This window comes from Rattus rattus, chromosome 6, assembly GCF_011064425.1.
Source record: "Rattus rattus isolate New Zealand chromosome 6, Rrattus_CSIRO_v1, whole genome shotgun sequence".
NCBI lineage: Eukaryota > Metazoa > Chordata > Mammalia > Rodentia > Muridae > Rattus > Rattus rattus.
Window position 1 is genome coordinate 129,639,314 of NC_046159.1, and position 288,358 is coordinate 129,927,671.

Below are 288,358 nucleotides of genomic sequence, written 5' to 3' on the forward strand. Positions count from 1 at the left end.
GATCTGGGCCTGGGGGCTAGGTAGCTGAGCTTGTCAGCCTGCTAGCTACCTCTCCTGCACCCTAGTCAAGAGGGCCAGCTCTCCCGTGCTGTCCATGAGAGAGGAAGGGCCAGCTCCTAGCTCTCCAGTTTGCTGCATTTGGTGAAGGGCAAAGTAACCATAAGTTTTAGAATAAGAACTACAATATTTTATATTGAACACATGGGCTTTGAATCAATAAATAATAGCCAGTGGCTCCCAGGCTTGGCTACATGGCGAAATCACTTGATTTAGGATATAGATGGATAGGCAGGCAGATGATAGATGGGGTAAGGGGGTGTTATAGAGGGAGAGATCTTTCCTCCCTCTATAGAGATTGAGATGTAATTGTCTTTTAGATAAACTAAATCATTAGTTAGTTAGTTGCTTAATGAGTTAGCAAGTTGCTTAGTTAGTAGTTATTTTGAGATAACGTCTCACCGTGTAGTACAAGCTAACCTCAGACTCCTAGTCTTCCTGTCTCAGGCTCCTGAGTGCCAGGATTACAGATATGAGCCACCATGCACAGTCACGTTGCAGAACTTCAAATGTAAACAAGTTTGTGAGATACTAGATTAGTTTCAGGTCACCAAAGTGTTACTTCCTAGAATTCTATCTCAAAGATTTTACTGTCAAGTCCATGCTTGGGGAATTATATGTGGTATAAAGCTCTAGATAACAATTATTCCAGTTAACATATGCTGAAATTTACAGGAATAAGGGTTTTCAAATCCTTCTCCATGAGTTACCTGAGATCATTGTTAGAATTTAGGAGCCTTCTCTAGAAGTTTCCAATAAACAAAGGCCCTACAAAATGTAAGTATTTTACAAGTGTTTAACTGATTTGTTGTGACAGAAGTATTTGCAAAGAATATCAGATTGTGTGGAACAAGACAAAAGAAAGGAAGGAGCAGTTACAAGGGGAGACTAGGGTTATTGGGAGGTCTGTGAGAGGAATGGTGAGAAAGACATCTATTGAAACACTCATTGTACAAAAATGCCCTCATGACATCTAATATGCTCACTTTAAAAGTAGTTTTAAAAATAGTATCAAACCATATAAATATTGAGACTGGAGCATGAAAATCTGGTGTGAAACACTGTGAAGAATTAATGCAGATGTTACCAAAAACGAAGGCAAGGGAATTCACTTGATAATCTGCCTTCAAAGAGTGTTGCTAAATGTAAAGCTTCCTTCATTAATTGATGACAGACTTTCGAATCAAACCTTTATTAACCACCAGACTCCAGAACGCTGCAGCAGATATGTTAGCGAGCACAAGGTAGGTAATAAAGAGTCCTTGGCATAAATGATTGGAGTGCATATATAAATTTCTTTGTTGAAATTTTCAAAGTATGGGAGCAAAGTCTGGCTCGACATCTCTTTATTCTTATTTTTTAATCTTGAAAGTTTTCATTTAGTATAGCTTGGGTAAGCATTCTGAGAACTCCAGTAAGTATCTGGGAGAAACGGTAAAAGCTGCAGAAGCATGATGTTAAGGAGTGGGGCAGACATTTCTGGAGGTCTCTAGGAGTTGGAGGACATTTGTAGGAAAAACTGGCCTTGGCAATAAAAAATGTCCATCAGTCTGTGGGGATGAGGCAAGAGGGAGAAGGGTGACTGGGGCGGGGGGCGGGGTGAGCAAGAAGAGACAAGCAGAAATCAGTGTTGCAAGGCCTAAAGCAACTAAGGGGACTGATAAAGGCTTGGAATGTCTTGATTAGATTGTTGGTTTTGATGTAAGCTTCGGAAAACTTTAACATTGGGATGGAAGCCAATCAAAATACTATCTAATTAACTCCATTCTTGAACAACTCCAAGACATTGCCTCTGTCTTCTATTACCACATACCCTGCGCCCCTTCCCACCACAGCTCATCATACTATGAGTCAAAATACATAATCTTGGATGAAAGGAAGTTCTTAAAGTCTAGGTAAAGAACAGCCAAGAGGGAAAGAAAATGAAAAATGGAGGGGAAATTGACAGAAGAGGACAGCGGCATAAACACAGTTATAATTTCTTATAATGAGCCATTACAGAACTCATTACAAGGACCAGAGAATGTTTAGTTTTGTTTTGAGATGAGATCACATGTTCCCAGGCTAGCCTTAAACTCTCTATAGCTGCACAAGGAGACTATAAGTGTTAAAGAGAAACTTACTCTGCACTGGGACAATAGGAAAGGCGCACTGATGGTCAGACCTCACCCATGGGAGGCTCCAATTTGTGAAAATATAAATTCATTTGAAAGAAGAGAACTGAATTTGCCTCTTGAAGACAACTTATGAGGGAAGTGTTTCCCTTGGGTCAGTACCCAGAGGTTAAGTGCTATCTGAAGTTGGCAAGAGAAGTTAGCAGTGTTGCCCATGTAGTACAAATTTTGTAGAATGAAGAGTGAAAGATTCAATGGATTGTGGAGTTTTGGACCATAGTCCCAAAGAGCTGATGAGGCCAGTAAATGTGTATCAGGGTCTGAGTCCCTATAAGGAGGCCATGAGATGCCACTGAATGAAGTTCTATCTAAATGTAGAGATTTGAGCATGCTAGAGACGCTATATGATCATGAACTATGCCGAAGAAAGCTGTGCACTCGAGTGGTACCTGATCAAGAGAGAGGCTATGTGTGCTACAGGCTGCAGAACTGCCTATACCCTTTTTAGGCCAGACGATTCCATCCTGAGCCCCAAAGGCCATATATTTGGTTTTCGCCCTACGGTGTTTTGTCTTACTTTTATCTGGTCATTATTTGCTATGGCCTCATTCTTCTCTTTTGGAATGATTATGTGTATTCTGTAACATCATATATTGGAAGTATGTAATTAGTCACTGATTTTATAGGTAATCACAGTTAAGAAATTACCTATAATCTCAGTTAAGACTTGTTCTTCAGGTTTTTAAATAGTGTTGCAATTGTTAAGCACTATGGAATTTTGGACGTTAGACTCAACAGATCTTGAATTCTGAGTTAGCCATGACCCTATGGGGTTAGGCTTTGAAAATGTATGGCTTAAAAGTAATGTGTTTCAGTATTATCCTGACAAGGGTAACATTGTAATAGTTCTGAATACAATGTGACCAGCTGCTTCAAGCTCCTGTCTCCATTGTATCCTTGCCATATGGTTTATATCCTTAAACCATGAAACAAAATAAATGCCTCCTTGCTTGCATTGCTGTGTTAGATATTGTGTTGCAGCAGTGAAACAAGTAACTGATACAACAACCAACTAAACATATGAAGTAAACTACCAGAAAGGAATTCAAAATAATTTGGACGTTTCCATCCTTGCCAAGATAACAAAGAAGCTTGGGAAGGGAAAGATTGCTCAGTCCTACATAAGTCTGAGAGAAGATAAGCTTATTGAGTGAACACTAAAACAACACACAGTGATGTCTTAAACTCTGGCAATATGTTTTTAAACTCTAGTTTTATATGAAAAATATGTACATAGCAATGATTAGTGAAAAAAGAGGCATGAAACGGAAACAGAGCGAGGAGAGGTGTAAGGGAGAGTTTTGCAGGGGAAGGCAAATGGGGTGATGTATTGTAATCTCAAAACAATAAAAGAACAAAAATAAAATAATATGGAAGGAAAGGGGTCAATTTATGGGTCTTCCTTTTGTGTTCCATTCTGGAAATTTTCAGCCCACCAAAGAGTGGCTGATGAGATTCCTGCGATCGCTTATAGCTTTTCCACCCAAATCTCCCAGACCTTCAGAAGACTGCAGCCAAGGAACAAGGCCACTTGAAACTGAGAGGAAAGCAGGAAGAACTTGAGCCAATGTAAAGGTGTCTCCAACAGGGAGTGTCCAAGGTTCCCACAAAGCAGCTCGCATTCGTCCTGCAGCAGCAGGGAAGGAGGACATCATGGATTTTTAACACTGGACTCTCAGCACTAGACCAACTGCAGTGCTATTCCAGTCCCTAGAGCTACTGAACAGCACACAGTTAAGACTATTGGAGTTCATATTTCCCAATCAAATGTGAGCATTTCACATTTGTTTTCTGGTGTCAGATTTTAAAATGTTCTTTCTACCAATTATAAAATATTTTTGTCCTGTAACTAAAAAAAAAAAAAAAAAAAGTCAAGGATTTCAGGAGTATATATGAAAATGGAATATCCTTCCCTTCCAAATGTTGCCAAAAAGTCTCAATTGACATTTTAATGGATATGATTATAAGATTTTAGTGTTAACTGTGAAATAACTATATAAGCAGAATCATATTTCCAATAGTGTTGTACAAGTGGTGATGTCACTTTTTAAAAAGGAAAATGTCTTAATCTCATTAATAGTTGTAATATCTCAACATGCAAGTATACCATAATTCAGTAATTTAGTTACCTCCTGTTAGATGGACTTTCAGCCTTTGGTTGCTTATCCTGACATATTCATACTACATATTTATGTGTTATTTCCTCAGGAAAAATAGTCTAAGTGGATGTGTCAGTCAACAGATGTTCACAATGAATATTTTTTATAATAATGCCTGATTGCTTTCTATAAAAATATGTAAAATCTTTGCTTCAGCCCTCAGTTTATGAAAATATGAATTGCCAGTTTCCGATACTTTTATCAACCTCATGCATCACAATTTTCATGTCTGAGCTGGGCAGCAGTGGCACACACCTTTAGCCCCAGCACTTGGGAGACGGAGACAGGCAGCTCTCTGAGTTCAAGGTCACCTTGGTCTACAAAGTGAGTTCCATGACAGTCAGGGATACACAGAGAAATCCTGTCTCAAAACAAAACAAAACAACAAAACAAAACAAAAATAGCAACAGCAACAATAACAACAAGAAAAAAAACCCAAATTTTCATGTCTGTCTACTTCACAGGTTTTGATATCAAAATAATTTTCCAGAGCCCGATAGTGCTGCTAAGGTTCAAATGTAGAATGTGTTGGAACACTTAACCCTTCAGCTGGTGGCATTGTGTGTGGAGCTCATGAGGTCTTCAGAGCCTAGCTGGTAAAGGTGGACTGTTGTGGGGCAAGCCTTGGGGTTGACCGTCCAGCATTGGCTCTGGGCTCTCTCTTTGCATCCAGCATCAGGGAATAAGTAGCCTCATCTACTGTCAACACAGCCCAGTCTGCACTGCCATGGCTCCTCCCTCATTCCCTGAACCAAAATGAAGCTTTGTTGACTTAAGTTGCTTCTTAAGGGTATTTGGCCACAGAGATGGTAACAGTATCACAGGAGTGATGCACACAGTACAGACTTTTGAAAATATGATCAGAACTCATTTGTGGAGATAGAAATGGAATAAGAGGATCCAGATTTTTTTTTTCAAATCTGGTTTGAAATAATTAAAATAGACTCCATGTGACTCAAAACACTGGCCATTGGGTAAAGAGGAACAGAGGTCCTTAGGAGATGAATGAGGCGAGGATTAGGTGACAGCCTTAGATTACGTCACTACATGGAGAAAGTTTCCAGGGCATGATGGGAGAAGGGCCCAGCAATCTTCCTGAGTGGAGTGTAGATCCGGTGTGAGATTTCCAAAAGGCGAGGGACCAGTGAAGGGAGAGTAGCGCACTGAGAGAGCTGAAGAGTCCGCAGAGCTCCCTTCTGAGCCAGTTAATGAACAGCTCATTCATATGAAGAATCACTACTACGAAGTCTGAGCTGCATTTGTATATAAAAAGTAGAATGGCTTAAACTATATCAAACGTGTGTGTTAGTGTTCTGCTGCTGGGACAGAAAAAAAAAAGATAAAATATGTCTAAGGATGAAAAATCTCTTTTGCTTCATGGTTTCAGTCTATGATCAAGGCACTGTTACTTTGGATTCTATGGAGAAGCAGAGTATATAAGACAAAGTACGTGGTGGAGCAAATTTGCTCACCTTATGGGGACTGAGAAGCAAAGACAGAAGCAGTCAGTATTCCTCTCTTCCTCTCAAGATCACCCCCTCTCTGATCCAACTTCCTTCTACTAGGCCCTACCTTCAAGTGGTTGCGTCATTTCCTGACACGTGGCCTTGGAGAAACCTGTAAGAGCTCAACTATAGCTAGTGCACTTCCACAAAGGAGTGCAGCAAGAGGTGCAGAGGTCCATGACAGAACCAGATTCCTTCTCACCCAGGGAATTGTTCTCACTTGCAAGGGCAAAGTTCCATTCAGCAAGGATGGGAAAATGATTAAAGAGATAGTTACATGCAATGGCATGACCCAGAAGATAGAGAGATACAGCTCGCTAGCGGTCTCCTCCCCCACCCACTCCCGGCCCCCCCCCTCCCTCCCCCCTCCCTCCCCCCTCCCATTTTCTCCCTCCTCGTGCTCTCTCTCTCTCTCCCTCCCTCCCTTCTCTCTCTCTCTCTCTCTCTCTCTCTCTCTCTCTCTCTCTCTCTCTCTCTCTGTGTTTCTAATCATATTCTACAAACTAGATGAGGTCACATGGTGGTCACACCATGTTCTGAGAGAATCTAAAAATGACAGTTCTTAACTGGGAACTAACGTGCTCAGCTTAAACATATAGTAGTGTGGATAAAGGAGAGGATAAATAATGGTGACTTTATTAAAGTCCCTCCCAAAGCAATCTTGTAACTTAGATAAAAGTAGATGGGAGAAAGCATATTAGATTAATAGGAAATAGGGACCACAGGCCCAGAGCCGCTTCAAGTCCCTGATTAAATAAAGTATTCAATCCATACTTTAGATGTGTTACATATATAATCTGTGTCGGAGGTCTGAGTGGCTCTTGTCAACTCATCTTGCATAAATGGAAAAAAAGATCCCAAAGACCTAGAGAGTTCCATCCTAATTTTTCAGTTCAGTGCTGTTTTTGTTTGTTTTGTTTTGTTTTACTAGAAAGTGTGATCCTTTGGGAGGTTATTAGCTCTCTGTCTACCAAGCCAAGCTACTACTGTGAACTCTGGCCTCGATCTGACCAGCTTGGTAGAGCTCCTAGTGAGAAGCAGAGCGATACCCTGTAGGGCACGGCCGTCAAAAGTCTCCACGTACAGGGAAGAGGTCCTATTTCGATGGCACCTCTAGCATTTTCCTTGCAGAAGTTCTAAGGAACGGGAACTAGGGTGGAAAGTCAGAAAGCCACATAATTGTGCAGAAATCTAAGTGGATACAGTAATGAAAACGATTACCTTTCTCTCCATGTAAATAAACCTCTTCTTTTCACTATAGTCTTCATCTCGAAATGAAAGGGCGTTAATTTTAATTAACGAAAGTTAGTGCTCATTAAACATGTGTTCTATTTTCATAGGCACATGCAAATTTGCTTAAAGATCTCTGCAGCTCTGCGAGGACATAACAAAAGCATTGTTCTGCTACATGCACAACTCAAATTACCACAGAAATTGAACTAAAATTGGCTAAGATGCTTAATTCATATGCTCAAATGTATACAGTTCCTTTAAAAGTATAGTAGAGTTGGGGAGGAGGCCAAATGATTTTTCTAATAAAGTTTAGCCCTTATTTAAATTTGTAATACCAGTAAGAATCAGAAAAAGAAAGGTTTTAATGATATTTTTAATTTTCATTTTCCAAGCTTCCTTCTTATAGTTTGCTTAATTTTAATCCACCAAGTGATTTTAGTTATTAGCAATTTGGGCCTTGGACATATGGAACTACATGTATGTTGATATTTATGAGATGAGTCAGTAAAAAGTCCAGCTATGTTGAAGTTGAGACATGAGTGTGAGAAAGAGACTTGTGGGGGAGGTGGCGGAGATGCGGGGGAGGTAGTAAGGATGTGGGGGAAATGAAAAGGTGAGGGTGCAGTAATCAGAAGGTAGCATATGCATTGGAAGTTGACAAAAGCAATTGACTAAAACAAGAGATCATGATGCTTTCCTCCTGAAAAATTGATTTTCTGTGTAAACTAGGTGGGGGGGCGCGAGGAGCTGAGGGGGGGTACGTGTACGTGTGTGCCTCTAGAGGACAGAGATCAAATTCAGGTGTCATTGATCCAGTCATGTCCACCTTATTTCTTGAGATAGGACATCTCACTGCTCTGGAACTTGCTAATTAGGCTAGGTCCAAGAGTTCTGGGAATCCACCTGTCTCCACTCTCCCACCATTGGAGTTACAAACACTCACCTCCACACCCTTCTCACTTGGGCACTGGGGATGAGATTTGGCTCCTTATGAGTGAGTAATCATGTTACCAACTGAACTATGTCTTCAGTCAATGTACAACTATTTTTTATAAGCAAACCACTCCCTAAAAATGTCTCATCTGTTAGTGTTCTCTTTAAGAATTAAAGTAGAAATCTGGGGACTTGGTGCTGTAATTCTTTGTTTTCCTTTATGAGGATCAGGATGGGAAAGTGGCTACTTGTTTTTATCTCCATTCAGAAAAGAATCACGTGCCACTTAGGCCAGCACCATAAATGTGTACGTACATATTTGAAAGTATTTGTCTTAGCTACTGTTCTATTGCTAAGAAGACATACCACTCTTTTTTTAAATGTTTATTTATTTACTTTCCAGTCATTGCTTCCTCTCAGTTCCTCCTCCCACAATTCCTCATCCCATTCCTCCTCCCTCTGGCCTCCAAGAGTGTGCTCCACTCCCCCCCCCACCAAGGTCTCCCCCTTCCCTAGAGCCTCAGGTCTCTATAGAGGATTAAGCACATCTTCTCCCACTGAGGACAGACCAGGCAGTCCTCTGTTACATATGTGCCAAGGCCTCAGACAAGCCAGTGTACGCTCCTGGTTGGTGGGTCATTCTCTGGAAGCTCCCTGGGGTCGGAGTTAGTTGAGACCGCTGGTCTTCCTACGGGGTTGCTCTCCCTTTAGCCCCATCAATCATTCCCCTAATTCAACCATAGGGATCCCTGACTTCAGTCCACTGGTTGGGTGTAAGTATCTGCTTCTATCTCAGTCAGCTGCTGGTAAGGGCTCTCAGAGGAGAGCCATGCCAGGCTCCCGTCTGTAAACACGTCATAGCTCAATAGTGTCAGGTCTTAGTGTACCTCCATGAGATGGATCCCAAGTTGGTCTGGTCATTGAACTCCCTTTCCTTCAGCCTCTTCTCCATTTTAGTTCCTGCAGTTCTTTTAGTCAGGAAGAATTCTGGGTTAAGAATTTTGACTGTGGGCTAGTAATCCTGTCCTGACCCTCGAGGCCCTTTCTACTGGAGATGGACTCCAAAAGTTCCTTCTCCCCACTCTTAGGCATTTGGGCTATGGTCACTTCCAATGAGTCCTGAGAATGTCTTACCTCCTGGGTCTCTGCTACTTTCTAGAGAGTCTCCCCCACCTCCCATTCCCAGAAGCTGCATATTTCTATTGATTCTCTTGGCCCTCTGGGTTTCTCTCTCTCCCTCCCATATCCGATCCTGTTCCCCTTTTCCCTTCCTCCTTCCCTCTCCGACCCAGGTTCTTCCCTCCCTCTGCCTCCCATGATTATTTTCTTCCCCCTTCTAAGTGGGATTGAAGCCTCCTCACTTGAACATGTCTGCTCATTATGCTTCTTACAGTCTGTAGGTTTTATCCTAAGTATTCCTGACTTTTGGGCTAATAGCCACTCATCAGTGAGTACCTACCATGCATGTCCCTTTTGATCTGGTTACTTCATTCAGGATACTTTCTAGTTCATTCATATGCCTGCAAAAATCATGATGTCCTCCTTCTTAATAGCTGAATAGTATTCCATGGTGTAAATGAACTACATTTTCTGTATCTGTTCTTGCATTGAGTGACATCTGGGTTGTTTCCAGCTTCTGGATATTGCAAATAAGGCTGTTCTGAACAAGGTGAAGTACATGTCCTTATGATATGCTGGGGTGTCTTTTGGGTATATGCCCAAGAATATAGCTGGGTCTTCAAGTAGAACCATTTCCAAATTTTCTGAGGAATCTCCAAATTGATTTTCAGAGTGATTGTACCAGTTTACAATCCCACCAACAGTGGAGGAGTGTTCCTCTTTCTCTGAATCCTGGCCAGCATTTGCTGTCACTTGAGTTTTTGCTATTAGTTACTCTGGTGTGAGGTGGAATCTCAAGGTCATTCTGATTACATTTTCCTGATGACTAAGGATTTTGAACATTTAAGTACTTCTCAGCCATTTCAGATTCTTCTTTTGGGAATTCTGTTTAGCTCTGTACCCCATTGTTTAACTGGGTTATTTGTGTGTTTGGAGGTTAACTTCTTGAATTCCTTATATATTTTGGATATTAGCCCTCTATCGGATGTAGGGTTACTGATGATTTTTCCCCCAATCTATTGGATGTCGAACTGCTCTAGTGACAGTGTCTTTTGCCATACAGAATCATTTCAGTTCCATGAGGTCTCATTTATCAATTGTTGATTTTAGAAGCTGAGCCATTGGTATTCTGTTCAGGAAATTTCACCCTGGGCCAATGAGTTTGAGGCTCTTTCCCACTTTCTCTTTTATTAGATTCAGTGTATCTGGTTTTATGTTTAGGTCCTTGATCCATTTGGACTTGAGCATTGTGCAAGGTGATAAATATGGATCTGTTTTCATTTTCCTACATACAGAACACCAGTTAGGCCAGCATCATTTATTAAAGATGCTTTCTTTCTTCCACTGTATGTTTTTGGTTTTGTCAAAGATCAAGTGTCCATAGGTATATGAGTTTACTTCTGGGTGTTTGATTCTATTCCATTGATCAACTGGTCTGTATCTGTACCAATATCAGGCAGTTTCTATCACTGTTGCTCTGAAGTATAGCTTGAGGTCAGGGACAGCAATTCCCCCAGAAGTTCTTTTATTGTTGAGAATTGTTTTGGCTAACCCAGGTTTTTGTTTTTCCATATAAAGTTGAGAATTATTTTTTCCATGTGTGCAAAGAATTGTGTTAGAATTTTCATGGGGATTGCATTGAATCTATAACTTTTGGTAAGATGGCCATTTTCACTGTTTATCCTACCAATCCATGATCATGGGAGATCTTTCCATCTTCTGACGTCTTCTTTGATTTCTCTTTTCAGACATTTGAAGTTCTTGTCACACAGCTCTTTCACTTGCTTTGTAAGAGTTACAGCAAGATATTTTATACTATTTGTGGCTATTGTGAAGTGCTTTGTTTCCATAATTTCTTTCTCAGCCTGTTTATCATTTATATAAAAGAAGGCTACTAATCTTTTTTTTAGCCACTTTGCTAAAGTTGTTTATCAGCTGGAAGAATTCTCTCTTAGATATTTTGGGTTACTCATGTATACTATCATATCATCTGCAAATAGTGATACTTTGACTTCTTCCTTTCCAATTTGTATCTCCTTGATCTCCTTTTGTTATCTAATTGCTCTGGTTAGAAATCCAAGTACTGGGGTTGGGGATTTAGCTCAGTGGTAGAGCACTTGCCTAGCAAGCGCAAGGCCCTGGGTTCGGTCCCCAGCTCCGAAAAAAAAAAAAAAAAAAAAAAAAAAAAAAAAAAAGAAATCCAAGTACTATATTGAATAGATAGGGAGAGAGTGGGATTACTTCTAGTTTCTCTCCATTTATTTTAAAGTTGGCTGTTAGTTTTCTATATATTACTTTTATTATGTTTAGGTATGTGCCATGAATTCCTGATGTCTTCAGGGCTTCTGACATGAAGGGGTGTTGTATTTTGTCAAGGGCTTTTTCAGCATCTAATGAGAGATCATGCGGTTTTTATATAGAGGTGTTTTAATATAGTTTGTTTATATAGTGTACCATTTTGATGAATTTCATATATTGAACCATTCCTGCATATCTGGGTTGAAGCCTAGCTGATTTTGGTCAAAGATGATTTTGATGTGTTCTTAGATTTGGTTTGCAAGAATTTTATTGAGAAGATATTTCTAAGTGAGATTGGTCTGAAATTCTCTCTCTTTATTGGGTTTTTGTGTGGTTTAGATGTCAGAGTAACTGTGGCTTCATAGAATGAATTAGGTACTGTTCCTCCTGTTTCTATTTTCTGAAATAGTTGTGGAGTGTTGGTATTAGCTCTTCTCTGAAGGTCTGGTAGAATCCTGCACTAAAACCATCTGGCCCTGGGCTTTTTTGGGGGGTTGGGAGACTTGTAATGACTGCTTCTAGTTCCTTAGGGGTTATGGGACTCTTTATATAGTTTACCTGATCTTAACTTTGGTATCTCGTGTCTGTCTAGAAAATCATTTCATCTAGATTTTCTAGTTTTGTTGAGTAGTAGGTTCTGATAATTATTTTTAATTTCCTCAGCTTCTGTTGTTACATCTCTCTTTTCATTTCTAATTTTGTTAATTTGGATACTGTCTCTGGGCCCTTTAGTTAGTTTGGCTAAGGGTTATTTATCTTGTTGTTTTTCTCAAAGACCCAGCTCTTGGTTTTGTTGTTTCTTTGTATAGTTCTCCTTGCTTCTAACTGGTTACTTCAGCCCTGAGTTTGACTCTTTCCTGCCTTTTACTCCTCTTAGTTTGCTTATTTCTGTTCTAGAGCTTTCAGGTGTGCTGTTAAGTTGCTTGTATGGGATCACTCCAATTTCTTTATGAAGGCACTTAGTACTATGAATTTTCCTCTTAACACTGCTTTCATTGTGTACCATAAGTTTGGGTATGATGTCTCTTCATTTTCATTGAATTCTATAAAGTATTTGATTTCTTTTTTGACAAAGTAATTGAGCAGAGAGCCATTCAGTTTCCATGAGTATGTGGGCTTTCTGTTGTTTTTGTTGTTATTGAAGTCTAACCTTACTCCACAGTGATCTGATAGAATGCATGGGATTATTCCAATCTTCTTGTGTCTGTTGAGGCTTGTTTTACATCTGAGTATATAGTCAATTTTGAAGAAAGTTCCGTGAGGTGCTTGTTTGGGGGTGAAATGTTCCATAGATAACTGGTAAAAACCATTTGGTTCATAACTTCTGTCAGTTTCACTGTGTCTCTGTTTAGTTTGTTTTGATGACCTGTCCATTGGGTATTGAAGAATAAGGTGTTGAAGTCTCCTGCTATTTTTGTGAGAAGTCCAAAGTGTGTTTTGAGCTTTAGTAAACTTTCTTTAATGAATGTGGGTGCCCTTGTATTTGGGGCATAGATGTTCAAGATTGAAAGTTCATCTTGGTAGATTTTTCCTATGATGAATATGAAGTGTTCTTCCCCATCTTGTTTGGTAACTTTTGGTTGAAAGTCTATTTTATTAGATATTAGAATGGCAACTCAAGCTTGTTTCTTGGGACCATTTTCTTGGACAAAATTTTTCCAGCCTTTTACTCTTTGTCACTGAGGTGTGTTTCTTGTGTGCAGCAAAATGCTGGATCCTGTTTATGTATCCAGTCTGTTAGCCTGTGTCTTTTTGTTGGGGTATTAAATCCATTGATGTTGAGAGATATTAAAGACAGATGATTGTTAATTCCTGTTATTTTTGTTGCTGGAGGTGGTATTATAATTGAATGATTCTCTTCTTTTGGGTTTGTTGTGGACTTCTTAGTTTCTTGTGTTTTCTTGGGTGTAGTAACCCACCTTGTAATGAAGTTTTCCCCCTACTATCTTCTGTAAGTCTAGATTAGTAGAAAGATGTTGTTTAAATTTGGCTTTGTCGTGGAATATCTTGTTTTCTCCATCTATGATGATTGATGTTTTGCTGGGTATAGTATCCTGGGATGGCATTTGTGTTCTCTTAGGTTCTGGATGACATCTGTCCAGGATCTTCTAGCTTTTAGAGTCTCTGTTGAGAAGTCTGGTGTAATTCTGTTAGGTCTGCTTTTATATGTTACTTGGCCTTTTCCCTTACAGCTTTAAATATTCGTTTTGTGCTTCAGTTGAAGATGTTTTCTGGTCCTTTAGCTGGGATTCTTCACCCTCTTCTATTCCTATTATTCTTGGTTTGATCTTTTTGTTGTGTCCTGAATTTCCTGGATATTTTGGGTTACAAGCTTTTTACACTTTGTATGTTCTTTGACTGATGTGTCAATATTTTCTATATCTTCTATGCTTGAGATTCTCTCTTCTATTTCTTATATTCTGTTGGCGATATTTGCATCGGTAGCTCCTGGTATCTTTCCTAAATTGTCCAACTCCTTTACTTGCTTGACTGTTGATTTCTCCTGAATTTTTTAAAGGGATTTATTTGTTTCTTCTTTAATGACTTCTGCCCGTTCTCCTGTATTTCTTTAAGGGAGTTCTTTTTATCCTCTTTAAGGCCTCTACATCTTCATGAGATGGGATTTTAGGTCACTGTCTTGCTTTTCATGCCTGTTAGGGTATCCAGGGCTTGGTGTGGTAAGAGAACTGTATTTTGGTGGTGCCAAATTGCATTAGGTTCTGTCTCTTATGATCTTGTGTTTGCTTCTGGCCATCTGGTTTTCTATGGTGTTTATTGGCCTGGGTGTCTCTGATTGGAGCCAGCCTCCTTGGAGACAGGTAGATCTCTGTGACCTGAGTTAAAACTGGTATCCTTGGAGGCAAGCAGTGTTGTCTCTGGTTAGAGCAGGCCTCCTGTGCCCCTGGTTATTCTGGACCTCCTGTTCCCCTGGTTACTGAGAACCTCCTGGGAGAATTGTATGCTGCAGTGCTTAGGGGAAAGGTAGGGGTGGGGGTGGGAGGAAGCAGTATCAGGCCACTGGCCTGGCCAGGGTGGGGAAGTAGGATAGAAGGAAGGTGGAGAAGGGGTGGGGTGGGAAGTAGGTCCTGTGTCTGCTGAGCTGTATGGGTGTCCCAGCTGGCGTAATTACTTGGGCAAAATTCTCACCTGTGTCCTTGGTCACTGAGAATCTCCTGGGAAGCATGCAAGCTGCAGAGTTTAGGCAGGTATCAGCCAGGTTGCTGATCTGGCTCAGGTAGGGAAGCGGTCCAGAAGCCCAATGCGACTCTTATAAAAGGATTTGGAGCCTGCTTACAGTTTCACATGTAAAGCCCAAACTCCACCCCTAATGACGCCAGCCCAAACTTACTCCAAAAGGCCCTATTTCCTAATCCTCTCTAAATAGTTCATCAGCTGGAGACTAAGCATGCAAACATATAAGCCTATGGGTGTAGACAGAATCTTTTGGGCCCTGTGTGGAAGTATCACCTGTCAATAAGAAGCCTATAGCCAATGAGCTGAGGCAGAATTAGAAGGTGGGACATCCTGAAGAGGGAGATTCTGGGAAATAGTCATGCAAGGGGATTTGCCCCAAACTCTGAGAAGATCGTCAGATGAAACCGAGGAGAGGTAGCCACCTGGATGGACTTAGAATAAAATAAACAGGATGACTGAGTTAGGAGCTAGTTATAAGTCAAAGTTTTTGGCCAAGGAATTTCTTCATACATAATTTCAGAAACTTGAGCACAGGTGGAAAAGGTTGTGTACACATATCGGGGACATTCTGTGTCAAACATCACAGGACAGTTTGTTGACTCTTTCAACAGACAGGGTGATAAAGAGTGAGATGGTGTGGTTGTTCTTAGCCTAGAACTATTGCTGGGAAAGATATTTGATATGCGGGTGTTTAAGTATGACTGTCTGTCACTCTCTCTCTCTCTCTCTTTCTCTCTCTCTCTCTCTCTCGCTGTGTGTGTGTGAATAAAACTACAAACACCATCTTTTTACTTTTTATACTTTACTGAGATATAATTCAGAGATGTCAATTTTAATATAGTCACAAACTTACAAATATATGAAATAATGGTCACTTGTCAATGTTAGAAAACTGTTACCAATAAAAATTGATAAAAAAAAAATAAAAAAGAAGATCCCATAGACTTTGGCTCTTGCGCTCTATTCACCCTAAATGAAAACTTTTGTCTCTATAAACTTTAAAACGGATGGAATGGTATCATCTGTGACCTATTATGACTGATTCTGTTCACTTTGAATGCTCTCGAATTCTTCTTAGTTGTAGTGTGTGCCAATGCTTTTGTACTTGCAGCCAAATTTTTATTGTGTGTAAATCGTACACTCTGCTTATTCTTCTGTTTGCTGACAAGACAGTTGAATTGTTTTGATCTATTATTTTGAAGTTACAGGCACATGTGTCAGCTTCCACACAGACATATGCTTTCATATGTCCGGGGACAGATCCAGAAATGGAACTGCTGGGTCACATGGCGGATCTACATTTAATGGTTTGAGAATTGTCAGACTATTTTGTCAAAGGGCTGCAGCATTCTCCTTCCCAATGGCAGGGGTGGGGGTGGGGTTCTGACTTCACATCGCTGGAAGGATTTACCTTTGCATGGTATCATCTTGCAAAGGATGACAGACTAGAGGAGGATACAGGAAGTTGGTGCAGAGGATTAGGGCCACTGCTGTCATGGATCTGACCCTGCTACTGTAGGACTTTGGAGCTGTTTGCAGGGAAGTGTGAAAGGGTTTGGAGCTGAAGTGAAGAACACTTCAAAACTAAACTGTTGTGGTAATTAGTCTTCATTGGCAATTTAACCGCCAGATTATAGTGTAAGTGGTCTCTATTTCTGTTCCCACTAGAGTCCCGTTCCATTTTGAAAGCTGACAATATGATAAGCCAACTCATATTGCTACTCCCATGCCCCGTCGTATAATAAGGAAAATAACTAATACAGGAAATCAGTGCAGAGGATCAGGGCCATTTCTGTCACGGATCTCACCAGCTGGTTTGCAGACAAAAGTGAGAGAGTTCGGAGTTCAAATTTCAGATCCCATCATCCAGTAACCATCCTCTTCTGGTCCCGATTTTCCCTGGCACCTTGAACATGCCCTGCAAGATGGAACAATGGAACACTGGGAAACCAACGGACGTGTTGTAAAAAGAGAGGGCTTTTCACTTTTTAAATTTTATTTTCTATTGTATGGATGTTTAGCTTGCTTGTATGTCTGTGCGCTCTAGCACCCGTGGATGTCAGGAGAGAGTGATGGATCCCCTAGAACTGGAGCTGTGGGTACTTATAGGCCGCCATGTGGGTGCTGGGAACTGAAACCAGGTCCCCGGGAAGAGCAGCCTGTGATTTTAACCCCTGAGCCATCTTTCCAGTTTGGAAGGATTTTTAAGTGGAAAGGTAAAAGTACACACTGGGATGATGTAGAATGAGCAGGAAGTGTTCCATTCCTCAAATACTATCCTAAGTACTAGACCAAGACTGAAGATGAAGAAAAGTCACTTAAAGCTAAGCATGGTAGGATATCCTATCATCCAACCCCTCAGTATCCATCCAAGGCAGGGGGATCTCTGGTTCCAGTCTAGCTTGGGCTACATAGCAAGAACACACCTCAAAAAAAGGAACTAAGTAAATTGACAAGTCATTTAAGGTGTGATCTGAAAGTCTCTGGGAGTTAGGGGCGTTCTGGTCACACTGGCCAGACACTGCTCTCACCCTGTAGGCTCTTCGCTGGCACGTAGTATCTTTAAGGGATAAACTTCAGCCTCTGTGACAGGCTCTGACTCCTGGGCAAGGTGTCTGCCTTAGCCCATAAAAGGTTATATAAATCCACTTTGTTCTTTCCAGTGCTTAGGTCCCAGTAAACTGTGCTTCTAGGGAACCCTTTCAACACACCAGACAACCTACTGGCTTTCTTGTGACAAACGTATTTGCCTCAAAACCAATCTTTGATAAGTGAATGGAACTCTTATAGTTTCGTGTAATTAATAAATTGCTCCTGGTATGAAGACTGGAGTGAAGGGAAATTGGATGCCTCAGAGTATCTTTGATGTTAGAACATAGCATTTTTGTTCTGTTAAAAAAAAAAAAAACTATGATTGGACATTTTTATTTACTTTCCTAGGGATCAAACCCAGGCCTTTGTGCATGCTGAGTGATCCCTAATCATCTTTTAAACCCCACTCTCTGCTGAGGTTAAGCGAGATCTCTTGGTTCAGACAACCGACCCTAGGTTCAACCCTGGTTCTTCACCAATGCTATCGGATCCATCAGTCTTCTGTAGGGAACTATGAACAGTATCTTCACCCTTAAAACAGGGATAATTTTAACCACCATATTGGGCCACGGAAAGATTCAGTATGAAGGATACAGTATTGGTTTGGCACCCAGGAAACAACCCTTTAGGTTAGCTGTGGATTTCTAGGTGGTTTGCATCATTGCTTATTAATTTTTCTTTCCACCTTCTAAGCTGTCCCTAGCAGCGATCATTCAACGAACTTCTCTATTGATACCAAAGAAGAGATGTGCCTGGTGTTTCTATTAGTATAGACAGCATTAGGAAACATTATTTGATACTCCTTTCCTGTGATATGTAAGGTACTCCAGAAACTGGGGTTTGGTTTTTGTGACAAAGAATTAGAAGGGAAGAAACGCTGTTTCTAAAATACGTATAAGACACAGATATGTCATATGGATATGAAAAACAGGTGTGTTAATACATACCCAGCTGTTTTCTTAACACAGCCTTTAGCCTTTAGGCCCAAATTTGGATTCCAGACGCAAACCTCTGACTGCTTTGGCACTGACCTCAAGAACTCTCCTGTCCATTCAAGCCACCAAACTCTATAAAGTAGCACGCACCCTTAACACAACCCGAGGAAGGAACTCTGGGGTGTTCTCTGCGTCAGCCACCTGTAGTCGGGTCATTGTGACGCGAATGCTATGGACACGTGGAACACCTGCCAGAGAGCAGGGGCGGGGTCATCTCTGGCAGCAGGTCCAAAAGCCGGATACCCTAGAGATGGGGGTCACGGGAAGACCCCAGGGAGTAGAGAGAGGGACACTCACGCCTCTCATCCCTGATCAGCCCCAAACAAGGTGAGACCACCGCCCTCTCCCACTGGGATCCCTGGGTCCTGCAGAGAGCGGTCGCTTGTCGCTGTCCCCGCGGGGAGGGAGGCGACGGGCTCTGGCGGAGGGGAGGGCGCCTGCTCGGGCCGCGGCGCTGCGCTGCGCTGCGGCGCGCACAGGCTCCGGGCTGCCATTCCGGCTGGCGGCGGCCGCTGCAGGAAGGACCGCTTCCTGCGCTCCCCGCCCCTTCCCTCGCCAGTGCTGACGCTGACGTCGGCGCAGGGAGCTGGAGGGACGCTCGGATCTCCGCTGAGAGGCTCCCGGGGGCCGGGGCTCCGAGGTACCTGCCCTCTGGGGCCCGGGCGGGGGCGAGCCGGGCGGGCTGCATGGTGCCGCGGGAGACGCCCGGCTGCCGGGGCGGTCGGGGGCGCCAAGCCAAGGCCGCCTCTACTGCCCTTTGCGGGCTGCAGGTTCCAGGCGGGTCACCTCATCTACAACCCCCCCCACTCCCATCCGGGTGCGGGAGGAGCATCATCCCCTTCCACCCGCAGATCCTCCCTGGGGCCTGGATGTATAGCGGATGCGCGCGTCCTAGGAGCGTGCGTCAGCCCCCAGGGAACGGGAGGGAAACGGGAGAGCACCTGCGCCCACACCCAAACCGCTTCCCAACTGGCGTCCGGCCTCCTTTTGAGCGGGTGCTGGCCTACCCTATGCCCCCTCCCAGGTCCCCTGTGGATAGTGATTTGCGTCTATAGATGACTTGTTGACAAGTTCACCTGCAGCGGTTTCTGACGTTTACTTTTGCTGTTCTTCCTATGCTGGTCTTTGGCAGGGACGGCTAAGAGCCGTTGGGTACCTTTTTTTGTAATGACTGGTGCCAGGAGGCCTGTGGTTGGCCCCTGCGGGCTAGGAAGAGTCACTGAGCACGCCGCGTTCTTGCAATCCCTGGCACGCGGGGTTTCTTCGGGTGCTGTGCTGCTGACTCCGCCTTTCCTGCCCCAGGGTTGATGCAGCTCCTGTTTCCTCTGAAAGTAATATCCTGTTGTGCCAGTCTTTCTCCCAAGCGGCTCCCTTTAACCTTCACACTACCTTTTGACTTGTAGAGTCCGAAAACCGCTCAACTTCTCTTTGGGGCCTTTAACGCCCCATAATGTTGGCAAATAACAGTGGTCTCTTGGGGCCGGGAGGGGGGCATTAAGGTTTAGAAAGGAGACTATATTCTCCATTTTTAGATAGCATTGAAAATAGCACAAGGAAGGGTTTATCCATCAACCTGAATGACCGCTAACTAAACATTCCATAGACTTGGAGAAGACATTACCAGCTGATTTGAAAGTGGTTGTGAATGGAGGAAGACACGTGGGGTATTTACTGACCATTTTGGTCCTTTAAGCGATAACTTACCGCATGTGTGCGTATTTATTTCGGCAGTCTCTTTAATGGGCTCCCATGATCCTCTGGTTTAAATCTGTCATCCCAACTGCTCTGAAGTTAGGGAATAAAGTAGGACATGATTATGAAATTCATGCTCCAAAATGTTTCGTTCAACACACACTCTTACGAGTCTGTGCATGATGTGTGAACACCCTTGCATGCCCCACATGTGAAGGACAGAGAATAACTTTATGGCTTTGGTTGTCTCATTACATCTTTGCGTAGGTTCTTGGGATTCAATTCAGGTTGCCAGACCGTACCGTAAATGCCTTTGCCCGCCCAACCGGATTGTTTTTGCCCACTCCGAATTGTTTTTTTGTTTTTTGTTTTCATTTTTTCCCCCTCTTTAGGTCTCAGCTTTTATTTTTAAGACATGGTTGTAGAGAATACTATAGGGTCAAAGTAAGTTTATGATCTTTAGTCTCTCAAACACATGTTTGGGGTTAGCCCAGTTCGTGCGTTTAGATCGCAGGAGATGTTATTTTATAATATCATTTCTCATTACTTAGGAACATGGTTCGATGTTATTAAAAATGAATCTTAAGAAGAAAAATGAATCACAGCAGTTAAACTATGGAGTTCTGCTACTTGTAAGAAGTGGAGAAGCCTGAGATTACATCACTGACCCTTGATCCTCCACTGAGAGCTAAAACACCAGCTGGTAATTGCCTATGATTTTATAGACTTCCCTCCATCCGCTGGATCCAAGTGTCCGTCTGACTGCTCTGGTAGCGGAGCATCTTTATTTCTGCATCTAAACTTATAAAAAGCACATCGAATCTTGTTCCCCAGGAGAAAATCTTCAATGTAACCATTTTCAACGTATCCGATGATACAAGCGCATTGTAATCTCCAGGTAGAAGCAGCTTTATCAGTGGAGAGGGTGTGTGCCCCCTGTGGCAAGATCTAGCAGAGTAAACTTGTGTTGAGCATGAACCCTGTGTTACAGAAGCCCACAGGAGAGGGTGGGGAAAGCTGATAGGTCATACCAATCAGGAAACACGTCCCCATTGTACTGGGTCATCCTGGCCTCTGGAAGCCACAGGTAGCAACAATAGGACTGGCCAGTACTCACTGATGTCTCACCGTTATCAGGTACAGAGATGTGTGCTCAAAGGAAGAGATTACAGTTTATTAGCCTTATTAGCCTGTGTGCCCACCCAGAATCTGCCTCATGCAACCTCACACCCTACAGTCCACAGAGGTGAAAGCTTTTCTTGCTAACTTTTCTTGGTTCTCGGTCCATTGTGTTTCATTCTACAACCACATCTAGTACCAAGGAAGAAGAGCACAGAGAACTCATGGGCTTTGAATCTTGGTTCCCGCAGGTTTGGAGCCTGTGAAGAAATCCCTTCCAAAGACTCCCATGCTGAAGGCTTGGGAACCAATGTAATCTTCAAAGATGGGGTTTAGGGAACGGATCGGATCATGAGAGCTCTAACCTAGTCCGTGGACTAGCTCATTAATGGACTCATAATCTGAAGGCAGTAGTGGAAGGATCTGATTGGAAGAAGTGATCCAATGGGGGCATACCTTTCAAAACTGCACATGTATGGGGTCTTGCCTCTTTTCTGGTCTCTCACTCTGCTTCCCAGATACCATGAGGTGAAAAGTCCTGCTCTGCCGTGCCCTTCATCCTCTAAGTTGACTTTCCTTCTTTAATGAGATATTTGTATTAATCCTTTGAAAAATTCATACAATGTATTCTGATCATACTTCCTATCTAACTCCTATCTCAACTCCTCCCACAACCTTGCATGTTGCATGCTCTGATTTTCTTTTTTAATTATGATGGGGGTGTGTGTGTGTGTGTGTGTGTGTGTGTGTGTGTGTGTGTGTGTGTGTAACTACTGAATCCATTTAGTGTTGCTTGTATGTATGTATTTAGGAATGACCATATGATATTGGATAATCAACCAGTCAACCGGGGTACTGAAGAAAACTAAAACCCCTCCTCTCTGAAGTCCTTAGCTGCCTGTAACTTTTCGTCTAGGGGCAGAGTCTGGTGCTATGTCCCCTATCCACACTGGCTTGTCAACTGATGTTGTCATTGTTTGGGTCTTGTTTAGGCTTCCACCATATTGTTGAGATTTCATGGATGTGGCTTTTCTGTAATAAATCATAAAAGACATAATCTTGCAGGAGACATCCTGGTCTTCTGGCTTGTAAAATCTTTCCACCCCACCCCCAATGGTGTTTCCTGAATCTTAGGTGTAAGGGCGTTGTGTTACAGATTTGTCATTTGGGGCTGAACACCCCACAGCAAGTTGTTCTTGGCGTTTTGATCAGTTGTGCGTTTCCGTAATGGTCTCCATCTGCTGCAAAAAAGAAGCTTCCTTGATTAGGTCTGAGAGCTGCATGTGTCTGTGGGACTAAGGATAAGTATTTAGCATGCAGTTAGGACTTATACTAGCTCAGAAAAGTGTCAGTCATGGGCTCTTCCCTAGGTTCTGAGACCACAAAGTGGGAGAGAATCTTTTCCAGCTATTCATTTAATAGAGGATTAATATCCAGAACATATAAAGAATTCAAAATAGAGTCAAAGAAGAAACCCATACATAATATAATAATATAGAGTTCTCAAAAGAACTTTAAAAAAGCCTAAGAAAGGTCTCAAAAGAATGTACATTTTAGGGTTCACATATGTTAAAACTACTTTGATATTCCATCTTACCTTCATTAGAATGGCTAAGATCAAGAAAACCACTGACAGTAAATGCCGACTAGGATGTGGGGAAAGGAAGACCCTTATTCACTGTTGGATGTAAACTGGCGCAGGTACTCAGAAAACCAGTGTGAAGAATCTCAGAAGTCTATAAATAGATGTACTGTATGGCCCAGATTTACTCTCCTTGGCACATGCCTAGAGCCCTGAGCATCCTAATGCATAGACAAGTGCTCAGATAGGCCATGACTGCTCTATTCACAGTAACTAGAAAATGGGAACAACCTACATTTCCTTCAACTAATGAATAGATCATGAAAACATGATCCATATACACAGTTGGATCTTATTGAGCTGAATAGGAAAATGAAGTCGTGATGGTTTTATGGAAGCGGATGACATTAGAAAATCGTACACTGAATGAGGTAACTCGGACCAGAAAGCGAAATGCTGCCTGTTCTCACGTGTGGCTCCTGGCTCTGAATCCTTACTTGTGAGTTTATAACTTGGTGTAGCCACGGAAACTGGGAAAGGGGGATAAGCTATGAGCTGGGAAGATTAAATATGCTCGCCAGTCTAAACTCAGAATCAATTTCAGTTCTATGCTGGGTCACGGCAAAAGCATTGGAGGAATCGGTAAGAGAATATCAAGTAAGAACCTTGATATATTGAAAGGTGTTAGGAATGAGAGCCTCACGGGCATTGATTTTAGAATGTAATTAGCCAAAATACATGAAATTAAAAACAGAGCGATTGGAATTTAAAAAAAAAAAACCCAACAACTAAATGCAGTAGAGTGCTGTGGAGTGAAAAAAGAAAGTATGTGCATTTCTTGATAGACCACTGACCCTACAAATAATACTAATTTTTATGACAGTGTTGATTGAAGAGCAGAAAGGTCCTGGAGTTCTGGGTGGTGGGACTGTTGAGAGAAGCAATCCAGGAGCATACCTGATAAACATTCAGTCACTGCGCTCTCTCTCTCTCTCTCTCTCTCTCTCTCTCTCTCTCTCTCTCTCTCTCTGTCTGTCTGTCTCTGTCTCTGTCTCTGTCTCTGTCTCATTGTTGCTCCCTTCCACTTCTCTGTTCCAAGAAGAGGGCCTGCTTAATGGTGCTTGAAAGTAATAGCGTTTTGGACTCTATCTGGGTGACACACTTAGCCAGAGAGCAATCTGCCATTCCTGAGAAGCAGTGCCCCTTTTCCCTATGGTAGAAGTCCTAATAGTGAGTGAGTCCATCATCATTTGAAAGTATCGTCTGTATAGTGGCACTGTAGTGGCCACAGACCAACAGCACCTGAGCCAGTGGTTATTTCAGACTACATTTTAGCCTCACGAGCCAACCTCATTTCAACCTACACTAATGTGGAATAGTTAAAAACAGGAAGTCAGAAGTCCAAACCTGACTTGAGCTTACCAGTTCCTGACCAAGAGGGACATTGTTTTCTAAGTATTTTTTAAAATTTGTCTTCTTTGCATGCAAAATGGGAATGGAATGGCCTCTCCTTGATCATGTCCTACACATGAAAGCATTGCATTAGATGCCCCTCATATGTAAAGTGTGCAGTTAGTGACCGCCTACAACCATAACCTTTTGTCCAGCACTGGCTGGCACTCTGCTTGGTGATAGAGAAACAAAGATGAAGTTGAGGGTTTCAGCTTCACGAGGGACCACCAGGAGATACAATTGGAACAGCTCATGCAGAAGAATAAGTATAGTGGAATTCCTACCATGAGTCAGCTAAATGGGAGTTCAAGGATGGGGAGATCCCCAAAGAAATGGAGTGGAAGGCATATTGTTGGGTTGATGGAAATTCCTTGAGAAGGTGGCATTTGAGGTTCTTGGACTGTATGTTGTAAGTTAGTCAACTGACCGGAAAGTAGGACTTTCCAGGTGACAGAGTATTTTCTGGGAGGCTCTCCCTGTCTTAAATGGCCAGGAGGAGCAGGTCTTTGTGGCATGCAGCACAAGTTGGGGAGGAGTCTTGTGTTTTTGCCAAAGGTTCAGAGTCTCACTCGTGTCAGGAGACAGTGAGGACTGCACTTTGAGTTGGAGAGCAAGCAGCAGATCAAACAAATGTGCGTCTTACAGAAACCGTGCACAAAATAGAGTGAGAGAATGGAGCGGACAGACACAGGAATAGTGCCACCTCAGAAGTTCTAGACTGAGGCCTGTCTGTGTAGACAGAAAGAGGAAAGATGTGCTGGAGGAGAAATAATGGAGAGAGCATGGAGTCTAAAATGAGAGAAATGGCAGCTTCTCAAGTTAGGCCCCCTGGTGGAGGTAGTACTGGCAGCCAGCATGGAGACTGGGTGGGAATGGAAGGAAGGAAGGAAGGAAGGAAGGAAGGAAGGAAGGAAGGAAGGAAGGAAGGAAGGAAGGAAGGAAGGAAGAAGGAAGGCAGGCAGGCAGGCAGGCAGGCAGGCAGGCAGGCTGGCTGGTTTTAGATTTGCTGAATTTGAACAGCTTAGAGGACTTTTGTATGACGTCTCAGAGAGGAAGGATGTATCTCGGTAGTCAGGAGCTCACTTTAAGGGGGAAGAGGGCGGTAGAGGTGGAGAGGATGTTGTGGACCTCATATGCTGGCGAGGTGCTCAAATTTGGAAGTCATTGGCATATAGTTGGTGATTAAAGTGGAAAGATGGGAAATCACTTCAATAGAGCAAGTAAAGTGTGTCATAAGACAGCTAAGGCGGGGCTTTGCGTATACAAAGTGGTATTTGAGGTGTGGGCACGGAGGAAGTGAGCTGTTAGGAAAGTTTAGCAAGGGGAGTGTTTTCTTAATCCTTCAGTGATTGTCCAAGAAAGAGATAGAAGGTGGTACCTTGCAGTAGGAGGGAATTGAATGTGAACAGAGAGCTGAGAGCAAAGGATGTGAACTAATTTGAAATAGAAAGAATGATAGGGGCTGGAGAGATGGCTCAGTGGTTAATAGCACTGACTGGTCTTCCAGAGGTCCTGAGTTCAAATCCCAGCAACCACATGGTGGCTCACAACCATCTGTAATGAGATCTGATGTCCTCTTCTGGTGTGTTCGAAGACAGCTACAGTGTGCTTATATATAATAAGTAAATAATTTTTTTAAAAAAGAAAAATAGGTGGTCAAAGGTCAGAGAGAGCTGGGGCTCCCTGTGGCTCTTAGTGAGAAGATAGAGAACCACAGTGGCCATATGGTGCTGCATGGTTCTAGAGAAGTGAGCGGTACGCACAGAGAGCATGCGCTGGAACAGAAGGTGTCCAGTGCAAGTCCTGGGCCATAGTTCCCTGTGTATAGGAGCAGAGACTATCCTTTATGTCCCTAGGGAGCTTTATCCCACTTGCTGCTCCCTGAGGCCAGGAGTCTTAGCCATTGCTCTCGGCCTCGCCCTGAGCGGCCTCACAGTGAAACACGTGTTGGTGCCAGACTGACCCTCCCTCCTGTTTCCTGCTTCTCTCCTCTGTCCTGCTGACCTGAAGGCTTCATGTAACTTCCTTGTTATTGTAACTGGGCCAGCCCTACCAAGTGTACACACAGTGACCTGTCCTTCCAGATTCCCATCCAAGCAACCAGCCTGCCTGCCGTATGAGCTTTGGGCTTCCGTATTACTTAATCTTGTGAGTGTATTCTCTGAGAAAGTAGAAAGAAACCGAGATAGGTGTCATGCATTGGTTCTCAACTGACATTAACTAGAGGGCCCAGTTAATAGGGACGCCCCAAAAATACTGTTTTCTCTTCCTTTGTTGCTGACTCCGAAGATTTCCATTCCTTGCTCATAAGCTGCCCTAACCTCAAACAAGATTTAGTTGCCATAATTTAACCAAGGAAAGTCCTGGAATATGGGCTGTTTCCAGAGAAAGGATCTGTGGTGGCTTGTTTACTGGGCCTCTGCACAGCATTGACATTTTATAAACCTCACCCTAGTGTGTTTACTTCAGCCGTCTATGTGTAATGAAGGAGGCTTACTCTGTGCCTTGGGAAATTTCCTTCAGCCATGAGCCTCAGTTCCCTTACCCATGAAAACAGGATGCTAGACTAAATGATCCGTACATCCTCTGTAGTCCTCAGCTACAAGAGCCTACGGTCAAGAGATACATCTTAACCTCTTTAGGAGACTTTAAATAATAAACTAAATTAGAACAAAAATCTATCATTTATGTCACCATCCTTTGATTGCGGCTGGTGTTAAGCCAATGTTTAGTTCTAGATCACTGTGGTCCCTACAGCCGTGAGTCTTGTTCTTTCCACGTTGTTAACTACTCTGTTTTCCTCATGGAATGTATCTATGCATTTCATCTCTATATATGTATCTATTCTATATGTGTATTTGTAAATATATAAAGAGAGAGATAGGCAGGTTATAGAAAGGGGTGCTTATTATACTTTTAAAAACACAGATTGAGCCTTACAAGATTCTCATATGCTGGGCAGGCCCTTCACCACGACACTACAGCTCCCAACCCACTTTGCAGGTTTTAATTTGGAGAGAGTCTCAAGCTATAGCACAGACAGATCTTGGACTACCTCGGCCTCCCAAATATTTTTTCACTTTTGATGATCTTTTAGTGCCCTATCTGCTCTAGAACTCATACAAATCTTACATAAATCAGAAAAATAGACTGAAAAAATTAGGAAATTGGGGTGGATGATAATTTTGTAGGTTAATGCCTTTAAGATTAGCATCTATAAGTATATGTTTTTTAATGATATCTGTGACCAACTAAAATCTCCAATTCTAGGAAGGAAATAGATTAAAGGTGTCATGTATTTAGTATGGAATATTGGTGGCTTAAGCTCTTTGCTGATTTGCCAAATGCCTTACATCAAGGTTATCCAGTAAAAATACTGTGGTAGGCATACAGGTAGGATTTGAAGCAGTCTAGTTGTTGTAAAGTGTTCTTAACTTAAAACACTAAAAGAAGCAGATGAAATTAACTTTTATATTACTCAGTACGTAAAAGTATTTCAGTATGAAGTATAAAAATATATCTCGTACATAGAATACAATTAAATATAAATTATCCATATATTTAAATATGTATGGTATCTTCCATTTAATATTTGTTTTATCTATTATATAAAGGCAAAGCCAATATAAAATACAGTTTTATAAAGTTTAAACACATATAGATATATAAGTGAACTACAAATGATTTGTATAAACATAAAATAGAGATTTATTAATGAGACATTTTGCTGTGTTTGGCTCTTTTTGTTTTGTTGTATTTTCTTTTTTTCTCTTTTGGTTTTTTTTTTTTTTGTCTTTTTTTCCATCTTTTTAAATTGGGTATTTCTTATTTACATTTCAATTGTTATTCCCTTTCTCGGTTTCCGGGCCAACATCCCCCTAACCCCTCCCCCTCCCCTTCTATATGGGTGTTTCCCTCCCCATCCTCCCCTCATTGCCACCCTCCCCCCAACAATCCTGTTCACTGGGGATTCAGTCTTGGCAGGACCAAGGGCTTCCCCTTCCACTGGTGCTCTTACTAGGCTATTCATTGCTACCTATGAGGTTGGAGCCCAGGGTCAGTCCATGTATAGTCTTTGGGTAGTGGCTTAGTCCCTGGAAGCTCTGGTTGGTTGGCATTGTTGTTCATATGGGGTCTCGAGCCCCTTCATGCTCTTCCAGTCCTTTCTCTGATTCCTTTGACAGGGGTCCCATTCTCAGTTCAGTGGTTTGCTGCTGGCATTCGCCTGTGTATTTGCTGTATTCTGGCTGTGTCTCTCAGGAGAGATCTACATCCGATTCCTGTCAGCCTGCATTGCGTTGCTTCATCCATCTTGTCTAATTGTGTGGCTGTATATGTATGGGCCACATGTGGGGCAGGCTCTGAATGGGTGTTCCTTCTGCCTCTGTTCTAAACGTTGCCTCCCTATTCCCTCCCAAGGGCATTCTTGTTCCCCTTTTAAAGAAGGAATGAAGCATCTGCATTTTGGTCATCCTTCTTGAGTTTCATGTATTCTGTGCACCTAGAGTAATTTGAGCATTTGGGCTAATAGCCACTTATCAATGAGTGCATACCATGTGTGTTTTTCTGTGATTGAGTTACCTCACTCTGGATGATATTTTCCAGTTCCATCCATTTGCCTATGAATTTCATAAAGTCACTGATTTTGATAGCTGAGTAATATTCCATTGTGTAGATGTACCACATTTTCTGTATCCATTCCTCTGTTGAAGGGCATCTGGGTTTTTTCCAGCTTCTGGATATTATAAATAAGGCTGCTATGAACATAGTGGAGCAAGTGTCTTTGTTATATGTTGGGGCATCTTTTGGGTATATGCCCAAGAGAGGTATAGCTGGGTCCTCAGGTAGTGCAATGTCCAATTTTCTGAGGAACCTCCAGACTGATTTCCAGAGTGGTTGTACCAGTCTGCAATCCCACCTTGTTGTATTTTCTTAAGTCTTTGAAACAACCTGTGAGTTTCACACAGACAGCACGTCTGAATTCTAACTACCTGTATTTCCAGTGTTTAGCTGCCAGTGGCTGCTGTATTGGACAACCTTATATGATAAATTATTTTTTCATTGAAATATTAGACTTGGTTTCCGTGTTTTAAAGTAACGTGAAAGATCCTTCAAGTTTTATATTTGAGTCTCAATTGAAATGCAACTTAAGAGTAACATCTGGCTTGGTCATTTAGTGATGCCTGATGCTGACGGTTGAAAGGTGCGTTTCCGTAGGGAAGTTTATTCGGACATGTGCGTATCTTGCCAGAGTGTCCTTCATTTGTCACCTTGACATTTCACCTTCTCAGGTTAATGTTTTGGACAACACACCACCACAAGTACAGATTAAAATCTGTATGCCACGCTTGAACTAGCATTGGAAAGTCATATAAACTGATAAAGTCAAAGGCAGATACAGTTTATACAGCAAGTCCTCCCAGCTTCAGCAATTACCTTTTTCATCAGCAAAGGCCAACTCTTGGCTCTTTTCCTGTTTCTAGTGTCACAATTGACGGATACACCATCTTCTGTGGTTCACACTTACAGATTTCCTTCATGGTTATTGTCTGCAAATGTCAGCCCCCTGGTACGGCTGCTATGTTTTCAGTAATGGAGACTTTACCTATGGTCGTCCACTGAAAGCAGGGCTGAGGCAGGAGAAGAAGGGTGAACAGGTTGTTTTGGCGCCAATTGCTTCACCTCGAAACAAAAGATGTGCTGTTTCTTATCTCTAGACTTCAGGCGTGCTGGTGTCAGCTCGCCTGGTCATTTTTACCAGTGTGGGTGAAGCCACGTAGGTGACGATTCGGAGAGGCACATGTTTCTGGTGTCATCATTGATGTACCAGCTTTTACTGATATTCAGGAGCACTTTGGGAAGCATTAAAATATATTTATTTGGGGAGGTTGTTTTTAGTGTTGGTGGAATCATTCATGTTAATTAGACCCTGTATACTAATGCTTGAGTAAATTTATTATGTGAATAAAATGATTATTTTTAAGTATACTTAGACCCTCATTAACATGAAATACAACTCTAGCAATGACTTGCATCTCTAAAGGTTAATAGAAACTCAGCCATCTCCTAGCTCCTTTGAATAAGGTCAGAAGTCTGTTTTCCTCATGGAAGATTTTCTGACTCACAAAATTAAGGCATGATCCTGCCTCACTCACATTTACTTGTGAATTTATGAAATGTCAAAACAACATTTCAGGGGATATAAACCCAGAAATAGAAGCTACTGAAATGTTCAAGTAGTTGTAACCTTACGGAAATCTGAAGGATAGCCCTGTGCTTTCGGAGAGAGAAAAACACCCACTAAATCCAGTCAAAACGATCTTCGTTTGTTTAGCTTGTGCAAAGATGGAAGGTTAAGTCAGTTTCCCATCCATCCTCCACAGCATGCTCCCCTTCCCAACATGTGAAGACACCATCTGATGAGCCAAGATATTAAAAACAGAAATTATTAATTGTGTTTGAAGAAATTGTTCCAGTTTTTCACTGTTCTCAGTTAAACTAGTTTAATATTTATACTTAAAACACACTTTTGGTTACAAGAAATTTAAAAACTCACTATTGACACCCAGGAGAATGACAGATAAACGTCTAGGATAAAGGAATTGAAAACATTCTCTACCAAATGTATTTCAGACTCAGTTCAGTTTTACTCTGAGGTCTAGACCACCTGATGCTTTTCTAATACTTACAAGCCCAGGGAGCAGCGTTGCTGGTTAATTTTCTCTGGCTCTTGTGTCCCCACTTCAAGAAAAAAAGGACTTCATTCCTAAGGTCTGTATTATGACTAACATTCATTCTGAAGTTACACACTAGAGAAGTAGACTCTGAATTAAGTAGACTTAATTCAGATCATTGAAAGCAACTAGTGGTTCTCAGTAACTGAAGAAAAGTTAGGTACAGTTGAGTTTCATAAAGTGATGGCTGAACATGTAGGTTTGGGCTTATGAAAGAAATGAATTTTAAAAACTGTACAGCTGCTTATGGTTGGTTACACACACCACTATATAATTCTATTGAAGAGAATTTTATTTATTTCTTTCCCTTCATACACATGCATACCCTTTGCCAGACCATAACCACGAATTCTCCATGTCTTGGCTCAGAAGCTATGTAGCTCTGTTCCTTCTCTTTAATGTCGCTTTAGCACTGGACACTTGCTCTTGTCTTGCCAGGCATTTTCTGTGGCAGGCCACACTGACTGTCCTCTGACTACAGGCTTCCCTTGCAGCTATATGCACGTGGGATATATACTGATGTGCCATTTTTACAGAGCTCTCATTGTAAATAATGGTCCTATATTTCATCAGATGCAGGAAATCATTGCTGTGAGGCTTTCTGTTTATTTTTCTTGAAGAAAGAAAAGTGGTTGGCAAATACTTGGAAGGACAGTGATGAGCATAGCACACATTCAGTTTCAGGATTGTTGAGATGTGAACAGATTTGTGTCACAGATTTGATGCTATGTGGTCTAGAGGTGCTGGTGTTAGAGAGGAGAGGTCTTACGAAGGGGATACTTCTAGCATGCTACCTTGTTCCTACATGGTGTGTAGGTATGGGAAGAAAGGCAGTGCACTTCCCAAAGAGACCTAAATGGTGATGTGCATGATAGAACTGAAGAGCTCTAAGATAGCAACATTTTTATCTAGAATGGGTACATTTTGAATAAATTAGAAAATTAAAATTTTGAATCTGCAATTCAAGGCATGGTACCATAAGCTTGGTACATAGCCAAGGGATCTGTCTCTGTATCCATCGCCTTCATCTAACAGAAAAACTTCCCATTGACTGCAAGTGGACAGTCTACTGCTGAAACTGGAAGGTGAATTATAAGCATGAAGGCTTCTGCGGGAAACATGACACATCTAGAAAATAACCCTCATGAGGAAGCTACTTGCCTTCGAATATCATTGTGGTTTGACAACACCAGTGTGCAGAATAGGGATCAGTCTGCCTTTTTCCTTGAGTGTGGGTTCAAGAACTATAGATTATTCATATTTTTGTAATTTATATATAATCAGAGGGGCCACCAGCTAACATCACTGCCATGGAGACTCATAGGAAAATGTCATAGGCCAGAACAAATGTTCATCACAGCTGAGGGCAGCCTGCTTAGAGTGAAGATATACTTTTTCATATCATTTCATATCATGTTGTCAAGAGGGATCCAGTATCGTGGTCCAGGGCAGCAAGACTAGACCGACTCCTTCAGTGTGTAGCATTCTGTGAACTTCAGACTATTGTAGGGAGAAAACCAAGACTTTTGTTTATGCCTATCCCAGAAAGTGGTTTAAAAGACGGGGGAGGGGGTAGTTAATGTCTTTTATTCATTCATATTCGAGGAATCAAATTGAGAGCTCTCTTCAGAAAGCATATATAAAGAAGGGAAATGGGCATAATTGCACAGAACCCTAATACAATATATAAAGTGTTCCTCTTCCCTGGTCCCAGGGCTTTCCCACAGTGCATGGTGTTCTCTCAGCCTTATGAGGTAGCTAGAAGAAACTAGACTTCTAATGCCTAATCTCAGGCAGTGAAGCAAACATATTGCAACCCCATAAAGGTGCAGCTCAGAAAATCCAAGGGGGTTACGTTGATTGTCTTAGAATCATCCACGTAGCAGGTGCTGACCTCTGAGCAGAAGGGCATTCCTCACTTTTGCCTCTGTCTTAGAGCAAGAACTCACTGCCCACGAAATCATTACCCACTTTCTAGGATTGCTTTACTGACGTTAAAAACGTATATGTCATTATTAACTCTTAGAGCCCAATGTCTTTAAATAAGATCTATCTTCTTCCTCCTCCTCTTCCTCCTCATCGTCCTCGGTGAACTGCTTTGCCTTCCTTGAGAAAAAAAAAAAAAACAAAACACAGATATCCTCTTGGGCAAGGTGTGTGGACTGAGATACTGGTGCCTTGTCTTCATGACACTTAAAGTCTGTGATCAACTCCATACTATTGACAACTTTGTTCTCTTTTGTGATGAATATGTTTCCAAGAGAATTCACAGATGCACAGCTTTTTGGTCCTCTCATATGAGTCTGTTCAAATTCATATATCTTCTAGTTCTCTGAAGTATGTTTTTATACCCATCTTAACTAATTGTATACTCTCTGATACTGTAATCCCTAACCCCAAGAGGCTGTTGAGTATTTAATGTGGCCAGCCTCAATTGAAATTTAATGTGTGGGTAAAATATGCAGCATATCTTGGACTTAGTGCAAAAATATGAATGTGAAATATATCCTGGGAATTTTTATATTGATTACCTTTTCGAATAGTATTTTTAGAGATGATAGGTTAAATATATAATTTAATTTTCACTCTAACCTGTTTTCTTACTATGGCTATCAGATCATTTTAAGCTACCTTGTATGTAATAGTGATTTTGCTTTAAATTGGGCAGAGCAAATTTAGATGGCAAATCATTTCAGGTCAGAGGTAATGCCTCTTTCATAGTAATGTTTGCTTAACTAAAATATTGAGCAGAAATGAAAAAGTGAAACTTCATGATGATTTGGTCTATTATTATTATCGGTGTGGGTGTATGAGAAGGGGAGAGGCATGGGTGTAGAGGTCAGTTGGCAACTTTGTAAAGTTGATTCTTCGTGTCAGTTCTGGGGATCAACCTTGGGTTGTTAGGCAGGCAAGGCAAGCATTTCTTCCTCCTGAGACACATCATCAGCCCCACAATGATTTTTAACTAGTGTCAATGGCACGGTCAGTTTAGAAAATGATATGGCAAGATGGGATAGGTTAGGTCTCGAAATCCTCAGATATGTATGAGTTGTCTGTGGTCTGTGGTGCTGAACATGTGTAGAAAGGGATGCAGACTCTGACTGTAGCTGCTTCAGCACGAGATACTTAGAAATACCCGCATGGTTTACCTATTTGGTTATCCATGATTATGTTGCTCCAGGCTGTGTTGGCTCAGGAAAGACCCATTTCCTGAATGGTGTTCCTTGCCTTTAGTCATGTTTCATAGACTTTAGTATGTTTAGAATTCACTTTAATATGTAAGCTTTGTTGTACATACGTCCTTCTCAGAAATTCTAGTTCAGCGGGGGAGGAGTCTTAGTGTCTAGAGCTCACCCCAGGACAGCTCCATGCAGTGGCTTCCCAACAACACTGGGGAACACTGCTCTAGGATGTGCAATGCGGAAACGTCCAGAGTCTGTATAGGAGAGGCAGTTTGCTTAGTGATACTTGTCATTGCATAAAGAACTAAAGGGGATAGATAGTTTACTGATCGAAATTAATCAAAAATGTTATAGCAAAGCAATCAACAGAAGCAGAGTCAAAGACCTTCTATGGAATGGGGGGAGGGGACATTTACAAACCTTGTAGCTGTAATGTTCAAAGAACTCGATAACAGAAACGTCTTTTTTTAAAATGGAGAAAGGTTTGAACAGAACTTTCTGTGACAAAAATAAATGAGTTGTCAGTAAGACTAGAGAGATGCTCATCAACATTGATAATCAGGGGAATGAAAGCTAAAACCATAGGAGCTGTCAGCTAATAGTGTGCTTAATAGTGTGGCCCCTGGAGAAAAATGGCGCAGAAGGGCAAGGCCACAGCCTTGGGAGAGAGCTTGGGGCCAGATGTGCTGCTGTAGTAGTTTTCAGTGCAGACACTGGATCTGTAGAAACTCCTGTAGATGATTCAAAAGAAAAGAAAAGAAAAGAGAAAGGAAAAGAAAAACTACCGTACGAGTTAGCTATCCCACTTCTGATTATCAACCATACTAATACAATAGAAGAGTCTTTAGGAGTATATGATAGATGTGTTTATTGCTTCATTATTCACAGTAGCTAAGTGTGGGAGTAACCTGTCAGCAGTGCATGAGTGAATGCAATGGACTACTACTCAGTTTGGAAGGGGAGGGAAGACTGGACTCTATCATGCTACAGGGCATTGTGCAACATGAAAGAAGCCAATCACAGAACACAGATACTGCATGTTTACACTTGTGACGAGGTATTTAAAAAGTTATCAAATTCACAATCAGAAAGTTGGATGGCAATGGCCAGGGCCACACAGGGCCTGCCGATGAGTTACCTGTTCACTGGGGATGAGGTTTCAGTCATGCAAGATAAAAAACATTCTGGAGATCGTTGCATAGCAGTGTCCTGCAGTATACTGTCCTGTACATGTCAAAAAATGAAAAAGAGGTATCTTAGCCCACAAAGATGTGAGTTTGATCCCGGGACCCACATAAAAAGTCAGGGATGGTGACACATGTTTGTAATCCTAGCTCTGGGGAGAGACTAGGGGTTCTCTTGTGATCCCCAGGTCTCAGTGAGAAATCCTGTCTCCTAAAACAAGGTGGTCAGCTCATGATACATGATGTTCACACATACATGCATACACATCAGTGCACACACACCTGCAAATACGCATCCCAAAAATGAGATAAAAATGCTTTACTCTAATAACACACACAAAAAAGTACTAATTCCCTTAACAGTTCATGGTAAAGTAAATGCAGTGAAAGAGTATAATAATTTCATTTTTTGAGCATTTTATGGTAATTTTGTTGGGAGTATTAATGAATGTACCCTTGTGTGTGTGTGTGTGTGTGTGTGTGTGTGTGTGTGTGTGTGTGTGTGTGTGTGTGTGTGTGTGTGTGTGTGTGTGTAGTGAGGTGAGAGAACTTGAAAGTGTAGCCATTGTGTGAATATACAGAAGGACCACAAAGTACACTGAGGCAACTTGTCTCAATACCTGGATGCCCTCCATGAGGAAGAGAAACAAAGCAAGGTATCAATGGGTTACTGTCATTTCAGATACTAGGAAGAGTCCATTCTTCCTTCTTTTTCCAATACCTGATGCTAAGAATTTAAATACTCAATGTCATTGTCTCAGGACATTTGTAAAGGAAAAAAAATAACTCAAAATAAACAAAAACCCTCCTATGAGCCTAATTAGAGTGATCGGTTGATCTGAAGGGCATCCAGAAGTGTTAGCACACATGGGAAATGCATACTTGGCAGCCAGAGGTCTTATGTTGGGCCAGAGGCCCTTTCTTTCTCAGGAACTCCCAGGGAAGTTGAACCACTGTTGGGCAGCTGGTGAGCTTTGCCTCTGGGACTAGACTTCTTCCATGAAGTGAGGCAAAGACGTAGGCGACTCCCATATTCAAAAGAAATGAAAGGACATTGCTAGCCTGATGTATATACCACACACAACCTCCACCTCTATCCCATTGGGTCTTTGGGGAGGTAACTTTTCATTTTTTGACCGTTTTTGTTTTTGCAACACTAATTTACCTTTTAAAGATCTCGAGTATGAAATGATTCCTGTGTAATGAAGAGGCATAAGATGATAACACCCACCGTGTGCCTTAAGCAACAGGGATGTTCCATGTACAACGGAAAACACTCTGCATCCCTCTCAAACCATATCCTGCACCCTCCCTACAAAACAGCATATGCACTCCATTAGAATGTATAATTTTTATGTTTCGTGTATCAGTTAAAATAAATTTAACTTAACATTAAAGAGAAGAGGGCAATAAGACTGGACCGCTAAGAAAGTTCAGCAGGTGATGGTTCTTGCTACCCACCTAACAACCTGAGTTAGATCTGCAGAACCCAGATGGTACAAGTAGAAAATTTATCCTCAATGTCCTCTGTTTTTAATATGTGAATACCAGGGCATGCATACAGACACACACACAGACACACAGACACACACACGTGTGTGTGTGTGCATGTGTGTATACATATATATGTGTATACATATATGTATATTATATGTAATATATATGTCTTTGTCTTTTTAAGAATTGTGATTTTAATATTTAACACGCACTGTTGGTTCAAGTCCATATTCTGAATTCTGGCCTCATGACAGCTAGACTCATTTATTTGCTGGTATTTGTTTCTTTTCAAACAACTGTATTTTTTATAAAAAAAAAAAAAAAAAAAAAAAAAAGAAAGATGAGTACTAAAAACTTTAAAACATACCTCCAAAAAAATCATACAATATTGGCATATATCAATGGTATATGGTATTATTTTATTATTTTAAGCTTTGTATAGAGGACAACACAACTGATACAGTCCTATGAAACCTGTTTTTAAACCCACCATCCTGCATTTTCACTTCCTAAGTTTCATTTTGGGATATTCGCTCTAGTGTTGCTCAGCTGGACCATTTTTTGACACCAGTATTTGACCGTATTGCAGAATAGTATTTGCTGCCTATCATGCAGCTAGGTCTGGGATACACCGAAAATATTGTCTCGAATTAATGGACAGTTGTAATGTAGTTTAACTATTCAATGTGTTTCTTTTTATTTCAGGTTTAATAGAACATATCCTATCATGCTTTTTCTCTGCCCCTTCTCAAATCATCAGCAGTAGAAAAGAGAAGAAAACATGTCAGGACACAAATGGTAAGGAATTTGTTGCCCTTTTTCACATTGAACGATGCTAAAGGCAAACGGCATGGTTTGTGCTCAATAAATGAGAGTGAAATGGAACAATCATGCAACGTTAGCAGTAAATAACCAGCTAGCTATTTTCCAGTTATAAGAATATTATAAATATTCATGTCATTTGTATTTGCTAAGAAACTCCCTTGGGTGTAAACCTTCTTTTAGGAATCTAGGGATAATGTTTTTACTACCACTTTATGTAACCTAATAGCTTGATACATTCTTGCTACTATCTTGTTTCTTTTCCACTGTTGGAGATTATTATGAAGGGTGCTTAAAGAATGGTTATACAATCATGCACTATTCAGTTTCATTAAATTGTAGACATTACTGCATCAGTTGTGAGCATTGAGAAGTCAGTCACCTTTGGACATGGTATTCATGTTAGCAGTGTTCATGTATGTGCCTGTAACACATCGAAGAAGCATGCAGGCCTCTTAGAAGTCCTTTAATTGGTGTGTCTTAGCATGGTAAACCTGTGACCAAACAACTGGAAAGCTGTCAAGTTTCACCCTCTTTAATTTGTGTCATGAAAAAAAATAGTTTAATTTTCATATGCTAAAACAGCTATATAAAAATATATATTTTTTAATTCTTCCCTTCTTACCAAGAAAAAATATCAGGGTCAAAGTCCTCTATCCTATTACACTTTAAACTTCAAAAGAATTTTTTATGTCTTATAACTATAGTAAGTTTTTAAGACATAATTGATAAATGGCTGTAGTGTTTTATATCCTTGAGCATTCTCATTGGCCATTCATCCAGCAGTCGCCAGACAGTTTTATTACAGTCTGCCGCATAATGTCCATGCACTGGTTTCTGTCTCATCACCCTCACAGTGACTGCCATGCCCCGGGATGCTCAGTAGTTAGCCATTTGGAGCCTGGAATGTTCCAAGATGGAGGTGAGCCCTTTCAGTACTCAGCTTTGTGCCTTGCTGAAGATTGTAAGACCTCATTTTTCATCCCGGGTGACCGAGCAAGATTTTGAAACCTGAGGTTCCCATTTGTTAGATGATGGTATTTACTAGATTTCTACAGCACCCTCATCTTTTCTACTCCAGATGGAACTTTTTTTCTGTTGATATATAATCGTTGACCAAAAACCAAAACAAAACAAAGAAAAAGATTTAATAAAGTCCATCCAAAATCTCATTTTTTAGAATCTCATTTCCCTTAAAATTGTCCCCTATTTGAGCTAGAACCTTCCAGTCTTTTAATTGTGTACATTATGTAGAAATGTCACCCTTTTCATACATGGTATAAATGTTTCGTCTTATTTTCTCTAATAAGAAACCAAAATAAATCTCTTCCCTAATGAAGAAAGATAAGAAGTAAACCTTAGCACGCTCGTATAATCCTACCTCTCTTACCAAAGATAAGTTTCATTAAGGACATCATCAGACATGTTTTTCTGATGTTTTAAGACCAAACACATGACTTGACATTGAAAGTAAACATAATGAACTCACAAATAATGAGTATAAATCAAGTTTGAGGTATGAGCATTTTGCTACAGTATTTTAAAGCAGCTCCTCTTTGGAACATCAGCTCGGCACGTCTAATGTGGTGATGGGCTGGAGTGGGAGGAGGAAGGATTTTCAGGGGCCTTGTGTGGGCCTTTGTAGGTGGAACTGAACCGGAAAGGATGAGGACAGCAAGAAGGGGGGATACAGCAGCAACAGCAAACCTTCTTAGTATCTAGGGCACTCCGATCTCTTCAGTGGAATCCAATGTCATCCTCGATTATGTTTCTAATTCTTCGCATATTTTTATTTGCTTTTCATTGCAGTCTTCCTAAGGGACGACTTCCTATCTGTATTTTCAACATTTATGCCAAAGAATTTAGTTTTTTGACACCCAGAGATCTGTTGACAGATTGTGAAATCTAATTTTTTGACTATCGTTCTAAGAATGATTAGTAGTAAATCTATACTTTTAAAGAAAGTTTGAAGTGCACGGTCGGTATTGTTTAACTACAGGTCCAGGGGTAGCAGATCTCCATAACTTACTCATTCATCACTGAAGCCTTCTGACTTGATTAGCCATTCTCCACGTTTCCCTTCCCCCGACCCAGCCACCATTCTTCTCCCTGACTGGGAGCCTGACAGTTTCAGATGCCTCTGCAGCAGATTTTAGACATGCTATTTTTCAGTCCCTTATCTGCTCGTCTGCTGTCACCCCACTGCGGCATAATGGAGGTGTGGAGAGATGTGCTGCTGTCTGTCCTTATCTCTGACTCGCTGGGCTGCCTAAGCTAGTTAACTGGCTTCCTCGGCGTCACTTTTTCCACCCCCAGAAGGACGATGTCCAAACTAAGACACATTCTTGTTGGTGTTCAGTGTCTTGATTTTTCTTACACATTCTTTTTTAAATTTATTTTTATAGAATAATTTTTTAATTGCAGAATTATTTTTCTCCAATAATTTATTTTTTATTCATTTACATCTGGATCACAGCCCCCTCCCTCCTCTCCTTGCAGTTCCACTCTTATAAATCCCTCCCCCTGTTGCCCCTTCCCTTTCTCCCTAGAGAAGGAAAAACCCCTTCTTGGGAACTTTTGGACTTCTAGTACCAGGCACATTCTCTCCCACTGAGGCCCAAGCAGGCAATCTAGGTAGGAGGAAGGGGATCAGAAACCAAGACAGCCCCCGCTCCATTTGTTAGAGGTTCCACATGAAGACCAAGCTGAACATTTGCTACAAATGTGTAGGGGCCTAGGTCCAGCCCCTGCATACTCCCTAGCTGGTGGCCCAGTCTCGGTGAACCCCCCATGGGCTCAGGTCAGTTGACTCTCTAGCTCTTCTTGTGGTGTCCTTGATCCCTCTGGCTTGCTCAGTTCTCTCCCCCACTCTTCCATAGATACCCAAGCTAAGCCTGATGTTTGACTGTGGGTCTCTGAATCTACCTCCATATGCTGATGAATGAAGCCTCTCAGGAGACAGCTATGCTAGGCTCCTGTCTACAAGCTTAGCAGAGTATCATTAATAGTGTGTGGGGTTGGCTCTCTCACGTGGGATGGAACTCAAGTTGGGACAGTCACTGGTTGGCTGTTCCCTCAGCTTCTACTCCAAATTTAACATTCAATAAAATTCTTTAAAAGATTCAGAATTCTCTCACTCTAACTTTTAAAATTGTGAAGTTAGAATTCATTGACTTTTCAAGGCATAATAACCCCCTAAGAGAGCATCTGTATGTTTATCAATAATGTAAATTTACATTAGAACATTGTATCTAGCTAAAATACTTTGTAGTGTAATATCTCAATCCCTGAAAGTCCTTTGAAAGCTATGAATAAGATTCTCTCTATGGTTCTTGGCAGTTATTCCTGGGAGTTGCAGGATCGGTTTGCTCAAGATAAGTCAGTTGTCAATAAGATGCAACAGAAGTATTGGGAAACGAAGCAGGCCTTTATCAAAGCCACAGGGAAGAAGGAAGATGAACATGTCGTTGCTTCTGATGCAGACCTGGATGCCAAGCTAGAGGTAAGTTCTTCAGAGCTCTTAGGCCCAGCAAAGCCACCTTGCAAGAGGCAAGACCTTCATAAGGAACACCTCGGGTCAGGCCAGTTCAATACTAGCCTATTTTTTAATCTACAAATTCTCCACAGCATGCTTCTCTTAATGCGTTTGTGTTTTCAAGCATTAAATTGGAATGCATGCAGTACGGTAAATTCAAGTGTTTGTTGAAATACTAAGCACAATCTACTCATTACATCTCAGAAACCACGGTTGAACACTAAAGCCAGGCAAATTTTGTTAACAACAAACAAAATGACCTGTAAACTAGACTCTATAAATACTGGTACTAAGCCATGGAAAATTCTAGAATGAATTAACTAAGCAGATATTTAGTTAACCTATATAGCAAATGTATTGATATCAGGTTAATTACTGGATTAGTATAATGAATAGAAGGCCTGCTACATTGTTGACTTGCTGAACACTTTTGCTTTTAGTTTTGATTACATGTTGAAAGCAAACATCAGTTCTGGGAGAGACGGAGTACTGAGAAGAATAGTGTATTCCATAGATAACGGTTTATAGGATCTCTAAGTTTACTAGGATAGTCTAAGGCTATAGGATAGTCTATAGGATCTCTAAGTTTACTAGGATAGTCTAAGGCTATAGGATAGTCTATAGGCTCCCTAAGTTTACTAGGAGAGTCTAAGGCTATAGGATAGTCTATAGGATCCCTAAGTTTACTAGGATAGTCTAAGGCTATAGGATAGTCTATAGGATCTCTACGTTTACTAGGCAGCTAAAGTTAATGAGCTGAACATTAATGAGGCTGCAGTTAAAAGCTCAAGATTTCCAAGCCTTTTCAAGAATCTTGAAACGTTAGCAAAGGGCAAAGAGCACAGACAGGGTAGCTGTCAGTTATACAGGATGTGGAAAAGGGATGGCTCGTTCTATGAATCTGCGGGCAGAGGCAGATCCAGGCAGAACTTTCTAAGGTTTAGATTGGTATGAGAGATGGGCTGGCCTTGAGACCATAGATGTCCTGCCCCTGCACAGTGGGATCTGAGCTACTGTTGCCTCTGTTTCAAGAATTCTTTCTTGTTCCAGCTACTGTGGTGGTTAAATTAGATATGATTCAAGTGATGGATAGTATTGCTTGAGTGCTTGTCAAGTCTTGGCAGCCTACTTCTGAAAGCTCCTGACATACACGGCCTTGACTTCCCTTCCCTTCCCTTCCCTTCCCTTCCCTTCCCTTCCCTTCCCTTTTATGGTCTTTTCTCATAATGCCTGGACACTTTGTCCTATATCCTTCCTTGACTGACTTGATCTCATAGTTCTCGAAGCCTAAAAGTGAAGTTCCTGGTTGTCTGCTCACAGACCAGCTGCTCACGGACACGTGGCTTGGCTTCCTTTTGTTTAGAGTACTCATTCCTGCAGGAGAAATCCCTCTGGTGGGTAAAACACTGAGGCAGGCTAAGTCTTCTGATGAGCAGTCAGTCCATGGAAAAAAACCTCAGGTGTGAGTTTGTTTGCCTGCCTCCTCACCACGAAGAGGTCAAATTCCATGTTAGCTCTTAATCACCACCGTGTCCCCAGCCTGTCCCAGGCACAGTTTCAAGCTAAATGACTATGTAAATAGTCACTATATATTAGTACAAACAGCCTCAGCTCTCAGCTTTCACCTCTACCACTGGAGATTGTGAGCTAGAACCAATGGGATGCTGCTTCAGAAGAGGTTCGCCATGGACCAGGGTAGAAAGAGAAAACGTCTTTTCTGAAATTTGTATTGTAAATACAGTTTAAGCCATTCTAAGCTGAATCTGCTTTTTATATCTCAGAACTGGTTTTTTTTAACAATCTAATAAATATAAACATTTATCCAAAAAGTAATTTAAGCTTGGCATAGTGGTAGTCTTGTAATCCTAGGAGGTTGAAGCAGGAGGATTGCCTGTTTGGACTTCACAGCAAGAACCTGTCTCAAAGATATAGTAATTATATTTAATCTATTTCACTACTATCTTAAACATATTTATGTGGAGGTCTTTGCAGCAGCGTTTTTATTGACGTAAGTATGCTTTCGTCTTGGTACCCGCTGTCATAGACTATGCATCTGTTGTATCTGGATTTAGTGTTTTGTCCATGCAAGGGATTTCTGTTGCAAAAATGTTAATATAGGCACAGATGTTCACAGAGAGAATGGGTCTACCAGTAGAACATTAGAATTATATGCAAACTATTACGGAGTGTTTTTACACTGTATGACCTGCAGAAGGCTAATTTACTCTGTTGACCCAGAAAGGAAGTCCCCTTACCAGGCTTTATTAATGCTTGGATTAGGGGCTGGGGAACGGTTTGGTGCACAAGTACATAGACTTGAGTTTGGATCTCTAGCACCAGCACTCGTACTCATGTAAATCAAGACATGGCAATGAAAGAGAGAGAGAGAGAGAGAGAGAGAGAGAGAGAGAGAGAGAGAGAGAGAGACAGACCGAGAGACAGAGAGACAGAGACAGAGACTATGAATGTGTGTATGTGCACGTGCATGTACAATAGTTAAATCCCGGGGGCTTTCTGGCCAGCTAGTCAGTGAGGAGAGACATTGTCTCATATAAGGGTGTAAGCCATTGTGATGGTTCAGTGAGTAGAAGCGCTTATTGTTCAAGCCTCACAAATGAAGTGTGATCCCCAGGGAGAAGTGTGATGCACAAGGGGAGAACTGACTTCCACCTGCACAGTATGGTATAAGACACACACACACACACACACACACACACACACACACACACACACACACACGAGTATATTGACAAATTAAGTAAAATTTAAAAGTAGGGTAGCTTACCACAAAGATACACAACATTGACCTCTAACCTCCCTATAAACATATGCAAGTACAAAATACACATAGTTACTCTACTGCAAGACATTGAGAAATTAATATATAAATGTTATGTTCAAGTTTAGTCTTTTAATAGCTGTCATGGCACCATGGGCTGTTTTGAAGATGGTAGTGTTTGCTTTAAGTGTGGTTCACAAGTGAATACAAGTGCCCAAACTCAGGATGAAACATTTCAAAGCTGTGCACTTTATCACACCTAACCAACAGCTTGAGTTTTAAGAGGTCAGCAGTAACAATGGAATGCAACATCACTGCTGTGTTCGAGTTAGAATTAGAACATCTCTGTTCTTACCCAGATGGTGTGTGGCCCAGAACCCTGCTATCCGATGTTGGCAAAGTGACAAACTCTAGTGTTTTCTGATTTTTTACAGTTTTTGTAATGGAAAAGGACTTTTTCCCCCTAAACAGGTTGAGCATGTAATTTAATAATTACATAAGTTTGTTTCTTCATTAATTTTGTCATATGTATTATGAAAAGTTCATCTGTTTCTGCTCAAATATTAAAGCACTTTATGAAACCAAGGCATATTTTTATGTTAGCATGGGCAGTAAACTATAGGAAGAGGAGAAGCCTTGGCTTGCCTCATTGAGCAGCTCCACAGAGGCAAGATGTCTGTCATCTTGTGTAATTGATACCTGCCTTGGTCTCTGAGTTCATGGACAGAGGTTTGAGAAAGTATCAAGTCTATCAAATTAGTCGGCTTTCTGTTACTGCAGCAGCTACTGTAGAATTACCAGAGAAACCGGTTTATTTTTGGTTCAGGGTCACTCAGCCCAAATGCTTTCAGTGGTATGATGAGGTAGCTTATTGTGACAGAAGTGTCTGGCAGAATAAAATAGCCTAGAAACAGAGGGAAGGCTGGGTTCCAAATACCTTTTCAAGGTCATGTTCTCTGTGAGCTCACTTCCTTCTACCAGACTCTGACCCTTAAAGGTCCTGCCACTTCCTACAGGCAGACAACCAGCCTTTACCATGGGACTTTGGGGAGACATTTCCTCACGAAACCAAAGCATCTCTTCTATTTTTCAAGAATAATCCATTTCTGAGGGAAAGAACAGGCTTACACTATCAGTCAGGCTTTCCTAAAGGAACAGAGCTGACAAAATGAGTGTATATTTAAAAAGGGGGGGATTTATTAGAGTGGTTTGCAGTTATTTATCTAGCTGTGGTCTGATTAGTTCAACAATGGCTGTCTCTCAAAGGAAAGATCAACAGTCCAGTAGTTGTTTAGCCCATGGAGCTGGCTGTCTCAGTCTACATTAGAATCATGAAGAAATAGGTTCGACACCAGCAAAACAGTGTAGATGACGTTGCTTGTGAACGTGAGGGCAAACAGGAAGAAGTAAAAACTTTTCTTCTTCCATGTCCTTTTATGCCACCAGAAAGTATGTCCCAGGTTTAGGGTGCACAACTCAGATGAGTTAGTCAAGACTATTCCTCACAGGTGTGCCCAGCAGCATGGAGTTTAGTTCATCCCAGATGCAGTCCAGTTGAAAACCAAGATTAACCATCACAACTACCATAAGCTCAAGTTTAGTTAGATTCTTTCCAATACAGTTCTCCTGCCTTCTCCCTGGTATCTTCATCATGGCCATAGTCTAGCATGAGGTTGTCTCACTGTGTACTTTATGATATTGTTGGGAAATAGGTGGTGATGTTTGTTCTTAGCCTGATACCATTTTAACAGATGTCTTCTAAATAGACATTTGGCTAGTTGATTTTTGTTTGCTTACATATTTGATAAAAGACATTGGGTTCATAAAGTAAGATAATGACATCATTTAAATACAACACTTAGCCTTCAGGGCCGCCATTTTTTTTTTTTTAAACAGAAGACAGTAAGTGTTAAAGATAACAAATTAGGTTAGAATGAATATTGGATCTCTGGTGTACCAAGCCCTCTAGTTGGGCCCCTCCCTGAAGTTTTGTTTTTCATCTGTTACTTCTAGAGTCTGAGGGAAATAACTACTCTGTAGAACTCAGCATAGGTCATAGAGATGATCAGCTTCAGTGAATACAGATGGAAGGGCATTGACCACTCGCTGTATATTTTACTCAGTGTGATACCATATACACTGAGACATGCCTGTTTTTTAGCAGGAAAATGGAGTATTGTGCCTTTTTTCTTACTCGAACTTTTATACTCACTAGTATATCTTTGTCGCACTGTTGTCTCTCACAGCATTGTATTGTGTTTCCTTGCAGCTGTTTCATTCAATTCAGAGAACCTGTTTGGACTTGTCTAAAGCAATTGTGCTCTATCAAAAGAGAATATGTTGTAAGTATGGTTTAAGTATGCTACTGAGCTGTAGCGTATCATTTAATAAGTTCAGGAACTACACAGGGGGTGTGCCTTTGTTATTTCAGTTGGGAAGAAGGTCTCTACTGGGTTTACCATTGATTAACTTCGGCTCTTTTCAAAGCAAGTATCAGACTAGGAGGATTTTTTTCTTTTTTTTTACTGAATCATCCATGAATGCAAACATGCTTTTCATTTGCCCAATTATAAACATTCTTTGAACTTTATATTTTGGGATTTTTGATTAGGGTTTATTTTTACTTGATTCCCTTGGTTATTTTATGCCCACTTTTTTGTTGTTGTTGTTTGTTTGTTTGTTTTATGACAAGTAGGGATGGAAAGTACAATTAGCTAATTCACTGAATATATTTTGTCACCAGAACCTCCTCATGAGCATTTCTTATGTTATCTTTATTCGGGGTTAAAATTCTGTCCCAACCATGGGGCCGGAGGGATGACTCAGCAGTAAAGAGCATGTGTTGTTCTTCCAGAGGCTCTGACCTGAGTTTAGCTTTCAGCACTCACATTGGGCAGCCCACAGACACTTGTAACTCAGCAGATACAGTGCTCTTTCTGGGCACTTTGATCTGTGGGAACCGTGCAGTGGTCTTCTGATTATAGCTGCAGGGGCTGGCTGTTGGTTTGTGGATAGGCCATGCCATCACAGTTGGGAAGGTGAGGAAGAGTTCTCTGCTGCTTAGACTGATCAAGACCCCTACTTTGATGGAGGACTAAAGTAGAATTGTCAATGTGTGGGTGTTGCTATGAGACTGCTATAAAAAGAAATGTAGTAAATTTCTATGGGTTAATTTTAAAGGTAATATTCTAAATGAAAGAAAACAGGTAAGACTGTATATAACATTCTGTCTTTCATGCAGAAAAAAGGGATTAAAAAAATATAAATATGGAAAAAGAAGGACACTCAGAAATATACAAATAGTATATACATTGTGCACAAGGAAGTCAAGAAAGATCAAGCACAAACGAAAAAAATTAAATGCCAGTTGAACAGTGGTGGCGAGGTCATGAGAAAGAGAGAGGAGAAGAAGAGGGGGTGCTGGAGGTAGGGTTGTAGCTTTACCTCAAAAGGTGCATAGTAAATCTGACTTAAAAACGTGATGTATTTTCCACACTCACAAAACACCTAAACCAGGACACAGGCGTGGGGTGGATGGAGTGGGTGGAGTCACTGATGAGCTGAATTGCATTGCAAATAACATCATGGAACTGGTCAGATGAGAGAGAAGGAAACTAACTCAGTAATGCAGAGGACAATGTTTTTAAGACTAAATACAAAAAACACGTGCACACACACACACACACACACACACACACACACAGAGAGAGAGAGAGAGAGAGAGAGAGAGAGAGAGAGAGAGAGAGAGAGAGAGAGAGAGAACTGGAGCAGATAATAAGTTTATTGATCCTAAGTACATGGGTGAACATTCTCAAGCTACCAAACAACTAAATGTGGTGTAGTTGAGAGTGTGCTTTAAAAGCGACTGCAGATCAGGGAAGAAGGCGCAAACACAGGGGTTGTATTGAAACATGGTCAAAAAAATAACCCATGATGAACAGTGCCTTGGGGACCTGTGAGAGGCTCCAGGAAAAAAGGCAGAGGGCCTTTTACCTCAGGTGCGTTTTGTTCCTTGGATTGTGCTTGGATATGGTTTTGTATCCCCTGTGACAAATATTTACATTCAATTTATAAGGCATCTTTATTCTTGTTGGATAACACAACTATAGAACCCAGTCCTGTCAGTGTACTGTAGGGCATGGCCCTCTGCCTTGCTTTTAGGCTTTCCCAGATATAATCTATAGCATGTGCCAGATAATTGTTTCAGTTGGTCTGTCCTGAGAAAGTTCTGAGGAAGGGGTGTTCTGTTAACATTTACTGTGTGCTGCTGGCTGGAGTTTATTTACACGTGTTTTCTGATCGTGTTTTTCTGATTATGTTTTTCTGATCTTAACCTTCTTTGCATCACCGCTTTCTTTGTTACATTCATGTACAAGTGAAACTTGAAGCAAGATTGTCTACAGCATTGGACTATAGTCCACCCCAGGTCCTCAGATCCCAGGTCTGGTAGACATGATCTGCACAGGTTGCCCGAAAGTCGGCAGGGTCTGATGAAGTCATTGCTGTTAAGCTGTGCAGATAAACACACACAGAAAGGAACTCAAATGAGCATGTGTGCCCTGGTTGGAGCATTGCAGCTTTCCTGTCTTGAAATATCTGGAAGCATCAAGAGCCCATAGCACAGATGGTTCCTACTGCTGCGTTCTTGTTTTCTAAATACCCCTTTCCATACCTTTGCGGAAGTGACTGATTTCAGGCCCAGTACGGGGAAACCAAAGATGAACCTGGAATGCCTTGCAGGGCCACAACCTAAGGAGGTCCTTGAGAAAGGATGGGGACTTAAAAGACACAGAAGCAAGCCAGGACGATATGTTCAACAAAGTAATGATAGTAATAAATGATAAGAAAAATAACTTCTGATTGTGTCCATGTGGAGATAGATGCACAGGTAGACGGATGGATGAGTAACTGCCGTGGTGTAGGCTGAAAGATAAAATAAATCCTTTCCTTCCTGGTTTGGTTTGTGTGGCTGTGATAAATAGTATGACCAAAAGCAATTTGGAGAAGAAAGGTTTGTTTTGTCTTAAAACCAACAGTCAGTCATGAAGTCAGTCAGGACATGGACCTGGAGACAGGAGCTGAAGCAGAGACCATGGGGAGATGCTGGTTACTGCATTGTTCTTTTCTCCTGCCTCTGTTCCACCAGCTTTCTTGTAAAACCCAGTACCACCTGCCCAAGGGTGGAACCACTTCCATATTAATGTGGGCATTAATCATTAATCATAGAAATGCTCCCCAGGCTAATTTGATGGAGGTAACTTGACAACTGAGATTCCCGCTTATAACTCCAGGCTATAGTGTGTGTGTGTGTGTGTGTGTGTGTGTGTGTGTGTGTGTGTGTGTGTGTGTGTGTGTGTGGTGGGGGGAGTCTATCTGGTAGGCCCACGACAAGAAATTACACCATGCAACAGGTCTGGTATAAGGGGGGTTTATTTGGGGGAAGTGGGAGGCAGTGCGAGGAGCTAGAGAAGGGGTAGAGGCAGACATGTTGACAGGCAGGCAGATTGGAGCAGAACCATGAGGGCAGAGATCAGGATCGGGCACAGAGGACAGAAACAGGGAGAGGGAGAGAGAAGCTGGCAGAGGACACATGGGAACAGAGAGAGCTGGCGTGGGTGGCAGTCCTTTTAAATGCTGCCTACCTGGTGGTGGGAGGTGATGACCTAAGCCACTGCTAGGACCCTTGGAGGAGCCTAGTGGAATCCCCTATAAGCTAACAGCTATTCTTAGAAAGCATCAAAGTCTTAAAATGCCAGAGCCTAAGGAACTGTCAGAGCTTGCAGAAAAGGAAAGAGGGTATCTCGTTGCTATGTGTGGTCCAGGGCTAAATTCTGGAACGGAAAAACAAAACAGCAGCTACAACAACAACAAAAGCAAAAACAATAATGGAAAATCTGGTAAAAATTCAAGTAAGGACTGTGCTTTAGTTGATAGGATTGTATCTGTGTCAATTTTCTAGTTTTGAACCTTGAGCCATCGTAATATTTAAAAAAAAAGAGAGAAGAAACCAGGGAAGGGTATATCACAGTTCTGAATACTGTACATGACCCTTAAGTCTACCGTAATTTTAAGAGATTAATGAATTGTAGATTGGATCATACTGCCACTCGCTTTGGAACACTACATACACATTTATCACAGTTTGTGCACTAGGAACAGTCTTAGCCCCAAGTGTATCCCTTGGGCCCATTCCCTTTGCCTCCCGGGCTGTAGGAGGTCTTTTGCACTCTGTTTCTACTGCTTGGAATGTCTGTGCCCTACGAATCCTAAGAACGACTCCCTCTGCCACTCAGAACTCAGCCTTCCCTGATCCCACTCTAGAGCAGTCTGTCTTGCTCAATCTCTCTGGCATTTCTCCTATTGTGTCTCATGCTTGTGACTATGTATGCTTTGTTTTCTACCACCTGCCACTTGAATGTGAACTCTGGAGGGGTGGGGACAAGCTATGTCTTCTTCATTATTACTAGATTAGCTGTAAATCTGGGCAGAGTTGGTTAAGACTGTTGAGGAAATTGGTTTCCTGGCTCTTCAGTTGATTTTTAATCTTTAAAGGACACATCCGAAAATATAATCAGCAAGCAAATAAATGTGAGTGGGCTTTTATGTGAAATCTTAAGACCTAGTTAATTGGACCTTTTGAGTAAGTGGAGGCTTTGAATGATAACTGATATACGTGTTGCATGAGAATGACCATCGTCAGCCTTGACTCTGATGGAGCCCAAGGTCTCTGCAAAGCACTGCCAATTAATCAGAGGCAGCGCAGAAAACCGGGCCTGTTTCTCACCAAGTTTAATCCTCTGGTGTGTGAAATGACCAGAAAACATCCCAGAATGCTTCAATCTATTTATTAAGGAAAGACACATGTCAACAAGTGTACATTCAGCTATTCTGGATTGGTTTCTTTTGGCCTAAAGTTAAATGTGTTTGTTTGTATGTGACTGGAATCTTTAAGGGTTTTTTTTAAATTTGTTTTTTTGTTGTCTTTTTTTAAGTGACAGTAGCCAGCTGCTTTTAGAAGCAAAAAGTGAGAAATTGCTCTCCATAGAAAGCAAAAGGTTCTTGGTAGAATCTAATATTAGCCAATGAAGAGAAATGCATATGGCATTGAAAAGGAAATCATATACACATTTTAAGCTACATAAAAAAAAACTATGGCATGGGTACAAAACAAGCATTTAAAATGAAATACAGTGACAAAAAGGCAAAAATTATAGCTAGCGCGTTCTCACGTTCAGTCAGTGCCACAAATATACAGCTCTCTGCTAGTTTGGACAGAAAGAAAAGACTAAAGAAGGCAGAGTCTCACAGCACAGACGACACAGGCCCATGCTCGCACACTCACAGCCACCTCACCATGCCAAGTACTAATGCATGAGCCCGAAGGGTGCCGCTCTCCAGAAAAGAGTGGGACTGACCACGCCTCAGCCAAAGGAAGCCTTTAACTGGGCTTGGATCTGTGATGGTTCTGTGAATTTTATTTATTTGTTTATTTTTGTTGGTTTGTTGTTGTTGGTGGTGGTGGTTTGTTTAGTTTTGGTTTTGGCTTTTTGTGAGACCAGATCTCTCCTCTGTATCCTTGACTGACCTGTCTCTCAGGCCCCCAGACTCTATCTCCTGAGCTCTGGGCTTGTAAGTGTGCCTCACCACAGCAGGCTTTGGGAACTTGGATCTTGAGAGGGAAGCATGAAGAGAGCCATTATTTATCTCATTTTTAAGAGAAATAGGTTCCAAAAACCCCTCCTCCTGCCACAGGACTGTAGTCACATGTAGGCAAACAGTAGTGAGTTCTTTGGACTTGTGGTTCCCATCTAACCTTGTGTAGTTGTTAGGGAGATGAATACTAATAATGGGGTACAATGTGAAAAGTGGGGAGACTGATGGGTTGGTGAAATAGCTCAGTCCTCAGATCACGGTGGAAAACAGTTTCGAGTACACTGCATATACACTGTGCGAAGAACTGACTGCAGGAGACAAGGGTTGTGATCAGGGACTACGTCACTTCCCCCAAGTAAACCCCCTTATACCAGATCTGTTGCATGGTGTGAAGTAGAGAAGAATTCTAGTGACGTTTCAGATGTGTTTATAGCGACAGATGACAGATGTGTGCACGTCTGTGTTGTTGGCATGCAGGAGGTAGAGGCTGAAGGATGTGGAAGGATTGGGAAGTTGAGGCCATCTTGAGCTGCATAGCAACATTCTGTTTCAAAAATACCATGGTTAGGACTAAAAAGATGGCTCAGTGGATAAAAACAATTGCTTTGCAAGCAAAGCATAAAACATAAATTAACAAGAGGTCTTCACTTTCGATCCCAGGACTCAGAAAGCTGGGTATGGCCCGGCCCATGTGTACTTGTTACCTTAGAGCTGGGGTGGAGTGCAACGCTAGTTGCATTGGGACGATTTCTGGTGCTTGCTAACCTCTGGCTAACTCCATATTTAGTAAGAGACTTGTCTCAAGGGAATAAGGCACAAAGTCATAAAGCCGGACACCCAACATCCTCCTCTGGCCTCAGCGCAAGCACTAGGGGGCATATGCCATACACGTTACCAGTGACGTAGCTCAATGGTAGAGTGCTCATATTGCAAACACACAGTCCTGTGTTTGTGGCTCTGGGGAAGGTGGATCTTTGGGTCCTTTTTGGTAGTTTCATGAATGCTTGAATCAGTTTCTAGAACAGAGCGAGTGTTGCTATTATAAAAAATGGTGCTGGTCATTTTTGTGACTGCTTTCTTACCTCCTGGGAATATACTTAGTACTCCTAATGGTACAAATGCAGTATCAGAAGAATCATACAGACATATATATATATATATATATATATATATATATATATATATATATATATATTTGTACCAAATCAGTCTGAAGGTGGCGTGTGCCAAATCACTGTCGTACTAAATTGCCCCATCTGTCCTTGGCTCTAAAAGTAAAATCAAGTTTAAGTATAACCCATCCAGATTTGGTTCCAGTTCTGTACTTTTAAAATTTACCAAATGGTCTACCTGAGGGCCTAACACACTTTGTGTCCCCACTTCCAACTCCAACTTGCTTCCCAGGGGTTGAGGGGTTTGAGCTGATTTACCAAGGACAGAATGTAACTCAGGCAGCAGAGATCAAAAGTCAGCAGGTTAGAGTAATAGGAGGCAGCCAGCACCGCTTTCTAGGCAGCCACAAAAGGTCCCCACCGTCTGCCTTGAAAAACCCAACTCCTTCATTTCAGCTGGAAGCAGCACATTGTGGGCTTGCTTTTCGGTACAGAGGTCATTCTCTGGTTCTGATTACAGGGCACCAAACTCACTGACAGATGTATTCAAGTGAATTTGATCTCTCCTATTGTAAATGGAAGACCAGCATGGACATTAAATCGCTGGGTGGGGGAGGCGGAGGGACTTACCTTGCCGCCTGCCACTTGGATTTAATTTCCTCTCACCTTTGCCCCAGAAGAGAGAGAGGGGGCCTTGTGAGTTGTCTCCCTCACTTTCTTTGTCATAAAAATGCGCGCCCTGCTCACCGCCTCTTTCCCTGTTTTTCTTTTGTCAGTCTTGTCTCAAGAGGAAAATGAACTGGGAAAATTTCTCCGATCCCAAGGCATCCAGGACAAAACCCGAGCAGGAAAAATGATGCAAGCCACAGGGAAGGCCCTCTGCTTTTCCTCCCAGCAAAGGTGTGTATGGCCTTCTCGGAGGCTCTGTTTTGGGGGAACCCACAGAGAATCTGGGACCCACTTCTTCCGATGGGGGAATTACACAGTCTAGAACACACGTTGGCCTAATCCTGAGGAGCTATTCTGTACTTCGCTGGTTTCCACTTCCCTCTGATCCAGAGAGCATGTAGGATTTGTTTCCTTCCCTGGTATTTAATTTTGTTTGTCCTCTGCTCTGTGGGAGGCAGCATGTGTGCCAATCATTGTGAGTGATTACATTTGACCTTCAAGTTGTTCATAACAATCAGTCTGATCCCCTCTCAGCATTTGATTAAAGCAAGAGTCTAATGAGACCAACTTGAAAGGTTCCCTCTCCACTCTCTGAGGGCTGATGCCGGCAAAGAGGTAGAACTCTGGACGCCTAGGACTACATACTCCTCAGGCCGATGGCCAGCAGCGTCACCTGGGAACCTGTTAGGAGCAGAATCTGGGCCTCGCCCCCACACCTATGAACTCTAACTCGACATTTCAAACAGGTCTACAATTGGTTCTGATGTACATGAAAGTTGGACAGTCTCCAGTACGGAGGAAATTGTGACAGAGCTGTTGCATTTCAAAACACAACCTCAACTAATGTTTCTGGCCTTTTTTTTTTTTTTTTTTTTTTTAACAGTCCTGAGAATTTGTGTCACACAACTGCTTTTCTGTGCCAGAGAGAAAAGACTTAGCCTCTCCTTCCCTACTAACTGACAAGGCCAAGAAAATGTCTCCGTTAATATCACGCAGAATTATACCTAAAGAAAGTTTTGCTGGTAGTTTCCAAGGTTATGTAGGCTTCAGAAATTCACTTACTCGACTTGTCCCACCTGGCGTCCCTATTTACCCTAAATTACTGTTTTCCCTCCTTGTGATCCAAGAGCAGGCCATTGATTGGCAACTCACACGAGTGTTACTATGGAAACCCAGGAAAGGTGGCACAAAAAAACGGGGTTGGAGGGGCGGGGAACTGCAATATCTACAGGCCTTTCAGTGACCCCATTCTTGCACATTCTGGTTCTTGCTCATGGTATCTGGACCCTGACTTGTACGCAGTGGCAGCAGTCAAAATTGAATATTGCCATTCCCCACTGTTCTCTGCCACAGTTTAATTTTTTTTAAAGTATTTTCTTATAATCTTGAATTGTACCTTTAATGCTTAAAACAAAGAAACCGAAAGGAGAAAGATGCTAAAACAGATGCGGTATAACCCCTTGATAGATAATTCTTTTGTGTACACAGCCTCTCCCAATATTACAAGGATAATTGGTTCCTGGGAAATCAGAGAATAAGTGCAATTATGTTAAGATTGTATCACTGATTTCAGTGAGAAAAAGTTTAAGTGTGCCTATACACTAAAACTAATAACCTATTTATGAAAAACTGTTGAATCCCAGATCACATTGAGGGTTACTATTATCAATCACACTTATTATTCTAATGACTATCCATTTACAGTCTGGATGATTATGTATCAAAATGATCCCGCAAAGTATCCATATATCACCTTAAGTTAATGTTATCTTAATGCCCCCCTCAATCTCTTTCTCTCTCTCTCTCTCTCTCTCTCTCCCCCCCCCACTCACTCGCACACCCACACCAGTAAAATCAGTCAACAAAACAACGCAAATACGGGAAGGTATCTACTGTAGACTAGCAGACAGCAGTCTCCACTAATTTAATGAGGTGTGACCAGCTACTTGGGAAGGTGGCCTCTTCTGCAGTGGCTTTGCTTTCACAGCTGCTCTCCAGCCACCTGAAGTCACACCTAGTTCTCCTAAACCTGAAGGAGGCAGGAGAATTCCATGAAATCACTCTGAATGTGAATTCTTAGTTGAGTGAACATGATTTAGAGGATTCCAGAATGTTCTTTTTTAAAATTTATTTTGACCGTATGTGTGTCTGTCTGTATGCCTATGTATGTATGTGTACATACTGGTGACTACAGAGGCCAAGGGAGGGTTCGGGACAGACAGGCCTGGAGTTACAGGCAGTTGTGAGCCACTGACATAGGGCCTAAGAACTGAACTTGGTCTTCTGTGAGCTGTATTTGCTTTTAACTGTTAAACCAACTTTCTAGCCCTACTGAATATGTTTTTAGCATAAACAGCACCATAGCAGATAGTTTCTGTATGTTATTGTGTATGCTAATAACTTAGCAAATTGATATTTTATTAAATAATATTAATCTTTTAAATTTTCAATGTGTAAATATTTGGAAAAAAAAGAAAAAAAGAAAAAAAGCAACCCCACAGGATTCTATTACCTGGGCGTGCTCTAATATACTTAGCCCGAGTCCTGCGTTTTGTTTTATCACTTTAAGAATTTTGTGTGTGTGTGTGTGTGTGTGTGTGTTATGTGGGGGGACCCACAGAGGTCAGAAGCCGACATCCAGTATCCCATGACCTGGAGTTACAGGAACCATTCTGGGTGCTAAGAACAGAGTTCAGGTCTTCTGCAAGCATAGTACTCACTTTTAACCACTTTAATCCAGGTCCTCTATTATATAACTTCCCCTACTAAGGATAAATATCTTGGTGTAGCCCTTTAGTTATTTTATTAACTATTCCCACTGGGTAGATTTTCATAAAGGAAAGGTGAGTCAGGCCTGCATAGGAGGATAATATTTCCAGTGAGTAAGAATATCTTTCTTTGGTCTGGACCCCTTTTGTATACTGCAGTGAAAGTGGATTTCCACCATTCTGATTTATATGGGTCAGCTTATGGGGCGGTGACAGAGATGAGAGTACATGTGGTTTTGTATATGCCCCTTTTAAATTTTCTAGCATGTTATTATAACTTCAAGCTCTCTGTATAGTGTCCTGCATTCCAGGGGCTCGAGAGTAATTTCTTCACAATATTCATCGTCAGTAAATGTTGGAAAATAGACAAAATCTAAAGGGAGAGAAAAGGAGTCAGAAAGTGAGAAGCCTCCTCTGGGAGCCATCTGAGGGCTGTTTATCTTCAAATAGACATCCCCCAGGCTATAAAGCTTCGCACTGGAGACTGCCTCTGCGTCTGCTACACGTTATGTTGGATGTAAAGCACGTAGTAAATTTAAACCACCAGTATAAAGCACAAACTTATTTCCCGCCACAGTGGCATGACACCTTGAGAAGACGTCTGACATCTAGGTAGGCAGGCTGCTATCGTAGATGTGTCCTCATTTAAAACAACCCATTACAGGCGACAGGAAACCTGGGGAAAACAGGAAAAGAGAGTTTCGTTAAGGTATGTTGCAGCATTTATAATTTCAGAGTACTGCAGGCATACAAGGGACGGTAAGCACAAATAGAGTCACCAGAAGCTCACCAGTACCGTGGTTCCCTTTGGCTGAGTCACTTGGAGTGCAAACGGGATTTTAAATGTTCGTCTCATGTTTAACGTTTTCACCCATGTTCTGAAACTTCATAGAGAATATGTTTTATGTGACTGGCATGAGGGCTTAGTGGCTAAGAGTGTGTATTGTTTCCGCTGAGGCCCCAAGTTTGATTCTTACCACCAGGTGGCTCACAACCACCTACAAGTCCAGCTTCAAGGAGTCTGACATCTTTAGCCTCCAAGAACACCTACCTACACACACACACACACACACACACACACACACACACACACACACACACACACACACACACACACACACACACACACACACACACACACACACACACACACACACACACACACACACACACACACACACACACACACACACACACACACACACACACACACACACACACACACACACACACACACATGCACACATGCACGCGTGCACGCACACACAGATAACTCAAAAACAAGTGTTTGAAAACCAGAAGAATGTGTTTTTAAAGTGTGAGTCACCTGACATTGCTTCAGTGGTTTCAAATATGGAGGAGGCAGTATTTTGTAACCAAAATAAATATCTTACCTAAAGTTAATGTATACTTTCCTTTTTATATAAATAAGTGACAGTTTGTTATGGCCGGTGGTTACTGTTATAATAATTTTACACTTGTACAGTATACATTTATTTCCAGTGTGATGCTCTTTGTTTACTACAATGCTTGAGAAGGAACCCAGGCTCCTCCTCCTCTTCCATCCCCCTCCTCCTCCTCCCCTTCCCCCTTCACCCCCTCCCTCTTTTATGTCAGGATCTCAGGTAGCCTAGGTCTTCGAAGGATAATCCTGAACTTCTGACCCCACTGTCCTCTGCCAGGATTGAGCTGTGCACCACCACCTGGTTTCTTATATTTATGATGATTGAATCATATAGTTATCAGATCGTACTGACACACCATGGAACCTCAGGATCTGTGCCTTTCTTCTTTCCCAAATCATTTAAGCTCTACCAGTCCATGCCTCAGCCTTGTTTCTATTAGAACAAATTGCAGGTTTTGATTGAGGAGTAAGCAAAATGGCCTGGTCAAGGATACTCGAGTCATCCCTATCCCATCCCGCCCTCCACACAGGGCCCAAAATTCAGCCATAGAAGAGACAGGGAGTCACCAGGAATGGCAACAGGAAGGACAGTACCTTGACTGTCCTTCACTGACATAGGCTTGACTTCAATTTCAAGTACACAGTGCCTAGGCCTGAGGCCACCCAGCAACACAAATGGAGAGCTTCCCGATGGTCCAGTTCACTAAACACTAAAAGATCAGAATTCAGGCAATCTCCGGATGAGTCCCACATTCACACACATTTTGATGAGTATCTGCCTCCTGACAAGACGTCTGTGTTCTGTACAGTGGTCTAAGTTCATCATGGGTTGAATGTCAGGATTTGGACCTGCTCCTTTCCTTTGTTTTATGATTATAGCTGTGCCCTCTTCTACAGGTTGGCCTTGAGAAACCCTTTGTGTCGATTTCACCAAGAAGTAGAGACTTTTAGACATCGGGCCATCTCCGATACCTGGCTGACAGTGAACCGCATGGAACAGTGCCGGACAGAATATAGAGGGGCGTTATTGTGGATGAAGGACGTGTCTCAGGAACTGGATCCAGACCTCTACAAGCAAATGGAGAAGTTCAGGAAGGTAGGAAGTTTTCTGAGGGTTGTCAAAAGGGCCACCTGCTAGAAGGCAGCCAAGTGTGATTTGAATCCCTCTGGTAAAGAAGACATAACTCAAAAGCACCAAGGATACAATTAATCATTGCTGACATTTTTTAATGTGACAGAATACCAATTAATGTGATATATAATTCTCTAAGGATAAGAGAGGAGACAGCTGGAAATTGCTGGGATTTCGTAGCTGGTTTTAATTGAAGTCAGATTTTCCTATAAAGTGCACGTTTTATAAGGTTGTCACTTGTAAATGCCTCTTCATGCGTAACTAAAACTCCAGGGTAGATTACACGAATCTAGAAAGCGAGACTAGACTGCTTAACAGGCCTTTGTAATCGATAATTCATGTAGAAACCAGTAAAATAATAACAATTCTTTTACAAAATAGTTGGAGGCACTGGAATATAGTTGTGCGGTTAGCTAGAATGGTATTGACTGTACCTGCTATTGACCTCTTCAGAAATTTCTCCACGGAACATAAGAGCCAAAGAAATGAATATTTTGTTTAATTTTCCTGAGGAATAATCTTAAGTTCCTTTAAATTAAAAAAAAAAATCACATTGTACTAATGTAACCATTTGGAGCCCTTTGTCCACAGGAATACATCCTACCACTGGGTGGCAGCCGTACACTGAGCATCTAGTGAACATGTGGCCAGATTTTGTAGCGGTTGTGTACAATCTTGGTAGTTCTTTGTTTGGGCAACTGGGTGTGTTTTAGGGCATGAAAGGAAAAAAGAAAAAAAGGCCAAATGTTAGGTCTGACATAATATTGTGTCAAGTCCCTTAGTCATTTCAACTGATCCATTCATAATTAGAAATGTTGTTTAAAAGGCTTAGATTCCTTTTTATGGACATCACTTTGGAACTATGAACCTGGAACCCTGGCTGGTATGTAGGAGGTTGAGAGAGACTCGAGGGACAGAAAGAGCTTCTTCTCTTGTTCAAGACAGTGGTCGCCGCTTCTTGACCTAGCTATCTCGAAGCTAAGTTTTCTCTTGGTTTGTACCTCAGACTCCCTTCCTGTAAAGGGAGCCAGCATCATTTTCTCTCCAGTTTTTTGCATGCCAGCCTTCTCTGTAACGCAGGCTGCCTTGCCCAGGCAGAGGTGGAATTGTGATGTAATGGAACCCATTCATCCTTTGAAGGAGAGGGGGAAAAATCAGCCGTCGTGGTAGTAAACAAATCAAATGTTTATGGTTCGCTAACTAGATGCTGGTGAGCCCAGGCTGTTCTGCAAGTTTTCTGACTTTGTCATTAGGCCAGTCATTTATTTTGTCATTAGTATTTTATTTGGGGATTGAGGATAATGGGGGTGGAATTGGGATTAGAAAAAAAGGAAAGAATGGGAGAGAAATGTGTCTCCAGGGCACAGTGCCGGCGACGTTTTATTTAGTGCAGGCTTAATCTTTGACATAATCAACGCACAGTTTTTGCTTTTGTAGACGAGAATAGAGACCCACGGTAGGTAGCTAACCTGAGGTGAAACAGGAAATGGAGGCCAGAATCCTTGGTAACAGATACAGTTTCCCCACCAAGACAAAAGGAAGTCAAACAATATACCTAGAGGTGGCCAAGGCCACAGTAACTCCTTACACGGAAGCTCTTTGTCCAGTGAAGAGTTTGGGGGTGCCTCCAGTGCGGCAGATAGTACAAGCAAACAGTGTTACCCCTGAAGGCTGAAGAATTCCGTGGGGGTTGTGTTTATTTGGTTTTGTTTGGTGGGAGGTGGTTGCTAGCTGTGTAAGACTGAAACAAAAACCAAGTTCTTCGTCATTTGGTTTGAACGTTGAAACATTTCCCATCGTTTAATGTCATCAATCTCTTGATCCTGGAAAATATGGGTGGTTTGGGTTTTTTTTTTTTTTTTTCTATCCTTTAGTGAGCAGTAGTAGCTGAAGCTGTGCCTGCCTCCCTAATCCTGTGTGTGCTGGATTCAATTTAATAGCTGGATGTGGTAGACTTGGACTTGGGGAAAGAATGTTTTTGAGAGAAGACTGTCTTCAAGAGTGTATTTGATTACTCTTGACTCAAGGAAGACAGGGTCTACATTGGTTCTCTCCAGAGCCTGGCCCCAGAGCCACTCCAGTGCCCAGCCCAGAGTTAGTATTTAATATGGCAAGTGGCAAGATTCCAAGCAGAGTCCAAGGACTCAGGGGCACCACTTCTCAGATCACTCAGCATCCCCACTGTATGGAAGTGACCTCCTGGTGCCTTGGAAATTGGCATATATGATTGCTCAGGTGAAAAACAGGACCGATGTGGAGTTTGCTGCTGTCTTTTGGGGATGCTGGTAAGGGTCAGTTTTCTGTTCTGCTACAGTGTATTTGCAGATTAACTCTTTAGAGTCCTGTCCAGGTGAGATTCCACCTTAAATGGAGTCTCTGTTTATTTCTCAAGAATAGAGTGCTAACTAAGTCATTTGGCACAGTGACCCAGAGTGCTCAAGGTGTGTCTTTAAGGTACAGTCGCCTCAGCTCTGTCTCCTCCTCCACATTTGAGCTGACAAAGCCTGGACTTTGAGTTTTGTTGACTTCACATATCCTGGAAGAGACAAGGCTCTACTTTTTATGTCATGGTTACAGCCCCCTATTTGGAATTTTCAAAATGTGTTCATTCATTCATTTGTACATTCAACAAATGATATTGAAGCCCAGTTACATACCAGTAAGCACAGTGGGGTATAGATTAGCACCAAGTCCCCTCTTGTGGGATCATTTGTGCATAAGACAGGCAAACACGATACAGTGCGTTGAATGGTTTTCTGAGATGAAATGTACTACAAATAAAAAATCTAGACGGGGGATTCCAGGTGAAGCAGCACCCCTCCCCCTAGCAAAAAGAAAGAATGAATAATAGTATGGTGGTTCATGTTTGTCAATTTGACATCTAGAATCACCTGGGAACTCCTCTCTGAGCCATGCCTGAGAAGATAATGTTATCTTAATTACATTCATTGATGTGGGAGGACCCATCCTGTTTGTAGGCTGTACCATTTCATGGCTTGAATTCTGGAGTGAATGAAAAAGAGGGAGAGTTGAGAGAGCATACACTCCGTGTTCTCTTCTGACTATGAGGGTACTATGATCAGCTACTTCAAGTTCCTGCCGCCTTGACTGGCTGCTGTGATGGGGTAAGATGTGAAGAGTAAGCGCAAATGAACCCTTCCCCCATTCAGTTGCTTTTGTCAACAGTAAAGAAACCAAAACAAAAAGGAAGGACCTGGACGGAGGCGTGGGAGACTGCAGTGTTTAGCTGAGGAATCAATGTGGACAAAGGCCCAAGATGGAAGCAACATAACATCTAGAAGCAGCAGCCAAGTGATAGAAGTGAGACAGAGAGGCCTAAGCAACAGGGCCTGAGAGAAGCAGGACTAGGGATGTAGACACACACACACACACACACACACGTGTGCACATGCGTGCACGCGTGCACACACACACACACACACACACACACACTCCTTAAGGAGGGAATGGAAAAGTTGGAAAAGAGGATGGGTGTTATAAAATTTCTGTTCCCAACAACTCAGTTAGATTTCAGGGAGTAGAAGAGTAGAAACCAAATGGAACCCGGCATTCCCGGGTCCTGGCGGGATGAAGACCAGAGAGAAACACACTGTTCTGACCTCTGGCAGACCCAGGAGAGTGTCACTTTGATTACAAAGCTCTTTCTTATTTTTAGAAATAAACAGAATAAACATAAATGAACGTCCAATTGGAAGGGAATTTTCACCTCCAAACGAGATTATTTCTTTCCTAGCATTTCCCAAATGTCATGAAACTTCATACAGCACAGTCACGGCGAGGAAGACGGAGCTGGTGAATGAAAGTTTAAAATTAAACAGAACAAATGATCTGGCACTCTCTGAAGCCTGGGGCTGAGGATGGCTCCGCACGTCAACATCAGGAGTTGTTTCTAAGTGTCCCTCTAGGGGACTAAAGACACAGAGAAGAAAGCTTTATCCTAGCCTTCTGGAAGAATCCTGCTAGTCATCTGCTCCTTGTCAAAGGACTCAGAGGAAAGAGATACCTGGAGAGTGGAGGCCACATGGAGCTGCTTCTCCAGGCTACCATGGGTGGATTTGCATAGATGGGGCTGCTTGTCCCCGTGCAGTGGGAGGTTCTTCCTGACATCATGGTTCACCCTAGTACCACTAGGTATTTTATGAGTGAAGCTAGTGTGTGATATATGTGCCCTTTGAAGGAGAGTAAAAGGGTATGATTTAAAAATAGGAGTCAGCTTCTCGTAGCAGATTACATCAGCTGAAGCTGTGAGCCCAGCCGAGCCTCTGAAGCCTGTGCCCTTGAGAGCCTCTGTGGTCAATTAAGTGTCTTGTTTTTCTTCAAAGTCAGAAATGGCATGGAAGGTAATTATTCTAAATGGAATAAAAGCTATGCTAGGTGTAAGAAAATAGTTCTGAAGCCTCTAAAGAGATAGTATGGAAATGTATACGTGGGCATTTGTAGGACTCAGCCTTTATAGAAAGGGTACAGGAACCACTGTCTTAACCTGAGCCATTTACTAAATAGTTTAATGAAATCCTGTAGCATTAGCCTAGTGTTTCATTACAGTAATTCAAAAGGATGTCTACAAAGCATCCTAGGAACTGGGAGTGATATATGGTGGGATTCTTAGGCCTCTCTGTCTCCGTTAGAAGTAACATTAGGTTGCAGAGCCCTGTTAATCTACTGGTCATGTCATCAAAGGATACGTTGCAGTAAGGCTTATTAACAAGAACTGGCAGATTACTAGATAGGACCTTACTTAGAACCATCAGTCAGTAGTGACCCTGTGTCCCAGTGGTGAAGGTTTGAGTCCAAGAGTTTGGTCTTCCACTGATAAACAGCAGTATCGATAATAGATGTTTCTCTTTTTCCTCCGGTGAACAAAGACTTGGGTTAATTAATTTGACAGTTTTATTAATTACTACTGAAATCATTGGTTCTTGTCAGAGGTCAGGCTCTTTTAGCAATTGAGGGCGGGTCCCCGGGGAGTTGAGTCTTACCGGATTGTTCCACTTCCGCTTCTCCGTGCCCTGTGGTAGAGGCCTTCAGTCAATGCCTTGCATCGCTGGATGAAGCCAGTTTGTGCTTCAATTCAAAACCCAAATAAGTCTGAGATCCACCAGCAACCAGGGCTGAGGTACTAGGTAATCTTTTGTTTGGTCTGTACAGTGGACCGACTAAGTATCTAAAGAGGAGGGAAGGCTGACTCCATTGTCTCTTCTGCCTCTCTGCTCACTCTAGAATTCTGCATATGGGTTGAGCCCTTTTATGAAGTGAGGTGAAAATTCCTTTTATAAAGTTAATACTCTTTTAAAATGTATCTGCTTCATAGTTTTTGGTGTTCATTGGTTGGTTTTGGTATGTGCCTGCGTTTGTTTTGCTTTAGATATTTAACTAGGGGCACTTGTTATTTGTGGTCCCCGAAGCACAGTGAATCTCGCTGCCAAAATGCCACAGGAAAAGCCCAAATTTTCACATGGCACAACTTGGAAGGGAACTAATAATTATGGGCTGGCTTTCAACTCTGACTCTCATCGGGTGAGGCCTTCGGGCCTTTGTGTCTCTTTATTGATTTTTCTCCCTCTGAACTTAGTAAATACCAAACCTCTGCTTGAGGGCTACACTAAGACCATTTAGGCTAACACCCTCAGAAGAGATAATGCTGGCAGAGCTGGTGGCTGCTGCTCCTGACTGAAAACAGGAAGGAGGATGGAGCCTGCGTCCTGGGTAAAGCTCGACTCTGTTCCCAGCACTGCCCGCACCATCTGGGGACACTTAGGCCTGAGTCTGATTTTGCATCTACTAAATGCAATCAGGCGTCCTCTCTCTGGGACATTATTCTTCTCTAGCTCATTAAGCTCTAAAATCTGTAAGCTCGCCCGTGAAGACAGACAGCCACTGGGATGGGCGAGCACTTACTTCTAAAGTGTATCTGCCTTCCACCTCAAGGACATTCTCATCTTGCTAAGTCCACTTACCTCCTTGGATGGCTGGAAAGAAATCGGTCGGTTTCGTTCATAGTTCTTGGTCAGAGGAGTCTTTGATGTTTGCAGGCTGATAATACCCATTGCATACAGATATTATTGCTTTATTATTGTTGTTGAGGTTGAATTCACCGGGGATAGGAGGGTTTTGATATATACCTTTCTCCATGTATTCCTTACTGCCTATAGACCTCGGCAGAGTGGAGTGACCACAACGGAGGCTGAAGGCCTGCAAAGCCAGTAACACTCACTCTCAGATACTTTACCACTTGCCGGCAGGTGCTTATAGCCGTGCATACCTCGATTAAGAACTTGATGATTAATTTTTACTTGTGGTAAGAACTCATGTATTTTACCTACTAAACCAGGTCCCTTTGAACGTAATTCCTTTGGCCTGATACCTAGGGATTGCTGGCTCATATGGCAGTGCTTTTCTCAGGGAGGGCCTCCTGTGCTGTTGATGGTTAAGAAGTTTCACATTAGGGAGCTGGCTTGCTTTCTGTCTCTGTTGTGCAACATTCAAATGTCCTTAAGACAATAGTTCATGCAAAGGCAGAGGTGTAACTGGTTTTACGTGTGATGTTTTAGAACAATGCAGCCTTTACTCCTTCTAACTCCACAGATGGCCGTTCTGGGTCAGGATGAACCATTAGAACAAGAGACTAGACTGAACCAGAGAGATGCTGCTAAGTGTGTATAACTCTCTCAGTTCAGACTCTATTCCACACCTTTTCTTTCCATTTTTCTGAATAGGATTTTAACTATCATATATTCATTGTGTATGGTACTGAATTTTATAAGGACACTTTAATACATAATGTGCTTTCAGCATATCCTCCCCAAACCCCTCCTCTTTCTTCCCCCTCTCCCTCCCATCCGTCCCCTTGTAACCCTGCACAATTTCACCTTTGTGTCACGTCATACACATTCACGATTGTATGTAGCTGCAGAAAATGTAGGATCTTAAAATGAGAGAAAACTCAGTGCATGCCTCTCTGATGCTGTCTGGTTCTTTTTTTTTTTTTATACTCTGCATATAACCAAAATGATGATTCAGGTCCATTTCTGTGTCTGGGGCCTTAAGGACATTAAAGCATGCAGAGAAAGCTGAGACTGTATGGGAAATAAAAACAGTTCCTATTTGTTCCTCGCCCAAGAGCAAAGGGAAAGAACAGGCAAAGCTATGTAATTAAAGTTTTAATTTTGCATTCCCATGCTTTCTAGCTGCTTACCTCAATGAGAACAGTGCTTAGAAACTGTACCTCAGTTGCTGACAGTACCAAGAAGCTTTTCTCCACAGACAGATGCAGTGATCCCATATTTGTCTATGGAAGTGGAGATGCAATTCCAAGCCCCACTCTTGCATTTCTCCTACTCTTCATGGAATTGCCTGCCTTATATCTGGACTTGATGGAAGGGACCGATGGATAGTGCCCCGGAAGGCCCTCTACAACCAGGAAGAAATCAGAATGAGTGTCTTGTTGGGCAGCACTGCCCAGAGATGTGGATGTGTGGGAATGTAAACTGGGAAGTATGGTCATGCACATGACTTAGTTCTTTGGCTGAAACATGCCAAAGCCCCTGTTATCATTAGATACACAATAGAGTTAATACCATGCACTTGGTAGCATTATTATTATTTAGTAAACACACAGTGGATCTTTGTGTCTGGCACTATTCCAAGCTATTTGCTTGTATAAACTTACTTAATCCTGTTAGTCCACAAACCAAGAGAATATTGTTATTATCAATTTTGCAAATGAGGAGACAGGAACACACAGGAAGGAACCTACTTAAGGCTACCCAGCTTGCCTCAGAACCCAGGCGCACTGGCTGCACCCTGTGCGGCTTGCACCGTGTCCCTCTCGTGGTGCCTCAGATTTCCATGGGTGAGCCCTTCACTTTGGATGTAGCCCACATGTCACCCCATTTTAGAGACATGAAAATGCCCAGCCTTGTGGGGTTAAGAATCTGACTATGGTCCCAAACAGTGTTCAGTCTCTTCATTTACAGAACACAATAACAAATAGAAATCCAGGGGTTCTGTGGCTCCTTAACCACAAACCAGAAGGCCCATTCTCTCAGCATAAAATGCTGGGCAAGGTAGAGAGCTCACTAGCCACGCTGAGCCACACTTTGCAGACTGTGGCTTCCCACGCAGGAGGACAGACTCCAGAGCATGGTTTACGGGAGGCACTTAGCACACTGCAGTGCAAGTGCTCAGTGCACATGGACTTTTGTGACAGTCACTGAGCCTCCAAGAGAAAAATTTGACATCCAGCGTGACACATGCTAAATAAGGTCCTATGTAGGGGCTTGGCTGGAGGGGCCACAGCCTTGGGTTGTCCCCTCAGAGTGAGCTGACGGGAGACTGCTTGTTACAGACTGTCAGGTAAGTTGTCAGATAAGAGTTTCTAGGGATGACATCACCCCTGTGCCGCCTTCTGTGACCCAGCTTCTTCCAACACAAGGTACAAGTGATTTTCAAAGCCTACGCCAAAGTTTTCTTCCTGCCCATCCCCTCACTGCCAGGAGATACTCACGTGCTTTGTCCATTTCTTGCAAAACTTGTCTTTTGTTTGTACGTGTGAACAACAACCCACCTTTCTTTTCTCAGGACCATTTTTTTCCTCATTGCCATAATCTACTTTCAAGAGTAGAGTCTTTGAAAAAAAATGGCAGTTGGATATAATTCTGACTTTATAAATGGATGGCCCGAGAAATTAAAAGAGTCATGTCTGGGCCTTTGTTCCCTTGATATACCTTCACAGCTTTTATATTATTTCTGCTTTTAGTTAGATTTCTTGGCAAGAAGGATTTAAATTTCAGCAAACAAATGTTCATGGTGTGTTTACGTCTTTAAAAGTTTGGGGATATTTTTGTACAAATTGAGTAAACATATTTACACACATCCCCAAAATAACAAGGAAGTTTAAGTACATTCCTGTCACATCCTGTTCTGTTTCCCAAGCTGGAGATTCATTTTTTAGCGCCTGGCAGCAATGAGTCACTTGCCACATGCAGGGGGTCTCCAGTTTCTAATTATTCTGTAGCTAAAGTATTTGTTGAATTGGTTCCTTCCTTGCACCCTTAGTGCAGTTTCTTGAGTAGAGGCTTCCTCAATATGGACCTCTGTAACAGACTACTATCTTCCACAGTAACAACAGCCCCATTCTGGCTGAGTTCCTGGGTAAAAACTTCCTATGCCTCCCTCTCAGCCACCTTGCAAGTCCAGACTACAGTATGCACTAACTTACTGCCATTTTTTATCGTTCCTCTGGAGCAATACTCCAACCCCTGCCTGTTCATTTCACATGATAGATATGCATGGACTATAAAATAAAGCTTTGCTAGAAGTTATGCTCCTTTCCATATCCTTGAATACCCTGCCTGATACCAGAGATCCCCCCTCATTCTTCTGTCATCCCTATATAACTCTAAGACACCATTAAAGCCACAACACCCTAAGGAGCCCTTGCTGACTTTGCTGTGTTCCTGTTGTGCTCGGCATGCACAGCCTGTCAAAGGAGTGAGTTTAAGTTTCCTTGAAAGCAGAAGCAAGAGAGTGTACATCTTGGAACCCCAGTTGTATAATAAACAAATACAGTGTGTGTGTAATAAGTATCTGCTTTAGGGAGGGAAGTTTATTCCCACTACTGAGTGAAAACAAAACTCTTAATACACAACCCAGGAGTGAGTCATGGATTGCAACAACCTGGAAAGAATCTACACGTAGCAACTCACAAAAATTCTGTTAATCTAAATTCTATAAGAACATTTGGTATGGGTTGAACAACTAGTATTTCATAAAACTGAAAGAGCTGATGTATTAGCTTAAAGTAGATTATTTTTCAGGCCAACTTCACAGTGGAGAAGCATCGGATCTATGCATAGGACATTTGTCTAATTGTTTGAGGGGAAAGTTTGCCTACCTCTCAAGTTTCTGAGAGGACTCTGAACAAAAGTGAATTATTTCAGCTTGTGCTGCCCTGTGAAGAGTTTTCATTTTGCCAAGCTGTCTGGCTTTTCTTCCTAAGACCACTGGGAATGAGGTAGCCTCTGAGGCAAGCCCAGGTTCTAGAGTTTCATAGATGAGAGTATACAAACCTCCAGACTGGACCCAGTTAGAACCGCCAGATTCTAGGTTTAAAAAAAAAAAAAAAAGGCTGTCATTTATGAAGCTCCGTTTTGAGAAGAGCATCTGTCAGTCCTTCAGCAGCTAGAAGGCTTTGGAGGAATTCACTCTGTCTGTGTTTCCATCCCATTGTGCTTTTGGCCTCAGCATCAGGGGTGTCTGGAGCTCATGATAACTACCCTTACCCACAGCCCCCAACCACAGGCTGTTCCATTGGCCTGTGCCTCTCTTGGAAGCTCCTGAAGGAAGTGTCATCTTAGATTATAGATCACTGGAAAGTCACTGTGTTCCAGTAATATGATTTTCTCGTTACTGTCTTTAGCCTGCCTAGTTTCTCTCCAAGCCTGTCATAGCTATACATCCCACCACATCACCCTCCTCTTGGTTACCAGCTCGGATGACAGCTAACGCTTTTATTTTCCATGATGAATTAGTTGCAAGTTTTACCCTCGTCTAGAATTCAGTATAAATGAAGGCAATTGCCCCCTGATATGTTAATCTAGCATTTTTTTTTATTTTTTAAAACTTATGTTTTAGGGATCTATCACATACTATTTACTTTTATTTTTTAATGATGATTTATTTTGATCCTTGAAATAGAATGTGGGTTTTATTTAATCTCAAACAGGAACAGTAAATCCACTGTGCCCTCAGTCCCAACGGCTTTACAGAACTGTAAGTTGCTTCTATTCAAGTCAGAAAGGATTTTCTCTGAACCCATTCTTTTTCAGAGAACTTCCAGTGATAGTAGAAGTAACAGTGTAATATATGCACATTGTCACTCGGCGTCCAACTACTGAGAGTCACTGTTCCAGAAAGATTACAGCAAAATTGCTGTTTCAAAAAAAGAAAAGAAAAGAAAAAAACCCCACTATTTTCTCTGTTAGTTTGTCATAGAGGACCGATAAACAGTTGTAAATGGTACTTTATAGAATGATTGAATTATTATCTGTTAATTCTTTGAAAAGCTTCCCCAGTGAGATTTATATAAGAGGCACCAGCCCTGGTATGGAATTATGAAGGTTCTGCAGTTCTCTCTGACAGTAACATTCGGAATCCTTGTGTGTCTGATGTCCTAGGTCTGTCCATACACTCTCATTTAATCTGTCAGAAAAGCGACTGACTAGAAAACATATTTCTCATTCTGGAGCTTTGGATTTCTTTAAAAACATTCTGGATGACTGCTTGGTTCTTAGGGAATTAATATAATCTCTGTCTAACAGGGAAATGAGAGGCTTGGGGCCCAAACTACTGATTTGTATCCTGATCAGTGCCTTTGAGCATGAATTTTTTTAGAAGTTCCAGGTATAATAAAATTATCGCAGCTGTCAAATTCTGCCTCACCTTCAACCTGATCATTAAACAATGAGTAGAAGTCACTAATAAGAACCTCCAAATCTAAATGGCCAAATGCCTTGTGGTATTAAATGGTCCTAAAAGAAGCAGGCCCTCTGAGCCCTTCATCATAACTTTGAACGGAAATTTCCATGTTCATTAATTGAGCTATGTTGTTCCCATCCTGTGAAATATGACTTTAGGAATTGGTAACACTTCACAGTTGATTGGCTCTGTCTATTCAACCACCGTTCTGTCTCTCCATCCATCTTTTCAAATTCTCACCCCAGCTGTGATTGTGAGACAACCATTGTCATTTAGACACTGGCTCCTGACTGGTGTCTGCTGACATTGAAATAAGGGATATTTCTCAAGACAGATGAATTACATAAAGAGATTTAAGGATAAGGGTTTCTTATGCTTTGGTCTTTTTTTTTTATTGAAAATAAAATATTCTTAAAACAGTATATTCTGACCATTGACTCCCCATCCTCACCTTCTCCCAAATTCTCTTCTCCCAACTCTCCACTCACCCAAATCCACATACACCCTTTTTCTCTCTCACTAGGGTAAAAACAGACATCTAAATAATAACAATTAGATAAATGAGAAACAAACCAGAATAGGACCAAACAAACAAACAAAAGAACAGAACCAAAGAAAAAGCCCAAGAAACACTTACATGGTGGAGAGACCACATTCCCACACAAATAAATCCCATTAAAAAAATGTAAAGCCAGAAACCATAATAGATCCACAAAAGACTTATGAGGGTGTTCGGGAAAGTTCTGACAAAGCACTGTGAAACAAAGAACCTCTAAAAATGCCTTCAAGTTTGTTTTGTGTTGGCCATGCTGGGCATGGGGCCTAGCTTGAAGAGTGGTTTAGTTATGCAGGTCGACTTCCTTGGAGAAAACCAATTATTCATTTGTGAGAAGCTATCAAGTGGAGATAGCCCTGAGTTTGGGATGTGGGCCCATGCCCCCTTTGCTTCTCGGTGCTGGGACTCCATGGGGCCAGACCTGTGAAGGCCATGTGACTGCTGCCATAGTCTCTGTGAGTCCATATGTGCATCCGTCCTGCTGTGTCCTTGTTGCCTTGGTGTCTGTCCTTAAAACTCTGGCTCTTAAAATCTTTCTGCCTCCTTTTCTGAAAGGTTCACTGAGCCTCGAGGGGAGGGAATTGATGAAGACGTTCCATTGAGTACTGAGTATTCCAAGGTCTGTGACTCTCTGCACACTGTCCAGTTGTAGGTCTCTGTATTAGTTCCCATCTCCTGAAGGAAGAAGCAGTGGTGGCCGAGTAGGACACTGGTTTATGGAGATGGCAGAATATCATTAAGAGTCATTGTATTGCTGTGTTCCTTTAGCAGAACAGTAGTAGTTTGTTTTGGTTTGCCCCTTGGTCCCTGGCTTATTTGGTCTCAAGTTCTTGGCCATCTAAGGAGTATTAGAGATGGCTCCATCTCATACAGTAGGCCTTAAATCCAACCAGATACTGCTTGGTTGCTCCCACAAGCTCTGTGGAAGTATTGCGCCAGCACATCTGGTATACAGGTCACCATTGTAGATCAGAGAGTGCAAAGCTGGGTTGGTGTTTGGCTTTTTCCTCTGATAAAATGCAGAACACCTTCAGTCCCGTGGACACTATTCAGTAGGAATGAAGATCCCACGTCGGCACCAGCTCGACTTTTCTGTGTTCATTGAGTTGTGTAGGTATTGGCTTCCGCAGGGGAGGTTTAGCCTCAGTTCGTGGAGAGCAACCAATAGTCCTGACAAGAATTTGGGTTATTTGGGGGTTCCCATGAGGCTCTTTAGCCAACAACTTGATTAGAAGTAACCCATTCCCAGAACGGGAGGCTTCATGTGGATGGATCACCCGAGGAAAAGGGAAGAGAAGAGATAGTTATGATGGATGGGGGGGGAGAACTAGAATGGAAGGATCAAAGGAGGAGGGGGGAAGAAAGGGTCAAAGAAGGCAGATGGGGAAGAATAGCTAAAAGGAAGGGCCATGTTGAGGGATCATATGATCATATGGATCATACCTGGGCAGTAGAAGCTTCTACCAAAAGCAGGAGCTTCCCAAAATATAAGCATATGTGAAGGTGAACCAAATGGAATTACTAAATAATGGAGGAGACCCAACTGGACATCTATAGTCACCCAACACTTTGTTCGATTTAATAAACTTTGTCGTAGGCTCTAAGGCTAGAACCCTGTCATACTTAAAAACTAGAGTAGTTTATGAGTATTTATTTATTTTTTGAGAAGATCCAGGAAAAAAAAACTTGGTTTTTACAAGCAGGAAGAAACCTAGGTGATAGGCCAATAGACCGAGTGTGAGATAATGAAGACAGTTCTCAAACAGGGACACAAAGAGAAGCTAGTAGAGAAAAATATAATTTACTCAGATATTTAAATAGGGGGTATTTTTGTTCGAAATCTTGTCCCATTTAATTTTCCCCAATTAAAATGCAAGAGGGACAGATACAGGAATAGCTCCTAGGCCAGATGCTTGCAGGGCTGGAATCAGGTTAGAGATGATGTGAGAGGAGCAGATATAAAAACAGGGCTAAGCTGAGGGTTCACAATATGCCTTCTAACTTTTGTGCCATGTGTTAGCCATTAAAGCAATTTATATGAAAAATAATGAGAATTAATGAGATTAGGGTAAAGAACAGATAAGATTTAGTAAAAGAAAAAAATAACAGAATCTGTCTTTAGTGGCATAAAATTGGGAATTGTGTATTTTGTTTTGTCATTAATAACAATAAGGGAAGGGAGAAGTTGGGCTGTGGGGGCAGACAGAGAACTTGAGTCGCATGGTGATGTCATGTGGACAGCTGGATGAAGGAGGTGGGGGATGAGGTCATTTTTGAAAGCCATCAGCAGGGAGAGCCATGTGAGGAGGTTAAGTCACTTGGGAATGAAAGGATCAAAAAAAAAAAAAAAAAAAAAAAAAGCAGCCAGTGCCCACAGGGAACTCTGTGAAACTGGCAAAGATGGTGAGAACCCATCTTCTGAAAGCTTTCTCTGTTCTCGGAGGACCTCGATCATCAGACCGAAACAGGGGAAAGGTGAGAAAGTAAAGAGAGGATGTTCCCCATATCGCCCAGTTTTATCCTAGAATAAACATGCTCTGTGTTTCGTACCAGTGCAAACACAGAGGCAGCCTTACCCGAGAGAGAACTGGTGTCAGCTGTGCAACTTCAGCGCCTCCATCTTCCCAGCAGCTTAGGAATAGGAAAGTCTTTCTTACAGGATGCCTGTCTGTCTGTCTGTCTGTCTCTCTCTCTCTCTCTCTCTATCTCTCCTCCTCCGTGTATGTGTGTGTGTGTGTGTGTGTGTGTGTGTTCACATGTTTGGGTGCACATACCTGTGCATACATATGGAGGAAGGCTCATAGTTAATGTTGATCATCTTTCGCCATTGCTCTCCACCTTACCTATTGAAGCAGAGTCTTTCTCTGGGTGTCAAGCTCATCCGTTTGACAAGTCTGGCCGACCAGCTTGCTCTGGGCAGTCCATTTCCGCCCCCTCCCTCAACTCCTGGGCCTGGGATTAGCAGTGGGCCGCCATGACCACCCAGCTTCTATGTGGGTTCTGGGTATCTGAACTCCAGTCTCTGAGCTTGCAGGGTCTTCCTGCTGGACCATCTCCCCAGCCTCCACTCTCTCTTCTTTTTCATTTGGAGTCTTCCATATCTTATATTCTAAACCCAGAGTATTTCTACACTTGTGAATCCTAATTTCGTCACTCACACTTTTTTCAAACTGTCGACTGCCATGAATCCAGCCACCTGTATTTGACTTCATGGTGTTCCTGAATTCCTACATTAAAAAAAAAAACAAACTAAGTTTCTCATCAATTTCTCTTCATGCTCAAGTTTAAAAGAAGCTGAGACATGTGATATCTATGGGTTCTAAACCAGGCATCTTTCTGCATGCATGTCTTAGGCATGACTCCATCTGACGATGCATACATATCAGTATAAGGTCCAAGAGAAGGTGTAAGGACATGCCTCCCATCACCAGGGCTTCCTAAGACTGCTGAGAAAACACAGGTTTTACTGGGATTTGATCCTGGCCACTGCAAGTCATTTCAGAGGAAGATGCTGGGAACATCTCTAACTTTAAAGATTTCCATATCTTCTTCGTCCATGCTGCTCATGGCTGCATCCTGAGTCTCCTCCCTAAATCCTGCCAGCCAATGGTTGGTACATTGAAGCTATGTCAGCTGATGCTTTTATTGGTGCCTATTATCCAGGCCTCCGTCTGCTTTTAATTCTCTGTAGAAAGAACTTTCTTTGGTCTTTTTCTTCTTTCCTTTTTAAAAACAAATCTTCTCTTCAAAAATTAAAGGAATAGCTAACAGTTGTGACGTGAAGCCAGACAGTGAGTAGGCATCCTGGGCTAGACTCCTCCTTCTTTGTCCTTGGTGTATTATTAGCTTCTAGGTTCCACATCTTGGATTGTTTAAGGACTTCTCCCTTGTGTCTCCCTCTTTGCCCCTGTTGTTTAATTTCAGCTAGTAAATCATTTAAGTAAAGCAGGCATGAAGAAATGCGTGTGAGGCAAGCGTTTTAAAAATAAAGTGAAGATTTGATACACCTTTTTACATCCTTCAATCTAGAAAATAAAGATAGCACGGTACGATGGTGTTAAATGTAGATTGTTCATTTTTTTAATCTAAGGATGAATTCTTTCTGTAGCACAAAAGCACAGCAGATATTTAAGCTCCACAATGAATAATATGATAGGTTTATGTAAGATAATTAACATATTTGAGTTTTTTCCCAGCCTGGGGTTTTTCTTTAGCATTCTGTCTTTATAGATAGATGTAACAGCCATTTAAATATGTACATAGTACAGAGTATTTCTAGTTAAATATTTGTAAAATGCTCTCAAGCTTAGCATGCTGTTTCATATTCATTACCTCATCAAGGCTGCATAGAATTTTAGTGAGGATGTGGTGTGTCTATGTCATAGGCACTTAAGAGCACTAGGACCATAGGAGTCTGACTTGTGCAGAGCCATAGGGCCGCACTAGACTTCCACCAGCTAATGAGCTCCAAAGCCAATAATCCTTCTACCCTTTCTCCCTCAAGTTTTTCATGCTCCATATAATGTGTCTCTGTGTATAGTAGAAGTTCACTGTGAAAGACAATGTCCCTGAGGTAGAGGGCACCCTTCTTTGTATTAGAGGAGTAGCCATGCCTTCCCATATGTTGTGTTCTCTGGCCTCTGTATCACCCCAATAGCTGGTTTTACTATCACCCTTAAGGAATCTTTGGGCATTTGTCCCATAAAGGCCTTTATTAGTCTCGATATCTTCTGAACATCCACACTTGTCTCTATTGAGCATTTAGCAGCTCTCTTCTGCCTTGTCTTACAACTGCCTTTTTGAAGTCCAACTTCTTTTAGAGCATGGATTCCTTGGAGTCATTCCTTCAAGAGTAGGCTTTAAGATTGATACCAAAATCTGGAAGAAAGTCAGAGCCTTATAGATAGAAAAGCAGATATCACCAGGGCATGATGCTTAGCCCTTAGATCCTGTGCACACTGGTGATGACAGACCCAAGGCCAAACTTCTTCTAAAAGGTCTTTACTATTTAGAGTCACAGGAGCCCCACAGCAGACTTTCACGCAAAGATCAGCTGCCTGTGGTCACCTCACTATTCAACTGATGCTTAGTTACAGTTCCTCTGGCCCGCTGAGTTTAACTGTCCCCTGACAAACAGGCTGGATATAGAGAATCCTGGGCCTCACCTTAGGACTCTGACTCAAAAGGCTTAGGCAGGAACCCAAGGATTCCCTTGTTGGCTTCATCCATTACACTTTAAAATCCATTTCTCAGGAAAACATGGTGAAACAGCTAATGGCTGATCCAACAAAAAAAGGTAGTAGTCCACTTAAAAGACCCAAAGTATCTGCCTTACAATTTATTTTATTTTATTTTTTTAGTAAATATGACTTACATGCAAAAAAATGTCAACTAAATGACTTGACTTCCTAAAAATAGAAGTCTATCACCATGTTCTGTTTAATATTCACCACTGAATTAGCTCCAGAACCTGGAAAGTTACATACCATACACACTCAAATATTACATGTTAATAGTATTAGCCATGTTAAATGAATCTTTCTTCTTTGAACTATTTTCCCCCAATCTAGTGTTCAGGACATTGGCTCAGAAAACTACAAGGCCTAGAACAAAGCTGTGAATCAGTTAATATCTAGAATCATCAATGGTGGACAATCCTAGGAATTAATTCAGGGACAAGCTGGACATTTCCCAGTATCAATGTGGTGTGGAAATGTCCTCGTGTGCATGTTAGAAGTGCCTACTGGGTCATAGTATGCACTTCTTATCAGCTTCCTTCTACATTAATGAGGTGTGTTGGCCGAAGTTGGCTAGTCCTCAGAGGACTAGATCAGCAGACTTCACCACCAAGTCTGAAGATATTTCTGTTGTCTGCTGCAAGCCAGCATGATTCATAAGGAATATCATCCTAGCTTTGAGGCGACGTCTGTACCAATTTGAGGAGCAAGATGTTTACTTATCTGAGAACGAATACGAGATGGTCTAAAATAGAAATCCTCATTTATTCCTGGCGTGGCATTTGCATGCCTGTGACTGCAAGAGAACCTATGAAATCAGAAATGAAGAACGTTGGAAATTGGGAATATAGTTCTTTGACTTGTTTTTTCCTTTGTTCAAACATTCTTAAGACAAAGGAAACTTTGTTGTTGAATATAACAGTAAGAATGCTAGCAAAATTAGCGTACATAATTAATGCTTTATTTCATGCCAACTACAGTTCTAAGCATTTTATATGAACAGTTCACTAACGTTTACCAAGTTGTGTGTGTGTGTGTGTGTGTGTGTGTGTGTGTGTGTGTGTGTGTGTTTTACAGTGGTGACAACTATCAATTCTTCACAAAGGCGTTTCCCAGGCTTAGGCAAATTAACCTTCTCAATGTGACACTGTTTGGATGTGGGTGGGCCAGGTGGGAATGGCTCTAACTTTACAAAGAGCACATGGTCACACACATTGGATTTTCTAGAACAAAAGCGGTTTGTCTATAAGCATGATGGGTCTTTCTAGACCTGTTGATTCACTCAAGTTAAGTAGCCTCTCGTTTCAGTAAAAATGTCGAATCTACTCAACATTTGCCTTTGTGTCAGGAACACTGGTTTCAGTGGTATCTTTGGGGTTGTTCTTTCAGAAATCTAGCATGCTGTCCTACTAGAAGGGTAGCACCATCAACATGTCTTAGAAGTTTGAGAGGAATATGGTGTCCTTGTGGCCACTCTGCCCTCCAGACCCCTTGCTTATTTCACTCAGGCATGGCTAGTCTGCACTTGGATGGTGTTTCCTGAAGCCCATGGGCTAAGGTAGTGTTAGTCTCTTTCTTCAACAACTGCTGTGTCTACCTCAGCTGCTTTCTTTGATAAATCTCTGTAGCAACAACATGTAGGAAACATGGGTTTCCGTTTGGCCACCGGTGACTCCCTGGCTAGTACCCTTAGCTTCCTCTGTGTTCTCCATAGGACATCTGAGATCCTTTGGATTTATTTATCTCAATCCTCTCAAAATTCAAGGAGCTAATGGGAAGCTGGCCTTTATTTTTCCTCACCCACTGAATGTTTTGACTTCAAATGCAGTTGATCCTCTTGGACCAAAAACAGACCCATGTGGTAAAGCCTCATGAATTCCCAAGCAGGCGGTGGGTAGACCCGACCATTTTGGGGCTTTTAGTTTTCACTCAGAGCTTTTCTTACTTGGCACAAAGTTGGGCATTGTGCTTCCTTGCCCAATTCCCTGATGTCCCTAGGCCTAGGCAGAAGTGAATAGACTTTTCCATTTCCTTTATATTATTAACCCATCACCACCACCATTAGAACACAGCTGTTTCCCAAGCTAGCCTTGAACTTACACAATGGTCGCCTTGAACTTGTAACTCTCCTGTATGTACTTCCTGACTATCTGGGGCTCTAGGCCTAGACCATCAGTCCTGGCTTATTTATTTTTGAGTAATTGCTCTATACCAAGGATATCTTGAGCACAAGGCATGTGAATGGTCAATACAAACATTGTCATTATTAACACTTTTGACTGCTTACTATGGCCAGACTCTGAGTGAAGGAAATTTTACATGCTTTATTATTATTATTATTTTTGCCTTGTCTTTCTGGTGATCCTGTAAACTAAATAGTATTCAAACCCCTCTTTTACTCATTTGGATCAAGACACAAATTAACAGTATATCTGCCTGTTTTTATGTGCCTCCTTTTAAAACATGTCAAGAAGGAAAGTGATAGAGTTCTTCATCTTTTCATCTGAATAGCAGAGGGCAGATTGTGAAGACTCGTCAAGGAGGGAGGCCAGGGGAAATTGAGTGACTGGAAAGGAAGACTGGTAAAGCTGAAGCAATCATCTCTTACTGTACACTATTGCCAGGAAACTGAACACTCAAGAATGAGCCACATTACCACATAGGCGGCCATCTTTTTACCTTTGCCCTTGGCATTCAGTCTCTTGGAATGTAGGCTTTCCCTGGGAAGATACTCCAGACAGACGTGAGTCATCCAGACACATACACACCTACTTCCAGCTCAGCGAGGTGCACCCAGAGTCCCCAGCTAGAGAAGAAAAAAATAGTCTTCAGCATCTCACCGGTCAGCTGAGGTGGCTGAATTTCCTTTCTCCCTCTTCTCTTTCTCAAGCTGACTGGCCAACAATTCCTCCAAAGCTTCTTGATCAATTGTCCAGTCCTCTGACCTTCATCCTCATGGTCTACAAACCACTTAAGGAACTCTCAAAGCACACTTTTGGTGCTGACCCCTGGACTTCCCCCTTTTCAGAGAATTCTCACTAACAGGGGTTTGGGGACTTCTGGGACTCCTCAAGGATCTCCTCTTCACCTGCATACATAATAACTCCATTGTAGCCTCCAGTAGGAAAAACCTTAGACAGTTTGTTGTTGTTGTTGTTGTCGTTTGTAATTTAAGTGGCATCTAGTGAGTTGTCCTCTCCTACTTGACTTTCTTTCATGGTACATTGACTCCCTCACTGGGGATTCAACGAAAGGCCCATAGCAGGCATTTTTTTTTCTCTTCTTGGTCCATTCACCTTTTCATACCCATTCCCCATTCTCTCCTTTCTCTTACTCTTCCCTACAACCTTCCAGCCTTAATCCCTTCTCCTTTCTCTCACATATTAACCCTCACTTTAATATAATTTTGCTGTATCATGTCTCCTCTGGAGGATAAGTTTGCAAGTCCTCCTCATAAAGTCACCACTCTGTGGCCTTGACACCTTTCCCATCAGCTGCTGCCCACACTCTCCCAGCTACAGTGGAACTGCTCCGTTCTGTAATCAGATAGTTGCAGCACTGCTTAACCATAGCAATCTTGAAGAAATTAACCATCAATGTGGAAAGAGCCTGGGGCAGCCAGAAGAATCCTGTCATTCTCTTGCATCTATAGTCTTTAAAGTAAGTTGAGATAGAAGTTTGTTTGGAAGTTTTATTTACAGACACTGATGCCTGATCCTGTGTCGTGTGTTTCCTCTGGATGCTTTTCTGCTAAAAGGTCTCAAAGGCCATTAATTAAGCCAAAGGTATCTACCTAATCTGGAACATACTTCAGTAATGTAATGTGAGTGTTTGGTCCAAGGCCAGGGTCTAGTACATTCTGTGAGGAATTTGAACTAAATGGATTATGCTTTATGACTTCACTGTGTCGATTTTTTTTTTCCATTCTCTATTTCAGTCAGAAACCTGGTCCTTTTTCATTTCTTCTGTCAAGTATGTTTACCTGGCTTATTTGTACAGTAGTTGAGAAAGCCTGGTCATTTAGAGAATGCTCATCTTTAAAAGCATGTTCCCCATTATCAGTATCTACTGAGCCAGGTCAACGAGGCCTGCTCTGTTCTTCTGCACATCTTTCACTATTCCTACTCAAGGTGGAATTTTTCCGTGAAGTGGTGGTGAGAATTGACTTCCCCTTAGTCTCCTAGATGAAATTCCCAGAGGGTTAGACTGACCTTTTGCTTAGCAGTGACTGGAGACGTTATTGCAGTAGTGAAGGGACTGCTGATCTAAGAAAGGAACAGGATTTTATAAGGAGATATCTTAAGACTTGTCATAGTATGAAGGGAATATGTCTTTTCCTTATCTATGGCAGTCTTTGTGACTTTGATCATTTCGATTTGATTCTGGAGCAAAAAGTTATATATTCTGCAGAGAATGTCCACTTCAAGAATAAATTGACTGTGTCATCAGCAACTCAAGGCTTTTATTCCTTGATCTTTTTCTGGTTGCTTGCATGGATCATCTTTTGGATAAACCTCTTGTGATGGATGTGTGAGATAAAGTTATTGGACGGAATACAAGACAGTGCCCTCTTTGGTTATCTGGTTTAGTTTGAGAAAGACGAGAGAGAGAGAGAGAGAGAGAGAGAGAGAGAAGAGAGAGAGTATTCTTAGAGAAGAAAACTTGGGAAACTTTGAACCGTTGTTATAAACTATTAAAATTACAATTCTCAAGCGAGATAAATGAAAGGTCCCTAGTTATTCTTCTGTTCTTTAGAGTGTAATCCTGAGTGCCATGAAAAATGTGGTAGACAGAAAGCAGAGACCCTCAGAGGTTAGCTTAGCTTCTGCAAGTTCACACTAGGGAGCTTGGGAGTCACTGGTAAAGCCCCAGATGCAATGGCTGACTCCAGATCTCATGCCCCTTTCAACTTGTGAATGACTCAAAGGTGATCGTGCCATCGCTCATACCAGACAGGCTGGGAAATAGAAGAGAAAAGGCTTAAATAGTAAGGCTCTTTATTTTTAGGGAAGATAACAGGAAAAGCAAGTGTGTTCACTAGCTTAAGCAGGAAACCTGGCTGTACTGCCAAGCTTGGAGGAAGGGTGTGTGTGTGTGTGTGTGTGTGTGAGAGAGAGAGAGAGAGAGACAGAGAGAGAGAGAGAGACAGAGACAGAGAGAGAGAGAGAGAGAGAGAGAGAGAGAGAGAGACAGAGAGACAGAGAGAGAGACAGAGACACAGAGACAGAGACAGAGAGACAGACAGAGACAGACAGAGAGACAGAGACAGAGAGAGACAGAGACAGTGGGAGGGAGTGAGAGAACATGTATATATGTTCATACAGACACACATATTTGTGTGCTCAGAACCAATAGCTTAGCTGCATCTCCCTGCCTGTCTGCCAAGGTCTCCACAGCTGGGTTCTGGAAAGCTGAGAGACATTAGCAAGGAGAGATTAAGAAAGACAGACCCCAGTAATTACTATAAAGACGGGATCATGTGTGTACTCTGAGGAGCCCAGATACCCGGGGCACCTATTATACATTGTGTGAAGCAGGAAGTAGATTACCTAATCTCAGTGTGTGGGGTCCTCAGTAGGCTGGGAACATGATCACACAGTCATTCAGAATGAGGGAGCTCGGCTTGATACTTTTTGCGTGTACTGTTTTTAGCTAAAAGTCAACCATTCCTCCATATCTGTACTCTGACCAGGAAAAAGCCTTGCCATTGCCACAAGCCTGGGCCACTGGTGTCACTGACGCGGCCATGCTCATGTCAACAATACACACTCCCTTGGGATTTCACTTTCCAAGCCTGGCTATAGGATTGACCCTCAGCCGGGAGCTAGGACCCTCACACCACTGTACTTCCAAGGACCTCTTTAGTGCAGCGGCTCTGCTCCCAGGTTTATACTGTGTTCCACAGCATTTCATCTGACTCTTAGATCTCCATTCTTCAGAAGATCCTTGTGTTTTCTCTGTGCTCAACCGTCAATGCTTTGGAAGGAACTTTGTGTAACTCATTCTCCAAATGTGCCAAATACCTCTGGTTGGGCACATATGAAATTAGGCAAGAGATGGGTTACTAACGTTGAGGAGCACCCCACTTAATACACTTAGCTATTACCATGGCCAAATCATAGATTAATGCAAAGTGAAGCATTCCTTTAACCTCCCCACCCCAGATATCTCACATCTCATCCCATGGCACTGTTCTTATCTCATTCTTAGCAGGCTTCTTTACCAATGATTTTGGGTCCCTTGTAATAATGTCTGGGAGAGAACATTGCTTCAGCTCACTGGCGCTATTAGAACTTATTTACTCAGTGTTTTGAGACCGTGCTGTATCCTCAGCTTTGAGACACCAAGCTGAACAAAATAGATATGCTCTCTGCTCCATGGACCTATAGGGTTATAGACACATGATAAAAAAATTCACAAGAGAATGTGTAGAGGTAACTTGTGTCACCATGGTATACTATGAGTGTTTGTGATAGGGCGTTCTATAAGGCCCTCTATAAAGCCTTCAAGCAGGCTTCTGTTGGGAGGTGTCACTATTGTTAAATATGAGGGACTTGCCCATAGCCAGTAATTGCAGTGTGAGTGCGGGTGTTATGTGGACATAGGGTAGCTCTGTATTCTCATTTAAACTACACTCTAAGAAGCACCATGGTTCCTTGCTTTCTCATTCTTCCTTCATCTCAGAAACCGCTAGATTTGCAGATTTTGACCTTCTGAAGATTTTCTAGATCAGTGTTTTTTTTTTTTTTTTCCTTCTGTAAGTGCCCTTGCAGGCCTGATGACTTGCCTGGACCACAGGTCTCTACCTTGATTTCCTACTCTAAGTTGGCCTTCTTCATAGCCCGGCGTGATCAAAATGAAACCCAAGTCCAACCACAGCATCTCTACAAAGTGCCTGCGGAAGCCGCAAGCTCAAGCTCAGGCCGCTGTGGTTTTGGCCTTGTCCACATCTCAAAGGCCCTCACTCACACGCTTCCAGCCTCACGGTCTATTTTGCAGAAATACTGAGCTGCTCTACCCAGTGAGTCTCAGACAGGGCACGTGTCATCAGTCAGTAGCCTGTGTGTCTTAGGGGACACTCCTTTATCAAGGACCCATTTGAGGCGTCTGTGTCGTTAACCTTTTGATGTGCAGTTTATGTGTCCATTACTACCCTTGTTGCATGTCCTGTATATCTTTTGAAAATATGGGTTAGTAGACTCCAAAAAGACTCATGGCCATGTAAAATTTTTGAGGCAGAAACGTTGGTAAATCAAGTCAGAATTAGCAACTTTATTAATGTAAACAGTAAGGAAAAATTCTAGAAAGTGGGGCACTTTGTCAAGCTGGATTTAAACTGATGTAGAGCGTTGTTTAAAGGGACCCCTCCCTGAGTTGAACAGAAACTCTAGGTAGTTTATTGTCTAACATGAAAACTGCCAAGTCAGGGCAGAAACTGTTGTTCTCTTTAAGGGCTTTTCTATAAAATGTTCAATAACGTGTAGTGAGTTAACAGAAGCCTTTTCACAAGAGCAAGGCCAAGTGATGTTCTTATATGATGAAGAAATCACATTGGCCTCTATTCGAGAGATTAAACTTGAGACAGAATCCTCAGTATCTATTCTGCTAAAACAAACAAACAAACAACAAACTAGAGAGGTAGCACATTGCTAAGAGTCAACTTCTTGTTTCTAATCAGGCAAGGGAGCAGGCTTACTCAAGAAGTTTATCCCTCCCGCCCCCCCCCAGTACCTAGTAGGGAGCATGGTTTCATATTTCCATTCAACTACTAATATTGTCTATCATTTCACACAATAGAAAGTAATAAGGTATTTCAGTAGACTATAAAAAAGAATTTTTCCCAAAGCCTGATAAAATAATACACAAGCTTAGAGCATTTGTTCAGTCTTCCAAGTGGACACAGTTTTCTGGCTTTTCACTAGATGCCAGTCAGCTGACTAGAGCCCTGAGAGTGGACTTCAGTCACATCTTTCTGTGGCTCTCCTTTCATCTGCTCATAGGAGTATCCAGCGTCACCTGGCTATGTGACCAGTGTGTGAACTCTTCTAGGAAGATGAGGGGGAAAGCCTATTTACCTCTGATAGGGCACCAAGGATCACCAAAGTATGATTCCACTGAAGTCCATCTTGGTGACCTAATGAATTGATTGTGCTTCCTTGAGCATGAGTGCGATTGCTAACAGAAGCAAGGGTGACCCCAAAGCAGTCTGTCATGTCACTGTAGTCATACTCAAGAGTGGGTGATGACCTCAAGGAAGCAACAGAATGAATGTTCTTTCTAGTTAGCCCTCATATCTCCCAGGTTCACTGGCAGTTGAAGAAGGGTAGGAGGGGGATAGCCAGAACCCAAGGCAAGAATTTTATGATTCTCCTGTCTTCACTTACTAGGAAGTGTCAATAGCTCCATTATCATAGACACCCCCAACCCCCTGCTATCACTATATTGTTTTATTGATTAGTGACCATGCCTGCTCTCCAACATGGCATCATGTTGTGCCCAGGAGAAAAAAAAATACCATACAGCAGTTATCAAATATAAAGTTGTACTATCATTTCAGATGACTTAAAATTATGAGGCAGAATTTTAAAATCTAGAAATAAAAAATATATATATTATTTACTTCTCCAGATCTGTAACAAAATACCTAAGATAATCAACTTTAAAAGAAGAAGGGTTTGAGTTGGGGCTATAGCTCAATGATAGAGTTCTTGTCTAGCATGTTCAATCTCCAGAACCATCTTTTAAGAAGGAAAGGAAAGAAGAAAAGGAGGAAAAGTAGGTTTAGCTCATAGTTCTGAAGGGTTTTTTCTTTGGCTGCTCAGTTGTGTTGCTGTGCCCTACAGTGAGGCTGCACATCATGGAGGGAGATGATGATGTAAGCAAACTGCAAGGGAGGGAGGGAGGACAGGGGAGGGAAAGAGAAGAAGGAAGAAAGGGGGACGAAGAGGGGGAAAGGCAGAGGAGGGGAAGGGAGGGGGAGAGAAGGGGAGGAGAGGAGAATGTGATTGTGTCACTCTGTCTGCTTTTGTGATAAGGAACCTGGTCCCACAGTAACAGTCATTATGCACAGGGCTAAGTCCATATTACACAGGAAAACTCTCAAAGGTTCTGTTTCTTGATACCTTTACATCTGTGATTGTTTCCAATACATGATGAGCTTTGGTAAATACATTTGAACTATAACACTCACAGCTCTGTGCTGCCCAGAAAATCAGCCTTGCAGCTTGAGGGAAATGAAGGATCCTGGGGATCCTCCTCGATAGACCTTCGTCTAGTCTTTCTCTTATTAATGCCACTGTCCCTCCAATTCCAAGGTACCATTAACACTTAAAACTTGACAAGTCTAGATTAGCCAGATGGTTTCTGGTTTCACACACACACACACACACACACACACACACACACACACATACACACACACACACACACACACACCTCCCATGGCCAGATTATTGCTTGGCTTTTGGGGCATACATTATGTGTTTCCTTTTGCTCTTGTTTTGCATGTATTTAATTTTTGTGAGTTTCCATAATAAGTAGAGCTAAATGGCTTCAAGCTTTCCCCTTTAATAGGAAAACACCATTGCTTTACACTTCTATTTTTATTTTGTCTTAGCAAGTAGTATCTTTCGTGTTATCTTTTATGAATTTGAAATATGTCCTTTTCTTTATCATATGTTTTTTCAAACTCTCTGTAGATTTATATCCTTTTAGTTACTTCTTATATGTAAATAGATCTTGTACATATTAAATTAAGGAGAATTTTTTTTCAAGCAGTTTTAAGTTCATAGAAAAACCGAGGCGTAGGTAAGAGAGTTAATTCCCCTCTGCACATCCTCCCTAAGGCGTTCCTGTCACTTGGGCACACGTAGTCTTCTCCCATGAGCATCCCTGACCAAGGCAGTGTGTGTTTCAGTTTCTGAGTTATTCAATGGCTCATTTCATCAAGCTAAGTCTCCAGTTTATAATAGGGTACAGTATTATTTGTGTTTGACATTCTCTAGGGTTTGACTAATGTATGGTGATATAAATAAGTCATTATGGTAGAATCCAGCAGTTTCACTTTCCTAAAACTCCTCTGTCCTCTGAGGCCACACCCACCGCTGAGGAGCTGTTGGCCGCTGGTAACTGTTGGGGGAGGAACAGTCAGTTTTCCTCAGGGCTATGGCTCCTGGCTTACTCCTGGATGCAGTAAATGGCCCCACACCTATGCATACGGGTAGCCTGAATTAGACTCAGTGAGAGAGAGGGCATACTGTTGAGTGAGGAAGAGAGAGGAGTCTAGGGGGTATAAAGGCAGGAGTAGGTAGATATGATCAAACTGTGTAGTGTGCGTGTATGAAATTCTCAAAGACTAATAATTGTTTTAAAATTATTTTATTCTCTTTTCTCTTTTTACTTTCTGGCCATGAGCAGTTTCCCTATACAGCACACCTCTGGCATTATATGCTGTCTCCTTATAGACCCCAAACCGTCAGACCAACTGATCTGGATTAAAACCTCTGAAACCATGAGACAAAATAAAGCTTTTCTTTTTATAAGCTGATTATCTCAGGTTTTTTGTATGGTATAGAAGCTGACACAGCACTGAGTAATAGTCCATTGCCTTCAATGTGCCTCACCACAGCTCTTTATGACTGAAGAAAATCTTGGTAGCTTGCATGGTTTGGCAGTTACAAGAAAACCGCTATAAAACATTGATTGCAGATTTATGTTTTCAATTATCTGGGTAAATATCAAATAACAGTTGCTAGATTATATGGTAAGGACTTAATTCTTATTATTTTGCACATTTGGGTATGTTGTCTGCATGTGTCTGTGCACCACGTCATGCTCTGTTCTCAGAGGCCAAATGATGATGTCAGATCTCCCAGGATTTGGAGTTACCGAGGGTTGTGTGCTGTCACATGGGTGCTGGAGATAGAACCTGGGTCCCTGGCTTTACACAGAGCTCTAAGGCACACCACCATCGCTCCAGGCCCTAGAACTTCAGTGCTATGAGAAACCATGACGCTGTCTTCCAGAGTGGTCATACTGTTTTGTTTTCTTACCAGTGGCAAGCATTCTTGTGCATCCTCTCCGACATTTGATGTTAATTGGTGTTTAAAATTTCCAGTCAGTGTGTGGTGCTCCTTGTTTTGTTGTACATCTCCCGCGATGTCTGACACTGGCCTCTTTTTGTACACTTGCTCACCATGGTTATAGGTAATCTTTTGGTGAAGGATCTGAGTTCTCCTACTTTTCAAATAAAATTGTGTCTTTTTAAGATTACTGAATAATGGTCCTTCATAAAATCGCTCTTTCGAGAACATTTTTCTCCCAGACTATGTCCAGTATTGAGAAATCAGCACAGAATATGACCAAATCCCACAATTAAGGGTGTCCATGCGTCTTAAACATTTGCTGCTCCAAATGAATTAATCTACAAACCAATGGTGATTGTTCAACATTCCGTTTTATGAAACTCCATGATATTAAATCTTTCTGTTGCTCCTATTCATGAATCATTTGTGAATAATACTGCCTGAGGATTTTTTTTTGTGCAAAGAATTTCAGAAAAATTCTCAATTTATAAAGATATTTTCTCTAAGAAAATAACTTGTTGAATAAGCAGCAATTTTTTAAAGCTGCTGATGGCTCAGGGAAGTCTTAAATCAGACTCTAAAATTAAGCCAGTTATGGGGAAGATTTGAAGGAGATAGTCTCTTTCCACAGATAATTTTATTTCATGGGTAAAAATGAACTTTGCAGAAAAGAGTGAAAGCTGATTTAGAGCTAGTTTTATAAGCCATCTTTACTGAACTGATGTTGAGTGCTTTTGATCTTGAGAGATGAGCTAAACAAAGTCAAAATACCTTAAAGCTGTTATAAATCTGTAAAGTATTTTAAAATCAGCTATAAATCTTAATCATAATCCCCACCCCTGAGATACATATTTGGGGAACCAAGATGTAAGGTAGGCATTTAAGTGTGTACATTTGTGAGTGTGTATGTGACTATGTGTGTAAATCTGTATGTCAGTATGTCAGTGTGTATGTCAGTATGTATGTATGTATGTCAGTATGTATGTACAGGATTCCAGAGCAAGACAAGGCCTAGAAAAATACTGCTTTGTGTATGAAATCACCAATAAGAGTCCCTTCAAGGCTAGCTCTGGATCGCTTTGCTATGCTCCCATTCATCTCTAAGTTATCAAACCTGATAACATTTTAAGAAGCAAACATGTTAAGAAAATATATAAATGTAACTGTGTAAACAGGGCTGAAACATGGAGAAAGAATATCATGGTTACGGTGGAGGCTGTTGAGCTAACTTGTCTGTAGCTATGGACAGGCAAACACAGATACCTCCTTAATAGACCCCTTGGCTCCTTCACGAATGCTTTGTAAAAATACACCTCCCAAATGAACTTATCTTTCCTTCTCTCCACGTTGGGTTACTCTCTCTTCTTTTTCTGTTTAAATATACAGGTAATCAAGTAATATATAATTTAACAATTGAAGAAATAAGCATTTTTTGGTGTAATCTACTGATGGATTTTATAAAAGTATGGTCTTGCTGGTTTCTAAGATATCTCCTTGAGGCAATGGCTTGCAATGGATGCATTGACTCCTTAAACCAGTGTCATGCCTACTCCCTCGGCCCCTTTAACTCTAGTTAATAACTGTTTGCTACAGAAGGACAGGTCAGTGATCCTGTTCTATACCTTTTTGAATGTACTTTTAAAGAAGGGAGGAATAAAAGGAAGAGATAAGTATACATACCAGCCATTAGTCATGCACATAGATTCTACATATATGTGTATATCCATCTAGATATATGCATATATGTAAATAGACATAGATGTACATGTATAATGCACATATATCATGTGTGAGTATGTGGTTATGTGGTTGATTTGTATGTGTGAGCATCTTCCCAGATGTTCTCTGAGATGGCCATGAAATACTTTGACTCTGATAATAACTAGCATACCTACACCCGAGGGCTTTGGCTCTACATACTAAATCCTCCACTAAAAGAATGAGGGATCTTGGCAAAATGGCTATGTTCAAGGTTGGCACAGGGCAGGGCTGGAACACTTTGTTATATGGGAACCTCAGGAAATATTTAAGGAATAACAGGGTGGCACAGAGCCAGTCTGAAGGACATTGCTAGCCAATTATAGGATAATTTAAGAACTAATTATAATGCGAAATAATGATTGTAAGTGTAAAACCATGAGCAACCACACACTGCTCTGATACAGAGAAGACAAAAATGCGTCTGTAGAAAATGCTAAAAGGAATGCTGGAGTTAGGGACATTGGTTCCATGTTCTACTGATGTGAAGAAATCCTTTCCACAGCAACTCCTATAAAAGAAGCCATTGTTTAAAATTTCAGAGACTTAGTCCACTATCATCATGGTGGGGAGCATGGCAGCACACAGGCAGACATGGTGCTGGAGAAGGAGCTGAGAGGTCTGCATTCAGACCCACAGGCAGCAGGAAGAGAGAGAGCCACTGGGCCTGTCTTGAGCTTGTGAAACCTTAAAGCCCACCGCCAATGACATACTTGCTCCAACACGGGCAACCTCCTAGTCCTTTCAAATAGTACCACTCCCTGGGTGACCAGGCATTCAAGTCTATGAGCCTACAGGGGACATTGTTGGTCAAAGCACCATGGGGGGGGGAGGCAGGAGTCACAAACTATTATAAGGGTAATTGATTTAGACAAAAATCATAAATAAATGTTTAATAAATTGTAGCTGTACATTGGATTGAAGTATATGATTGTGTGCCCCGTATATAAAGTGCCTGCCAACCTGAGTTTGATTTCTGGGACCCCCACAGTGGATGAAGAGAATCAATTTCTGCTGGATATACTCTAATCTCCATGTGTGACAGATCAAACACATGCATGTATGACAAACACACACACACACACACACACACACACACACACACACACACATTCTACATGGAGTGGGGGGAAAGGAAGGGTATAAGAAGGAAGGAGAATGTCTGTGCAAAGACAGAACCAGGAGATGATTTAGATTACAGTCTGAAAAATGGTAATGGTGTGTGAGCTCAGATTTTTCTTTTGCTATGAAAGATGTTATCAAGCCAGTTTTTAAGTCACAATAAAATGTACAGATTAGGTAAATTCTCATTGTTAATTTACTGATTTAATATATGTGCAGTTTAATCATTACTTGTATAAAGGGATTTCTTAGTTTTAGGAAATACACAATGAAATATTTAGAAATAAAGGAACCTAGGAATTTGAATTTCTGAAATACTTTTAGGGAATGTAGGAAATAATGGATCCCATGGTGTGCCCATGTCATGCTTTGCTTATCTACTCCCCACCCCCATCATCCTTCCTTGTCTTCCTCCTCTCCCAAATAGTCCTTACTCTGCTTTCATGCTATCTTGGTGACTTTTCTATTGCTGTGATGAGTCGTCATGACCAAGGCGACTTGTAAAAGAGAACATTTAATTTGGGGACTCATGGTGCTGGAGAACTCGAGTCCATGACCACCATGGCAGTTGCATTGCAGCAAGCAGGCAGGCAGGCATGGTACTGGAGCAGTAGATGAGTACATGAGACAACAACCGCAAAACAGAGAAACAGGGGATAGGAGAGAGTAAGGGAGGGGAGCAGAGGATAGGAGAGAAGGGAAAGGGAGGAGAGGGAAGTGGAGGGGAGGGGAGGGAAGGGGAAAAGGGACAGAGAAGAGAGGAGAGGAGACAGGAGGGGAGGGGACCATCTGGGAACAGCATGAACTTTTGAATCCTTAAACCCCACCTCCGGTGACACACCTCATCAAGTAAGGCCACACCTCCTAATCCTACCCAAACAGTTCCACCCACGGGTAAACAAGCATTTAAACATATCCCATGGGGACCATTCTCAATCACATCATGACACATGCCTTATAGCTATTATTAGTCTAGATTCCACATTTGGGAGGAAACATCCAGTATGTCTTCCTTTTCCTCCATAATTCATTCACCCACTGTTGATTGACTGATTTGAGAGGGGTTGGTAGTTAATCATTAATTCTTTTTTTTTTTTTCTTTTTTTCGGAGCTGGGGATAGAACCCAGGGCCTTGTGCTTGCTAGGCAAGCGCTCTACCACTGAGCTAAATCCCCGACCCCTTAATCATTAATTCTTTATAGATTCTAAATATCAAACCCCTACAGATGTATGGTGAGCAGGTCCCCATCCTGCAGGCTGTCTCTTCACTCGACCATCGTAATTCTTGCTTTTTGTTCTCTGAATTATTAGCGTCGTCTAGGAAGTCTTTGCTTTTCCTATATCTTGAAATATGTTCCATTTTCTTGTCCAGCAGTTTCGAAGTCTCAGGTTTTCCCGTAGGTCTTTGGTTTTTGTATTTATTACTGTATAGAGTTAGAGACAGGGGCCTAGTTTTATTCTTTTGTATAGGGATATCCACATTTCCCCAGTGCTGTTTGTTGTTCAGGGCCTGTGTTGCAATTCGGGTGACTGTAGCCAGGTGATTTTATTTCTGTTGTACTCATTGGCTGTTCTTGTTTGAAACCTCACTGTCTTGAGTCTATTTCTCTAGGCATTTTTGAAACACCACCACCAAAACGGCCCATTAATCTCTACTCACAGTGCTCAAAAGCTTGCCTAACCTGCATCTCCAAAACTTTCCACATTCTGAACCGGTTCCAAAGGTCACAGTAACAGTACCAGTCTTGGTATGCTCTGCATTCCTTCCTTTCTGCTTCACTATGGCAACCATAATTGATGGAAGCAAACTGAAGAGAGTTTTACTTTGGTTCATAGGTCATAGGGTAGGGTATACTCCATCATGGCAGAGAATGCAAAGCTGCTAGGGGTTTCTCAGTCTGAGTGGCCCGACCTCAGGTGCTGCTTCTCAGGCTTGTCTGATAAAGAAGCAGAGAACTTAGCCTGGAGCCGGAAGTGGTCACCACCTTCTAGTCTTGCCTCAGCATCTCTTATCTCTTAACCAGGACACAGTGTGACAGGTTCTACAACTGTCCAGATAGCTGGGGGCCAAGTGTTCAAATACATGAGCCTACGAGAGGAATTTAGTTCAAACTATAAAAGTTTATGTGCCTGGTTTTGAGGCAGTATCCTGCTAATTTTGTTACTGTGGCTGTGTGGAATAATTTGAAAGGAGGTATTACAATAACTCTGGCATGTTGCCGTAAAAATAAAAAAAGGGTGGAATGGCTCCCATCCCTTGCTAATTCTGGCTCCAGCAGGCCATTGAAGCTAGTGCTAATTTATCTCAGCAGCTCCACACTGCCCCCATGTACTTTCTGATCGAGGCAGCAATCTCTCTAACCATCTAGTTCCCAAGGCTTGTCACTGGCTCGCCAGTTTCATACAGAGACCACCTATCTTATGGCCCCTTTAAGGTGGACTCCGCTCACATCTCTAGCATCCACCCCCTGGTCCCACGGTGGCTACCCTCTCATAACTCTCTGCCACTGCTCTGTTTGCATTCCCAACATCCTCCCCCTAATAGTTATGGTGTAAACTCCCGACAACCCGTTAAAATCAAGACTCAACAAACTGTAACCCAACAATCAGATTTATATGTTAAATTCTCAATCCACAATACATCCACACAATAAACTCACAACTAATTGATAAGGATATAAGCTGCCCACCTAGATAAGTTAAATTTGCCTACAGAAATCCATCCCAACTACCTTAGCAATCCAAGACCACCCAAATCTGAGTCATCCTTCTCCGTCTCCATCTTGATTCCTCTCCTTCTCCTCTCCCACCTTACAAAAGCCTCGTCCCCGCCTCATTTTTTTTACTGTCCAATCATGGCCTTGACCTAACTTGTGCCAGCCCTCACCTGCATATAGACATCAACCTAAAACTCTGGCATTGTTTCCTACTGGTGGATTTATTTTTTGTAGGGTATTGTGTCCTAATATGAATGTCAGGATTTTTTTTCAATTTGCTTTAAAAAAAGAACTATCTATTTTATGTATGTAAGAACACTGTAGCTCTCTTCAAACATACTAGAATAGGGTATCAGATCTTATTATAGATGGTTGTAAGCCACCATGTGGTTGCTGGTAATTGAACTCAGAACCTCTGGAAGAGCAGTCAGAGCTCTTACCCACTGAGCCATCTCCAGCCCCTGCTTTTTTTTGTTTATTTGTTTGTTTTTTAATAATTGACTTTTCATGCCTATAAAGAATGTCGTTGCACTTTTGGTAGGGATTACATTAAATCTGTAGATCCCTTTTAGTAATGTAGCTAACTTTACATAATTAGTTGTAGCATAAATATGAAAGTCGTTTGATCTTCTACTGTCGTCTTCAATTGCTCTTTGACAGCTTCAAACTATTTTGTTTTGATTTACTCCTAGATGTTTTATTTAACTTTATTTTTTAAGCCATTATGAAAAAGATCGTTTTCACCCCCTCTCTTTTTCATCGTGTTGATTACTGTTATGTAGAAAAACTACCGATGTTTTTAATGGTAATTTGGTATCCTGTTAAAAGAATTTTCTGACTGAGTCTTTTAGGGTTATTTAAATATAAAGTCATATCATCTACAGGGAAAATGTGACTTCCTGTTTGTATATCTTGTGTATTTATCTTTCCTTATTTTGCTAAATTCTGAAGAACTACACTGAATAAAAATGTTTCCACTTATCTTATCCCCGGCTTCAGAAGAAATTATTTGAGTTTTTGCAACTTTTAAATTATTCAGAATTCCCACTCTTCTCACTCTGTGTTTAGATAAGGAAATGACCAATGTACTGAATGTACCCATTTTAAAAGCAGGGAGGAAGGTATCCAGGGACACAAAGAATTCTTCCATCCCCTCTGGAAGTCTGAAATCATGTTTGATGACCTCATGGGGTGAATTTTAAAATATTCCTTTTAATATTTGAGTTCAGGAAATAAGCATTCGACACACAAAAGAATAAAAGCAATTGATATTAAAGTTGTTAGAAGATAGTGCATTAATACAGAATCCGGCAGTATTATAAAATACAACACTGTATTCACACTGTAAGCATTGTGATATAGTTTTACTGGTGTGTTGACATAGCTCTTTGCAAGTTTGGTGAGTCTTGGCGCACATCTTTCAGACCCAGTGCTAAGAGTGGATGGTGTCAGTCGTATTATACACCCATGTAATGATCTCGCAGGGTAAGTTAGGGTGGAGGGCAGATGGCAGCTATAATCCTGAATGCACACTGGAGTCACACAATGGTTCCTCACATCTGCGGGCTGTTCTGTGACTATGGAGTAAACAACGCTGACGGCCATTTCGTCATCGGCATACTGGAGTCATGTCCCTGAGGATTCCCAGAGCAGTAAAAATTTAGAAGCTAAATGTTTAACTTTCCAGAATGTTTAACTTTCCTGCACTAGACAAAGCAAGACTCGCAGAAGCAAACTTCCTTGTTCACTAAACAGTCAGCCCAGAAATTGAGAGATCACACATGCAACTGTGAACTTTGCACCGTTGGACGTATAAACTTCGAGAGCCAAAAATAGGCTCTTCTCCTGATCCAAGAGCCTCCATTTCTAACGACAAACGTATGGTGGTTAAAGCCATTTGAATGTTAGGGTTCATGCCTTCTTTGTCCCTTTGCCTGTGGCTGAGCTGGTTTAAGTCTGTTTGAACCAGGGAGAAGAAACACATTGCCTGCCTCTTTAGGGTTTTCAGAGACATCCAAAGAAAGGTACTAAATAACCAGTCCTGTTAGGTTTCAGAATCCTCCAGGGGGCACCAGAACATTCCAGTGTAGTTGACCATATTTCATTAAATCCAGAAAGGCTAACTGTGTTGCCTTATTGTAATCGGTTCCCTATGGTAACTTCTTCAGTTCTGTTGACATTTCTTCTCCTGTGTTCACTTTAAACAGCATTTTTGAGTCTATGGAATATTTCTGCCTCTCTGAAGAGGAGGAGGAGGAAGAAGGAAAAGTTCATCCCTTGCATGAGCCCTAAGAAACTGGAGCCATTTCTCCTCTGGGCAGATGCAAAGGCTCTCAGCCCACTCTGAGGGAAGGATTTTCCAAATGTTCCTAATCTTGCTGGGGAGAAAAAGTTGAGGAAACTGAGAATTCCATTCCCATCCTCAGCCTAATACTGAGCATAAGCTACCCTGTTATTATCATTATTAATAATAAACACGGTAAAGTCAGACAGGCATTCACAGGAGAGGTTTTTTTTTTTTTTTTTTTATGAATTTTGTGCAAAAAGTAAAGGGTTGCCTGGCTACTGCATAATATTACTCCGTTCTGGTCCAGGAGTACAGAATTCCAGCAGGCCTCCCGAGCCTGGCCCTCCAATTAGTGGCTACTTCATTACGAATAAAGAACCCTCATTACTGTGGGCCTTCAAGTGAAATAGGATCCCGTACCTCTTGAAATCCGGCTTTCTAAGTACAGACAGTTCCCAACTTACAAACAATCCACTTAAGAACCACCAAGGCATTCAGAGGCTGCTGGAGCCTCCTGCAGCTGCTGCCCCGGGCCCCCTGCCCAGCCCCCCTACCCGGCCCCGCCTGCTCTCCTGGTCTGCTCCAGGCAGATCCGCCCACCCCCCTGCAGAGCCAGCTGCCCACCTGCCCTTCGGACTGAATCTCTAGCAGGGGGATTCAGGGAGGCCTCCGAGCTACCGCTGGTTTTATAGTTGAGCTCAGCTTTGGGGTAAATAAGCTTTTGTGGCCTGGCCTGGGAAACGAACCATCATAAAAAGAGAGAGAGAGAGGAGGAGGAGGAGGAAAAATTGCATCCATGGGAAAATGTATTTTGCATTCCCAACAACCAGCTGACAGATGACTGTGAGAAGGACTTGTCTGTCTTCTGGCTTCTCACAGCGGGAGAAGGAGAAGGGCCCTACTGTCCCGGGTTCTGGGTCCAGCTCTAGCACTACACTCGCTGTTGGGCCTCAACAAACCCTTTAGTCCCTGTGGATCGATCTCCCATCATGTGTTAAATAGGGTTGGTGTGAATAAGTCACAAGCCTCTGTCTGGTATAATGACTTCAGTTGATCAGGCTGTGCTCCCATCTCTTTCTTCCTTTCATTCCTTCCTTCGTCCACCCATTCAGAGACATTTTGCTCAAAGCCCTTCCATTGTGCGGGGTTCCGGGCAGAGTGTGGAGGATACAGTCGAACACGGCTGATGGCAGCCCTCAATGGGTTCAGTGTTCAGTGGGAGAGACACACGTCTACGCCAACGCTTAAGAACCAAGTGCTGTGACTGAAAGGAGCACCAGCTACTGTGGCCCATTCACTCTGGTTTTTATCTTAATCATCTGCCCCCAGAGTTATGAACACGGATTCACTGAGAAGCCCGGCTTCTGCATCTGTCCTAATGGCTGCTTTCCTTAGGCCTCCGACCTTCCTCCCTGTATCACTGGAAAAGCACATACAGGAGAACTTCCCACCAAATTACTAGTACTCCGTCTTCTTCCATGCCCTGGGAAAGCATAGCACACCATGCATCTTCCTCTCCCAAGGCCCTTTCTCTGCCTAAGGAACTCTGGATTGTCTTTGGATTGACAGAAACTCTGGTGTTCGTTGTTCTTAAAAAAAAAATACTGAGCTGGGTGTGGTGTTTTATATCTGTAATCCCAACACTTTAGCAGTCATGCAAGAGGGTTAGAGTGAGGTAGAAACTAGCTTGGGGCTACAATTTCAGTCCAGCCAGAGTGAGACCCTGTCTCAGACAATGACAACAAATTTCTGTGTCCCCAAATGTTTCTAGATACATACACATATCCTGTTGCCCATATGAATCTCTCTCTATTCTATTCCTACACCTACCCCTCACTTGCCACTAAAATTAGTACACCTATGGGGAATTGTCACAGGTCTGTGTGTCATTTGGAAGTGACATAGCACAGTGGAGCAGCTCTGAGCTCTGCCTTGATGCCAAACATTCGACATTATGTCATTATGAAAGTTCCTGAGCAAGGAAGTGGCCACAGGGGAGGGGTTTGGAGGACGGTTGCTTTGGTAGCCCCAGGTATGGTGCTTTAAGACTGCAGAAGAGCGATGGTGTGTAGGAGACACGTTGCTGGCAGAGATAATAAAATGTAGAGCTCAATGACATGTGTCATTGTAACAGAATGGTCTAGCTTACGTGCCCATCAGTACAAGCAGTTTGATGCTTAGAACTGGAAATAATACCTCAGTGAGTTGGGGAACGAGTAGGTAGGTAGGTGGATGGATGGATGGATGGATAAAGGGATGGGTGGGTAGAGAGACGGGGGATGGATAGATATAGTCAGACAGTTTGCTTTAATGTTCTATTTCAGTCTGTTCTGTGCTTTAATTAAATGTATGGTGTGTGTGGGTTTGTGTGCAAGAGTGCAGGCTCCTCAGAGGCCAGAAGAGGATGTTGGAGCCCCTGGTGCCAGAGTTACTGGTAACTGAGCCACCTGGTATTGGTGCTTGGCGAACTCAGATCCTCTCTGAGAGGAAGACGTGCACTTAGCTGCTGACCCATCTCTCCAGCCCGTCTGCTCAAGTCTTCAATTCTCTTAAGAAACTAAAACGGAATTTTTAAAATATCCCTTTTCTTGCTCTTCTTTTTGTATCTTAAAAAAAAAATCCAAAATCATGTTAAAAGTAAGCAGGCTTCTTTTCATCTCCCGTCTATGTGCCTGAACTCCTAGGCACACAAGGTTTCAATCAACAATAGGTCATTAGATATTATTCCAAGTGTAAATTATTCTTGCAGCACTAAATGTATTCTAGGGGGATTATTTATAAGTGGCCTTGGAAGTGAGAAAGCTGTCTTGTGACTTTAAACTGTAATCTATTTCCCTGAGGAGTGTGGGTAAAGCAAGCCCGGTTTCCACCACCTGTTTCTGTTGTAGTTCTTGACAAAATGACTAGTCGCGTGAATTCAGCTGTTATTTTGAAATCGATAGTAGAGCCCTTTCTCTGTTGAGGACACTGTCTTATTGATATAGGGTTCAGCTGGAGCAGACGGCCGTATGTTTGCCTTCTCCCGAGTCTTCCTGGAGCCTGAAAATATATACATCTGTAACCTAAAGCCCAAGATTGCTCTACAGAAATAGGATGGGGCATGCATTTCTCTAGGAACCTAAACATTCAAAGTGCACCTGAGCGCCTTCCAATTTGGGTCCCACTTATACCAACAGAATGTATGGCGATTCTGACCTTGGTTGTAGAGGTTAAAAGCCTATGGGTTTCTGAATGCAGGGAATGCTAGAAAATTAACTAGCTCTTCTTATTTTACTAGTAAGAAGAATATCTTAATAAATACTCGTGAAAAGTTTGTTAGTGATACTATAGCCAATAGTGACAAACAGGTTTGTACGTCTCACGGTTATTACCATCTGAGGATGGTTTCTCAGTGCATCTTTGTGCTGTTTGCTCTCACGTAGCTAATGTTCTCATCAGTGTGACATTTCCACGGGAGCAAGGACCCATGCCTTATGCATAGCTTTTAGATGTTTTTGACCTTCGTAACTACCTGTACTGGTAGGCGTGGCTGCCTTTTAAGGTGGTAAGTACAAGTGCTTGAGATTAAACCCACATAACAGCACCAAATAAGCCTTTGTAAGGAAGCTTCTCAAATAGCTTTATCTCTTGTCTCCTGTCGATAGTGAAGATTCAGAAAAGTTAATTCAACAAAGGCTGTGAAGCTAGGGAACCTCATCTGGGCATAGAACCCAGCCCTTTTAGCCCTCAAGTTGCCCTTTCTAGCCCAGCACATTGCCACAGGGGTTAATACCTCTTCGTTGGATATTTAAATTATATCAATGTAATTCCACAGAAGCCTTCTCCTCTGCAGAGCAGATTACTTGTTACAGTTTCAAGGCAGTAGTGACAGAGTGTAGCATAAAAGATTCCTCTGGAACGGTGCAAATGTTCTACATGTTTCTGAGTGATAGGTGTGTGTGTGTGTGTGTGTGTGTGTGTGTGTGTGTGTGTGTGTGTGTGTGTGCATGCACACCGCGTGGACATTTAAAAGTTCATAGAACTATAAACATCATAGTTTGTTAGTTTTACCTCAGTAAGATCAGTTTAAAACTAACTGAAGGTTTGAGAGAAACAGTGGAACAAATTGAGTTTTAAGAGCAGGATTATTTAGAAGCTCTCAGAAAAAGACCCTGTGTCTGGTGGTGTCTTTGGTGTTTCCTTAAGCACCATTTTTATTTCTCTGCCATTTTGTGTGTATAACGTTTAGACCTAAATATTAGAAGACCTTGTCTCTGTACAGTGTAGAAAAGACACCTCAGCTTTCCAAGGAATCTGCATAGCATTGGGAAGCTAGTTTGTGGAGGCAAAATAACACACTCAGCAGCAGACGTTCACTAGGGAGACATCTAAGACTTCTTGGTCGGAAGATTGTGATCAAAAAATACAACGAAGAACCTTCTTTTTTATATAATTTTTAAAGAATTATTTATTTATCTTATGCATATGAGTGCACTGTAGCTGTCCTTAGACACACCAGAAGAGGGCGTCAGATCTCATTACAGATGGTTGTGAGCCACCATGTGGTTGCTGGGAATTGAACTCAGGACCTCTGGAAGAGCAGTCAGTGCTCTTAACCACTGAGCCACCTCTCCAGCTGCCAACTGGAGAACTTTCTAATACTTCATTGTTTTCAGTTCCATCCCCGCCACATTCTCTCCAATAGTTGTACAACATTTCTAACTTTCAGTGGCATTAAAATGAGCGAGGCAAGATCTTGAACACATCAGTGATTTTTGATATTTCGTAAATCACCCAGTGTTGATAACATCGTTATTATTGTTATTCTTGATAATATTGTTATTGTTGCTTACACAAGGGGTGAACAGAATAAATCTTTGGATAGTTGTCAATTTTCTTATGCTACGGTTCATTGAACTCTAACCCAAACTCTAACCCACGTCTAACGTTATGTCTAGAATCTGAAGTCTTTTGATTGTCTCTTAGCCCTATCCCTGCATTATTAGGATAGACTAAACTTGATTATGGCACAGAAAGATACCCAAAATAGTCTAAGGACAGTGTCTAGGTCAGAAGAGCGTCTTTCCATCAAAAAGTCAATGCACCCAAGCAAGCAGCCGCTTTGTAGTCCTGGACACTCACCTTCTGTTTTTGGCTGGATGCCACACCCATTTTTCAGGTGAGGGGAACACAACTCTTACAGACCACACCTAGACATGATGATAGACTTACCACCTCTCTCCATTCTGTTGGAGAAACTTTAGGGGCTACACTAATTTTTGAGAGAGTCTAAGAAGATACAGAAGAAAGATAGGGTTCCAGAGAACAGTTAACTACCTCAGCCGCAGAAGAACTTTCTTATCCTAGAGAGAGGCCAGTGATGTCGGACCTGTGCTGTCAGAGGAGTGATTGATGATCAAGACATTATGGATTGAGTGTGTACAAATGATGTAACCCAACTGTTCCATGGCTGCTGACCTACAACAAACTAGACCGTAACAATTTCCAGCAGGATGGAGGAGCCCTCTCCCCAATTCCTAAGAGGAGACATTGTATAGCAAATAAAGTCCCCCAGGAGGAAGCATGCTCTGCAGAGCAGCACACCATCATACATTGGATGACTTGTCTGTGAGAAGTGGCAGTTACGAACAGTAAGTGGCCGTCAACGAGCATAGTACATCATGGTGTAAAGCACAGACACGTTTAGTGCAGCCAAGGAGTAGGAGCAAATTATTTAACGTTTCACAGGACACAGGTTTGAATAAATGATAGAACTAGAAGAAAAGGAAATAATGACATAATTTTAAAAAGGGGCCTGGGACATGGCTCAGCAGTGTTTTCCATGTATGCCTTGGAGGTGTGAGTTCCATTCCTGGAACCCACGAAAAGGAGGAAGAGGAGACTCAACTCTACAGCCCTGTCCTCTGATGTCTACCTGTGCATGGGACATGCATACATACCCCAGTGACTCACACTCATTTTAAAAACATGTTAAAAATTGCAGCAGAATGATCAGATAAAAGGAAGTATTGGCCTCTGCCATCTTCTGATTGGTATTCTTCTCGGATTAGAGAGAAATTGGTAACGCTGGCACTCCGCCTTCAGTCGTGTGGCCCGAGGTCAAACTTTCACCAGTGATTTGAAAGAGGAAGTGGATCCTGTCAGTTAAGTTTTCTGATGACAGAATTGGTTTCTTAAGTTAAAAACCAAAAACAAGGCGGGGGGTGGGGGAGGAATCACCAGCCCAGTAAACATTAAGGGCATTAGGATGTGAGGGCTAGCCTCATCACTCAGAAGTGGAGCTGCACACTCTGAGATATGGGGCTGGGATAATTCAGCGGCCTATGGTTCAGCTCCTTGGACCTCTGGCTCTGATCCTGTATCTGAGGATGTAATTGCACCATGGGTGACAGTTGGGGTTTCGAACAAGAAGGCAGATTCATAAACTTTGAAGGCATTAGAATGTTGACATAGTCAGTTGACAAAATGACAAGGAAAGCCATCCCCAAAGCCCCACTGTCATTTGAGATCTGACATTTGGTATAATTAAGAGGTTTCAGTGAGGTAGTGAAACCAATTTGGATTTTCCATCCCGACCCCACCTCTGTTAGTTGAGTACCCTTGGGCACATGGCTAATCCATTTAGAGTCCAGTTTCCTTCTTCCAGACTGAAATAGTAGCAAAGCCATGTTACAGGGGTGTTCTGCAATTCTGCTGGGAGCCTGTATATGTGGATCAGTAATGGTGAAGACTGGCAGCGTCAGAGAAAACCAGGCATGCAGGACTCTGCAGTGGCAAAGCTCGGGTAGAGAGGAGACCCAGTCACTGGTTCCAGGGGCATCCCTTTTGTTCATCGGTGTTTTGAATGCCTGCCAACTGCAAGGCATATCACCTTCCCTTTATAAAATGAGAGGGTATAGCCTCCACCCCCTTGAAGCTTATAATGCAGACATAATCTGGATACATACAGGAGGGATGTTCATGGTGGTTCTGTGTGTCCGTAGACAAGGAAAGGCTCTTGTTGGTTTCACTGAGGAGCACTTCAGGGAGAGGTTCTCAAGGAAGCAAAGCCACATGGACAGGAAGTGGGAGGGCATCCCAGGAAGAGGAAATAAAAGAAAACAGGCAGATCTAGTCCCTACCATGGCTGGCAAGTAGTAACCTAGCACACAGAGCCCACAACATGGCACTGAGGTGAAATGGAAAAGAGACCATGATGTCTCTCGCAGCCTGGGTCCAGCATTGAGTTTGTGTTTACAGGTGCCAGGACAGATTCTGATGGGGTTAGTCCTCTGTCTGCTGCAACTAGGCTTTATTTTAGGCAAATCATTTTCTGCCTTTTATTCTCTTTTCTACTGTCAGGAAAGTACAGTATGAAATGGTTGTAAAGATGGAATCCATTTGACCTTTGGTTTGTAATCAAAACACGCCAGAACCCTGTACTTTAGAAAACAGAGTCGAAACCCCATAGGAAGAACAACAATATCAACCAACCAGACCACCCAGAGCTCCCAGGGACTAAATTACCAACCAAAGAATACACATGAGTGGCCCATGGCTCCAGCCGCATATGTAGCAGAGGATGGCCTTGTTGGGCACCAATGGAAAGAGAAGCCCTTGGTTCTATGAAGGCTCTGTACCCCAGTGTAGAGGAATGCCAGGGTATTGAGGTGGGAGTTGGTGGGTGGAAGGGGGAGCATCCTCATAGAAGCAGGGGGAGAGATGGGAGAAGGGGGAACCAGGAAAGAGGATAACACTTGAAATGTAAATACATAAAATATCCAATTTAAAAAATGAAAAAAAGCAGAGTAGAGAAGAAATCGGGTGGGTTTTTGTTTGTTTGTTTTCATTTGTGGGGTTTTTTTTCTTTTTTTTCCATGTATATTAGAAAATGTTCCTGAGTGTAAGTCACATAACATATGTTACAGCTATGTGGGTGAGCTCAATCTGCCCAGGTGGACACAAAGCATTTGTGTACTGGGAATATTGTTCATGTGTGTGGAGATTTTGGCTAGAGGGCTCTACTTAATTGTCCTATAAATTTGACCCTGACCTTGTCGTGGCACATTCATTATTGCTGAGTTGTTAAAGGTCGTGCAAGGCTAGGCAGAAATCAGTAACAGTCGAATCCTCCTCGTGTCTGAAGTATCGATAACCGTCACAGCTGCAGCATGGAAACATGGGCAGGTTCTCGTGGCGTCTCTTCACTTCTTTATTGCCTTCTCCTCGCTCTCTCTCTCTCTCTCACTCTCTCTCTCTCTCTCTCTCTCTCTCTCTCTCTCAGATCTAACTGTTTACCTCTGCCTCATTTAATCAAAAACAGCTTGGCCACCACACTCTGTCCAGTTTCTCACGATAAAACAGCCTACGCCTCCATGCCTGCTCCCCATTGACTTTTCAACGTCTGATGTTTAACTAAGATCTTGACATAACAGGCCCAGGCATCAAGATTTATCTCCATGCAGTGTCCAGACTTAGTCTCTAATACCAGATTACCCACCCCCAAGCTTCCCCCTCCCTGTATCCATCAAACATATATCTCTCAATGTTCTTGTTCGAAAACCTCTAATTTTTTTTATCTATTTATCAGAGTGGGGTGTGCATGCCTGTAGAGGTTAGGGCACAAATAACTTGCAGGAGTTTGTACTCTCCTTCCACTGTGCAGGTTTGGGGATTGAGTTTAGGTCATTAGGCTTATGAGAAGCCCCATTACCCATGGAGCCAATATTGCCAGCCTCTAAAACGTCTTATGCTTCAAAATACTTCCCTGGAATCTTGCTAGAGAAATGTGAGGACCTGGGTTCAAATCCCTATAACCTGTGTAAAACCAGACATAGTAACACATGTCTGTATCCCAGTGGGGCCTGTAGGAAGACTTGAGTTGGAGACAGGACTGTCCCCAGCTGCTGGCAGAGCAACTCATCTGGAGTGTACAATGGTAAGACCTTATCTCAAATGGAGGCAGGAACAACACCCACCATTATCCTCTTTCTTTCACACATACTCTGTGGACAGGTGAGCCTCCTGTGAGCGAGCGAGCGTGCACACACACACACACACACACACACACACACACACACACACACACACACACACACATTCTCTGTAAATACATATTACAACCATCCATATCTATCATTTTTATAATAAACCTTTTAAACCGCATCCACTGATTTGGAAGAAGATGTTTTCTGTTTATAGACAAACCTACACATTAATACGGGACATAGAGAGATTGGGGATGCAGATCCACAGAACTACGGGGGATGACCGTTCCTAAACAGACCAAGCATACTCCACCCTTCAGCCTTCACAGGGATTCTCTCTGCTTAGAACGTTCTCCATGCTTGAGAGCCATGTGGTTCATTCTCATTTCTTCTTGATTTCTTCTCCAGCACTATCTTTCTAGGTGTCCTTTCTACAGTCGTGTCCTAAAATAGAAACTAAAACCCACCATGCCCCAAAACTTTGCCTTCACCTCTCTCTTATACAGCCTTTGCTTTACCACTCTGGTCATGTTACCCCCATTCACACAGTAGAGTGTACTCAACATTGCAGACAGTTGGATTCATCCCTTACACATCCAGACGCCAGGAGCTCGTAAGTGTTCAGTAACACTTCTTGGGGAGAAGAGAAGAAAGAAGGGAAATAAATAAATGTGAAGTTAGGAAAGCTAATGATTAATCTAGGCTGAAGTTCAAAAGCACTGAAATAACAAGGCCGTTATGAATGTGAAGTGGAACCTTGGGAAGTCAGTCCCACTGCTAGAAATCAGTCACCTCAGTGCATTTCATCTTCCTGCCGTGTGTGAGCATTTGGATGACTCCAGAATGCCTAGTTTTCCCTCATATCTCAGCACATCTCTGAGTAGACAGTTTGACAGCAAAGGCTGAACCAACAGTTCTTTTTCTTGTTTCTCTTCTTTTTATCGAGAGTAGTGAATCAGTTTAGGTATTTTCTACAGATTACCAGTGAAACTGTCTGGCTTCACATTGGTTCATAAATCTCATTATGATCTCATAGACAAGTATATAGGTGTCTTCCATCCTTACCTGCACTAGCTGCACCAATGCTTGCTTGGATTAGCTCCTCTTTGGCTCCTGGGAACCTCTCCAGCTGACTCCTGATCTTTCTGATTCTGGTCGTGGCCATCCCTGTTTTCTAGTACAGCGTATTTTTTGATCACCTTATGCTCCTCCTGTCACGGCTGTGGAATCAGTAACTGGGGCAAGGAGCCTTGCTTACTCGTGCAGAGAGGAGTATAACAGTTCATGGCTTCCGTGTTAGCCGTTCTTCTTAGACCTGCGGTGCGCAGAGCCAGAAAATACATGTCAGATGATTTCACTTTCACACGAAAGCCAAGAAACCAGAAAGAACTACTAGGCCCCTGTTTTACTTTTATGGCCGTTGAGGGAAAAAAAAAAGTGTTTAAATTGCGTAGAGAAGAAAGGGCCCTATAGAAACACGGAAGCTCAGTGTGGGAGGGAGCACATGTGCACAAGCTGTAGTCGAACATTTAGTCACCAGATGTGTGTGAGCTGTGCCTGCAAGGACTGAAACACTGCCAGCGAGCCTTGAGAGCTCAGGGATGCCAGAAATAGCATAACAAGCAAATACTGTCCTATTTTTACAACCTCAAGTTTGATACAGTAAGTCATCCTGTGATGTTTAACCAAGCCTAGAACTGATGACTGCATAGTGTAGGGACAGTATTGCAGCAACCGTGTGTGACTTAGGAAGTCAGGCTCTGCATCAAGCTAACTGGTTCTTCTCACTGTGTTTCGTATGGCCCCTAGGCCCCTCTTGTCCATAAAATGGGATAAAATGAAGAAGAGTGTGCTGGAAACTGCATCTTTCCTTGCTTAATGTTAACTTTGGAGAACATTATACACAAGTACTGCTGGCTTTGGCCCCCATCCTGCCCTCTTCTCCTACTTCTCCCAATGTATCCGGCTCCCAAATTCATGGCCACTTTTTCTTTAAGTGCCATTGCACACATATGCATACGACTGTATGTGTGTATATATTATGTGCACGTCTTTTCTGCATACTGTATTGTTAGAATTCATGGGTGAATTTTCTCCCGTCATGTCTTGGGGAGGAGACTGGACCTTGTAAAGATGTAGGTTTAACTCTGTGCTATCCATAAGAACCACTTTAAACCATGCATGGCAGACAAGTAGTCCATCACTGAGCCTTGCATCTACCTCCCAAATAAATTCCTAAAAATCGAAGTCACTAAGAACGTTATCTAAAACTACAACAGAGCTGAGCTGTAAATCAGTTGCATTAAACTGTATTGTCTCTCAAATGAGTAGAAATAGAGCAATAGCCACCCAAACAGCCCATTGCTCCAAAGAACACATCACAGGGGAAACCAGAATGCATTGAGTTAAAAGAAGGGAAATCAGTGTCTCAAGCCGAGTGGGATACAGGTAAAGTAATGTTTGAGGGAAGCTTGTACCGTTAAGGATTCACTTAAGAAAATGTGGATGATCGTGACCTGTAACCTAAACTTCCTTCTCAAAAATTAAATAAAATAAATATAAATAAAAAAATCATCTAGCGGAAGGAAAGAAATGATAAAAAGCATAGACAGATGAAATTATAAACCAAAAACAATATAGAAAACCAAAAGCTAGCCTTGGGGAGTGGGGTGCGTCAGTCAAATGGAGTAGAGACCCCAGACATGAGCCTGCATGTGTGTAACCTACTGATTTTGATGTCGATTCCAGGTACAGTGGATGATTGGACCTCTTTTCCAAAACAAAAGATGCTGTAGCAGTTATTATGTCCACGTACAAAACAGACCTGCACACTGGTCTCATACCATGTATAACAGATGAACTTGAAATGGCTGTGATTATAATATTATTTATAAAAAAAACATTGAATTTCCAGAAGACAAAGAATAGTAAAAATTTCTTTTGCCTTGTGCTGGGAAAGGAATTGTTAAGGCACAAAGAACACAAACTACCAAAGAAAACTTAGTAAATTGGACTTTATCAAAAGTGAAACCTTCTCTTTTCAAAAGGCACTGTTAAGAAAATGGAAGGCAATTTCAGACTTGAAAATATGTCCAAAGTTGTATCTGATAATGATTCGTATTCAGAACATACGAGGAACTCTTATTACTTACTAATCAGACAACGAGCCTGATTTTTCAAACTGGGCAAAAGCTCTGAGTAGACTTATTACTAAAATTATAGAAGACAAGTAAAAATGAAAAGTTCAGCATCATTAGTCATCAGAGAAACGCAAATTAAAGTCACAGTAACGGTGACTACCTCCTCATTACAAAAGAGTTCAGAGATTGTGATAATCAAAAATAGAATCGTATCTTTATCATGAAGCTTGTTGGAGCCTCTCATAAGAATTTCCAGAAAGCAACTATGATCAACCTAGGTTAGTGCCGGCTGGGTCCAGGGGACAGAGAGCCATCTTCAATTCATTAAGGCAAAGGAGGGAGCTGATCAGAAAACTCTTCCTTATTTTCTCCCTAATTCCCCTATCTTCTTTTGGTCTCTAAAAAATTGTGTATGTGTGTGTGTGTGTGTGTGTGTGTGTGTGTATACACGCGCACGTGTGTACAGCATTAAGTGTTTTATTATGTGTAGCATATATGAGTGTGCGGGTGTGGGTGTCATGTCGATGCAGGTAGAAGCCAAAGAAGTCAGGAGTCTCTTCCTCTATTTTGCAAACCTTGTTACCTGGAGACTAAGCATCTGCCATTGCACTTGAAGCTTTGGCCCTGCCATGCACACTAATACTGGGTTACAAGCACATACAGCCATGGTTGGGGTATTGGGGACTGAAACTCAAGTCTTCATGATTGCAAAGCAAGCATTCTCACCTACTCAGCCATCTCCTCGCTGCTTCCCTTTTCTTTTCTGTTTTTCTCTGCAGACCAATTCTCTACACATAACTCAAATGTCAGGACTCCCTGACTTTGGAACTCTTGCCATTCAAAGACTCATTGAGACTAATTTTCTGTTTTTCTAAGCTCAAACATCCTCAGGGATCTGGTTCCTCCAGCTGCAATCATCATGGTATCTTATGATGGATTTAACTGGGTTGTGACGGTCAATGTTAACCATCAGCTGGAGAGAGTATAGAAACACTAGAGATTTGAGCCAGTGGGCGTGCCTGAGAGGGCTTGTCTTAGTGATGCTAATTGACATGGGAAGGCAGTCTTTAGTTGTGGGTTGAACCCTTCCTTCAGCCTGGGAGCCTCCATTTTATAAACTGAAGAAAGCAAGCTGCGCGACAGCATTCATTCCTCTCGTTTCCTGATGAGGGATGCGCTGTTCCTGGCTGCATCGAGCACCTGTTGCCACGACCTCTCTGCCGTAGACTGAATCTTGAACCAGAAGTTAAATAAACTGTTTTTCCCCTTTAATGGCTTTTGTTTCAGTATTTTATAACAGCAACAGGAAAGATAAACTAAGACAGAAATTGCAACTGAGAATGGGGCCTTGCTATGTTTAACCTGACCACATGGTTCTTTCTTAGACCCGGAAGTGTTTTATGGCTAGAATAGAAAAGAGTTTGCAACGTATGTAAACAGAGCTCCATAGGCCATTCTGGTGGGAGTTTAAAAGACAAGGATGTGACAGAACCACAGACCTTAGAGGGGAGGGGAATGGGGACTCTATCAGGAATCGGGATGGGGACCCTTTGTATGGCGTTTTGGGCAGGAATTTTGCATTCATTCTGCCTGTGTTGAGAATCTGAGTGAAACTGAATTGAAGACAATGGATTAATTTGTTTGGCAGATGTGTGGTCAGACTTAAAGTTTCTCAGGAAGAAGAGTGGGTGCTGGCTTCAAGGCAGCTGTAACTGCTGGAGAGATCAGCACTACCAAAGAGAAACCTGGCCTTCTGTACTGGACGGTGGGAAAGACTTTTGAGGACAAGTTACCCCCCCCCTGGCCAAAGGACCGAACCTGCAAAGGTGTTAATTTGTATGAGAAGAAAAAGACTGGACTGAGAATGGAGTAGTAGTGGGGAGGGGTCTTATCTCTGGTAAAGCCTAGGAGAGTGTACCTCATAGACATACATGCTGATAATAGCTGGGATAGGGGGTGCATCCCAAGTTGACTGCAGAACTTAGAACCATTATTTATAAGGCACTGACTTTAAAGGCATAAAAGATGGAAGACTGCAGGCATCGTGTAGATCCACTAAGGCCAGGCAATGTTTGGCAGGGTCCAAGTCCCTGCAAGGATGCCCTGGGAGGCCATTGTGTGAAGATGTGAAAGAGTAGCGGAAGTTGCAATGCAGACTCTAGGATATCCCAGATGCTTGCCCATAGGGTGTCTACAGAAGGTAGCTGTAGACCCAGAGTGGAACGGGAGGCTGCAGTTTCTTCACACATACGCCCTCTGCTCAAGTCCTCTTGTCTCCTGAATGTCTCTGGGGTCAGCACATTGTTTCCTGTATCCAGCATCAATACACTTGTCTAAAACCACCGTCGCCGTTCCTTTGATTTTCAGTCTATCCTTATCCACCTCCATCTCTCTCCTCCCGCCTGTCTGCACACTGCAGCAAATGATCTTTCCAAACTCAAAGTAAGGGTCCTGGCTCCCTCTTGCTTGAACGCCCCCAAGGTTTTTCTACTGTGCCTAGGTCAAAACTAAAGTAAAAGTCTGTCCTCCAGGATAGGATCTGACCTTCTCCTTCATCTCACAGCACCTTTCCACAGGTCCTCAGCAGCCCAGCTATGCAGCTCACTATGGATTGGAGGAACTTCCCTATTGCTTCTTTTTCAGTGCCTTTCATACTCTCCTTGGGCAGCTCTAGTACTTTTCATAGCCCTGCTCAGTCCCTTTAGTGTAGCTTGATCACCCTTGCCTTCCTCCAAGTCAAATGCTTAGATAAGTCATTGCTGTAGGACGGTTTGTTCTTTCTTCTGAACCCCTCCCCTAATCTGTCGTTAGACATTCGCTAATAAAAAAAAAAATCCCCACTCAACTTCTCTTTGTGCCTACCACTACCAACAGCTGATATAAATAACTATCTGCCTAAAGGATGTGTGTGTGTGTGTGTGTGTGTGTGTGTGTGTGTGTTACCTCCTGAAAAAAAAAATCTAAAACTCAGAGTAGAATTTTTTGTTGTTGTTCTTAAAGGAAATAAAACACTTAGAAAACAACAAAAGTACTCTCCAATTACTTGGTTGTGGAGTAATATGAAGACCTTCCCTCACTGGGTAGCAAGGCCAGAGTGAGCTAAGGATGAATCCCTTTGCCTTTGCCCTGGGTAGTTCAAGTTGGGGGCTAAGAGGTAGAATTTCACAGTGCAGGGAGTGAGCACAGAGCCATGCCTTGTAGTTTTGGCAGGGGAGAGGTGGCTGCTTTCTCGGGTAAATTGAATTTCTGTGGCCTTTGAGGAAGACAGGATCCAGACTAAAGAGGGTCTAATATGCACGGCCACTTCCTAAAGTTTGGGAAAGAAGAAGAGAAAGGTAGAGCAATGGAAGCAAAATGAAGAAATAAACAAAGGGCGCATTTATTTGGGTAAAATAGTTTTAAAGAGCCTTGAAAACCGCAGGGGCTCCTCAAGATGTTTATGTAATTGAATCTAATTTATATGGGATGGAGAGGAATAATAATCAAAACATTTTCACTCAAGTGCATCTGGAAGCATGTGAAATTGCCCTTGCAACGGTGGTCTGTCCTCTGCTGTGTCCCTTCCAGTTTTGTCCTGGGCTGGGCTAAAAGTGCATTTTGGAGAGCAAGACACGGGACACAAACTATTAAACAAACTTTTCTGGACTCCAAATGCCCAACAGTGTAACCTCCTCCATGTTTGGCATAGAAAGGGCACAGCATCTGGGAGCTCGGCGGCACATTAAGTGTTTTAATAATCGCCGTCATCGACACACAAGCCTATGGCCTCGCAGAACTCACTGGGTCACCATCGACATCTTCTCCGTTTCTAAAATTATCCTTCAGAATCTTAACAAAACCATCTAAGGAGTGTCTCAAACTGTATGCCTTCCTAAGGTTTGTGTTACGAGGGAAGGACACAAGCTCTCACTTCCTAGAGAAGCTATCAGTCAGTGAGCTTGTAAGGCAAAAACCAAAATTTGTACTCAAGGGGAAAAAAATCTGATTTGCATCTTGTTAGGAAAAAAAAAAATCTAGAATTTCCATATAAGTGAGGCAGTCTTTTACATACCTTTTACATACATAGATTTGCGATTGCATTGGCCCTTCCCAGAAGCCCTCATTGCCCGTTTCCTGTTTACCTCAATAATCTGTGGTTATAATCAAGCCATGAAATAAAACCATCATAGCCTTCAAAGGCTTCCGACAATGAGCATCTTTTTAGTGCTCACCAGTCTGTTGTTGACAGGGTGTTTCTGGTGTGGCAGCTCCGTACACAGTGGTTGGCAGCCAGCTACAGGGCAGGGCAGGTTCTGCTAACAATGGCTGAGCTCTCCTCCTCAAGTCTCCCCTGCCACGTGGCTCACACCCCTCTGGCCAATCTGAGTGTGTTCTCATCACAAAGGAGGCAGGGGGGAGGTGGAAACAGGCTGGCATTCCCTTTTGAAAAAAGGTTTCCAGTCTTTTTACATCTGTTAGCTTCTCATTGGCCGACACCAAGTCACAGGGTCAAGCCTGATTCCAGAGATAGGGGAGACTACTAAGTCACAGGGCAAAGTATAAGAGGATGTAGGAAGGACAATCCTTGGGACTACACCACCCAGTGGTAATAATGCCATCACTTTATAGTGACCCCCTACCCCAGTGGCATCCCTTGTCTGTGCTCTCTCAGTACTCTTACTATCCTCTTGTTGCACTGCAATTGCCAATTTCTCTCAGCACCTTAGAAGCTTAGCATGCTCAGAACAGCGTGCACTCTTTCATAAACGTTTAGTGACTACATGTTAGTATGTTATTGGTAATTTGCAGGTAATGTGTGTCATACAGAACATAGGACCGGACTCATGGTACTCTATAAACTTGTATTGAATGAGTGAATGCACAAAAGCTCATACCCCAGACATGTTCCTTCCCCTTTCAAAGGGAGTGGCTGAGGACAGTTAATTTTCAGGCCCCAGTTGCAAAGACCCTTCTAGGTGAGTATGCTCACCCTTAGTGATCTACAACAGAAATCTCAGCTGCTAAAATTCTGTCCATCTGGGTTTCCTCCTCTTTGCCCGCCCACAGCAGCCAGGCTCTCTTTTCCATCTCCTTTCTCTTCTCCGAGGATGGCAGAACATTATTGATATTTCACTCACTTTAAACTTCTTATCAGAGCTCCCAGGAGGTGGCATTTTTAGTCTTCATTCTGCACTAATGAATAATCAGTCTCCAGGGTGTTTGTGCTCACAATGTGGTCAGGCTGAGAGGAGCTAATAGCTACTGTCCACTGGTCTCAGCCCCGTAGATAGGGAATTGAGAAGAATCCTTAGAAAATTTTGTGTGTGCTATACATGCTACTGTTGCTGTAAAAAACAAAAAAGGGCATGCACTTGTCACAACCTGTTTGAGCTCACACCACTCATGCCCTCCCTCCCTGGCTCCCTCTGACCTGGTCAGTCCTCCTCAATTACGTCGCCCATGAAAGAACACACCACACAATATCCTCTGATCCAATTGATAAGGTATAATTTGCCCATCTAGATAACACAAAATCCTTAAAAAGTCATAATAACCTGTAACTATGTACAGAGAAGAATCTTAACATCGGCCGCCATGTTCTCTCAGCTCCTTCCTCCTCGCTCCCCTTCTCTCTGCCTCTCCCTCCCTTACTAAAACCTCTGTTCCCGCCTCCCTCCCTCCTCGTCCAATGACAGGCCTCGTTTTATCTAGTCTGCTTTCACCTGCATAATGACATCAACCTGCACACTACTCATACATCCTCTGTTCTCATAGGTATTAATTCTATCGATGTGGTAAATGTTTAGCCTTATCATTTTCCACTCATCTACAATCCCATAGTGAAGCTTGTATTTCTATGTAGAATCCAATTTTGAGCTTCTTGATTTTCCAGGCAGTAGCGGAAGGTGCTTCAAGGATCACAGTAGCATGGTGATTTAAGTCAGAGAACCAGCCCTACCCTGAGTCAGCCCGTGCCCTGGTGAAGGCTTCAGTCATCACCAACCAAGAAAAGTCATTACAAGAGCTAAAGTAGCTTATTACTATGCAGTAATTAAATTAAATCAATTATATTTATACTCATTTCTCTTATTGTATAATTCCATATGGATTTGTAAGCTGTGAGTGCTATTAATAATAAATTAACTGTATTTATATCAAATAATGTATTTACCTTGGTGAGAAAAGAAATCACTATCTTTTTTTTTAAAAGTAGACCTTTTGGATACCTATGGCACAACCCATATGTGAAGGTTAGAAAGACAAGTTATGGGAGTCGGTTCTCTTCTTCCACTGTGTGGGGTCCAGGAATCGAACTCATATTATCAGGCTTGGTAGCATCTGTCCTTACCCACTGAGACATCTGACCAGCCCCCCAAATCACTACTTAGAAAGCTATTTTAAAGGCTTTAATTATGGACATTCTAAAATGGCATGGGAAGCACTGTATCCACAAGCATGTATTTAGTACACGCCTGCCTTGTACCAGGCTGCCAGGTGATACAGTGGTGGACAAAGGAGACGTGATCCACGCTGCCTGGTATGTCATGATGAAAAGGCACCTCATAGCTCAGCTTCACTTGTAGGACTCATCTGCTTCGTTTCTGTAACTCAGGAGGTTTTTAAAGTAATATTTGAAATTATCAAGTAGAACACATTGTATATAGATTTTCATACATCAAATAAAAAAGTCTCAATGAAATGTTATTCTTTTTTTTTTTTTAATCATCTGGCTTTCCCCATCTAAAATATAATACAGTGGTACCTTGGATTAGAAGAAGGGGAAATTTTGACTTCACTTTTTAAAAACGTGTGTGTGTGTGTGTGTATGTGTGTGTGTGTGCATATGTATGTATGTGTGTACGTATGTATGTATGTGTGTATGTATGTGTGTATATATTTAGGCAGTATCTCATGTAACTGAGGCTGGCCTCAATATCATTATATAAAGGTGAAACTTCTTATCCTTTTGCCTTCATCTCCAGACTGCTGGAATTACAGGAGTGTGCTGCTTATGGAGTGCAAGCTTATGGAGTGCTGGGAATAGAATGCCAGGCCTCCCAAAGGCTACTCAAGCACTTTGCTGTCTCAGCTATAACCCTAGCCCTCTAAATTTGAAAACTCTGCTCTCTTGCAACATAAGCTATAGAGTTAACATGTGCAGAACTTTCCTGGCCATCACTCCTTCCCTGAATTACAGTGTGGTTCACGGGTGGATGGAGTTTCACTGGTATTCATCACTCAGTCATAAAAATTTGAAAATTTATCAGTAGGAATGTTTTTTAGGCCGTGGAAAAATTCTTTGATATAAAGCCTCAATTGGCTCCTGAAACCGTAGAATTATGTTAGTAGAAAAAAAAAAGTGAAACCTCAAGAAAATATAGAAACCAGTAAATAGGATTGTGTCAATGATAGTTTCTCCATTTTAGCAAAGGTTACGCACGATGTTAATGTTAGGAAAAGTCAAGTGAGGACTGTGTGGGAACTCTGTCCCAGAGACTAGAAAACTCTCGAACAAAGCATCTTCTTCAGGATGTGTATGTCTTCAACCTTCACCATGACCAGCTTGTAATTGCCCTGAGGAGACAGAGTTATTAATCTCATTCTGCAAAACATATAATTTATATAGCAATTCTATTAGAAAAGTATAATCATCATGGTTCTTGTCTAGGTCTGTTGGAAGGAAAGAATGGATGTCAGATCTGCTCATTCATCTGGAACACTTAATGATGCTTTCTTATGTAAGACAGAGCAACCCTTCACTAGTCTTTCCTCACCTGCAAATTTTAACGTCATGGAGGTTCCAGTGTGTCAGAGATTCGCCTTCACTTTTGTAGGTACAGACACAAGTCCGCCTCGCGAAGAAAAACTTTGACAAATTGAAGATGGATGTGTGTCAAAAGGTGGATCTTCTTGGAGCAAGCAGATGTAACCTCTTATCTCACATGCTAGCAACATATCAGGTAACAAAGTGATGTTTGTCTCCATGAACAAAGACTTCTTGCCAGAGGCTTAGACAATGGGAAAGTTTGTGTTTGGATGGAAAGTATGACCTGGGCCTCCTGGATTCTGAATGCATCCTCGGTTCTGCCTTTCGGGCCCTATAGTTTAAATAGCAGTACAGTCACAACTATGTGCTCTATACTGGGTGGAGTTTTCTCTTTTCCTGCGTGCATTTTGTGGCTCCTTTCTGCCCTGAATGCTATTCTCCATCTATGTCTTTGCAGATCCTGGTCTAGACCCTGTTAGCACGATACCCTACATGTCTCAGGATGTGACGCTTATCCAGGACACTTGGTTTTTATCTCTCTTAATATTGACATCCTTCAGGGTAGTCCTGTGTCTATCCTCAGTGCTGTTGACACCAACTGGGTGTGAAATACCAGATGCTAGTTGTTGGGAATGGGCAGATTACTATAGCCCAGCTCCTTGTACTCAAAGAATTCAAAAGTTTAGGAAGAAAACTAGAGGCAGTAAATTTTTACTATATTTCCCAAACCTCTAGAAAAGGCATCCTATACAGAAAAATACTTTTAAGAGTGCCGGTGAGGGGACCATGGTGGTACAGGCCTTTAATCCTAGTCCTCAGGAATCAGATGGAGGTGGATCTCTGTTGAGTTCAAGACTAGTCTGGTCTACAAAACAAGTTCCAGGAAATCCATGAGACTCTGAGTCACCACCACTACCCTCCTCAAAAAATTATTGCCAGTGAAATTTTGGAGAAGTCAAATCACTGTAAAATGAGATGAATGAATAACCTTGGGTTTTGTAGAATGGACTGAATGGGGCAAAGATGGCGGTGAGGGGAGGGTCCCAAGTGGTAGGTGTAACCTTAGCATTGGGAGTTTAGTTGGATAACATGACAAGGTCTAATGAATCATGGGAAGAAATGGAGGTCCAGAGATAGAACAAGACAGAGTTGAGATGACCTGGAAAGCTGTAGATCACTTCTCTGGGGACCCAGTTCAGATGGGGTCATTCAGGACATTACCGACTTTTTCATCTTTCTTTACAGACCACTCTGCTCCACTTTTGGGAGAAAACTTCTCACACCATGGCAGCCATCCATGAGAGCTTCAAAGGCTATCAACCATACGAATTCACAACGTTAAAGGTATGAAAGCCAGAGTCTCACTAGGAAATCTTGTGAAAAGATTTGTTTGTATTATAAACCAAACCCATGGCACTATCACTACTCCCAGACCCCTGTCAGAGAGAACTGTCTATGATATATATATACCATGATATATATATCATGGTAATCCATGTTTATCTGACATCGTTGAAGACAAGATCGATCGCTCAAGAACAAATAACTAATTACTTTTTGTTTAGTTTCGTTTTTCCATTACCTGGGATGGAATTCAGGGCTTTAGATATGCTAGGCAGTCCACCACTGAGTTACATCCCTACTTTTAATTCTTAATTCTGAATATGCAGATCTGAGATTTGTTTCTTTTCTTTCCTATTTCTGAAAGAAAAAGTACACTTTATTCTGAAGGTACCTCCGATGTAAGACTGGAATTTTTCGTAGGCCTATCGTAACAATTTCTAATTGAAAGAGCTACATTAAACTCAAGGATTCTTGACTCAAAGGAGGTTTGTGTGCAGTATCTGATTCTTAGTATTGAAGCTGATTTGGAACTTGCCTGCCCTGATGGCCACTAGAGATAAATGCACATCAAGATAAGAAAGTGATTGTCATCCCAGAAGGACTTTAAGAATGACAGGAGAGAACAGTGGGTCCCTTGTTGTTGGGGAGTTGTCTTTGAAAGAAAACTATCAGGCAAGAACTAGGAAAAGTAAACCTTGAAATTGCTCACTTCTAATTTTTAAGTCCACATTGCCAGTGAAACATCAAAACAGTACCCGCTACCTGCTGTAAAATGCATGTCTGATTTTAAATGTTTATGAGTCACCGACAGATCTACAAAAATATTGAGATAGAAACCTTCAAAGATGTTGCCTGAGTAAAGGTCCAAGGGGGACCCAGGAGTGTCCACTTGCCCTGAGCTTTGCCCATGCTGCCTTCAGGAAGGAGGCCTAGCCCCGTGCTTGGTCCTCACAGTCGCTACCCTGCTCAGTTGGTGTTCACTGACATACTGCACGGTGAACGCACCCAGACTGTGCGCTGTTTTGCTTCGTCAACTCTACAGACTTACTAGGAGAGGCTTTTCAGTTCTTACTGTGTCTGTCATCCAAATGTCTGCACAGTTAGCAAGCAGCCCTCGTCACAGAGGCCGTGTTACTGTGGGAAGCAGCTGCATTTCTTCTCTGTGATTTGCTGATGTTTTCTGCATCTTAGGAAGTCTCCCTCTCAACCAAGGAAGATCAGTTAACCTTACAGCTCAGGCTACCCACCCTTCTTAGCCTGGCCTGAGCAGGTCAACCTTCCCTTCCATGGGGCTGTTCTGTTCTTTCATTTCATTAAGGGTTGAACCTAGGACCTTGTGCATGCTAGAAAAATACTTTACTGCTAACCAGAGGTTACTGGTCTTATGAAACATAAATTGGGGAGTCAAATGAAATGTCCTCTTCCTCAAATATAATTTAAGAAGACTCAACGTTTGAGTTTACTACATATCAATGACGTTAAAGGGCTACAGGCATGGAAGAACATGAGTGTATCCCTGGCCTCCTGGGCTGAGGAAACTATGACTCCGAGAGGCATGCCATGCTCTTCACCCTACAGGAGAGGTTGTGCTGCTTATGTTAGAGGACTACTAAGCAAGAATTTAGTGAAAGTTTAACAATTGTGATTGGGGACATAATTACATATATTTTACACGGACAGCTCACTATCACCTTTTATATCCCTTCACCCTCTGTTAAGTTATAGCTTAAATAATAATGCATAGCTTATTTGTAATATAATCTTGTAGGATAGATACATCTGTTAAAGTATGATGGTGTTACAGTCAAATTAAGCGCCCACAAACCCATCAAATAGGCTGTTTTTTTTTTTTTATTAGCCTCCCGAATGATTCTCATCTCGGTTTCCAGGGATGGCATATTAGAAATTCAAGCTGATAGGTAATTATGTGGACTCCCATTGGACATAATAGAATCCTGTTATACACAGGTCATTATGTTTTTATAGATAGATGCACTTGTGTATCAAATTGTATGCCACAAAACATGAAGATGAGACCCATTAGCTCCCGATGTGCCCTGTTTAAGTATGATGATGCTGTCTGAGTATCTCGAACTCTTGTACTAAAGCACAAGGCCTGTAGTTAAACAAATTTTTATTTCATCCAACAAATTTTCAAACCTGTAATTTTGGAACGGCATTCTCTATTGATAATGGCTATTTTGAAATTTAAGTAAGTGTTTTCACGATTAATTTGTCCTCCAGGTTTACGTAAGCAAATGGCCCCTTAACATGCCTTTTGGGATTCTGACTGGAAAGAAAACATTGTCTTAGGAGAGGATTGCCGAGCTCTGCTAATGAAAAGCGAGCCATTTGCTCTCTTTGCTTCAGGGTGTGTTCTGAGTGCATTGGTAATTGTGCCGTTGCAGCTGTATTTCCTGACTATTAGTTTTATGCTTGATGAAGGATGATAATTAATGTGTTAAGCGCTCGGCGTGTCCCGTTTGATAGGAAGATTCTCTTACAGCAGAAGTATGAGGCTGCACCTCATGCCCCCGGAACTTCCAATGAAGCTTTACCTAAGAAATACAAAACAGTTCTTTTGTTAAGTAAGTTCATTACAAGAATGAATCTCTCTCTCATATATCTTTCAAAATATTCCAGTGATGGTTTTAGCTATTTAATGGGAATGCTTCCTGGGACAGCGGACATGCTTTTGTCCAGACCTGATGGGATTGTGTGGATTCTTCCTTGGCAAGAAGGATGTAGCATCGATTTGGTAGGATACATTTTAGCATTCAACGTGATGGGAATATTTAGCTTTGAAATGTAATCTTACAAAAATGTTTAAAGGACTATTTTAAGGCCTCCAACTTAAAACAGAAGCATCCCAAGTGGTCGCCAGCAAAGAGGCGAGTTTTCCCCCAGTTCTGTTTTCAAACACGAGCCCTTATTGATTCATTGCATGTTTTGTATGAATTGCCCATCATCGGTGTATTAATTGTATAGTTATTCCAAACCTGGGAATGTCTTTCACATGGCAGGAATTATCACGTTCTGGGGACAGGTGGAGAATGTTACTTGCGGGATCTGGAAAGCATTGTCCCTTTTCGGGGGGTGGGGAGCAATTTGGGCTCAGAGCTTAAAGCGTTTTAAAGAAACGCAATGAAATTCCGTCTTTTTAGGAGAGAAGTGCCTGTCTTAAGTTGCCAGCCCTTAGATGTGGTTGTTTGCTTCATCCTTCCAGGATATCACTTATACATCCCCCCCATGGATCCAGGGCAGGCAACAGCCACAGAGGAGTCAAGTGGCTTTTCCCTGGATCATCTACAGTTCCATTTGCATCAATTGCCCTCTGTCTTTATCCAGAGTTCTGGCAGTGGGTGGAGCTGGGCATTTTTATAGGGATATTAGGGTAAGGACTGGGCCCTTTACAACTGAGGGTGGAGCCTGGGCCCTTTATAACACGGACACATACTTCTGAAGACTGGTCGAAGGCCAGCCTGTCCCCCTCCCCGTCACTGCAGTACATCACTGTCAAAATGGCTGTTCATTTTCTTTGAGACAGGATCTTAAAACCGTGCTGACTTTAGACTCATAGTCCACCTCCATCGGCCTCCCAAGTGCTGAGTTATAGGTGTGTATGAACATGCCACACTTGTTTTTGAACTTTTCTCTGAGCCGTTGTTTCCCTAGACTGTCCGAGTGGACCTGAAATTCTTTCTCCTCACACTTGCACACTCCCAAGTGCTGCTGGGATGTGATTTTCTTTTGGAAGCCATCGAAGTGCTTGGGTTTAACAGAGGTAGATGGTCAGTTGCGAGCAGAGGACAGCCCGGTGACACCCCTCATTTCAGTGGTTTTGGAAGGAGCAGCAGATTTTTCCACTTTGCCCTTCACCTTCTCGGATGGTATGATAGAGTAGGGAACAGAAAAGCACAGGCAGCCAGACCAGCCATGCCGATGCCCAGCCGTGCCGACGGTGGCAGTGAGGACAGCGAAGATAAGGTGGTAGTGGAGGAATTGATGGTACCAGTGATGGTGCTGGTCCAAGTGAGGTGGAAGAAAAGGCTGTGAATGTGAAGACCGTGTTGGTGTTGCTGTGGGTGTTGTTGACTAAAAGGGTAGGGGAGGAATTGCTGCTGCTGCTGCTGCTGCTGCTGCTGCTGCTGCTGCTGCTGCTGCTGCTGGTTGGTGTGGGTGTTAGTGATTAAAATGGTAGCGGGGTTGCTGGTGTTGACACTGATAGGAAAGATGACGGGGCAGGAAGTCCTGGTGATGACGGTGCTGGTGGGGAGGGTCCAGTGGTTGTGAGGGAGGTGGGAGTAGCAGTCACAGCTGAGGCGTCCAACAACACTAGTGGCCATAGTGGAGGTGTACTTAAGAAGTCAGCCACGGACAGGGCATCGGAAGAGCAGTGCCAGGTCCAGCAGCCTGGTGTCCGTTATTTTCTTACCATTTTCATCCCAGACAGTTGGGTTTTACCATCAGTCTCCCAGGCAAGGGTGAGACTTAGCAAAGAATCTTAGTAGGTCTCAACCTGGGGCTCACAGAGCCCATTCCCTCCCTGGTTTCCACTGGACATCTGGTAGTTCCATTTCCAAACCTGTCCTTCAACCTCACAGGCCTTGGTCCACTCTCAAGTAATTCCCACCAGGGACAGAAAAGCCAGAAAGGCGTGAGGGTGTGCCATCTCCTTAGCCAGGCTGGCTCTAAGCCATACAAGTTGGCTTTGCAACTCACTCTTGACCCATGCCAAGATTTACCTCTAAGGAACCTGGACTTAAAAACTCAACTCCAAGCATGTTCAAAAATAACCACGGGAACAGCCACGGGAACTCTCTGGGGTGTGGGTCCCAGCACTGATGCATGGAACATCCTTCTGCAGACCAAAATACTCTTAGCTTTCAAGAGACCAAAACATCCTTTTCTGAATCTTGTTTTTCTCAAATTCATATGCCTAGCAGCCTCCTTCCACCCACCTTCCCATTTCTCAGTTAATCATTTGAGCATTTACCGACAGTCCACATGGCTCTGTAGTTACTCGCTTTGAAAATAATGCCATAATAGTTTTTATGAAAATTGGGTAAATATCTCTGCAATGCTATTTTAGTTAACAGTCCCAACAAGGCAATTACTCGTGGCGAGCATCCAGGATATCCTTTTAGACTTTCAAGTTTTGCTCTCTGGGTACTTAGCAAAGCTTTTTTCTCTGTTTTTTTTTTTCCTCCTTCTTCTTCTTCCTTTTTTTTTTTTTTTTAATTTATTTTCCTTTTTCTTTCTCCCCTCTCCCCAAACTTTTCCAGGCCAGATCATTGGACAGAACAGATTTGTAGTATATCTCAGTCACTGGGGAGGAGGGAATGGATGAGCTGACCAGGACCACCACTGAAATCTGAGCTGGACGAGTCAGAGATTTGTCTGCCGTTGCTGTCTCTGCCTTATGGTGATTGGCATTATTTCTCCCTGGCAGCTGGTCACTCAAGCTCTCCTCACAACAGCCTGGGTCCTCTCCTGCCGCCCCCCTTCCTTCTTCCCTACCTTCTCCTTGCCGGACAGAGAAAAAAATACCCCCACTGTATAGTTTTCTGTGCCAGACACTTGCTATGAAATAATGTCTAGGAAAGTTTTCCTATATGTGTGAGTCTTAAATGTACCAAGGGCAGGATTACAATCAATGACAGTCAGGTTCAGCGTTAACATATAGAAAATGTCTGTATTTTATTCAACCCTCGAATTATCTTCGGAACACTTGAGTATGTTCAATCTTATTCCCCCGTTTCAAATGAAACCCGAGCCCAGAGACAGCTAGTAATTTGCCCAAGGCTCTGCATGTGCATTAGATCTGGGAACAGAAAAGTTCAGGCTTTTTACCACCCTGCTATGAATTGCTTCCCACAGGCACTTCTGGCTGTGATGCAGGGGGGCAGGAGAGAGCAGAAATGGCACCTTTGAAAAGAACAGCCTTAGCTTCCAATTAAGAATAATACTTTGAAGTTCTCTCTTGTAGGTGAAAACAGTAATTTGTGTGACAGCCCCTCCAATATCTTGGAACATGGGGCTCCTCTAAGAGAGTGGAATGGAGTTCCCTTCATGTCCTCAACACTTCTCATTAGAGGGGAAGTTGAGTAAATGTCCTTGACTTGGTTGTTCAAGGCATTTTCTTAAATTGTGCAATTTTAAAGACAGATGCATATATATATATATATACATATATATATATATATATATATATATATATATATATATATATACCTTCTATTTGTCTGTGGCTGAGTGGCCTGAAGCAAGTTACTTCGCCTCTCCCACCCTCTACTTCCGTATCAGGAAACAAGCAATGTTTCCGAGGCTACTTGAAGCCTAAGAGTATAAACTTGGGAGTGTAGAACACAGGATAGAAGGCATCAGCCCCGCTTTAGACCAGCGGTTCACAGCCTTCCTAATACTAAGACCCTTCCGTACAGTTTCTCATTTTGTGGTAACCCCCAACCATGAAATTATTTTCAGTGCTACTTCATAACTTATGAATGAATTAATTAATTCATGAATTTATGCAATTCAGAAATATTATGAATTGTAAATATCTGCATTTTCCGAAGGTCTTTGGTGACCCCCGTTGAAAGGGTCCATTGACCCCAGAGGGGTCTCGACCCACAGGTTAAGAAACACTACTCTAGGCCCTTCAGAGTCCTGACAAGAACGTGGTCTGTAGTGTTTGGTACTATAGATCCTCACAGTTTAGCCTTATACAGCACCCTACATGTGCATACCTGGCATTATCTCCGTGTTCTGGTGGGTAAACTGAGGCCTGAGAATGACGAGAACCGTGTTCATGTCAAAGCCCTGCTTGATATAACTCCAAGAACACCCCTCCCCCCTTCCCAGCACGCTGTGAGGCCTTCCCATGAGCAAGTCCCTGTGCTAAGGCGTAAGATTATCTGTCTTATGAAGGCGATTCCCTCTAGTTTTACTTTGGTCTGTTGTTCCGCACTTCAGTTCAAAATCATCTCTAGTACCAGATTAATATGGTGTCATTTGTACATGGTGGGGGATGTGTGCGGTGGGGAAGAGGAGGACATATGTTCCAAATGTCCATGAATTGCATGGCTGGTACGCATCATGTCCTCGGCTTTTTACCTCTCATGTGGTACTAATTATATAAACACAAACACACACACACACCCAGCTGAACGCTGCATCTTTTGGCCATGCAAAAACTATTTTAAGTGCTTTTGTTTCCTTTTCCTGACAACTATTTGGCACCTTCCTCTGTGTACAGTGTAATTAATGGAAAGTAGCAAAGAAATCGAAGTGTCTAATTAAGGACCACAGGAAAAGTTACCCAGTTGTGTAAGGTGGGCCTCAGTCTGGGTTCTTAGGACTGGCTGCTGGCCCTTTGTCTGAGGAATTTGTTTTGTTGAGTAGTTTTGCTTTCTTTCAGATGAATGTTGCTGCTGCTTTTATTTTCCTCATACAGGAAGTAGTAATTCCCTTTATTATATTAAGCTGTTTCCCTTTTAAGACGGTTTTTTTGCAAGCCCGGTCTGCACATTTCCTTTGTCACGCTGATCTTCTATATTGTGCGTGTGCTTCCTGAAGCCATTTGTGCTTTGATGGAAACTATTAGCCTGTTGCTGCAGCCTGACCGCGGACAGGTTACTTAGTCTGCAGATGCCCTTTCATCCACAAAGACGCTTTCAGTCGGGGGAGTGATGCTGTGCACTCTGACAGGCAGTGATGTCCACGGGCAGTTTGAGGGAAGGCCTGGGTGGGATGAGATTTAGAAGCACATGCTTTGGACGTTTCTTTTCTGGACATGGATGTGGCTTCCATAGGCCAGCAGTTGAAAATGGTTCTGTCTGATGGCTGTCTCTTCACATGCTGCCCCTGGACCTTTCTTGTTCATTTTACCAGAACATGGATTCGTGTCACTCAGAAAATGCTGTCACTTCTGCAGGGACTATTAGGGTCAAGTCACTTGACCCTAATACCTGTGTTGTGGGACTTCAAAATAATCTGAAAAATTCATTTCCAATATCCCTAACCCTTAGCAACCCCACGCATGTACCCCCTCCCCACTGACCTTGGTTGAGGCAAGAAATTGTTCTCCATCCCACAGAATGGTATGCTTTGGGCCATCGCACAGTGATCTAAATTTTAGGTGGGATTGGGACATGAACTTTCAAACTTTCCTCTAGAGCCTCTCTTCAGTGGCGCCATCGTTCCTCAGAAGCAAGCTTCATGTGTGGTTCTGCTTTTGTCAAGCCTTTTCGATTTTGCTTTGTGTGATCTACAAGTCTTAATGTTAGACAAGCCCACTGTCAGTGTTCAAAAATCAGTTGTTCTGGCGAGTGTATAACTCTGGGGACATATTATAAATCTTTGACTTCCGACTTTAGAATGTTTGAATTCTGTGGCGTGTGGACTGTATTTCAGGTAAAGCTGATATGTGTGGGAATACATTGTTTCCCTTCATTCAAAATTCTCAAAGTGAGTAAATAAGCTGGTGTGTTTACATTAATTTTCCTTATGGTGTTATATGCCTTTTCATAGTTTCCCCCCAAGACTTTCCTTAGCTACATCGACGCAATTGTTAATGCTGAACATTGCATTAATTTTTCAACCAACAAATACGAATTTTTGGCACTCACCAAGCTTCAGAGGCCAAATTATCATAGGAACAATAGTAATGTAGGAGGAGAAGAGCATTGTCACCGGAATTATTAATAGTAAATTAAAGTCGCAATTGGAACTGCAGCCATTCTGTTGGGAAAGCACAATAGTGTCTTAAGTGTGACTGTGGTGACAGGGAGCCAACAATTGAGTCCCTGCTAATGGCCCAACAGGGGAAAGGCTTGAAAAGAGGCAATGAGTGGTTTACATTACAAAGGGATTGTCTGAGAGCTGCTCCAGCGTGGTCAGGAGGGGAGGTTGGCTGGAGACAGGAGGGATGATAGCCATGGAACTGTCAAGGCATCTTGGGGGTTTAGACAGGGGCTGTGGCAGCTAGACGCAGCCCACTGAAGCAGACATGTCCATGGCCTGCCCAATGTTGATTGACAAAAAAGGAAACACAATGAGAAGATAATTGAGCGAACCAGGAGGCCTGGACAAGTGTCACGGGATCTAAAAGTGAGTCCTGGGAGCATTGGCTGAAAATACTCCAGCCTTCACTCTGATCCGAACTGAACCATTCTGTGGAGAATACAGCTGCTGAGAGACAGAGAGAGAGAGAGAGAGATGCCGTGATTGGCAAATGTATTGAAAAGAGAATGTCCTTGACATCTGATGAACTCCCACTTAGAGTGACACAACTCTAACGCATACACACACACCCACATGTGACACACACACACTCGCACACTACTTTTCCTGGACTTTTTTTTTTTTTTTTCGTTTTGTATAGACAACAAAACTGTCTAGAACACAATCTGGATCCGCTGTCTCATTTGCTCTAACCCTGTCCATTGTGGCATTTCCCCTTCACAGTCCAGGCTGCAGCACACAATGATCCTGTGCTGTGTGTAGTTGTCATGCGTAGAGAAACAGCACAAAGGAGGCCAAATGGCCAATGCCGACAACGAATGCTCTCCCTGGGAGACACTGCTGACCACATTATGGGGGTCTCCTAAGACTTCCATTCTTACCAGTTACAGCACAGCCCCAGTGACCTCTTTGCACAGGTTGACCTAGTCTTACCTTTGGGCCTTTGTATTCAAGCTTCTCGTCGAGCTGTATGTGGATGGTTCCTTCTCGTCATTTACTCTCAGTTGAAATGTCATCTCCACGAGAGGCCATCCCATTCACTGAAGCAATGATCTGATCCTTTTGTCTCCCTGTTTAAATGATCTGCCCGGGCATCTCACTTGCTGATAATTTTTCTTTTAACTGACATCAGAATATCCCAAACAACATCTTACACATGGTAGATTCTCCAGAAATATTTGTTGAATGAAGGCACCAGTTTCACGTTCAGAGACAGGGAGTCATTAAAAATCACGGCAATACTGCATAGACAGGCTTTATGTGGTGAAGAGATACAGACTCAGTGAAGAGACATAGACTCAGGCACTCGCTGGCAAGCTTCAGAGGCTGAGTTTGATCTCTGGAACCCATGCGGTGAAAGAAGAGGACCCTTCCTGCAACTTGTCCTCTGCTCTACACACATGTGCCCTGGCAACCCCCACATACAAAATAAATACATGTTTAACACAGAGTTAAAAGCCATGACCCTGCATTAGAACACTGGTGAGTTGCAGGCACATTCATATATTTTAACTTTAGTACGAAATGTTTGCAATGCGTAAAATACTCTATAGTTTCAACTAATTTTTTTTATACAGGAATTGTGTTGGTACAAAGTATCTATAAAATGCCGATCAGACTGTGAACACGGATCGGCGTCAGAAGGACGTTCTTAAATCTGGAGTGCCCGGTGAAGTTGTGTGGAAAGTAGCAGTAATTGATGTGGGCTTTGAAAGGACTCAGGATTTCTGAGGGCGAGCAACTTGGAAGAACAAAGATAGGACAGGAACAATAAGCACACAGGAGACCCCGAGGAGGCGGTTACAGCTGAATAGAAAACTCCAGCTTTGCAGATAGTGGGAAGCAGCAGAGAGACCGGAGGACCATGGCATTCGGGATGACGCAAAAATCAAACAGAGAGGGTTTTAGATTGGGAGTGGCAAGAAATAAGGAACGATTATAAAGTCTTGAGAACAAGGGCGGTGTGATGACATTGGTATTTTCGGAAAATTACTCAGTACGGGGATCCAAACGAGGCTGGCGGTTGGGGGGTGTAACACCAGTATCCATCTGGTGCTGGTTGCAGACTCCAAAGTCGGCCTCAGCTCTGCTTTGCCTGGACACAGCCTTAGAGCATCTTCACCCAGGCCTCCAGTCAGCCATCACTAATCAATCCGCATTGGCCCTGAAGCCTGCCTGCCTCCCTCTGTGTGACACTGTGGAGAAAGAAACACAAGAGCCAAGGATAGAAAGGCAGGGAGGCCCAGAGGATGAGAACCTGGACTCTGGTAGTTCTGAGAAGGCTAAATATCTCGAGATATTCTTTTTGTGCTCGTAGGTTTGTATTTTAATGGGGCCCGAAATAGAAATCTTTTTTGTATAAGTCATTACTCATTGTTAAGGAAACATTTGCTCTCTCTTTCTAGGTCTCTGCTACTGGTGTGCAGTTTGTAAGGAGGTGCTTCTTTATAACAACAACAAAAATAACTTTCCTTAAATATTTAATAAACCTTTAAAACAGTAACTCTAGCAAATGATGTGCCAAAAAAACACTCTTGCCTGTTTTTAATCTACACAGACTTAGAGACACCTGCTCTGTCCTTCTGTAGGAGTTAAACTGTCAGAATATGTGAAGATGCTAATCTGTATACATACATGCATATATATAAATACATACATACATGCATATATATGTGTGTGTGTTGTTGTTGTTCGCTGTTTTTAAAGATGGTTTTTAAATTAAAAAATAGCAAACAAAATTAAAAATAAAATGTAGTTGTCTCAACTTCTGTGGACACTTGTAATGTCAGGGCGTGAGGCTCAGGACGAACAGCGTATGTACCTTAGCTGAATGCTGAAGTTGGAAAGCGAAGTTAGCCATAACCAAAAGGCCTTTTCTGCATAGCTTATCACAAAGGGAGGACCTTGAATCCAGTGGCAAATCAGCCTTCCCTTGTGGGCTGTAATCCTTGGATCTGCCTGAGAACACTGCTGCTTTACCACAGAAACCTTTCCCTGTGTACTGACCGGGACAGCCTCCTCAGAGCTCCGGCTCTGAGGGTGGTTGTAGGCACTGGCCGCAGGCATATATTTTTACTGATGATTTCTCTTTAACGGTCTCTTCTTTTTCTTTCTTTTTTCCTACCTGTGGCCTATGATCAAGAGCTTACAAGACCCTATGAAAAAGCTAGTCGAGAAAGAAAAGAAGAAGAGCTCCCGGAGGGAAAACCGGGAGGCTGCGGCACAGGAGCCGAAGCAGTAAGTCCCCAGGCTCCTTCCTCTTGATATGCACTTCCTTCCAACAGGTGAGGGCAGCACAGTCCTCATGCCAAGCCCAGGTGAGGCCATTGACTGGAGGGGGTCGCCCATGTCCTCACTAAAACGCAGGCACCCCCATGCTGGGGGCTCCATGTCCTCTCTGGTTTCTGGTTATAACCTCCGTTTGTTGTTATCAACACTCACAAGATATCCTAGACAGGGAAATCCCCCGCCTTTTCTCTTTCAGAAGTCTATGGCTTATGAAACTGCTTAACCTTGCATGTAGTCTAAAAGTGTGTGTGTGTGGTGGTGGTGGGGTGACTCTCTTCCTTCATGGTTCTGCCTTTATTCTCTCTCTTCTCTGAAGCAAAACAAAAACAAACAAAAAAATAATAATAATTAGCCTAGAGTGAAGAAAGCGGCTCGCCTGCCTCTGTGTTTCTCTTATTTGGAAACACCAAGGTGAATTTGCAGCATAGATGGCACCTGATCCCTAATGTGACACAGGAAGGCGCTTTGGATGTGTGACAACGTCTGTGGAGATGAACAGCGGTCACTCCGAACTGCCTGACCCGGGAAGCATCGTTCCCCCATTCTATTCCTCCTCTGCATACCTCCAAAACTTGGACAGCTTTATGCTTAGACAGGCTGACATTTTTATTGTAGTTGTAAGATCGTTTCGGATGTGTTGGATATGTGTTTAGTCCCAGAGAAATATTTTGCTCCTGGCATTAGCCTCCTTTTAGTGTTAAAGAGAGCCCTGGAAATTTGCTCTGGTGCAGAACACAGACAAGTCTTCACTGTAGAACAGACGGTAGGATGTTCTGGATCCACACAGTCACCGCCTGGTAAGGGGCACTGCCTGCTCTCTGCTAGCACAATGGAGGGGCTCTCTGTGGTACCCCTTCTCACACTGACTATCTGAGCATTCATCTACCCGTGTCCACATTGTGTGGAGGCCAGAATGGGGCTCAGAAAGGACAAGGTACTATAGTGAACCCCACTAGAAGTCATGCCCAGAGTAAATCCCCAAAGAATCTTACCATATAAGCTAATGCAGTCCATGCGGTCTAAATAAAGCATTAGCCTTCACTCAGAAGGGATCTACATAGTTTCTTGATGTGTTGACTTTCACCGATTCCAGATTTCTCAAGTGTCTTGGTGCTTCTTTGAAAGTTCAAAACGTATGCCAGTCACTATTTTAAATGACAGTGAAAAGTGACGTTTTAGAAGGGAGTCTGTTGAGAAGTAGCAGATAAAAATGAGTCACAGCACTAGAAAGAACCAAGTGAGTGTCAGGGTGGGGAAGGTCTGCCTGCGAAGTCACAGGAAGAGGTGTTCTGATGAACCTCTGGGTTTGGGAGTGACACTGCCTTCTGCCTTCTGTGTAGTTCAGTGTCCCTTTTCTTAACCCCAGGAATCAGGATTAACCATTCTCTTCCCTTTCTATGGTTTTCCCAGTGGTGACTATGTGAGTGTTCGGCAGTTATCTCTAACATCAAGATGACTACAGAGTGTGTGCTTTATGGTAAAGCCATACTCATGTGTGAAGATGATATAGAATGTTACAGAGCACAAGCAATGTTATTTCTTCCTCAGGAAATAATATGGCATACAAACGAGCCCCCCTCTCTCCATCTCCCTTGCTGGATCCCTTGCTCTATTTCCAACCATCCTCCCTCCCACCCCATCCCAGTGTCTGTCTGTCTGTCTCTCTCTCTCTTTCTATGTGTGTGTGTGTGTGTGTGTGTGAGAGAGAGAGAGAGAGAGAGAGAGAGAGAGAGAGAGAGACAGACAGACAGACAGACGATGTAAGCAAAGCAATAGATTTTGCACTGAAGAAATAGTTATCCCATAAACATAAATTTGCAGAATGGCATAAAATCAACTTTCCTTGTATTTTAAGGTTAATTTCATTGGAGGAAGAGAACCAGCACAAGGAATCCTCTACTTGCCAGAGTAAGTTTCCATTTCCATTTCAATGGCTTCACCCAAAGGACAGCACCCAACTTGTTTGCTCATTTTCACACGTTCCCTTCTGGCTGTCTTTCCGTCTTGAGAAAAGATTGTATTCATTGGCTTCCTGTAGTCCCAGATATTGAGGATGTCAACCCCTGAGCAGTACATCATATATTTCAAGATGGCCAGAAAATGCCATAGTGAGTGACTTCAGCCCCCTCACAGGAAGTGGAACCCGGCAGCAGATAGCTGTTTCTTTCCAGGAGATAACACTTCAGAACTAGCTGGAGTAGTCTTGGTTCAGTCTTGACATCACACCGGGTGTGGTCATTGCTGATTTCCTGGTGGGTGTTCCTCATTTTCAGAGAGCTCAGATTTTGCCCTACCAGGTGAATCCTCAGGCCACTGAGGTAAACTGAACCCTACCTTAGGAGGAGGCTGCACATGGAAGGTGCCACTCTGTGCCCCTTTGCCATTCTGTTGACTCCTTACCATAAAGGTACAGAGAATGGGAAATTATGGAGAAACCAGTACCAGTGATCAGGGAAGGATATGACCCCTTCACTAGCTGTTAAAATCCTCATAGTTGGGGAGGTGGCTTACATTAAATGGGTAGCTACAGATATTATGTAGATGACAAAAGCCACCCAGCCTCTATCAGAAAGGCCCTTGCAGGGACATTCTTCCATCTTCCCTGCCTTGAGCTAGGCTACGGGATGCCGTCTCAGGAAAGGAGAGGGAAGAAGCGTGTCCTGGACCTCTTCTTCTGCTCTGTTCTTCACATTTTCTTCTTTCACATTTCTTCTTCATTCTTCATATCCAGCTTTCCCTTCCTCTTTCTATAACCATTGGCCATGCCTACGGTCCCCATCTTTCCTCCTTCCTCATTTATTTTCAATCTGCCTTTCAGCAGAAAATAGAAAATAGCAAACAAAGAACAGGGACGTGAGGTTCATGCCTCCTTGTATACAGTTTGTGTACTATGTGAGTATACAGAAGAAAGCGCAAATTTTATTTTCTCATCTGGTTTCATTGGATGTGATATTTGCATAATATTTTGAGATTGTGAATCTATTATCATGAAGTGGCATCTGTCTTTTATTCTGAGACCTGTAGAGGAACAAACTAAGTTTGAGGCTGGTTTATCATGTGTGCATGCATGCATACATGCCTATGCCTGTTTTTTATTGTGAGCCACAGCTCAGTCACAGCACCAGTGAGTTCAAGGCACAGAGGTTTCCCATGTTCCTTTGTCCCCACACATGCAACTTTTCACTGTCTATATCTTACACCAGAATGGAATATACATATATGTACATATAAATTAAATATAATTTGTACATATATGTGTGAAATATATATCTGATCTATTATATATATATACATATGTATATATATATGATCTATGAGCCTTAATAGACGTATCCTTATTACTCAAAGTTCACAGTTTGTATAATGTTCACTTCTAGTGTTCTGTATTTGATGGGTATTATAAATATGAAATGTATTTCCCATTGAAGCATCATATCAAATATTATTGCTGTTTCCAAGTCTTCTGTCCACCCTCGATTCATCTCCTTACCCACCCAGCATCCCCTTAGTGTCCTCTGGCCTTTTCTCTGTCTCGGCAGCTTTTCTCCAAATTTGGAAATATTAAAATCTTAAACAAATTGATTCTTCATTGAGTAGTCTTTCTTTTTATCTTAACCAGGCCCATAAGGTTAAAATGTATCAGTGATACCAAGTAGCAGTCAGTCATTTAAGTCATTCATTTTTCCATGAATGGGAAAGAGAGCCCTATATTAGAATTGTATGGGTTATCCACCGAGCATAACAGGGATTCATGGCCACATTTAAATTCATGGAGAGCCAGCAGCTGAAGTAGAAGGTAAACTGAGGACCACTGCTTTGCCTGAGTGAGTTTAGATTGTTTATTCTTTCTGACAGTGTACATTTACCTCACAGAAAGCACATAAACATGCACCATTGTGAGCTGGCCATAACCACTTGCATGTGTTCTATTATAGCGGAGGAGGGAAAAAGCGTTCCGTCTTCTCTAGACAAAAGTTCTGCAGATGATGCCTGCTCAGGTAGGCTAAGGACAGACTTCCCAGTTTAATAATTTACTCCAGCACCAAATGTAATGGAATTAACTCATAATTTATTTTCTTTCTCTTCTCTTAAGGACCCATAGATGAACTATTAGACGTGAAACCTGAGGAAGGTAAGATTTACATGTTCTTTGGAGTTTATAATTTGATTAAATTTTTAACTTCTCTCTTTTTTCCATGCAAAGAAATTCCAATACTTATCTTTTTTAATAGCTTTGCAGTCATAAACAAAAAAAATTGAGATGACAGCCATTGTAAATGACCTTACCTGTGACTGACTAAGCAATTATTTAGTATGCATGTTACTATATAGTGTCTTTAAGGCTGACAGTTATGACAAAAGTCTTATGTTGTAACAGAAAAACTAACCTTTCAAATGAGAAACCTGTGGATTTTGAATACTGAGCCTCCCATCAATGGCCTGAAGCCATTGGATTCATATACAAACCCTGTAAGGTTCAGTTGTTGTTGTGTGTAAACTGGAACCAAACACAACAGCCTTGCCAGGTAGCTGTCAGGAATGAAACTCATTCAGGAATATCCTGAGAGGGGTGTTTTGTAGTTTATGATGCAAGGATACTCTAGGAATGATAGTGAGTTGAGAAAGGAAGATTTGGAGTGTTCACGAGATCTTATGTTGTGCTGTATTTTCCTTGATCCACCCGACTAGACCTCTTAAGCTGATAGCTAAATAGCCCCCTAAAAGAGAATTCAGGACCCTGCATTTGGATGAGACATCTGATACTAAGTAATCTAAAGAAACTGGATAGTTTCAGCATAACCCTAGTTTCTGCTTTTTAATCCAAAGGTTTCCTTTGAATGATTTACCAAGAGTTCAAAATGCTCCTAAGATTCTGAGCCATACAAAAGAGTATCCCTTGACCTGGAGACTGGCATTCTGCCCTGTTCGTACAGGTTTCTTACAGCCTCTAAAAACTGACTCAAGCCACCCTGTGGACCTCTGTTAACTAGGGTCAACTCAGTCTGAGCTCCACCTGGTAGACTGTTGTAGTGATAGATGCTTGAGAGAAACAGTTTAAGGAAAGGTCTATCTTGGCTCATGTTTGCAATCCAATGTCTCCTGGCTTCGCTGCTTTTTAACTTGGTGGCAAGGCAGACTCTCATGGAGGAAGGGCATGGTGGGAGAAAGCTCTTTATCTCATAAAGGCCAGAAAGCCAATTAACAGAAAACAGCTAGCACCAAGGTACTCCTTCAAAGACATGTTCCCAGCCAGATACTTCCTCTAGCTCAGTGATCTACAGTTCCACTGCATCCCAATTGTCCACTCAAATTCTGAGTCCACCAGTGGCTCAGCTATTGATTTGGGCAAAGCCCTCATGGTCTAGTTTTCTCTGAAACACAGATACTCCCAGAGGTATGCTTAATCATTTCCTAAGTGACTCTCAATCCAGTCAAGTTAAAAAATTCAGATAAACCATCAAAGTGTTGACTGACTTCACAGAGGATTAGAAAAGAAGTCTCTCAGTGATAGAAAGTCACCACGACTTTGCCATGAACTTCCCAGAGCTGGCGATTATAGACCCAGAGGCAGAAGTCTGCTCGCCTTATTAATGTCTTACAGAAGGCATCATGCTATGTACTAGTTTATGAAAATGACATGTGATTAGTGAAACAGAAACCATACCAAGTACTGAGATGAATGAGTCAACAGTTAATGCACGGCCATGCATGGCCCCCATTTTTGTAAGGACCTTTCACCTCTGCTTTAAAAATAAAACATTTTAATGGAATAAAAATATCCTTTAAAAATTATTTTTGGAGCACTGAAATACTTTATTCTTACCAAAATGTTATGAGAACAGTATACCATGCCCTAAGTATCGACTACCCAGTTTCAGGCAGCCTTACCATCTAGTAAATGGATTAATAACCACACCCATGTGATTTTAATGGATTGATATTTCCTAAACCAGGCATATTCTTTGTTTATAACTGTACTTAATCTTATTGCTTTAGAAGACTTGATTTCTGAATAGGTAGTATTTTTACATTAGCACATAAGATAACAAAATATTATATTTTAAAAACTCACCCCTGTTTCTTCTATACTTTAACCCACACCCCATTTTGAGAACAAAGTATCCACACACCCCCACAGGAGTCCATATGCTTGTTTCCTTCTCCCTTTATAAGGGGGTAAACATAAATTGGCATTATACAAAGATTTTTTTTTTTAAGTTTTTGATAGAATACTACAACCTTAGCCTAAAGCCCGCATTTCTTTACAGAATTAAAATCAGAAATGCTACTGCATGCGGTCACCTGCCTGCATTGCTAAGCTTTCTTGTATGCCAGGGTCCATTGGAAGAAGATTGGCATCTTTTTTTTTTTTTTTTTTTGGAGCTGGGGACCGAACCCAGGGCCTTGCGCTTCCTAGGCAAGCGCTCTACCACTGAGCTAAATCCCCAACCCCGAAGATTGGCATCTTATTGAAAGCAGCTCTCATGCCCCATTGCTTTTTACTTCTAAAGAGGGAGCTGGGATGTGCTCGTCCCTAATATATACATACACACACACACACACACACACACACACACACACACACACACACACACACACACACACACACATATATATATATATATATATATATGTGCTGGTTCTCAGGCAGAAAAATGGAGTCACAGATCATCCTGACCAAGTGCACCCTCACACACACACCCCTGTTCCTTCATCACTATGTCCCATCACTATTGTCCCACAGAGCCCTGTGGTGACCCTGTATGATGCTCTCTGCTGTCTGTGTGTTCATCCCGGGAGGTGGTGTCAGCCCTAAAACCACAGCCACACGTATAAAGCCACTCTCAGCATGCGGAGACCCTGTGACCGAAGAAGGAATTGCCCGCGGATCTCGTCACCACGAAGTGCATTGCCCTTGCAAAACTGCCTCGTGGCCTAAATTCTGAATTAAAATGCTGGTTTTAATATCCAAACATTAGGAAGAAGAAATAAAAAGCACTTAATCCAAGAATGGCTGATTTAATAGGACCTAGGAGTAGTTAACTATAGCTCGCTTTCTTCCACTAAGTGATAAAGTGAAGGAAAACCAATATTTGGCCACACCGTATAAAAATATTTTGATAACAAATTAGTGACATTCAGAGGTTCTTGAAAGTGGCTCTGAAGTTACCGTATGACCACACATGACATGTGGCCTTCAACCACCAATTATAGCATATATAAATCTTTGTGCTGCTCAAGCTAGACACCCCCCAAACCCCCGCCAAAATAGTATACTACAGAAAAATGTAGTATAAAGCAAGTGAAATTTTGATAAGTTCAATTTACCTGCTTCTTATCAACAAGTCTTTATGAAAACCACAAGGTCTAGGCCAATTAAAAAACAAAGCAAAACTATTATCCATATTTCACAAACATGTTAGTCCTCTTTCTCTGGTACTGTGCACCTTTCTGTGTTCTGGGCAGTTAAAATGATGCCAGTTCATCCAGCAGCCAGCAGGGCTCTAGCGGAGAACCTTTAGCCCAAAGCAATCATGTGCTATCATACGGCGCCTAGTTTCTCCTGAGTCACTGAACTGTCCCCTGCAGTCACCCTTAGAGTCAAACAAGAGATCTGTTTGCTGTGCCTCAGGACACCCAGTGACCAAGTATTAAATTCTTCATCTGCTCATGTAAACTCCTCCTTCAGTACACTAGGGTATGCTGGTGACCTGGATCACCTTACGAAGTAATGATACACTTTTTCTTTGCACATGTTAGACAAGAGCTCTACCACTGAGCAGCCCCGCCCCTCCCCAGCCCAACAATAATACAGGTTTACAATAAAATACTGAAAGCGGAAGTATGTCAGCAAACACTTGTCATCCCAGCACTTGGGAGGTAGAGAGTTGAAGTTCAGGTGTTCAAAGCCAGCATAACTAGTTTGAGCCAGCTCAGGCCACAGGAAACTCTGCTTAAAGAAACCAAATAAATAATAAATGCCCTGAATCCTGTGGTAGAGGGCTCGCTATGGGATTATTCCTATAGATTCTTCAAAAATTGTTTCTAGCCCCACATTTTTATCAAGAGAGGTTAGAATGGGGTTTTAGCAATCAGGTATTTTTATGTATGCCCACTTGGGTCTAGCATTCTTGAATTGTTGTTTTGTTTTTTCCCAGGGAGCACATACAGATCCTTACACCACCCCATGCCTACCCTGGCCCCTGACAATTGGGGCTTTTATTTATTTATTTATTATTTTTAAACCCGAAGGGAGTTTTTTCAAAGCAATGAACACTTTGTTAGCAGACCTGACAAATGTTTTTCTGCTTAGAAGTTTTTGTCGGGTGGTTTCCGACTGTCATCTCCCGCTGTCTTTGGGGTGTTAAGAGGGTAGTGCTGGTGTTTGGGGTTTCATCCGCACTGCAGGCCTGCGGCCTTTGAGATTAGTCATTCTGTGGGGTGTGGGGAACGGGGAGAAACCCAGAGATGTGAGCCTTCCTGTTTCACACAGATGAAGGTAAATCAGGTGACATTTATCTGCTTGTTGTGCTGTGTTCTCATTTTCTGTCTATGTAGTTATTTTCATCCCCTGTGCTCCTAATTTATGCTGAAGTCATGAAACGCGATATGATTTCCAAAGTACTATCTGAATGGTTTCCCATCAGTTTTCCACGCTCTGCCTGAACTCGAGTTCCCTCTACATTTGAGCATTTACAAGCTAGAACTCACCCCTTCAGGACCAGTTCTTCTAGGGACTGTTTTCCCAGGACCCAGGCTTCTTATTTCTGAGTGTTGAGTAAGGCAGGCACATGGAGTGCTTTTTGCCATCTTGGACATTCTGCCTGTCTCTGCATGGTACTTAGAGGAACCCTCTGGCCTTAGAAACCTCACCCCTTCACGAAAGCTTCTTCTAGGAGTTCGTGTGTAAGGGCTCAGTGCTATCTGTAACTAAGAAATCTAACCTTGGACAGGTTATCTAACCTGCGTCTATATTTCCTCATCTGTAAAAGAAGTTCAAGGAAATAGTTTGTAAGATCTTCTTCATTTAAAACAGTGTGTGTGTGTGTGTGTGTGTGTGTGTGTGTGTGTGTGTGTGTGTGTGTGTGTGTGTTTTCTTCACTGGAGACAACAGCACGTTCCCAGGCGGGAAAGCAGCACCTAACATGGCACCTTAGCTAAACTATGTGCTTCCCAGGAGGCAGTGCTGCTAGGCGGCCTCATCCACCTCAGCTCTGGCAGACCATGTGGAGATCCTGTACGCCTGACACTGGGAAAGCCACTACTCTACACTTTACCACGTAGCTGTCAGGAGGAGCATTTGTAAAGTTCTGAACAAGGGATGATCTCACAGTTGGCCTTGTCGAAGGTGCAGGGTAGATCACCTCCTGCAGCTTCAGGTACCTCACCCGTGTGCACACCACAAAGGATAAGATAAGAATTTGTGGTCAAGCGTTGGAGAACTTGGATCGAAGGCAGGCATTTTGGAGACTCTAAGCCAAAGAAAGTTGTGGCCCCCAACTCAGGAGCTGCCTTGATTTGTCTGCGTGGGTGCAGGCTCTGATAGGGGTTCTCCCGAGGGCACTCTCCCATCTCTGTGTTTCCTTTGTCCCACTGGAGTGGCTCTGTTTTCAAAGCTGATGACAAGAGCTCACCCTCCAGAGCCCACTAACAAGCGCTACTTCGCAAGTCACAACTTGTCTGGTTACGGACATGAACCTGTCCATTTCGGCTTGTAATTAAGTTTCTCTTACAAGTTATGCATAGTAATTTCAGGCATCTTAATTATTGGTGTAATAATTGGGAGGTTTCCGTGTTTTATGGTTCAAGTCAGTACCAGTTTCCTTGCTCCTGCTTTAACCATTAAAAAGCCAGGGTGTGATGACTTGTTTTTAACTTGCAACTTTTTAATAATATATTTTTAAATGAATGAATAAATAAGCAGAATGCTAAATAATAGACCACACTCAATGGCCGGACTTCAGTAGAAGCAAAGTCTGAGTGTATCACTCACTCCAGAGAGTGCTTTCTCACTCTTGTGACTAAAGTGCTTGCCTTGGTTAGGGTCTGGTGTTAGAATTCTTTAATCATAAGGATGGAGCCCATTTGAAACACTTTAGGTTGAAAATTTTGCTTAAAATACACCCGTCCATGTAAGTGAGGACACAGCAGTACACTGGCTAAGCAAGACTCCCTCGGGGGCTGTCTAGGAGTGCTGTCTAAATTCCGTTTCCGGCTACTTCGGTTGTTTTCCTTTCTGTATTGACTTTATTTTCACTAACAGCCTCAGGTTTATATCTTTGGATCTGAAACTCCCAAAGAAAGGACGGGTCTTTTTCTATCCAGTTTTCATATAGCAAATACAGGAAAGTCTTCAGCATGTGTCCTCCCTGAGTCAGTTACTAGAGAGAGAGAGAGAGAGAGAGAGAGAGAGAGAGAGAGAGAGAGAGAGAGAGAGATATATATATATATATATATATATATATATATATATATATATATATATCTGCTCAACCACATGCAGAGCAAAGGGTGATAAGGTCTCCTCCAGGCACGTCACCAGGATCACAGAGAGAAAGTGCTTCTTTCAGGAAATCGGATCCTGCAACATGAAGCCTAGACACTAAACAAGGAAGAGAAGTTTTATCGTCTGCTTATGTGTAGAGGACTCGGGATCGGAGATCCATTGTTCTGCTGTTCATGGTGATCTTTGCTGGACAGCTATCCCAGTCACCACCGTGACCCCTCCCCAAGCCTGGCTTTTACAGGCATTACTAAAAGATGAGCTTTAAGGTCCGACTGAACAGGTGTCGCTTAAGTGGGTTTGCCCTAGTAATCATACATTTTTTTCTCCAGGCCAGAAAGAAATCAGGAGAAAGGGTTTGGGGACACCAGTGTCACCAGAAAATAGGAAGTATAGAGATTTGAAAAGTAACTACAGCTTAAGAAGGTGTTTCTGGGAGAGATGGAAAGAGGGGGGATTCATATGTTAATTCATGTGTTGAGGGATAGATACATTGAAGGTACTATCCTTTCACTCCTTCCTGTATGGAGGCAGGCAGGCAGGCAGGCAGGCAGGCAGGCAGGCAAGCAGCCTGTACCACACCATCTGCCTGCCTCACCTACCCGCCCAGTCTGGGGGCCCCTGTAGCCAGCGGGGAAGCCCTATTCACAGAACCAAGTTGCGGCCTTTTTCACCTCGCACACCTACAGGCTATGTCTGGCTGAAAATGCCGTTGATAACGTAAACAATAAAAGTGCTTAAATTAGACAGTTGCCTGATTAAAGTGATGTTTTGCTACTATTTTAAAACATCTAGTGATAGGAGCTACTAGAGTTTCCCCTCCCTGATTTATAGCCAGTTTGCTGAGTTAAAAAAAAAAAAAAAAAAAAACCAAATCAAACAAAACAAAACGCCCTTAATCTCTAGATTTTTATGTAACATGTAGGTGAAAATAGACTTGGCAAAAGAACACAGAGAAGCTTTACTTAAGCAGTGATAACCTTAACTACGACTTACCAGATACATGAATATATTTGAGGAACTCCTAATAAATCTTGTTTATCATGGCCTTCAGAATTTCGGTGTTGCTCAGAAAAACATAGAAACCATAATGGTTTCCGTGCCTCGTGGCTTACAGTAAGGCTTGCAGTTTGCACGTGGCAATTAAATTCCACAAACAAAGCAACATGTGATACTTCCCCCAGCCCTTCATTCTTAAAACAGGCAGGAAACGTCAATGAAAGAGCCTTGCACAGGATTTATGAGGGCCACGTCCCTGGTCTCCTTATAAATAGTATTCAGTGTCTGGTCACTGTTGATATATGAGAATGGTTCTCTCCTTAAAGTCAGCTGCCCACATGACTTTGATGCAGTATTCCTAGCATCCTGACATTCCGAGCTGGCCATCCCTCCTACTACTAATGTTTGAGGCCCATGAAGTGAACCCTCCTCATCGGACCAGCTCCTTCCCTGCCACTCTCTGGCTGCTCCTCATAGGCAAGCCAGATCCAGCTCTCCCTTGCTTCCTGCAGCTGCTACTGCAAACATCCCTCTTGGGCGCTGATGCACCTCCTGACACGCTCCCCTGGGCCAGGGCGTGGTTAGCTTTCTCCCCAGCTTGGGTGGCAAGGCAGGCTGCCACATGGTGTGCTTGCTGCTCCAGCCCGGGCAGTGTGGATTGAGGGCTTGTGTGGGAAGATTCGGGAAGGCTTACAAACAAGAAACTAAGATCTCCGACAGCTTCCAATCCTGGCTTTGTTTGAGACCTGGGAATGTTTTTGTCAGACCTGCTTTTATGTTAAGGAAAAACCCAAACCCTAGACTTTTCTGTGGAAAATATTTCAGTGCAATTTTAGCAATGCTCAGAAGCTGTATTTGCTTTGGAAGAAAGGGGACAAGGGAACATAGAATTTAGAATGTATTTCTGAAATCTGTTAATAAAGGGTGTCACAGGGCAAACTCTTCTGGTTACCGTTTCTGAAATCTAGCCGTCATTCAGATTGTCCCAGTCCTGCTCCTATGACAGCTCTTCCTGAGGCTCAAGCTCTGGGAAGTCATAAGCTCTGTGCTGTGTTCCCTCCCCCAGCTTGCCTGGGTCCCATGGCAGGGACCCCAGAACCTGAAAGCGGGGACAAGGACGACCTCCTGCTGTTGAACGAGATCTTCAGCACTTCCAGCCTGGATGAAGGGGAGTTCAGCAGGGAGTGGGCTGCGGTGTTCGGAGATGACCGGCTGAAGGAACCAGCTCCCATGGGGGCCCAGGGAGAGCCAGACCCCAAGCCCCAGATAGGCTCTGCATTCCTCCCTTCACAGCTTTTAGACCAAAACATGAAAGATCTCCAGGCCTCTCTCCAAGGTAGGTGCCACAGGGACTAGAAACACTTTGATGGTTTTGCTTATTCGTTCATCCCCACCCCTTTAATAAGAAGTATTTTTGTCTGTGTATGCATTCTCTATTTTTACTTTATAACCAGTATCTTTTAATTTTATTATTAGTGTTATTTATTATTATCATTACTACTACTACTACTACCACTCCTACCACTCCTACCACTACCACCACTGCTGCTGCTACTACTACTACTACTACTACTACTACTACTACTACTACTACTATATCATCCAGGTGCTTTTTAGCCAAAATCTCCAAATCACACCCCAGCTTTAAGACAGTGTTAGACTCAAGATCAATTCTCTCTAATAATTTTCTCCCTCTCTCAGTACTTTCTTAGGCGAGTGAGGGGAGGTTCTGGATCACACTCCCTCGATTTGATTTAAGTTAGTTTTGTGACATGCACGAGAGGATCATGCCCTAACAGTTAAAACCCGGTGGCCTGGCCACCCCTGACTAGCCAGTACATATCCATGAGATATACTGGCTGCAGGCCTGCATACAAGCCCTCGCTGTAGGCACTAAGTGGCATTTCGTCGGACCCTTTAACTTTGTCCCCTGCATATATTGTACTCACTCTTGCTCCAGCCACACCTTGACCCGTCCCTACCTCATGTATGCCTCAATTCAGCAGTTCCTATTCTGACTACAGCATGCAAAGGAAGTCCCCATCTCAGTCTCACAACAAACAGTTCTTGACCAAAGTATTCTTCACTCAGAAGGGTTCAGTGTGCTCCAGGTCTCAGCATCAGGCCACATGCTGGTTGAGCATTGCTTGTGTGCCCCGATCCATTACCCCTCCCCCAACTCGCCCCCCCACCCCCGCTCCCTGCCCAGTGATTCAGAGTGCAAAAGCAAGCTCCAATGGTGAAGCCTGGAGTTTCTAAACTGGAGAAGGAAATCATTTTCTTCTATTGTGAATATTTCTTTTTTCTTTCGTCTCACACTGCATATAAACCAAGATAGGCATGACAACTATTAAGACAGGTCCAAACTCTTTTGGTTTTTCTAAGAACTTTAAGCTATCTCCTTAATAAACACCATGTTTACCTGGCACTTAAAGTGCAGAGCAACTGGCAGAGGGGGGAATGATTAAGTAATTATGAGCTATTACAGCCTTAGCTCTTTGGAAATGAGATCATTCATACGGGACCTGGAAGGCAAAATGAACCCCCCCCCCCTTTTACTTAGTGAATTACCTTTCCCTTTTACTTTCTTTGTAAATCCTGTTTTGCACCCGTCTCACATGTTAGCCGTCACGGGATTGGAGGTTAGAGGGATAGAGAGAATTCTAGAAGTCTGCTTCTGTTCACTGTTCTACCTCGGGCTTCACCTTCTCCTTCACTGGGTAAAGCCCAGTGAGCAAGCCTGCCAGCTCTCTTCATGTTTACCCCAACCTTCTTGGAGGAGAGGGCCTAACAGGTGTGGGCGCCTCCAGAGGCCAGATCTTCAACCCACCTCTGTGAGGTTCTGTCATCCCTCCTTGAATGATCCTTACTAGCCCTGCCCCCAGCCCTACTGCGCATGCCCTACTGCGCATGCCCTACTGCTACGGGGAGCTATCGAGGCTGACAGTTCCTGCCAGAGTGAGAAAGCAGGGTTCCATAGCCTCTTCCTGGACAGATAATGTGTGAAGAGCCCTCTGGTCAGAGAGAACCCAAGAGCTATAACAAGGCGGTGACTGTGGGCTTTGTATGATCGGCCTGAGATCGGCACCAAACCACGTGTGGGACAGCGGAGGGAGGTGTTCTGACAGTAAGAAATTCGAGGTGTGACCTGGAACGGGAAAGAGCTTGCATGAAGCGAGGCTGTGCTTTCCTCAGGCAAACAATGTCATTTGATAACGCCACGCCAATGCTTTCACAAGGCTAATATACTCCCTCATTGGCAAGCATCTTCTGCCCCCCCCCCCCTGTGACAAGCACTGGAAATGTGTCTGTGAACACAGCCAGCAAAAGCTCTCTGCCTTCCTGGAACTTGTTTCCTAATGGGGAGGAAATGGGGAACAATAAACATGAGAAATAGTACACAGTTAGTAATGAGAAAATAAACAACGGTCGGCTGGCTAGGGAGTGGTCTGTGCTGGGCAGTGTGGACAGAGCTAGGGAAGCCAATATTGTGGGATGGCAGGGTTACTAATCAAGGTGAGAGACAAGCAGGCCTTGCTGAGGATGAGAATTAGCCAGTGGACAGAGGAGACAGCCTGTATTGACCCTATAAGGTAAGAACATACACAGTGTGAACGACGTCTGCAGGAAGAGCACTTCTCAGAGCTGTCTCAGCAAGAGTGAGCAGAATGAAGAAGTGGAGAGATGCTCCAAGGCCACAAAGCCAGACCGTGTTATAGGCTGGGTCACCTACGCCAAAAGAAGCAGGCTACGTGGGGCGCTGTATACACAGGGCAAACCTCCAGTCTCCTTCCAGCAGCCATGTTGAGCTACCAAACAGCCTGATCTGCTTTGCTATTTAACACCGTTTTTGGTTGTTAGTGTCCTCTCTTTTGGGTTTCCAGTAGGACTAATGCTAAAGTTACCTGGTGATTATGGAGTTTCCTTTGCATGTAAACGGCTACCAACAGAATGCCTGGAGTGTTTGAAATAGCAAGGGAAAAAAAATGTCTACGTGGTTGCAACATAGTCGTCCCGCTCATCGTCCACCACAGCTCCAGAATCTTGGTGGGAGCAGCTTTCATGCAGTTCAGTGCTTCCCTGATTCACGATGGATAACAGGAGGGGCTGTTGGTAATGGTTGAGCACTTTGTAGGCTTCTGTCAGGATTCCTTTCATCCCCCAAATAAGAAGGCATGAATGTCAGCCTAAGATTTTTTTTTTGCCACTGCATTCATGGGTGAATAGAAAATCCATCTAATATGCATGAGTAGCTGTATGTAGATAAGAGTTTAATAATGACTGTTAAACCTTGGCCACATTGTATTAAAATGGATTCCTCTGGTTAACCAGATCCTGTCAAAACCTAAATTCAGCAATGACTGAAATAATTAAGAAACTAAACACAGGAAGGTGAGGCTTGTTGGCATATTGGTTCAGTGGCTCTGTGTAGGAAGGAGCTGAGCCCATTTCTTTTGTAGTTGCCCTCTTCTTCCTCACCCTGTGGTGGTGGTGAATCTCTCTGCAGCTCTCTGGGGTATTACTTTATATTTAGTAAGTGAGGTATTGGTCTAGGCTTATTATCCCAGCAGAATCTTATCTGTGGGTTGGTTCCCATCTCCGAGAGGCTAAGGCGTAAAATCTAGTAATTCTGTGAATCTGCCAGCCACAGACTGTACGATTTCATCAGCCAGTGCTCAAGGCGGCACATGCTGGGTGCCAAGGACTGTGGTCTCTCTTCCTGTGTCACCTCAATCCATTTAATCTGCTGCTTCCCAGGCACACACTGTTATCATCTACACTTTAGTGACGAGGAAACCAAAGAAGCAAGCAGTTTGTTGGCTTAAGGTCACACTCTTGGTAGAGGCAGCTTTGAACCTGGACAGCGTGACTAAGGAGCCGATGCCTGCCACCAGGACGTCCGTGACCCTTCAGCACAATGTCTGACGGCCAAAGTAGCATCCCACAGGCCCTTGGGGCATCTGCTGCTTGGGGAGCAGGGCTTATAGTGATCAGCCTGGCTGTGGTTTCCTAGTGTCACACAGGAATGGGGACATCCGTGCAGACAACTGGATGAATGGCGGTACAGAGAGACAGGGTCCTTGTCTAACAAAATTGAGTGATCATAAGGAGTAGAATGTTTGAAATTGGGTCTTTATAGGTAATGTTTGAACAAGAAAACACCATTCATTATTTGGCTACCTCCCTCCCCTCCCCTTCCCTACCTCCCTCCTCTCCCTCCCTCCCCTTCCTCTCTCCCTCCCTCTCTTCCTTCCTAGTAAAAGCTGTAGGAGTTCACAACAAGAATTACAGGTCTGATCAAGTCATTTTAAAACTCAGAAGAATTAATGGGGTTTCTCAGAGTTTGAGAACTCCTAGCTCGGTTTCTGTTGCTAGGATAAAGGCCATAATGAAAAGCAACTTGTGGACGGAAGGGTTTATTTCACTTCACACGTCCACCTCACAGTCCATTATTGAGGAAAGTCAGGCATGAATTCAAGCAGGAACCTGGAGGCAGAGCCATGAAGGAATGCTGTAAGTAGGCTCGCTTTCTACGGCTCAACTTGCTTTCTTCGAAAGCCAGGACCATCTGCCCTGGAGTGGCCCACCCACCGTGGGCTGGTCCCTCCCACATCAATCATTAACCAAGAAAATTTCCCCAAAGGCATCCACACAAGTCACTCTTACAGAGGCAATTCCTCACCTATAAGGGCCCTCTTCCTAGATGACTCTAGTCTATTGACTAGTGTGTTAAGTTGACAAAAACTAACGGGCATATGTGGCTAGCACTTCCTGTACCCGGGAATGAGGAGAAAATTAAGCCTTTCTGGAGCTTCTAAATTTGAGTAGGACGAGCCAGCCAGAGAGCACAGGGCAATAAGACACTAAAGAAGGCTTGAAGCCTCATAGTATGTGTCCTTCCCAACTTTCAAATCCTTTCATTTAAATACAAGAAAGGTTACCAGCTGCTCAAAATAAGTACTCCAGGAGATCGCTCAGCTCAAGATCCTGCAAACAAAAGCTGGAACTCTTGTTACAGATTCACAGAATCACAGACACTTGTGTTCCTGCAGGGCGTTCTTCATTTTGCCCAGATCTCAGATGCTCTAGTCATCTGGGTGCGTTTTGGGCTTGGGTTATCTCAACTAAACCTCAGGCTGACCTCATCTCTTTCCACTCCTGGGTTAGCGTGGTGCCAGGTAGCTGCCATTTCCAGTGCTCGATGGCAAAGTGTCAAGGGAAAGAGAGCCGTGTGTATTTATGGCATGCGCACAGAGGGAACACTTTGCTTGTGCTGTTAGCTCCCTGGAGGCAGCAGGGCCCTGCTGAGCAACATTTGCAAGAGCTGCAGGATTCAAATGCCTCTGGTACACAGAAGGATCCTTCACAACCTACCCTCTCTGTAGATGAGGAAATCCAGGAACCTCAAAAGGTCATGTGCCTTGCCAAGTTCTCACACTTTCCACCACTGCAGCGCGGGCTAAATTCTCAGCTTGGTTTACAAGGTCCTTTAGTACCTAGCCTTAGTTTCATGGCTGCCCGCAACTCCCACACCTTTACTTTGCATGACTCAGTGACGTAACTGTGCCAACGAGCCGGTATCCTTTTCTTTAGATGGCGGTGTTGAAATATGAACCAAGCTCTCCTGGAACTCAGTAGGTAGCCACGGCTAGCCTCAAGCTTTCAGTCATCCTCCTGCCTCAGCTGCTCAAGTGCTGGGGACACACACCACGACCTGGTGAATCATAGTCTCTATCCATGCATTGGACTCTGGCCACACTAAGCTTTAGTGCACCCAGATCTTTCCACCAATAAGGCCCTGGCACCTTCTACATGGAGCATGCTGTCCACACCTACACATGCGTAGCGCCATACTTGGCTGACTTCTCCTAAGTCTCAGTCTTGATGTCAGTTCATCCACACCCCAGCAATCTGCATTAGCTGTTTCTGCTCCACACGCACATTACACCCTGTACTTAAATCACCCTCTTACCTCACCTTATGGGAAAACTGATTTCATCTCTCTCTCTCTCTCCCTTGGGTTGTCATAGAAACAGGATCCACAATTGTGTTGCTCGCCATATATTCAGACCATAGCTCAATGCCTAGAATTCAGTGGGTGTTTAAAATGTACTTGTTTGAAGTATGGATGGGTGGAACGGGGGGGGGGATGGCTGGATGACTGGATGGTAGGCGAGTGTGAGAGCAGCTGACGAATGACGCGACACCAGGTTAAAGGGTGACAAGCCTGTGATGTGAACCCTTCAGACGACACTTCAGGGTTTACTCCTGAGGTGTGCTGAGGGATACAGAAAACCTGAGAACTTTACTGAGAGCCTGCTCTCTAGCTTCCCTATCACTCGGTTCTACGCACAAGGTCCCAGTTCACTTGTACTGAAACCCAGTGAAACAGGAATCGTACTCATACCTTGCAGATGTACAATGAACCTGGAGGGTCATGGCCACCATTGTTGTGGTGTTCCTCCTTTGTTTTTCATAGCCAGCCCCTGCCCCCAGACCCCTAGGCTGAGATAGCAACCCTGCCTGGGCCCTTTGCTTTAAGTGGTGAGACACAATCACAGCAAAGCCTTCTCTGGCCCATGTGCCTTGGCTCTGCTTGCTCCTCTTGCTGGGCAGTATTAGTTCTGGCTCATTGGTATTTCCCCATGTGTACACAAAGGGAGCAGGGCCGCTCTAGCAAACTTTTATGTGTGTTTTCTGCAAATGGGTAGCACATTGACATGTCAGAGGCGCCCAGAGCTGGCAGTTTGTTCTTGAGCTTGGAGTGCCCTCCTACCTCCACCCTTCACTACCCCTCTCTTGAAAGAATTTCTCTTGACGTTAGGGAGACGTCTTTCTAGCCACACCTATGTGTTAAAAAATGCTGCTGCCAACTACCACTGGCTAGGCAACAGTTGATGGCAATTACTGGAATATTAGCAACACCAAGTCCTTTCTCAACAGCAGTTTCTCCTGACAGAAGGCAAGACATTCGAAATCTGGTTGTCATTCCACCCATAATTATCCTCATAGCACCCTTCCCCTAAATAATTTCCAGAGAGATATGAAGGAGGCTGGGATTGCCACTGACCTCAGGGATTTGTTCAATAGCTGGTATCTATCACATCAATGCCATTTGATCCCCCTTGTGCCCACGTTCAAGCCGGTAGAAGGATGGTAAGACGTGAATGAGACTATGCTGGCTGTTAATTGTGCATAGCATGGGGGGGAGGAGTCAGGATGTCCCTCTGTCTGTAAGATTGCTGAGGATTTCTATCCTACCCCACCATCTAAGCTTCTGAAGAAGAGATGGTGTCAAGTTCTTCCTCCCTCATGTATGTCCTCTGCAGTGGGAAAGCTTCCCTCTGTGGATTCCCAGTGTTCTTGTGGAGCTTCTGACTGGAGCTAAGCTATAGCAAATAGTCCCTAGTTACAGAAGCATTCACCTGGATGTCAGCCGTAGACTAGGGGTTCTGAGCATTTGCCTAGTATGCACAGTACCCCAAGTGTGATTCCCAGCACCCCCCAAAAGAAAATACCTTTTTTTCTTTATGAAGAAATCTTGCACCATCATCCCTTGACTTGATCTGCTTGAAAAATACAATTCTTGGTGCTGAAGAGATGGGTTCACCCTTAAGTGTGGCATTGCTCTGGCCGACGGCCCAAGCTTGGTTCCTAGCTCAAAACCACCTGTGACTCCGGTTCCAAGGGAGACCTGATGCCTCTGACCTCTGTCGCATCTACACATATCCTGCACACAGGGCCTGCACATATCCACGTCCTTCACATGTCCATACACATAATTAAAACAGATCTCCAGGTAATGAGAAAATGGAGTTTTGACTTCTGGCACTTTTGAAATGGGACTTGGTGTACAGATTCGTGGCATGCTCCAGGAAAGGGGGTGAAGCTCCACTTTAGGGTGCTTCCTGATGGCCTTGAGGAACACATACCACTCTGTACTCAGAAAAACACAGTGAGCCGGATGCATGTTCTAATATAGTGTTCTTGAGAGCCCTGCTTGGACATGCCTATCCCACAGGGTCCTACTATCTATAGCAGCACCAACTTCTGGACTCACTCCTCACACAGATCCCCTCCACCCCACCCCACCCCGAATTGATTCAGGCTCTCTCTGGAAGTAGCATCTCTATGAACTCAGTCAGAGAGCAGTGAGACCCAAGAGCCTAAAACTGCACAATTTCTCATGGCTGCCTAGGAGGATGACATCCTGAAGGAGGCCTGGAAAGTGTCCCTTTCCTCACTCCAGCCCCATCAGCCTAACAAACATGTTGACCCAGCCAACCAGCAAGCCATCCAAGACACCATTCCCTAAACTAACGCTGGTCTCAAGGATTCCATTTCAGTCAGTCAGGATCTCTAACCGGCTTAGAGCTGACACGCTCTGGGAGACAGGCTGCAGGGTTGGAGGGAAGGAGACACAGTGCTGGTGGGCAGGTATGGGACAAGGAAGGACTCCTTTCAGCTTTTCCTGTAACTGACACCATTGGGCACACATTTACATCCCAGCCTTCGCTTTCTACATTTACCGCTTTTATGTGATTTGGGTCTAAAAGGAAAATGTTTCAGAGCCAATTTTCTAGGAACTCGGGAGTTTCTGTTATTCCTGGATCACACCAAATACTGGTCATCTAAAATTGTTTTATTGAAGTATAATTTACATGCCATAAAATTCACTCACTGTGAGCGAACAGGTCAAGGATTTCTCATAAATACATACGGTGAGGTTTGAATTCCAGAGTCTCAGAAGGCTTCCTTGACATCTGGAGCTTCCGGTGGCTTATGAATTACCCTGTATATGTTTAAGAAACATTTCAGCGAAGAGCAATGCCATTTAAAATCCCTTTCTGTTTTCCATTGTTTTATACTAAGGAAATAGGTCGCAGGCCATCTGTTTCATTACTTATTAGTCTTCATTATTGAGTCTGTGTACTGCCCATCTAAAATGAAGTCATCGGGCCAGTGAGTATTAGAAACCATATGGGCTGCCAAGTACAACGTGGCCATGTAAGATGGCGCACCAACAGTATGCTTCTTGCACCTTACAGGGGGATTTTTTTTTTTTTTTTTTAATTGAGTATTTTTATATACATTTCGAGTGTTATTCCCTTTCCGGTTTCCGGGCAAACATCCCCTAATCCCTCCCCTCCCCTTCTTTATGGCTGTTTCCCACCCCCTCCCCCCCCTCCCCCATTGCCGCCCTCCCCCGACAGTCTAGTTCACTGGGGGTTCAGTCTTAGCAGGACCAGGGCTTCCCTTCCACTGGTGCTCTTACTAGGATATTCATTGCTACCTATGAGGTCAGAGTCCAGGGTCAGTCCATGTATAGTCTTTAGGTAGTGGCTTAGTCCCTGGAAGCTCTGGTTGCTTGGCATTGTTGTACATATGGGGTCTCAAGCCCCTTCAAGCTCTTCCAGTTCTTTCTCTGATTCCTTCAACAGGGTCCTATTCTCAGTTCAGTGGTTTGCTGCTGGCATTCGCCTCTGTATTTGCTGTATTCTGGCTGTGTCTCTCAGGAGAGATCTACATCCGGCTCCTGTCGGCCTGCACTTCTTGCTTCATCCATCTTGTCTAATTGGATGGCTGTATATGTATGGGCCACATGTGGGGCAGGCTCTGAATGGGTGTTCCTTCTGTGTCTGTTTTAATCTTTTGCCTCTCTATTCCCTGCCAAGGGTATTCTTGTTCCCCTTTTAAAGAAGGAGTGAAGCATTCACATTTTGATCATCTGTCTTGAGTTTCATTTGTTCTAGGCATCTAGGGTAATTCAAGCATTTGGGCTAATAGCCACTTATCAATGAGTGCATACCATGTGTGTTTTTCTGTGATTGGGTTACCTCACTCAGGATGATAATTTCCAGTTCCGACCATTTGCCTACGAATTTCATAAAGTCATTGTTTTTGATAGCTGAGTAGTATTCCATTGTGTAGATGTACCACATTTTCTGTATCCATTCCTCTGTTGAAGGGCATCTGGGTTCTTTCCAGCTTCTGGCTATTATAAATAAGGCTGCTATGAACATAGTGGAGCACGTGTCTTTTTTATATGTTGGGGCATCTTTTGGGTATATGCCCAAGAGAGGTATAGCTGGATCCTCAGGCAGTTTAATGTCCAATTTTCTGAGGAACCTCCAGACTGATTTCCAGAATGGTTGTACCAGTCTGCAGTCTACAGGGGGATTTTTAATAGTTTGTCTTAATTCAAGAATCATAGGTCTGAACCTTTCTGTGTGCCAGTCAGTGTCCTAAATGATACAAGAACGAAATGATACATAACCCACGGCTTCAAGGGTTCATGACACCAAATGTAACAAAAAGTCAAACTATTAAAAATGGTGGACATTAGAATAGCAGGCTAAACAAAAGGTGTTCTATTGTTTAATTTTCATGGTATATACAGTGTGACATTTTCTTCCAGAAACTATTCACAGACCCATCTGAACTCGGCAATTCAAACATGGTCTCTCTTTAGGGCTTTACTGGAGACTAAATTATTCTCTACAGAGACATACAACACACTCTAAGCAAGAATGTCACAGTAAAAGGACAGTCTCAGGCACAATGACCCCCATAGCGATGCCATCTGATGGTCAACATTTTAACACGACGGTCAGCAACGGGCTTAGTGAGCAAACGGTTAGCTGCTCAGCACTCTGAGGAAACACTTGCACACCTGTGTTCAGACACAGGACTTCCTACAGAAAGAACTAAAGCAGAGGTTTAAAGATGTGTGTGGGAGATTAAGGACCAGCCATGCCAAACTAGCCAGGACAAACAGTAAATGTGGGGACTGGAGGGGCTTGCTTCCCTAAGACAAGAGAGCTAAAGGCCTCTAACCATGCTCATCAGGGAGGGCACAGGGGTATGACAGGAGGCTGGCTTACCCAAGTGACATTGTAAGGTCAGGCATAAAGTTAACATTAACACTGGCTCTTCACGCTCCTCTTTTGGGATGGACTGCTATTAATTTCAACTTTCCAATGTACAAAAAGATGCATAGAACCCTCTAGGTAGAGATGCATGGTTTCTAGTTCTATCGCTCTGTTATTGGCATTCAGTTTTAAGGCTTTCCCCCTTGTGACAGGAAACCATAGATCTTGATTTCCTGACAGTTTTGGGTGTAGTCATGAAGTCACCATGTTCCACCAGAAAATAGGTATGAAACATAAAAGGAGAAAAGTAATGCTTTGATACAGCACTGTTGGTTGCTTTTCAAAATCCATTGTCTTCGTTAGTTGGCCATGTATTTCCATTAGATATGATCTGATGCTTCTGTTCTGTCAGTTTCTTCCCCAGCCCGGGGAAGTTAGAAAGGTCTTGTCACACCATCCTCTGCTGGAGGCCACCACAGGCAGAAACCATGTATGTGACCAGCAGCTGGTGAGGTGGGGTGACAGTTCTTGTTAGATCTAATATCCTTTGGTCTTGACTACTAAGCTGGGCTCCTTAGTTGTCTAAAGAGTTCCTTTTAAGCTCGTGAGATCGGTTGTTTTGGAACAGGCCCCTGAAGTGCGCATCTGCTGGGCAGAAGATCTCGTGTGTATTCTCAGCTTTATCTCTGTTGCTTTGGTCATCACCCCCTCTCCTTTTGACCACAGGACATGAGAGGAAACGTCTGTCCCATTATCGTCAGAAAGTGTTCCTATGATGTTCTTTTAAGTGCTGTGCAAATAATTCGCACCTGGTTTTACTCCCAGTGGAGACCTGGAGGATCTGAGGGTCGGTCCCCTTAAAGTGCAGTCAGCTGGCTTAGCTCTTAACTACAAGTCTGTGATTACTCCCTGAAGACCCTCTCAAACCTCTGTAAGAGGTTAGAGGGAAGGGGAAGTAAGTGTGTAGCATATTTTCACTGGGGATATCTTTAAGATGCCGTTACCTTCTCTATCAAGAACTGAGATAAACTAATCTATTTATATCAGTCTTTTCTCATCCAGTATCCTCATATGACCTCCAACATGATGACTTGAGTTTCTCTCTGGTCTCAGTATGTCAAATCAAAATAAGCCAGGGGTTTCGAGAACTGTGCACGTGAAGGTTACCTGTAGTAATAACCTCTTTGGATTACTCTTCAGAGAACCGTTCGGAATACTTAGTCTTGGCATCACTAGCTGTTTCTATGTGCTATGTGTACTAGTTGTATCTCGTATTTTATGACATAATACATACATTGCCTCTGTCATTACAAAGTAATGCGCCCATTGGGTATTACGATGAGAATTACGGAGATGAACCGAAAGCATGGCGTGCTTCCTTCACTACCTTAACAGTTCAGTGTCCTTTAGAGAAAGGACCAAAGGATTTATGTAACTCCAACCCATTCTATCCCTTCAATCTAGCCAGTTTTGAGACTCTTTTCAGCCAGATGGCGAGCACATTCCTAGCTGCTCCTTGCAAGAAGGGGTACCCTAATACAGAGACATTTATTCATGCTTCTGACGTCTCCACCTGTTGGAAAGGGGCAAAGGCACGGCTTATCAAGCCAGTGAAGTAGATCCTCACGTGGAATGATTTATAGGAAAGAGTCCCAGCTTGTTTATAAATCACCGGCATGAGGCACTCCTTTGAAAATTCTCTCCTCATCTGGAAGACACTTTAGCTGTCTAATCATGGTTTCTGGGGAGTCAGAGAAGGATAAGTAGAAGGAAGAGCTCCAGGGAGGCCAAGCAGAGCCATCTCAAGCCCATGAAGGCAAGGCAAGGGTGGAGAGACTGGGCCCGGGTCTGACCTCCCGTGGGCCTGTGCCTTTGAAGGATGAAAAAAGAAACACTAGATTGCTCCTGACCCAGGGGACTCAAAGGGATCGCTCCAGCAGACACTGGAAGGCACCGTGCTTCCTCAGCCCTTCAGTCTGATTTGTGAAATAGCCATTCTGGTTCCTAGTTGAGGGAGACAGTATGTGGGGTTTTGAGTACCTCTGTGAGCTGTAGCCATTGCTGGAGTTGCACTGCAGATAGAAGTTAGTTAACTAAGCCTCAGGCCACAGTTTGTGTTAACCAGCCCTTCAAGGGATATGAAGTTCCCTAATGGTTAGAGACCAAGGGTCATGGGATTTGTCCCTTCTGAGGTGCCGCTGGACCTGCTGAGCACAGCATGGCAGAGGTGGTCTCTGAGAAGGTGGGTTTGTTCACGTTTCTTCTTCTTTCCCCAGAGCCTGCCAAGGCTGCCTCGGACCTGACTGCCTGGTTCAGCCTCTTTGCTGACCTCGACCCCTTATCAAATCCTGATGCTATTGGGAAAACCGATAAAGAACACGAATTGCTCAATGCATGAGTCTGCAACCTTCAACAGGGGAGCCCTCCGGCCACTCCGCAACACCTCATCCAGGGCTTGCAGAAGTCTAACGTGCTCAGTACGCTGTTTTAATATTTACATGCCATTTTAATAAAACGAGAGGGTCACGGCCCTGTTTCTATCGCTATAGTTATTTACTCCTGTTTGGTTTGTGTGTTGTCCATGTGCCTTGAGCAGTAGAGGGCAAGTACAAAGGAGCAGGAAGTCACGGCTCGCCCTTGCTGACATCCTTCAGGACCACCACTGCTGTGTCCCTAAACCATGGTAAAAATCCAGGGCTAAATTACACACCTGAATGCGGGCTTACGTCACACGTCCTCAGGGACACCAGGAGGCTAAAAGTTCTGTAAGCACTTTGTAAGACCTTGTGTCCCCATCCCCCTCAGAAGAGCCTTCAGGAAGAGCCCTTCTCCTGCCGCGACACCTCCCACCCAGCTCTGGGTAACGATTCAGACAACCAAAGGGGCGGTCTCCTGCCACACGTGACTGCGGCCGCTCGCCACACTGGCAGATGAGCTGGGCTGCTTTCTGCTGCGTGGACCTTTCCGTTGGAGGCAGCCATCCCTGCGCATCCTGGTGCCTCCTTTTATCTCCTCCATAGCTGAATTCAAAAGCGAAAACTCCGGGAGCCTCAGGGAGCGTTTTTCTTTTTAAACAGAAAATTTTAAACATCAATAAGACAACAACATTTGATATCCAAATCCAAGTCGTGGATTCTGTGTGGAGACCCAGCTGGGCTAAGAAAAGCATCGTGGAAGGTGCAGTAGAGGAGGCCAGAGACCCAGGGGCAGTTCTGCAGGTATTGGCTAGACCTGTACATCCCCAAATAAGGCAGCCAGCTACAAGGGTAATAACAGATTCACATGGGAGCACATCAACAGCTCAGAGACCCCGTCAGTATCGCAGACCCCACAGTTGGCGTCTCCTCTCCTACGTCACAGGTAACCCACTAAGTGCTACTAAGCACATGCCCTGACGTTCATGTAGATCGTGGCAATGCACGACCATAAGGGCCTTGTAGAAGGGAGGAACCAGTAGTGGTCCAGAGAAAAAGTTCTCTGTGCGTAAGCCAGGCAAGTAGTCTCTGCCGGGCCCCTGTTGCCTATCTCAGAGAAGGCCTCCTGGGCTAGCTTCAGACACACAGGAGTACCTCAGGAAGGACCTGACTGCAGTTCTAAAGCCACTCTGAGGGGTGGAGACCCAGGCTGTTACAGATGTCTTCTTGATATAGGCCACGTCTGGGAGCCAGCTGGGGGCTTAGCTTGGGTATTTTCCCCGGCTTTGCTGTCTTGGGCTGTCAGCGGTATCATTACTAGAATCGTCTCTAGCAGATTTCTCAGCTCCACCTTAATACACTCTGAGGTTGTCATGATACAGAGTCAGAGCCCAACCTTACACTCCTCTAAACACAGGCATGCCTGCCATCCCCTTAACCTTAATGTACCATCCCAGGGCCCGTTTGCTATATGAGACACCACGAGAACACTCTTCAGTCCTCAAGCGCTTCCTCACAGCCTTCGTCCACCAATGCAATATGGTGCCTCTAAAAGCACCTTCAGTTGTCTCCCTGAGAGTGTGGCTCCTGCCCTACCTCTCTTCTCTGGCCATGCCAGGATGATGCCTTCCTAGCCTGCCTGGTCAGGTATGTGCTTTAGACACACGCCTCTACCATGAGACATTGCCACGTGAGAGTCACCTTGGGAGCAATGGATTAATGATGCCAGATCAAGTTGCCCATCAAGGAATGAGGACTAAGTAAGGATCCTAGTTCCATCCTGGGTCATATGTGTTTGTAGCCATGAGAACCCCGGAAGTCAGTCACAGTGAGGAGCTGAATCTGGAAGGCCTGTCTGGCTCCATCTAGGCATTGAGGAGGAGGTGGAGGTTGAGGGAGGTGGAGTCCTTCTGTTTTGAATAGGGTAAGCAGTGGGGGTGGGGGGGCTGCATTTTTAAAACTGATCAGCGAGTCGGGGAAAGAGGATCACAGTGGTTGAATAAGCTTTGCAACAGGAAAAGGAGAGGGTTGCTCACGGAGGCATTTTCTCCCCGAACTTTCTTTATATCTCTCGTGAAAAGGAAAGAAAAGAAAGAGACTCCGTCTCCGTTCCCGTCCGCAATCCACTCGGGCAGCCCCTTGATCCCTTTTGAGAGGCATGTTTTGATCCTGCTCGCACAAAGCCCCTTGACCACCTCTCCTGAGTAAGCAGCAGCTGCTGCCTGGTGCCCTTGTGAGTACCCTGTTCCCCGGCCTGGCCCAGGCTTCCTCTGGGACCCACCTTGGGGCCTCCCCAACTGCCCATCAGGGTTATCTCCCACACGAAGGAGACAATGTTTCTTTACCCTCTTTGCCAACAGGCTTGCTTCATCTCCACCCCCCCTCGGGCGGCCCGCCTGAGCCACAGTTACAGCGGACCTTCAGACACAGACAGACCCAGGCTCTCCTTGGGTTTCCTGCTGTTTCTGATGGCTTCAGCATGACCCCCGAGGTCCCCTCCCTTTTCCTCAGCTAACAGATAAAGGACGCACACACTGTAAGGAGGGGCCAGGCATGATTCTGTGTGTGCCCGCCTTCTTTCCCCAACTGGCACGGGCTCTCGGTTCCCTTCACAGATTCATTCCCCTCGAAATGTAATTTTAGAAATGTCAAGTTGATTTTGAGTTCTGGGTGAGTGAAAAGGAAAAAAAAAAAACGAAAAACAAAAAACAATCCGTCATTCTCAGAATTAGAAAGTACCGATTTAGAAAGAGCGAGCACGTCTCTGGTTTTTGTTTTGTTTTGTTTTTGTTTTTGTTTTTTGTTGTTGTTGTTGTTGTTGTTGTTGTTGGAAGTTTTTGCCCAAGAAAATGTGTTCTCCTTGAAGCCAGCACCCCTGGGTATTAAATCCATTGTGCTTTAGCCAATTCTTATAACTGGTGTGGGGCTAGGGCTGAGGGCGCTGAAAACACTTTGTGAGGCTGCCCACCTACCAGATGACACCCACCAGGTCCCTCTTGCCTGTTGTTCCATCCTGCAACTTCTGGAGTCAGCACTGAGCTCCCCTTTTAGGAGGTGCTACACGAAGACCCCACCCCAGAGCCGGTCTCTGGCAAGGGCTCATGGGTAACATTAATTGATTTTTTCCAATACATCAGTGCCGCACCTGGCTTTGTGATCAACTAGTGTCCTCCACAAAAGCCAGGTAATCCTCTGCTTCCTGCTTTGATCAGAGGCAGCTTCCAAGCCCTCGGACTGGCATTCTCAGTCCAGTGATGTTAGTAGTAATGTCAGTTGTGTTGGAACACTGATACCAACTTGGAGGCTAATCCATACGACTGACCATGGCTGCCAAGAAACCTGCACTGGGAAAAGGCTTCTAATAAATGATCAATGTTTCTGGTAGACGTGGGACAAGCAACACCGCCTCAGACCTTGCCTTTCATGAAGCTATCAAAGCTAACTTTCTTATCAAAGGAAACTAGTATTCTAGAACCTTCAGGGAGGGGCATGTGTGATAAGAACAACAAAGTTTGGAGACTTGTCGTGACCAAAATCTATCCAAACTTAGACTGACCTAAACCTCAAACTTGTAAAACTATCATTTAGGAGTAGGAAGAGATAGGAGGACGATGAATTCAAGGTCACCTTTGGCTATGTGGTCAGTTTGAGACCAGCCTAGACTAAATGAGGTCCTGTTTAATTAGTTAATCGATTAATTAATATTTTAAATATATGACAATAGGCTTGCTTCTCAAGTGACTGTCAGGTCTACAAACTTCAGGCACAGTTGAGTCTAAAGGTTCGTATTTGCCACCTCCCCTGCCCCCAGTTCTGCTCCCCTCCATTTCTTCAATCCATCAGGCATTTCTTAACAGGAGACAAGATGACCACAGGAATCTGTAGTTAAAGTTTTGGAATGTATCCTGCATTGATTGGTCCTATGACCAGTCTTCTTTCACTAGGATCAATGGATGAAAAACAGGCTATTCGATGAGCTTCCTCCAGGTAAATTTGAGTGCTGTTACTAGAAGACAGAATGGAGGTTTAGTGGAAGAATGCACTACAGATCTGCCCTGGCCTCTGCACTGCAATGGCTTTAAGGAGACATTCACCTTCCCAGAGGACAGTGAATGGCAGCAGGGCAGTAAGAGAAGCGGGAAGCCCTTGGTGATTTGTTGAGGCTCCTTACCTTTCAATACTTGTAAGGCATCATGGGAGGATCATAGAGCCCTCTGCATCTGACATACTTCTATCCAGATAAGGAAACTAGGGACTAAGGAGCCATCGACAAAATCCCAGGTCTTGAAGCCATGAGGTCTGATTCCAAGCCAGGGCTTCTTCTACATCCAACTTTGCTATAGATAGCAAGAAAGAATGCAATGAAAGGCAAAGTTCCCATAAGAACTAATATTTCCTCATTCACTCACATTTCTTATTTTTCTCTTCAGACGCCCACTATTAAATATACCCTTCAAAGAGAGATTTATGAAACTAGTTTAGGACAGTAAACAAGAACTTACTCTAAAGCCAGACATCTTGAGTCAAGTCAAGCCTCTGTCAGCTATAGGTCTTAGCCCTCTCTGGCTTCAGGGGGTTTTTTTGTTTTTGTTTTTTGTTGTGTTTTTTTTTTTCACTCATAAATAGGAAAATAACATACCCTGTCCAGTGGAGTTACTACAGAGTAAGGATTTCAGCTCCAGGACTTAGTTACCAGCATTAAAAGTATGTAAAGAGACATCCCCTGAGGCCCCCTCACTTTGTGAAATGGCATTTATTAAAGTAGGGGAAAGATTCTCAGGGACCTTCTGGTAGGCTCACCAAGCTCCATTTTCCATCCTCCCTGTTTATCAACTCATTCCCAAATATCAAAGGGGTGGGAAGGGGATGAGCCTGGAAGGTCTAATGAAAAGCTAAAGCACTTCTTATGCAGCCTGCACAAAGCCTTGAGTTTGATCTCTAGAACCTCATAAAGTGGAATGGTGTACCTGATGGTAATCCCAAACCAGGAGGCAGAGACAGAGGGTCATAAGTTCAAACTGATCTCCAGCTACATAGCAAGTTCAAGGCCAACTGGCTACATGAGACTGTCTTCCCACACACACACACACACACACACACACACACACACACACACACACACACACACACACACACACACCACACACCACACACACACACACCCCACACACACACACCACAAACATACACCCCACATACCCCCACACAACACACACACACATACCACACACACCAAACGCACCACACACAACCACTCCCAACACACACACACGCACACACATACACACACACACACGCACACACACACACACACACACACACACACGCACGCACGCACACATATGCATACATAAAGTCTTAAAGTCTAGTTAGTGTCTACTGACTTTTGTCGTAACTGAACAAGATTCTCTGAGGAGGCTAAGCGGCATGAAGGACGCTCTTTGTTAGACCTAAGGGGTATGTATACTTGCCAATTTAATTTTGTTTTTTGTTTTTGTATTTTTGCTTTTTTTTTTTTACAATGAATCATTCACTAACCAGAACCCCCAATTAAAATAATGAAGATGCAGAGCAGTTGGACTCCTCTAACATGGTCGATGGGGAGGCAAAATGGAACAGCTATTTGGGAAACAGTTTGGCAGTTTCATGGAAAGTTAAGCATATGCATGCCATGCAACCTGCCAATCCCACAACTAGGAATTTACCCTGGAGAAAGAGAGAGGAAAAACACACACACACACACACACACACACACACACACACACACACACAGAAGCCTCTATGTAAATGTATAGCAGCTTTATTCATAATCTCCCAGAACTGGAAACAGGCCAGATGTCTTTTAGCTGCTGAAAGAGTAAAACAAAAACTCTTCGACATAAGCACAGTATTATTTATCAATCAACACGAACAAGCTACTGATATATAGAGCATGAGGCCAACTCACACCAAAAGCATGGACCCCTACTCCGATGCTATGGGAAGAGCGCCTTATATCAGTATATGCCTCCCCCCAAAGCTCACAACACAGTTTAGAAATTAGAACAGTACCACAAACAAAGCCAGACCAAGAGGCAGCGTATAAAATTCCAGACCCGTACCTTTCAATAGCATCCAAGTCTTGAAGAAGGCCACTCTGGAAAGAGGAAAACTGTAAGAGCCAAAGCCATCAAGCCCCCCAAAGGAACTTGGAGCAGAGAAATGGCATTATTAGGAAATCCAGTGACTCCCAACGTTGACAGTCTATCTGTGTCAGTGTAGGTTATTAAAATATTAACAATCATCAAAGAGTTATGTGGGATGTTAGTAAGAGGGAAGCTAGCCAGGGAGATACAGAAACTTTATGTTATGTTGCAACTTTCCTATTAATTTAAAATTATTCCCCAGTAAAAGTTGTGTTTATTTGTTTTTTTTAATCACAAAGTTTTGATGCTATATGATTTCCATTTGCATAAAAGTCAGACTAGTCAGACCTGTAAGAACAGACATTCAGTCTATGTTTACCAAAAGCTGAGGTAGATGAGGGTGGGTGGGCTCCAAAAGGCAGAGAATTTAAGGAGATGGAACTCTGTTGGGATAGTGTTGATGGTTACGTGATTGCCTGAATTTGTCAAAATCCATAAAAAAGGTAAAAAATGGGTGAACTGAGCTTAGTTAGTTCGTAACTGTGATTAGAGGGAAGAGACTAGATTCTGAACTCTCGATAAACCAGCCCTCATGAAGCAGGAGAGCCCGTGAGAATCTGGACCAGAAGACCCAGCCTATGATGCAGGTGAGGACATCAGATGTGCCTCCTGATGCAAGGAAGTAGAGATACTCACAGCCGAGTGTCTCACAGGTTAGCATTCATCTGTGTGTGTTTCAGTGAGGACAGGGCTAGCTGAACTTCAGAAAGCATGAGCACATAAAATTTGAGCCTTTCAGTCCGCAGCAAGGGAGGGTGGTCTGGTAGTCAAACATTGAATGCTTCATCCAAGGAGTAACCAACCCCCAACCACCCCCTTACCTAGAAATGGCCACATGGCCCAGACCAACTGCAATAGTTCCTAGCAGATGGACTATCCCATGAATGCTACACTAATCTTGTGATCTTCAAGGCTTTGGAAACACTGTAACAGTGAAGTGCATCAAATCTATGGCAAGAAGGAAATATACATGCATTAATAAGAATAAGCATGGATGAGATTTTTGTGCTGTTTTAGAATACAAAAAAGTATTGAAGGATGGAGCTCTTATGGTAGATTGGGAAAAAAATTGAAATGTACCATTATAGACAAATATTCAAGATATCATCCATTGTCACATCCCCCCTTTTAGACACAAATCTTCAGATATTGAGTCATGCTCTGAGCCACAGGGCCACCTGGTCTCATTGGATGAGCTAAAGTAGCCTGGCAGAACAGCTATTCACAGGAGGAAGAGTCAGACCTTTTCATTCTGGGCTGGTTATATCCTAAATCTGCCCACTATTAAATCAATAGAAACAATGTATAGTTACTATAAAGCTACAGAAGTTTCATGCAAGCACAGAGCATGAGCTTACAGAGCAGAGGTATAGAAAGGTCAGGCACCAGAATGAGCTGATAATGAGATATTCCTGAAGACACCACACGCCTGGATCACAAGATATAAACCAAGTAGCATAAAAGTGAGCTTCAAAACCCCTCCCTGTTGGCTCGCTTTCTTAGTGCTAGAAGGTGCTATCCAAACTATTAGGAGTGAAAAGACTTCACTGGCCTTGGCCGCCTGCTAGGCCAGATGTACCTACCCATGCTATGATGGCACTACTGTTATGGGGGTAACCAGCCACTCTACAGTTAGATTCACGGCATCTTCCCAGGGGGAAATTCATGACTGGTATGTAAACCCAGTCAAAAAGGAAGCATCATAGAAAAGATGTCAGAAACAATGTAACAACTGAAAGATGGAGAAAAGGCTACAAAGTGTCTCTTCTGGGCACCATACAGCTTTCACCAGGAGCAGCTGCCCTTATCTGAACTTGTATATGTTAACATTCAGTCATGGGTATAAAATGTATGGGGACCTACCCTTCCCTGCTTAACTATTGACTACTAACAGATTCTGGGAGTCATTGTCATTAGCAGTGTTCCTACTGTTGAGTCCACCAGGCCTCAATGGATAGCTTCAAACTAAGGGTCACACAGATGGTCTGAGTTAAGTGGGTCACAGCACAAACAAAGAGACATGAATATGAATATGACATGAGACAAGGGATTTGCAAGGGGTCATGCAGGTGTGGGAGGACAGGGGGAAGAGTAACCAGATGCAACAATTTCAAAGACCAAATTTTAAAAATAAAAATAAAAATAATTTTCAAAAAATAGGACGCTGAGTCACCTTGAGGACTGAGTGTCGTTGAACTCCGGATGCTCATCCAAGCCTCTCTGATCTTTGCACTCAACTTTGAAAATAGGGTCTCTGCTCTTAATTAAAAATAAACGCCTATATTTTGTCTTCTAACCACTCAATGCCAGGAAACTACTGACCCAAGGCCCTGCTATGTTCAACATACCCAAAGGCTAGCTCTGGAGTTCTTAAACACTTGACCATAGTCACGGAACCCTTTGTTCAGTCTTCTGGAGAGAACAGTCAAATCAGTCCAATTTTGGAGTTCCCCATGCTCTGAATTAAACTTTCTTCATGCTTTACAGAGGATTTCAAGAGAGCATCCAAGCCCATCAGAATGCCCTTTTCTCTACAGCAATAGGATGAGCATCTTCCTCATGACCGACTCTTGTAGTTTGAAAGTGAATCATCCCTCACGGGCTCATATGTTTGAATACTATGTCCTCAGGTGGTGGCACTATTTGGGAAGGTTGTGGAACATTGAGTCCCACGAGGGAGGACAAGTCACTAGGAGAAGGGATTGAGGTTTTTGTAGCATAGCTCCATTTCCTGTTCACTCTGTGTTTTCTGACTGTGGATGCGATGTGACCAACAGGGTCTCTTGCCTGCTCTTGCCACAGTGCCTTCCCCACCATGCTGGACTGTATTCCCCCAGAACCATAAGCCAAATAAACCTTCCCTTTATTGAATGGCTTTGGTGAGGTAAAGTGTTGCAACCATTAGGACAGTAAAGTAATATACTCACCACAGTGGAAAGCTGACAGCTGATCAGAAATGCTCAGGTGTACAAAAGGCACAAAGTCCTGTGCTCAGATAAGCGCTAGGGCAACCGGAAATGTTAAACACACAGGGTTGTCTCCTCAACAGAGGAGATAGAAACCTGTTTTCTTCCCATAAAGCTGGGCGAGGATGTTGTAAATAACCTGGTGATCTGTGCCATCTGTAGGGCCAAGCAATGCCTGAATCACCCAGACTCTTCCTCCCTAGGTCTTTATCTTGAGCACTGTTTCTCAGTCAATAGAACCCATCCTTAAGGGAGATGTCACGTGTACTTGGTAGCTCGGTGACCTCGACGATGACGGAGACCACACCAGACCCTCCCCAAGACCCTTAAGCAATAAAACTCATTCTTATAGAAGAGGTCACATGTACTTTACAAGAGTTTCAACGTCAAGAGTTTCAACGTCGTATGCCTTAAGCTTTATTGTGATGGTTACCAAGGAAACATTTTTCTAAAGTGATACTGGACTTAAATATGCCTCAAATAAACTTCCTGGTGTCAGACTCTGGAAGTTTGAACCAACGCCTACCAACTGAGTCATGTTCAACGAGATTTCCTTCTTACCCCACATATGGCTGTGACCTTCACAGGGATTCTCACAAAGAAGCCCTCTGAAGCAAGGAGTCTTCACGTGTTCACCCTCTACCAAACGGTGAAGATGACAATCATTTTAGTAACACCTCCTCTGACGACGCTGGATTGTGTATCAACACTCTTGAGCTCCCTTCTCCAGCCACTATAAAGGGATTCCTTTACTGATTTTGATCTAACTGTCTCCTTAGTGATTTATCTGCCCCTGACCTGTGATGCTCAAAAGATCAGTTTTATATTCCCAGCACCCTTGCCAGTCTCCCATCCCTAGTACAAACAGGAGTTCTCCAGGTTATCGGCACTTGAGCAGTCAACACTCTTGGTTCCGTTGTCCTCTGCAATTTGTCTCGGCCTCCACCGGCTGAGTTATAAAGCCTATTCTGGTTCGGAGATTTATGGACCTCTTAGTTTCACCAGTTGGTGAGTCCTGAGATCATGTGTAAGGATTTGTAAAAATGCACTTTTGTATATTTTTGCCACAGGAAACAGTCAAGCATTTCTACAAATTCTCAAAGCAGTTGATGGACAACAAAAGTCAGCAACAGACCAGTACAGAAGGCACAGGGAACCTGGAACCCCCTGGAGCTGATGATAACTGACAACTGTTATCATCTGTGTGCAAATTGGATGGAGACTTCCCAGTAGCCTCTTTACCAGCGGGGAAGCCCCAGCCTTCTGTAATCTTTCCCCTTTCCCTGCCCTTAAAGGGAGATAGCCAAATTGTGCCTCTATAGTCAAACCGGGGTGTATTTTTATCCTGCCAGTAGGATCTGCTATCCTGTGTGAGCTGTGACTTTGGCTCTTGTTGGAAAGGAGAGAGCAAATCCTCACCGCACACTAGCCTAAGCTCTGGCTACCTGCAGTTTCCCACCCATCTGTTACCTGCCCTCACAAGCCCTAGTGGAGCCCTGGCTTCTCCAATTGTAAACCTGTGATGAGACGCCCAGAGCTTAAACAGCCTTGTTTTTCTGATCTAAGAAACTAGCTCTGTGACTAAAGAAAAAGCATCCCGAAAAGACGAAGGGTGAACTTGGGTTGAAACCTCAGTCATCCTACGGTTCTGGCATTGTTTCCTAGATCTAGGCAGGACTGGGGAGAACCAGACACTCAGGATCAGAGGTAAGATGGGAGGGAGGTGTCTCCTGAGCAATCATGGGCAGCTGGGCAGTGGGACGTTTCACTGCTCCACCCTCTGAAACCAAGGAAAGGTTCAAAGGACATATTGTAGACAACCTAGGAGGAAGTTCACTGCACATCTGTTGAGTAAATGCCTATTAACTCTCAACAGTTGTGTGTGTGTGTGTGTGTGTGTGTGTGTGTGTGTGTGTGTGTGTGTGTGTTTTACTCCATTAACTCCTTCTGACTTTACTGGTGGGAAAAAAAGCATCTATTGTTCACAAAAGGGTTACTCAAGACCAGACACCAAGTCCATTTCATATTAACTGAGCTTCGGCACAGGATTTTTATATGTATATTGTGGTCATTTGAATAGGAGTAGCCACACAGGCTCATAGATGTGAAGGCTTGGTCACCAGTGAGTGACAAGTGGCACTATTTGAAAGGATTAGGACAGTGGTTCTCAACCTCCCTTATGCTGTTCCTCATGTGGTGATGACCTCCAACCATAAAATTATCTTCATTGCTACTTCAGGACTGTAATGTTACTGTTATGAGTCATAATGTAAATACCTGATATGTAGGATATATGATGTACAACCCCTGCGGGTATTTCAACCTCCAAATGGATTATGACCCTTGATGGTTGAGAACGGCTGGATTAGGAGGTATGGCCTTATTGGGGTCAGTATGGTCTTCTTTGGGGAATGTATGCCACTACAGGTGGGCTGGCTGTGAGGTTTCACGAGCTCAAACCAATCCTAGCGCCTCTCTCTCTTCCTGCTGCCTGTGAATCTGGGTGTAGAACTCTTAGTTATTTCTCCAGCACCATGGCTTCCTATACGCCTCCATGCTCCTTGCCATGCTGAGAATGGACTTTAAACCTCTGAAACTGTAAGCCAGGCCCCAATTAAATGCTTCCCTTTATAAGAGTTGCCGTGGTCATGGTGTCTCTTTACCGCAACATTAGATTAACATTAACATTAGATTAACATTAGATTGCATTAACACTAAGACATATTTTCTTGAAGTGTGTCACGTGTGAAGTGTATGAATCAATGGCTTTTTCACATATTTATAGTCATGCAACTAAGGTCATTCTCTAATCCCAGAACATTTTTATTACTTCTAGAAGAAACTGTGCGACCATACTCTCCCTTCATCAGACCCTAGCAACCATCAGTCTTACCTCTGCCCAAGGATTGCTCTGTAAGAACATTTCATATCAATGGGATTATCTTGTACCTAGCTTGTTCCATCTAGCATGCTTTTAAGGCTCGTCCGTATTATCTCATCAGTTTTATCAGCATCTCATCCTTTCATCTGACTGAGTAACACTCAGCTGTCTGCACATTACATGTGTGATTTATGTGGTCATTGGACTGTTTTGACTTAGGAGCTGCTGTGGGTAATGCATTTGTGCAAACGTGACTTAGTTTCCTTCAGTGTGTAAGCAAGGGATGGAATTCCTGGGTCAATTGTTAATTCTAACCTTTTTGGGAGCTTCCAAACTGATTTTCTAAATGGATGCCCGGAACAATAATTGTAGGCTCTAATTTGTCTGTGTCCTCACCTGTACTCGGAAGTGTCAGACATTTTTTATTCTTTTATGACCCTCCTGTTAGTTGGAAGGTAGATCTAATTTGCATTTCCCTAACTTTTGTTTTGTATTTTGGGCTTTGATTGTTGTTGTTTTGATACAGACACAGAGAACACAGGCTGGTATTCAACTGTTACGTCGTCCAGTCTGGTCTTCAACTCCCGATCCTTCTGCTCTGCTGAGATTAGAATTGTGCCCACACCATGCCCAATTTGTATTTCTGTGATAGAAGTAGGTATTTGTTATGGACTGATCCGTGTGCCGCTCAACAATTTACATTGAAGCTCTAATCCCTAATGACACAGATTTTGGACATTTGACCATTAGAACATAGTTAGGGGAGAATGGCATGGAAGACAGTTGGTCCAAATAAGATGAAACATTAGAGAGCTAGCTCAGTGTCTCCTAGGAAAGGCCAGGTGAGGACAACTCTGCCTCTGCAAACCAAAAAGAGCCCTCACTGTACCTTGATGTCGAATGCCGAGCTTATAGAACTGTCAATACAGTGTCTAAAGTATTTTGTGATGGCGCCCAAGCAGAATAAAGTGGACCTTTAAAATCTCCATCTCATAATACAAACTCCCAGCCTAGCAAGGTCGTCCCTCACCCATATCTGACACCAATATCTACCCCATTTCCCTTCTGCTTCACAGCTACTGGGTTCCGGAATGGGGAAGGACATGGTTCTACAGGGCGTGACCTATCAGCTGACAAAAATCACAAGCAACACAGTGGAAAGGTCTCCTTTGGTGAATAAGGGGGAGAAACTCACCAAGAGGAATACGAAAGCACTGAGCATAAGCTGTTCCTCGGGCATATCTCAATCATAGACTTGAGAGTAGCACATGGCCCGACGCTCACCCCCTGCACCTCCTGCACCGACTGTATGCACCGCAGCCAATGCTCTTCAAAGTGAATCAAGTGTCCCTGGCCAGTCCACAGGTGCCCACCGGGCAGCTGCTAGAAAGTTTACTATAAACACAGCCGTAGTCAAATATGATCACTTCATTGTTTTCTAGATTGGGGTACAGTTTCTAGATGAGGCAGTCAAAGAAGCAAGCATAAAGGAGAGGGGCAGATTTCTGGAGTTCCTGATTACCCCATTTAATAAACCCATCTCACCAGAGGAAAAGGCGTGTTAGCACAGGCCACACACCAGGAGACTCCTAGCATTAATATCAGAACACATCTCAAGCTGGCCTCAAACTCACGAAGATCCTATTACCTTTGTCTCATAAGGGCTGGACTGAAAGGCATGTGTCCACTCTCAAGGCACTTTGATTTGGAGATTTTTATTTAATAAAAAATAATCCATTGCTGCTACTGTCTTTTTCTTCCTCTTCCTACATTTCTCTCTCCTTTTGTATTTAGAAATCATCATGCTTTGTTTTCTAAATGACAAGGCTAACAGGTAACAACAGTTCCACAACAGAAAAGCAGATGGTAAGGAATTATCCACTCCCTCGTAGCCACCACTGATTTTTTTTTTTTTTTGCAACGTTCATACCTTTTTTTCTCACATGCATATCTTTACAAGAAAAAGTGGCCATGTGGGTTTGTGCCCTTAGTGACTACTGTCATGAACTGCTGCACATATACTGTTGTTCAAAACAAGTCTGTTCTTCTCCCAGAAGATAAGGGCATCTCTGTGAGTCTGCTGACATGGTGACAAAAGGCCTGAGATAAACACCTTGTAAGGAAAGGAAGAGAGACTGACTTTGGATGAAACAGAGTTTCTTGACCTGTCACTCTGGGCTGGTGGCAGTGCAGTACATCTTGGTGGCTGGACATAAAAGAGCTATTCATCTTATGGCAGCCTGGAAGCCAAAGCAGAAACAGAGAGGGACAGGGAACTAGACCTCCCCATCAAGAACAGGGTTCAAATGGCCACCACCCTCCTATAAGAACCCAGATCCTAAAGTTTCTGCTACTTCCCACGGGACAGAGAATGAACCTTCAACACACGCTTAAGATACAAACCACACAAGGCAAACCACCTCCCTTGGCACTGAACTTTTATCCTTTTATTCTTCGCCCACCGAAGGCAGCAGACTGTTTTAACGTACACCATGCTGATTACTAGTGTGGTTAACATTTATTTTCACATTAGTCATTTGCTCAATTTCTCCTTGCCCTTGTGATGGAACTATGTAAATCTAAGTCATATCTACCCTCTGTCAAAAACTAGACAGATGGATGGGAAGGAGCCGGGCAGGCAGAAGTAGGAGGGCTGTCAGTTATCCTACAAAAGGTCACATTGCTTCTTTGTCTTTTCACTAATCATCGAGAAAGGAATACATGCTTGTGGTAAGAAAAACAAATCCAATAATACTTCCAAAGAGCAGATGAGCACACGGCGCGCATCTAACATTCTACCACCTGCCAGTGTGAATCGGCAGCAGTAACCATTTATAAAGGCTCTCTGCTCACCTCCTTTTTACGTTCCTGTGGGACCAGCTACTCTAGCCTTGGCTTCCAGGGAGCAATTAGGAGACAAGGTCAGGGATAGGAATAGGAACAGCTTCTTCCTACAAAGCTTCCCAGTCTCCCTCGAGGGCGGTGGCCTGGGAAGGAAGCAGGAGAGACCACACCAGTTGTTTGTAATCAGAGGAGCAGGTAAAGGGACGTCAGCTAAGATTACCCGTCTCCCTTGACTCCAGACCATATGAAAAATGACAGGCTGTTCCTCACAGCATATGAGTGGTGTCCTTTGTTAACTTCCGTCCCTTGAGTGCAGTTCTTTTCCTTCACAGAGTGGAATAGAAACCCTAAGAAGAGGGTTGGCTTTCCAGAATGAACCCTTCTCCCCTTTTGGCAGGTCCGTGTGGAGCCCTGCACCCACCTTTTATCCATCTTGCTTCCAGACAGTGGTTTGAAATAACATCCATTGCCGGCAGGGCTATAACCAATCCTGACTAAGGGATTGCCATCAAAGTTATGCTTCAATCAGATGTCAAGGCTTCAGTAGAGCTTATAGTGTGAAAGGGAACCTACTCGGGCTATCATAGAATCTTTTGGAGAAAAATGATCTAATTGTTTAAATTCTTGGTGCTCAGAAACTGTCTACTCTACAGCAGAGAAATCCTCACCAAACCAATCTGGAACCTACAGGCGGGGGAATACATATATTTCTCTTTTTGAGAGATCCAAATGCCTACAGAATGGGATAGCCCACTTCAGAGGCAGTGGGTTACCAGCCTCTTGGTAAGCAAGGAAAAAACAAAACAAAACACCATGGGATGTTCAAGCTGGGTATAGCAGTGCAGGAGGATGGAGCTGTACAATTGTGAGTTTCAGGCCAACCTGGGCTACATAACGCAACTCTGTGTCAAAAACAAAACAAACAAGAAGGAAATGGAGAGTTCAAGGGTAGAAAAATCTTTTTCTTTTATCTTCTTCTTTGTATCACTACTCTTTAAAACATGATCAATTATTCAGCTCTTCCAGCATCATTTCCCAAGGAGATCCCTGTTTCCAGGAGTCTTATACATCTTTGTATTTCACTGGTCTAATGTTAGGTTACCTTTAGACCCACACAATAGAGGTGAACTATCATTTGATTTTCAAATGATGACATTTTCTCTGAGACTGTTTTGTTATGGCAAATTTCCATTGTTAACTTGACAGGATTTAGATTCTTCTACTACAGCCTTGGGCATGTCTGTTTCCTGTGGAAAGTGTGTTTCTAGACCCGCCTTGAACATGGCAGCACCATCCAGCTGGCCTTAGACTGAATAAAAGAAGGAAACGCGCTTGTGAAGCCGTGAGGAAGCTCGACCTCACAATGTTTCCATTGCAGTGAACACCTTCCCCACCATCACCCACTCTGAGCTCAAGTAATTCCCAGCTTAAGTTACATTTTGTAGGTGTCTGGTCATAGTGATGAGAAAATCGACTAACAGAAAATGGGTCCTTAGAAGTGTGGTCATTAATGGAAATCACTTGACCTTTGGAACTGGTCTGAAGAAGGAATAAGGAATAATTTGAAGCCGTGGGTGAGAAAAACCTAGAGTATGATAGGCACAGCTTAATAAGTCATTCTGATGGGGATGTGGAAGACCATAATGCCTAGGAGAAAGACAGATCATGGAGGCCAGCCCAGGTGGTTTCAGAAGCAAAGAAGGCCTCCAGTGGGCTGCTGAACATTCATGCTACACTGTACATAGCAAAGAATCAGTCTGCATTCTGCCAATGTCCTGAACATTTAGTGAGAAGGAATTAAGAAGTGATGAACTAAGTTGTCTGGGTATCACTGAGGATGTGGTGTGGTTGCTGTGTACTGACTGCTTAGATCTAAAGTAAGAGGATACACACACAATGTGTGGTTTGGTGAGGAAAGTACCACAAGTTTAAAGAGGCAGAGTAGGTGAGGTGAAAGCAATCTTTGTTAGATAAGTTAGTGTCATTAAAGAGAAGCATCCTATTCTCTGTGTGGGGACAGGAGGAAAGGTTCTGGGAAGGAAAGACACTAGCTATTCTATGTCCCAAATGCATTTGAAAAGAGTTTGAGTTGAGAATGCAAGAATTCACTGTCCAAAAAATAACCACCCAGGGGAGCATTTTCCCTGTTATGCCAATATGGCTGTGGTAGAAGAGCAGACTCTGTAATAAGTGGGAGACAGATGCTGGCAGTGCAGTCCACTTAGTGCTGGTTTTGAAGCCATAAAACTGAGCGGTTTGCACAGAGGCTTGAACCAAGGTTCCGGAAAGTCACTCAAGTCAGGCAATGTGGTGTAGGGTTAGATTCCCTGAAGGGCTGGTCTGAGGATCCATTGCATGAAGCTTTGAAGATGACGCCTAACTTGCAGTGGAAAGCCCCGTGTTGGAGATTCCAGGACTATGGGATATCTACCAAGGAAGGGTAAAAGCCATGGGGTGAAGCTGGCCCAAGAGAGTAGATCTGGAAAGGAAGGGCTACCCCACTCCATTGGATCTCGGAAATGCTATCAGAAATCCATATGCTGGACATGCAGCTGTGAATTATGATGTTTGCCCAGCTGGATTTCAGTCTTGGTCATATCTTTGCTTGCTAGATTCTGCCCCTTTGGAAAATGAATGTTGTTTTGTTTTTTTGTTTTTGTTTTTGGCTTCCCCCCACTCTGTGCTTTGATTTTACTGGGGCTCATGGTTTAAAGAAAATACATGTCTCAGAGTGAAGTTTGATCTTGGCCTTTCAAACAATATTGGAAATGTTAGAACATTTGGAGATGAACTAAATGCTATGTCCTACATACTGAATGGAATATTATGGAATGAAGTGCATGGTGGCAAAGTTGACTTAATGATGAACCATGTGGTCAACTTGATTGGATTGAGAACTAACTACAAAACACACCTCTAGGCATATCTGTGTGGATGTTTTCAGAGGTTAACTGAGGAGGGAAGACTCACTCTGAATTGTGAACAAAGCCATCTTGTAGGCTGGGGTCCCAGACTAAAAGTGGAGAGGGAATGTCAGCAGAGCACCATCATTCTTCTTCCTCTGCATCCTGTTCACTGAAACATGAGAGGTCCCAGCCATACACTTGTGTCACCCTGAACATCACTATGACTTGCTGACCATGGTGGACTGTATTCCTCTGAACTGGGAGCACAAACAAAACCTGTACCTTGTATGCTTCTTTTTGTCTGGTATTTGGCTACAGTGATAGGGAAAGTAACTTTCAAGTGCAGCTACTTTCAAGGGTCCATTCTGAAAAAGTAGGCCTCATTTCCCAGATCTGGATCTAACTACATGCTGCAAAATAGCGTAATAAAGGGTGCCTGTACATAGAGGGGTAGCACCTGCTTATTCAATCTATAAAACATGTTTCCATGAAGCCTAACACCTTAAAACAATAAGCACATATCATTTTACACACATACGGAAGGTCAAACACTCAGGAAGAGCAGTTTAGCTCAGCATTCTGGTCCAAAGTACATGGTGAGATTGAACTCATCTCTAACCTCATCTGGTCTGGCAGATGTTTCTACGTATCGGTGGGCTGAGGCCTCCATTAACCACAACTCCATCTTTCACAGATGTCTTCAGTTTGGTTCCTTAAGCTGCACACTTAAGACATTAGTCCTTTTATAACCTACCTTCAGAATTAATATCCCATCCCATCTGCCATATTCATTTTTCAGAAGAAGCCACTTGGTCCAGTTCACACTTAAAGGGACAATTAGGCTATCCTTTAAAGAGAAGAGTTTTAAAGACTATTGTAAAGGTTTATTTTTATAAATGATATTACAAAGGCTAGAGATGGGGAGATGTGTATGGCAAGGTATAAAGGAAGAATTCATGTTCCTCTGAGCATATCACTCTCTGGAATCTCTCCCTGCTTAGCCATTTGGAATCCTCCAAATCCTGTCCTTGGAGACTTCAACGTACAGGCACAAGTTTTGTTTGAGAGGAAGAACTGAGTAAGTCCTATTAAGGGTCTAAGTTTTAGATTCATTTTGGTCTCTCATTCCTCTTCCAGGCTATGAGACAGAACTCTTCTGAATAAAGAGAGAATGGGGAGAATGTCTGTGGCCAATACCGAGACTTTGCATGACCCACTTGAGCAGAAATTCTAGTTTCTATGGCATGCCTCAGAAAGGGAGCTATAGGCCAGGAACGTAAACCCAATTGTGGGATGATGTCACAGGTGAGGCAGGTATAAGATAGAATGAGGCCTGTCATTGGACGAGAAGGAAGGATGGGCGGGAGAAAAGTTTGAGGGAAGGGGAGGAGACTGGAACGGAAAGGTAGAGACAGAAAGGATGGGAGAGAAGCCTTGGCAGAGAGAGAACATGGAGGCTGACACTAAGATTCCACGCTGTACCTTTACAGGTTGTTATGAATGTTCTTAAGGGATGGATGTGTATTGGGTTTTGTATGTTTAGGTGGGCAATTATATCTTATCAATTGGATCAGAGGTTATTGTGTTGTGTGTTCTTTCATGTATCGATTTAAGTGTAAGAAAGTGTGCAGCGGCTAGAGATACTGGGCCGCCGTGGAATTGGGATGTGTGTTTCAGGCATGGAAACCTGCCTTGGGAACTAGATAGGTAGAGAAATTGCTGCCAGGCTCAGAGAGAGGCCTTCAGCAGTGTGGTATGGGATGGAGCAAAGCAGGTGAGCAGCTTTGCTGACTGAGGCTTAAGATATCTAGTGGTGCTGGGCCTAGTGGGGGATAAAAGACAGCTTTTTATTTTTATAATTTTACAATACCACCCAATCATGCATGTCATGGGCTGCTTCCTAGGTTTTGAACACAGGTTTTGTCCTCACTCAAAGAGGACATATATAGCTTAGAAGACTCTGTTGCATGGTTAGTAAGGATGAGAAGATCTGCCCTGACGTAAGGGCAAGGTGATATTTTTATTATGTTTAATCATTTAGGATGAGATAAGCTGAAAGTCTGAGAATAGGTACAGGTACAAACCAGATACCACATTAAGAATTTGATTTTGAATGGAAGTATAAATTAAGCAATTATTTTTCCAAATAAGTGTGCAGGTTCACACGTTCAATGAACCAAGAAGGAACATACGGGTGGGTACAAGAGTTCTAAGTATTAGAAATGGGTACAGAAGGCAGAAGTCACCTATAGAGCAGCAGGAAGTATATAAAGGTGGCACTTTTCAGTGTGGGATGACAGGCAGCCATGTAGTACTCACAGATACAGCTGTTTTAGGTAGAGATGGCCGGAATGCCTACGTTCCTGGGCTCCTTTCTCTCCCTGCTTGCTCCTAAAGTTTGGTGTACTTCTCATGGCTACTTATACTAGGTTTATGATAAAATTAAGTCAAATAAGAGGATGAAAATGTAACTTTCCTTCACATTTAGTTTCAATTAAAATGTAAAAACTCTTAGAATAATTTTCTGTATGGACTATATACCCTTAGAGATTACTAATACATAAATCTCAACTTCAAAAACTTTTATATTTTGTTTTTCCTCAACCAAAAATGGCAATAAAGCAATTGTTTTCACGTTTAATATAAATGTCAATTTTTGTCTAATTCTTCCATGTATCAGAAACAAACAATACTCTGGGGCAAATTGTTCTTCACAGTGGCTTCCCAAAGTGTTTTGCTATTTGTATAATTGTTTACTTGCATAAAATATGTATTTTCTTTGTTTTGTTAAAATTTTGGTCCTTTTTATACTGAACCTAGTAAGATTAAAACAAACTACTATATAGTTTTGTAGGAAATATGCAACTTCTTTGACATGATTTCATTGAATTTAAACTCATTCCCTATAAATTCGTAGGCATATGAATGAAACAGAACAATGTTTTCTCTGTTAGAAATGCTCACAGCTGAAAGGAGCACAAAACTTTGGACTCCAAACATCCAACTTGTAACCTTGGATGCGAAGTATGCAAATTAAATGTCAAGAGGAAACCAAACTGGAGAAACTGATCCAATTAAGATGCCCCACAGATCTACATGTACAGGTTGGAACTCAGCACCAACACTGCCATTACCTAAGGCAGAATTCACCTCTGTGGGTAACGTGCCAGCATCCAGTCTTTTAAAAAACACATGTAAACTATTCCAGTTTTACTAATAACTTTATTTAAATAAGACACAGGAACTTCTATACTGAAAAAAATACAAAACAGAAGCCACACATTTCTTGTGTAAAGCCTTATTATATAACTTGAATACTGTTCAGCGCAGTGGCTAAAATTAAACAGTACACCTATATACAAAATTTAAACAGTTTCTGACAAGTGTCTACAGCTGGATGTAGGACACATTTGAGCTCAACAACCTCTGGGAAATGTACATGGCAAAGCATAAGCTTTAACACATTTGGTTCAAAACTTTAATATACGCTAAAAACAAATGTACAACACAGTATTTAGTTTCTCATGAGAAAATAAAAGCACATCACTATAAATATCGTACATAGATTTCATCACCAAAAAAAAGCATATTCAGTCCATCTTTCTGAAATTGATAATGATTCTATTGCATCTTAGACAAAAGCAGAGCATACGATCAACACATCGTGTAATGCTAACCCAGTATCAGAAGTTAAATGGAGCTCATATTTCTCTTACGGAACTAGTAATTTTCTTCCTTTAACCATAATCTACAAAATATAGTATTTTCATCAAGGCCTGAGATTATTAGGGTTAAAGGTGTCTGCTGCTGAAAAGATTGTTTTAAAAGGTTCCCCTGTGAAAATGGCAAAAGTCAACTGAGTCCTTTCTCCTTGACAGTCTCTGTAACACTGACTGTAAGCCAGAACGCACCTGCAGGAGAGAGTATTACTGCAAACTTTGGTGGAAAGGAGAGATTGAGGTGACGAAATAACACACGGAATACACACACACACACATCCGGTGCATGTGTATGCACACACACACACGGACAGCATTTTGTAAAAGTGAGAATGGTGTCACTTGTACCAGCTTATGTTTCTCCTACTCATCGACTCCGTAGAAGAGTCCAAAGAAAACCTCAGGAATGATCTAAGGAAACCAGAACATTAACTGTAGGCAACTTGCTCTCCTAAATCTAAAAACAAAACAACAAACAAACAAACAAACAGATGTGCCACACACTTTAGGTGGAGATGAGTGGACTCTAGGCTCCAACTGAACAAAGCAATGGGATACGAATACAAAAGCTTCCCTTTACTTTTGCGTAAGCTATGCTGCAGAAAACAGTCTGAAGTCAGGCTCTCTTCACACTCTGTGGAGAACTTCTGTCAAGTCTGCAAGTTCAAGGCTATTTACTTGGGGTTCTGCTCCACTCCACACATTCCAAGTCTTAAGAAAATTATTCATGATAGTGTTATCTGAGGCTTAAATGAGACAGCTTTAAGCTACTGCTCTTGTAAGTTACAAGAAATCTGCTTGCTTATGCTGCATTGGTTCTGAGACATACACATTCTCTCTACATGAATACAACTCATTTATCAAATACTCGAGGAAAACAATAACCAAAATGCTTCACTTTGTAACCAGCAAATTAGAATTTCCTAAAATGAAGCTAAACATAAATATGTCTTTAGATAAAAATAGTAGCAATTATGACCCCAATGGCCAATATAAGCAAAAATCCTTAATTATTTATTCCTGCAAAACTTCACTTGCTTTGAAATCAAATCCAGCCATTCTTGCATTTAAATTTCATCACACACAATGTGGAATGTTTATGTACAGTCTACTACTGAAGCTTTATTTGCAACATTGTAACAGTCATTAACTGAGCAACACAACTTTTTTAAAGCCACATTTACACATGTTGAAACAGTGAATGCAACAGTTGTTCTACTGGTAACCACATGACAAAAGTGATGTCACACACCACAGATTTGCTGGTTCTCCTCATGGTCCCCATATCCAGGATTACCATCTCCTAGGGATGAATGCACTTCTTAGTCTAATGTGGAATGGAATGAAGAAAAGGAAATGCGTAAAATAAGGAAAGGCAAAAGAGTGATGTTCCCTCTTCAGCTTGGTAGCTGTGAAATATTTAATATCCCAATATGACATACATTCCAAGTTACCTGAGTTTAGACTTCAACTGAAGTACCTGAAGCTAGGCCATAGGGTGGGCACTGTGCAACTGTTGTGGCCATTTTTTTGCATTGTATGTATTATAGAAGTTAGAAACAAACACCTGGATCAATTGTAAACATAATCCTGAAGTACAGTATTTTCCATAGGACAAAACACAGCAAGACATTTTCTACTTAGACAGGCAACTTTTTGAAGTAGAGCTTATTCATACTGAAAAATTTGGAACAAAACACAGGACACAGTACTAGTCTGTCAGACATACTATGAAATGCATAGTCTCCACTTAAATGCTGAATGACACACACATTTTTGCAAGCATTACTGCTTTCCACAAAAACTGCTGAATAGAAGTCGGTCCCTGCCAAGATCAGTGTTAATAGCTATTTTATGATGCTAAGTATTTTGCTGTTGGTGGTGGTGTTCAGAAAGTTTGTCACTCCATGCAGATAGATGTCTGAGATCTCATTCCCGATCCATGGAACATGGGCGGAGGCCAGCTCCCCCTCTGCTTTAGATCATCACATAGTTCTGAGTGGAGATGTGTTCCTCTGCCTGCAAATCCTGCAGGAGCTGCTGCTGCTGAGATGGCTGCTGGACAGAGGGCTCCAGGGAGTCTGCGGTGCTGGTGTCATCAGAAAGGGATGTGAAGGAGACCCGGGAGGAGAGCTGCTCTACGGTTAGTGTGGCCAGAGCTGAGCTCTGGCCAGAATTAGGAGAGTTCTTGAGCATCAGGTCAGAGGCAGGTAAGAGAGGGCCTAGAAGTTTTACTGGACAGAAAGCTGATCCGGTTGGGATGAAATTAACCTTGTTTTTGTCAGGACATGAAAAGAGAGGGGCCGAGATAGGCTGACGAGACCTAAAACCATAAAACAGAATTAGTTTTTGGATCACTCTAAAAGTACTTTGTGAATAAACTGGAGTTTTCTAAAACAGCTGGAATGTGAATGACAGGGATGATGAGTTATGTGCACACAGAGGAGAAACATCTTCCATAGCACAGGTCAGCTGGGACACTATCACATACAGGGCACTGAAACTACACTGAAGGAAAAAACAATTTCCAAAAGGGCCAGGCAAACTTTTAGAAATCTTTGGTTTGCTTCCAATCATTGAGGAACATAAAAGAAATTCTACACTGTACTTGGATATTACACATATTTAATATCAACTTCACTGATAAGGGTAAATTGAGACGTTACTTATCATTTATTTGATTTTAAGCCCTTTCAACTCTTTCTGCATCTTTAGATATATCAGCACCGATGGGAGGGGGGTGTTTTCTGTGGTCTGTCAATCAGCCACAGAATAATCTAGACCCCACACCACACCCATTCTCCAAACTAAACCAACAACTCCAGTACAGTCTCTGTTCCCTTCTGGGATGCAGAAGAAATAGTCTGCATTTGCTACCCACAGGGACAAAGGAATGAATAAGTTACACCAAGAGCCACATAGTCATCTTCTGAGTGATTCTAGATTCCCAAGATTAACACCATGAACCTCTTTTTTCTTTTTTTTTTTCTTCTTTTCATTTTTTCGGAGCTAGGGACCGAACCCAGGGCCTTGTGGTTGCTAGGCAAGCGCTCTACCTCTGAGCCAAATCCCCAACCCCGAACCTCTTTTTTCTAATTTAATTTCTAGCCTGTCCATATTGAAACTTAAAAAGGACAGAAAACATGAATTCATGAATTAACATGCTAGATAAGTCTACAGAGAGGGAAAATACTTTCCCTTTGACTTGCAGACTCACAGACCATCTGTAAGCTACTTGCGTATGGTCACCAGTTTTGCTCCTAAGTGCATTTCCATTAGTCAGCTAAACTAACGGTTTTTGAAAGAAATATCTTAAAGATTAAAAATGGAGTTTTTCAAAAACGAAAATAAGGAGAAAATAAAAAGGGAGAATACAGAGAGGAAGAAAGGAAGAAAGGAAAGGAAACAAAGAGAAAGCAAAGAGAGACCATTGGGAGAAAGCAAGAACAACAGGCAGGGAAGGAGGTAAAGAGGAGACCAAGGGAGAGTCTAGCCACACGGGGAACCTCTCTCTCCCTTTGTAGTACTGTCTCATTCCTTTCTAGCAGCTCTCCAATCCTCACTGTAGGACCTTTTGTCTATTCAATTCTCTTTTCCAAATTGCTTTTGAAACAAGTATCAGCTGGACAGAGGAGTTGATTCATCTGTAATCAACATCTCAGTAAAAAGTTTCAGATCCCAGCTGACAGAGAAGACATTACTTACGCCATTTCCTCAAAGACCTTCACTCGCTCACATCCCTCTGGGGGCTCCCGTTTGAACATGTAGCTGTTGTTTGGTTTGGGAGATGAAGCATACTTGGGTAACGGTGAGCTACTCCCACTGTCTGTAAATTTAAAGCAGTTATATTAACTAGGAGTTGACAGTGCTTTTAAATTAAACTTGATTTCCAAACAGACCTTTTTGTTCACCACAGAGCCAGGCAGCCTCCTGCCATTGTAAGGGTATTTCTAACAGCCTTGTGTAGTACTTTTTTTTTAAAAAATAAAAATTTAAATACAACAGTAATCTGCCATACCACAGAATATAAAAGGTTGACATTTTAGCCCAGAAAACTTCATTTTGAGAAAATCACAGTTGTGATCTGGAAAAAACCATAAACGAATGCAGCAATATGCATTAGACAGAAGAAGTACAAGATAAGTGAGTTCTCTACATGATCTCTCACTGTCTAACCAATTTAACTGTGTATTTTTGTATATGAATAATTTTTAATTACAGAAGTAATAAATGGCACTTTTAAAACACCAGGAATAATAACCATACAGGGCAGAACAAGATTGCAACATGCCTTCCATTTCTCCATAATAATTTTTCAAACAGGTAATGTGTCCAGGATTTTGCCTTTAGAGTCTATAAAATAGAGACTTCAGCACAGCTTGCAGCTTAGGCACTAAGGACATGAAGAAATCCAGAAACATCACTACCAAATGTTCGCCTCATATTTTTTGACCCAAAACAAAATGGTCTATTCATAAAAAGCTTTAAAACCTATGTGCAACTTCTCCTTTTCCTATCTGGCAAAAGTGTGTGGAAATCCAAGTCCACTAAGATGTGTCATTATCTTTGTAAGACGCCAAATTGTAAACAAATCTGTATAATAGTCCTATTTACCTAAGCTCTGGCTTCAGTCAAACCAACGAATGCTCACTGCTAAAATATCACATACTCGATCTAGTGAGATGTATCATTTCCATGAATTTTGAAAAATAGTATTAACAACAAATTACATTACAATTTTGGTGACTTGCTTTAGTTTAGGATACAGAAAACAGCCCAGCATTCAGAAACTGAGTAATATGAACATTTTATCATCACAAGATACACAATACATGCTTAGAAAATATGTACTCTAATACTGTGTCTTGTGAATATTTAGAATGTTCATCTTAGAAATGCAGATCTAGGCTTATATTTGAAAGTGGCTATCTCCCTGGCTGGGAAATCACACACTACTAGAAAAGCTACAAAAGTGTATCACTACTAGACATATCCTTACAGAATATGCACAGAATAACCTCTTGGAATGAATGAAATCATAGGATGAGTTTAGGTTTTACAGATTTAATGTTATGTATAGGTTTATTCAGATTTAATGACTTTCGTAGACTCACCATTTACTTCTTTCCTACTCACACACACAGAAGAGAGGAGGGGAAGAGGATCTCTTGCCTAGGTTAATGCAGTACACTCAAGAGCTCAAGTTTAGGCTGTCTCTGAGAAGAGTTAATCTACTAGGACCACTCAACTCCTAAGCGGTTGTGAATGAGACCTTGAGGTCCCCTCTCAACCTCAACCTTCCTTTTCTAACAAATGGGTGGCTGAGGCATTGGGGTGCCTCAAAGAGACTGCTGATGAGTACAACACAACCCATCGGTAAATGGATCCACTTAAAGCTATGACTTTGATATCTTTAACAAGACTTTCACGCCATCAATTGGGATGTTGTTACATAGCAATCAAGAACCCACCCTATTATCATACAAAAAATGTCACATTGGTCTCCATTACATAACCAAGCCTATTACACAACTTCTCTTTACACTTTTATTATAATTTCAAAGGACTCTCCAAAATTGAAGCTAGGTGTGAGCTAAATAACTTGAAAATGGATACATTTTTTCTGCCAGTATTTTAAAATAAATTATTTTCTGTCCTAAAAGTTTTTCCTTATAATTTCAGAGGTAGTTTGTTTTGTTTTAACTTATCCAATTAAACATTCATGTTCTTTCTTTTTGTAGGATAGTGTTAATGTAAAAACACACATAAATATGTTCAATACCTTAAATTTTTCTGCTTTTTTTAGTAAAAACCATTTGGTTATATATGAGTATTTATGTTTAATATTTGGCGACCTAAAAAGACAACTATAAACAATAATAAACTATAAACAAATATTTGGTAAATCTGACCTATTTCTATGAAGTTAGCATACACTTAATTGCTTATTATTATAGATCATATTAATGCATGCATAATATTCATACCAAATACAAGTAATTTTCCAACAAATTAAAGCTTGGAAAATTTTAAATTATTAAAACTTGAAATTTTATACAGAAAGTTTTCATTGAACCATGTGTATCTTTTATCATTCAGAAATGACTTTTAGTATCTCATAGACTACATTCTATGACTCACAGTTCAGTCATATATATAATCAGGTACATAAAGTCTTTATTATAGCCCTAAGTCTTTACATATATTTTATTCCTATGAATTATCAAATGATCTTAATTTTCAAGCAAACAATCCTAACTTGCAATGCCTTTGCTCTGTGATGTGCTGCGACTCGAGTGTCGGGCCACACACATGCTAGACAACTGTTCTACCACTGAGCCACATGCCTAGCCCAGGCAGTGACTCAGAAGAAGCATTTTAAATTCCAAAGTTCACATCTCATCTCTCAAAGGAGCCTGCCTTTTTTATTTTATCCTTTTGAAAAATCTTCTAAGTACATCTGAAATACAGGCAAATTTGAGAAACGAGTGTTAAGAGAATTGAGAATTCTGGCTTGCAAAGAGACTACCTGACTTACCTGTGCCTATTTGCATGACCCATGCTGTTGGTTCATTTCTGGCTTTTGATCTATAAACAGGAATGACTAATGAGACACAGCTGTTTTAGAATACAATATAAAAGGACTAAGAAGGGCCTAAAACACAGTATGTTCTCAAGAACATCAACAATAACAAAATCTCTAATGTGCACATTTCAAACCAGTGCACCATTCAAAGATTGTCTCTGTCTCTGTCTCTGTCTCTCTCTCTCTCTGGCAGACACTAATAAAATAAGTGTTGTTTTAAATAGATTGACACATACTAATGCTTAAGTTACATAGATAATATTCTATTTCTTTCAAGAAAGCAAGGTTTTGTGTGTGTGTGTGTGTGTGTGTGTGTGTGTGTGTGTGTGTGTGTGTGTGTATGTTCCCACCCATGCTCGTGCTCGTGTACAGGTGTATCTGAGTGCATGTGTCAAAGACGGCCAGAGGAACATCTGAGGGTGTGGAGCAAGATTGGCTGGCTGGGCAGTAATGCTCAAGGACCTACATGTCTCTACCTACCCAGTGCTGAGATTACAAGTACAAACAACTGTGCTAGGTTGCTCTTTACCTGGCTTTGGGGACTTTTGCATGGCGAGCACTTTATAGACTGAATCATCTCCATAGCATTGAACATCTTTGGAATACCAGATTCTCCAGGAATGAAGCTATCTAGCATCAACACTGCTAGCTATTGACTGTGAAGGCTAGACTGGGAGGTCTAATGTCTTGAAATTATAACCCTGCCTAAACCATTAAAAATCTTCAGACTACTTTGAAAAAAAATTTTGAGGATATATACAGCAGTAACCAATCAAGAAATAAGAATATATTTATTCACTGCCAAGTAGGTAGTAGTTCACTAGGAAAATGGATTTGAACAAAAATATTGAAATAAAAATTAATATAATAAAAAGCCCGTTAGCCTATGAATTAGGTTAGAAATGAGACTGACTAGATACACGGGTCTAAAAAGAATTGCTACTTTGATCAAAATTGCTTCATGATCAAAATTTACCAATCGTCAACTGGAGTAACTGTAAGGAAAGAGGACATGTCTTAGTGAAGTTCTTTTCTTTTCTTTAATTTCACCAAGAAATGAGAACTTTGTGGCTCCCCAACTCCTTCATCAAAAGTACCTATGCCTACATTTGTCTACCTTTTTATTCACTAAGAGAACCACACTTCTCATGAACATTAAAAAAGCATAACACATAATGTAATAACTTAAAAAATGATACCAGTATTTTCAAAACAGTAATAAAGACATAACCTTTTAAATTTGAACATATTATAAAGAAAGTTCTGGTAAGAATACTTTTAAAATCTCTACTTAGCACCACACCTGCCAGGTATGACTGAATTTGTTGTGGAGAAAAGCAATGAACTAAAGTAGGTCGCCCATCATTACTGAAATTTACTAGTTAGTAAGCAGGTAACAGCAGGTCAAGTAAACTACATATGTAGGAATGTTCTAATCTTCCATTTGCTTGTATTCTAGCTGAGCTGTAACAGATACGACTGACTTATACTTACTAAGTACTTTGAATTATGAATAATACAACATTCACACAGACCTGCCCCATTACCTGCTATCGGTACAGTTCAACTGTAAAAATTACAGAAGGATAAGAATATGGCAGTTTCTAGACTCTCACACTTCCAGACACTGGAAATGTGTGCAATGTTTCATGTTGTCTTAAAAAAGATAAATGGGCAGAGCTTAGTAAGATAAATCTACAATTGGGCAGTTTTAACATGTTATATTCCTTTGTTGGAATATTTTCAATCTATAGTTTTACCATTAAGAAGTTCTTCTAACACAACAGGGCAGTTTTATCATGTGATATAAAGTTCTTTGTAGGAACAGTGCTTTTCATCTTAGTTTTACCATTAAAAGGTTCCTCTAAGGAGTCCCAGTGAGGACCTAATACTGATGGTGTCACAGAAGCCAGAGCTCTTGGGCCAGACTCAACACTCACTGCAATGAACATGTGTAAGTGAGGATGTGTGGACAGAGGGGTCACTGTAGGACACACTCTGACCCACTACAGCTTTCACAACGAGATGTTTCCTGTGCTTCATTTTTTTGTTGTTTGTTTGTTTATTTGGGGTATGGAAGGCTGCAAGGGCAAAAGGAAGAATAAGAAGGGAAAGGGAGATGAGTGGGATTAGGGTGTATGATGTGCAACTCACAAAAAAAAAAAATCAATAAAAGGTTAAAAGAAATTACTCCAAATCATAAAAAAAATTGATAAACAGATTCATGTTAAAAAAAACGGTGGTTTTTCAAGATAAGGTAGCTAAACATATACTCAACATTTGATTTCATAATATAAATCACAAAAAAAGTTACAAATCTGAGGTTATGATTAAAGGTTAATATGGCTAAATAAGAAATAGAAAACAGGAAATAAAAAAAAGTCCAAATGGGCTATTAGACCCTATACTTTCTATTTGTTCTCTGGGGACCAATGATTGATTATGCTTAAAACTCAAAGTGTAGTAATACTAATATTTGTGAGTCACTCACAGTATGAGTTAAATTGCTTTATATGCCCTAGCATTCACATAGCATATTTCCTCCAAGAAAATATAGTTTAAACCACAAGTAATCAATTTATTGATTCTTAGACTATAACTTTTATTAGTAGTTGGCCTGAACAAAATGGTTCCATCTACTTCAAAATTATAACAATCAACGTTTCTACAATATCTTGCAACATGGCAGAACTTTGTAACAAGTAACTTGTGCCTAAGTAACTTGTCCCAAAGACCCATGACAAGCTGCAGACTGAAGTCTAGGTTTTACGGCTCACCCAGCCCTAGTTTGGCTACCATCAAGGAACATTGGTAGAGCTGCTAAAAGAACTAATATTTGGATGCTGCCATCTGTACTATATATTTCTCCCCTTGCAAATTGGACATGCTGATGTAGAAGAACTTAGGCCAACTCTTGGGATTTATTTTTGACAGTGTGATATAAGAGGTGTCAAGATGCGAGCTCTTACTCTGAATTGGAGTTCTTCCAATGAGGTTTAGGTACCATTCTCTATTAGGTTAAAGCCAGCCTAGCGGCTCAGCACATGTGACCAGGCTACTTTAAGTCTTCAGAAAATAACAGGACCCAACACAAACAAACAAACAAACAAACAAACTAACTAACTCAAAGAAAATCTCCACCTGAAACAAGTTTCTCCAACAACTGGCCCTTTCTCAACAAAGTGTTTTTGTTCTGGCATTGCAACTGAACTAGTCAAAGAAAAAAGCCTGCTACTAACTAAAATTCTTTAGTTGAAAATTATACATGATTCATGAGGAACAGATATTATAAATAGGTAAAGACAAAATTAGTGAAGTCAGAAAAGGATAAATACGTAATAGATGAATGCTAAAAGTAACCAGCTCACCTTTCAGTACAACATATATATCACGTACTCACTGCAGCAGATTCTCTCTTCCCAGTAAGAATGGCCTAAGCCATCTCACCAAAGAAATGTCTTAGAGCAACTAGAGTGTGAAGGGACTTCAAGTGGACCTTAGCTGACTACAAAAATCACAGTTCTATCTCCACAGTGGATGGAAAACAGCACTTTTTCCTTAACTGAATATAAAAGGATCCAAGTATAATATAAAAACATAAGCTATAAGGCAAAATTAATATTAAAAAATACAAACCACTCCAAAATTTAGATTTGAATGAGAAGCCACAGGCCAAAGACTATTCTAGAGTTGATATATAATATCCAACTTCTCCAACCTGATAAACCACTTTCTTTTTTCCATTTAGTATTCAAAACATTGTTTAAAATACTAAATATTTATAAGAGAATATTATCTTTACATTCCTATTATTCTCTAAGATTGCAACTTCCTTAAGAAAAAGAACATTTTATTCATCTCTATTTGTTACTTTCTAGTATAGAACCTGATGTGCAGCATATGCTACCTAATAGTTCTTAAGTAAACCAGGAGAGAAAAACTTAGTTCACAAAAGGACAGGCCTTTATATCCAGTTAAATGTATATATATGTATACACACACACACACACACACACACACACACACACACATATGCATACACATATAAGTTTAAAATACCATTGTAATGTTCTCTTTATAAGGATATGTGTTTTTCTTGAGAACTGGAATTTTACATTTAGGCCAAACAGTTTTCCAAGAAAAAAATATTGTCTACTTAATTATGATCACAAAACAATGTCTCTAAGCTAAATATAGTGGGAATTTTAAAAAATACTGAGATTTCCTCATAGAAAGTGGGAAAAACACATTAAATGTTTCTCAGACCTTCACTGCCCTTCCCGTTCTCTCATAGAGAATCTGGCCTGTGACCAAAGCTGACACAGTCTATTCAGTATTCAGTTCTTGCCAGCCTTACACTCAGCAATCCTCTGCTCCAGCCTGCAAGTAGTAGGGTAATGGGCCCGAGCCCCACACTTGCTTCAGTAGCTCAAACTCCAGAATTTGAAACGGAGTTTAAGGTAACATTTTTGTATTTAAAAGTTCTTTTATATAATATATTTTAATTACATTCTTTCCCATCCCTCAAATACGTCTAGATCCTCTCCACCCACCCAACTTCATGTGCCCCCCACAATTGCTGTAGTACAATTTTTTCCTGATTTTTTGTTGAGTTTCACTGGCTACACAGAACTTACTATGTCAACCAAGCTCTGTCTGCCCCTACCTCCCAAGTGCTGGGATTAAGGGCGTGTGCCTACATGACCAGACCTCTAGCACAATTTCTTAGTGATGTGTCAAGGTTTTTGGTTTGACACTCTAAGAAAAGGAGAGATGTCTAAGGATCTCTTCAACATACTTAATGGAATGTGTCCACAAACCCTGCGATAAGGAAAAGGATCAAAGGGAGGAACTATGTAAAAGGGTGACAAAGTCCAAAACAGCTTTTGTCTACCTTTTCTTAAGGAATAAGTAGCACAAACTAGACATATAGCACAAAAGCATAAGAATACACCAACATCATTTTATTTCTGTGAAATTCCTTCAACAGGTAAAAGTTAAGCTGTGGAGTAGGAAGACAGAACAGTGGTTACTCCTTCCAGGGGCAGGATGCTACCTGGGAAGACTGAGAGCGCCTTACCTTACAGAGAGCACTTGTTTTCCACCTGTACCCTGAGCCTCCCTTCACGGATGCCTACCTACATAGAACTCCAGATGGAACACTAAGGATCCACATAACTTATATATACCACCACCACAAAATAAATCATAGAGAACAGTAACAAAACTGAGTACGATACTGAAAAACGTGTTGTTAATGACTTCTATCTAAAATATAAGTTCAGTTTCTCTGAAAGCAGACAAGGAGCATGGAAGGTGAGCAGCTGATGCGTCTTCTGCAGCGAGGTCTTAGGGACCACAAGAAGAATCATGTAAACCGTGGTGCTCAAACACTTAACCTGAAGACACCAGGAGCACAGGAAAACTATTTGGACCCGATAGTGAGAAATCTCAGTTTTCTAACAGTTAGCAAGAGTCTATAAACCTTAAGGGGATGCTCTGTAGACACACTCTCAAGCTTCTCTAGTTACTTAAAAATACAGCCACGGGGCCCAAGAGCAGTGCATGTCTAGAACTCTGGAGCTCGACGGCCAGTTGGCTTAGCTGAGCTCCAGCTTTAGTGAGTAATTCTACCTTGAAAAACATGTGGTGGAGAGGCTGAAGATGACTCAGAGGAAGAGGTGCTTGCTGCATGAGGACCTGAGCAGTGCTGGGCATAGTGCTGTGCATCAGAAACCTAAGGACGAGGGATTCTTCGAATTCCCTGGGCATCTAATCTAACCAAACTGATGAATTCCAGGCTCCATGAGAAAGAAGCCCTGCTTCAAATAAGGAGATGGAAAGCCTGGAGGGATGACTCAACGGTAAGAGAACCTGCTGGTCAATTAAGCCTAGGAGCCCAAGTCCGAATCTCCATCACCCACATTTTTTTCCTTTTAAATGTATTCTTCTCTCGTATATTACAGTTTGACTATTGTCCTTCCTTCCATTACCTCTACTTGTCTCTCCTCTCTGACCTCTCATTTCCCCTAGATCCAACCCTTCCAGCTTCCCTCAAAGGGCATGCCTTCCAGGGACATCAGTCATGCATGTAACACACTACAATAAAACCAGGCACATACCATAACATCAAGGCTGGACGAGGCAACCCAGTAGCAGAAAAGGGATTCCAAAGGCAGGCAAAAGAGTCGGAGACAGTCCCTGTTTCTACTTTTACAAATCCTACACCAAGAACACACAGCTACACAACCATAGCACATATTCAGAGGTCAAGCCACAGGGGCTTCTTGATCTCCCCTTAATATTTGGTTGTAGGGCCCTGCATTTGTTCCCATCAGTTGCTAGATAAAGTCTCTCTGATGACAACTATGCTAGGCTCTGGTCCCAGCATACCCCACTTCCTACATCTTTTTTTTTTTTTTTTTTGGTTCTTTTTTTTAGAGCTGGGGATCGAACCCAGGGCCTTGTGCTTCCTAGGCAAGCGCTCTACCACTGAGCTAAATCCCCAACCCCCACTTCCTACATCTTAACTGGGCAGGGCTGCATGTTCCTGCAACCCCCAGAATGGTAGGCACAGAGGCAGGCAAATCCTAAGAGCTCATGGCCAGTCATTCTCATCCAAAAAAGCAAGCTTTTGGTTCAGTAAGAGACCTTGTCTTAAGGCAATGAAATGGAGAGAAAAACAGAGGAAGGCATCTCATATCTTACTTGAGTCTTCATATATGCATACACGCACAAGTGCACCTTCGCACCACACACACTCATTCTCTCAAGACACTCTTAGAAAGTATTCCTCCAAATCACTGAATATAAACTCTACCTTTAGACATAAGAAATACAAACTGTATCATAACCATCATCAGTTCTGAAAAAAAGGAAGAAAATACTGACATGTAGTTGTAGCCAATCCACTTTATAGCTCTAGTTAGCTGTTAGAACCAGGCACTGTGCTTATCTGACACATTTATGGAAGATGTTTGGTAGTTACAAAGGAGGAAAGTGAACCACTGAACAAACAAACCTGTAATAACTCATCCTTTACAATCACCACTCAACAAAGGGGAAAGTGGGGTAATGGTCCAGGACACAGACTACAGTGAGGAACAGCAAGCCTTCTGTGTAAGTAGGTGACTTCGTTCTCACCTTTATCACGATCATACAGCAAATCTTCTGTTGAACAAGGACTTCCATCCTGGGATTCCGGAGGACAAAATGGGGACACACAAGGGGAGTGGCTGCTGCAGCTACTGCTGCGCTCTTGGACAGAAGGTGTCTGGGTATCTATGCTTCGGGTACTACTGCTCCTGTAGTGCGCAGGGAGCGGGGCTCTTCGACCATCTGGTATATCCAACGGCTGCAAGAGGAACACGAGTAAACATGTAGGATAGAAAGTATATTCTATTTATCACAAAGCAGGAGGTACATCATCAGATTTTATATTCCACCAGTGTCACCACCATAATTTATTCCTCAGTGAATAAATACAACGTTTGCATCTTAGAGTGACTTCTGGGCATGTTGCCTTTATTGAAGTTAAAATTTGTTTCAAATTGTTTCCCTTAAAAATTACAGGATTCCCTGTAAATCCTTCCAGGCAGTTCCCATGAAATTCCTTAAGAGCAGCACGAGTTTACCAAGGACTCTCCACAGAGAGTAGCACAGAACACTGAGGATAAACTCAACATTCAGAGACATCATTTTCACAGGCTAATAAGGTAAATCAAAAACCTCATAATGGTGAGTATACATTTTCACTTTATTAATTCTATACTAATTAGATCCCAAGAACTTTTGTTTCTTTTGAAATCACATAAAATATCTAATAAAGTTTTACTACTATTCAGTGGAGAATACAAATCTCAACAATTCTGTTAATCTGACTACAATTTTGCTTAGTTCTAATGTGGAAAAAGTAGAAAACAGGAAACTATAATCCCAATGACATGCTTTGAACTAGGGAACTCATTAAAATTCATCAGTATATTATTTTGCTTCTATAAATAAAAAAATCTACCGATTAGAGTTGATGGTGACTGTGCTAATTAAAAATATTTTAAAATGCAGAAAATATCCAAAATACAAAATTTCTAAAAAATTCAATGTTTTAAGTTATAAGTTTGTAGATAATTCTAGAATAATTCTGAATGTGTATCCTTACAAATTAAAATACAATTCATTTTCAAGAAATGTTTTATATTGTAGAAAGGTTTTACTTTGAAGTTCTTAGCAAATAGATAAATTTGTGAATGATTATCTTCCAAATATAAGATCAAGTTTATTTCGTCTTATTACTATTCTAAGGCAAACATTTTAGCAGCAAATAACTAAGAGATGTAAAAATCTCTACTCCAATAAACTCCTTTACATCATTCTTTCTATAAAATAATGTAATTATGATAAAGATTAAAATAGCACAATGTTTTGGGAGGACATATACTTCAAAACTTAAATATGAAAATGCCTTGACAAAGTAATTTCACCACTAACAGCCTGTTTGCGGAAGTACGCAATGTTTTATAAAGCACGGATCAAGACAAAGATGGAAAACAGTCTAAATCTGATAGGAAAATTTTAAGTTATAGAAATTCATATGTAGAAACTCATTACATACTAACGAGTATAGGTACAGAAGAACCTATGAATATTGCTTATATCTGCTGATCTATAAATACTAAGATCTAGAAGATTCAAAATGGATCAAAGACTTCCCCGTGAGTGTGCTGACTAGGCTTGTGTCCTTGATGTGCACTCTGTACTTTTCTGAAAGGAGGGGACCTCAACTAAGGAATTGATTCCGTAAGACCTGGCTACACGGCGTTCCTTAATTAGTGACTGATAGGGTAGGGCCTAGCCTACTGTGGGTGGTGTCATCCCCAGGCTGGTGGTCCTGAGTTCTGTAAGAAAGCAGGTTGAGCAAGCCATGGAGATCAACCATGTCCTCTACATCAGCTCTTGTCTTGCTTTTGTCCTGACACCCTTTGATGATGAACAGTAATATGGAAGTGTAAGACAAAGCCTTTCTTCCCCAACTTGCTTTTTGGTCATGGTGTTTTGTTGCAACAATAGAAACCCTAACTAAGACAGTAAGAGAGTGACAAATCTATAAAACTCACAGGCAAATAATGCAAGAGAAAATCATGGGACCATGGATTAAGGAATGTACATGGAAAATAATAAGCTAGACTTAATCAAAAATGTTGTTCTTCAAATAAATCATCAAGAAAATGGAAAAACGACTCTCATGATGTTGCCACATGAGGTATTTGATAGAGAATTTATATCTATAAAATAAAGAACTTGGCAGAGAACATTTACATTTATAGCTCTGTAATTAAAAAAAAAGACAGTCTAGTTAAAAATGAAACAAGAAATAGAAATAAAAATCTCCCTAATGAAGACACACAAATTATCAATAACTCATGAAAAGATGTTTAGTATCATTAGCCTCTAGGAATGAAAAGCAACATTATGATGAAATGCCACTCTGCTCCCAGTAGAGGTTCACTATAATAAACCAAGAAAGATCAGTGAAACGTTTAGAGAAAATGTAGAGAAATCTCAACTATCCTACATTACTGCTAGGAATGTAAAATGGTACAAATAGTTTGGAAACAGCACGAACGGTCTTTCACATCTAAACACATAGCTATAGTACTACTGCCTGTTCTAGTCCTATGTCCATACACAAATGAAAAAAAATACATGCATAAAAAAATTTGTACAAATGTTTATAGAAGCACTGACCATATGTGATATGTGATATATGATATGTGCTGCAACCAAGATGAATCTTAGACTTCTATGTAAGTGAAAACAGCCTGTTACCAAAGGCCATTCATTATATGATGCCATTTATTTGAAATGTCTAGGAATATTATAGAAATATCCACAGACCCAGAGAGTACATCAATGGTAGCCTATAGCAAAATATACTAGCAAGATAGGAGAGAAGCCTGACAAAGTCAACGACCTGTATGGTATGGACGTTTTATTTCCATAAAGCTGTTTCCACTCCCTCCCTCAAAGTGCTTTTGAGAAACACTCTAACATTAGAGAAAAAACCAAACTATTCCATGTAATCTTACCTTGGATACTTCTTCCTTCCCATTGTTTTCTTTGATGAATACCTTTTCCAGTTCAGGACTTATTCCTTCTACATTGCAGGGCACACGGGAAACAGATGATTTTGGCACGGATATGTTTGACAGAGGCATAGGGACTGACCTGGACCCAATAGCCTTTGAGGCAGAAGACAGAATGGAGCAAGTCACTTACTGCTGAAGAACAACCAGTGGGAGCACGATACATCTTAGATATCGCAGGGCTGGGGGTGTGGCTCAGTGGCACCCTCTGTTTAGCATATGTAAGGCTCCTGTGCGTGCTCTTGCCATAAAAACAAGACGTGAACAAAAATTCTTTAAAACATAACGTCATTTAACAGTTATTTCTGACACTTCAAATAGAATAAAATTTCAAACACATGTACAGAAATTTAAATTAAAAAGGAAGTTAAAAATAATATGAAATCAAAACAATCCTTCAAAAATCTTTAAGTGCAAAGCTGTAACTGTACACACTTGATCAGTACAACAGCAGATTAAAATTTTCAGCATTTATTAATGTCTCCTTTTGTTTATTAGGAAAGTATAATTAAAACTGTGTAATTTATCATGTGACTCAACTGCAGTCCTGGGATATACCACAATATTTACATGTTAGTACTTTTGTTTCCATTTTGTCAAATGATTAAGACAATAACTGAATTATTAAACAGTATAAAAACAATACTATTAAATTTAACACTCACTTAGCAGCTCTAGGTTGTTGTCAAAAATCTTCTGCAGGGTTTTCAAAACTTAGCCACTTCTCACAACTACTATTAAAGTTACCAAAGATGCAAATGGACATTTTACAACTCAAGGCTATTATACAATAAGGACGTGAGGAAAAACAAAGACTGAGAAGGTGAAGGATAATAATGAAAAATAATCTCACGCAATGAGCAGCTGGAGTTTATACACATAATCTGTAATGCAGCAGTCGGCATGTGAATATCCCATGCTTGAACTGCCCCGGGTGAAGGCGTTAATGTGTTGTTACACTTCATGTACACCTGAGTGAACGCACCAAATCTCTAGCTCTATCACACATTTCCATTTTCTTGTTAAAAGTTTAGCTTTATAGTTTTCATAATAAAATCTTATATCATCGTTTTCTTCTGTGTATAGGTGAGACAGTTTTAGTACCACACCCACACATTGACCTCACATTTCTTCATGAATTTTCTATTTGATTTCTTTAAGCTATTATCTAATAATCTCCATACAAAGCTCATTTTAATGTAATGTTTCAGCAATTTTGGATAGAAAAACGTCTTTTAAAAATGTTTTCCCTTAGTTATAGCTGCATTTGTATGACCTTTGGGAACAACTACTTAAATAATAAAAGCAATACGTTTTCAAATTTTCTTTCTGAGCAATGGGTATGTGTGTGTGTATGTGTGTGTATTTATAGTTTGATCTTTGAAAATAACTATTTTAATAATAAATAATAAAAACAGTTCCTTTGAAGTTTCCACTGGAACTCATACACAATTTGTATACTAATTTGGGATGAATAGGTATCTTAAAAATACCTTCTCATCAACTAATGAGTTAAGACAATCAATTTTCTGTTTTTCATTTTATAACCTCAATAAACATGTATAACTTGCATATTTCTTTTCATGTGAATTGGTGGGATCGTGTATTTTTAAAGTAACCCAAAATAATACTGTTAAATTTTTGCATGGCTATACTTTTAATCATTTCATTAAATTTCACTTTTCTTTTTTATCATACAAGATTCTAATCATAAGCATAATTAGAATATCAACAATGCTTATGAGTATATATGTACATAAGCGAGTTTAAATATGCTGAAAATTTCCTAATTTATTAACTTATTTTATTTAAATAGCTGCTTTTATTTTTTAAAACATTTCAAACTTGAGTCCATATTCCATGACAACTATTTATATAGCAAAAGTAAACAGTTTCTATGAACAACCAGATCCCAAGAAGTTAAATGAAGTTTAATCATCTTTAAGTACTTAACTGAGGTCATGGGATAACATTATAGTTGGTGCTTACAACAAAGTTGCAAATACTAATTTTACCAGATTAAAAAGCAAAAGGAAAGCAAACTTAACTCACACTTTGAATGTCTTGGGATACCAGTTTGTGGATCTCAATGATCAAAATATGACCAGATATGATCAGGGACATACAACAAACCACCCCAGTTTAACATGACCAGAAATGATCAGTGACATACAACAAACCACCCCAGTTTAATATGACCAGATATGATCAGTGACATACAACAAACCACCCCAGTTTAATATGACCAGATATGATCAGTGACATACAACAAACCGCCCCAGTTTAACATGACCAGATATGATCAGTGACATACAACAAACCACCCCAGTTTAAACATGAGGCTGGTTGAGCCCTGCTAACATAAAGTGCCTCCAGTTATCAGTACAGTCACAGTGAGAGCCCTCATTACTCAAAAACATTCTTTAGGGCCTCTCTGTATCAGTTCCCACTCCTGGTATTCAGTTTATGTAATTATACCTTCGTGAGAATTTAATGTAACAAATCATACGTTATACAGTTTCTTCATCATAATTTCTTTCACTTAGCAAAATAGTTTTGAAATTCAATTTTTTTTTTTTTTTTTTTTGGTTCTTTTTTTTGGAGCTGGGGACTGAACCCAGGACCTTGTGCTTCCTAGGCAAGCGCTCTACCACTGAGCTAAATCCCCAACCCCTGAAATTCAATTCTTCTGTCAAACCTATGAGCTTCTTTCCTCCATTCTATAGAATAATACTACCCTGTATAATTATGTAAAATATTTGTCCAATCACTAGAAAAAGAATATTTTTCATTTTTTTATTATTATGAATAATGTTTCCCCAAGTACTCATGTAAATATATCTTAATTTGTAGTGGTTACTTGAAAGGGAACAGTACTGAGAAGAATAATCAGTATATGTGTGGCAAAGTGGTTATATTACTGTGTTCTAACAGCAACACACATTGTTCTTTTGTTTTACATTTTCATTACCACTTGGTATTGTTAGTATTCTCCATATTAATGATCTTATAATTAGTTTTTATAGTATAGCTGTTCATTTTGATATTAATTGTATATACAATATAATATACAGTTGGGGATGTCTTATTGCCTTTTATAATATGTCACTAAATGTAGATCTTGGCGATTTCTATCTTGACATTAATGCAACCAGTGTTTTAAGGATAAGATCTTTGCACACTCAAAATCACATAGAAAATTTTGCTGTTTTGCATTTAATTAAAAACTTTTATAACCACAAATGGATACTATGTTTCACCAAATGTTATTAAACATTAAGAAAATCCAATTTCCTTTTTCTCTGCTTTGACTTTCGGATATAGTGAGTTATATTAATATTTCCCAGTGTTGAATTATCCTTATCTGTATGAACTATCAATATGCTATTAGGTTGTGGATCAGATCTAATTCATTAAGATTCATCTCTCCAGAGCAGCACTGGTCAGCTCTGTTCCATAATATGTGTTAGTGCAAATTTCTTGGAAGAAAATAAAAAGTCTACTTTTAAATTTCTTTATATGGAAAAAGATGCAAAATACCCAACACAAAGCAGGTAGCTTAAGGTACCTTGTACTCATAGAATGATTAAACAGGATACTCCTCAGTTGTTTAGAAAGCACATTACCTATGATTTCAGCATAGACAAAAAAATCATTCTTAGCTCACCACTATACTATGTTTTGTCTGCTATTAAAACATTGTTAAAATACAATTTTAAAGCATTTTATGAGAATTTATCGGGGAGTGGAGGGTGACAACTTAGAGGAGGCTTCATCCTTTTCAAAAGAGCAGAGGAAGGTAGAATGGGGGGGACTTGAGGAGATTACTGGGAGGAGAGGAAGGGCTAATATTGGTTTGCAAAGTGAATGAATGAATGAATAAATACAAGAATTTATCTAAGTAAAGTGATTTGGTGAAGGTAAGACTTTTCCCTTAGTAATACATTAAAGGAATTAAAGTCTGAAAGAACCTAGCCTACCTGAGTATGACTGATCGGTATGTGGTTGCCATGGAGAGGTGACTGTCGATCTTTCTCTCTACTGTGCCGACTGCTCTGCTTGCTGCGCTGTAACTGTTGCCTGAGTTTGGCAATCTGCTTTGGGAGGAAAAGAGAGAAAAAGAAAACAAGTGAATACCAGGGCTTTATTTTTCCTTCAGTTTTTTAAAAAAAATTTTAACTTTAATAATGTTTTACCACAATGATTATTCTTCAAGTTGTTATGACTGATACAACTGAAAATAAAAAAAAGTGGAACAAATGTTTCATTTCTGCAACTTTATATAGTGTGCTGGTAAGCAGGTAGACTACAATTTCTTGGACTCTTTCAAATCTTACCTTTATAATGCTACAAGTCTGTTCCTTTAAAGAAGAAACAGTGTTAGGAATGAAATATTTCAGATATCTGATTAATTTGTCAAAACTGACATCTTTTTTCCCCCCTGGTTTTCCTTTTAGACAGAATCTTACCACACACAGTCTCAAACTCACAGAGATCTGCCTGTCTCTTCCCTCTGAGAACTGAGATTAAAGACCCACATCACTATATCTTAAACAGAGGCTGCATTAATTTTCATATTTCACTTTTATAAACAAAAGAGATCCAGCTTATCTACTAACTAAATGTTCTAAACTATAGATTGCAATGGTAGCAAAGGCAATCAAATATTTAGTATCTTCTTGGTCACTGTACATAATATTGTGTTTCATGAGGACATTTTTACATATTTAATCTTATAATGTATTATTTTTTACTCATTTAAACAAAAATGTATGTTTGGATATAATCTCCTAAAGAGATCATATTCCAAATTTAATTGCAAAGTGTTTACTATAATATGATTTAGAACTTACTAAACTGCTTCCGTACTTTAGGTGATACATAATGTACGTTAAGACTTCTCAAGCATTTTTTTTTTTTTTCTCGAGTTGAGCTTTTTTTTTTTTTTTTTTTTTTTTTTATTATTAACTTGAATATTTCTTATATACATTTGAGTGTTATTCCCTTTCCCGGTTCCGGGCAAACATCCCCTCCCCCTCCCCTTCCATATGGGTGTTCCCTCCCCACCCTCCCCTATTGCCCTCCCCCAACTGTCTAGTTCACTGGGGTTCAGTCTTAGCAGGACCCAGGGCTTCCCTCTTCCACTGGTGCTCTTACTAGGATATTCATTGCTACCTATGAGGTCAGAGTCCAGGGTCAGTCCATGTATAGTCTTTAGGTAGTGGCTTAGTCCCTGGAAGCTCTGGTTGCTTGGCATTGTTGTACATATGGGGTCTCGAGCCCTTCAAGCTCTTCCAGTTCTTTCTCTGATTCCTTCAACGGGGGTCCTATTCTCAGTTCAGTGGTTTGCTGCTGACATTCGCCTCTGTATTTGCTGTATTCTGGCTGTGTCTCTCAGGAGCGATCTACACTTCTGCACTTCTTTGCTTCATCCATCTTATCTAATTGGGTGGCTGTATATATATGGGCCACATGTGGGGCAGGCTCTGAATGGGTATCCCTTCAGTCTCTGTTTTAATCTTTGCCTCTCTCTTCCCTGCCAAGGGTATTCTTGTTCCCCTTTTAAAGAAGGAGTGAAGCATTCACATTTTGATCATCCGTCTTGAGTTTCATTTGTTCTAGGCATCTAGGGTAATTCAGGCATTTGGGCTAATAGCCACTTATCAATGAGTGCATACCATGTATGTCTTTCTGTGATTGGGTTAGCTCACTCAGGATGATATTTTCCAGTTCCAACCATTTGCCTACGAATTTCATAAAAGTCGTTGTTTTTTATAGCTGCTTCTCAAGCATTTTAAAAGTATATGGCTATTGTTCAAAGGTGTGGGTGAAAACACTGGTCACTAAATAACGGATATGTTGTAATTTGGTCTTAGCGTGGGACTCCTTAGTCTCAGTAGACATAGGGGCTGGAGAGATGGCTCAGCAGTTGAGAACACTTGCTGCTCTTGCAGAGTAACAGAGTCCTGGTCCCACTACAAACAGTGGCATCTGTAATATCAGTTCCAGAGAACCTGACACCCTATTCCTGGCTCCATAAGCAACAAGCATACATGTGGTACACATTCATAACATGCACACAATATATGTGTGCACATCAAATTTAAATGTCTTTTTTTTTTAATTATAGTAGAAAGTCTCCACGAAACAGAGCTTAGGAGGAGTTGATATGAAACATTTTTTAAAAAGTGGGGGCCATGGAATATGACTGCATCATTAGTGGTGTTAGTTCACCCTTAGAAAATTATGTGCTTCTTATGGGATCCTAATTCTCATGAAGGTTCTTGTTTCCTTATGTGATTTCTCTTTCTTGAACACCCTGCCACCTGCTATTCGATCTTCCGTCATATGACTCACCAAAGGCCAAACAAGATGGGGCTGTCTACTCTTAAGACTTTTGACCTCCTCACTTTCAGAATGAATCAACATTTTTATTTTATACATTACTCAGTCTCTAATGAAGAACAGATTAACAAAAGAACCATTAACAATTTGGGGGAAATCTTTAATACTAATATTACTTTTTGTAATAAAGAAGATGACAATGACATCAACCAATCAATAATTATTCTTTAAAAATCTAGAATAAGCGGTTTTATATTGTCTACTAGATCAAATATAAGCACCAACTGTTAAATGTATGAATTTTCTCAAGAATATATATAGCAAAACCACAATTTACTATGAAACTACATAAATATGTACCATGAGTAACTGAGACATCAGAAAGCACAATAAGACAATTAGTATTAAAAACCTATAAATGCTCAAGGTAAAAAGATATGGCTAGTTGAGGTAAACGGGGAAATAGTACAGTCAACCAAAAGGGGCATAACTAGTCCTTACTATCAAGATTTTACACTTTTTCACATTTGTGACTTATGGATCTCTCATACAATATCTTTGTAAAAGATATACAAGTAAGACTATGATAATATTTCTGTTCCTGGCTCTAGTTTTAAATGACTTAATTTTCTTCTGGAGCACATTAATTTTCATGAGAAAAGAAGTCAAAATTAGTAGGTAATTATTATTAAATCAAGACAAATTATGCTCTATGATAGAAGGTAAATAGGATCTCAAATTGTACAAGTTATTTTATTAGAATATATTAATGATGTTTTAGTGGCATTTGAAAACTGGAAATGATTATATAAAACAGTTTTGCATGCCTAAAAATTAAAGCAACGTGTGATTATTCGTTTTAAAGATAAGTCTTTAAAATTGATTAATCTTAATTAGTCTCTTGTGGCTTCTTACACATTAAAATGAACCAGAAATTTTTTTCTTCTATGTGGATTTTAAAAACTCTAGAAAGAGAAGCTTAAAAAAAAGTTCCTATCCCATAGTTCGTGGAATGTCAATTAAACAGTATAGATTCATAGTTTTTAAAACTGTTATCTTTGTTACAACAGTTATGCTCTTGTTTACAATCGGCAGGCATCAACATAAAAAGAAAGCCTATCTTCCCAAATATATACTAAAACATTGCAAATTCCATTTAGACACATATATATGATGGTGAGATCGTCATTCCACAGTCCTTCTTTGCTTCAAAAGGCAGAGACTCCTGCCTTTCTTTATTAAGCCTACAAAGTCAAGAGGGCACACTTACACAACATGGCAACTAAAACCACTATAGCTTTGTATAGTCTTTGTTTGAAAGTTCTTTCTTTTCCCTTTGACAGGCAAAGAGCCTCCCTGTTATCTGCAGCCACCTCTTCTCTCCATCCCCAGTACCCATGAGGAGCACACACAAGTGTCCCTTGGAGGAAAGGCAATGGAAGCTGTGTTTCTGCTTAGCCTTAGTGCCTCATTCTGCCTTAACCAGCCTATGTAAGCCCATACCCGGCTGCATTATATCAAAGTAAACCTTCTTGTCAGTAAGTCATCTACCGGGGCTACCATGATGTAAGGCCCAACACAACCTTCCATTCAAAATAGAACATGTAGTTATATAAGGTATGCATTTTTAAAACTATAAACGGTTATTTTTTTCCCTAAAAAATTTATTTTCTACTTTGTGGCCTTAAGAAAACCAGAGAGAAACTGAATTGAAAATCTGAAAGGAGTCTTAAGTGTTCAAAAACAATAGGAATAAGTAATCTTGGGTCACTAATTACAGATAATAGCATAGAGAACTAAAAAATTCTCAAAATACTGGTTGAGCACATTTGTATCAGGGACTAGGAATGGTCTTAGTTCTCAGAATTAATTCAAATCCATACTAGCTCTGGGAAATGAAAAATCATAATTTAAAAAGATTAAGTAGTAGCACTGGGATGGGGTTCAGTCTTGGGACTTTTGCAAGAGAAGGCATAAAAAAGAATGCCCATCCAAATCAGAGAAATTACATAAGTTTACATCAGCAATATATATATTGTTGCTAGTGAGTCCTTGCCCACAATTATCACAGCGCCAAGATGAAAGCATGACCACAGGAAAGGTTCTGAGAACGTCAGGGTTCTTAGTTCTGAAGTTAAAATAAATTGCTAAGTATGTGTGTCACTGCTAGTCTAAAAGTTCTCAATAGTATTTGCTACAAAAGACTATCACCCACAGTGGCTAATCCATCCTTAGCATGGTTCATAAGTGACACTCCATAGTAAAACTGGGACTTGAACATACCGTACAAAGTCTGATGACTTGAATTCTACCCTTCCCTACGAAGTGAAGGGAAAAATCTAATTCTGGCAAGTTGTAGTCTGACCTTCACTAGCCTGTGGAGATATGCACATACATATGTGCAGATATGCATCCACACCAACACAATTGAATGAATAATATAGTAAAAATGTAAAGGCAGAAAGACTACCCTAGAAAGACATAACATATATTCCTCAAGTATAACGAAACTGAAAACAATCAGTCAAAGATTCAATGACACACATGGGTAAAGACAATATCCAAATGGCTGATGTACAGAGAAGAAATGTTCAACATTATTCTTATCAGAAAAATGTAAGTTAAAACAAACTGAAGAAATAGTAAGCACCAAATTCTGGCAAAGACTAAAACAACTGTAGCTCTCCATATACTACTGAGATTGGGGCTGGGAGTATCTTTTATTTTAATGTGATAGACTTCGCTGTATATTTTCTTCTGCAAGAACTATTCTCATCTTTAACATAAGGTGCAAAGTAACAGCTCAGCAGCGGGAGGCAATGTCCACTCTAGTGAGAAGTGTTAGTGCTGCTTTTCACACGGGGAAAACTGCAGTTCAAGTTCAAGTTATGCTCTAAGCAACCTAAAGGGAAACATTTAAATGAAGAGAAACCTTGATCCTACATCAGGAGTGCTGGGAGTTATAGTTTCCAGAAATGAGCTAGCAGTAAGAGACCTCAGAAGTATATAGCTATAATATCCTATTTCTGTTATTGATATTTTTACAAGTGACACACTAGAACATACTTTTTTGTGCAAAGAGACATGCTTATATTGTGAATTTTATCACTTATCAAATATAGGTGACAAAACCTTAAACATTACAATTAGCTATGCTGACATGTTCTAACGATGTATATTCTGACTGGTAGCATATATTTTCTAACCACTGTTCAGAGCAACTTGAAGGCTAGTTTGCTTATGATGATGTCAACCACTAATAAAAAATTATGATTAAAGGTTAATAACTGCTTATTGAGCACTAAAGCACCATAGGAGTTATTTTATCACTTAAGACATTAATTGTGTTTGGTTTTCAACAATAGAATATGAGGTAAGTACATTTAAGAGGAATGGACATAGAATAGCAAAACTTTTAAAGCTTGATACATTTGCATTAAATGTTGAAACGCAAATGTGAATCAAATGAAATTCGGGAGTCTACTCTCTTAATATACTATAGTTACAGTCTAGAATGTTCTGCAAAGGCCTATGTGTTACTAGGGCTGGTTCTCAGCCTCCGGTGCTACTTGAAGGCTGTGGAAACGTTAAGAGGTAAGCTTCATGGAAAAAGGTTAATTCACTGGGTGTGTGCTGGGATTATACAGGTACCCAAATCCTTCCTGTCTTTTTCTTCACTTCCCAGCCACCATGAATTAACAAAGCCTCCTCTATTACATGCTTCAGTATGCTGAGTTTCATCACCACCATCCAAAGAAAAAGATCCCAGTGATTAAGGACTGAAAAATTTGAAACCATGTGCCAAAACAAACCTTTTTTCCTTTTAAACTGATTATCTTACACATCTGATATAGTACTGGAAAGCTAAGACAACAACCAAACTATATTGGCTAAAGAATCAAGATAAAAAGTAAAAAGTTAAGTTTTATAAAAGTAAACCAGAATAAAATATTTAGCAAGAGTTATATCATTATATATATATAATATATTATATATAATAGAAGATATATATTATATCACTTGTTTTTTCTAAATAATCACAAAGACAATCTAATTTTTCTGAAAATGAAACTGGCTTTAAATCTCAGGATGTTAGTAATTTTGATATTAAATAGGGACTATGTAACAAGCTTTAATGCTTTTAAAGATCAAGTATATCCTTAGAAACATTCTACACTCTACCTAAAAGCAAACTGATTCCTATACATCTATGTATCTGTCTATATACAGCCTCACATAAATGACCCAGGGAGAGAAGAGACAGATCACATACAAAAATCTCAAACACAGCTTGCTTTAAGAGAACTTTCATAAAACAAAGTTTTAACACAGAAGTATATTTATAACTATCAATACAGCATTAACAAATGTAGCAGACTGCTGATTCGTTTTCGTTGCCAGCTTGGCAAAAGCTAGAGTCTCTTGGAATGAGGGAACCAACCTCAATTGAAGAATAACCCCGATCAGACTGTTCTGTGGCCATGGCTATGAGGAACTGTCATGACTGGTGATTGATGGGGAAGGCCGGGCCTACTGTAGGCTGTAACATCCTAGGTAAGTGAACTAAGGCTGTATAAAAGCTAACTTATCATGAGTCAGGGAACGAACAAGAAGGCAAAGCAAGGCAGGAGCAGTGCTTTGCTGTGGTTCAGACCTGTGTCCCTGCCCTGACTATCCTCACAATGAACTGTGACCTGAAAGATGAAAATACAATGTTTCTTTCTTTAAGTTGCTTTTGGCTTACTACAACAAAGAAAAGCAATGAGATCACAAACTAACTTTTCAAAAATATTCACAAATCTGCTTGATCTCTTAATTATATCCATTTTACAGATGGCAAAACACTTAAAAATAAAGTGCCTTTCCCATGTGAGAAACCTAATAAGTAAGTGGTAGATCCAGTCTTTGACCTTCCATTTCTAACCCTTTTTAGTTCTTCACAATGCTGTGCAATCCAGCAGTAATGCTTAACTACAAATATGTACTGGCCTGGACCACAGCCACTTCACCAAGCAACTTCCTTAGTGCCAGAGACATATGAGCTCGAAAACTGAAAGAAGATCAAAACTGTGACAAAGCAATTAATGATCTCTCTATCTCTCTCTCTGTCTCCCTCCCTTGTCTCCCTGTGTGTGTGTGTGTGTGTGTGTGTGTGTGTGTGTGTGTGTGTGTGTGCACACAGGACTGCCTTTTAAGTTAGTCTTTTACAATCTTAACTGCCTTTTATTTCCATCAGCATCTAGACTCTCCTTTGCAATTATTCTTTCACTTCAACCAAAAATACACTATTCTAACCCTAAGTTTTCATAAATAAAATTGCTCAATTATTTTCATTACATCTGGAGCACTGAAATATTTATTTTGACAATTTTGTTTGGCTTTATGGTTGTTTTCCAGGGAGAACAATCAATTCTTCTACTTTCAGTGTTCTCTTTTAGTAGCACATATCATGTGTTACTATAGACATTCAGTTAGAACACAGCCATGTGAGATGTGAGCAGATGTCTGAAACTATACTGAACCGAGATAAAATGGCAAATTTGATTTTCCAATATATATGCATATATATATTCTACAGGTGATGTCTATTTTGGCCTAGCTGTACTAAACTAAGTTTCTTTTTACTCTGTTCCTGATAAAGAATGCTACTTTCACTATGTATTTGGATAAGAGGTATGCCAGAATTACAGACTTTACACATTCACAACATAAACAAGTGGCTAAAAATGAAATCATAGACAATATCATGCTATTAGACCATTTGGTTTAGACATCACAGTACATGAGAAACCTGACAACTTCAAAGTATATAAAAAATGAATACTGGTATGTGTGAAACTGCATAAGAAAAGCATTGGAGAGAAATGCTGAGAGGAAAGGGCGGGCTCAACAGTTACCAGTACTTGCTGTAGTGGGAGACCCAGGTTTGCATCACAGCAACTGCAGTTCCAGGAGAGCCAGGGACATCATGAGTCACAGACAGACAGGCAGGCATATCCACATATACACATAAATAAAGTCTGAGAGAATTTCTATGCTGAACATACAGCAAAACTGGTTTACTGCCAAACTTTCAGAAATTTCAAGGAGACAACACTGATGCAAGGGTTAGGAGTCAAAACTAAGTGACTCCATTCTGAGTCCGAAATATAAAACTGGGCAGGCTAGCATTTGTCAGCTCAACACAAGCTACAATTACCTGGAAAGAGGAAGCTCAACTGAGAAAGGTTGGCCGTAGGTCACCTTACAGGGCATTTTCTAGATTAATGATCGATATGGGAAGTCTCAACTCACTGTGAGCAGTGGCACTCGAGAGGTGGCCCTGAGTTGTATAAGAACAGTAACTAAGCCATGTATAACCACAAGCAAGTTAGCAGCACTTCTCCACTGTCTCTGCTTTAGTGCCTGCCTTGGCTCCCCTCAATCTGTAACCTGTGATCTATAACCTGCAAACTGACATAACCCCTTTCTTCCCCAAGTTGCTTCTGGTCATGGTGTTTTATCATACCGTAGAAAGGAGATCAAAGCATCGTTAGCAACCTCAGCTAAAACTAGTACAGCAGTTCTCCTAAAAGCAATGCACTCTCACTACCGAGAAGATTACAAAGATGAGATGGTCATCTTTGGAAGAAGTGCTTACCTAAGAGATCTCTGCACTAGATATTTTAACTCTAGGTTTCTATAGCTTAGGACAAATAGCTAAGAATTAAAATGATTTACATAAATAAAACAGAAAAAACACCATAGTATAAATATAGACATGTTATTCATAATAATTCACAGAGTAGACTGGCATCCACTTTACTACTGGGACCCAAAGGGTCATAATAACCTACATACCATAAAAAGCTGTCAGGAAACAAAAAGTGCTATCTTACCATTGCCTAAAGCTATAATCTATGGTTCAACTTGCTGTAATTTTTTTTTTAAATCAAGCTAAGGGAGAAATATTGATAATTTAAAAGGATGATATAAAAATTATTATACAAAATCAGAGTTCATTCTAGAAGTGCTACAGTTGACGGGGTACCTAAATATTTATTGAGAATATGAAAATTACAAACATAAAAATTCATTTTAACCAAAATGTAAGATTCAACTCTGTATGAAAAGTAGGTTATAATAAATGGAAATCTCACAACATTGGGAAATAGTAAAAAATAACCCATGGAGATCTAAACAAGTTTTAGAATGAAGTAAAAAAACAACAACTTACCTCTTTCAGTTGATCAGCACTTCCCCATGATGCAGAGCGCTGATGTGATCGTTTTTCTGCTCCCTCCTCTGCCCAACAGCTAGGTGTCTTTAAAACCAACCAGACAAACCAAATGTAAGGAATGGAAATGGCGCTACTACCTAAATTCAAGTAACTAAAATATTTTCTTAGTGTTAGTAAAAAATTTTAAATGCTAATTAATTAAGCCTGATTAATCTGAGATGTCTGTATCATCTACATTAGAGAAATCATTTGATACTTTCACATCAGCATTAATAACACAGCAAATTCTATTAAAACCGTTAAGATTTACATGCTGGGCTCCTTTTTTGTATTGATAAGGTCTTAGTTTTGGAGTCAGGGTTTCTCTTTGTATCCCTAGCCGTCTGGAACTGACTGTAGACCAGGCTGGCCAAGAAACCAGGTTTGCCTGCTTCTGCCTCCCAAGTACTGGGATTAAAGCCGTGAATAACCACTTCCCAGCTTACGTACTGAGATTTTATACAGAACAAACTAAGTGAGAAATAGATATTCTACTTAAAAGATAAAGAGAACTTTCAGAACCATTTGTAGTATTGATGGCTTACATAACAAGTATCTAGCTAAAGGGTTAATTTTACTAAGAGAAGAAAATATTGACAGGATTCTCTTTGGGGGAAAGGATTAGTCAACTTCATCATAAAAATACAGTTAATATTAAACCTAACAAAAGAATTAAAAATAAATATCTCAAGTGTATTGATTTAAAAATGAAAGTAATACAGCTTTTTTTAAAAAAAACTAAGCTACTAAAAGCCATTTTAACTAAAATATAATTTTCAATTATTTAAGCATTAATAGATATTAACTAAATTGTAACACTAAACATTTAACCTTGAGCATTGCCATAAAGAAGAAATTTAGGAGTTGTATTTAAAAAAACTCAAACATTAAAATATCACACTTTTAACATTTGAGAAAAGCCTAGTAAATTAGAAAAAGTAAAATCCAGGAGACAGATGGGTGATGGGTAATGATTACCACAATAAATACATGGAGCATTAAAATACTTTCTGAACTGCATGCACTTGGGCGTCTCCATGATGTGATGAAGAAGCCATTGTTGCAGTTTGTTTATAGTTCAAAATGCTTATGAGCATCTTTAAAATCACTCCCTCTCAAAAGTCCAACTGTCCAACACCAAACTGGTGACAACTGGGTACAGAGGAGGGAAGCCACCTGAAGGGGTCGCTATTAAAGGGAGCCATTTCGTCAGCTGACAAGAAAAGGGATAAGAAGTAATACATTTAATGTTTGTCAAAAATTACCAAAGTTTGCTACGTTCAATCCTAGATAGGACAACCAGAAAAATTTAGCCCTCCAAATAATATTTTTAATAATCTATTACAGAATTTTTCCCTTTACGACCACTTTTGTTAAAATTTTGAGTTTTTGCATGACAACGCTTTTATATTTCTTCTAAGTAACACTCTTTTGTCACAAAAACCAACAAAAGATCGCATTTATAAACCAAAAGCACAGTGTCACAGAAAAAGTGAGGCGAAATTTAGTCATGTCCATGAATATGCTAGAGAAGAAAAGCTAAATAAATTTTAATCCAATTTCAATGTTGAATATTTCATAAATGTTTAAAATTTGTAAACAGAAAAATAACTGGACAAAATAAAGTAGTAGAGGTTCTTTTCTTTGGTATCAGTGAGACCCAAGGTCCAACTGCCATTATTTTGTCTACAATGTGGACTAGAATTTTAGAAAAAGTGCTCCTTATAGCTTTGCTTCTAGATATTAGTAAGATGTTTAATAAGAGTGTTCCACGGTCAGATAAATTTGGGGGAAACCATTCATTCTATTTTTCTACTCCACACACAACATAATTTAGCATTCTAAAAACTCGAATACACACTTTTTTAAAACCTGCATAACTTTTTCCTACTTCCATGATTGCTGGACACTTAAAAGTATTCTTACTAACACCATGTGGAACATTATTCCACAGAGCGTTTGGAAGCACAGTCCTCACTAATATTATTATTGTATATAATTCAATGCTCTTAGGCCACTATACTTTAAGAGGTTCCTCTTCCTATCCAAACTGCTTCCGCTATCAAGGAAGAAAAAAGGAACTTTTTAGGCATCTAAACAACCAAGTGTAAACTCTAAGACTACTGATAAAGAGAGATTAAAGCCTGCCATGTTGGCCACTTGTGTATCTTGCTATATTTTAGTGTGTAATACTTTACAAGTCTCTTATCCCTGATAATCAGTAACTATTAGATACTGCCAAATATTTTTCACACCATTCCAACAAACTCCACTTAAGCCATAAAAACTAACCACGCTCAGATAATGGTAAACTTAAATAACAGCCAAAGGAGAAGTTTTCATAATAGAAACTCAAACTTCCACACTTTGGTCTGCAAATCAAAAATACAATTTATTTGTAAAATTACAAAGAAGACAAAAAAATACTTGACTAAATTATAGTTCTGACCTTACAGTAATTATAGAATTTCAGAGCCTTTTCAAGCTCCAAGGTAATCTATCGTCTTTAAGTTACTTCCTGCCAGACAAGACTTACTGTTTGTAACTGTACAATTCTATAATAAACTGTTGGTTCTACTAATGACATCAATATCAGTGTATTTAACCTTTATAACAATGAAATATTCTATTCTACTACACAGGCCGCTGTATAGGGCAGTGTAATAGATAGCGGAGTGTTACTTTGGTAAAGGATCTTGGTACAGTTCTCAGCACCAAGATGGTGGCTAACAACCATGAGGGCTAACAACTTTCACTTTGGTTCAGAGGATCCTACATCCACTTCCGGCCTCTGCAGGTACTGCACACTCACAGTGCCCAGATTATTTATACATACATAGTAGTTGCATGTTATGTAAATATACATATATATATACTTGTATTTATATAACATATAAAAATATATAAATATATAAACACATCATATACATATATATAAATAAAAGAAAAACACCTATACACATAAAATAAAATCCTTTTAAAAAGCAGCTAATATTTATTAGCATCATAATTTCTAGATAACCTATTATCTAGATTATTCTGCATAATCTTCTCTGTAGTAGGTAAAAGAATTATCCTGTAAATTCTGGAAGCACAAAAATCTTTTCAAATGGTTTACATTGTTCCTCTCATGTAAAAAACAATCATTGACACAAAAGAAGTATTAGCATCTAGTTCTCATATCACTCCTTCATCTTCATCTAGTCCTAAACTGTAATCATATAAAGCACACTCGAGTTAAACAGTCGGTCCATACCAAAGTAGTCATGGTCCTGGTTTGGGTAGAAATTTTTGTTGTTTAAAAGATATATTTAACTGTACTAAGAAAAAAAAAACCATGAGTTTCTTAAGTATATTTCATTCAGGTATATCATGCATTTTGATCATATTTACTTCCAAAATTTTCCAAGATCTACTTTTATGCCATTCACATATAAATGATTATTTATGCATCTGTCAAGCCTAATGTCCTTCTATGTGAGAAAACATGCAATAATCATTCTGAGTCTGACATTTCATTTAATAAATTTAAGTTCCATCCACTTTCCTTCACACGACATTTTGTTCTTCATGGTTAAAGCTCCATAACTGTGAGTACACATATGCCTATCACATTTATCTATTCATCTGCTGATGGACACCGAGGCCGATGCCAGCCTGCCTACCATGAACAGTGCAATAAACAAGGACGTGCAGGTGCCTCTGTCCTGTTCTCTTAGATAACTGTTGAGTACATTCCTCGTAGTAGATTGATTATTATATGGAAGTTTCACTTTTAGTATTTTTGGTATTTCCATAGTGGCCATGCTCATTCACGTTGCTGCCATCCCCATCTTCACTGGCATGTTGTCTTCTTAGAGACAGGGACTCTAACCGGGGTTTAAAAAAACCCTGATGTTTTGATTTGATTTGATCCTGATGGCTAAGAATGTTGAACACTTTTTAAATGTTTATTAGTTATTTGTACTCCCTTTTGAAAACTGTCTGTTCATTTAATTTGCCCGTTGACTGACTGGAGTGTTTGGTAATCCACTTCAACAAATGGTGTACAGAAATCTGGAGACCCACACCAAAGAAGAAAAATAACACCCTATTTCTCACCCTGTCACAAACCAATTAAAAATGGATTGAAGACCTTAATATAAGACCGGAAACTCTGCTTAACCTAGAAGAAAACATTCTGGAAGTTTAAGACCTATATAGGAATAGGCAAAAGCTTTCTGAGAAAAACTTTTATAGTACAGGAAAGAATCAAAGAATTGACACATTTAGAGGGGAGGTGGTAAAGAAATGGTTTAGTCAGGAGCTTGTCACAAAAACATGATGACCTGAGTTCAACCCCTAGAACCCCTTAAAAAAACAACTGGGCATGGTGACACATTGGTAACCCCAGTGCTTGGGAGGAAGAAGAGATCACTCCATGAAGTTCCTTGGTAAGGTAGCCTAGTCTAATTGGTAAATTCCAGTCCGATGAGAAATGCTGTCTCCATAAACAAGGTAGACAGTGCCTGAGGAACAACACTTGATGTTGACCTCTAACCTCCACACTTACACCTACACACACACTTTCAAGTTTCTATACCCACACCCACATGCACACTCACACATATACATGCACAAACAGAAGTAACATGGGATTACATGAACTGAAGAAGGTTCCAAACAGCAAAGGGAATAACAGTATGAAAAAAAAAAGCCCACAAAATGAGAGCACTATGACCACTAACTATTAATCTGACAGATTAATATGTAGAACATATAAAGTACTCAAAAGTTAAATACCAAATAATAAGCAATTACTGCTTTTTCTTAAGAAAATTTCAACAGAAAGGCTTTAAAGCAAGGGTAAAGGAAACCCAAATTGTTCTATCAATTGTGATTTAGGGTAAAAACAATAAATTTCTGATCTATGAGGTAAATTAAAAGTTCTCTATTTTAATTATTATTAAGGTTTATATAGTCACTTATTCCTTTGATTACCTAAACAAGCTATTTTCAGGTAAAGGGAGAAGAGGCTGAACATTTTAGTACTATTCAAAGAATGTATATATTTTAATTCAGAGCTGTGACTGCTGAATGATGGCAACAGCCAACTCCTAGATAGGTATTCTTAAAGACTGGCTCCTCCAGAAGGCTACTGTAGATCATAAACCTCCCTGTACAAAAGCTTAATGGAATTTAAAAAAAACTTACATAATGTATCTTTAGTATGTTGAAGGTTCATTTAAAATAACAATTAAAATAAATAGTTTAAAATAGGAGATAATAACATCATTTAAAGAGCACACATATACGAAAATTGCATTCATGTTTTTGTTTTTGTTTGGGTTTTATCTTTTGTTTTATTTGAGACAGGGTTTCTCTGTTTATCTCTGACTGTCTTGGAACCACTTAGGTGACCAGGATGACCTTGAACTCATACAGATCCGCCTACCTCTGCCTTCTGAGTGCTAGGATTAAAAGGCATGTACCACCACCCCTGGCATCATTCAAGATTTAACAACCCACTTTTCATCCTTAAAGGATACAATTTTTAATGGGGTTGGTTGTTTGAAATAAGAGTGTTTACCATATCACCCAGGATGTTCTCAAACTCCTATGCTCAAGGGACCATCCAGCAAGTATCTGGCTCACGGAACGCATGTATGGACATTTCTTTCACATATAAACAAAGGACATAAAGAGTCATGACAAATGATTGAGGTGTCTTTGCTACAGAACACTAATCTAAAAACATACTAGGCTGATAAACTTCATGGAAATGTAACCTATGAAATTTTTTCATACTTAAGTGACAATTGAAACGGTATATATACCATGCTAGAACACTAAAGAAGGAATTCTTGTAAGACATTTTCACAAACAAGTATAACTAACACTAACGTATGTATTACATCATTAAAAACAAACTTCAGGCTTTCATGATAATCTTTAAATATTTAATACCATAAATATTAATAAATAATTCACATGCTACTGTATATTTATTTTAGGTCTCCATAAACAAAAGTATTTTTCTGAAAATGTTCATTAGAACAACCAAACAAGTTCAGTATAGTCTATTACTGAAATTCACGACAGCTAGAGAGGTGACATCGGCAGAACTTTGTCTCTCATGCTTGAAGTAATAGGTCCAAGCATGGAATAAACATTTTTAAGGGAGATTCATATAGAATGCTATCTTATATAACAATAAAATGTCATTTTTATATAAGTAATCCATCATATACACAATTCCTCTTGACTAAAATAAGAAACAAAATTAGTAAATAGGAATATAAGTATTGGAAGCATACCCAGCGCATACTTACATCATAGCAAAATAATGCCCAGTGAATACATTAACTTAGAGACAAAAACAGTATTTGCTAGCATAATAAGTAGTGTGAATGGTTGAGAATATTAACACATGCAATTATAAGAGAACTCTTATAACAAGAAAAAATAATTATTATTTGCATGATATCTAGAAAGCCAAAAAAATTATCTGAAAATGTATTAGAAACAAGAACATTCAACTGAGATACAGTAAAAATAAATTAGAAGAACTTCATTACAATAGCAAACCATAAAACAAAATATTAAGCAATATTTAGATGGTCTTATAGTTGACAAAAATAACTAAATAAACAGATAACCTTTTACTTAGGTAAGATTCAATATTGTAAAGTTGATAGTTTCAAAGCAATATTACAGCAGAAAATAGTCTATGATAAATTTAATAAAGCCATGAAGTCAAGACTGATGCCTAGGATCCACAAGCAGAAAAAGTAAATTAGAGTTCAGTATAAAATACAATTACATCAGCATGCACATATTTAATGCTTTTCTACAGGCACAGGCACTCTCAGAGGACCTCTGTTAATAATGAACACTTAGAGAGGACTCAGGAGGTGGCAGCTGTTACTCATGCTCTTCCAAATCACACGAACTATCCTGACCCTAAAAGGTCTTAACTTAAACACATTCATTAAAACCCAGAAATCTAACCTGAAATAGTCCTACTTTTTTAGTACAGATGAATTAAAACACTCTGGGACAAGTATGAAGGCTCTGTTAATGCGCTCCTGTGAGAAATGAAAGTCTGTGGGTTTCATGAGCTATTTTAACAGCATGGTATTCTTGTCCTATAACAAGTGGTACGGGTGGTGTCCTCGGTGAAGTCTCTCTTAGGCTGTATGTAAAAAGGCTGACTTCACTGTCTTGTTAGAGTATGTATCTGAGACGGTTTACATTTTTGTTTAAAAGGAAGGTATTGTTGGTGGTGTCTCTTAAGACTTGAACATACCTTATCACCTGGAATAAGCTAGAGAACAGTAACATATCGAGGCCCTAGCCCATTATTTGGATGGATTACTCACACAGAGAAAACTGTCTCTACTGAATGAGGAAATGATCAAAGTAAAGCTCAATGGTGAACAGAACAGTAAACTATTAAAACTTTGTTTTTAAAAATTTGAGTCAGAGTAAGAGAAAAGTAATTGTTAGTAATTTAAGTTACTAACAAAACTGGGCAGAAGGACTTCTACTTTATGTCTTTCATCTATTCATTTTTTATATTGACTTTATGTCCACATTGAAAGTTTTACAAGCTTTTAATTAAAACAAGCAGCACCATGCTCCTAGAGGTTTATAAAATTGCTTGAAATGGTTATGCACTGCCTATCAGTCTACGGGATTATGAGATGGTAACTATTCAACAGTCATACAAATTAGAATTAGGAAGCATTTTCCTGCTCATACCAAAGTGATAAGGTCAGGAGGAAGCTTATACTTCGCAATGTCACTCAGTAACCTAGATGGATGGAGCAGCAATAGAGACGGGAATTTTCCTTTGTTATAACAAATATATACCAGCTTTTTAAAGCTATTCTCCAAAGTCAGCATCTGCGAACAGCTATAATTATAATGTGCCTGGGAAAGTATAGAAAGCACCTTTGATCATTGCTATAGACGGTTTTGTTTGTCTACTTTACTCATACACACACACATATACATGCATACATACATGCTTTAGTTTCAAACCCAGATTTAAAATATGATCAGAGAATGGATATACTTTACACTTTGGGGCAAAGCCTAAAAAACTATCCCTGAAGCTTGATGCCAAAGTCAAAATATTTAGATTTATTTATTTTTATTTTATGTGAATGAGTATTTCTCTACATATATGTCTGTACCGTACATTTGTGCCTGGTGCAGACAGATGTCAGTAAATGGTGTGATATTAGGTCCCCTGGAACTGGTGTTACAGATGGTTGTGAGTCATACCGTAAGAGCTAGGAACTCAACCTGCACCCTCCCTCTGCAAGAACGAGAGCACTTAACTGCGGAGCCAGCTTTCCAACCTCCAAGCTAAATTTAAAAGATTATAATTTTTCATTAAAAAGCACTATCCATTCAAGGCTAAAGAAAAAAAATAACAAAATTTTACAGATGTTTTTTAGTTCTTTCTACTAAGAGAAACGGGGTAAGCTAATAATCTGGCAACAATCCATTTCTCCAGTGGACTTTTCTTTTAAGACTCACAGTAAATATGTGATTAGGTCAATCAAATATTAAGTTTATAGAAAAGGATATAAATGTGAGAATCATACAGTAGTTAATTCAATGTTTTTTGTTTTGTTTTGTTTTTCTTTTAGAAAAGTTACCACTATGTAACCCAAATCTGCAGGTTTTCCTGTTCCAGGCTCCCAAGTACTGAGATTATATATATGTACTACCCACACTATGCACAGGAGATGACAATTTTTTCTTCTGAAAAATTTAAGAATTTGTTTCAAATAGCAAAGTTAAAATCTGGTGGTGTGGTTGTGGGTTCAGAGGTAGTACTTGTCTCCCATACAGAGTACAATGGGTCCAATCTCAACCACAGCGAAACATTTCAGTGGGTTTCTATACAGCAGGCATTGATCTGAAAATAAGGTCTGTCTCCAAAATGCATATTCTTTTGACAACCTTAGGCTACTTCCTTTTTAAAGACCCACATGTATTTTTTTTGAATTAAGAATTTCTCTCTAGCCATCAACTGTCACATAATTGAAACATAGAAATATGAAAGAAAGAAGGTATTACCAATGCCCTTTACAAAGGAAAGACAAATATTTAATATCTGTAGCAAGATGAGAATATACTCTCTACCCAATTGACATTCATCAAATTAAGGAAAACTACTCCCCGTAAGAGTTCAAGAGTCAATCCACAAACATGTATATAGTCATAAAAGTCATTTTGCATGTTCATCTCTTGTGTCATCAATTAAACGCACAGATGCTTTGGAGGCAAGACCATTTCTTGAGCATATGAGGCAAACACTAGATTAAATGCTATATAACTTAGTATCTGTGTGAGAACTGAGAAACTGGAGAAAAGCCAGGAGCCTAAGAATCAGCACAATCTGGGCTCTGGGCTCTTCATACGTAACAAACTATGCAGCATGTACACACTAGCTAAGTCTTTAAGTCTTAAGTTCATCAGCTCAGAATTAAGTCTTTTATTTTCAGTACCAAATTTCAAATAAATGACCTATATCCAGACCAAGGCATGGGAAGCCCTCTTTCTGTTCTTCATGATTCAGAGGAAACTATGCTGACCCTATTCTAGACATATGCAGGGTGAAAGGGCCCTCCCTCAGAGACAACACACATACACATACAGACCTTAACCTATATTCCTATATAAGGGGATATAGATGTAGATGTGCCTGTTTAAAACGAAAAAACAAGAGTCCTCGCCTCCACAGCCTGAGAGGACCTAATCCTGAGTGAGTATGGATAGAATGTGACTGTGAGAATGAGAGTGGAGAAGGATATACTAACTATCTATAAATGTATAAAAGCACTCGAAATCACATAATAAAGTATGACACAGAGAGCAGTTTAGACTTGGGCTGGCCCACGCAGACATTTTCTGCCATGTATCTCTGAGGAATCCAAGACCCCGCAGTTCAAGCCTGACTCTCTGGTCCCTAAGAAAAGTTTGTCAAAATGGGAAGATGAGCCATATTTTATGGAACCATAAAAGTTATACACATGTGCTTCATGGATGCTCATATTTGATAAAGACCCCGCAAAATATTAAAAGTGGTTTTTTCTAACAGCTAGTACGAAAACCTGGTGTTTCTGTATCATTTGCTACACTTAGGTATCATACTTAATCATGTAACAAAACATTAGGTTTCAAGGTACCAACTGCATGGATAGAGACATGTAGGGAACTTTCCAGAACTGTTTCCTTTCCCTCTGTACTACTATCCACTTACAAGTTTCTTGGCATTCTACCCCAGCGCAGCATCAATCTTATACAATCTGCCCTTGATCCCTAGAGCCTTATTCTCTGTGACTTCTCTCTAGCATCAGTCAATAACCTTTCTTAGAAATGTTTCCTCTTTAGGCTTCTAAGTCTACACCAATCCAGTTCCTCTTCCTGCTTTTTGTTCCTAGGCTCCTGTTTCTCAGAGTTGTTTTGAAAGGTAAATAAGATACTATTTTTGGATATTGTCAGCACAAAGCATATGTTCAATAAACAGTAGATATTCTTGTCTTGGTGGTGACTAAGAACAGCAACTATTTTCAGCATCATGCCAGCTATTGCACTAGGGAAGCCAGGCAATCTGTGTAAGAAATCTAGCTTTGATATCACGCGGTTGCATGGCCATGGGCTAGTCATTTTGTTTCTCTGAGTTTCTGCTTCCCATGTGAATTACAAAGCAATGTTCTTGTAAAAATTAAACAAGATACAGGTAATAAAACAAACAGTCTATAGTATATAGTTTATGTTTGCTCCCTCTAGTTGCTTCCAAATGAATAATTCTAGTTCTTTCGTCCCTCTGTGTACCTTCCTAACACTATGCTCTTAGTCATTTGTCGTGTTCTTTTGTCCTTTATGCCCACACTCTTTCACAACCAGAATCTAACTCTTCTAGAAGATGGCTCTCAGTCATCTCCTCAGGTGCCTCCCTCTAAATGCTTAGGCCCACGTGTGTAAGGTGTGCAAATCATTTCTGCTGAGCATCCTACTGCTTGCTATATCGAATTTATGCTTGTTCTCATTAAAACAAGAAAAAGCAAAGATTGCATCATAAAAAATTATGAAGTAAGGCTGACAGGATGGATGAGAATAAAGCAACTCGTTTCAGTTTCCAAGCTCGCCTACCATAATGACAACAAACTGATAAGGGGGTGTTCCTAGACCACGTCCAAAATGTTCCATCCTTCATCAAACAAGAACTCGAATTCTTTTTTAAAACTATAAAGCCCAAAATGTTCTTATTCTGAATGTCCTTACATTTTCATATTCCCTAATCTAATACCTACTTAGTATTTTTTATCCCTGTCTAACATGTTCTTTATGTCCAATAATAATCACTTACATTTTTAATAAAATTCATGATTTCTCAAGAAACACTTAGTGAAGATATAGTTCATAATAAATGAAGATGTTTAGTTTTTTTTCTGATATGAGAGGAAATATTCTTCAAATCAAAAGGCTAGGGAACCTCCTAAAATAGGATGTTAAGAAAATGGCAAATCTCCTATTTTACTGTATTAGCACTGCCTTTGCAACAGGAAAAAAACCTTTCAACATAGTTCATGTTGCTAACATTCTATAAACTATTCATAATACTGCCTGAATTTACTTATTAAATACTAAATAACTAAAACTTCTACAGCTGAGTGACAAATTATTATTATTATGCTGCATATTTAAAACAAGGGATTTTGCTTTAGTTGAGTTTATTTCATATTCAGGATAATTTAATTACATTCTAGTTTCAAAGTCAAAGAAATGGTTTTGATTTTCTCATCTTACCTGAGTCGCTTTATCTTTCATGCACGAAGGGTAGTGAATATGAGGGTCACGTGGCACTGTCCTGTGAGGTAAGGTCCTGTTATCGTATCCAAAGAAGAGGTTAGCCTTATTGTACTAGAGTTTCGAATTTGCTGAGATTTTGGTCTGTCCACTAAAAAAAAAAAAAAAAAAAAAAAAAAAAAAAAAAGTAAAAAAAATTTAGATTAGATGTTAGAGCCTATTTTTAAATTCATAAACTTCAGAGCTTGTAAATGTCACTTTACCACTTTCTCCCGTAACATAGACACCCCAAACACTTCTTGTATAAGCTGATGAAAGTTATGGACCCTTTTCCAAGGAAATGCATTCATACATATAACAAACACATTTTGAGGATTTTCACATACCCTTGAAAGCCCAACTATTTTAGGCATCTGTAATGAAATCCACATATCATCTCTATTACAGCTTTAATTAAGATTCCATCATGCCTTACAAACTGCCAGTTTTGTTTGTAAATGCCATGTCTGCATTTATTTCAGTTAAATCTTACAGTGGCTCCTCAGTACCACTGTTAAATCCAATTCCGTGGTTATCATCTATTTTACGAAGTAAATGATTTCCACAATTTGTTTCCCGTTTATCCCAATGTTTGTTATCTTGCTACTCCTCCACATGCCTATTCAAGAGTCGCATGAATAATTTCTGTCTTTTCACAAGTAGAAGGCGCTGTCTCTGTCTCTGACCCTTCTATGTCCTCAGCCTTTAATCCTGTCCTTCCAAGTTCACCTGAAAAACTCGTACTGATCTCCAAGGTCACTTCAGATGTCAGACATCACACCAATGCAATGCCCAATGTCATGAAAGCTTGCTCAACATCCTTGTCTCTCCTTTCTAGTGAAGAAATTCTCAATTACTTCTGCTTTCATGGCACCCTAAGCTTGTCTTTCCCACAGAAAGACAGTTTCAGATACTGCAGACTGAAAGGAAGCTGATGTTTAATACTTAATCAAATTTACTCATGACCATACAAATAGCATTCACACAGAACTTCATATTTTAATTCAACATCCATATTTGCAGATGAAGACCTCAAAGCAGTAGAGGGAATTCACTGTGTAATGACATAGGGCACTACGAAAGGAAAGCTGAACAGAGAGACCTCTATATTCTATACAGTTCTATCCATATGCTTCAACAATTTGTCTTCCCCAGTCAGGTTCCGTAAGTATCAGCTGAAAATCAACATCACATGAACACCTAACATATAAAGAAACGACAAGATTTTTCCACGTAGCCAACCCAAATAACCTACTACCAGTGTATACACCTATAGTAAGTCCAGAGATTGAGAACCAATACTGTTCCCAAGACTCAGGTCTGATCCAGGCCCATTTTAAGTCAGGCAATATATTGCCTACAACAATAAAGATCACAAAATATTTTGGTTTGTCAGTGTCACTTAGCTATTTTCTTGAAACCAGAAAGCCCTACTAGTTTATTAAGATAGAGAAAAATAATTATACTAGATACTAGATAGCCACTATCTTAATAATGTAACTTTTGTTTCATCTAAGAATTATTTGCAAAAAATCTGAAAGTTACCAAATTCCCTCTTTATTTTTATAACTTAATGAAAGTTTAGTGTACACTAAAGGCAGAAAATCTAATGTTGCCTATTTCTGTTTAGAATTATTTGTGATTATGCGTAGTGAAGAAATTACATTTTGGTTTTAGAAGACAAGGAAACTTGTCACTTTAAATAAAAACCTATAATGCAGAGTCACTTGATCTGTTACTTAGGAATGTAGTCTAACACTTCTAAACTATTAAGTTCTAAAAGCTTTCTTTGTGAAAAACTTCATTTATATTTTAGTTTTTCAATTAATTAATTAAATAATTTTGCACTCAAGATTTTATTCCCCTCCCAGTCCACCCTCCAATTGTTCCACACATCCCATACCTCCCACCTCGACCCTCACCCCCGTCTGTCAGTTTGATACATGTACAATTCTTTTTTTTTTTGGTTCTTTTTTTCGGAGCTGGGGACCGAACCCAGGGCCTTGCGCTTCCTAGGCAAGCGCTCTACCACTGAGCTAAATCCCCAACCCCTACATGTACAATTCTTAACATCATCATGACTTATATGTACTGTAATTAAACTCTGTTTCATTTACTGCTTTTTGCTTTTAAATAATGTCAAGCTGAACATTATGATCCCCTCTGCTCTATATAATTTATCTTGTATGTTTATTCTTTAACTTTCAGGATTTACCAATCAAATTTAATATTCGTATTTTGTACATATTATCTAATTGACTTTTCATTTTAAAAAGTGAGTTTATCCTACTGATTTCACTTGTTACAACAGCATGTAGTATATTTTTTCCTATTTTATAATCCTTCCTACTTGCTTTTCTTTTGGTATTTTTCCCATTTCCTTTTCTTACTTCCTCTTAATTCTTTCCAATAGTTTTCCCACTTTATAAAAGCAATATTTACTAATTTTATGAACTGTGAAAAACAAAATTAATTTTTCCCACAGAAAAGAATGAAAACAATTACTCCTTTAATGGTAAAGCTAATACTTAAGCAGTTGCCCGCTAATAAAAAAGGACACGGAAAAACAAAAGCTATTAGTAGTAAAATTTACATACCTCTACTTAATCTACTCTAAACTATTTGAAAGCTGTATGTAGTTTGCATGCTTTTAAAACTCTTTTTAAGCTGAGGATGTAGATCATTTGATCAGTACCTGATTCTGGGTTCAGTACCTATCACTACAAAAAAAAAAAAATTCTTCTTAATTTAAAAGTAAATAAACACATTTAAAAAATTATTTTGTGTGTATGTTTATGTATGAATGTGCTCAAATATGTATATACATGTATGTGTGATCATGCATGTAAAGGTCACAAGTTGATATAAAGTGTCTTCCTTAACTGACAATGACAGTATTCTTCCATGAATAGCCATAATAGCCCCATTTACCAAATAAAATTAAGACCTTAGATTTATCGGAAGATTTATCATAAACAGTTAAACTATTTCAATAAACTCAACTGTTCGTATTATGTAAATTGTCAATGAGATGGGGTTTTGACTCCTTCAAAATCTAACCCTAGATGCCCTTAAATTTTATTGATTTGTATATATTTATCACTAATTCCAGTTTTACATTTTAGCATAACAAATCCAACTGCTAATGTAATTCAACAGGATGTCTAACTAACTTGTTCCCAGCATTTGTGTATGTTTTTTTTTCCAGTGTCAATTACTGAAGACTTGTAATTTTGAAAATCTGATATCTTAAGATACTAATCTCCAGTAGAAAGTTAACAAAGTAGAATTTCTACCAAAACCAACCAAAAAACAAACAAAAACAAAAGTAAACTAAACAAAAATTCCCAAAGTTTAAGAATGTTAGAAACTTTAAGAAGTTTAGATACAGGGTGATACAAGTCACCAGACCCTGCAAACTATACTTAAAACATAGTAAAGATCTATTTCTGGGGGTTGGGGATTTGGCTCAGCGGTAGAGCGCTTGCCTAGCAAACCGCAAGGCCCTGGTTGTCCCCAGCTCCGGAAAAAAAAAAAAAAAAAAAAAGCAGACAAGATCTATTTCTGGCCATCATGCATAATGTAAAGCATACAATAAAAGTACTCCCATTCTTTATTAGGCTAACACATTTCAGTCTGGTTACCCTATATTTAGTTCATCTGTATGTGCAAATAAAAACTGTCAATTCTGTGTCTAGGCCCCAATCAAGTCGAGGTGAGCCAAAGCATTCCATTTACAATGACACAAACAAAGCACAAACTTAGATCATTTCTATTTAAATCTTTCAATGGAGCTATCGTTCCCTGAAGTATAGCATAAACAGATGTCACAACAGCACTAACAGGAATCAAATGCTTTATCCTTAATTCAAGAAGCTCATTATTACACCTGCAAAGTATCTAACTAGAAAAGTATTCAGCAGCATGTTTGATACAACTAAGCACTAATTATTTTGGGTGTAGAAATCATATTAGCATTTTATTACAAATAATGAATTAATAACACCAGCCAATAGAAGCAAGCAGTAGTGACCATCTGTCATCCTGGCAACATAACCTTACAGAGAAATGGAAGTGGAGGAAGGAACATCTTCAGACACTCTCAGACCAGCTAGCAGATCATATGCAACAAAGAAGTGACACCTGAGTTGTCCTCAGATCTTCACAGTCATGCCGTGGTACACAAACATATCCAAACACAAAATACATCTATCACCAAGCATGATTTGCCTGTTAGTCCTAACACTCAGATGTCGAGCCAGAAGGATCCTGAAGTCAACACTATCCTGGCATGCATAGCAAAACCCAGCCTAGGAGAGTTTGACAGAAGAAATATGAATTTTTCAAATAAACTTTCTATGGTACTAGATCACCCAAATTCTACGGAAGCTCAAAAGCCAATGGCTAGAAAATTGGGACTGAATCTTTAGGATCCAGGTGCTCAAACACACACACACACACACACACACACACACACACACACACACACACACACACACACACATTTATTCCACTTAAGGGCACCAAAAGCTTGACTTAAGAAAATATCCTTCTACATAAAGGATTATCAGTTCTTTGAAATTTGCAATGACAAGCTAAGCTTCTAAAGCTAACTAATTAATTCTAATAACCAGCAGATCTTCCAAAGGTCACTTTCCAAACTAAGCACTGGCTATACAGCAACATTTTAAGTAAAGGCTCAAGTGAATGCTTATGAACACTAGGAAGATAAAAGCTGAACAAAGATTGGCTAACATTAAGGTGTTTTAAAAGCATATAGAAACATGTTTTATTATTTACTCATATAAAGGAGTTTAATTGGATCCATGCTACATAGGGATAATGGTCCTCCCAGAAGCTTTATTTTACCAAATAGAAATCCTAATGCCACATACAGGTACATCATGCTGTTGGTCACAGTTAAACTAGAGACACCCCTCGAATGAATGAATGAATGAATGAATGTTATAGATAGATGATAGATAGCAAATAGACAGACACAGGCTGTTGCCCTTTCTCTTGGTTGAGCGCCAGAATTTGACGGTAAGAATTATTGTTGAAGATCTCACATACTTTGCTCACAGGACATGGAGAAATCAAGTGGGTACTGACCAAGAGGCTTCTTTGCTGCCAGTTTTCACAGTACCAGAGGGAGCTAATATAGGTTGCTGAGAGGAAGTTAGCAACAGCTTTACCCAACTGAGAACTTTGTGAACCACAATAACCAGTGTGACAAGATATCCCCATGGGTGCAACAGTAGCATGAAATGTTACAATGGTAAACAACTGCTTTCTGATTGGAGTTAAGACCCACTCCACAAAGGAAAAGCATTTCTTACACCGATAACCCAGTTGAAAACCCATGGTTGATGTGCTCATGGGCCTCAGGGGGAGAGCCTATTATTACTTTGTTAAAAAACCACAATCTCAAACTGTCCTGTAAATTCATAACTATCTGTAGATTAATGCAGCTATCAATCCTCATTTTAAGTTTCTTTGTACAGTGGGTGTTGGTTAAAGCAGGAATTCACAACTGATAAATGTGCACAGAATAAATGCGCATGTGCTCCATCATAAATAGAACATCTTTATCACCCCCTCCCCGGGCTTCATGGATAAGGCAGGTTTTAAGAGCCAGAGGTTAGGGAGAACAGAGTGAAACAGTGTCTATTAGACATAACAAGATAATTGCACTCAGGAACTCACATTAGCTGTGGCTGCCTGCACAAGAGTAAACAAGTCAATGCTGTAGTATAGAAGAGGGAGGGGCTCATGAATCCCCCTACTCCTGAGATCTACTGACAGTTTATGGTTTCTTGGCAAGGATAAAAATAGCTTTTTTAAGGAAATGGTCCCTACTGGGTGAACCATACTCCAGTGGCTGATCCTATACCCATTGAGAATAGTAATAGCATAAATAGGACTCTGTGGGTTATTAAAAAACAAACTGGGGAAGTGAGGGTGGATCTGGGAGGAGTTATGGGAGTGGAGTGGGAGATGAAGGTGATCAAAATACCATGGAAAAGAGAAAAAAAAGTTGGGTAACAATTTAAGCATTTAAAGTACTTAGAATGTAAATGAAATCTGACTACAATAAAAGTCAATTACTATAAGCAAATCTCAAAAAATGTATTAAATAGACTTTCTTATACAACCAAAATGTCAGGACTTTAATATGTAAGCAAGGTGAAACTTCAACCATAACAACTTAATTTTATTGAAGGATTTAATCCTGAATCTGAAGTTAGAATCCTGTGTATGGATCTTATAAAACAACCTTAACCCTTTAAAGATACTATTTTATAATGTTTAACCTATTTTAATCTTCATAGAAATCAAAACAACAAGTGCATTAAAACTGCAAGACATTATTTATGTGTCTTTTCCCCAATTTCAAAATATTCAAAACGGATATATGTTTTGATCTGAGATTTGAAATATAGCCATAAATATATACTACACAGTAGGGAAGTCCCACCATTGGTTTATTATAGTTAAAGAAAAAATTGACAGAGTTCATCAAGCTAGGAAATTCAAAGGCATGGATGGTACCAGCTTTGGCTGGCCTCTGTGAGAATGTTATTGTAGCTGGGATTAGCCTGAATGCTCAGCAGAGGCAAAAGGGCAGTTGGGTGTGTGCAAAAGGCAGAAAATAAGGGCTAACTTTGCTGTAACTAACTGATCACCACACTAGCTAGCTATGTGGATCCAACAGAAGCAAGAACTGGCACCTTCACTTTTGTGACACATCAATAAGCTAGTCATCAGAACGCTAATGATCTAAGCACTTAGATCATTCCTAGGCTCCTTCTCCTAACACTCACACTGATGTACTCAGCCATTATTTAAAACCGATATCCAACCACAACAGTTATACAAAATAAAATCACGAATTCAAATGAACTTCAGATAAGAGAAAAGAAGGGAAAATGACCTGAAATATGCTATTTGAAATAAAACTGAAAGGCAAGAACCAAAGTCCTTTCCTATCAGTAGACACAATTTGGTAAAATAAATGCACAGCTGACTGATCACATAGGCAAAAAAGGTCCAACAGATGCCTAACGAGCATTAAAAGAACAGAATAAGGGAAAATAATTTAACAAGCGCTCCTAAAATAAAACTTGAAACTATTTATTGCAAGAAGAAAAATAAAAAAATAGCCAAATGATCCAGAAAAATTCAAATGAAATTTATCTTTCTGAAGTATGTTTCAATAAAATCAAAATGACCTTTAAAGTATACAGCCATAGTTAAAAATTACAATTGAGGGAACATCACAGAAGAGGATGCAGACTGAAGATAAGAGGAGGATAATGGAGTGGAGTGCTGTGAAACACTTTCCTCAGGACATGACTAAGCTATTGCACCCATTAATTCATAGCTGGTGTGGTTATTTTCATAAGACCTGCTCAAGAGCAAGCCAGCCAAAATTCTAGTGCGGGCAACAGATGCTCTCCAGCCTCTGCCACTCACTGACGAGCTATTGGCAGCTGACAGTTGCCAGAGGAAGGAAAGTCATTTTCTCTGGAAGTGTGGTCACTAGTCAGCGTCTCTGGCTCCATATGGACACATGGGCACCCCTAAGTGGACTTAATAGGTTGCACCAAAAAACCCCACACCCCAAAAAATTGTTGGGGGGGAGACAGATTGAAAAGACTACAGGGAGGTAGGAGAAATAGGAGGAGTGGTTAAAATATTTCATTATAAAGATGTATGATACTTTCAAAAATAAAGAAGAATTAAAATGAAAACTACATCTGGGGTTTTACTATTCCAATTAGCAAAAATTAAAATAATACTTTTCTTGAGTCTATTTGGAAAGAATCTACCACGGATGGAATTGAACCTAAAGTATGCAAAGCAATTAAGGATGGTAGGAATGTATGGACCAAAGTTAGCATCTTTGAAAGAGGAGACAACATGTTCAGGTAAAGCAAATAAATGCTGAACTACATAAAGGAAATCAGAGTTCTTCTTAACTACTAAATCTAAGACTAAAGTATCAGAACATGTGGTTGTGTGATACTGAACTCTTTCTAAAAACAGACACAGAGAATAGCTTTGTGTGTGTGTGTGTGTGTGTGTGTGTGTGTGTGTGTGTGTGTGTGTGTGTGTAACTGGTATTCAACTATACTTTCACTGTGTTTGGCTAGGTTTATATAAAGACAGAAATGAGTTTCTGCTCAATGTAGAAAGGACACTGAAGTCCGAGTACTCACCTACACCTTACTAATCCAGTCCTGGCCTACTCTCGTCCGCTCTACAGTTCTGGCCTACTCTCCTCAGCTCTACCTGGCTTCCACTCTCTCAGCTCTACAGTCCTGGCCTACTCCTCGTCAGCCCCACAGTCCCTGGCCTACTCTCCTCAACAATATAGTCCTGGCCCACTCTCCCTCAGCCCTACAGTCCTGGCCTCACTCTCCTCAGCTCTACAGTCCTGGCCACTCCCCTCAGCCCCACAGTCCTGGCCTCACTCTCCTCAGCTCTACAGTCCTGGCCTACTCTCCCTCAACAACACAGTCCTGGCTCACTCTCCCCAGCCCACAGTCCTGGCCTACTCTCCCCAGCCCACAGTCCTGGCCTACTCTCCTCAACAATACAGTCCAGGCCTACTCTCCTCAGCTCTACAGTCCTGGCCTACTCTCCTCAGCTCTACAGTCCTGACCTACTCTCCTCAGCTCTACAGTCCTGACCTACTCTCTTCAGCTCTACAATCCTGGCCTACTGTCGTTCGCTCTACAGTTCTAGCCTACTCTCCTCAGCTCTACAGTCCTGGCTTACTCTCGTCCGCTCTACAGTCCTGACCTACTCTCCTCAGCTCTACAATCCTGGCCTTCTCTCGCTGGGCCTCACAGTTCTGGCCTACCTCCCAGCCTCACAGTCCTGGCTTACCTCCTCAGCCCCACAGTCCTGGCCCACTCTGCTCAGCCCCACAGTCCTGGCCTACCCTCCTCAACAATACAGTCCCTAGCCTACTCTCGTCAGCTCCACAGTCCTGGCCCACCTCCTCAGCCCCACAATCCTGGCCTACCTCCCTCAGCCCACAATCCTGGCCTACTCTGGTCAGTCACAGTCCTGGCCACTCTCCTCCTCAGCTCCACAGTCCTGGCCACCTCCTCAGCTCTACAGTCCTGGCCTACTCTCGTCCGCTCTACAGTCCTGGCCTACTCTCCTCAGCTCTACAGTCCTGGCCTACTCTCCTCCGCTCTACAGTCCTGGCCTACTCTCCTCCGCTCTACAGTCCTGACCTACTCTCCTCAGCTCTACTCTCCTCTCGCTCTACAGTTCTGGCCTACTCTCCTCAGCTCTACAGTCCTGGCCTACTCTCCTCAGCTCTACAGTCCTGGCCTACTCTCCTCAGCTCTACAGTCCTGGCTTACTCTCGTCCGCTCTACAGTCCTGGCCTACTCTCCTCAGCTCTACAGTCCTGGCCTACTCTCCTCAGCTCTACAGTCCTGGCCTACTCTCCTCAGCTCTACAGTCCTGGCCTACTCTCGTCTTCTAAAGCTCACAATCACAGACGAAATCTAGAGAGCATCCATAGAGAAGCCTTTGTCCAACTCTAAAGAGGGACCAAGAAACAGAATCAGGCATTCCTTTAAGGGAAATGGTTAAAGACTTACAAATTACAGAAGGACCTTCTCCTTGCCATGGAAGAAGCTAAAAGGAACTCTGAAGGTCCAAAGAGAATAACCAGATTTTCCCACAACTACCCAAAATGACAAGGAACAGAAATGAGTCTCTTTAAAAATGTTTACATTTCTCTATCTCTGTCTGTCCGTCTGTCCATCCATGTGTCTGTCTGTCTGTCTCTGTCTCTGTCTCTCTCTCTCTCTGTCTCTCTCTCTGTGTGTGTGTGTGTGTGTGTGTGTGTGTGTGTTTGTGTGTGTGTAGGTCACAGAAAAGCTTGCAGGACTTGGCTCTTTCCTCTCACCACATGGGCTTCAGGGCTGAAGTCAGGCTTCAGGCTTAACAGCTTTACCTACTGAACCATCTCATCTATACCTGAAAATTCTTAAAGCAAGGAAAAAATGATCTCTATTAATATCATAGAAACTCTACAAAAGAACAATCAAATTATGTCAACTTTTTAAAGTACAGTATGAACAGATATGACGTGAGAAATATAAGAATGCGACACGTACATATCTGCATTACTATAGTTTCTTTGACTTCTAAAATGATATAAAAACAACATTCTGGAAAAAACATAAGCTTTCTATTTGAGCAGCAACAAATGATTTAATATATTGCTGAAAATATCGGTCTGTCTCAACAAGTGAAAAGTTTCTCTCAAATTAAAATGAAAATCTTCTAAATTATAAATTCAAATATCTTTTGGCATATAATTTGTAAATGAAAAGGTTCAATTACTTAAAGTGCTTTGCCCCTACAATAGCAAGTACAAGTTAGTAGGCCAGTAACAGTCCAGTAACTGAGTGAGCAGCTAAGTCCACAGTAAACTACAGACAAGATGAAGCAAGAAAGGTTTAGGCAAAGAATGACTTAAAACCTTATGGACGTATGACTGTCCTTTAGGTTAACCTACTGATGCCATGATTATAAACAGAAATCTGTGCTAATATAGATGCAAATCTATCAATTTTCTCAACATAAAACAGCCTAGTAAATTAAATCTACCCTACAAGTTGTAGTTTCCACAATAATATCCTTAGGCCCAGCAAAGGGAACACACACAACCACACTTCTCCAGAGTAAATAGGTTCAACAGACTCAAGACTCCAGAAATAGGGAGGTACAAATATTTATGTAGCATTTACTTTCATAAATATTGACACTAAAGAACCAAATACGTAACTATGAAGCAGTTTATCCAAAATTGAGTGCTTCATTAAAGCTGGGATAGCAAAAAAAAACAGAAGAAAACATCCTGAAGGAAAACAAAATGGCATCTTCATCAAGGTCGGGGTGCCGGGGTGGGGTGTTTTCTGTTGTTTTGAAGAACAGATAAAACACTGTTAGTTCGTGTTTGCATACACAGAACAACATTCTACTAACATTCCACGCCAACAATTCTACCAATATTATACATAAAAGATTTTCAAGAAGTAATGCCAAGGATTGAAAATAAAGTAAATCCACTGCTAGAAATATTTTAAAATAGCATCTTGCTTTATTCCTCTAATCATAGAACTGGTCATTTCATCTTAGTCAATAACAGCCTATGAAAATAACTGAACAGTGCCTGAGTCAAGACTGGCAATCCCCAATAGAGAGAAGTGGGGGGCCAGTGTTTATTGACATCTAAGTTTAAAATTTTACCTTAAATAATGGGATAACTTTATTCAATTCCAGTGCCCTGCAACATGAGTGAAATCATCCAGATTTTAGTTTGAGAAAAAAGTGTCATTAAAAATAAACATTAGAGCTGGGACAATTGGACAAACGTGAGCACCACCTCCAGATATACTGGAGATTCATCTCAATGTGGGAGGAAGATGAAACCACACCAACCTAATTATACAAAAAGGATGACTCAACTGTTTTTTCCCTCTCTCCCCTCTCCCTCTCTGTTTTTCTTAATCTTTTCAATGTAGTGTTGAGATGGAATAACAACTGAACAAAATGTAAAACCATTTAGCAAACAAGTTAAGTTCCTTGAGCTTCCCAGGTACTCTGGTAAACTGGTCTTATTTCTATGAGGCAGCCATTACTTAAGAGCTCTCAAAATGTTTTTAAAGATTATGTTTTAAAATTTTAATCAGAGTAGCTATAGGTGCTTTGGTTGGTGATACCAAACTACTTCCAAATATATTCTATCACAGTCACACAATCAACTTGATGGGTTATCTTGAAGCACTGACAATATATATGCCTATTTAACAAACCAGACAAGAAAGAATGGGTCTCCCAAGGAAAACTATCAAAAACAATTGCTAGTTAACCACCTTTCTTTAAGCTCTAAAGTAATGTTGGTTAATGCTAACTGCTATTATTTGAAAAGCTGAGTGGGTTATCTCAGTAACAGTCTAATGTGTATCTTCCTGGCTGACAGGTGGCCCTCAGTATTATCATTCAGTGACTCAGACTTCCTCCACCATTTAATCACTATTCTTCTAGACCTCCTCAGTCTTCTGCAGGAATCTATTTCAGCTAGCAGAGAAGGGCAGATCAAGAATAAGGAAGATCCGGCTGGACAGATGGCTCAGTGGTTAAGAGCACTGACCGCTCTTCCAGAGGTCCTGAGTTCAATTCCCAGCAACCACATGGTGGCTCACAACCATCTGTAATGAGATCTGATGCCCTCTTCTGGTGTGTCTGAAGACAGCTACAGTGTACTTACATATAAATAAATAAATAAATCTTTTTAAAAAAAGAATAAGGAAGATTAAACTAACAGTTTTTAATTGAACAGAATAAAAGCATCATATGCCATTTAGCTTGTTTAACTGTAAGGAGTAAGACTACAAAGTATTCACTACGAGTAGACTTAAAGGAGGAAATAAAAGAGGATTTAGCAAAACCACAGAAATCCTTAACATCAGAAGGGTCTGAGTTATCCCTAGGGACAGTTCAAATCAAGTGTCTAAGTCAGTCTCACTGCGCTATCATCATAATCTGTCATTGCAAGCAGGATAATCTCAATTATTCAACACTATCTTCTTAGTAACTTTTTTGAGGGGTTATTTTCAAAAGTCTTATTCACCCCTACAAAAGATTCACTTTCACTGAGAATACCATAAATAAATTGTTCTCCCAAAAAGATTTTTTTAAAAAAAAAAAGTTAGGTTACATATGTAAATCCTCAATGTGATCTTCTTACACAGGTTTGGAGAACAGTACACTTAGCTAAAAGTTCTACAGGTTTAACCATCAGAGATATGAGGTATGTCATTTCAACCAGATTATAACTACACATGTATGCATGTCACATTTAATAGAAAAAAAATACTTTGCTAAGCAACATTAAACAAAATATTGAAGCTCAATCAATACTGAGAAAGTTCATCAGAAGTTTACTGAACATACTTTCAGACTACATTTTAATGTACTGTGGGCTTGTGCTTATTTGCATCACACATGCAGGTCAGAGGACACTCTCGGGAGTCCATTAACTCCTTCCACCACGTGGGTCCAGAGGACAGACCTGAGATGAGGCTCAGAGCAGACATCTTTGGCTGCTGAGCTACCTCACTGGTCCTACAGAACACCTCTGATAAACCACAACCTTTGGTAAGCAGACTCCAGTGCTACTGTCTGTTCTATGTCTTAGAATTGGGAGCCTCTTGAAGACTGGATGTTGTATTTTCGAAAGCCTAATACCATCAATCTTACTGAAAGGTCAGCACTTTCTATCCATCATTCTCTTCTACTTTTAAAAGAACATTCATTCTCTTGGTAGCGTTTCTTCTTATCTACTTAGCACAAGGGAAATAATTTAACAAGTCTCAATGTCCTTTCAGAACTTTTCAGTAACTGTCAACTCAGAAGAATCTTTAATAACATTCCAAACAAGCTGATAAAGAAACATTAAAACATCTGAATAAAGGAAGATATTTGTTGGGTAGGGACATCCAAAAGTGACTATTCTCAAGAAACTGACACTTTTAGTAAGACCACAACTGCTTAAATAGACACAACAGAACAAAAAGAGATGTAGTTTATGCTTCAAAAGATAACAAGAAAAGAAAAGATAATGAGAAATAACAACTACCTCCATCGGGAAAAGGTGGGGATATTTGAAGGCTACTCACAGAGATTTCAGGAATTTTCAGCAAAAACGCATGTATGTTTGAGAAAGAAACATTCCTAACAGGGACCTTGAATTCAAAGCAAAGAGTGACAAAAGAACATTTACTTAATAAAACAAAACTGAACATTTTCTTAAAAACAGCAAGTTCAATCAAGCAGGAACACAGGTACAAAATGGATATGTCAAGAGTGAATCTTTTATGTCAAGTTAAATATGGTGAATTTTATTTCATATTAACCTTAACTTAGAATCCAAAAGAGATCTTTTATAAAAAGCACTTTTGTTTCTTCTTCTACAGATAGACTATACTTAATTATAGACAAATAGCAAAATAAAAGCCTAGTGGCAGGGAGAGGCCTAAGTTGTATCACTTCCTAGAATACTAAGCAGTCTATAGTCTAACAGGAGATAGTTAGGTCCTGGAGGGAATGTAAAGAAACCGAAATATTGAAAGGAATTTTGAGACTGAACAATATATGATAATCAGAATGGAGAAATAAGTTAAAAAGAAAAGTCAAGCTTTATGCTGACACAAAAACTAATCATTAGCATCACCACCACCACCACCACCACCACCACCACCCCAGCAGCACCACCCCCCCAGCACCACCAGCCCCCCAGCACCACCCCAATACTCTAGGTTTACCAAGCTGTGTTCTACAGTGCCAACAAAGAAATCATTTCCACATCAAGTCCTTGACTTTAAACTTAAATCACTCAATATCCTGATCTTGAAAACTGCTCTTCTAAATTGTATCTCTGTACAAATGAATCACTAAAGCATGATTCAAACTTGAAACTATACAGTTAAATATTTATTACATTATTTTATTCTCTTAGTAGCATAAAACAATTCAAAGCATGTACTCTGAACAACCAATTTCCACACTAATAGTATAGTGTACTCTACTCTGTGGAAACATAGGTCTAAGAAAAAGGTACTAACAAGCTTCCCAAAGATAGTTATGTTTTAAAATACTTAGATTTTTAAGTTTAAAGACTATAGAGAGGTCAGTTTTAATCTTTAGTAAGTTTTACCTGTCAGAATAATCACTCTATTCCTTAGAAATGCCACACTTTTTAACGATTTGTATGTGTATAGGTATGCGCATATGTGCCTGCAGAGGCTAGAAGAGGGTGTCCGGATACCTGAAACTGGAGTTACAAACAGTTGTGAGCCCCCTAACCCAGGTGCTAGGCATGGGGTTCCAATTCACTGCAAGAGCAACAAGCACTTTACTTCTGAGTTATTTCACAAGCCCCTATACTTTTTGTTTTAAATTCAGACAGGATCTTTTGCTCAGAATGGCTTTAAGATCACTATTTTTCTGCCTCTGTCTCTGGAATACTAATATTACAGGCACACACAGCCATTCCTAGCTTATTAGTACACTTTGCAAAGATTGTTTCAATTTTGAATATAAAAACCAACAAAATTTGTGCTCACAAATTATGAAGCCTTTAAGAGAAAAGTAAGATGCATTTGTTAAGACTAAGCAGGCTGGAAAGATCTATTAGTGGTTAAGAAGAGTCGAGTTTGATTCCCAGTACCCGTCTGCCAGCTTATAACTGTGTGTTAACTCCAGGCCCTGGGGATCTGACACCTTCTTCTGGCCTCCATGGGTATTAGGCACGTGCATGGTGCAGAGATACATATGCAGGGCAACACACCCATGCACATAAAAAAATAACAAATTTAAAAAGATAATATCCTGGAAACAACCATGACTTTAAGTTATGTTTAATGATTCACAAAAGGTAACATGTTGAAACTAAATTCTCCAAACCCCAACACAACAAATCTACTCTTATCAAATAACTTCAAAGGAAGCAGTTTAGTCCACAAGTACAACACCTAAACCATTCCTCCAGGAAAAAAAAAACATAACTGTAATGACATAAGTTACCTCATAATCACGGAATGTCAAAACTGAACCTGGCTGGTTCTCCAATGACTTTATCTTATATGAGCGGGCAAATTTTGAGTCACTACCATTCACTGTACTAAAACTGGAGTACTACAAAAAGATGACCATGAACCTCTATACTATGTGGAGAGAGCATCAGGAACTTCTTATCTGGTGACTGAGAAAGGAATGTGATCTTCAAAGCATCTTGGCACATGAATGTATTCTCATTCTCCTCTTCCCTTTCTCCCCTTCCCTCCCCTTCCCACAACCTGGAAAGCTTCATATTAAAAGGAAAAAACAAACAAAACACAAAACAACACCCTCTAGGAATATCTAATTATAAACAAAAGAATCCATTCCTACAAATAAATGACTAGTCTTTTGATGTTTACTCATTGTTTTGTCTTCTGACGGTGATAAGAATATAAGGGTTTCTAAAAGCTCTTCCCAAGGAAGGAGGGCTACTTCCTAAGGCTGCTTAGGAACAGCGCTATTATGGAGTATTATACAGAGTAATGCCTCTTTACTTTTTATTTGTTTGTCTAGTAAGGACACAACTATAGAAAAAACCTTGGAATATTTATCTAAAAAAACCACATCTTTTCACAGGATAGCAGGCGGGGGGCGGGGGGTGATAATTAGTACAGGAATCCTTTCCTTTTTAGGAGTTATTTGAATTCCAAATTTCTAAGAACTTCCAAACTCAGACTGGGGAGGAAATGGAAATGATATATTTGTATTCACATAGATCTATTGTTAAATGTCAGAACCTTTATTCAGCAAAGAGAAATTATACTATTTAGTAATATGTTTTAACAACCTCAATGAACCTCAACCTTGTGCAACTGACTTCCTAAACAGTTTGTGCAAATAACATTTTGGTAAATTAAATCATTTTACTTGTACATTAAGTTAGAAAATCAGTAAAGCAAATAAGCATCTGAAATACGCCTGACACTTTAAGTTATCCATCATAATAAAACTCAAATTAATATATAATTCACATCTCCTTACCTGGGTTTTACAAATAGTACAATTACATTTCTAACTTAAAGAACCACTGAATTTTGGCCATGATGATGTTAAATCACTGGAAATAAAATAAATTTAGATTCTTATTCCATGGAATAAGCTGCTGAAAGAGGGAGAATTGGTCTTCCCCAGGGATGAGCTCCCTAATTGGCTATCCAAATAGGAAGCAGTATTACACATACAAGCAACACTAAATGTACTTGGTAGGTTGCATTTATATATAGAAAAGTGGTCTGAGTATAACACTAATAAAAAGGAAAACAAGCCATGAATTTGAGAAAGTGGAGAGATGTGGAAGGAGCTGAAGGGAAAAAACAAAAATCCAACAACAAAAAAGGATAATTTGTACATGGGTCAAAATATAAGAAAACTGTTTGTTTACATTTCAGACTTTTGGCTTCCTACGAAATTGTCTCAAGGTCAAAGTTCGTTTACATATTGGTTTGTGTTAGTCTTTTGAATAACTTTGTAAGCAATAATTTTAAAGTCATTTAGTACATTCCATACTTTATGAAACATGTTTAGTTGTGTCTAAACTTTATATGTTATACAAAAAAAGCACTCTATAAAAACCTATGTTATGGGTTGGGGATTTAGCTCAGTGGTAGAGCGCTTGCCTAGAAAGCGCAAGGCCCTGGGTTCGGTCCCCAGCTCAAAAAAAAAAAAAGAACAAAAAAAAAAAAAAAAAAAAAAAAAAAAAAACAAAAACCTATGTTATATCTTTCAAAAATATGAACACTTGTGTAAAATTCATTTTTGTCCAAACTATTTCTATAGCAAAACACTGATTCCTTCTACACTATACAAAGATCTAAATCAGTGCCTTCCCAAGCTTAACAATATTTGAATTATGCCCAAAACAAAGACAGAATTCATAAGTGACTCAAATTAGTTAATATTCTATAAAAGGAACAGCATAAATACAACCTATTAAATTTAAACTATCATGTACTTTTAAGATTTCATGTCTTATGATCATTCTTCAGCAATTTCATTCCAGAGTATGCATTCTTGTCTCTCAGTGTGTACACATGTGTATTTATATAGCTCAAACAGAAATCTCTGTAAATCCTATATACGGATTTAATAAGTATTTACTGCAGGGCCTTTTAAATACCAAATATCAGATTACATACCATAATACTAAAAAGAAACAGGTGTATTAGTTAAAGCAGACACACCCACCAAAACAGTGATACAATTTTAAGATAAATGAACCAAACTACAGCTAAACTGTCAAGGACTTGCAAACAGCTACATTAATTATGGACTGTAGGGGCAGTTATGTGCTAAGGCCCAGTTCCCCAATTGGTTCTTAATCTGTCAATAAAGAAAGCCATGGGCCAATTGCTGGGTACAATTGGCAGGACTTCCGGGTCCCTGGAGCCAAGAAAGGAGACACAAGGAAGGAAAGACAGAGTTCCCCATGCTTTGGAGAGATAACAGGGCAGCCATTTGAGGAACAGTGGACTGTGGCTGCTCCTATACGCAGATGGTCAGAGATGTTTAGCAGGGACTAGATTCAACTGACCAACTAAAGTCAGGGCAGGTAGGAGTTGTGAAGCTAAGAGTAATGATAAGAGCACACTGTCGAGGTTGGAGATTGTAGCGCTCAGCAATTGTGCAAAGTAGGCAAGCTAAAAATGAACAACTGTGTGTGTGTGTATGTCTTTTATCCCTAGATTCAAGGGAAGCTGGAAGTGGGCTGGTAGTATGGCCCATTCCTGGAGCACAAGTCAGGTAGCAAAAAGCTACATGGAACAATGGACTAAAAATGGGAATCAAACATAAAGGATTCATCAACTTCGCTGTGTATGAACTGTTTTTTCTTTTTCTTTCCATATTGAGAAACTTCAAGAGTAAAATGTTTTAATGAATATAAAACAGCAGTAGTTCACTTATCACTTTCTATGCCTTATTTCCCAAATTCCTACTTAAAATTTCACATGACTCACCACATGGTCATATTCAGGGTCCATATACTTTTCTTCAATATTCTATTTGCATTAGAATAGAATATAGTCATTAGAAAAGACTGACCCCTAAGAAGTGCAGGCTGACAGGAACCAGATGTAGATCTCTCCTGAGAGACACAGCTAGAACATGTCAAATACAGAGGCGAATGCCAGCAGCAAACCACTGAACTGAGAACGGGAGCCCCGTTGAAGGAATTAGAGAAAGGACTAAAAGAGCTGAAGGGGCTTGAGACTCCATATGAACAACAATGCCAACCAACCAGAGCTTCCAGGGACTAAGCCACTACCCAAAGACTATACATGGACTGACCCTGGGCTCCGACCTCATAGGTAGCAATGAATAGCCTAGTACGAGCACCAGTGGAAAAGGAAACCCTTGGTCCTGCCAAGGCTGGATTGTTGGGAAGCGGTAACGGGGGAGGATGGGGAGGAACACCCATATCGAAGGAGGGGTTGGAGTTAGGGGCTGATGGACTGGAAACCAGGAAAGGGAATAACATTTGAAATGTAAATAAGAAATACCCATTTAATAAAAATGGGAGAAAAAAAAAGACTGACTCAAAAATATGATTTACCAAGCATCTGTTTGTTCTTCCATAAATTAGGTGTAAATTTTAATCCTTAAATAGTAACTATCTGTATAAATATTTATAATATAAAATATCTGTATAAATAACACTTTGAGTGCATGTCTTATAGAAAGTGAAAAAACACAGCAACCATCCTAAAGACAAATATAAGAGTAAGTGTAAGGGGTATAATGCTAATATTACTTTAAAATAAAAACTACAAGTGAATAAAAATAAAGACATGTAAATTCTGAGTATAAGAAAAACAAACAAGTCATTGAGCACTCCGCAAAAATAGCACATAAATGCTACTATAGGAATGGTTACTACTTTACATTCTCATCAGTAGTAGCAGGTATTTTAGTGAAAGCCAAGTCAAACTCGTTTCAATGGTCTCAAAAGGCATCATTAAGTATTGCTACACTGTCTATAATAGTGCACAAGAAACCACATTCAACAACAATTCAGACCTCTACAACAAAGTGTGTGTGTGTGTGTGTGTGTGTGTGTGTGTGTGTTCAGAGTACACAAAGGTCAGTGACACTACCTTATGTCAAACTGCAGAAGAACATTATGTATATGCAATGAATGTATTCTCAGTTTCAAAAATGAAAGAAAAATATGTAACAGAGTGATAACTTTAAAATAACTCCCTGGACCACTACACTGTTCTGACATTTGAAAGAATGCTTTTTAAATGTGCACCTATAGACAGATACTAAAGATTCTTAAGGAACAACGGAGACTGGGTATTGTATAGCATGCCTGTAGTCCAAGAACTCTGGAACTTGAGGCTGAAAGATAGCCGGCTTGTGACCCTGTCAATTGAATGTTATCTTAGGACCTATATTAACATACAAATTTTCTAATAATGGAAAGATAAAAATCAGTTAATGAACTCTTCAACAAGTTTTCCCATGACCATACTAGATAAATAAGACAAATAAGATAATTTATTAGTATCAGCAGTGTATGGGTACTTTTGACCTTCAGCAATACTAGGCTACAAGTAGCAGTGCTTTTCAGTTTTTTGTTTAGAAATAGTGCTAGATGACTTCTGAATTATGTAATTGTAATAACTTGGCAGACAACCTTAAACACTAACCTTGCCACAAATACTATGGGGTTCACTAGCTTCTTCAACTCATTCTTAATTGTGGCAAGTGATAATTAAGGCACATCGTGGTAGCACTCCGTTAAATTCTATATGTGGAGCTCACACTCACACTGCAAGCATGGCTGTTAGCTTCCAAAAGGCTGACTAAAGCTACTGCCAGCTACCGAGACAATTACTTGAGACTAGTACCTACTTAGTAATTCTTTAGGCATTAGTCAAGTCAGTTTACCACCACATATAACTAATTCTTAAGATTTAGGAAGAGAAAACCACTTTGCACAGTATAATGCGACTTAAGAAACAGGTAGTTAGATGTAAATGAGAACAGACACAATAATGTTTATAACCCTAAGCTCCCCCAGCCCACGAACAAGGTGCAATGTTCATCTCTATTTCCTCCATGTGCATGTAAGAAGCAAGAATAGAAAATAGCCATCCTTCGGTATTCCATTTTAGTTCCATTCAGCCAACTATCTTAACATTTTTAGATACCCTGAAAGTATTAGAGCATGTCCCAGAACAACAGAATAGTGCCATGGAAACACAAAGGGAAACCCATGTTTTGTCGTTCTTTTACCTAAAAATCCCAGCAATTCATCAACTGTGAAATCAACACAGAATCCAGAATTAAAAGAACAGAATTCTAAACCCATTTTCTTGCTAAATTTAAAAGTATACATAGCTTGGCAAATAGTCATCTTCAAATGTGCCCTTCTTTTCTATCTATAGCAACTAGAGAGACAGGACAATACAAAGGAAGCCACTGAGTATTCATGAACTTGCCTCCTCCTGTCATTTGCCTCAACAACATGGACATGAAATAAGGCCAGTGATAAAAGTATCAGCCATACCTATTTCTATAAAAATGACAATTCTGGATAAGTATTTTTTGACAATTTGCTCATAAGTAATATTCTTAACTTCAGTCTTACTGTTAATCTACTAAATTTTACTTTGCAGAATGAACACAAAGATTTTCCTAAATTGTCAGGAAAAACTAATTCTGTTTTGGTCATTTCTAGAGGTCCAGACAAAGAGTAAGGGACTTTGGTGCTCCAGCCATTCCATCAGTTCCCTAGACTTTACCAGCAAATGAACAGTATTCTCTCTCTTCAGCATAATTTTAGCAGACCAGTTAATAGATCATATGTTAGATCAGTTTCTTTTTAAATAAATAATATGTAGGATGTAAAAAAAAAAAAAGACTGTCAAAAACTTTGTTTCTTAGACATTTAATAGGAGAACAAACAATATATACTGAACACAAATGACAACAGTGCCAGGAACAGATCCAGGACAGGTGTTACAAAGAAGCCAACTTGGGTGGTGTCTGGGAATTCTAAGTGCTGGGAAAAAGACTGAACTAAAATTAAGACCCAGAGCTATCGGTAATATAATATGCATCTTGACACAGTATTTGCAGCAAATAAGTTTGGTAAAACTGGGTTTTCAATTTCTTCTTAAATTTCAGACTTAATTTGAATGTTGTCTTATTTACAATTAATTTGTTGCATGGAGCTGAGTTTTGTTTCCTTGATTCAAATATAACCTACATTATCACAAGTAAAATAATTAAAAGAATGCTATTATCTTTCAATATTTATCTAATGTATAAACCATAATAAGCCTTTTCAGAAATGTAAACCAGAGTAAATGAGTTATCCTTTTGTGAAATGTACTCCAACTAAATTTTCAATTTAATAAGCCCACGTAAGACTTTATGTACAGTTAAAAATTCATTAACCTACTTCATACATCTTAGGTATTCAATGTTCTATATGTTTATGGCAATAATATTTGGGAAGAATATACTCTTTGAACATAAATTGATAAATTTACAGCATAAATTACTGGTTAACTTTGCTACTCATTTACTAATTTTAAAACCTTATGCACCATAAGGTAACTGAAAGGGGAAAAAAAAAATCAGAGCCATAAATTAACACTATTTAGTTCAACTCTAAGAGATTAAGAACTTTTTCCAAAATCAGAATTCAAAGATTATTCTGGAAGCCTAAAACTTAATGCATTTTCACTGTACGCAGGGGAAGTTTAGAAATAAGTTCTCATAATGACTCTAATAAATTTCAAATGGGGGAGGGTAGTACAGAGAGTCTCAATCTCTAGAAATGTCAGCCAGATAATCAACTTCCAAAAGGGAAACTGAAGAGTATCTTTAAATAGAGGAAAAATACCAAAATGTTGATATTTCACAACTAAGAACATTAAAATGACTCAAAAAGAGGAAATTAATGAAGAGCTTAAAACTTAAAACAAATAAACAGGTTAAGTACACACATATACAATACAGTGTCCACACTTACACATTCTGTGCTGGCTGGCTTTGAATTATCTTTTAAAACACACATAATTTTTTTTACATATGACAAAAGCCTTTTAAGATTCCCAAGGAAAAAGTTCTGATCAAATTTCACACTTTAGAATTGCCAATTTCTTAGGAGTGGGAGGCCTAAAAAAAAATCTAGTAGGTTGAATCAAAAATTAACACACTATTTTTCATAGAAGAAACTAATAAATTATCAGATCTTCAGAATTTTTGTTACTAGATTTGGTAAAATAAACATAAGCAGGATTTTCCAACTAGAGTACTCTAATGCAATTAGTTTTGCCTCTTTTATAACCTATAATTCTTTAATTTGGATATTTACAGACATAAGGATTTCTGTTACCTACTGTCTTATTTGTTTACTGTTTAAATCCATGGGTTTATTCTATTGGCTTTGAGAAAGCAACTACTTTATATTTTCTTTAGGTCATTCTTAATGACTTTATCTCAAAGATCATTAATTTTAACTCTAACACTCTGCTTTAGTCTCATTTGAATTGTTATACTTATCTCAACGATAGAGTTTGTGTATTACCATCACAAAAATAACTATTTGCATAATACTTTATGATTTTACATCTATTACAAACACATCACAGGGAGCCATAGGATGCATTCAGTAGCTTGTCATTCACCACTTCAAGACCCTTCAGAATCAAACAAGGGGAAGGATGACATTTTGTTAATAGCAGAAGTTCAGAAATGAATATAAATAATAACCTTGAAGTTTTGAAATACACAAGAAAGAAAAAATACAAAAAGAGAATGGTCCAGGAACACCAACAAAACACAACTTTCAATTTGTAAATTTCCATGTCTTTTAAATAAAGCATGATGTTAGCAGGTTTATGCATATTCCATTATGGTAGTCATTTAATTATCTATCTAAAGTTATGGTTCAAAAATAAAGAGAATCACTATCTTTCCACTGGATTTTTAAAATACAATAAATTTTAAAACTGATTGTTCCTACTTACAGAATTCAGTTTTCTCCCCGCTTTGTGACATAAGCATCAACTCTCTTTTACTTTAGCTTAACCCTATAAATATATATGCTAGGAGTATTTGAGAAAAACACTGACACTAGATTCAAAATTCTGCTTATAATTTGTGATAAAAGAATCAGAAAACTTAGTTTCTAGTTTCTCTTAGTTTCCTTCCATAATTAGACAAAATATGAATACAATTCTGAATGCTTCCTTGTCACCCACAATCTAAATGCTCATAGCTCTTAAAGCTTTTTGTAAACAACATCTATCTCCATGAAATACATATCCCTTGAGTCAATGTCTACCTAAAAATCTTTATGTGTAGTCTCTCAAAGCATAATATAATATCTATCCCCCCACCTTGAAAGGTGCCAAAAAAAAAAAAAAAAAAGACGGAGGAGCGTAGAGAGAGATTGGTGCACGTTGCTGTTTTTCATTCATGCAGTAGAGTGATGTCAGTGTCTGCAGCAGCAGTAGCAGCAGCAGCTTTGGTCAGTGGAAACTAAAACCCACTGATGTCAGAACCTTAGTGAATTCAAAAGAAACTAGTGAAATTGTTATGTCACAGGATAGATTTGAAGTGGCTAAAGAGACAGACCATGATAGTTGTATGTTGTACTTTCACTATGGGCAGAGGAGAACAAGGCAGAATGTGAACAAGCAATATAGCGGTAATACAATCAAAAACTAGGAGCACAAGAGCATGGCTTTCAAAAAGCACTTCGATGTAAGAAACGAACAAAACACCTGATGTTATAAACAGCAGAATACAGCATAGAATGCTCATTCCCAGCACAAGCTGACCCTGCAAATCTGTACTGTGACAGACACAAAACTAAGTGTTTTCATCATGATTGCATTAAAATTGCATTAAACTCTGGTCTGCCATTCTACAACAAAGAGAAGAATTTAAGCCTGATCACAAATTTCATTAAAAGTACTTCATGATGGGGCATGTAATTCCTAAGCAATTAGGGCTTTTGAAGGATGCAGAAAAACAAGTTGCACTATTATCTGTGGTAAGATGTTACTGTTTTATCAACAAAAAGAAAAGAGGTACTAGGAGGCCATTATATTGTTACAGCAATTGCCAAAACTTCTCAAACTCTGCCCACAAAATCCTCTGCATAGGATCTACAATTCTTATTTTTTTTACATCGTTCCTAAAAGAAAAATCCCCCAAACTCCCATTAACGACCTGCTAAAGCTAAATCATTCAAAAATGTCTGTGACTACTGCTGTCTTCTTTTCTTTCTGTTACCTCTCATTTAACACAGCCCCAGAAAATGTGCAAGGGAGTTGCATATGGCATTAATCTGTTAGAAAATGGTGGACTTTTCTATAAAATACAGCCAAAGATGTGTGTTCGGTTGTGGTCATTATTAGGGAGATCACGTTGTTTTCATTCATTCATTCAGGATTTGCTGGAGGATGTCAGTTTCTGCAGCAGCTGGCTTGACCTGGGGGAGGAGTGGGGGAGCAAATTCCTCCTGGTGCATACAGATTACAGGATGTATTTCTTGGTGCTCCCGCACTTATTCCACTGCACTACATCCTACCCAGAGGCTTACCATCAAGGGATCTGAAAGCAAGTGCTTCAGCAACATGCTAATCACAGGTCTAAATTAAAGCTAAAAATACCTAAACTTTGATCTATCCTATTGCAATCCCTTTCTCTAACTCTAAACACCTTAAGAATGTCCACCTTAAACAAAAACCCCACATACCACATAAACATTGTGTGAAGCTTGGTAGTATTTCCCTTCCGAGCAGGTTTTGTTTTGTTTTGTTTTGTTTCCCTACTCCGAATGATTCCTTCCTTCCACAATGCAGCAGCAGCAGCAGCAGCAGCAGCAGCAGCAGCAGCAGCAGCAGCAGCAGCAGCAGCAGCAGCAGCAACTGTAGCTCCAGGCTGCTATCTGAGAATATTAGGTACTCGACTCTCCCTCATGGCCTTTACGTCCCTGTTTTGCCTAATTTTCCTTTTCTCCCCCAGGAGTCAACTAGTTCCTGCACTATGTCCCTAGACATAAACAAAACCAAACCCAAACAGAAAACATTAAGGGGAGCCCACAGCATCCACCCCCTGACCATTACCTTTGACACCTAACAAAAAAGAAAACTTGAGATCCCTACACAGCTCAACTGAACTGGTAAGTATACTTAAAGATGGAAGGGAAAAGTGAACACACTCCACAAACAGGCTTTAAGAAATTCCCCACGAAAATCACCATTCAGGCATAAGCCATTTGTAGTGCAGTAGTGATCTAATGCATGACTATATAAAGTAGAGGAGAGGGGTGCATAAACCCTATGCACTTAAAACTGTCTCCCCTACACAAGCAGAGGATATCCTAACTACCGCAATCAAGTCTCCAAAACACAAAACCAGCAAAACACACTCCAGACGAGAACTTTGTGGAAAAGCACAAAGGCTGCAGAGATTACCACTACCACCTTATTCACCGCTAGAGTTTGTGTGCGTGTTTAAGGGTTTTGCCCCGCTCCTCCTTCCCCGGCTCCAAACACAGAAAGCTAATAAGCTATTAAACCGAAACACTTTTCTTTTGCAGGCGAGGGATGCAAGATAAAATCTGAGTGGCGGTGTGAGGGTCAGATAAAAGTTGATTTTCAGGTCACTCCTTCAAGCCCTGCAGCGACCTCAGGGGGGGGTTGAGATTCCCAAAGCCACTTTCACACCTTCGGTAATGCACTAGCAAACAGAAGCCCGGAGAGGCTGAAGTTTCCACGCAGGGCACCGTCGGGGAGACGCAGCCCGGGAGGACGGGAGGGTTGGGCTCGCTACCTCTGCACACGGGCGAGCCGGGACTCCGTCTCTCAGGTGAGCTGCTCCTCCGCTGGCTCTCGGGGGACCGTCTCGGGCGGCCCTTGGCGCGAGGCGCCTGCTCGGCTGGGGCAGTGGCCGGCGGTGGAGTCGGGCTGGACGGGCTAGGACCACGGGCCCCGCTGGGCCCCGGGAGACTGCCGAGCGCGGCGGCGGCGGCGGGGCGCGTGGGGCTGTGCTGGCTGCCCCGCAGGAGCTGGTAGGGCACCGTGGCGCGGATGGGCTGCAGCAGCCGGCCGGCTCCCGCAGCCGGTGCGCAGCTCACGGCCGGCCCGTCCCGCTCCCGGCAGCGGCGGGCGGGGAGCCCGCGGTGCTGCGCCGCATCCTCTGCGGCGCGGGGTGAGGGTCTGAGAGGAACTGGAGGACGCAGTGGACATGGTGGCTCCGCGGGCGGGCGGGCGGGCGCGCGAGCGTGTGGGAGCCGGCGCGGCGGTGCGTGCGATGTGTACGGGGGAGGGGCGGCGAGGGGCGGAGCCGCGGGGCTCCCCTTCCGACGCGCACCCCGCCGCCGAGGGGGAGGGGACGCCGCGACGGCCAACGTCCAACGGCCTCAACCGCCCCGCGGCGCTCTGCGGGGCGCTCACGGCCGAGCCCGCGTCCAGCCCATGGCCGCCGCCGCCCCGGGCATCGCGCTGACAGGGCACTCGCCGGCTTCCCGGGGCTCCTCAGCCCTCGCGGGGTTCGCCCGCGCGACAGGACCCGGCGGCCACGGGTAGAGCCGGGACTCTGGCCTCTGAGGAGAGAAAGGGGCCTCGAGGCGCCTCGCGCTGCGCGTAGCCCGCGCCACCGCAAACGCCGCCGCCGCAGCCACCTCGACCCGGTTCTCACTCGGAATGGCAACTAATCCTGTGTCGGCGCCCCGCCTCCGGCCACGCCTCTGGGCGGTCCGGACCCGGCTCCTGCGGCTGCAACTGATCTGATTGGCAGAGCCACACTACTCCGGCGTTCTGAGGATTGGTTATGCAGCCGGAGTGAAAGGAGACTTGGCCAATTACGGTACGAGGTTTCCGCTCTGGGGCGGAGCGTGAAAGTGGATGAGAGAGGCGGACCTGGCGCGGAGGGGAGGGACAGAAGAGTTGACAGCCTTTGAGGTGAGGGTCAGGCTAGAAAAGTGGGTCCATACGTGCACTACGCGTGCTCTGACGCCCAAAGACAAGCGCGCCCTAGGATAAGCAAGTTGCAAGGGCTCCACCCTCCAGTGCTCTCTACAACCTGAGGCTGAGGACACTGAAGCCAAACTAACTTTACAAATACACCTGCATCCGGTAAGATGTTTTAGTTAAAGCTGAATAAAGGATCCCTAACCCTTTTAATCATAGAAATGTCTTTAAGTGTCTTAGTCGTCTTGTGAATAAAAACAACTTCAGGAGTAGTGTATGGAACACTCAACAAAATGCACCTGCCATTACAACCTGTCTTAACGTTTGTAGTTGCAGAGTGGGGTGGAGAACATCACATTCTGAATTGTAGATGTCAACAAGAAAATTTACATCATCGCATCATCAGATTTATTAATGGAGGGCACCTAGTTTACTACCCAGGAGCAGATGGTCTCTTGGGAGAAATAAATACTAGGCATAATGTAACAATTCATTGTGGTCATTTCCTCTGTGTGGTGGGGGTGGGTAGTTATTCTGCAAGGAAAATGAGAAGTACAAAGATTATAGATGGGCGAAGGAAAGTATATAAAACCCTAATCAGGAATAATTAAAGCACTACATCAGATACCTCCTATTAATGCTCATGAGATTAAAAAAATATGGTTTTACAAAATAAAGAAATGGGATGTCAGAATGGTGTACTCCTGATGTCTGCCCACACTGAGAAGCTTCCTGATTCCAGCCACTAAATGGTCAGTTTCTCGGCTTCCTTGTGTGGTCAGAATAAAAAAAAAAAAAAGAATGATGCCTAATATAAAAAGTAGCATCTTGTACTATATCCCACTACATTAGTCATAGTTCCACACTTTATCACATATGAAAATACTAGCTAATATTTACTAAACATTCACCACGTGCCAGCCACTGTTCTAAGGACTTTATTATGTGTTAACTCATTCATTCTTCACATAATCCACAAGGTATGTGCTGTTATTATCCTCGCTGTTTTCCCATCTGGGGCACAAAGACACTAATTGTCTTGTCTGAGATTACTCAGCTACCTGGAAGCTGAGAGCTGAGTCCAGAGGGACCAAGGCAGGCATCTGAAGAAACCCTGTGCTCCAAGCATAAGATGTATGTGCTCGGCAGACACATGATCAAGACACTTTTCTTACTTTCTAGAACAACATATATTTTGACTATATATAGAACAAAATGACCTTAAAATTTGACATAATTTGTCTATTGTATTAGATTTTCTATCTAAAGATTAATGTTTTCATATTAAGTTATAACCTTTTGTGAATAAAAACAATGGAATCTTTTGGTGCTTTTTTTGGGGGGGAACAGCAAGAATAAGATTATAACAAATTTATACTAAAAATGTATAAAGTTTTTAAACTACTGGCAAATGTCTAAAGTTGGTGATTTGATTACAGCACAGCTTCATCATAGAAATGTCATTTCTGGTCACTTCCATCCAAGTGTGGAACAACTTCAGCGCGTTAGCTTATGATGATTCTAAAGTCATAGGAAGCCGCAGTTGACAATGATCGGTAGCACTTCATTTGGAGCTAAAACAATATAGCTGGCCATGATTTTAGGTTTCATGTTCATTCAGATCGAACATCATAAACTTAAATTGTAATATAAGTGAGAGAACTTGTATGAGTTTTTAAGTGCCATTTTGTTTTGCATCTGATGCTGGAAATCGAACCCAGAGCCTTACATAGGCTGCACGAAGTGTTGTGCCATTGAATTAATTACACACCCAGGTACTATCTGTTCTTAACAATAGTATTTTCAGTTTCCGGAGAGTCATCATGAGTTATTTGAAAGTCCAGGCATTTTCTCTTTATTCAAGAAAACATGGTTCCCTCTAAAAACTTTATTCTCGAGAATTAAGGAGTGATGGTCATACCTAAGAATTTAAATGCAGCACCTGCCTTCAAATGCCTGTGAGTTAAACGTGTGATAATTTATTCATACTGATGAGGGTAACAAAAGCCAAGAGAATATAAGCATTAGAAAAAGTAAATTTTAAACCCTGTAGCCACAGTATGGATTGCTGGGTTTGAAATCCACTCTAAATATTACTGTAGCATAGACAGGCCCAGCACAATTTTCCTGTCCATTGAGTGTGAGTGCAATGACCCCTGAGCATTTTACATAAAGCCTAACGTTAGTAATAAACCCATTACTACACTGCTCTGTCTTGAAGAAGTAACAGCACTCATTGATAACTTTAGAAACACCTCTGTTGGCTGAGTGGGTAAAAGCACTTTGTCAAACCTGACCACATGAGTGTCATTCCCCAGGACTCATAGAATACAAAGAGATAGCCAACTTGCCCAAGTTATCTTCTGCTCTAGGGTATGCAAGCACACCTATGCATGCACACACATGAACACATACACACAAAGGCACACACACACAACATCCCATCCAAACTAAATGAGTGTAATTAAAATTACAATCATGAACACCTTTTCCTCAGGCCTCATGTTTTGGATATTTATGGAACAACAATTTGCAAATCCCATGACCATCCGTAGACTAACTTAAAACAGGAGTAAGCAGAACTCTCCAAATACCTGCAATTAACAATACAATACGCTGTCCCTCAGGGAGAGCGAACAAGATGAGAAATTGTGAAGCCCATAGAGCTACCAGTTCCAGCTGCTTGCTTCTGTCCATGCTTTTTCAGCTTAGGATCTCCCACAGATTGAATACGATTTGTCCCCTAAAAGTCACACTGAAATTTATTCCCAATGTGAGATATTAAGAATGGAGAAACTCAGAGCTGGGGAGATGGCCTAGCTGTTAAGAGCACCTGCTTTTCTAGAGGACCTAGATTCAGTTCCCAGCATCCACATGATGGCTCACAACTACCTGAAACCATCACCTGTAATTAGGCACCAGATGTCAATGTAACTTTTATTCTCCTGGTAAACTGTCATCTCCAAGGCTTATTGCCCCAGTCTGCTAATCTAGGCCTGGCCCTGGAAGCCTCCATATAATCTAATGTAGGCCTAGAACGTTTTTCAGTCTCTGAGAGCTGCAGCTGAATAAACACCCCTTTTTTCTAGTTCTTTCTCAAGTTCTTGCTGTTCTGACTCAAAACTCCTCTCCACACTAACCGATTCAAGCCTCCCTCTCTCTCTCTCTCTCTCTCTCCTCTATCTCTCTGCCTCTCCTGAATTGCTGTTTGACCTCAAACTAACACTAGGAATCTGTTCTAATCTTCTGCTCCTTCTCGTTCTCTGGCTCCTGTATTTACCTGTGTCTAGCTCGTTCTCTCTTGAACCTGTGTGTATAAAACTGCCTCCCTCTCTGCTTCCCCCTCCTCCTTGCCTCCCGTCCCCTCTTTCCATTGCCCCTTAGGTAGCTTCCCTTTTCTGTCTCGTGAGAGTTGGGCATGTCCTATACTGTCAAATCTTTCTCTGATTCATCACCTTGTCTACTACCTCAATTAGACATCACTTCCAAGCATGGGCGCTTTCTTCTCCAAACTAACTTTACCTTCATTGTTTGGGTACTCAGGACCTGTCATTATTCAAGTCAGAGGGATTAAAGGTGTGTGTTAATGGCTGAGCCACACGACACTCAGGGTTCACAGTGGGAACTGAATCTATCCTGCAGAAATCACCCTATTCTGTTCTCTGAGGGTACAAGGCACACGCATGCTACACAGATAAACATGCAGGTAAAACATCTACACTAAAAACATAAACAATTAGTAGTTGTGTTGCTGCTGTCGTTTGTTTGTTTGTTTGACTTTGCTTTCCATTTTGAAAGCACATGGAAACACGAACCAGTGAGAGAACTCCACGGTGAGGGAGCCTGGGCATCAAGGCTGAAAGCTAGAGTTCTAGCCTGGGAACCCAGCTGGAGAAAAGAGAGAACCAACTCCTAAAACATGTCTTCTGGCCTCCTCATGCACACCACGACACACGCAGTCGGTGTACACACATTCACACAAGTAAATAAGAATATGAGGGTATGGAAATTGAAACTGACTGTTTGCTTCAGAAGTAAGCACGTCTGGGTGGAGCCCTGTGATTCAATCTGGTGATCTTATATGCCTTATAAGAAGAGGAAGAGAGACTAGACATACATACACAAAGGCTTCCTGTCTCTTGCTCTGTGATGCTTTACACCGCTGCCAGAGTTACCAGCGACACTGCCGACAAAAAGACTATCAGTAAGAGACCCCACCACCACGCCCCCGCTGCCACTGCCACCATAGATTTTACATGTCCCAAACAATGAACCAGCTGTGCCAATTTACCAAGTAATCTGCCCCAGGTACTTTGTTTCGGGAATGGAAAACAGTCTAATGCAGCATTGCAGACTAACCCTAATCTGAGTAGCATCCAGGCTGCCCAGATTAACAATGAGGTCATAGCTGAGAGAGAACGCTGAGCAGATCTGCACTAATGTTCACCTTAATCTGATTATATGCTCTAGTAGTGGATCCCTAATAACAGCAACAAAGCCTTGCCTGGTTTTTACTCCTGGCAGATGCTTAAAGTAAAATTCTTCATTGCTGGTGTTAGCCTTTCTCTGTATTGGGCATTGCCTTAGTTTAAAATGGTTTTGCTCCACACTCCGCTTCCTATCAGTTTTCTGCTCAAATACCTCTTTAAACCTGGAAGCACCCTTTAGGCTTCTTCTACTCGGTCATAATTTCTCAACGTACCTATAACCATCCAACCCATTATATAATATTTTTGTTGTGTCTACAATAAAAAAGTCTTAAAGATTTATCAGATTTACAGCCTCCCCAGTGCTCAGGACATAAGAGATGACAATAAATATTGTTCAATGGTGAGGGGGAAGTGGCAACATTTAGTCATTCATGAACTAAAAATTGGGCCTTGCAAATGGTTGTTGAAACTTACAAGGAAAAGAAAAGAGAACAGAATTGACGGAGAAAGGCAGCTGAGGAAGATTAGTTAATATGTGACATCTGCTGACTGGTAGGTGGCCCTATCTGGTTTTATAATAGCTATTCCCAAGAGTCAGTGTAAGGGAACTGAAAAATCTTTAACTCTGGCACGACCATCACCTTTAAATTAAAAAAAAAATTAAAAATAAAAAATCCACTTTGTTTGCTTTCTAAAAGAAACTCAGAAGAAATAATAAAAACCAAATATATTTTAATAGAAACCAGATATATTTGTAACCGGTAATATGATAAAATTCACAAATACCCAATGATCCCTGAAAGGAACCACAAGTTCCTTTTCTTTTTTTTCTTTTTATTCCAATAGCAACCATGATTGCCAAGTGGGAAATTGATGCCACACCCAAAGGCATGCAGATAACTAGTGGCTATATTATAGAAACCTACACATGAAGATAACCCAAGGTGGGGTTAAAACGTCAATATTCCCTTCTGCCCTGGAACATTGCTTCTTGTTTAATTCCCAAGGACACGGGATCTGTAATATATTAAAGCAATGGTAGTCCTATGAAAGAAATCTGTTTTGTTATATTTTAGATGAGAGTGTATAAAGATTACCGTGTGCCTCTAAATGAATTTCCTCATCTATCACTGAATTTTTTCAATCACCAAAATGTGTGTGTGGAAGGGCTGTTAAAATGCACTCAGCTTCCAGAGACTGGCCCCTCGGTTGAGCACGTGCTGCTCTCTCAGAGGATGTAGGTTAGATTCCAGAACCCACATAACAGGCTCACAACTGTCTGGAACTCCAGGCCTGGGGGATCCAGTTCCATCCTGTCCACTCCAAGGGCACCAGACACACAGGCAGACAAACCATCATATGCACGAAATAGTAAAAACAGAAATAAACACTCGTCAGCAGTAATGAAGTTTCTTTATTATTCTAGGCCTTTGATACCATGTCCACTCAGCATTCTACTGAAGAGGTCCATATGGATGGGTCTAATAAGCATATAGGGAGGCTTAGTAGCAATAATACCACACCAAGCCACAGTAACTCTTCATGAGGTTACTTATTAAATATCTTTGAAGTGTCTGACCTCTATTCTACAAACTGCACACTATACTCATTCTCACACTTTGGCAAATTTAGATCTATTTAGGGTCAAAGGGACATGGCTCCAAGATAAAGAAGATAGAAATGAGGTATCATGGAAACCATGGGAGAGGAAAACTCCCTCTTATGGAAAACTTTTAAGGCATGCATACAAAGCAGTGCATGGGACCTGCCTGAAGACTGCAGTGTGCCTTGGCTGACTGACAGTGGAAGGTAACATTGCATCAGGGAAGGCTCTAGCTGCCCAGGAAGACGTGCAGAGAGCACGCACTGAGAAACTCTTGGAGATTTTTGAATACATGCAAAAACGTGTGAAGCTATACTTTAGAAAGATGAAAGTAAGAATAATTTACATGAATTGGACAGCTAGGAGACCATGTAGGAGGTGCTGAGGGTGGTCTGTTGTGAAGTCAGTGGGCTAAGTAAGGAGAATGGCAGAGCCCAGGGAGAAAGGTGCAAGATGAAAATGGTACTTCCTGGCTGCTGATCCTGTGAGCCTTCAGAGAAGATTGGACAATTCTGAGGCTCCAGGTTCGGATGCCTGAGAAGACAGTGATGGCTTTAATAGGAGTGTGCAGCCATGCTACACACTGCATACTCCCCTCCCCCACCTCCTCCTCCTCTTCTCCCACCACCATCACCACCACTTTCTCTTCCTCATTAGAATTGAACTTGAAAATGGCAGATGTATGGATTTGGTAATTACCCAGGTACACAGTATTGTATTAAAAGTCATACAGCTAAAGTTGGCAAAGCAGAGAAGCATAACAAGGAAGAGAGTCAAGGAAACAAACTGAAAGTTAGACATGGATGGGAAGACTACAGGAGGAGGAAATGGGGGAAGGGGCAGTGAGAAGTATTCTTCACAAAGCTGATATTTGTGTTAAAAAGAAAAAGTAAGTTTAGTAGATGTTTTGTAAGATAGCAAGTTAATGTCCTTCTCCATGAATCCTCTCCCAGCACAGAAAGTTTGGGCCTGGTTGCTGTATTTGTACCTAGTAATCTTGCCCCCCTGACTATAGTTAATTTGACTTATTTTTAATGAGTGACTAAAGCTGTGGCAATCATATCTTCTCTCCTGGGAATTTCCAACTAAGAATTGAAAGATAAAGCTATACCACTTTAAAGTATACACCCAAAACAACCAGGCACTTTGCTTCAGAGATACCTGCATGAACATATTTTTGCTGCATTATTCATAACGTCACCAGCTTATTGAATCAGCCTAAGTGCCTATCAATAGAATAATGGATAAGGAAAATATGGATATACACAATGGACTTTATTCAGCCATCCAGAAGAAAGAAATTATGTCATCTCGAGAAAAATCAATGGAACTGGAGATAATCATGTTAAGTGAAATAAGCCAGACTCACAGAGACAGAGACATGGTTTTCTCTCACGTGGGTCTGTGCAGGGGGAAGGAGAAGAACATGAAAATAAAAGGAAGACAAGATGGGCTATGGAAGAGGAAGTGGCAGATGGATGGCCGGGAAGAGAAGATAGAGTAAAGGGGCAGGAGAGACAGCTTGGCTGTTAAGATAACCAGTTGCTTAACCACCTCACCTGACCAGTATCCTGTGGCTCGTACAATACTGAACTGACAGTGAGCCCCAGCTTAGGAAACAGGGCTGTCCTACATATGAATGTTGAAAGCATGGGAACAGCCTAGAAACAAGTAAAAGAGAATCCAATGATATTGTCTCAAGATTGTACTAAGCAGGGGTGGGGAGGGGGAGAGTGAAGAGGAGGGAGAAGAGGGAGAGGGAGAGGGAGAGGGAGAGGGAGAGGGAGAGGGAGAGGGGATAGAAGAGAGAGAACCTGCTGTTCTTGCAGAAGATCTAGGCTCAGTTTTGAGCACCTACGTGGTAGCTTACAACCATACATAACTCCGTTTTCAGGGGATCTGAACCCCTCTCCTGTAAGCATCAGGCACACACATGGTGGACATACATACAGGTAGGTGAAACACTGATACACATAAGAAAAAAAATGAATAAATCTAAAGAGGAATTCAAAGAAAGAGTAAGAGGGAAATATGATAAAGTCCATTGAATGCATATATGGGGGCATTACAGTGAACTCCCTCTGTACAATTAATACATAGTAATAAAAAGAAGCAAAAGGTTAATCTATTAAAGATTTGGGTTAGGTAAACACCGAAATTTGTGTGTAACATGTTCACTTTCTATTACAGGTCCAAGGAAACAAAAGCAAACTCTAAAAGAATGAAGTGACTTGTATAAAAGGAGAAATGAGGCCAGATGTTAAGAAAAGGAGCTTGTGATGACTGTTTGTGTCTTCCCCACTCCCTTCAGTCCTGTCAAACCACTAGCATCCCACCTCCTCCCAGTAGAGAAAAAGGTTTTCATGACATTTCTTTCTATCATTATTCAGAATTTGATGATACTCTAGCAGCAGTACATCTCCAGAGAGATGTCTATTCTTCGCTTCCGATTTCTTACCCAGACTGGCTTCTTCCCACTCACTCCATGTCACTGACAATCACTAGATAGTATCAAGAGAGTCCATCTTTCGGGACACAATGGATATCATCAGCCCTGATCTTACTCCAACCCTCAGCCATTTTGCACACAATTGGTTGAGCTCAGCTCGTTGGAAGCATTCTCTATTGTTGAGATCTAGGACGCCACAGTTGCCTAGCCTGTCCTCTTCTCTAACCACCACTACTTGATGCCTTCAGGGAGTCTTTCTCTTCTGTGTAGCTGTAGAAATTGAACTGAAGTCTCTGTTTTTTTCTCTATTGCTCATGCCCCTGTCAATCTCAGCTTTAAATACTGTAAAATGCTGGCACCTCTTAAATCTATTTCTCCAGGCCAAACATTTCCTCCAGGTTCAGTATTCATACAACCAATTGCCTCCATGAATGTGAAGTCTTCACCAATGCCTTAAATAAATATGTTCACAATAGAAATAAGTTTTTAACAACCGTGTTCTTACGTTCTCCCAACAACCCTAACAGTTTCCTGTCTTCATTTTTCTTCTAATTTTCATAAAGGGGTTACTATCTTTCCAGTTATTAAAATGAGAAACTTGGACAATATTGATTTGTCACGCTCCCTCACTTGCCATCTCCAGCTCTCAGCTAAGCGTCTTTGTCCCTTATACATAGATATCTAACCCATCCACCCGTCTTCATCTCTTCTGCTGCTACTTTAATTCCAAACAGCATCATCTCTTACCTAACTGATTGTTACAGTTCTACAGCTGCAGGTCCATGCTGGTTTCCAGTTATCAATCATTAGTAAAGATGACCTTGAAAGTATGCTGGACAACCCCTTCCAATAACTTTGCAATGAAATCCAAATTCTCTAACATAGTTTGTAACAGTAACTTTTATTCACCAGATGTATTTGCCAACTTGGAGGTATATTGCTGAATAAGCTCATCCTTTCTAGTTCTTTCTGAACTCTGGCTGGCTGGTTCAACTCAACTGTTCTGGCTCAAACTGCTTTCCAAGCTGACTGATTCAATCTGGCTTCTCTCAGTTTCTCACTGCATTGTTCTGCTTAGCCTCAAACTAATTCTGATCATTTGTTCTAATCTTCTGGCTCCTCCTTATTCTCTGGCTTCAACTGCCTCTGCTGACCTGCACTGAGCTGCACGAACTCAGGAACAAACTCAACTCTAGTGCACTGCACTCACTGCTGACTCCCAACTGACTGAACACATTGTTTGAATCGTCTTCACGCTCTCTGCACTGCTCTTAAATAGCTTTTATCCTGAGAGTTGGGTGTAGCCTATCTCTGACTCATTCTGTCATATCTTTCTCTGATTTGTCCCTTTGTCTGCCCTTCAATTAGGTTGGGACTAAAAGTGTGTACTACAGCATTCCAGCAAGAGGGATTAAACGTGTGTACTAAGGGCTTCTTTACCTTCTAACTAGATCATACAGGCCTAGAAGGTCTTCGGTTGTGATCAGAGCAGTCATGTTTCTGGATTAAAATTCCTCTACAATAGCTCAAAAAAGGCCTGGTCTGTTTCTTATTCTACCTCCCTCTTCACCTGATCTTGCTGTACCTCTTCCTCCCCTGTGGGTTCCAGCCACCATGGCTTCCTTTCACTTCCTCTGAAAGGACTCTGCAGAGCCTTTCACAGGTGTGTCCTCAGCCCACTCAAATCCTGAGTGTTTCCCTCACATTTATCAAGTCTCAAAAGCCAGATATCTAAAATGTCCTTTCTGAGTCCTCATTTGTCACTAATAATTCATCATTAAGTCACTTTGTTTCAACCACAGTTCTCATTACAAGTTATAAACTTGCCATGTATTTGTATTTCTCTACTTCCCCATGAGATTGTAATGTCCCCAGGGGCAGGGACCTTGTTCTTGCTATTCATTAACTGATCACTTAAGGCTTACACAGTGACGAAAATACAGCAGGTACCCAGTAATAACTGAAGGTAATTGTCCTGGTTGTTGATAGTTTCTCAGTTCCTTATAGTTATTTCTACACTATTTACTGCACTTTCTGTGTGAGCTCCTCTGTCAAGAGATCACATCCACGGACCTTCTAGGTCTGTGTGGCCCAGTTGGAATACAGACACTTTTAATCCCAGGAGACAGAGACAAGCAGATCTCTGACTTCAAGGCCAGCCTGGTGTAGAGCCAGTTTCAGGTAAAGGAAAGTTTGAGTCCAGGTTTGGTGGTATAACACCTTTAATCCCAGCACTCAGGAGGTAGGCGTAGCAGATCTCTGAGTTCTAGTTTGGTTGAGTCAGTGAGTTTGGAGGCAGTGCAGTGGAATGGAGTTCATGGCAGTTCAGCTTTTGGAGTTCAGAGGCAATTTTTACAGGGACAGTTTTATAGAGGCAGGATGAGGAGAGAACAAGCTAGATGGGGTAAAGACAGAATGAGCCAGAGAAGGAGACCAAGCCAGAGGATTAGAACAGATTGCGAGAGTTAATTTGAGGCCAAACAGAACAATTCAGTCAGAAGCTAAGAGAAGCCAGTTTTAATCAGTCAGCTTGGAGGGGAGTTTAAGCCAGAGCGGCTTGGGTTGAACCAGCCAGCCAGAGTTCAGAAAGAACAAGAAAGGGTGGGCTTATTCAGCTGTAAGTGTCTGAGACTACAATTATGTCAGACGAATAAAAGTTACTTAGACAGGCTCATGATTTCAGACATTTCAGTGTAAAGACAGTGGGGTCTATTGCTTTGGACAGAAACCAGCCGCACATCACGGTAAATGAGGCATGAGAGAGCAGAACTGCTCGTGGCAACCAGAAGGCAAAGAGAAACATGGATGATCAGGGGACAAGATACATTTTCTGCATGATTGTATACCGTACAGACTTTGTTCATTAAGCACCACATGATCCCCTTTACTACATCTTTAAAATGTTATCATATTTGATTCCTCAAGGAATTAATCCTTTACTTAGCTTAGAGTCCTCGTGATCCAGTTGTTTCCCAAAAGCTATCAGCTGGTAGCCAAGCCCTCCTCAGCACAGGACCCCTTGGGGACACATCAGATTCAAAACATAACAGTAGGTTTCTGCTTTTACATCAAAAGGCCTCTCTCTGTTTGACCAAGATTTTAAAAGGGTGAGGTGGTTGGCAGTGTCCTATGATGTTGAACAGTCTCCATGTTGACTTTTACTGGGGAAATGTGAGTACCTATTTTAACCCTGAGAAGGTACCAAGCACAAGGAAATGATTCCACGCAAGTCTGCATCAGTGAACCAATAAACTTGTAGGAGCATGGCTAAAAGATCATCTCCAGAAGGACAGGCAGCATTTAAAAGGCCACCCACCAAAGGAAACTACACTACTACAGAGCAGCTGTTTGTGAGTATTTACCACCTTGTGAGCCTTCCCTCTTGCTGCACAAGGGAATGTCAATGGACTCAATCTTATAAGGCTCTCATGTGGGTAGTCACAGCTGACCTGGTTTTAAGGAGTTGGTGCCACAGGATTAAGCAAGCTCTCTCGGAGATTGGTGTGATCAGGCAACCGGGAAACACTAGTTTGGAAATAAATGTTTTTCAAAGACCCGAATAGCTTTTCTTTTTCAGTCAGTTGCACATAAGCACTGATATATGCTATTTAGTTGTGGAAACTGCCAAAAGAAAGCTTCCACAAAGTTCTACCTGGCTTAGTACAAAATAATCTAAGGGGTCTGGTATTTCCTGCAACTGGCGTCTAATCATATGGTTTCAAATAAACTACAGTGATATTCAAAATAGAAATCAGCAGTATAAAAACCTCACTATATTTCATTTTCTGTGCAAGGGTGATTTGCTTGCATGTATGTCCATATCACACGCATGCCTTGTGCTCTCTGAAATCAGAAGTGGGTATCTGTTCTCCTGGGATTGGAGTTACAAACAGTTGTAAGGCATCATATAGGCGCTGGGATTTGAAGTGCTCTTAATTGCTGAGCCATCTCTCCAGCCCAGGACAGATGTATCTTAATTACATAGAATTTCCCCGAGGAACAGGTAAATGGGATGGACTTCCTAACAGTTATTGTTTGTAATATGATAATGACCCCAACATTTTTAAAGGGTGTCCTGCTTCCACATTGTTTATATGCCAGATTAGTAAACTTAAGTATAATAAAATCCAGGGCTGTCATTGGCCTCAACCATTCCTGAGAGCCTAAAACACAATCTTTAGCACCCGAGCAGTAGTGATGCCGTGAGTAGATCAAGTCCGTGAAAACAATTTTTCCTCCCTTCGGAAAGAGTGCTTTGCCTCGGTGTGGGACCACTGTAGCCCAGTCACTTTCTGGGATGATAGAGCCACTCGCTGATCTTTCCTGGTTTTCTTCTACTGTAGCTTGTCTCGACCAACAGCTATAAATGAGTGTTAAGTCAATATTAGCTGTTATTTCCCTAGGTGTAGGAGGTGAGGAAACCCGATCTCATGAGTAAACTCAGCCTTCCTGGCTGCATGGTTACAGCTGTTAGGTTGGAGTACACTTTAACTGTAGTTTCTAATAAAGTCATATGTACTATTCTCCAGGAATGGATATGAAAAGACTCTACAGAGATGTTGGGTGTCACAAGGGAAACCTACCTTAAAATGGTTTTTAAAGCTAATTGAAGAAGGGTCCCTAAAGTAAATTGAAGAAATCCTCTAATCTTCTGGCTAAGAACTTAGAAGTTGCCAATGACTGCTGCAAAAGACAGATAAAAGAGGGCTTAAAAAGCACAACTGGATGACCTCAAGAAAGGGCTATTTTCAGAGGGCCTGGATGGACAGCAAAGAAATCAAGCCAACCCCTTAAATAAAAATTTATTGACAATAAATAATTTTATACATTAAAAAAGAACCCTTAACACACACACACACACACACACACACACACACACACACAAAGACTTGTTATACTATGTGTGTATGTGGCGGGGAAAGGGGTAATTCTTTTCTTGAGAAATCTTATGCCATTCCAACTTGTATTAACCAGGTAGGCTGGAATCAGTGGTCAGAATGAATTTCCACTTAGAGACTTTCTACCAGCATTCTCGTCTCCTGCACTTCCTATTTCTTCCTACCCCAACTGAATCATCTGCTCCAACCCCCCTTTTCTTCCTAGACTGCTTACTTATGGCCAGGGTTGAGTGGGGGAGTCAGGGTGACTGAGTTTACACACATACCAGCTCTGATTGCTCACCTTGGGTGGAACAGTGTCCTAAATAAACTTTAGTTTTGCCACAGCACCATTACTCAACAAAGTATTTGCAGAAGTGTTGCTTAATAATACAAAAAAATACACAAGGCCCTTAAAGTTATTACTGAATAAAGAGGTGTGAGCTGCCTTCTTTCCTTCCTCTCAGACCAACCTTACTACACTTGTTCTTAGAAAACTCGCATGGGGGAAACTTTGAAGAAAGTCAGAGTGCACAGGCACACTGGGCCAGCTGTAAGTGGCCTAACCCCTTGTAAGGATTAGTCCCTTTGTTAATTTCCAAAGGAAGGTATGACTCCTTTCAACACTTCTCAGTCAGAGCTATTCACAGTATAGCCATGCATTTGATGTCACCATAAATATCACACACATATATGCTCAGTACTTAGCCACAGATGGAAACCGAAACTATTCAAACATACAGAGAAGTGAAGCTCTCCCTCACTTCCCCCTTCAGTCTCCTGGATCTTCTAGGAACCTCATGGGACTCATTAAGCACTCTCAAATCTATGATGTTTTTATCACAAGGTAGGCCAGGAACACTCTCTTCCTTATTCAGATGGGGAAACAGACCTACCACCTTGGCTGAGGTCACAGTTAGCACACGGGAAAATGACTACAGCATAGAAAACAGGTCTGCCTGACCTAAACCAGCAGCTTTCCTTCTTTTAAACTGTCTGTGTAGCAAGAGGCAGGGAAGTGATCCTTACGGGGCACAGGGGCATGTGCCTTTCCCCCTGGACTCTGATGACCTATAAGTCAATAACACATGGATAAGAGACATGAACACAGAAAGAAGCACAGCCCAGAACAGCAGTCATCAGTGTCATGGTGGTCTATTGGAGTTAACAGGACCAAGGCTTCGGTTAAAAACCAAGATGTTACTAGAGTCCAGTGGCCACACACTGCAATGTCCAAGATCCAGTGGAATCTCTCACCAGGTCTATCACCAGCCATAGCAATTGTAATATATTTATCTAACTTGGTATCCCACAATTCTGGAGGGTCTAAATGTTTGGAAAATTATAAAAGCAGACTCTGGGAAGAGTCAAGTGGATTAGGTCTCACCTTGGAGAAGCAGTCAAAAATGGACTTAGTTCATAACCCTCAGGTGTATTTAGCACCCTAGATATTGGTGTCTGAAGGGAGTTCATTACAGAATGACTGTACAAAGATGTTATAGATCTAAGAGAGACAGGAAAATGGAAGAAAAAAGCAAATGTTTAACACCTGCATGTACCAGGGACATGATGTACTCTATTCTCTCTCTCTCTCTCTCTCTCTCTCTCTCTCTCTCTCTCACACACACACACACACACACACACACACACACACACACACACACACACACCCAATACCAAAAATCAAACAAATAAAGCAAATGCCTCCTGCAATACAGAAACTGAGAATAGAGAAGAGGGAAGTAAAGTTAAGGCCAAGGTCAAAGGTCAAAGGTCAAAGTCCTTTATCTTGTATTAGTAATAAGGACCGTTTATCTTCTAAGCCTGTGCTAGCACACCTAGTCTCTGTAATATTGCATTGGGCAAGTCAGTGGAATCTTTTTCCTTCATTAAATGCAAAAACATTTTCTAGAGACAAGTACCTTAAGTAATGATCTAGGCCAGTCTCGAAACAGAAAAAGGAGCTGAATTCCTATGAGACCAACTAACTGCCTTAAGCCTTGTAATCTTAGATTAAAATTCAAACCAACACAGATGTAGTCCAAGGTTTTTATTGAGCACACACTTTATTTATTTTAATCAATAGAGACGTGAAGCCTACAGCATGAGTAAGATTTGGACATTTCTGTCCAACATTTTCTCCACCTACTTAAATATCTGAAATAAGAATTCAGTCCAATCAATTAGAGCATAACAAAACAATGGGCTTCTTCATTATAGCTAGATTAGTGTGGTAGAAATTTTAATGACTTATGCAAATGTTTAAAATAGTTTACCAAATGAATCAAAGCTCAGAAAAGAAAACCAAACTATTAAGTGTCTCTTAAATACCTATCTACATATGCATGTATGAAACCACTGGGCAAGATGTAGGCCAGAACATTAACAGTGGTTTCTTATGGGTACTAGAAAATCTGGGACTTCCGTCCTATACGTTTGTAAAATGAACATGTCCTTACATATATTGTTAGAATGCTTTACGCACTGCACAAGCACACACAGTGTTTCCTGCAAATGTCTTGAAATGTATAAATAGGATAATAGTGTATTATGAGTATGATTATAAAGGAAAGTTTATTAAATGGCATGAAGCCCGTAGTTGGCAGCAAACGTGAACTTTGCCCACACTGCAAATGAAAGTGGCACCCATGTAGTTTCTTAGTATGCTAGAATGACCATATGTAACTGCCAGGCGTCCTTTAACTTTTGCCTAAATTCCCTCTCCTCAGAGTGCACAGAGAAAACACAGCACAGCTTACAGTTGTACGAGAATTGAAATATTCATACCTAGCTCATCAAGTTTTCTTAAAATATCAAAAGGAAAACAAGACTTCTAAAGCCCTTAGCCCGGTGCCTGGACCGTCGTAATGTTCAGCAGGTGTTAGCCGTTTGGGGAATTATGCGGTTACTGTTGAAGACTTCAGCATCAGAGAAGGGTTGCTGATCCAAGAAACTATCAGCCGCCTACTACACATACTTCTTTTAAAATAGCCTTCAATTACTAAAGGCGGAGTCCAAAGGAATCTTTGACACATCATAATTATATAGCTCATTTTATTCTCCATACTTAATGAGTAACAAAAGCAAGAAATTAAGCCATGACATAATTCAGTTTTTCTTCCTCTGACTTATGTTTGTAACAACAACAACAACAACAAAATTAGAATTAAAAAAGCATTAGGGTTAAGATTTGATCAACGGTTTTGATTTAGATACAGCCTTTAAACTTACTTTTTAAAACATTATTTAAAAATTTCCATGAAAATATCATCGCCCATCTGAGGACACACACTTGCTAAATGTGTTTTAATCATATATGCTTAGTTAAAAAAAAAAGAAAATGTTTAGTCCCACATTTTAACTGAAGACTATAGATTAAGGTAAGTATGGTTAATACCGATGTCACTTTACAGGTTCTAGAATCGCCTAAGAGACAAACCTTTGGGCATACGCGTGACACGATTTCTAGTCTGGGTTAATCGAGGTAAGAAAATCCATCGTAACTGTGTCTCCACTCCATTGCTTGAGTACAAACGCGAAAAAATGAGCTAAGTGCTCTCATTACCCCTTTCTACTTCCTGACAGAGGATATCATGTGACCAGCTCATATCATGTGACCAGCTCACCTCCGAGCTTCTGCCCGCATTCCTTCTTGGCCAAAGTGGACTGCGTCCTTAAAATGTGAGGCAAAAGAAGCACGTGCTTCCTGGTGCTTCCTGCCGTTAGCTGCCTTCCTTTTCCTCTGACACCATCTCACCGTGTAGCCCTGGCTGGACTGTAAGTCACTGCATAGACCAGGCTGTGCTTGAACTTACAGAGATTCGTCTGCCTCTGCTTCCCGAGTGCGCCACCGCATCTGTCCCTTTAGTCGCTCGGGTCATGCGTTTGGTCACGGCAACAAGAAAAATAGCTCCTATGATTATTATCCCATTTCAAGATTAGGAACGAAAGCCTCACTGCCACTTCCTTAACCTAGGATAGCTTCTAACCGTACCCTAAACACTGACACCAAGAGGTAAGTACAGCTCCCACCCTCACCAGAGGAGCTTCCTTTGACAATGGTCCACACCTGGCCACAAGGCAAAGAAGAAATAAATGATCAGGAGTATGCCCCCCAGTTGGTACACGTACAACATAACCCCCATACCTAAGGCTCAGGGAAAACTGGGGAGAGTGACAAGAAAGACTGTGAGAGCCAGAGGAATGAACATGCCTGCTGGGAGATACTATCTTCTAGATGTGGTAGGGACTGAGTTCCCAACAGCGTGCTTGTCTAAATAAGACCGGCATAGTGCCATTACCAATTGACATGCCAATGCGGATAGGGGAAATGTCACAAGGCCCCACTCCTAGATGAAGAGATACAGGCAATTACAGTGGCTTCCGAGAGAGGTAGAACCAGTTTTCTTCAGGGCCCAGTCACCTGATAGGTCATCCAATCAATCCCAAGCCATCGGCCCTACGCACATGCAAATGCAATCAATGCTAAATAGATTCAGTCAGTTTTATATATGTATAGATGTAAGTCACATGTGTGTGCGTGTGTGTGTGTGTGTGTGCGTGTGTGCGTGCGTGCGTGTGTGTGTGTGTGTGTGTGTCTTCACACATGTGTAAGTGCCTGTAGCAAACAATAATTAAAGAAGAGGCCATGAATTTGAGAGAGAGTTGGAGCGGGAGAAGGACGGGTAGAACTGCTGTAAATATAGTCTACCTCTATGGCATTCTCAAAACATGAAAAAGTTAAAGAAACAAACGTACAAAAGAATAAAAACTCCACTTACCTAGTGAAGGTGACATCGTCATAGTTGATAAAATAGTTCCACAGAAATGCGGGGTGATTTTGAACCTTTAAATTTACTTTTATTTATGGTTTTCCTCTGGGTAGGGAAAGGGTAGGGTAGGGAAAAAAAGAAACAAAACAAAACAACCAAATGACTAGATGAAAAATAACAATCTCTCCTGCCCAATGGAACCATTTCAAATACGCAATTAGGAGTCAGTCATGGCAGTGCACACTGCAATCCCAGCACACAGACGACTGAGGCAGGAGGATCGTGAGGTTAAGGTCGGCCTGGGCTAGAGAGTGAAGTTTCAGCTCAAGAATGAGAGGCTATACCCAGCATCCCTACCCTTTCCTGTCTCCTCTCCTCCTCAGAAACTCTGCATTCTCCTCCAGGACCGATGTTAATGAATGCTTTTCGAGGTGAGATCCACCTTCCTGTGGTTCAAGAGCCCTCTCCTTTCTCCCGGAAGAAGTCCTCCTCGGTGATGGATGCCAAAGCTTGCCCACGCTCATCTAGCTTGTTTACTAGCCAACAGGTTCATTTTGCGCGCCAGGAGGCAAGATATTGAGGGAAGAAGGAGGAGAAGACTGGAGGTCCCTCAGCTTCTCGGCACCATTCAGGATGAAGTTGGGGAAACAGATGCCAACAGGTTCCTGTATTTCTTGTATGTGCTCAGTAGGATTAAAAAAAAAAAGAAACTTCATCCAAATTTCAGATTTTAAATATGTACCTTCATGTTCTTTTCTATCCCTATCACGTAACTTACATGCTATTCTAAGCATGATGTCATGTGACTTTGCATGATACACAATACCATGTAAAGCAAGAAATTCTAGATCAAATTCAAAGGGAAAAGGACGAGAACCTATGGAATATTATTTCACACACTACAGCTGCTTTCTATGATTGCCTGGTGGTTCTGGGTTTACAGTCCAAGTACTGTAGAACTCTTGTGGATAATGGGCCCTCTCACTCCTTCCCTTCCTCCCTCTCCTCATCCCTGGGGAAGCTGTATGGCTCTACCTTTGGAAAGCAGACAGCAGCAGCTAACAGGAGGGAGAATACTTAAAAGAGCACGGATTTCCATTTCAGAGGACCTGCCAGAGACAGACTTCTCCGGGAAACAGAAAGAAGGCATTTGGCCCTGTAAGATTAAAGGCCCCTTCAGGAGGACCAGACTTCTGTGGATAGACTTTCCCAGGACCAAGAGCCCACCTCAGTGATGAGAGACACGTCAGATGCCTGGCTTGACTTTCTTTGTTCGTCTCAAAAATCTGAGAATTAAATTGGTTTAGCAAAAGACATAATATTCATAATTGGGATGAGTCTGCATTTCCTATGCCTGATGAATATTTTTTAGAACTACATTAAGTGGCTAACTGAAAACTTGAAGATCAAAGAAAAGGACCAGTCATGCTTCTTGAGGTAAAAGGGTGTCTGACAGAACCTGCTGTCTCTGAGGACAGGAATATAAAGAAACGGGAATCACATGATGCCTTTCATATTCTACTCTAAGAAAGCAACGGAAGGCATGGTAAAACCATCTCTACAGAAACATAAATGTCAAAATGTGAGCATTTTGCCTTTTTTTTTTTGGTCTAAAAATCAATAAATAAAATGTCAAAGAGTCCCGTTTTAAGTTGAACTTCTCTGTACAGAGATGCATATGTACCGAGTACTGAGAAATCTGTTCACAGACTGTGACTGAATATTCCCCGTGCGATGTGTAGGTGTGGAGCAAATTGCTACAGTTGGTTTACTCTAAGATACTGGTTCACATTTCCGTGTCTCTGAGAGATGGATAAAGCTCAAAATGAACAATTCGTTCAGTAACAGCATTGTTTTCTTCATTCCCCTTTAAATGATGGGATAATCTGTAAGGCTGTCTTAGATTTGAGGGAGCATCCTTTCAAAGAAATGAAGTGGTTGATAAGCTTTCCCCATGCAGTCTAAACCCCAAGCCCCTGTTTAGAGAGTCCCTAGGGCTTAACACTGGAGAGTTAACTAAAGAGCTTCCTGGAAAACACTAAGGAATGCTTCCAAGAAGATCCCCTGCTGGGGACACAGGTGGCAAGCTCTGTCAGGGGATGTTGGGAGACACAATGAGCTGAAGTATCTTTTTTTTAATTAGATATATTTCTTTATTTACATTTCAAATGTTATTCCCTTTCCAGGTTTCCTGTCCATAAGCCCCCCATCCCCTCCCCCTCCCCCATAAGGGTGTACCCCTCCCCATCCATCCCCCTTACTGCCCCCACCCCCGACATTCCCCTGCACTGGGGGTCCAACCTTGGCAGGACCAAGGGCTTCCCCTTCCACTGGTGCCCCAACAAGGCTATTCATTGCTACCTATGCGGTTGGAGCCCTGGGTCAGTCCATGTGTAGTCTTTCCGTAGTGGTTTAGTCCCTGGAAGCTCTGGTTGGTTGGCATTGCTGTTCTTATGGGGTTGCAAGCCCCTTCGAGCTGAAGTATCTTGCTGCACCTTTCAGTCTTGTCTCTCTGATTCACTTACCGAGCTCCAGAGAGTGTTGGTATCTTTACACTGGACCAGAGATTGTCCCTATGCTGGAACCCGTGGATGGTATTTGTTTTCCCCAAAAGTGTTCAGAATAGTCCAAATTTATCCTAGTTTTGGTTGTAAAGAGGTGTCCTACACTTTTAAAAGATCTAGAAACGTTAAAACTCTTAAAAAGGAGGTGAATTTTGTAAAATGCTTAGTTAACACCCCAACAGCACAAGCTCTTCAGAGAGATTGTAAGGGAACAAACCAGAGTCTCAGTAGTATGGAATACCAGAACACGCTGGTTTGTATTTTTAAATTTTATTTATTTATTTGAAGGAGTGGGAAATGAACTCAGAACCTCTTGCACACTAGGCAAGTACTGTATCACTGTGTTATAGCCCCAGCCCCAATAATATGTTCTTTTTCAAATGCTGAATGTATGTATGTATATATATATATATATATGTTATGTATGTATAAAATATTTAGATGCATTGGTGAAGCTTAGAAAGTTTATCATATCTGCATGAAAATTACTGGAGTTTTTATTATCTTTCTAAATTTAGTCACAATAAACATGTACTTAGTGTATCATATAATTGCATTATATAATTACAAGAAAGGAGCAATAGTGGTTTGGTTTTCAAACAATTAAATATTGAATGCTATAAACTACAGCTGACATCTTTAAGGATGCAGTTATTTCATTAGTTCTCCCTGAGAAGTTACAGGTACCATCCAGTAAAGCCAGAGTCCAACCACACTGAGTCAAGCGTGAGACCACGGGGCCCACAAGCTGATGCAGGATGACCTCCACATGCTTCTGTATTGACAGCAAATATGGACATCTGCACCCTGCCTGCCCCAGCCAGCCCACAATTTTGTTCCAAATGCTGGAACAAAATTTTAGTCTTTTATTTGAGTGTTGCTTTTATACCTTAAAGCATAAGACCGATTTAGTAAGGCCGTCTTCTTTTTTTTTTTTTTTTTTTTTTTTTTTTTTTTTTTTTTTTTTTTCAGAGCTGGGGACCGAACCCAGGGCCTTGCGCTTCCTAGGTAAGCGCTCTACCACTGAGCTAAATCCCCAGCCCCGTAAGGCCGTCTTCTTTGTCGCAAATTCATTTGTCCCAAATTTCAGATACTGATAAGCACTAGGTGACTAGAACTGAGACGCTCTTCTCTGTGGGGCCAGCAGCGTGACTCTGGAATACTGTGCTTCCCGTACCAGATATTGGGTATAAAATTACATGTATGCTTTGTATATTCTCTAAACATAAAAGTTGATATTTTGTATATTATTCAAACATAAAACTAGATAGTTTGGGTTGTTTCCTCAAATCATGTTCCTAGCAATTGTTGAAATACACCTCTGTGCTTTCTTCTTTTGGGTGTATATAATCTCTCTAGCTTTGCTGAGAAGGCAGACACCCTTAGGGTCTGAACTGGTATTTAAAGAGATATGCTCACTTTTAGTCCTGGCCAACAATATTACATTACTGTTTAGAAAGAGATAGCAGGTTATGTCTTATAAATTTAATATACTCTTTCTGTCATCAAATAACAGTTAAGCTATTCTATTGATAAACACCAGGGCTCACATCAAACTCTGCTTATGTCTAGATTGCTCCGTGTTTTTTGTTTTTTTTCTTTCCCCCAGTGAAGAGTGGAGAAAAACATGCCAACCCCAGCATTTCAGGGACATTAGCAACCAATATGCAGTTAGTAGCTCTTCACAGATTGTTCAGAAAACATCTCACTAGGGGAGCCGAAAGGGCTCAAGGGAGAATTTATTGGCTATTTGCAAAACTGATAACAAAACCTCTCTAAGCCTCCCTGGTAAGTAAAGATAATCCCCCCTTCCATCACGGTATCAACTGTTAAATAGGATGGTGTAGTTAGGAGACAGTTTGTAAGCCCGTGCTGCTGTTATCACCTTTGGTCAAACATCAACACTGAGCATATTAAAGCAGGCCTCGTTAAACCCAGTGCTTTAGCTGTGGAAGAGAGGGCTGCAAAGGGAACACACTGCGGACCATTAACACACTTGAGCTCCAGATCCACTTTGCTTGTGGCGGTGCCCCTCCTGGTCTTTCCAGGTAAGGTGTTTATTCTGCCTGTTCTGCCTCTCAGCGAAGGAGCTCCTCCCTTTAGCAGGGGTACCAAACAAAGCTGATGTCCGCCAGTTGGACCTCCATAAACAGGATTAGTAGGAGAAAAGATGTTGGTCATCTTCTGAGGGCAACCAGGGAGGCTTTTTTTCCCCTTCAACCAGACATTTATGTGGGCAGCAAACTATGATTTAAACGACTAACAAGAGTTATCCGTGTGCCTCTAAAACAAAGGCTGGCCTGAGGAAATACGCATCAAGTGCTCCTGTATCTAAATATACAAGGGACTCCCATGAGCTCAGCAAGTGAAGGAGTTGAAGGCCACTGCCCTGAGCTATGATACTCTCAGAGGCGCAAACGCTCTGGCCTGTTTTCGGAAATCTGGGAGTCCACTACTCCTGTCCACAGAGACAGCAAAAGGGTTTTCCTGAGCGGTTTGAGTGAAGAAGAAATGAGACCAAATGTGGAGAAATTGATGGGCGTTCACTGAAAAGCACCGAACATGATTTATAAGGCCGAAGGGACTGCCTTCGGGAGGCAGATGAAGACAATCTCTCAGCATGACCACCAGGGGCCAACCGTCAGGGACTGGCTCATTGGCCACAGCCAAGAGTACTTGAGGGGCGTAAACAGCACGGATGGAGAGACGTTATTTAGTGTGGTCCAAGGGGACAGGAGGAAGAGGGATGGAAATGAAAGTCAAAATACAGATGATTAAGGTGGCAGAGCAGGTCACACGCCTTAATGGAGGGGTCTATTATTGACCGTGCGGCGCTGTCCCCGGGGAGAGGCAGAAACCCTTTCTCTTGCACTATTTGCAATTGGAAAATGCACTAAAAAGTAGCCAGGCATACCGGGGAGGGCAAAACCACCATGTGCCCTCAGAGAATCACTGAGATGGCTTAATAGGTCTTTCCTATCTCAAATTACTGTGATGTAGCTAGTGTACACAGGGACCTGAGTCGCCTGAATCATTTTTCCACCACCCGAGAGCTGCTTGCTTCTTTGTTACTATAAAGAGCCGGTGAAGAAACCATCACAGGTAATGGAAACAGAGCCTGGGCTACAAAGAGAGGCCTACAGATCCAGACGCTGTCGTGCAAGGATGGGACTAGGATTCATTTCCCATTGTGATGTAAGCCTTCAGAAACATGTCTACCAACCGAGACCTGGGACGACGCGCTCATATTGATCCCGATCTGAGACAAAGAGGATGTTGGCTCCAAAAATAAAAAAAGAAAATCAAATAGATGGCTTTCTAATCTAGAAGAAAGACTTGTGGTTTATCTTTTCAAACGCCATTAAAAAACGGTGCAGAAAGCAATTACTGGGTAGAAACTCGGGCACTCACGTGTTGAATGCGCGCATCCGACGTCTCTGTTTACAGCTGCAGCTGTGACGAGCAACTGACACATCCTAAAACCTGTGGTGGCCCAGAAGGGCATAAGCGGGCACGGGCTTGAATGCACCTGGGATGATGGCTGCAACCGAAAGGAATGAGTACAGCACGGTCCGATGGAACCTGGACCCGGCAGGCAAGCCCTAGTGTCATCGTGATTGTTGGAAGGAAGGCACACGCCTGTGACCATCGGGGGCCCCCTCTCACCCAGAGAATGATGAAAGCAGGAGGGCAAACAAAAGAAAGCAAGAGGCTAACAGGAGGGAGGGGGAGTGAGAGACGAAGCAAGAGAAGTTAGAGCCGGGGGAAGCCCACGGATGTCAGCATTTCACAGGTGTGGGGTATCTCACTTCCTGATAAAATCATGGTACTGTGGTAGGTACTAAGCGAAACTTGGCGTTCTAGAAGACTGAAGCTTCTACAAACAAATTCAGGGGTTGACCTACAGAGGACAGATATAGGTCAACCCTCATCCTGCTGCTCGCAGCAGCTGTGGCCAACGAGAGACACAGCTGCCTCGCACATTGAGTTAAGCTGCTGCTGAAATCAACAGAAGCCATTTCCTGCCTCTTTGCTGGCTTCACCAGTCTGGTTAGGACCAGTTTAGGTACAAGCTGCTGGCTTGCTAGAATTCCTGGAACACTTTTGAGTGGCTTGGCCTGCTGGCCTGCCTGCTCCTATCTCATTCACCTGAAAGATCTGTTTCTGTCTTTCACGGAGGCTGAAGATGCGACAGTTCCTCATTACCCCACCTGCGAGCACAAATGTGTAGAACCCGGGAGACTTTATTTTTACCTCAAAATAGTAGTTGGAAAAAGGGGAGAGTCGACACAAGGACCTATTTCTGAAGAGGACATGGCAAAAATTGTTAGGTGGCTGATTCCAGATTACCCAGAAAACACACGGTTAAGACAGAAGGAGAACTAAGGGAGTGGATCTGGGAATCAGAAAATTATGAAATCAGATCCAAAGACAGAACGTCACTGGCCCACACTAGGCTAATTAGCTGTTGGAGATCGTAGCTCGGCTCCACATATTCCTACAGGCTGGCTGATTACGAGGCTGGCACTCCTCTAACAGGAGATTTGACCTGAGTTGGTACTAAGTTGATTAGATAAGGCTGAGAAGGAATACTTTCCAATGGCTTCCAGGAAAGGAACTCCCCTTCTCTGAGGGAGGTAGTAAGATGGCATTCCAGCACCTGTCGCTGCTGGCCACCATCGGGGATCCTGAGAAAGAGCCCTTCTGGGCTTCTAACTACATAAGCTAATGGTTTCCAGGGCAGGAGAGATGGCTCAGTGGGTAAAGTGCCTGGCACATAGGCATTGAGGATCTGGGTTCAGATCTCCAGCATTCGTGTAAAGGTCACAAGGCAGCACCTATCTGTAACTCGGAGTTAGGAGTGTGGGAGGCAAAGAGTCAGGACCTGTGGTCTTGCTGGCCGGGCATTCTGGCCAAGTGGTGAGTTCTAGGTTCGGTAAAGAACCTTGTCTAAAACAAAGCAATGGAGGAAACGCTGCTCCCTCACTCCACACGTCCTCCATCCCATATCACCAGTTCAATTCCTTAGTGACTACATCAGCCTGATCGGCTGACTGATGGCTCTACATTTTATAAGAATCTGTCATATTTATTTTTTGTTTCTGGGGGTTCTTGTTTTATTTCTGCCAGTCCCTATCGATAATTGTCAATAATGCAATAATTTTACTATTGATAAAGGACTTTGTTTGCTTTGTTTTATTTTTCTCTTTGCTTTGTGACAGGGTCTTTTTCTAAAATCCAAAGATCCCCAAACTTAAACTCACTATGTAGCAAAGACTGGCCTGAGATTCAGGTAGTCATTCTCCTGCTTCAGACTTCCAAATGCTGGGACTATAAGTACAGGTATAAATGACCACCCCAGCTTAAGAACTCTGACAATGCTCGTCTTTAGATCTCCAAGACAATTGTTTCTCTCTTTATTTTTATTCAGCATAGAAAAAGTAATTCTAGTCTAGTCTAACAAAATCACTAACACCCCCCCTCTCTCTGTGTGTGTGTGTGTGTGTGTGTGTGTGTGTGTGTGTGTGTGTGTGTGTGTGTTTACAGGGCCTGCAAGCCAGACACTAAGAATACTAAGCTTAAAAGAATGGTCTGCCCTCATGAGTGTACAGCCTACAGAGAAGTGAATGTAGGTCAATCACTAGCTACAAAGCCTCATAAATGAACCTGAGCTGCTGGTGGATGGCTCACACACAGGAAGGTACACAGCCTATGAGACTTTTAATAGAATGAGTAGACTTAACCAGGAAATTCAGAGGAAGCTGCCTGAGGAGGCAGTGTCCACAGTCTGAATGGTAAAAAGGGGTTGGGTAGTTAGGGAAGACCATAGCAGAATGTGAAACTCCTAAGTGCAAAGACCTAAGAGGCAAACACAGGAAGCATGAAGGCCTTTAAAGAGTGTGAATTCAGATCAGCTCCCAGAGGGGGAATTGATATAAAGTAAAACTGGAAAGGTCCTCTGGGGACGCTGACAACATAGGTAGGGTAAGTGCACAGATGCCTAAAGTCTACAGGAAACCTTTCAACACATCACAGGGACAGTCACATTACCTTCCCCTTCAACGGTCAACCCAACCTGAGTATTATGGATTTTCTTTTTTTTCTTTAGTTCCTTTCATCCCATCCCTTCCTTCCTTCCTTCCTTCCTTCCTTCCTTCCTTCCTTCTTTCCTTCCTTCCTTCCTTCCTTTCTTCTTTTCTTTCTTTCTTTTCTTTCTTTCTTTCTTTCTTTCTTTTTTCTTTCTTTCTACCAATGCCCTCTAGTTCATTTTATTGATATTATCTCCTCTTATCATACAGCCTCTATGATGATACCTTTGTGTACAACTACTCTTGCCCTCCTCCAGGTCATTCCTACATGAGAATACAGAGCCAGCACTGATAGCATCCAGTGACCTAGAAAAAGGGGTAGCCTAGAGGACATTGCACTGCACATGAGATATTTGCTACAAGAGCAGATTCTAGCTACTTTTGACACATATACACAAAATAAGTAGCCATGTGGCCAGGTTGATTTGCTTAAGTATAATAATCTCATGACTAATATGTATATCAAAACATACCATACAACTTAAATATCTATGCAATGTTTTTTCATTCAGGAAGATAATTTGTGTTGATAAAATAAAGGAATTGCTGAAAGTGTGCTTTGGAGTTTTGTTAGTGTTTTGCTTTTGTTTGTTTTTAAGAGGAAAGCCTTTGGAGCAAGTACCTTGAGTTCAGTTTTGAGCCTGTTGACTTCGGTATGCCCTAGAGAAGGAAGAGAGTGGGAAACGAAGGCTATGTTGATGTCTTCTGCTGGCTGACTTAAAGCTATACTCTTTGCTGCTATGTCCAGAGAGACAGCCTTTCATAGAACAAATGGACATCCCACTCATCACTAGTAGTCCATTCCCTTATCTTTTGACTTCTAGTTCGGTTCAGTCAGTAGGAGACAGAGTGAAGGAAAGGGTGAAGCTGGGGTATTTGGCCCCATGTTCTTAACAGACTGCATTCTTTCCTTCCCATCTTCTCTTGTTTCCTTTCTCCACCTCCTGTCCACCACACTCTTCCTTTGTCACAGGCCATCCTTCTAATCTCCCCTTCTGCATCAGCAGTCCTCTCCACCTCAATATTTTGTTTTTACCTCCAGGCTCTTTCATAATTAAGACAATGATTGTTCCCTGAAATACTGTATACTGTCATCATTGGATGCTCTGGAAATGATCTCAACTAAAGCATGTAGAATGTGCCACTGTTTCTCTGCCTGGAGCCTAATACTGATATTTTAGAAATAGCTGAGTTGGGGTTAAGTCCGTGAGTCACCTGAGTAGAGGTAGTAATTGGAGCTCTGCATAGGTATGAGAATACCTCAGGAGACAGTGTAAGGAAGGAATGAGCCCCGAGGAACTCAAACACATGGGTCTTTAGAAGAGGCAGATTCTGCAAAAGTACTAGGGACAGAGTAGCCCTGGTGTTAGAGGGAAATCAATAAGTAATGAAAGCAGAAAGAAACAAAGGGTTAGCAGTCCAGAGTCATTAGAAAGTCACACCATTCTAAATCTACCACACATTTCTTGCACTCTTTCCTATTTATACTACTTTCTCCCTTTAAATTTCTTTAACTTATTTAGAATTTACTTTGGAATACTTTAGGTAAAAAGACACTTGCCTTTAAACAGCCGTCACTACGATGTCATTTTAGTAAATGATTCACCAAATTTTTCACTGTATTCATTTCACCACACACTTTTAAAACACAATGATCCCACCAGCCCTGAAACCCACAGGCCACAATAGCATGGCAGGATAACCGTAAGGGTGCAGCAGTGGCACAGATATCCTGCTCCCTAACTGGACGTAAGGCCCCTAAACAAGAGGGAACCCATACCTAGTACTAGACACATGGTCAATTACCCAAAGCTAGTGAAGTCATAGATCATTGAGGAAAACCTGCAAGCACCACTTTACTAAACTGGCATAATTCTTTACTATATTCTACACATTCGTTTATATGCCCAGATAAGTGTCGTTCTCACCATTGAGCAAGAAAACTTCTCTTTGCAACAGACAGAGACCATTACAGAAATCCCAAACCAATGCAAAATGCAGAGTTGTGGAACCCAGTCCTAGTGGCTGCATCTACAAAACAATGCCCACACCTAAGGCTTGGGAAACATTGTGCAAGAGTGGGCAGACAGACTAAACGCTAGAGGACCAGTGAGTGAGACTGTGTCTTCTAGTAATGTCAGAAGCTAAGGTCTCACCAACAGGACTTCCTAGACATGAGTTAAACAAGGTAAATAATAATAAACATGCAAAAGTAGAAAATGGAAAGCCCAGGAAGCCTCAGCCCTGTACAAAGAATCATAGGCAACTAGGAACTAAGTTGGGACTGAGCTGAGAGTGGGACAAAGCGTTTTCCCAGAGAATAACACATTAATTATTTATTCCACACGAAAAGGCAAGTCCTGAAGGCATACATACAAGTAGCATTATGCAGACTGAACAGGCTATATTAAGGAATATGCATGCATGCAAACATACATACATGCCCATGATAGCAACTAATGAAAAAAGAAGCCACAAATTTGAAAAAGAGCAAGGAGAGGTATATAGGGGGTTTGTAATAAGGAAAGCAGAGGGGGAAATGCTATGGTATTTCCTTAAAAACTTTAAGGAAATTTAAGAAATACAATGAGATGTGCAGCTTTCATTGATGCATAAGAACTTCCTCCTTGAATTATGATGGAAAATGATTACTGCTTTGTCATGTATCTTAATATCTATAAGAACAAATCTCACCTTGTAATTCCTTAATTTTCAAAAATATATAATTAATAGTCTCATTTTTATTCCCAGATAGACTTTAGAATCATTTTATCAATTAGAAAAATCAATTGCAGTTTAGTTTAGAATTATTAAATTATGTTGAAAAGAATTTAACTTTATTAAACTTAAGTCTTTTTAGCCAGAAACTTATTGTACACTGGCATTCATAAACACCAACACCAACACACACACACACACACACACACACACACACACACACACACACTCCACTTCCTACTAAGTCTTATTTTGTATCAGCTCAAATAATTCAGTGATTTTTCTTCAAGTAATATACTAATAATGTTTTGTGAAAGTCATGTCTATATATTTTATAGTTATATTTATTCTAGTTTTGATTAGCCTTAGTTATTTTTGTCTCCAACTTGTTTTCTGGTATACAAGGAGCACATGTCCATGGTATAAAAATAGGAGAAATAAAGAATAAAAACATATATGTAGTCATAATAGACCACACTCTGAGTTCAATATCATTAACTTTTTGGTGTGCCTATTAAAAAGTTACAGCCTTGATTACATGAATCTATCTTACTGCACAGAAGAGAGGTCAGATGGGATGGTGCATTACTCTACAATTGGTCCTTTTCACCTTCCCTGGGAGACCTGTCTTTTCATATCAGTACATGCATATCTGTATATCACATTTCATTGCTGAATGGATTCTTTTTATAGAGCCATACTTAATCTATTTGAGCAGTCTTGGGACCTTTGTCATTTCTGACTTTCTAACATAAAAAAAATGCTGTGATCTTATTTTATTAAATATTGACTATAGGAGCCGGGGCGTAGCCCTATAGTGAAGCACATACTTATATAGGGAAATGCATTTTCAGAATATTGACCTTTTAAATTACATTTTTAGGAATTATAATGTATATACATTTTCCTTCAATGTCTTTACAACTTATCATTCCACAATGATCCCGTGGTTTCTGCAGTCCTTATAAAGGAGGTATAAATTTTTGTGCTGTCTGCTTTTCTCCTATCTGACTGAAGCTGATTAGTGACATTCAGCCACTGTCATTTCTGTTCAGTGTCACTCACAGTGTTCCTGGCTCCTTAACTGTGGGCTCAGATTTCTATGGGAACTCTTTGAAGCCTGTGCTGGAGGGTTCATTTAAAGAGGATTTGCATTTGTTCCTGCCCAGATGCCAATGGGTACTACAGAGGGAAGGCCACTCTAAACTGAATTCTCAGCTGGACATTTTTTTCAGACCACCCAGAGAGTGAGATTCAGGGAACAAAACACACATGAGTGCTGGCTTGAACTTAGAAACTTCCGGGGAGGTCTTTCTCCTGTTTTTCCCAGTGCCAAGTTTTGAGTTTTTCTTGTTGGTTACTGTGGGGGACAATTTTATGTTTAGTGTATTCTCTTGAGTGTTACAGAGATTGTTTCTCTATTTTCTCCCTTCTACCCCATGTATCTCTGTGTGTGTGTGTGTGTGTGTGTGTGTGTGTGTGTGTGTATGCATGCACATGTACAAATGTGCACATGTGTGAATATGCATGTGACAGACAGAGGACAGCCTCAAGTTATTCCTTAGGTGACATTCACCTATTTAAAGACGGGGTCCCTCAGTGCCCTGGAGCCAGCCTAGCTGGCTAGCCAGGGTTCCAGGGATCTACCTGTCTTGACCTCCCAGTCAGACATAGTTTAGAATAACAAACTATGTCACCAAACCCAGAATTCTTTTTTTAAATAGGAGTTTTGGAGACTGAACTCAGGTCCTTTACTGACTGAACCAGTGCCCACCCTAGGCTGTTATCTCACACCACCTTCTCTGGCCTGGTTCCGAGCTTGATGATTTATGCCTCTCTGATGGCATCGAAGACTGGAACTAAAAACCACCTGTATCTGTTGGAAGGACTAGGTGCAAAAGGACAGCAGTAACTTGTCTCCCTAGAACACTGACTTGAATTCATTTCGACTTGACTTTGTTGCTAGTCCGTGGATGCATTTAAAAAATGTGCTTTGGTGGAGCTTGTAACAATGTTCAGAGGTAAGGTTTTTTGCCTAACATATTTGAGATCCTAATTACTAGCCACACTATAAAATATTCAAATAAATAAATAAATAAATGCATTTTGCCGTATTCATAATTTAAAATTGTTCAATGGAAGGGTTAGTATAAGAATCAAGCTTTTCACTAGAATTTCATCCACTCTACCCCCACATACCCTAAAAGTTTTAATTTCCAGTACCTGTTTTAATTCCTAACCTCAATTTCAAATGTCTACTCTACAACTGTCATTTCCTGTCCTGAACAGTTCCTATTTAGCAAATTGTCACCCCAGATGAGACTTACGTTTCAACTACTCCAAATGTTTACAGTCCACCTTTTAAAATCATATGGGGTCATTAGGTGGCAAAATCCAATGTAAATTGTGTCTTCTGAAGCTGTTCCATGCAATAGGACTGACTTTGTAGCCCAGCATCTTAATCACACCTGATGCACACCTCTACCCTTATGTCTTTTCTAATATCTAATCTGACAACAATTATTGGTTGAATTAAAATCTATCTCTTTAATGTGTACACAGATCTGGAAGAAACTGACTGGTTTTCTCCTAAATTTGTGTGGCTTCAGTATGGTCACAGTTCTACTGTTCTTCACTAACCAATGGTGTGCCCTTCAAAGCAAGATATTCACACCTTTCTGTAAATCACAACGCTTCCCTGACCTTCTTCTGCCCTGATTGGTTGATTCCCTTCCTGTTTCATTAAGAAAATGGAATTTGATACTTGAGACCTTCCTCATGTACTCTCACCATACCCACAGACCTGGGAGACTTGTCATCTAATCTCTTTTATGACATGTGAACTTGGTGTGGATCCAATACCATTTTCCCACATCTATCATTATAAACTGTGCTCTACCAGCATTTTCCTCTGCTCTGAGTGTATGCACTTGCTGTCAGATGTCTTAAGACATGACAGGTGATGCTGCTTCTGGGAGAGGAACTAGAAATGCTTTTCCTTGCTGCTACAACTAAGAGAAATGGGGACTAGAAATGCTTTTCCTTGCTGCTACAACTAAGAGAAATGGGGAAATCCTGGAAATTACATATAAGAAAATAGACAGGTAAAAAGAAGACAGGCCAGTTGGGAATACTGGGGGAAACCCAGTGGCTAAATCCTTTGGCTTTTTGTTCCTTTTGTGTATGTGTCCTAGAAGCTGATCAAAATAAGTGAGCAAATTGTCGACTTACCCAGCAAAGTCGAATGGCCATAACAGAGCCTGTTCTGTTTTGCCAAAGAACCAAAAAAAGATCAGCCTAGCAAAAACAGAAAGTCCATAGACAATCAAGACTCTACTTTGGTGAAAACTACAGGGGAAAAAAATGTGGCGCCTCTTCCATTCACACCATTCACATTCATGTTGGGGAGGCTAGACCAGAACCTTCCACTATGCTGTAATGCACTCAAATATGCTTGCTGAGAAAGTGTGAGAGAATGCTTTGTAGATTTCCTATACGGCAGTAGAGACCCATTCTGCTCTCCAATGTGCGAGGAGACAACTTGGGGAAGCTAAACTTCACACAGAACGTGGTAATGACAGTTGCTCCTCCTTCCCTGTTCGGGCGCCATCAGAGGAGGCCTTGTGTTTTCGCTATGGCCCAGGAAGTTTGCCTTTGGGTGTTAAAAGGAAGTTTCTAGGAAAGAGGATGAACATTGTATCTCTGTTCCAATACCAAAGAGTGGGGTCTGGGCCCATGTCCTTACTTAACTCAGTCCTTTTTTGTGTCAATCTCTTCCTTGGTTAAAGAAGAAAGAGCAGAAGAGTATTTGCCTATAGATCATTGCATGTCTAACTATGTTGATACATATAAAGCAATAGGCCAGTGCCAGACACTTAGATATCAATCTTTGCTGCTGATGTCATGTAGGGAGCTGTATTGGATTTGGGCCTGGCCGCTTTGTGACTGCATAGCTCAAGGTGGCTATGTGACTCTGGGCTGTATGGCCACAGATGCTCACCCCTAGGTGGCTGCTGTAAGATTATGAGATTGTTGGACAAAAGCCTCTCCCAGGAAGACCCCGGGAGCAATCACAGGATGTTTCAGCCTGAGCAAACACCGGATGTCCCTGAGCAGATTCCTGAGAAGGGTTTGACCTTTTCTAAGAGCATGTCCTCGGAAGACTGTTCCGAGGAGGATATCTTGCAGTTTAGTGATTCACCTTATATCCTTGGGCACTTCCCAATACTCCCCCACCCTAAGCTTCAATTCCTGCCTCAGAGCTTTAAATGCTGTACATTCCTCTCAATAAACGAGACCTTGACAACAGAACTTTGCTTGGTCTCCTTCTTCTCTTCACCCCCTTGGCCCACAGGTAGAAAGCCTCTTCAGGACCCTGAATAACTGGACCCGCTGGACGGGTCACTGTCATATTTCCCTTTTTGATATGTGCCTTACATGTAACGTTAGGCATATCCCATGACTTTGGATTTGTAGTGTTTTCATTAATCTTATTTTCTATAAATTTATAATTGAACCATATACTGTAACACTATACCCAAGAGTGTGTAGATGAGTATTTTTAAGTTTCCAAGTGAATAGGAAATTTATGTTTAAATGTTTGTTCTTAATTTGTAGCTTTATTCTGTAGTCAGAGAATGTCTTTTTCTTTGTGCTATAAAAGGTTTTATTGGCCTGTCCTTTATAGTCTAGTACACAAACTATTCCTCTCCATTTAAACTAATTTCTCTTTTCTTCATTGTAAAGTCCATTATGCATTGGATTTAGTCTGTAAACATGATTTCCAATAGACCAATTCAGACAGTTAAGTGAAATAAGAGTTCAATCCTGTGGAGTTAAATGCTTTGTTCCTGTTCAATCTGTAGTAAGTACAGCTTGTGCAGTTGCTGACGGGGAGTGGTGTGGAGCAGGCATTTTAGCTTTCAGGGATGATGGGCCATTTCCTCTACCTGCAGAGTTCTTGCAAAGGTTACCTTTATTCTAATTTAGCTGAGTGTAATTTTAGAATGGGAATACATAACAACATTGTCCCAAATGCTTTTCTAGGAACCTCAGGAAGCTAAGGCAAGAGGATTATAAATTTGAGGGAAGGTTTAGCTACATAAGACCCTATTTTCCTAGACAAAGACATCTACTACCTTTTCCCTTGAAGTTTGGAGCATCTTTATAACTACAGTAAACAAGGGGTTAAGACACATGTGACATGTGCCTTCCAATGAGTCAGAAGTTGCAAAATGGCCTCGATTTTCTTCTCTGTCTTGTGCTGGTCATTCTTGGAAGCCAGTCACCATATTGTGAGGAGGCTTTACAAGGAAAGGTGTGTGTTCAGGCTCCTAGTTGGTAACAGTTAGAAAACATGGAAGTGAGCCTTGAGTTGATCTCAGCTAAGGCACAGAGTAAAGATCAGAGCTGAACCATCCTTGAAGAGCTAGCTATGTGCTATTGTGATGCACAAACTCAGTGGGCTAATTTATTATTCAGCTGTAGCAATCAGATCACTATAAAATGGAGAAGAATCCCCCAACTTACCAGAAAATTCATGCAGGATGAGGGTTTATGATGAGAGAAACATTGGACATATATTGTAGGTTTCATTAACTCATAACTCCCTATGGTCCTTGAACACCTTATGTAGCCTTTCTGAGTTTTATCTATGTTTCTCAAAACATGGAATTTGGACCTTTAGGCCCTTCTGTTTCTACCATTAATGGCTCCATATAGGGTATATGACTTTTAGGACCCTTCAACGTCTATCATTAATGGAATATATATATATATATATATATATATATATATATGTGTGTGTGTGTGTGTGTGTGTGTGTGTGTGCGTTTTCTTATCAGAAAAATTTAAATATATACTTTTGATTAATAATATTTAAATTTTTAGCTAACCCTGGGAGGTTAACCTTCTTACCTAATATCTTACCTAATATCCAAACTATTCGGAATAATATTCCAAAATGTTGACAGTACAGGATAGGATCATTTTTTTATGGGCTCAGTTGTGGTATAAATAAGTTAGAAAGCTAGTTAAGGATCCAGTGTCAGCTCACAGTAATGTAATCATTTTGATTAATGATTTTTTTGTTCTTTTTGAGACATATCTCTCATAGACCAGGCTGGCCTTAAATGTGCTGTATAGCAAAAGATGGACTTGAACCTAGAATCCTCTTGCTCTCATCTCTTGAGTACAAAGATTATAGCTATACACCATGATTCCTAGTTTATGCAGTGCTGAGATTTGAACCCACTACCCTATCACGGCAGGCAAGCACTCATCAACTGCACTACATGCCGGCCCCAATTCCTGACCTGTATGTTGCCTATTTGGGGAATTCTTCTTCCGTTACAAGATGAGATGTTGCCAAATATGTCACTAAGGTATCATTGTCTCTGTCTACAAATTCTGCAGCTTAAGAATTTTGTGTGCCTTTTATAAGCCTAAATCTGTTGTATAAGAAGCCAGGCCAGTTTCTCAGAGTCACACCTCTCTGAGAGCTGCAGTGTTCCCAGGAATGATCTATTATTCCATACACCACATTCCAAACGAAGCTAAAGTAAGTGTTTACTGCACGGTTTCCAACATCCAATCCTCCCAGATCCCTAGAGGACGATGACTTGAGACAGCTGCCTTAAGTCACTATTCAGAGGACCCAGTCCTGCTGCCAGCTTTGTCAGTGACTCAAAGGGCACAGCTGGGGCCTGTAAGAGGCTTGCAGGACCCTTGATGACAAGCACTATTCAACCTGAGCCCCCTTCCTGAATTTTCCAGAATGACTGTTTTTCCCTTTCTATTTTAACATCCTGAACACAGAGGGAAGCAACAAGGTTGCTACTCTGATAAAAACTGGATGCTCCCGAAAGCCCTTGTCACATGTCCCCATCTGTTTGTGACAGTTGGGCTTTGTGATTAGAATGATGTGATTTTATTAAATATTGTACAAATAGATGAAAGATGAAAAGAGCTGTTTCCATGAGAATCATTTAAGAACTTGGCAAAATACCTTGTCTAAAAAAGATCTCCTGCCTTTGTCCCTAGGCAAGTCTCTCGTCCAGTGTCTAGTTTTTTCCAGTCCTTCCCTTAAGCAGTATGTATCAGACACCTGTCACGTGTCAGGCATAGTCCTCATTACACACTGTGTAGGAGACAACAACGTGTGGTTATTCTTATTGTCAGAAACAGAGACACAGTATCAGCAAAGAATAGTGGCCATTTGTCTTTATTGCTGATAAACTTGAAAACTGATGAGAAAATTCCCATGGTGCTTCTGCCTAGGGAAATATGTTTCACTGTTTGTGTTGTATATTCATGTATGTATGTATGTATGTATGTATGTATGTATGTATGTAAATGGTATATTTAGTATATGTAACATTTCAGCTTTATTTAGGGGCTGGCAAATCTTTTCTATAAGGATCCAGAGATATTATTATTAATATAATAAATATTATTGTTTAGTGAGTCATAGGTTTCCCACAATTACTAAATTATGCTGTTGTACCATGAAATCAATTGTGAGTAATGCATAGAGGAATAGGCAAATAAATACGATTTTATTTGCAAAGCTAAGCAGGAGTTCCAATTTACTGGCTCCTAGGATCTATCAAAATCCCTTACTGGTTCCCTTATTCCTAATTAAAGTTGTACAAATAGCTTCCCAGTAGATATAATAATATTAATAATAATAATAGCAGCAACAACAACAACAACGACATTCCCCAACCCTGTGAAAATCCATGCACTTCCTATCTCTTTGCCCTTGCTTCTCACTTATTTTCAGAGCTAGACAGCGTGACCTCCTTGCTCTCTGCCCACTAAAGTCTCTCTTGTCAAGGTCACACGCAATCTCCATGTTGCTACTTCCCTGAGAGATTTCAGTCCCTCTTTCTTAATCTCTCTACAACTTTCAACATAGCCAGCTACTCCCTTCTCCTTCTGGAAAGCTCTCTCCTCTTAACTCCTGTGAGCACTCATGACTGCTTTTTCCTCCTAGCAGCTACTCCCCGCTCGTCACGTGTTTCTACTCTCAGCAGTCACTGAATGTTGGCAAGGCCAGGGGCTACGCCTGGGTTCTGTTGCTCCTCTCCCCACGGTTTCCTTGGGAGACCTCATCTGCTCTGTCACTTTAAGTGGCATCTTTAGGTCCCCAAGTTTATGTTTCAGCTCGGCTCTCCCCCCCCCCCTTGTTCTTTACTCTTATATCAAATGCCACTTGTATGCCAAGTCTCTGGATGTCTTAAACACAAAATGGTAAGGGAATATTATTGAATACATAAATTACTTTACCCCATTGCTCCAACAGGAACCAGAGCCTAGCCACTAAGTTCCCCTTTGCTTCTGCTTCCATTGCTAAGAGGCAGGCTTTCTCTTTCCTGTTTATCTCCTTAGTTTTTCCCAAGATAGCTGTATTTTTTCCCCCAAAGGAAAATATTGAAATACTTCTAACACTGGTTACAAAGAGCAGCTGGCCCAAGTCCCTGTCATGCCTGCTCCACCTCTGGAGATAGCCTGGTTCTGCAGAGGCCAGCAGATTCTGCCCTGGTGCCCAGGCCAACAGCCATTCTAATGGGTCAGTTCTCAAGCCAAAAGGGTTGTTAAATACTTGACCATACTTCCCCCTCGCCTAATGCTGCTGCCGCCAAGAGATTCCGGCACTCACACATCAACTCTCACCCAGTCGAGTGGAAAAGCCATCTAACTGCTCTCCCTGTCTGCTGCCTTGTTCGTCTCTGCGCTCTGCTTTGCAGCCAGAAAGGCATGTCTGAAACAGCAAGCTGACTCCGTCTCCCCACTGCTTGGAACCTTTAAACACCGATAAGCCCAACATAAAAATTCCTGCTTCCTGATAAGTCTCAGACCTTCAGGATCTGATCCTGTTCCTCCCTTTGGTCTCATTACCTAGACAGGGACTACCCTGACCCATGCAAGGAGGTCCTTCCTGGTTGTTATCTTCTAGAACTTTGTTTGTTTCTCTACTGGGTATTTTGAACCTGAACATTGCTGCGTGGATTATCTTTCAAAATCCATTTGTCTTACTCAACTATAAGCTCTCTGAGGGCAGAGAGCATGTTTTGCTTGAACATTGGTTCCTACCAGCTTTAAACTTTTTATTATTGTTTGACCATTTCTCTGTCTCCCCTGCCCCACCTCATATACAAACACATACATCAGCTTCCATTACCCTCTAACGACCATCTCTTATCCCTCCCCCTTTCCCCATCCCTCCTCCCTCCAAGTCTCCCTCCTACAATCAGTAGTTTTATATTTGTTGTGTTACTCACTGAGTTTAAATAGGGCTTGCAGCATGAGCATGGTGTGGAGTTAGCCACCTGAGCATGGGCGAGTCACAGTGGCTACATCGCCGGGACAAGAACTCCCAGTTCACAAGCAGCCACCAATTGCCAATAACTCACTAGGGAGGGGCCAGGCTTTAAAAGCCCTTTCCAAATCCATGATGGAATGTTGATGTGTTCAGTCTTGTGTACAACCTGTGCAGACAACCGCAGTTGCTGCGAGTTCGTGAGTATGCGACCATGTTCTAGCCAGAAGAGAGCGTCTCAGTCAGCCTTTCTTCCCATTGAATGGCTCTCATGTTCTCTCTGCCCCCTCTTCTAGCATGTTCCCTGTGCTTTGGAACAGGTCATATGGATAGCTCCTTCCTGAATTCCTAAGTGCCTTCTAGTTTGGTCTCTCTCTACAGTTTTTCTAGTCATTGATGTTCAAGGAATTAATATTCACTTAATAATGTGAGTATAGACTATTCTCATTTCTTAAACATGCATACTGACTACTCTGGATATCTTAAACACAATGTTTATGTGCCTGATATGTTGTACTTCACGACCTTTCACCTACTGAGCTTCCAGAGGTCACCCAGTGATATTCCATTCATTCCGGGTATCCACACCAGGAAGCCTTGACCTCTAGCTTCTCCATGGTAGAACTCTTCAAATTGCAATCTAAACATCAGATTCATTTCTTATTTTTATCAATTATTATGAAGTAAAAAACTACATAAACTCTTCTTTTTTAACAGGCGTACTGGAAGCACCCGTGTTCTGATAAAACTTACTGAGTTCGGAGGAGTCATTGACTGGTTGGTATGATTTGGTGTGTCTTTTCTCTAGTAATACAGTTGCCCTTACCAAAGTGCTTCAGTGATGGTCAGTGGCCCCACTTGTAAAGTCACTGCTTTGCTATAAGGACAGAAACTGACTCATAAATCACTCGATTTATTTATAGCTTTAGTGAGAGATGCAAAGTACAGATTAATGGAAAGATCTATTTAATAAAAGAAAAAAATCTGTTTTAGGGGTAGCAAGATGGGTTAAGGCACTTCATGGTTAAGTTTGAAGACCTCAGTTCAATACCAGGGACCCACTTGGTAGAAGGAGAAAAACAGCTCCCAGAAGCTCACACATATGCACTCACCCATGCACCCCCCCCCCCATCCCCCCCCCCATCCCCCCACATACACACAAATAAATAATCATCATTCTCAACTACCCCAAAAGAAACTAGAAGGCATTACAGAAGAATGGTAGACTCTCCTCCCACGGTTTTTGTACATGTTCATCATAAGTCAGTGTGATTTAGTAAAAAGCAGAACTCCTTCCTTCTGGTTGTAGATGGCAGTTTTTATGGTCTCTTTCTGCCAGGTGTATAAATATGTTCCAATGTAAACAAGCCCGTGGTGTAATGAATCATTTCAATCTCATTGTGTGTATGGTTTTACTACAAGTCTGGGGGGGGCGGCTATTTGAGTACTGCATTTTAAAATTATGCTAATGGCAATATTCATTATGGTCCTCCTTACTCTTTATGATGAATTCAAGATGTTTAAGTCCCCAGTAATACTTGGGATGATCCTGATTCGTGCTTGAGACCCAACCAAGGCATTGCTGATGAAGTTCAAGTAACATGTTAAAAAGTTGTATGTTCAGAAGATTTGATTGCCTAGATAAGATTATATAAACTAATAAAATAAACACAAATAGAATTACCACAGGTTTTTTTATTCTTCCGCCAAAAATGTTAGCTGCTTTAAAATGCACTTTTACCAGGTTGGCCAGGTTATTGTTTTCACAGCAAAGGCATAACAACAACAGAGCAAATTGCTATTAATGCTAACAACATGAAGTCACATATGTTCACGGTAGCAACCAGGCTAATGTACGCTTCAGGACAGATTACCCATTCCTGTATTTTGATGTTGTTTTGGTTAAGGGAAATTAAAAAAAAAAAAAAAAGAGCAAGTGACATTTTGACTGGTTATTATGACCCAAAGCCAGATTGCTGCTGCTGTTTTTTTGCACAAACTCCAGCTCGGAGAGAGAAGTGGAGGTCAGGAAGAATAGGAATGTATCTCCTTAGAATCTAAAAGCAGGTCAAGACACTCAAGACTTGGCAAAGAGTCCAAATAATAAGATCCAAACCAATTGCCTTGTGATCTCAGGATACTATTCCATTTGCAAAGAACAAGAAGGAAACTCCTTTGTTTTGAGAACTGCACCCAGGCAGCTAACCCCAGGGACAACTTAGCATACTGTTGAACTCTACTACACAAAGAGTTTTGTAATAGTTAAAAATTAAGTAAAATTCCAGTGGAATGTTTTCCGATCCCTTGAGTGTCCACAAGAACACCACAAGGGTATACAGTGTGACCACTCCGTTACCGCTGTTTGTTTGTTTGTTTTGTTCTTTTGCTTTTTTGACTAAAGTTTCTCCATCACATGAACAAGCAGTTAACCCCAGATCTGTCAGTCTTCTTTGCCCTATATTGCCAAGCTATAGCGTAAAGGATGTTTCCATTTTTCAGTGTTCTCTATCTCAGTGGGATCAACATGTTTGGACTTGGAGTTCTCTTCCTCACCCTTACCAGACAATAGCTGGTGAAACCCTTTCCATCCCACCTCCAGCACATTGCATCTGTCTTTACCTCTGTTCTCTATTGCTACCTCAGTGGCCCCCCCACTCCCTCCCCCACCCCATACCCCCCCACTCCCACCCCCGCCTCTTCTGAAACACACATGTGGCTGTGCCAAACTCTTACTTCAAAGCTGGCAAGACTCTTCTACTTAGCTGGATGAGATCAAACCCCTTGGCTATTACCCTTCCCAGTCAGACCCTACCGTTCTCCAACCTCATCTGCTGGTGCCCCTGAACCGAGTATGTGCACCTTAGATTTTGATTATTGTGGGTTTGTTTTTTGAGACAGGGTCTGTTAGCCTTGGATGGCCTAATACTGATCCGTCTGGCCTTGAACTCAGAGAGATCTGCCTGCCTCAGCCTCTGAGTGCTCTTTCCTGAACTTCTTTATCCTGTCTGCTCCCAGATTCTCTACTTCCTGGTGTTTGGTACCTCAACCGGAAGTCATTGTCCGTGTGGTTTCCATGTAGATTTTTGGGAATGTGCTAATTCTGCTTTAAAACAGAGACTCTTTTGTATTTGCCTCCTGCTTCTGATATCATCTATAATCATTCCCAAGAGAGCTTCTCTCAAGCAACTTGCAAATGGTGGGCCTCCTGACCACACAAGCCAAAAGATTCTAAAGCAACGCTACTTTGAATTCTGTTTATGGATTGATGTATGTGTCTGTTATTGCGCTGTTGTTTTCCTTTCAATTTTTACACTCTGTAAAAGTCCCTGACCTTACTTCTTTCCAAATCCACACGTTTATTCTCCCTGATCACATAGATATTTTATAGACCTTCTCATCTTTCATGATTTTACTTGAAGAGAACAGAGTAACAGTCAGTAGCATGGTTACCCTTGCTCATCCGCTCAACCACTCGCACCTGGTTTTTTTTTTTTTTTCTTTTCTTCTCTCTCTCTCTCTCTCTCTCTCTCTCTCTCTCTTAGCTGTAACACTTCTTATTTCCAATCCTCCCTGGGTTTGGAAAGAGAAGTAGCTTGGTAATGGTTCACTAAGAATTGTAATTTAATCCTTCAGAGTAACAGGCTTTTCATGTGCTCCCTGCAATGATCTGCCGATCCCCACACAATCAGTTCCTTAGAAAAGAACAATCAACCCAAAAGAAAAGAAAAGTGCTAGCAACATCAGAAAGAATAGGAAGCCTTTTATAAAAACGTGTAAATTGAAATTAACCTTGAGAGTAAATGGCACCATAATATGAATTCTTCTCCTTTAAAAAAAAAAAAGACATTTTTTTGGCAAGCAAATGCAAATGAAGCCGACTGTCTGTGCTTTTGATCCCGACTGTGTAAACACCGGCTTATAACTAGGTAGTTTCATGTTTATGTTGGTGGAGTCTCTAAGTCATGCTTACAGACCTGGGAACAATGCAACATTGAACAAAGAGCAAACACAGCCTTAATTTTTCCCTCCCAAGGCTCTTGACCTCAGGAGTGTTTGTCAAGTCCTTTGGTGTTCCTGTATTTTATGAAGCAGGTTATATTGTAAAACGGGGGTGGGGGGGAGATCCAGATATAGTCCTTGTATGTCTGTAATGCTGGACGCATATTTATTTATGTGGGGCTTGTCTGTTATGAAAAGTCCTTCTTCCGAGACAATTAGAAGCTGTCAACAACCTGCGTCGTAATTTTTTCTCCTCCTTTTCAGTCATTGTCACTGTTCATCAGCCATGGCTCCAACATCACAGAGAGTTCACCAAGGTTCCGTAGGTGTTTAAAGATTCATTATCATCACCATTATTACTACAAATTGCACCATTTACTTAGCACCAACAATC

General features: G+C 41.3%; 2 protein-coding genes across 5 annotated transcripts; one reads left to right on the forward strand and one right to left on the reverse strand.

Moving 5' to 3' along the window:
- The first annotated feature begins 18,467 nt into the window (after window positions 1-18,467).
- On the forward strand, window positions 18,468-153,991 carry Ica1 (islet cell autoantigen 1). 4 transcript variants are annotated; one of them, XM_032906941.1, is made up of 14 exons: window positions 18,756-18,900; window positions 20,504-20,655; window positions 37,408-37,500; window positions 40,864-41,026; window positions 46,108-46,180; window positions 53,380-53,503; window positions 58,343-58,541; window positions 114,758-114,883; window positions 115,936-116,034; window positions 127,922-128,016; window positions 129,923-129,975; window positions 132,161-132,199; window positions 140,637-140,906; window positions 153,720-153,991. In XM_032906941.1, the coding sequence occupies exons 3-14, from the start codon at window positions 37,484-37,486 to the stop codon at window positions 153,839-153,841; spliced, it is 1,380 nt and encodes a 459-aa protein (XP_032762832.1). In that variant the 5' UTR covers window positions 18,756-18,900; window positions 20,504-20,655; window positions 37,408-37,483; the 3' UTR covers window positions 153,842-153,991. The 4 variants fall into 4 exon arrangements, with proteins under 4 accessions (XP_032762834.1, XP_032762832.1, XP_032762833.1 ...); XM_032906943.1 differs by lacking the exons at window positions 18,756-18,900; window positions 20,504-20,655 and adding an exon at window positions 18,468-18,587; XM_032906942.1 differs by lacking the exon at window positions 20,504-20,655.
- Window positions 153,992-176,883: 22,892 nt separating this feature from the next.
- Glcci1 (glucocorticoid induced 1) lies at window positions 176,884-244,498 on the reverse strand. The gene is given in 11 exon segments (XM_032906945.1): window positions 176,884-177,681; window positions 179,064-179,184; window positions 189,088-189,298; window positions 192,030-192,182; window positions 196,067-196,180; window positions 205,648-205,734; window positions 217,501-217,556; window positions 217,559-217,651; window positions 244,003-244,317; window positions 244,320-244,388; window positions 244,391-244,498. Coding segments are annotated over 11 exon segments (1,593 nt in total). The 5' UTR covers window positions 244,419-244,498; the 3' UTR covers window positions 176,884-177,335.
- Between the last annotated feature and the right edge of the window lie 43,860 nt (window positions 244,499-288,358).

Coding starts and splice junctions, on each gene's coding strand:
- Ica1 (XM_032906943.1), top strand. Junction 114,884..115,935: donor ACATGCTAGCAACATATCAG/GTAACAAAGTGA, acceptor CTTTCTTTACAG/ACCACTCTGCTCCACTTTTG. Junction 129,976..132,160: donor GGAATCCTCTACTTGCCAGA/GTAAGTTTCCAT, acceptor TCTTCTCTTAAG/GACCCATAGATGAACTATTA.